Source organism: Gavia stellata, chromosome 10 (assembly GCF_030936135.1).
Source record: "Gavia stellata isolate bGavSte3 chromosome 10, bGavSte3.hap2, whole genome shotgun sequence".
Taxonomy (NCBI): Eukaryota; Metazoa; Chordata; class Aves; order Gaviiformes; family Gaviidae; genus Gavia; species Gavia stellata.
This window is the reverse complement of record NC_082603.1, coordinates 12,486,794-12,728,085: the sequence shown is the minus strand read 5'-3', so window position 1 is coordinate 12,728,085 and position 241,292 is coordinate 12,486,794. Positions and strand designations below refer to the sequence as shown.

The window sequence follows — 241,292 nt, the reverse complement described above, 5'->3', positions numbered from 1 at the left end:
AAGTATTACTTTGATTTTTGTCACAGGAACCAAACCACTCCTGCTGCAAGAGCAGAACACTAGTGCAGGAGGCTACATGGGGAAAAGAAATGTCTTCTCAGGAAGATAAATTATGAACAAAGAGGAGTGGTTTTGCCTGTATACACAGGCATAACACAGGTACATGTGTGGCAGGGGCGAAAGGGGAAACACCCATCCTAGGAAGGGTAGCTGCTTTTTCTTTTCCTAAAAAAATTGCTCTATTGATTCATTTTCAGGAAAAATAACTTGAGCCTCACGGGAAGAAAAAGATTCTTCCTTTTAGGAGGATTTGCTGCACTGTCTGAAGAGGTTTGACACTTACCTCCTGTTCTCCTTTTTGGCATAAAGAAGAACAATCAAGCAATAACATAAAGAAAATAATTTGTGCAGTTTGATTAGCTTCCACACCATATGTTCCCACATACATTCACATCTCCCCAACTCGCTTTCTCCAGCCAAGACTGTGTGCAGCTGGTACTTCTGTAGTCAACACCAAAGCTGTTTAACAGAGCTATTAGCAGGGGGGGTTACATTATGGATCCCAGCACTCTTCTCGGGGGGCCTGCTCCTGTTCCCATTGAAGTTAAGGCATCATCGCACTCATTGTCTTCAGAAAGAGACAGAAAAGGTTGCTAGAAAAATTATTACTACTCTGTTACATACCTGCACTTTCACCTCTTCCAGCCTATGGTTTCCATTTCATTTTCTTGCTGGTACCGTAAGGCACTGCAGCCATTCACTGACCAGCTCTGGGTTTTCATTCTTTGTGAAGTAGATTCCAATGGCAAACAATTATAAAAAGAATCGTAAGAGACCAGAACTGTTGCTTGTTTGTTAATGAAGTTTTAATGACCATAGATTTCAAGAAATGGCAACTACAAAGTTGCCTCTCATTAATGTATCAGTAACTGAATAAACCTCAAAGATGGACATGAGTGTTCCCAGATGAAAACAGTAGTCATGGGTTCAGGCAAACTCCCCCAGGGCAAGGACTGGGCTGGAAAGCCAGGCCCCCAGCTTTCAAGTGGCCACATTACAAGAAATGCTAAATTCCTAAATCAGCTCCTGTTCATTTAAAAAAAAGGGTTCTTTCTTAATATTGACAGAAATGCTGCCATAGCCTTGGAGCTTTGGGGTTTGTTCTAATTGCTCTGGTTGCAAGTGAGAGGTTTACTGTAAGATGCAGAAAGGAAAAATTTACTACCCCTTCATTACTCCTTATTAGAAAGGAAAAGCATAAGATTACGTACATTTGCATTTCTAGAAACCCAGTATCTGTGCAAGTTTTGCAGCCAGTTTGTCTTCACAACTTCTGTGTCTTGTTGCAGAAGCCACACACATGTGGGATTCTTTCATGAAGGATTTATACTGTCTTGATGCAAATTAAAGGTGATCTGAGGTGGAAACATGCTGGTGGAAGCACTGCAGTAACAGCTGGGAAGAAATCATCCTGTATACCCACAGTGCTGTCCATGTGGATTTTTTTGCCACTAGGTTCTCAGTGTGGGCATCTGAGGACCAGTCTTTTCCACGTGGATGATCACTTGGAAAATAATGTTAAAGATGACTGAAGGGCTCTGGTTATCGGCTGAAAGCTGCTACTCTCCAAAAGGGACATTTTAAGTGTTTAGGTGCCAGGTTAGCTAGATTAGCTTAGATAACTAAAAGCATAAATAAGGAACACTGCTTTTAGAAGGCAAGTGATTACAGGAACTGGTCAGTAAGAAATAGGAGATTTGAAAAGAAGGAATGGTCTGTACCTACCCCTGAAGTCTCTGTAAAGAGACAAGATGTGGTACGGCACTATACCAACACAGGAAGACTGGGTGAGTGCCAACAACAGGCTGTCAAAGGACAGCATGGCCTGGGCAGGTACTACTGGGAAGTAGGTAGGTACATAAAAATTGGACACACTGATACAGCAGTCAGAGGGGTCTGGGATATACTTCCCTCAAGCAGCATAGGGAGATGCAGAAAGGAAGATTAGCAAACCCAACCCTCTCACTTTGAAAGGGACAAACTGATAAGCAGAGGATCTCTTCAGAACAAAGGCGGTGGTGGGCATCGTATGGGTCTCCTGAAGCCTTGAAGGGAAGTTACAGGTACAACTTACTCAAATAATTAGATATAAAGATATAATAGATATAGATATAATTAGATCATACTGTTCATTGCTGGTTTGGACTTGAAATGTCACAATGTTTAAACACTCTCCTGTGGTGACTGCTACTCCAGTATAGCACAATATATACACAATATATATATTGTGTAAAACCAGGCAGAAAAAGAAAAGGACCTAAAAAGTAAAGTAAAATAATCCATTGTTTTCCTTCTCCTTGTTGAATGAGGTGAAGAAGGGCAAAGCAGCACAGAATTAAAGGCAAATTACATGGCTAACAATGTCTGTATACTAATCGTTGAAAGTAGAATTAACAAACACAGGCATCTGTATTTAGTGTGTGAAATCCCATTTCCTGAACTTTCCTGAGTTCTGCCACTGACTTCAACGTAGCCTCAATTTTGTCCGATAATGTATCAAGTCAAACTCTGTGAGAAAATGGAGGCCTGCCAGCATGTTAAGATGTGAGCAACACTGCATACCTCTGTCTTAAAATAAATAAATAAAAAAATCTTAGCTATAAGAATTTTTCTCTTCATAGGGAAATAAAATGTATTTGCAGAATGCCAGCACAGTAGCTTATTCCCCTCCCTCATGCACAGCTGATGCAAACTCCCACTCTTCTTGTTATAACAGAGAACACACCCAGGCCTGTTTCAGCTGTATTAGTGGAACCTGACTTTTAAAGCTCCAAAGATGCAGATAGGACATGGGATTCCCAAATGCATTTGAATACTCTAAAATCTGGCCCCCAGGTCCACTGGCAATGAAACAAGACACAGGATGTTTTATCATGTTCCAAAACATTCTTGAGAGGCACCAAGTGAAAGCAAATGTAACATGAGCAGGATAGCAGGGTCTAGCAAAGCAAAGGGTATCTTGCACAAGCTGAAACAGTGCATGAAAATATCATTTGGTCCCTTCCTCCCAATAATCAGAAAGCTTTGTCATCACAAATGGTTAGAGAGACTATATGGCAACCAAATGCTCCCCCTCACACCCCCTTCAACAAACTCATTTCAGTTGCAGTTATAAAACACAAACATAAAAAGACTTCAATGAACCCAGGAGAGAGCAGATGTTAATTATAAATGGTATCAAAGCCAAACTGAAATTTGGTTTGGTTTTGCATGATTAGTTCGGCAGCGCTCCCAAATAGCATAAACTACAGGGTATGCAAACCCTGACCACTTGACAAAGATATATGTAGACTTGCCCATCCTATGTAACCGAATGTCACCTACGCAGTTATTAGCAATTGCCCTTAAGCTAATGCATCATACGTCTTTTTGACAAGAGTAATGGCTGGGTTCTGACAAAGAATAATTGCCATTTCAATTGAAAATGTTAAAATATAACTGAAATCAAACATGAAATTATTAGTGAAAAACGTAGGAGAAATGACAAAAGCGTATAACCTCACTGGAATTATCAGTAGCTTGACTGACCTTAATTTAGTTCCAGTAAGTGTTCAATGCAGTACAAGTCACAAAAGCAAATGGAAACGGTAGTTACAGTGCTTAGACTAGGGTGCCCTCAGTGCCCAAGGAGCTCCAATGCTAACCAGAGAACAGCAGTGCTCCTAGGGAGTTTCCGTTCCCACCAAATCTAGGGCTTAACGGTCTAACTCTTCAGTTTAAAAATCATTTTAAACTGTCAAGCTATACAGTGTACCAAAATGAGGTATAAGGCCATGTCCTCCAGGGTCAGCTGCTGTGCTCCTCCAGCACACCCTTTCTGGGAAGTACTGAAGAGGGCTGAACAGTAAGTACTGCAAGTCTGTCCTTCCAAACCTCAGACTTTTCCAGTATGCCACTGTCTCACTTTCAGCAACTGAAATTAAGCTCTCTAAATATCCCAATCAATTACTTTTTGATTTACTGCCTTCCATGGCATTTTCCTCTTTCATTTATTGGTGCACTTGACTTGTGTTTCCTACAGGGACATAGTGTGCTAGAATTATATGTCATTCTTTTAAAATGTGTCTTTCCTTCCAGTACAAGTTTAGGCTGTACCCTGTAGGGTCCCCCTGAACTAATCTCTTCTCTCTCCAGTCCTAGCAGAGATCTCTGCCTCTCCAGCTAGCAGTTTTTCCACCATAGCAATGATTAGAATATTGATCAAAAGCTTCCCCTGAATCCTGCCTCTACAGGACTGCACTAAGCATAACAAGTTAAGAGACTTAAACATCTTCCAGCATGCATTTATAACATATTAGTGTCTGATTGCCTACATTCAAATGCACTGGTTGTAGTCCTTGTCTCCCTCTGAGGAATAATGGATACAAATTGCGAGTGGACTTTGCCTGCGTATCTGTAGCACTGGGCAATCCGGACTTCGGGATTGTTCTTTTTACGCTGGTCACTAATCATTGCCAAACAAGTCAGAAGATCCTTGTGCCAGCTGAGGGGAATATGGGTGATGGAAATATCATTAGAGCAGCTCTTCACAAACCACTGACTTATGGCATCACCTTACTGATCAACTGTTATTTGTTTTGCAGTAGATGGAAACTTACGTGTTTTCCTAAAAGTGAATTTAAAATATTCCTTTGCATTCTACCCAGCCTTCAAAATACTCTGTCATTCAGGCCCATTGTTTTGTCACTGTTACTTACATAAATCATTTTTCTTGTGCACACACAGCCCTCACCCCACCCCTCACAAATATTAGGCTTTTCTTCAGCAACGGAATTCTCAGGTTCTCTGAATCAATCAATTTCCAGCAATATTATGAAGAGGGAGACCTTAAAAAAGAAAAAGCCTTTGGGGTAGTAATCTCTTCACTACAAGTATTTATTTTTCCCCATGTATAAACATTGCAGAATATATCCTTAAGTCTAAGTATGATGTTACTTGTTCTTAAAGTACCAGAAATTAATAAGGAAACCATGCCTACACTGTATTGATAATTCACAAGGCCAAAGAATGAGACAGGGTGGGGATTTTCTGAAATTTTAATTAAATCTAAGAGAATCAATAAAACCATTTGTTTAGTTCTAGCACCTGTTTTTAGGCAATATCATCTTCGTGCTGTTGCTTGTTTAGTTATATTAGAAATCACACGATCTGCTCAACTGCAAAAAGACTATTGATTTGTATGTAAAACCAGGCAGAAGGACTGGCTGTTTACAAGGCATCCATAGTTCCTGTGAATAGTGTCTGTAAACAGTCACCTGACTCCAGTGTAACATATCAGCATGCCTCAAAGGAAGCAAGCTAAACAAATCAACAGTTCATGTAGCACATAGGAACCACTAAGCCACTTCCTTTGTCAGGGAAGAAACTTCCCAAGTCTGACAAAATAAACAACACAGAAGAACACATGCTTTTCAACAGTTCCTAAGAGGAAGATTAGGGAAGGGGAAATAAGAGGAAAATAAAAGAAATTTTATAAAACATGATCACTTACCATTCAGGAAGCTTTCTGCTGTATTGTCCTTTCTGTATACCTACTAGGAATTCTTAGGTACATGCAGAATTCTAAAAACATGAAAACACTTACTGAACTACTAACCAGTGAGCACTCACTGGTCAAGAGTCTTTTGCCACTGAAAGAATAATAGTCTGCCCTTGACCACTTCTGCCCATACTAGAAGAAGGAAACACAGCCAACGCAAGTGGAATCTCAGTCACAGCCATTACCCTGCAGAGTTTACAACTTTTGCTCTACGGGATTTAAACAGAGCGTCTTAGAATCCTTGTTGACCATTTCCGCAATACCCATAAATTACAAATTCCCAGCAATATTTATTGTGTCTTTAAAAGTGAACATCATCTTGTCTGAGACTACAGAAACTGCAGTATCATATAGAAATCCTGGTTCCATTCAGGCCAGCAAATTGCCTAAGCACCTGTAGATTTCCATTGTCAAGTTCCATACCTCTGTTCACCTGGTTAGTGCGTAACGTTTCTACAGCTCTTCAGTACTGGTAACTTTTAGTTACCAATCCAAACATTTTAGTATATTTGGATTGAGGTGTAAGCTTAATTTGAACCTCCTGACTTTGTTACATGTAGGATAATTATTGACCCTCTTTTATTATTATGAAAGTAGATAAAAGGAGAGCTGCTTTTTTTTTTTTAATTCGTAACACTAACATGGTTAGTAAGAATTAGTTTATCAGTCTCAAGAATTCAAGAACAGAGAGGTAGAGCAGTCTCTTTTCAGCTAACAGGGTTTTGTTGCCCTTTGGGTAAATTGTAACTGAATCCAACAAACGTGGAAGTACTCGGGTTTCTTCTGCCTTTACTGTTGGAGTCAGAAACCCCAAGCAAATAATACTAAACAGAGAAGAGGCAGTCACAGTTAATGCTCCTCAAACTTTTTTCAGCAAATTCTTCATCTTAGAGGGTTTTGTCAAAAATATCAGGCATCCAAATTCCAAAAAGCTGTTCTCAAAGCATTTACTTTAATGGATGATAGAGGTGGGTAAAAGCAGCAGAACTTGATTTTTGGTCTACTTTACTTCTGACACTCTAGGATTACTGTAGCTTTTAGGCTCAGGCTTAGGAATACGTAGCTCCCACTGCAGTAATTGAAGTTGAGGCCTCTGTGCAACTTTGGGGTTATGTCTTTAACCTCAGCTTTCATGCACGTGATACAAGGATGCTGACATGTTCCTCCCTATGCACTGAAGATCAGTTTGCTTGAGATGCAGTTGGAATATATTTTTTTGGACAGTTATTTTATGTGATTGACAGAGAACTACAACTTAGTCTAAGACATGGCCTCAGGCACCATCACTGCTAAAACTGATGCAGCTGAGCAATTCCCAAGAGCACACATCTTGACTGATCCACATGGCTTCAGTTTGCACCAGTCTGCATCCTTCTGACAACGAAAGGTCCACAGTTACAGCTCAACTTACCAGTTCTGGTCAAACTGGAGCTGCTTCTGAGGTTGTTGGCTGTATTCTACATCCCCTATGGTCTGTGCTTCAGACATTTTATTCATCTTAGAAGCTTAAAAGAAAATACAGTATGATTCTAGTGTTATTCTAGAAAGTGTAATAGTGAATTCTGATCTTGAAAGTAACCCGATAGATTTAAAGGATATTTCAGTTCAGAGTTTTCCCCCTCCTTATAACAAGCTATTTTGTTGCACCATCACAATAGATCACTTAAGTAGAAGAACTGTACAAAATATTTCAAAATAACATAAAATCTCTGGGAAGTTCCATTACTCGACAGAATGTCGTTAAAATGAGTGTTCAGTTCCCTCTTATGATAAACTTCCTCCCAGCCTCACTAGAAGCCAAACCCAGAGTGTCCTATAAATCCTTACGTAAGAAATTGCCACGATCAAGTAGGTGATATGGTGATTCTATTTTGGGTTCTTTGTTCTTACCAAAACATTCAATATAGGATGTTAATATTTTTCCAAAGATATAAAGGAAAAATACAGTATCTACAAGAAATGCTCACTTTCAAAAAAACAGAGTAAAAGTTGATTATACTTGATTAAGTGTGTGTTTTGCCACTGAATTTGCTAATACCTGCATTCCATAGGGTTTCTTATATTTTATGTACATGTACCATGCTGTGTTACTGTGCTGGGAAGTGTTCTGAGCTGCTTTAATATATATACTTCAGCAAGTTAAGTTAATGCTCTACTAAGCATTTTTCACACTGACTGTATGAAAAAAAAAAGTTAAATGCTTCTTGCACTGTTAAGTATAATAAGAAACCACTGCCCAAGGCAAGGTACTCCTTGTGAAAATTTAACACAGGCTGGCAAAAGGCCTCTCTGGGTATTGCTTCCTAAAACAGGGATGAGGCGTTGACTGAAGTGTTCTTTTGTTTGTGTTGTTAGAGGAGAGGAAGAAAGGAAACCAAAAAGCATTAGAATCCAGGGAAGCAATATACAGACATAGAAGAAAGCCACAAATGAGATTAAAAGGGTGGGGTTTTTTGAACAAAGTATTCACCAGAAACCTTGATCTCTGAAAAGAAAACTGATTCTTGGTCTGGAAAATGGAAAAATTTTTATACTTGTTGTAAGTATACTGGCTGTGCCAATGAAATACATTATTTTCTTCCCCAGTTTCTTTTCCTAAAAGCAGCAAGATTCTAAATACTGGCTAACCACACAGACCACAAAGAGTATTCTGTATGCATATCTGAATGTGTATTATGTAACGCAATCTTACCATACAGATATAGCTGTAACTTCAGTGTCTAGATAGTACAGTTTTTAGAATTTATTAAAAAATTAATACATCAGTAGAGCAAATCCTGACATTTTGCCAACTCTCTGAAGGCAGGCTGTAGCCACACAAGGTCCCATTAATATCAGCTCCAAAATAAGCATCCACAATGACAAGAGGTTCAACCACCATGTCAAAGCTCAGGCTCATGTGTAGTGAACCATGTAGATGCTCCAAACACCAATCATGTTAACAGGTTCTGGATTTTGACCCAGTTTCATTTTGTGAGTGGAGACAGGTCAAACTCCAGTGACAGAGGGAAGAACAAACAGCACCACATCGCATGCTGGTTGTTCTCCAGGCACATTCTGTTATGTCACGGATTAATCATCATCACTTCATGCAGCCACACATCACACGGTCTATTAATTATTACTTAATGTCACTACACTACTAAATGGTTTGATGAATTCTATTAGTAATTAGAACTGTTCGCACAGTGACATTCAAATAAAACTTTTCTCTTCATGGTGCATTCTTGATGAAGAGCCAGAAAGAGAAAATACCTAGGTTTACTAGTCTTACTGACTAGATGCATTTTATTTAGACTACAGCTGTTTCCTATGCGTCTTGATTTATTTCACTGATAACTACAAAATACTCATGACAATCCAAAAATTGAGACTAAATTCAGCTGCGTATAAGACAAACCACTGCATCTCTTTATACACATTTAGAACAGAGAGAAAGGATGCCATGCCAAAAGCTAACACTGTTATTTGTTATTAATCCAGAAGAAGTCAAACAAGAAAAAGATGCATTCAGACACCAGGCAGAATTCATCTTAGCACTAGTATTCAGTCAACTGACGTTAAAAAAGACTGCAGTCAAGCTGATAGCTTGTTTGCCACTCTCTCTTCTACAGTCAAATTGTAATATTATAGTACTTTTGCAAATCCTGAATGAGAATGAAACTAAGTGGGTTTGTTTTATAAAAATGCTGTTTCTGATGGTTTGAGGGGAGGATGCTTGAAGCAAAGTCATCTCTTTCTCAGATCTTACATTTTCCGTCTGTTTGGAAGTCAGTAGAAGGGCATGGTACCTCAGCTGCCTTCCTTGTTAACCTTCCCTGAAATCAGTGCATATTTAAGAAAAGTTTTAACAACACTGCATATGTTGCAGCAAGAGTATGGTCTATCAAAAATGAACTTATAAACTGTAATAATGCTGTTTAGCTCATGCTTCCCACTGTGAACCAACTTTTAAGACTGTGGTTTTACACCATTTTTACACTACTGTGAGCTAAATATGAGCCAATAGCATCTCCTGAAGAAACTGTTTTAATTCATAAACATTCAAACTCTTTCCATATTTAGCAAGCTGCTAGCTCTATGTTGGATGTTCATCTTATTACCTTTCATATATATTTTCCTCTCTACATTGGTGTAACATTTCGTGGGATTTTGGCAAACACCAGCAGTTGACTGAAGCACCACACAGCTGAAAGGCAATTACAGAAAGGTACTACAGCAGGAGCTCCAAAAGAACATGTGGTATGTATCTTGGGCATCTTTAAGTATATATAAACTATCTCTGACATATGTTTAGCTAACCATATCTTACAAACCTCCAGCGTTAGAGATTCCACATTTTCAACAGACAATTTTGCATCTAGGTAGCTTGATATTCAGAAAACTTTCCCTAAAGACTAAATCTCCTTGCTCCAGTTCAATCTTGTTTTTTCTGGTACTATTTACACTGACTATGGAGAACAGTTCAGTATCTTTTAAGTTACATAAAACCTTTCACTTATTTGGATGCTACTACCACCACCCCCCTTAGCCTATATATAGTTCTATAATTCACTTCAAACAACTCTAGTTTCTTCACGCTTCCTTGTTAGTCTCTTCAGGAATATTTTCAATGAGACTATCTTATACAAAGTTTAGTGCCTAAAGCTGGACAAAGTACTTCAGCTGAAGCCTTACCAGAAATGAACTAAATGATTACTTCACATTTTACAGCTGATGTTCCCATTACTATACACTAAGACAATATTTACCTTCTTCACAGTACAATTCTGTTAACTTATGTTCTGTCCATGATTCACTTTCACTTTTCTCCCTCAGTCCTTTAATACAGTACCGCTGCTCAGCCAGAAGTTGCACAGTCTAAACTGGTGTAGACAATTCTTTCCACCTGTAAATATAACTTCATAGATATTCTTATTTAATTGCATCCTCTTTTCTAAATTACTAATTTATCAGTATCTGCGTGAGTTAAAATCCCATCCTCCAGCCCACGTGCAGCCCATGCTTTCATGACATGACCCGAAAACACTTTAAGTGTATTTTCTAGACAAGAAAGAGTAGTGTTTGTCAAGAATTTGTTTGCTGGGGGAAGGCCACATTTGAAATGGACATCCCTGAGCACGGTATAAAACTTAAGTCCCTATAGACAGACTGAGACCCTCAGAGATTTGCAAGTGAAGAATGTGCAAGCAGGGAATCATTGCTTTTAGAAGCTTGTTTTTTCTAAAGCCATGCAGCTCTTTGGAGTAGTAGGCAAAAGAAATAATGTGATCATAAATATTTTCCGTAGAAATCTTCTGTATACTTACATGAGTGTTTACTAGCATGCCTTAGAAGATATAAAATAAAAAAAGTTTTGTGCATCTGGTCATATTGTATAAATCTGAGGAGTTGTAATCAGACTCTGGTGACAGGAAGACTAAGCTTGCATTCCCATGTTCAGGAGACTGTAGGAAAAAAAAAGTATTTGCCCCAAAGCGTGAATCAAAGTTGCAAAGACTGAAAAGATATATCTAGATTTTGTTTAGATTGCTGGGGCTTGATTTTCCACAACTTACTATCTGGAAAAAGTCACAGTGACACACTGATTTGGAGAGCAATCTGCCTTTTAAACTTCTAATTCCTGTCTTTACCCGATCCAACTGGATATGCTTACATTGCTACACAGTTGTAGAAACAATAAACCTCTCTTTTTAAAATAAAATATGAATAGAAGACCTGCTATTGCATCCTCTACTTAGAATTGTTCTTGGGAATAGAGCAGTTAATATAATAGGTAATGAAAGTCCCAAACTTCCCTCAATAATAAAAATTAATATTACCAACACAAAAATCAGGCATGATTGCTTTTACGATCTGCCTGTATTTTTCTTCTCTCCACATTAATATTCCTGACAATTTATATACTTATGGGATTGGGCATGTTGACTTGCACCACACCTCTGTTGAATTTTATAACCGTCACTGTGATTTGGGGGAAAAAAGGGGAAAAAAAAGATAATTAATTAAAACATGCCTCCCTTTCAGCGTATAGTACATTCAAGTGTTCTTTCAGCCAAAACACTCAAATCAGATGACAATGAAGAATCACACCCAGAACATTACAGAACCCACAGTTCCAGGCAATTTAATCTTTCATCCACCACAAACACAAGGCAGTCCAAGTTTAATGAACATTCAGAGATACATCAAATCAAGAGAATAAAACTGGCCTACAAATGCCTCTGAGGTTAGCATTCCCCTCTCTTACATTAAAACAAAAAGTTTTCTGTATCATCCATACAGCCACTCTGAGTCTATCTTAAGCAGCAGGGAAGCAAAGGAGATAAAGCTCCCAAGCCACCGTGTTCACACTGTATTTAACTAACTGGCCTTTCTGAGATACCAACTTTAAATAGCACTTGACAGGAAGAGGAAGGGACAACAAACTCAGGATTCAAAAAACGAAGTATCTGGGAGAAGAGGTAGGAAAGGTGTTTGTACATCACCTGGTAACTTAGTAGGGTGGTGGCCTCCTGGCACATTCCACATTAGTAATACCTTACAAGCTACAGGGACACTGACTGTAAAACTACCAGAGAAAAAGGTTCCTTCAATTATACATAGTTCCGTTAGCCTTACACGGGTGAGAATTATAATCCTAGGAACAACACTGCATCTCCTTGAGGAAACCTTTCAATTGCTTTGGGAAGAAATACAACTAATTGAAGACTGATTTACAGAGTTATCTGGTAGGACTGTGACCAAGTCCAAGGGTCCTTGATCCCTCTACTGCATTAGCAACGTTTTCCCACACAGAAGCATTAGAGAATTTCTGTTTCCAATCCAATGCTATTAATAGACATTTAATATTTTGGGCAACCATTTAGAAAAGTTATCACACACCAGGTTGCTTCTAACACATATGGTATGGTATTAAGTCTTTACTTCTTGTTCTCTGATCTTCTCTATTTCTGTTCTTCCTAAAGCCACATATTAAGCTATTAATATAAAAAAACCAGAGTTCTTAAAGAAGCAAACCATCCTCATGCCCCTTGGCAAACAGCTACCTTCAAAAGACACGGTTTTTTGTCACTACGAGTTTACTTAAGGTCAGATCGCAACATTTTAAAATGAACTCACATATTTTCTGAAAAGCACATTACCAGGTGAAAAATTGTAACCCAGAAAAAGACACCAATAACTCAAACATTTCAGGAGGCTTATTAGGCAAAATGTAACTTTACCGTCCTGTAAGCAGCAGAGATCCTTATAATGAATAGGCAGAATACACTACAGCAGATCAGGAATTATAAAACTAATTTAGAAACCCAAATCTCATTTGCTATAAAAACAAATGGCTCTTTGTTCTTGAAAAGGAAGTTGCTAAGATAATGCAATGAATCACTCTTCTGCAGTCAATTTCTGATGCTTAATCCTTTCTATACTTCTATTAGCTAATTATACATGCATCATACATTCCAGCATTTTGTGAAAAAGTGAGTATCATTAACATCTCATCTCACAGCTTTATGAAGTTAAAATTACTCATAAATACCCTTCCTCCATATAGCGGACATCTAGGTGAGAGCTAAAATTCCATGGCACATTTCAAGAAAGGTTAGGGAACGTATTAACTTCTTTCTCTTAAATGAATACATTCCAAGACTCAAAGTTGTACGCCAGTGATGACCCTACCTGAATTTGATGAGAACAGATACTACTGTGGCTTGCTAAAGCACTGTGCATTACATATACACATAGCATCTCTGCCTGTCATTTTACCTTTATACCTGCTGTACTGGGTCTAGTTGAGATGGCGTTAACTTTCTTCATACAAGCTCTTACAGTGCTGTGTTTTAGATCTGCGACAAAAACAGTGCTAACACCACACTGATGCTTTCGCTATTGCTGAACAGTGTTGTGCGGCATCAAGGCCTTCTCAGTTTCTTACTCTGTGACCTCCCTGCCCAGGGAACAGAAGTTGGGAGGGGACAAAACCAGGTGGATGACCCAAACTAACCAAAGAGATACTCCATGTCATATAATGCCATGCTCAGCAATAAAATGGACAAGAAGGAGTGCTTCCTCTGTCGCTCAAATGGAATAAGCAGTGCTCTCTGAACAGAAGAACTTGAAGTCCAGATAAAATTGTAATGTAAGGCTCTCCGCAGCCCAGTTTGTAGCAAAGAGACAAGAGTTAATTTACTGTAATGTCAATACAGTTCGTGAAACTGTATGACAGTGCTAGTACATAAATTGTATCTCCCATTGCAGCTCTTTTTCTAAAGCACTGGCAACATTGATTGTGAAATAGAAACAAACATTTTTGCACTAAACATCAAAGTCAACAGAACAAAACCTGGGTCTGAGGCTGGGTATTTTGTATAACCAAGCCCCACCTATTTCTAGACAGCACCTCCCTCTCACCTTTATGAACTGCTAAAACTTTGATAATCAACCTTTTCTTCTCCTTCATAAAGCATCTAGAGTTTGTCTGTGAGGCAGAGGAAAAAGGTATCCTGGTTGGCCTAATTTTCATTGTTCAAGTTACTTTTTTTTTTTCAAGCTGAGATTTTCAAATAAGCTTCCAAGCCTTACAACTGAAAAAATTATTCAGAACACAGTCACAAGTGGTTCTTATGCCCTAATTACAGTGCTTTCTCAATTTCTCACCCTTCAGAGGACACGCATCTCTTCTTGCATATAAGGGGAAGGAGAACGTCTGTGACCGAGTGTGATATTGTTAACAAGAGAATTTAATTGAGAAACATTTTTGCATCTCGTATTAGGTGTGACTCTTACTTATGTGCTATGTTCATGGGTGACAGGAAAATTATGCCTTACATCTGTAGAGATGTGTGAATGCCTCATTAAATTTAATAATTATCTGTTAGAAGGGCAGTTCCACAAGAAAATCTCTGCTACTGAAAAATAGAAAGGACACAATGAAACAACATTGCAATTGTATCATCACTGACCTTGCTGAAATAATTCACCTGTCCAGAAATACTTTTATAAATATATTAATAATGAATGTTCTATTGTAAAAAACGCATGAATGGGTTACACCATGAAAAGGTATCAAGTAGCCCATGAAATGTGACAGACCACATTTTCAGATTTGAGCTCAATTCAACCTGAATTTGTATGTTAATTCACATATGACAGAGGGAGAAAGCAGAAGGTGGAAGAGAAAGGACATTGCTATGGAACATGACACATAAAAGGAAACTTTTTAAGAATAACTTTTCAATCAAAAAGCTACAAGTATCATCTTTGATAGACAAAAATCAGTAGTATATAACTGATTCCACAACGTTCTCTATAGCTAAAAAACAAACAAAAAACCCTACCTCCTTCCTGGATGTGGCAGAAGGCAAATTATCCCGACAATAAAAAGCTCTCACAGAAAGCTATACTATCCCATTTACATTGACAGCTCAGTTTTACAGCTAAACAAGGATTATACAAATCTGGGAAACCAAAACGGAACATTAGCAACATCTTCTCAAAATGAGAAGGTGGTTAGACAAACAAAGTACAACCTTTATACTAGCCAACTATGCATTTTGACACATACTGTTAAACAAAAAATTAACCAGTTTATTATATTTAATATATTTACAAAATAGTACAAATTAAAGTACTGTAACTCCATTATTGCATGACAACAAAAGCTCCATACAGGCAAAAGCAGCACATGAAAGATACACTCCAGAATACTTCGGAAGTCTTTGGTACTCAAAATATAGTTTAAGATGCAGCATTAACTCAATCAATACAAGGCATTAACACAGACAATGACATGTAGATTTATGCCACAAAAGTAAGTTTAGCTATGGCTTTCATTCTTGTCAAAGGCTGATTACTGGACTCAGGAATTGCTTAAAAGCTTTACAGCATCTCTAGCATGGAGAGACTACTCAAAATGATTCTAAAACCAAGTTGTTGAAAATGACTGACTGATGTATTTCTCAACTCGAATTGAATTAAACTGCCTCTTCTCAGTACTATATGACAGCAAAGCACTAAACACTTCACAGGCCTAGAGCCTATTCCTCTACCCCTTGAGCAGGCAAAACTATGAAAGAATCAACTTTGTCTGCTTAAGGAATACAGGATCAGGCTCACAATAGACAATAAAACTGCATGGCAAAACATGATCAAAGACAGTATACCCTAGTCTACACTGCTGTACACATGATTTACAAAATATGTTTTATGCATAATCTACATATTTACAAATGCTCTCAATTGTTCCATCAAGTAATGTACTCAACACAATCACAGTTTACATAGTTTTGAGGTAAATCCTTGAAAAGTTAGAGCATCAGCAGAGTTTCATCTGTAAGGCTGAATCTCACAAGTGGAGGATATTTAATTAGAAGATCCTCTCTTTCACCTGGTCACACAGCAGTGTATGCTAGGTGTAGCAGACAGATAAGATGGTTGCAGAGACAAAGGGGATTATTGTGAATCCTCTGTGCTGTGCTTAGTTCTTCCCGATGGCCAGAAGGAGGCCAGAAAGAAGCAAAGAACACTGGGGACAGCCAAAAAGAATCTGAAATATGTACTATCAGATTCTGCTCTGTGGACGAACAGTAGATATTATGTTGCTTGTAGAGTAGGAAAAATCACAGTGTTAAATTGTGCAGTGTCTATACACACTAATTGCAAGATGCCTATGTGAAAAGAGGACAGGGAAAAGCAAAAGAGAGGATGTGGGACAGGATGAATTAACTTTCTTGATTGGTCTTTACCCTAGAAAGAAAATGTGTTTAAGAGCTTTATTTTCTTAGAAGTTTTCAAGCCAGGTTAGACATTATCTAAATATTTGAAACTGCACATCTAAAGACATCACCCACATTTATTTTAGCTTACAACTACAGCACTTCTGACCCTCCATAAATATATTAGAACACTACCTCACCAAAAGGTGGACACCACTTTACAAAGCCTTGATGTTTCAAGCTAGCTGACCTAGACACATTTTTCCTCGGGGATGTTCGTAACACTGCAACAAGACCACTCACTCACTGAGCTTCCGTTAACATTCCAGGGAACAAGAGAGGAAAGGGCACAAAGAAGTCGGCAAGTTCCCTTTGCTTTACCCTGTAAGAGCACAGAAGGTGACAGAAACTCCTGTCTAACTAGGAAAAGACAGTTGAGAGTTGGAAGCATCAAAGTTCATCTGAATCAATCCAGAGGTTAAGATAAACAGTTTTGTTCTTGAGAAGTGACATCATCTTGCATTAGCATATTCTCCTATAGAATAGGTCTACAATATTTATTTAATGTTAATGCTGAAAATTTTAAAACTCATCTTGTCATGACTATCCTCAGTTGCACTTTTATGGTCAGCTGCTTAAATTAAAAAACCTTACACAAAAAGTCTTGGGATAACAAAGAAAGAATCCCACAATTCCACTTTATGGATGCTTTTTCAAGCAATACCACATCACTACACCTTTTTAAAATGTCGTCTTTAAACAAATTGTTAGAAGATTTAGGCAGGACCTCAAAGTAATCAGTTAACTAATTATATATGCATGAACACAACTCATGTTTACTACGTATTTCCTTCAGAATGTTTTTGTGAGTGTAAAACTGTTTGTAAGGTGATAATAAGTAGTTTGATGTTTCAAGACAAGTCTGTTGACTATATTTTAAGCCCACTGGAATGACTGAACTCTGTTTTCTGCATGCAGTGATAAGGAACAATAAGCCTTCATCTCCTTGTACCATCACAGATGTTAGCTAGAAGAAAAGAGACTTATTAAATATTCAGCCATAGCTAGCATTCATGGTGTAGTACAGGGTGAAATGAAAAGGAGCATAAAGAAATTTGTTTTCCAGAGATCTTCTGGGAAGGTGAGGGTTGGGCTTTGTACTGATCCCCAGTGGTGGCAAACCAGCAGGTTGTTTCTTGCACAGCTCTGGGCAAGGTAATAATCTGTCAGCGCAAACTTCTGTATAAAACCCAACATTAAGACTGGAAGGTTCAGACAGACAAAAATGCTGCTGTTTAAATACTTAACAAGACCAATAACACTTTGAAGATATTAAATTTTCACAATCCCTGAAACTGCTGGTCAGAGGAAAGTTTTTAACTCATTCGTCCTCTTCAACATAAGTTGATGGAAACCAGCCCACCTAAAAAGGGGAAAAGCAGAACAAAATAATACATGAGATGCACTTTTAAATGGCTGAACTAGGCAAAACAAGGATGGGTCTGTTCAGTAAATGTAAGATTACAAAGACAAACTTGACTGACCTGCCACAGTTAGGGTAAGTAACCTAAATAAAAGAATAACTTGCAGATATGACAATTTGGAGACCAAATCCCTCCTCCCCCTTGCCCCTTACCCCCCCCCCCCAAAAAACCCCAAACACTTTTGCCCAAATTCTAAGTCTAAGAATTCAGAAAAAAGTCTAGAAATGCCAAGAGCAGAAGTAGTTTTACAGGCAGGATGCTGTCATGTTTTAAATGAGCAGTTAAATATTTAACAGGCTTCAGTCAGGTCCAGAGAATCCTCTTACAAAGGAAATAGTGACTGATTTGATTGCATAACATGGAGTTAAATTTCATTGCCACCAACAGAAGTTTTAACTAAGACAGAACTGGAAGGCAGAATCCAGTGTTTTACACTTTCTACGTTATAATGCTATCTGCATTCTGAAATTAATGATGTGTCAAATAAGGATCATATAAGACATACAGGGAAGCAATGTCATTAACTTATCTATTCACTTTAGGATTTTCACTTGGACTTCTTTATATGTTAAGTCAATTTAACACTCATGAAAGACCTCAAAATCAAACCTAGAGCATCAATGGAAGGAGTAACTGCATAAATTTTGTTTTAGACTACCTTGCCAAAATATCTCCAGAGGTGAGCTTATAATTTCAAATCCAGGCTGTGAAAGCTATCAGAAAGAATGGTAGCATACAACAGGGCATGTTCGTATGTGGTAGGATGTGGGTAGCTGCATTAGAATGAGATGCTGTTTTCTTCACATGTAAAATGTATATAGGATGACCCCTATTTCTTCTGCTTCCCTATTTCTTCTTGTCTAATGGACCATTTCACTTTAAGATCATAACCAGGCTCATGTACACAAAAAAAAGTTCTCCAAATTACATAAAGCAGTAAATCTGGACATCTACTTCAACCGGACTTAATACTTTCATTTCCAGCTTCCAGCCAATCTACTTTCTTCCACCTCACATTCCTTGACCCTGCATCTCAGCCCTTTAGATTTGCAAACAGCAGCCTCAAATACTTCTGACTAATCTTCATTAAAGAGCAATATACTAAGATTGAAACAATATCGCTTTCATAGGTCAAAACTAGAACTTTACTTCCATGCAAGTCTGAGTGCAGTGTAAAGTGACTTGGTAAAAATCCCTGCTAAAGATGCCACTTCATATGAGCCACATTTTTAGACATCAAAAAAGCAGCCTCCTAATAAAAAAGGTGGCTGATTCCATTGCATTGTAGTCTGGCAGAAAGGTGTGGAAATCATTCCCTGTTAAACTGCTAAACAGACTTTCACAGCACCAGGAACCCGAGCTTTTGACCCCAAATACATGTGTGCAACACAGTTCAAGAAAGTTCAGCTGCAGCTGTACTATTAATCCTGGTTATTTTCCAACCATATAATCTTGCCCAAATATTCAGCCTGATAGGTCACATTAAATAACCAATTAATTTAGATGCTGGGAAAGCTGCCTGGCAAGAGTTCTGCCTGGCTCCTATGAAACACAGATGAGAACATGTTGTATCTTGTGAATTTAAATATACAAAGAAGGTTTATGATGTAGGAACATGCCTTTTTTTTTTTTTTTTTTTTTTTTTTACAAAATTATTGTCATTGAAGGCAGAAGTGAGACAAAGGAAAAAAAAAAAACCACAGCCTTACCCTTCCATTTACTTCACCTCTCCACCAGCCATTCGCACTCATCTTTGTATAAATTTTTACAACATCCCCTTTCAGTAAGGATAGTTCTCTCATGTCTCTTGCACAGAAGTCATACCTGGCTATGGCAATGCCTATCACCTTTGGGCTTAGCACTGAAATGAAACAGATGTTGATATTATTAAGGTTTGTTAATTGAGACTCCTGAAGTAATGTAAACAACAGTACTGTAAAATGTAAAACAATGATTTCACAACAACATACACTGGCATTATTTTTTATGCAAATGTGAAAGCATCTGCACTACACAGATCAAGAAGGTTTAAACATAGGTGAATGGTGTAAAAGTTGAAGGGATTTTACATGATTTTTTTTTAATAGTTCTTTTTATTTTTAGAATAAAGTCAAACTAGATGAATCGTAAATAAATATCCCCCACCCCAAAATTGCTAAATACATTTGCAATTATTGTATTTTTGTGCTTCATAATAAAACTTGCTGCTAGTTACATGCATCAACATATTTTACAGGTCACTAGTTTCTTTCCAAAAGAATTATTAGCATTTACAGTTGATTTAACTTTAAACCTCTAATGAAGCAAAACAAACAGAATGAGGTGCTGTTCTTTCAAAAACAACTCCCAAGTTAAATATTAATGCACTTAAAATTGGAAGCTAACATCAGCATGAGCAAAAAAGTAAAGGGTTTCCACAGGAAGTTTGTATGGATCATTTGTTACAATCTGCATGAACATTGGCTGATGTAAATCTACTCTTTTCAGGAGTTTATTCTGTAAATCACCAATGAATTTGTTCTACAAAACTTTTCATGAAGAAAAAAAATCCTTACAAATTTTTTCCTAAGTTCCAGTGAAATTAATACTTAAAAATTTTAAGCTACATCAATATGTAAGCATTTTGCCAACGTAAAGCCCAGATATTTTAAGCAATAAAAAGTTGTAAAATATTTTTTAAAAGAAAATGTGAAAAAAATCCTCATTTCAAAAACCAATCCCCTTCTCCGAAATAATTTTATAGGAAATTATGTTTTCAACCCTGATGTAGAACATCCAAACTTGCAAAAGAAATCCTCTTCCAATGAGAGGAAAAAGTGGCCACGGCACCTAAGACATAAAGGCCTTTGACTTGAGTAGTTTAGAAAAAAATCTACTAGTTTACTACATTTTGTAGTTGGATTATTTGGTCAAAGCATTCTTTTTTCTTTTTTTTTTCCATTAATGCCATTCTTTTCCTATGTAAGTCATTGTAGATAGGAATTTATGAGCACAAGCAAGCTTCCTACTGAAAAGATTTCAGAAGAATTCATCATACGATCATGACGGATGACTTGATATAATGTACATATAACCATCTTTTTCCACAGAACCCTTTTGAATGTCTTAGAAATTCCCAATTGTCTTTAGAAAATACCATTAAGAATCTAGTTTTAGCAATGCCTTCAACAATGTAATACTAAAAGTTCATAGCTAGTTGCCTTTAATTTAAATCAAGAACACAAAACACGGCAAATGAGCTACAAAATCTTGACCATTTCAGCTCTGCTTGCATTTAAGAATTCTTCTGACCCCACTGGGGACACTTCATAGAAACAGAGGCTTTTGCATAATAGTATCAAATATATGAAAATCACTATATATTCAAATATTTTTAGCTTACAGAGACAATACAATTTATTTTAAAATAACAACAAATACTATGTTTAAAATATTAGATATATCACAAAAATGGAATGCCTAAAAAACTGTTTTGGCAACAGATTATGCCCTCTTTTTTATCATGCCATTAAAGTTTAGTCCAAAATGTCAGACTACTAATGTAGAGTATGCTTATCCGATACTTGATACAGGATGCCATATAAAAGAGCATCAGCATCTCAATTTATTGATTATATTTACAATATAAAGATGTTGTAAAAATCTAGGTGATGTATTAAGTACATTAAAGTTCAAACACACATTTTCCCCTCTAATCAAGTCAGACATAGAGGCTACTTGTTTAGATCCTGACATGAATGTTATGTCCTATACCTTATCAGCATTGCAGTAATCAATTTTACAGGGAAAGAGCACATCATGGGCAGCAATTGTTTTGGAGAAAGAAAAAAAGAAAAAGAGCAGTTATTGATTGTAACGTCAGTAACCATTTATAGGTGTGCAGCAATATCACTGGCAGATTTGGGGAAGCATCACAGGATGGAAGGAGTGATTCTGGGGAGCAGGTATCATTTCAGATTCTAGAAAGGAGATAAAGGGGCAAGGAAGAAGTTTACATGAGGCAAAGATGAACAAATTTAGGAAAACATGGAAGAAAAGAACTAATGAGGGAAGAAATGCATGGAAGAAGGAAAATTAGGATAGAAAAAGAAAGAGGGGCAGATCTGGGCGAAAGGAGGACTTCTAACTCTCTTTCAAATTGTGAAGCCAGAGAGGAAAAGGAGAAAGAAGCAAGAGAAATCAAACCCATATATCTCCAGAAGTCTTAAGGCAGAAAGTAGCAGAATTCAGATTGATTTAGAATCCAACATCCATATTTTCAAATAAAAGTGATGCTCATGATAGGAAATCTATAAAAGGAAGTCAGATGAGTGATGGAATACAGGAAAATGACAGTGCTAATTTTGGAAAAAATATTAACCATATCTCTCTAGTGACATAGTCACAAAACCAACTTGAGTAGAGACTATCAGCCCTGAATTCCCAATCAGAGTTGTCCCAGGATAAATGAAACTTGAGAGAAGACAGTCAGCATGTGGAAAGGACATCTGTAGAGATGGGAGACAGAAGAAACACTGAGTGAAAGAGAGAAAGAGGATAGCTACAGGGAGAAGAAGGAAGGAGAGAGAGAATGGGATTAACAGCAGAGATTGATGGAAAGAAAGTGCCCAACAGGAGAATGTGAATGAGAAATTAAGGGGGGGGGGGGGGGGGGGGGGAGAAAAAGCGAGAAAAAAGAAAAGCAGCTAATGAGAAAGTAGTAATAAATAAACATTGGGTATTTGGAGGGAGATACTCAGAGGATTAACAGGGTGAGAAATCTGAGGGAGTTGAATAAAAGGTACACGTGTGAATGAGAAAAATACACTTTTGGTTAACCTAGTCTTTCCTTCTGCAAACAGGAGGAGAGGAAAAGACAGGGAACTATAGTCAGCCTTGATTCACACTAGACTATGTTGGAAAAGTTTCTCATTGACAGTGAGATAGATGGGCTGCAATTGAATTTTAATATTAGTTTGGGCCACTGATGAAAGAATTGGGGTGCAAACAAAAGAGGCTCCATGTGATCACAGCAGGCTGGTCTAGCTCAGGTTTCTGCCCGTACTTAAATTCTGTGAGGGTCAATGTATTATTATAAAAGCTGTGAGTAGTTGTTTCTCTCTCCTTGTGGTATGGCCTCCTTGTAATTCTGCAGCCATATCCCCTAAGGGTTGCTTTTGTGTATTAGTTTCCATGCTCCTTGAAGCAATGTACATTTACTTGCACTGTTTAACCAAACCTCAGTTCTATTATACAAGCATGGGCAGCACCTCCAGTAGTGCTCAGTAGTCAGCTTAACCCTTCTCCTGTGTTACCAACTTCCATATCAGCAGAACTAAGCCAGCTCTGCAGATTCTTTTGAAAAAAATACTTGTAATATCATGAAATAAGTATTTGTTCATTGAATGTAAGCAAATTCTTTGGCTATTTTAAAACAGATGGTTTTACTAAGAACATACGAAGTAATGTAGCCTATCTATCAGAATATGAAATCCCATTCAAACAGGTATATAAGCTTATTAAGAATTACCAATCAGTATTTTCCTTTAATATTTTGTACTTATATAAAAAAATACTTTACACAGCATATTGTGATATGCAAGACATTGAATCCTTAATTATTGTTACAGTTACTTAAGAATTTTCTGATAAAGCAGTTTTTCATATGAAAAAAGGAATATAATTATAATTTGTTGAAACCATATATGGGAATGTGTGGTAGGCTTAAAGTAATGCTGGGTCTTGATTGCTGTTCTATCACTGTAGGCCACTTCACAATTTTGTTTTCATGGAACAGATACCAGCTTCAGTAAGAGTAGACTTTACAATCAAGTACTGTGCAGCTGAATGAAAGAAGTCATCTTCTATCCTCGCCCAAAAGGATAGAATCTCACAGTATTTACTTACAATAAAGGGTCAAAACTTAACTCCTTTGCATTCTCCGATTCAAAAGAGGTGAGTGCTTCAGACATTCCAGCTGGATGTCATGACCACAGGGTAAACAGTTATACCAGAATGGCTTTCTATTCATCTTTTCTACAGATGTGTCCCTTTCTGTAAGTAAATGTCAACTAGAAGAGTGCCTTAAAGCTTGGATTCTCAATGTTGTGACTACTGCAAGGAAATAAAAGTATCTGCCCCCAAAAAAATCTGTATGTAAGGAGATAGAAATGGAAGAAACAGACTCCAAAACGGTGAACAACTGAGGGGGCAAAACATTCAAGAGCAGTATAGGACATTGAGATTTAAATCCCTGGCATGAATCAGGGGAGGGCTCGGAGACACTCTCAGCACAAGTAAGCACACTAGCCATTCTACTGCCGAGCTGCTACCTACATCCTTTTCCCCTCTAGAAACTATGGAAAGCCTTAAGAATCCATCTCAGAGCACTAAACAATTTGGATGACCTCTGTGGGGCAGGTGTAAAACGTACTGCCTACTTAGATCTCCCAGTCAGATCTTGATTACGACTACATCCGTGTTCGTGCATGCTAGACACCTCCCTTTCCCTAGTGCAAAAGCCAGCCTCAGTCCTGATTTGCACAACCTAGGCAAAGTCTTCAACACCCTGTACACAGAGGTGTGTCAGTGTAACGTGAGTGAACGCTGCGTTCTCAACAGTAGTAGCTCCTTCCATATGCTCCTTGAAGACATTTACCTTCCCATTAGCAAAATTCTTCTTGAATTGTCCAGCGGTGCAGTTCACCTCTGAAGACTAGGCCTTACGAGACCAGAGCAAGTCACAGCCATACCGATGCACTAATTGAGACTACCACTGCTACTACTTTAAGCATTTTTATGCCGTCTCTTAGTTTAAAATTTATGCATTTATTAAAGCCAGGGATGGTTAAATGAGAATAAAGAAAACAATATTTAGGAAACAGATGGGTAAAATTAATTAACAATGCTAATGCAGAATTTAAAGAAAGCATTTTCTAAAAAAGAAAAACATACTGCATTCTAAGATGCTGCTGCAGTATTGTTTGCTGCAGGGATGGGACGAACTTATTTATCTACAACCAGTGACATTTTCAGCTATGTGCATTTGAACAAATACATTAAAATATATATAGCTCATGGATGTCAACTATCTAGCAAATTAACAGTCAATTGATCATTGATTGAATCTGCTGCAACTATTGAGCTTTGCAACACCTATTCAAACTGCTTATTGCAATACACACTTTTGAAAAAGTTTAAGAGTTTGATTTTTGTTACACTCCAAGAGTAACATGTAATAACTCAGTTTTTGGAGTCAGAGAAGAACTGAAGTATTAGATTCGTCCCTTCCCTCACTTGCTGCATACAGAAACAACAGAAGCAAATTTAGAAGAAATATAAAAGCAGTAAAGCAGTACCTGACCAGAAAGGAGTGGAGGAAGGGGGAACAAAGCTGTAGTCTGGAGGAGTTACAAAAGAAAACCCACAGAACAAAGAAGGGGCTTAGAGAAAGAAAGAGAAAAAGAGAAAAGCAAAAGAACATTGAAATATTGGCACAAGATTTAAATAATAGTTTTTTAACTATATAATTCTTTGATAATAAGGAAACTAAGGTTCCCTAGTAAGGATGTCTGGAAGGAAATTGACTATAATAACTAGAAAATTTGGATCTATGATTTAATTTCTAACAACTGCATTTTTCAAAGAGTAAAGTAGAAAGAAGACACCCATTCAGGGTCTCAAGAAGCAAACTGAAACTGCAGACTCTTACAAATATTTTCAGATTTAACAGAATTTTTTTTCTTCTTTAATTTTGTGTGCCCCACTTCTTAACAGTACAAAAGCAGGAACTCACGTATACATAAGAATTACCCTTGAGCCCAGGAAGACTAGTCACACACTCTTAATTAGGAATATAGTCTAAGTACCAGTTGAACTGGGGTCTCATAATATGCATGGGAAAAAAAAAATCTGCATTTTGCCCTGATAATCATTAACATCCATAGGAATTCCACAGCTAAGCTACATCCATCCTCTAAGGCCCAAAAAGTATTGCTCGCCTTTGCAGTTTTCCCTCACTTGAGAGAAAACCCCCAAGCAAGCAAAAAAAAAAGTGTAAGTTTGGCCTAGGCAGAACCAGCACATCATCCTAGTCCCTGTAACAGCTGTAACAGGTGAAAGGTTAGAGATGCACTTGCTCTACTGCCAACAAACCCAGGGTCAACACATTTTTAAATACAAAATTAGATTAAATGAACTAAAATAACTTCAAACAGAAATACAGTTTGTTGGCATGTTCTCACATTTTTTTCCCCTCTTTTGAAGAGGCAATGAAGATATATAGTGTACAGAACCTAATAAAGTCGGGATCTTTGCTCCCAGCTGTGATTTGGAAAGGGAAGTCCATCCTCAACTGGATAAATGAAAATGTAGCTTCTAAATTATGCCTAATAATATCTATAATTACTGACCAAGAGTGTTCCTTAAAAATGTAGCAGGGTTATATTCATCACATACAGCTGCTTCACTGAATTTATTCTTGCGACTACACTTGAAACAAAATAATTTTGCTTCCAAATGTTTATTTGCAGGTATGACAACTAGAACTATTTTATGCAAGGAGTTAAGAAAGAATCCATGGTGGAGGTAATGATAAAGTTTTGTGCATCTTACTTGGATTAGTATAGATACGTTTGTGACAATGAAACTACCAGCATAAATAAACAGGACCGATACTGTATTTTAACCTTCATAAGCTATGGGTTATTTGTTTAAAAACACCCACAACACAAACCAACAGCAGTTCAGGTTAGTATCTCAAAGTAATACAAAAGAAACATACTCCAGGGCCTCTTGCACACACCCTTCTGATCCTTCACAGTGATGATCCTTTCTCCACCTCTAATCCTAAATGGATTATCCAAGAATGCACGAGGTTACCTGAGGAACTCCTTTATACTGGAGCTAGCAACCCCAGGTTACAGCTCTGTGTGGAAATGTGTTACTCAAACCGAAAGGGCAACTTGACTGAAGTAGTGTGCCCATTCTTAGAGACAGGTAACTGCCTTCATTTCTACAGAAGTACAATGATAGTGTGCAAAAGTAGCATGCAGGAATAAAAACAGGTTAGGTGCTATATAGGGGGTGGCTGGTCCCTTCCTATCCATACATTATCTTAACTTTTTAAGAATTTTTCTGTCTGATATAACTGGAGGTTTGGTTTTACATGTGAAATTCTGGACAACTAAACCTACGTGGGCAAGGAAATCCTGCTAGATATCTGCAGATAACTAGGCTATTTTTAAACACTACTGATAAGGGGTTTGATGTTGGCTTTTAAAGAGAAAGGCCAGGTTCTTTTGTTTCCTTAAAGGTTGGGGTGACACTTGTTTTATTTTACTTTATTCACAGATACTTTTACACAGTTAATGCATTAAGTAGTAGAATGATGTGATACTAGTTAATGTACCTACTCCTAGTCTACAGGTGATGAAAAACAGTCACTCAGATAGTATTGGGCTTCATGATTTAGGTTACATTCAAATCTCAATTTCATAAAAACTCAGATTTCTCAATATGATTGTGCTCTGCATCAGCAGACTGGAATAAAGTGCCAAAAACTATTCTGTAGAAGAATGTCAACTTTTCTTCCACTTCTACCTTTATTTCATTAAATGGTCGATCACCCCTCTAATCTAATGTAAGAATTACTATTTTTCTGTGTAGCAAACCAAAATTTGATCATACTATATCTAGAAAAGGCCAAGACTGAAAATTAAGAAGAAAGAATGTATCATTTCCCCCAAAGTCTTCCTAATTAACTTAAATTTCTATATTGAGAAAAGTAAATGTCTGACAGCTTTTACAACCACATTAATTGAAGTGGGAAGCCAAAATGAAGGTTTTTGTTCTAAAAATCTAGTAGATGCTGAAAGGAGAATCAAATTCCCTGAAAATGTATAACATTACAAGGTGATTTATTATGAGTCTCATCAGAAATTACAAGTAAACTGAAATGCCACTTGATTTCTTTCCTTCAATGGGTAAATGAAAACATGACAATTAGAAAAAATGAATATAATCTTTTCTCACATTGTTCTAGAAAGTGAAGTTAATTTGGTATTGCCATTCAATTTCACAGCAGCTCAAAGACTTTGGCAGCAGAAAATGATACAACTTTGTCAAATTCTACAGTAGTTGAGCCCGTATTTTTTAGAAATACTTTTCCCACTTATTCTGTCAATTATATATGCTAAAGACCGGCTGTTTTGAATAAGAAGCTGATGTCTTTTCAAAGGATGGCTTCATTAAAAAATCCAGATACAGTCATGGACAGACTGGATCGATGGGCCGAGGCCAACTGTATGCAGTTCAACAAGGCCAAGCGCCGGGTCCCGCACTTGGGCCACAACAACCCCATGCAACGCGACAGGCTTGGGGAAGAGTGGCTGGAAACCTGCCCTGCAGAAAAGGACCTGGGGGTGCTGGCTGAGAGCCGGCTAAATACGAGCCAGCAGTGTGCCCAGGTGGCCAAGAAGGCCAACGGCATCCTGGCCTGTATCAGAAACAGTGTGGCCAGCAGGAGTAGGGAGGTGATCGTGCCCCTGTACTCGGCACTGGTGAGGCCGCACCTCAAATACTGTGTTCAGTTTTGGGCCCCTCACTACAAGAAGGACATTGAGGTGCTGGAGTGTGTCCAGAGAAGGGCGACGAAGCTGGTGAGGGGTCTGGAACACAAGTCTTATGAGGAGTGGCTGAGGGAACTGGGGTTGTTCAGTCTGGAGAAGAGGAGGCTGAGGGGAGACCTCATCGCTCTCTACAACTACCTGAAAGGGGGTTGCAGAGAGGTGGGTGTTGGTCTCTTCTCCCATGTAACTAGCAACAGGACAAGAGGAAATGGCCTCAAGTTGTGCCAGGGGAGGTTCAGGCTGGATATTAGGAAAAATCTCTTTACTGAGAGAGTGGTGAAGCACTGGAACAGGCCACCCAGGGAGGTGGTGGAGTCACCATCACTGGAGGTGTTCAAAAAACATGTAGACGTGGCATGGTGGGACATAGTTTAGTGGGCACGGTAGTGTTGGGTTGATGGTTGGACTTGATGATCTTACAGGTGTTTTCCAACCTTACTGATTCTGTGATGTGAATAGTATAGTGCAAAATACTGAGTTGAAACCCAAACCTCCTTAAGATCAGCTTCAAACTGCCATTGCATTCACTAGCTTCAGGCCCATGCTTGTTAAAATATGGTGAATGTGACACTGAGTAGTTGCACAACTGAAAAAAAAAGGGAAAGTGCCCCTCTCTCTCTTCATCTGACTTGTCTGGCTTCCTTTCAACAACTGTTTTTCTTGCACTCAGATTAAGTGGGAAGAGGTCAAAAAACCAGCTGTGTGGCGGTTCTCACTGAGGGCTGTGAAGCAAACTCAATGTCCAACCACTGCCCCATGACTTATTTGCTTCCTCTACTAAACAAAACTGCACCCTAAATTTTACCAAGTTCTTTCCAAATTCAGCCCAGCAGGGTTCACACAGCCTAGATACATAGCTATTCTAACATCAACTTGGTAAAAACTAACAGGATACCTTTAAAACTGATTAGCATGACTCGCAGATGGGTCGTTAATCACGGAAATTTTGCTTAAAAAAAAAATCCTAACAAAACCCACCACACTCATAGGGACATGCTAACTCTTTAAAAGAAAACTGTCAAATCCATTAAATGAAAAGTGTCATCAAGAGTCAAACTAGGTAGGCTAGCAGAATTGTGGAAATTTATTAGATTTTATATGAGGAGTCCGAGAACTGAGAGGGGTTTTTGATCAGTTTGGCCTAAGACAAAACCTGCCCACTCTCACCAGCATAGTTTGTAACATTAAATGGCTGATATTTACTGTAGCAGACATGCACTTTCTCATCCCCTTGACTAAAATGAGAGCAACTCACACTCATTTCTCTTGCACTTCTATATACTGCCTAAAAGATCTTGTTAAAGTAGATGGGGTTTTTTGTATGTGGACTGAAGGTAATGAGGATGTACTGTAAGTCTTTTATCCTGTAAAGCATGAAACAACTGAGCTAACGCTCTTGCAGACTAGTAAGTTGGTGGACAGTATAGATTCATTCTAATTGGCCTAAGAAAGTAAAGAAAACAAATTGGTTCTACTCAGAGTCAATAATAACCAAAACCAAATGCTAAGTAAATTAAGCAGGGCATATCCTCACAACAATTAAAGCCTCAATGCTGTGAGGAGGCAAGGGATGAGGAAAGCACAAGAGATGAAAAGAGGAAGAGAGAAGCAAAAGGGAGATCGCAAGCTGAAGGGAGAAGAAAGGATGGGACAGGTAAATTCAGCAAGAATGGAGATGTACTGAGATACAGCATAGCAGGGAGACAACTGACAGAAGTCCTGGGAAGCAATGAAAGAAAACAGAAATGGAAGGAATAAAGAGAAATTGGAAGACAGAGACAGAGTAAATGAAATGCACAGAGACACACTGTTTCTTACAATCATCTATCTGTCCTAAATTATCTTCACTTTAATTAGGAGAGGAAGAAAGTCTCCAAAGTTATAGAAATGTTATGGAATGGTGGCAAGCAAGTAAACAAAAGCTCACAAACACAGCAAATGAAAGTAACACAGCCAGCTTCATCATCACAAAGACTAGACTGGACTCTATGGTCTTTCACAGCAGTCTTCATATTGTTAAAATCCCCATCAATTTTTATTTTCCTCTTATTATCTGTTGCAGTACAAAGATACAGCCATTGTCTGCAGAACTGCAAATCTAATATTTGCTCTTTGACAGAAACATTATATACTTTCCAGAGGCCAGCCACGTGGTAGTTTGTATCATTAACACTGAACTTGTACGTGTCCTAAAAATCATACTGACTTCCACTCTAAGTTGTAATAAGTTAAATAAAGGATACCACATGCATTGCAAATCTTCTCAGTTTATTTCTAAACTTTAAAACTTTTTAATTGCTATTTATATTGTACAGTAGTTCATTAACTTTCAGAAGCTTAGAGGCCTGTAACATTTAAGGTCAAAAGCCAGGCATAAAAATAATTATGATACAGTAAATCTAATGGCTTTTTGAGAAATTTATGTGGTATTACTGAGATGCTGCTTCATATGGCTACACTACAACACTGATTTATTTAAATCCCTTTTTAAGGATTAGAAATTGTCACAGATATCATTAACACTTGTATCTGCATGTATGCAAATGTCTGAAAAAAACAGGCAGGATGCAGTTTAATCTCTCTCCAGCATGCCTAATAGATTTTTGAATATCAGGGAGATTTTAAGTTTGGCAGCAAGACAAATTTACTAGACATGTTTATAAACCTCCTGGCAGATCTGAATCTGCTTAGCTTAAAAAAGTCCTAGCTAAAAGCATTACCATATTAATTGGTTATATGTCAAAAATGGAGAATGAAGATGTTCTAAGTACCCTGTCCTTTTAATATTTATATGACAGAAAATAATATTCAAAAATTTATAATACTCACAGCTGCCACCTGTTCTGTTACTCCTTTGTCCCACTGAGTTTTCAGATTCTTTGTATGGAAATTGAAGAGTAGTATCCAAACTTCGAAAGCCTTCTTTGAGAGAGTGGTGCTTATAGTATTCTATGAGTTCCTTTCAGGAAAGAAAAATACCACGTCACTGGAAATTGAAATCACATCGTTTTCAACATTCTGGTGTTCAGTCAATGACAGTTTTATCATACAAGTAAACTTATTTTATAATACAACATCCCACAGTACATGTTTATTTTTTAAAAATCAACTATCCTAAACATTGACTGCTTTTACACTGTCACTTCACTGGTTTTTGGGTTTTGTTGGTTTTTTTTTAAGTAAAACCTTATTGTCAGAGTCAACACTTATTGCTCCTTTGAGCCAGGCTAAGCATGTATTTGCTTTTCTGAAGTCATGCAGAACGCAAGGTCAGCTGCTTGTTCAGTATATAGCAGTAACTGTCTTTGTTTTCTCAAATTTCTTTTGCAATGATAAGCGATGTTTATCCACAAATGCATTTGTAAGTGCACAGATCCAAAATAAAGCATACAACTTGCATATAAGTCAATAGCAACTTGATGAGCAGATACATGGACCATGTAAAACTTTCATGGCTCTGCCATTAAAATTTTGGGGTTGTGGTTTTTTTGGGGGGCTTTTGGTTTGGTTTTGGTTTTTTTTCAGATAGTGCACACTGACCGAAAAATCCAGCATGTCACATTCTCCTTGGGCCTAATCCAAAAATTTGTCTCTGTGTGTATATATGTGTGCATATATATAAACATACAGATGCACACACAGACATATTTTATATATGCACACAAACTTTATATATACACGCACACATACATATATGAAAATATAAAATATTGGCTCAAATAGTCTATGAACCAAGGAGATAAGTTACTTCAGTTTCTATTCTGAAGAAGGCAACATGCATCAAAATACTGACAGCTCATGTTATTCCTTTGCTATCTTCAACCCTGGCCGTTCTCTCTTACATTTGGATTAGCCCTAATAATGTCAATATTACACAGTTTGTACACAGAGCCTAGAATAAGATTAAAAGTGACCAGACAATTCAAAGCAAATGTATTTCATTTGACTGTGGGATTCCACTCTTCAGAAATGCAAACACAAAGCAATTTATTTACTGTAAAACCTTCACTCCTACCAGTAACTCAGTCATTCCATTCTACTTACTTACATTTAGATTTCCAAAATCAAATTGACCAAGCCAAGCTTAGGTCAAAATAAGGAAATAGTACTGTGTTCAATCATACCCTTCTAGTTAAAAAAATTTTAACAAAATTATTAGCCTACAACAGCCTACATCAGTTGTATATTAATTCCAGCTAAACAAAATGACTCGCAAATTATTTAGTCCAAGATCTAGTGCATGAACCGTAAGTTCTCGATAACACTCTGAAGATTATCATCTGAACTGAACTCTGGAGCACTTCACTCCCCACACTGTGAGCTGTTGCATGTCTCTGAAACTGCTTCTAAGGCAGAGGTCCAAAGCTAAGTAAAATCTATACCTGCTTTTAACAGTTCATAATCACAGACCTGCCAGGCACTCCAAGTAAGCAGAAAGGCCCGGAGAATAAGAACTGTTTGGGCTTTGCTGTCTGATATCATCACAGCATGCAAGCTACAATGTCAGCAATCAAATTTTCTGTCATGTATCATCACTGAGTACCCAGATGTTCAAATTACCAAAGCAACAGAGAAGGTGATTCGTAAGTAAGGAGCATTCAAAGTAGGATTTCCGGATAAATGCAAAAATAATTAGTATGATACTTCTGTTAACTTTTTGCACCACATAAGTCTGTAAGAATTATGCTGTTTGGTAAAGATAGTAAGAATTTCAACTGGACAGATTTTATTTTTTGGCAAAATAAGTAAAATGGTTCCCAAGTGAGAAAAAAATTTACTTTGGGTCACAAAGATTCAGTTGCTTTCAAAAGCTCAGTTTTTAACACCATTCTTCCATGAAAACAGTCGACAAACACTTGGCCTCTAAAACATTCATTGCACAAATCACAGTAGCAAGCTTCCAAACAGGTAAGTAAGGTAAGTAGCCCCTGCCAGCATGGATGGGGCTCCTCGGGCGTCTGTCACACTACCATGATTCACATCAGCAGCAGAGCTGACCTTTCACTGCACCTTGGCCGCTATACACTCAGCATGTTTTAATCACTCTTGTGAAAGTTTTTCAAATGTACTATGAAAACTATGTACAAGAGCTGTTCTACTTTTGTTACCTCCAAAGTAGTACAGAACACTGTGTCACTGCAGATCACTACTTTAGGTTTCCATGGCTGCTGGCTTTGACTGTCTTCTGCTCCCAGTTCTACTCAGACTACTTTTGTTCCTCTCTTCTTCCAGACACTGTTACTTTGTCTTTTGGAACTACCCAGAACAAAGGAGTTGTTCCACAGCATATGCAAACAGTACTTACACTATCACTTGTCTATTTAACTCTCAAGGGCAGACTTCATAATACCCTAAAACTGAGTTAAGAAATGACTTTTTCCTAGTTGAATGTTAGCAAGGCTAAATTGGTAGCAATGAGGTCTTTACACTAGAAGTTTCTTTTGTACTTTCAATTCTTTGACACAATGCATATTCTTTTTGTTTCTTTTTTATTCAAGTTTGTGTTCTGTACTTGCATCTCTGATCATTCAGCTCTATTTTGAAATCTGCATCAGTGCATTAAACTGCATCATTGCCATAAGAAGATATCTGGCAGCATGCGACTCGAGCTCACATGCTTTGTCAAGATCCTCAGAGCGCTCATATGTTCTCATCAGTTTCCAGTGAATCATTGGTAGTGTCTGCAGACAAAGTAGGCACCTCCTTCATGCATTTGAGAAACACCATGATTTCTGTGGCTACCAATGGTAAGATCTCAGGGTCCCCAGCCTTAACTCTAAACACTTCACTGGTTTTTAAGTGTCAAATGAAGACATGAGGGTGCAGAAAGAGCTTGGTGCATTCTTCATCAGGAAATTTATGTTCTTCCCATTGTAACGAGCATTTATTTCAATTAGAGTCAGGCAAAGCATAGATTTCTGATTGATTTTTTACCACTTGTAGGATGCTTTTGCTTTACGGGGTATCAGTGGTTAAATTAAAATCATTTCAAAGGCTTCCTGATTTTAAGCTTCTCTCCCTACTCTTGTTTTGCATTGTCCTTCATTTTTATTTATAGTTTTAGAGTACTTGGATATGCGTGCAGGAAGGCTGCAGCATAAGTTTTAATCTAATTGACTGCACTAAATATAATATATTGAACAAGCTTCCTTTCACAATGCATCAGAAAATGCTTAAGCAGTAAAATTTTACAAATGCACTAAGGTAATTTATTCAGACACCTAGTATTTATGAGTCTTGTTTGAACAAAATGAGCTGTCAAGAAATTCTTTCAAATTAAAGGTCAAAAAAAGGAATTTTTTCCCCAGTACAAGATGACTCTGACATAACACTGAAAACTCACTAGGCCGTTATAGCACCAAACTCTTATTTCTGGGGATTAACTACGCCTATAGTCGGAGTGAAAGTTAATGAGAGCGCCTATTTTTTGTGTGTTATAACTATAGTTTGCTAGTAAGTGGTTTGCTGCCACAGAGTGTAAGTTCGAAGTAGCCACACAGTTGCTTTAATTTAGACTAGTTGATATTGACTCCATGTGACTATTATTCCAAGAAGCATTTCTGAGCTTGTAGCAGTTTAGACAGACCCACTCTCTAGCTGCTCTTCTTTGTCTGGTACACCAGGACCAGGAAGACCAGCCTCTTCCAAGGTTGTCTGGGCTCTCTGACACAGCTGCACCTTATATCCTTCTCCCTCTGAACTTACACATCAACAGGCATCATTATGTTCAGCACTGCATGTGTACATGTGCTAGGAAGGAACCTTCACCTAGCTACTTTTAGGGATCATTACTATATAGAGAAAGATTTCCAAAGACAACAAATTCTCCTTTCAAGATTCAGCCTAATTCCTTAGTGGGCTTATGCATGGGATTCAAATTCCTCCTCTTTTCCACATCACTGCAAGGGATACAGTCCAGTCCTAAATATAAATATGTAGTTTTAAGCACATACTACCATCACTTAGAGAATAAACCATAAATATAAAAAATTTTCCTATTAGCAGGTATGGACACAATTCAAATCTCTCACAGCCTTCTGTAATTTCACAAACTAAAGTAGTTCTCACTAACAGCCACAGCTACATAGAAAATTGCACATTGTTAAAAACCTAATCAATGCTTACCATTAAATTTTTAAATTTTCTATTTTCTGCAATGTGGAAAAAGCCATCTCTTGTTAAAATCTTGATGTGTTTCACCTCGTTATTGTACCTGTGGGCAATGAATAACTTATGAATATAAATGCGTTTTTAATCAGACACAATCAATAATTACCTGAGGGCATGCCCCATAACACCATACGAATAAATTCTTAAGACAAAACGTATATCTGTGCCAAAACAAAGTTGACGTCTAATTAAACAAATATATTTATTAAAGTGCAGCTGAGGAGGTAATCTGTATTCAGAAAAAAAGTCACTACTAACTGCTTATTCTAATTGGGAATTCCCATGTATTTCTTATCTTTATATTCATGTTGATAAACAACACGAAAGCAAACAAGACCCTGACAATAATTTTCATCCAGACAGTTTATGAACCCAGATTTTACTGAAATGTCTGAGATGCAAAGGGCTTCGACAAGTTCTCACTGAAGTCAATGAAACATTCTTATTCACTTCAGAGAAGCAGGTCACATTACACTCCAAACACTTGCTTACTCTTACCCAATATACCAAACCATCATTTTTGTAGGCCTGTTGGCTACACCAGCATTATAAAACCATTGCTCCCTTCCTACTATAAATCCTCGTTATTTTTGTCAGCAACTTCAGTTTTGCTATATTAAGTCTCTTAAAGGCTGTGTATTATTATATAAATTGAAACAGGTTTTAATTTTCCTTCATTATTTCAAGTATTATCTAAACATAAATGAGAACAAGAAAACTTTCTGTAGATCTTATTCCACTTACTTAATACTAATTGCATATTCTCCTGACTCTTTGGTCCTGTGCCGCACCAGGTAAGTGCTATTTACTCTGTTAATAAGTTCACTCTCTGCTTGCAATCTTTCCATTGCTCCTGCAAACCTGTAACAGAGAACAATAAAAATTGCCTATCATTTTTTCAAAGCTACAAAAAAGGGTCTATCAAATATGCAATGCAGAGTCTCAATATTCTGCATATGATGGCGACCTAAAAATACATCAGTTGCAACTGAATACCACTTCCAGATCTTTGAATGAAGAATAAAGTGTGAAAAAACTCTGCACTGGCAGGGGGAAATTCTTCATTAGAAAAGTGCTTGTGCCCATGCTGAACAAAATGCCTGTCAAGGAAAGTACCTGAGCCTGAGCATTAGCTGAATGACTACTGGCTTGAATAGCTCATAAAACCAAATGTTTTTCTGAATCATGTGTTGCAAGTGAAACAATAAAACAGTGGTCCAGAACTTTTGAACCTCCTGAGTTCTAGTGGGATTTATCATAGAGTGGAGAATCAGTACCAGTAGTACACTAGGTCAAAAAAAAAAAACCTATACAAAAATTTGGTATTTATACAGACACACTATTTTATTTGGTTTCATAATTATTCATAACCTTTAAAGGTGAAAGTGTAATGGGTAGACTAAACATCCACAAACAAAAAAAAAAATTCAGCCCAAATATCTTCAAATTTGAAAGAGCTGATGCTAAGAGTTGAAAGCTAAGACAAATAAGTCACCAAATCTGCAGCCTGACTGCATAAGCAGATTTGTGCCCTTGCTCTGCCTTGCTGTTTTGGGTGGGACTTTAAGAGAGGCTGTCAGCAGACATTTATTTGCAAAACTAGATGTTAAACTGTTAATTGAGGAAAGGGACGTAGCTTCCAGGGATATTATGCTTATTCTACCATTTTAGAAAGTAGTCTAAAGACAGTCAACATTACAGACCACTACTATGTAAAATTTCATACTAACACATCACTATCAATTAGAAGGGAACTTTAAATGAAAAATAGTTATTTTATGAAACACACCAGGGAACATGCATTTTGAAGTCTATCACAAAATACATGACTTCTTACAGCAAGTTTCAGACTAAAGTCATTTTTCAGTTAAATATTCCAAATCCTTAGAAGGTAAAAACTGACCCCAATGACATGCTTTCTTCTAACAAAATTATAAATAGAGCACATGTCAGAATTTAATTTAAAATGCCAATTTTAAATATTAAACATTCTATTTGGCTTGTTATGAAAAATTAGTATTTGTTTAGATGTGGTTCTGATTTCACTTTTTGGCAAACTAGAGGAAATCAGAACTCATGTCTAAATGACAAAGCATTAAAACCAGTGAAAGAACACAAGTGATGCTTATTCTGTTCTCTCAGAATCACCATGTCTTTTCTAGAAGCAAGTGAATTCCAGTAAAGAGTTCACACACTACATAAGCTCCAGACCAGCAGTGGTTTTAGTTTTGATAGTCTTCTTTTTTTTTAAATAAAATTTAAAAAAAGAAAATGCAGAATTATTCATGAGAGAAGATGTATTTAACGTTATTCTTTCTCTTTATTCACTTAACATGTAAGACCTGCTTGCACGCTTTATATTATACTCATCTCTTATTACTCTGTTTCAGACCTCTGGGACTAAGGCTGCACGGCTACAGACTTGTAAACAAAATGTCAAAATCATTAAGCACTTTATTACATCAGAAATGCTTTTAGGCAATGCATGGTGTTGCTTTCCCAAACCATTACACAACGCCTTCTTCAGAAGCTTAAAAAAGTTACAACAATATAAATTAAATTGTAATAAACACATGTCTTTCTATGACTGCTTCTTTCAAAGAGATTCTTGTAAGACTAGACAGGGACTCACCACAGTTGTGAAGAGTAGTCTACTGGTTTAGGAACCTAGGACATGAAACAATACAAGAGATTGATGATCAAGATTTTTTTCTGATCAACACAAATTAGCTAGCATTGATCTAATTGTCAATATCCAGATGAAACAAGTTAAAAGAAACAGATGATCTAATTAGTCTGCAAGTCTATTTTCTTTTGAAGGAAGTTATAATAAAGGACAAATATTCCATACCATTCTGAAAGTAGTACAGAATATTTTAACTCTTTGCTGCTGTGACAGATTTTTTTACTTAAAAAACTGTAGGAAGTTTTTCTGACAGTGCCTACATTCAATTTTCTTATATAAAATAGCCCAATGCTACATATTGTTGAAAAGTATCATTAAAATGTGCAACAAATTTAAAGTAACGTATAAAATTCACTTCATGTATGGCCTTAGAAAGACTGTCTACTAGGAAATATAATATATCATCTTCTGAGAGAGTTGAGGATAATCCATAGCTTATCCTGTATTGTATGACATCATTCATACCTTCGTACTTGACTTGGTTAACTCCTGTACTGAATTTTAATAAGCATGGAATTTGATTCTCAAATTCAATTCCAAAAATCAAGCAAACTACAACCAGTTTGCAAAATGGATGTTATATGCATACATAAACATACGCACAGATAATGCTTATACAGGCACAAGATGCACAGTATAGCAGTCCCCATGAAAACTTACATTTTTTTCTAAATAACAAAGCAGACACTAGTGTGGAACACATTAAAGTTCTCTGTGATAAAACCAGGGTCACATGTTCAGCTTGCACAACAGTAAATCTATCCAGGTGTTAAAACAGTCATTAAGTTAGTCTAGTTCTTGAGAGAGAAAAAGGAAACATGCATGACTCCCAAATAGTGTAGATAAAGGGCTCTCAAATGGTAGCAAACTCCTTTGAAGTGTAGGGGCCCTAACACAGCCAGGTACTACCACTGGCAGCAGCAGTGGCACTTCATATCCCTACAGCTACTGATGGTGTTATTTGGGCATCTCTGCTTCTAATGGTGAGGCTTGGAAAAAAGTGAACAGATGATTAATATGCTGGCAAAGAATGCCTACGAGAAATGTTTTAGTGAAGTGACCAAATGATACGTTTCAAGGCCAACTAGGCACTTAGAGAGTCTTCACATGCTGTGAGATATTTCAATAATAGAGAAGAATTGCACCTTTAATGATTTGTATTATCCCCCATAGGACTAATTAAATAACATGCATTCTATCAGCAGCAGGAGAAGAAAGAATGGTTAAAAAAGGACATTCTTAATTTGTCAAGTAGTCCTACTATGTTGGAAAGGATATAAAAATTCAAAGATGGCTTAAGTCCATCCTTCAGAGCAGTTAAACAATAGATGAGTAGTCCTTTTCATTAATATTGAATGGACAGATGTATAGAGATATAGATATATAGAGAGATATATAAAAAACAAGTGTGGTTCATTGTCATGAAATACAGTAAAATCAAGTGTTATTCCAGAAGCTCTTGGCTCATACTGTGCTATGTATCCAATGCCTCTATAGAAATCAGAAAACTGGAAGAAAGCTAGGAAGAACCAGGTATTACTCATATGGTGCAGAAAATATCTGCTGACATATACTACTTATTGCAAAGAGGAAAAAATTGTTTATAGGTACATCTGTGAAAAGTCTGGAATATAGATATTCTGCAGCTCAGCAGTTTTTCATTCAATATTCATTCCTAAAGTATTTTGATGTATGTATTTTATGCTGTTTCTGGGCATTTTTATATCAGCTGGTTGTAAAGACTGTTAGGCTTAATAATAACAGTAAAAGTTACAGCATGTTTAAAACTTGATTGATGTTTCGGTATCTTTAACTGCATCATTTATCATAGTAAGATGTTTGTATTTCATCCTTACAAGTTAACAGTGGTAAAGCATCGATTTATCTTTTTGTTCTGATCATGACACCGCTTGGTAACATTTTATGAGTAATATTTATTCATTCTGTAAAACTGTATTATTCTCAATACTCCTCAAATAGTATATTCCTAAATTTAGCAGAAAGCTTTATCAATCTTCACAACACTCCAGTAGCAGTTTTCCTAACTTTGGATATCCCGCTTCCCCTGCTTTAAGGTGTAGTGGTGGATGCTAAAACATTGCTACAGTTGCTGTCAATGTCACTATACAATGACTGTCTGGGTGGCTCTAAGAACCTAACACCAGTACATAGCAGGTACTATGTCCAGGAAATGGAATGGGAAATACACAACTTTCACAATAAGCAAGGAGTGGAGGGAAGAAAGTTAAGTTCACATAACATTTTCATCTTTATTCCAGATCTGTTCTCTCACCCAGTCTAACATACCTTGTATCTACAAATATTCTGTGCATCAATCAAAATTCTGAAAATACAGGATACTAAAAATGTCTCAAGATATACTATGTATTTATATTCTTTAGGATCATATCTATATTTGTTTTAGAAGCTAAAGCACAATATAAGCCTTAAAGGCATATCAAATTGCAGCCACTAACAGCTGATACCACCTACTTATAAACTGTTTAAGTGGCATATCTTGATTGCTGTCATGAAAGCAATTCTATTAATAAGTCAAACTGTTGTGAATCAAGTTAAAAGAAGTTAAAGCTGTCTTAAAGCAAAGTAAGGAATGTAATTAATCACTAGTTTTATGGGTTTACATCAATTAATCTCAACAAAGGGACATATAGTTATCTGATGCACAGTGTTATAAAGGGCAGAGAATGAAGGAGCAAGCATACAGTGTATCAATGCATCATCATGTCTGTATACAAAACTCTTGAGTACATATTATAAAATAATTTTTCTTATTGTTATCCTGAACTTTTCTAGATTGAGAACATCCTTGTGTGAACTAAAGGCAGGTAAGAACCTACAGAGAGGAGAAAATTAATCAAGCAGTCTGAATTCAAAGTTTAATATAAGTTTTATGCATTTTTAAACTCACTACTTATGATGTAATCCCTCTCTCTAACTCAAAGTGACTGGGGAATAGATTAGATAGAATCACCTTACTGCTGGGGAAGGAAGAAAGTGCACTATCACATAAAATGTGTTTGTTCTATATTCTGGAAACTCTTTAGACAGTTCAATTCATTAATATTCCCAGATGTTACACCTGCTTCTCAAACATGTTTTCTTGACATGTCCTATTTACATCAGATAACCAAAAGTATTAGAATGCTATATTTTAAGCTATATTGAACATACCATGAAAACACAAAGTAACTAGAAACAATTTGATTTTCATAAGGTAAGATTAACAAAGCAATGGTATGAACTAGGCAGTTTTTCTGTAAGATGACAAACAGAATTAAACAATCGTACTTACACACGGGCTAGGCTTTACTGCATCACTTGGGAAGAATCCAAGCTCTCCTGTTGTCAGATTTCTGCCCTAGAAAAACACCCCAACATTTTCCATTTTTGAGACATAATAGGGATTAATAGTAAATAATACATGCACAGGGATTTAGGACAATAAGAGTGTATCAAAAAGTCTTTAAAATAAAATGCTGTTCTGATAAAGCGTTACTCAACAGTTGTGTGGGTTTTTTTTTCTTTATTTATATAATTAATAATTATAGCTGATACAGCTGAGAGCTCTAAGAGATGAGATGGAAGAAGAGGGCTCTGAGCCTAGGTTGCAATGCCCAGTTCTGTCAATGTCTGCTCGTGTTTGATATCTCCATTAAGTACCTCCTTTCAAGTTACTTCCTCCGCACTTGGCATCACTCTAGTGAGAGCCGCCACACTGCGACATTACAGATCCCCAAAATGACTACACCACCATGCAGCGGCAGTTGCAGCACCTGAGAAACCACGCTAACTCCCACGGAAACTTACGGCTAATGATCCATCAGCCAATTCAGATATAAAGTTCTATACTTAAGGGTTTCTATAAGTGATGCAGATCATTGGAAATCGTGTGGGCACAAGAATACTAACAGAATTAAAGATTAACTCTCTATGACATATTCACAAAATGCTGTAGGTGCACCCACACAACTGTGAGACCAGCTGCAGAAAGGCATCCAGCATGGCCTAAACTGAGCCTTTTATGCAACACAACTGCTGTCCAATGTTGCCACCAATTTACTCTGGGCTTCTAAGGACCAAGAGTGACCTGATCATCACAGAGCTATGTCTCAGCAGCTCACAGTTCACCACCCAGCTCTCCTGAAGAATGTCTCCTCAGCCAGACAGAACAGCAAAATAAAAACACCTTTCTAGTCCTAGTAAACATTCAGCTGTGACCACGCTGACCACATTTTTCAGAGCAGAACAGAGCACATAGTGAAAATTTCTAAACGCAGATACATAAAATGAAGGCATCAAAATGTGTATTTTGGCAAACAAATGCTTTCATTTAATAGATTTTTAAAAGCACATAAATGCTTTTAAAATTTAATTTACTGACTGTAAACTTAATATAGTATCAGCGTTTGGCAATGAGAGTAAGAATACGTATTTTACAAGCATTGTAATCTCAAAAACTACATTTATTTTTTATTTTTGATGGCATACCTGCAACATAAAAAAACTAAAAAGGGAAAAAATGCTTCAGAAACAGACATGGAATTTCTTTGGGGTTTTAGTTCATTTTGTTTCTGTAACACTAAGTCTGTAATTGTACCCTAATACCACCACACGAAACAGAATTAAGCAATTTCAAACAGGGTGGAGCTAAATGTAAAAACAAGAATTAACGAGGGTGTATGAAAAAACAAAAACATTCTTCGATTGTGATACTCTAAAACACAATGAGTGCATCATTGTCCTAGGGAGATCATTATGCATTTTATCACACACAGATAGTGACCCCAGTAACCGCCATCTTTACCAAATATACAGAGAAGTGCAGAGGAGGCAGAGGAGAGAGAAAAGCAGTCAAGCAGTATTTAAGCTACAATATGCTGAATAGTGATAATATTAAGAAAAGAATTATGTGCAAACAAGTGACAGTCTTACAGATCTGAACCAGTGTTCAGCAAAGCTTCCTTGCCCTCTTTCCCACTCTCTGCTTGAGTACAGGTTACCCTTTGCATCCATATATTCTACTTACTCCCGAAATAATAATCCCTCTGAAGTACAGAATTAACTTACACGCAGAGCTCTGACACAGTCTCCCATCTAAGTGATACTTATTTACAATAGTAATCTTATCTGAATAGCAAGTGATATCACAGTCAATAAGACCAGCCACTGAATAAAATATATTAATGAGAAAAAGCATTTGAAGGAGCACAATATGTGCCCACACACCATTGCTATTCGTGAGAAACATTTATATAAAGTGAAAGAACCTGAACAAGATGACACATCATGCAACGTATGTCCACAACAACTAGAAAGCAGCCAAGGATCAAAATTTGATGAGCTCAGGAACAGACCCCTGTGTTACCTTCTGAAAGTGCAAAAATGGTGTTTCGTAATGTTTACAGTGCTTCCTCCCACAAGTCAGAAATACAGTCTGGATACTTACAGGATTCTCTCTTACTGTTTTTCCAGAAATGTATTTGCACACTCTGAAATCTAGAATAAAAGCTAGCTTTGATTTGCTGGCATTTAAATGCTTCAGTGTGCACTGAATTATACCAAACTGAGCTGTTCTATGACCTCAAGTACAAATAAAAAAATAAAGCCACATTACAGCCACTGAAGAAACTGTAGCATGTACAGAAAAAACAGACCATGGGACAATATGATGTAGAGCCAGCATTACATTACCTGGCTTAAATCCTGCTAGCAGTACACAATGGTATGACCCACAGCTTAAAAACACAGCAAAGCAGCAAAGATCATGAAATTGGCTGTGGTCCGTACTTGTTAAATCATTATCACAATGCAGACATTATAATGTATACACATTCAGAATAAGGAAACTGAACTGCAATGCAGAGGCTGTACTGTAACATATGTGCACTTTAAGTATTCTGTAGTTAACAAGTCAATGGCACTTGCAGCAAAAAAGTAATCATATGGAGGACACTGAACATTCACTGAAATGAAGTGGTGAGAAACTACGTCATCAGTGGACAGACTTATATGAGAGGTACAGCATTAAGAAATACTCTCTGACCAAGCAACAATCCTACAATTTCCTTAGATGTCACCACTTGTTGGAAGATGCTGTTCTGCGCAGCTGTGGGACACAGATGTGTCGCTTCGTTGGGCTAGGGGAGGCTACAAGTGAAGTATGTGTTCTACGGACAGTACACCAAGACCAAAGTGAAAGCAGCAGTAGAGAAGTCATATGGTCAGACTCTCTCATCACAGAAAATATCCCCAAGCACTGTGACCAGTACAAAACTTTGCCTTTGCATTTTGAGCAGTACCATCAATGTAACAAGCACCAACACAACCCAAGAAAGGCTTTGTCTTCTGAAAACAAGCTTCACATGACATAACTGCAGATGGCTTTGTTAGTTAAATAAAAGCAAATCCTTAAACAGAACAGGATTTGATTTATTACACATTGCTGAAGGAAACAGCTCACTTTAAAATGCTCTGTCAATAATGAGCTCATACAAATAATTTCATAATGTCCTTAGGAGACAAGGTTATTTTCACAGAATCACTAAGGTTGGAAAAGACCTGTAAGATCATCAAGTCCAACCATCAACTAACGCCACCATGCCCACTAAACCATGTCCCACAATGCCATGTCCACACGTTCCTTGAACACCTCCAGTGATGGTGACTCCACCACCTCCCTGGGCAGCTTATTCCAGTGTCTCACCACTCTCTCAGTAAAGAAGTTTTTCCTAATATCCAGCCTGAACCTCCCCTGGCACAACTTGAGGCCATTTCCTCTTGTCCTGTCGCTAGTTACATGGGAGAAGAGACCAACACCCACCTCTCTGCAACCCCCTTTCAGGTAATTGTAGAGAGCGATGAGGTCTCCCCTCAGCCTCCTCTTCTCCAGACTGAACAACCCCAGCTCCCTCAGCCGCTCCCCATTAGACTTGTGCTCCAGACCCCTCACCAGCTTCGTCGCCCTTCTCTGGACACACTCCAGCACCTCAGTGTCCTTCTTGTAGTGAGGGGCCCAAAACTGAACACAGTATTCGAGGTGCGGCCTCACCAGCACATGTTGTTTACTTTAGAAATCCTAGCTAAATTCATCAAGGCTTGGTGTCATTCATACACAAAACTATGACCTGTTGTTAGATGATGACTTTAAATTTAAGATCTATCCATCAACTCATTAACAACAGCAAAACTATTATGCCACCATACTTCACTTCTACTAACCATTTCTTTCTACTTTATGTTTCCTGCTTGCTAATTGCTTATTGTTTGATGAGTAAGCATTTCACTTGGAACACCACCCTGTAACGGCCTCTATTCATTATAAAAGCAGAAGCAAAGGACTGGACAGAACCAGTTTTAAAATGTATATTATGTACATACTATTACATTGTATTTCTAAATTATTTTATATTAGATATTAAAATATATATTACATGCATGTGTGCGTATGTGTGCACACATATTCATATACGTAAGGGCCACTGAAGCCCTTCGGTCCATTTCTTTCAATGACTGTCTCAGCAAGACTAGAGGCTGATTCACAACTCTTGTACTCGTTTTAATGAGGGAGAGTTTCTGAAGACATTTGACACGTTTGTTCTAAATTTCCAGACTGCTGCCGGCTACTTAGCCATGCAATGCCCATTAACTTCATTGGACATCCACAGAACTAGAACTCCAGGATAGCTGAAGTTTATAAATCGTCATGTCCTTCACCCATTTTCATTTTGTTTACTGCAAAGCGTGGTGAAGACAGAAGGAGACAGATGAAAAATTGCAAACCAAATTACAAACCAAAAGGAAAAAAAAAGGCACTTTCAAAAGGCACTTTCACAGTACTGCGTCCCCAATGTTTCAATTTTATATCAGAAGTATATTTACAATATACTTAATGCCTTTGGCTGTTTACAGCAGGACCACTAACTACTGAAGCATTAGAAAGTACATCTGTAATAGCTATTACTTGATATGGGTTTAATCTGCATCAAAGAAAAGCTGGTTTTGAAAAAGGAGAGAATCAGTCCAGGAAATATCCGTATTCTTTTGGCATACTTGAGAAACATGATTGCCTGAGGATGGTGGGTAATTGCAATGCAAACCTGTAGAACTAGAATTATATCTTATGGTAGGCACTGCGGCACCCCTGAAAGCCTACCCTCAGGTTAAGCAGGTACCAATTTACTTAAACCAAACTCAGAACAGGAAAGAAATATTCACATCTATAATAAAAATCTGACTACTTCAAAGCTGCACTACTACAACTGAAACAACTAGTAGTGCTCTGGTTAAGGGGCCTGAAATTTCCATTTAAAACACTAAGTTCTCTCCTCTCTCCCCCCCACCCCCACCAGCCCCTCTTCCTTTTCTTACTTCATTCTGCAAGTGAGGTTAGCCGAGCACCAGCTAGGCAAGCAGCATGGCTTTTCTAGTCTTGCACCTTGACTGAGCAAAGAAACAGTAGTCATACACAAGGGGATGCATGAGTATCAGCATAAGACCATCCTTCTCTTCATATGCAGCCAGGTTTACTGAGGAGAGTAAAGTAACTTGTGACAGTATCAACCCCCCTATATTATACATTCTCTTTGAAGAAAGCTTAGGTTTTGGGTGATACCAGTGAAGAGGCAGAAAGCAAATTCATGGAATTCAGAAATGCTTATCCCAGCCATCTTATTGTCTCTGTGATGGCTCAGTTTGCCTCTCAGAAAAGTATTTGCTGTTTCATAAAGAAAAAAAACCCATATTCCTGTTTTCCAGACTGCATAACAGGTAGATTCATGTGTATGTGATCTTGAATTACTACAGAACTTGCCACAATAATTGCTGTATGATCATTCAAATATTCACTTAGCAGAATTTTAACGTCTATCAAAAATTTGATGGCATTTAAGCTATAGCTTAAGCATTGCTCAGTAACTTCTGGTGTTTATTTGATGTAAAGAATGAAAAAATTGTACTTAAACCACACATACTTATCTATTACAAGCACTTGAATTTCTAAACTGAGTGACAGTCGACTTAAAAATCCATTCTAATATTAGTCTTGCAGGTCAGCTGTACGTTACTCTAAAACGCCACTTGAAGAAAACTTACAGATTTTAATACAAATTGTGTTTCGCAGGGTTTTTTTCTTAATACGCATTTTAAAAAGCAGATGTCATTACAAGACATGAAAATCCGTATTAAGCAGTCTGTGACAAGATAGCTGTGAGAAAAAAAAATTCCTGAATGATGCTAATGGAGATGACAATTTCCATTAAGATTCAAATCTATTACTATGGCTTCTGGGGAAAAAGCCTCATGCACTTTCCAGTTTCTGCTAGTTAAACACAGTGAGATTCTAGCTAAATTCTTTAGCATGATAGGTACAAATAACAGCTAAGACAAATTCCAGCAGATTGAGTTGACAGTTGTATATGAACATGGCAATAGAATCAGTTCCACAAGGTGCCAATAATTCTGATTTGTACTAAGTGTATTAGTCAGATGATTACCTTCTAGTCAGTCCCAAATCAAGAGTGTGCTTAAATGCTTCTCTGGATCAGAACTCAAGACCTTGCAGAACCAAGCCCTACATATAAAACTACATAGGCCAAAATCTGCCAGCCAACATTTGAAAAAAATGATTTATAGTGATGTGAAATATCTATGGTCTGCTAAATAACAGGTTGGAGGGGAGGGGTGTTGGGGGTTGGTGTGTTTGGGGGGGGAGGTGGGGGTGGTACAGTGATTTACATATTTTTAAATAGATAAAGCAATTCTATTGTTTATGACTTCCCCCAGTTAAATGTTGTTCAGGATGATGCAGTGGCATAGGAACAGAGTTCACTGATTCAGTCCTGGAGAGTTTGGAGAAGATTCGATCCTAACTGAAGCCAGCAAAAAACCCCATGTGACTTAACTCATGTAACAAAACAAGCAGTTTTTATAATTATATTCATTAACTTATTATAGCCTCAAGTAAAAAGAAAATTACGAGGACAAACACAGGAATGACAGTTCAAGACAACAACAGATGCTTCCCAGCTGTTGTTCTATTAATATCCTGAAAGTTCTTCTCTTTAGCTGTATTTCCATTTATCCTATATCAGTAGTACATAGGATTCTGGTATGAACAATTAAGAAAACAATCAAGAAAAATTACACATGGTTTAACGCTTTTATCTTTAAAGTGAATGCAAGACAGCATTTTGAATCTGTTTATAGTTCTCAGAAAGAAATTTCAGTAACAGTAGTAGTGATGTGAATCACGGGATACTGAATTTTGCCATCAATAGAATACACTTTTCCCATGTACATAAAAAACTGTCCTTAACTGACTTGAGAGGTCATCAAGTAGTTTAGGTGTGTCTCTGTTTTGCAGAGGTACTTCTCTCCCCTATAAATCTAGTATTTGTAACTGGGTTTTGCCAATATAGCTTTTAGTTCTGCTATGTTAAGAGAAGCAGTGACTGAAAATTCACAGGACTTTGCTGTTTATGTGCCACATGCTCTCTGTAACTCCTATAATTTCACTAGAAGAATTGCTACCAATGCCATGTTCTTGCACATTTTTTTCACGAGGACTTTTACTCTAAGGCTGCAAGAATGAAGCTTTACACAATATAGGAACCACTAGCACTTTAAAAGTAAAAATAGTTGCATTAGACATTTATTTTGGGCAAAACACAAAGATATTCTTTTGTTGTTCAAAAAGGAAAAAAATTAAAAGAGCAATATATCAATAAGAATTTAATATCTGGAACTAATGGAATATAGCCATAGCTAAATGATACAATACCTGCCAAAATAAGCTATGTGCGTCTCCTCTAATTAGTTCAATAGTGTCCCCAATCTGGATATGCAATGGTGGACCATCTTGTGTCACTGGCTGTGGTATTCCATTGTAGTTTCGAATGACTTGCATTTTTGGTAAACCTGAACAAATAAAAAAAAGAAACAAACAAAACATAAGTCAGCATATAATTTTAGTTAATGCTAATTAATGAAATCTGAAGACCACAAAAGCAATCAGTCAAAGAGACACTATGTCTTTAATAGGTACCTGACTAAGGCACTAAGGCAATGACTTAGTACTATACCATGTACAACCTAACAGAAAAGAACTCTTCTGAAAAAATACATTTGTCCTCCCTTCTTCTTGGAGCAAAGTTGATTTCATGTCTATGAAGGCTCTCTCCTCTACATGTGCACCCCGGGCTCTGCATAAGGTTCAAATATTAAGGCTATCTTTGTAATTCAAGACAAAAATTGTGATGAACTAGTATTAAAGACACCAACATGGATAATCTCATCAGCTTTAGATCAGTATTACCAAAAAGCCTACTGCTGATGTGAACATGTCCAAAAGAGCAAGGATGACAATCCTTCTAAGCTTCTCATAAGACACTTTTTTTTTTAATTTTAGATTTTCAGGTTTTGACAGTATTTTTGGATAAATGTAGCAAAGCCTAGATCAATTTCAGCTTTCATTTTCAAGACAAGAACTCTAGCTGCACACTAGTCCTTCCATATCAATACTGACTGCATCTAGACAGCTGATCTGTGATTTTTTTTTTTTTTTTAAAGGGAACAATCCACTTCTTGAGACACCAAATATTTTCCCCAAAGATTCGTGTCTCTGCCCATACAAAGAACGAAATCACTGTTTATAACTACAATTCAAGAACTGTCCACAAGCATGTATCAAATGGGGGGCAGGGGAAAGGATTTCATCCAGAAAAGGAAACTGGGCACTGTAACTCCATGTTATTTTTAAAAAAACACATAAGGCATTATGGACAGCTAGTGTATTGCTCTAAAAGAGTGTGCTGTGATATTATAAAAATACTTGAAATTAAGTGAAGTACTACCCACTCCGTAACAGAATCACAGAGTCATTAAGGTTGGAAAAGACCTGTAAGATCATCAAGTCCAACCATCAACTAACACCACCATGCCCATTAAACCATGTCCCACAATGCCACATCCACGCATTCCTTGAACACCTCCAGTGATGGTGACTCCACCAGCTCCCCCGGTGCAACTTGAGGCCATTTCCTCTTGTCCTGTCACTAGTTACATGGGAGAAGAGACAAACACCCACCTCTCTGCAACCCCCTTTCAGGTAATTGTAGAGAGCAATGAGGTCTCCCCTCAGCCTCCTCTTCTCCAGCCTGAACAACCCCAGTTCCCTCAATCTCTCCCCATCAGACTTGTGCTCCAGACCCCTCACCAGCTTCGTCACCCTTCTCTGGACACACTCCAGCACCTCAATGTCCTTCTTGTAGTGAGGGGCCCAAAACTGAACACAGTACTCGAGGTGCGGCCTCACCAGTGCCGAGTACAGGGGCACGATCACCTCCCTGCTCCTGCTGGCCACACTGTTTCTGATACAGGCCAGGATGCCGTTGGCCTTCTTGGCCACCTGGGCACACTGCTGGCTTATATTCAGCCAGCTGTCAATCAACACCCCCAGGTCCTTTCCTGCAGGGGAGCTTTCCAGCCACTCTTCCCCAAGCCTGTAGCGCTGCATGGGGTTGTTGTGACCAAAGTGCAGGACCCGGCACTTGGCCTTGTTGAACCGCATACAATTGGCCTCGGCCCATTGATCCAGCCTGTCCAGATCCCTCTGCAGAGCCTTCCTACCCTCAAGCAGATCAACACTGCCGCCCAACTTGGATGTCGTCTGCAAACTTTCTGAGGGAGCACTCCATCCCCTCATCCAGATCATCGATAAATATATTAAACAAGACCGGTCCCAAAACTGAGCCCTGGGGGACTCCGCTTGTGACTGGCCGCGAACCGTATTTGACTCCATTCACCACGACTCTCTGGGCTCGGCCGTCCAGCCAGTTTTTTACCCAACAAAGAGTGCACCTGTCTAAGCCACGATTCGGCAGCTTCTCCAGGAGAATACTGTGGGAGACAGTGTCAAAGGCTTTACTAAAGTCCAGGCAGACAACATCGACAGATTTTCCCTCATTCGCTAGGCAGGTCACCTGGTCGTAGAAGGAGATCAAGTTGGTCAAGCAGGACCTGCCTTTCCTGAACCCGTGCTGGCTGGGCCTGATCCCTTGGTTGTCCTGCACATGCCCTGTGAGCGCCCTCAGGATGAACCTCTCCGTAATCTTCCCCAGCACCGAGGTCAGGCTGACAGGCCTGTAGTTCCCCGGATCCTCCTTCCGGCCCTTTGTGTAGAAGGGAGTCACGTTGGCAAGCCTCCGGTTGTCTGGGACCTCCCCTGTTAACCAGGACTGTTGGTAAATGATGGAGAGAGACTTGGCAAGCTCCTCCACCAGCTCCCTCAGCACCCTTGGGTGGATGCCATCAGGCCCCATGGACTTGTGGGTGTCCAGGTGGCAGAGCAGGTCATTAACTGCTTCCTCCTGGATCACGGGGACTTTATTTTGCTCTCCATCCTTGTCTTCCAGCTCAGGGAGTTGAATACCCTGAGGATACCCGGTCTGGCTATTGAAGACTGAGGCAAAGAAGGCATTAAAGTACCTCAGCCTTTTCCTCATCTTTGGTGGGGATGTTCCCTGCCACATCCAGTAAAGGATGGAGATTCTCCTTGGCTCTCTTTTTGTTGTTAATGTATTTGTAAAAACATTTTTTGTTATCCCTTACAACCGTGGCCAGATTGAGCTCTAGCTGGGCTTTTGCCTTTCTAATTCCCTCTCTGCATGACCTAGCGAGGTCCTTGTACTCTTCTTCAGTTGCCTGCCCCTTCTTCCAAAGGTAATAAGCTCTCCTTTTTTCCCTGAGTTCCAGCAAGTACTCCCCGTTCAGCCAGGCCCGTTGTCTTCCCCGCTGGCTCTTCTTACAGCACATGGGGACTGCCTGCTCCTGCCCCTTCAAGATTTCCTTCTTGAAGAAGGTCCAGCCTTCCTGCACCCCTTTGCCCTTCAGGACTGTCTCCCAAGGGACACTCTCAACCAGTGTCCTGAACAGGCCCAAGTCTGCCCTCCGGGAGTCCATCGTAGTGGTATTGCTGACCCCCCTCCTTACCTGGCCAAGAATTGAGAACTCTATCCTTTCATGGTTGCTAAGCCCAAGACAGCCTCCGACCATCACTTCTCCCACAAGTCCTTCTCTGTTTGTGAACAGCAGGTCAAGCAGGGCACCTTCCCTTGTAGGCTCCCTTACCAGCTGTGTCAGGAAGTTATCTTCCACACACTCCAGGAACCTCCGGGACTGCTTCTTCTCAGCTGTGTTACACTTCCAGTAGACATCCGGCAAGTTAAAGTCCCCCACAAGAGCAAGGGCTTGCGACTGTACGACTTCTGCCAGTCACTTGTAGAACGCTTCGTTGGCTTCTACATCCTGGTTGGGTGGTCTATAACAGACACCCGGCAGGATATCTGCCTTGTTAGCCTTCCCCCTCATCCTTACCCATAAGCATTCAAGCTTGTTGTCACAATCATTGAGCTCTATACAATCAAAACACTCCCTAACATACAGAGCCACCCCACCGCCTCTCCTTCCTTGCCTATCCCTCCTGAAGAGCTTATAGCCATCCATCGCAGCACTCCAGTCATGCAAGTCGTCCCACCATGTTTCTGTGATGGTGACTACGTCATAGCTGTCCTGCTGCACAACGGCTTCCAGCTCCTCCTGTTTGCTGCCCATGCTGCGTGCATTGAAGTAGACGCACTTGAGCTGGGCTATCGATTTCGCCCCCAACATCTGCACGCCGGCCCTAGGCTCATCTCTAGGCAGCCTGGTTTCATGCCCTTCCCCCTTCAAATCTAGTTTAAAGCCCTCTCGATGAGGCTTGCCAGCTCATGAGCGAGAATCCTTTTCCCCCCTTACAAATACAGTTCAGACTTAAAAGCTTTCAGAAAAGCATTTTTTTCCACTCTTTATACTACCAAGAAAAGCATCATTTTAATAGAACAGATCTATTTTTAATTACTGTCCCTCTATCTTTAAAAAAAAGTCATGTAATAATTTCCCTGTTTTTAACTGCACATGGGGTGTTAAAAATTGCTACAATTAAGTGATATATCCATTTATAACCTTAACCAGAAAGTTTTTGGTTAAGTAAGATTTTTTTAAGAACTTATATTAATAAATACAAGTAAGAGTGAACGCATGCAAAGTCAAGGTAGCTGGGCTGCCATATTTAACCAGTTTCTTGCTGGACAGTCATGAGTAACTTAATTCTAACAACAAAGCGTCAGCAGGCTTACAAAAGCAGTATTTCTGCTGCAAGATCATACTGTAATTTAGGTGGCAAGAAATACAAATATTCATGATCTCCTCTAAATTGTATGAAACATGAAAGAGATTACCTTCAATAATTACTACTCTCTGTATTTAAGAATAAATACTAATCCAAATTGCTGATGAAATGTTAGGCAAAGTAATAACAGCTCTTACATTACTCAACTCAAATGACACCATAACTTTTATTATTTCTTCAAGTTACCTGGCATACTTAAAATGAGCTCCTAATTATTAGTAAGCCATTATTCCACTTAGGTAAATCCTAGACTTTGTGTTATTTCTCAGCTGAAGGCCGTCATGCTTTCAAATACCGACTCAACATCAACAAATGTTGCATCTATTGTATGGCAAATAGAAGCAATGCTGCATACGAGTATCTACTCAAAGCTGACAACTTTGTCCGAATGCAGGGAAACTCCCTCATCGCAATATAAATGATAGCTCTGCATATGTGATAAACAAACTGTAAGCATGCACTCATCTTAGAGACATACTTAGAAGTCGAAACAAATGCACAAAAAACTATTTACGTTATGAAACCTTCTATCAGGTGACTTAGTTTAATCACATTTTTAGTGTGCAGATACAATATACTTAAAACACCACCTTTCCAGTGATCTCGTCAGAAGATAATCAATACTCTCATGCACTTTTCAGTGCAAATCCTGGGGTTTTTTTAAAGATACTATACTTCTGAAATTATTAATCATAAACATGTGTAAAATGACTTCTTATTTCTATTTCACTGGTAATTATGATTAGCGGCATCTCTGAAAACCAGGCCAAGAGAACGTGGGGAAAAAATCGTGCTTTGTCAACAAGCAGAATTATTCAAAAGACAACACAGAATTAATCATGTTAAAACATATCATGCCTAGAGTACTTGTGTATAATTCAATATGCTTAATTCTGTAAAATCCTACAGCAATTTTGATTATAAAATTCCCTTGGCAGATACAACGTTGGAAGATTTGATCTAACACCTCTTGACATCACTAGAAATAATCCTATTCATTTAAATAGGCTTTTGGGTTAGGGTCTTAGTCTTAACAAACTTCATTATCTTGCTTCAGATCCCTTCTTAAAACTTCTTTGCCATAATGCCTACAGAAACTGACAACTACAGCACTGATGTGCTACAGCTGCTCTCCACTATGGTGACCAACAAATCTTACTCTTCTACTGTAATTTTACTACCTACTTTTATCCAATTGTTGTCTTTGGTCTACTTAGGAGTTCTTTGTGCTTGGCGTTGTCTTTGCTCTGAATACACACTGCCTAGCACAATGTATACACACTATCACTAGACCAAACCAGCATCTGGAATTACTGTATTACTTTCATTCACCCATTTAGTAATGATACTGTGTGCTAGCTTCAAGGCCACTGATCAAAGATGCATGTATAAACAAGGGAAATTATTTTCTGGTTTTAATTATTTAAGCACACATTAGATATGACTCACATTCTGAAAAGTACTTTGTACCTCGAAGTACAGCAACTGAAGGTAGATTCACTCTCTAATAACAGGAGTGTCTGAATCACAGAGAATACATTCATTTAAATATCAGGAATACCAGACACGCATAGACAGCCTGTACTGATCACAGATATAAAAGCAGTGAACGTGCAACTAACGTGTTTCACTCGTCGTATGAAAATATTACCTAAAGGACCTGTCCCTGCTACATAATTTTAAACATTTTTTAAAAATCAGTTTTTCCAGGAACAAAAGAGTAAATGAAATCTTTGAAGCAATCAGAAACAAGCACATACTATTCTGGAATAGCTATTTTTCCATGGATACATGTTCTTCTCACAGAGCCTCCCTTATATAACCATTAAGCATGAATAAAGAGTCAAAGAGCTGCGAACAGAATACTCAACTTCCTTTCACCATATAATTACAGATTTGATAATAGTAGCTCAGAAACAGTTTAGCAGATTAACACTGAGATGGTATACATTTAATTGGACAGAATCTGGTCAGCCCTTCACCTCCCAACCTACACAAAGTACACTGGGGTGCGATGGATCAAGTCCCATTCATGGTGGAATGGGAAGGAAACAGCTCATACAATCTTTCAGCTGTTTAGCAAACTTACCCTAGAACTAATTTGTTTGTTCCTATTGTTCATTTTAGAACTTTATTCTCTGAGCATTTAGAATCATCTACTTTCCAGTGTAAATTAGTTCCTGGCCAACTTCTATCCACCTAGAGGCAGCAGTCTGAACAGTTCTTCTCCTTGTCTGCATTTATTTTCATAATGTAGTTATAGAAAGCAATCACACGCCTTTTAACCTTCATTTTGCTAGGCTAAATGAGCCAAGTTCTTTTAGCCCGCTCATAGCAGATCAATTCCTCTGAGGCAGTATACCAACTGCTTTACTGAAGTTCAGACGGACAAGATCCAGAATATTTTCCTTGTCTATCTTGAAATTTCATTCTTAATTGGCACATGGATTCATCACAAATGTACTCACTAAGAATCTGAGTACTTGCTATAATATAATAATGCAGACAAGAAAAAGCAGTATGTTACAGAAACCTGACATGTTTTCAGTGTAATTATGGATTATTTGTGATAGAAGCAGTATAGAAACATTATGCCTTAACGACTAAAATGTGAAATTTGATAAGCATTAGAGACACTGCCATTGTGATGTACATAGCTGCAGTACTGAGAGTATCTGACAACTGCAGAAAACTTCTGGAAACATATTTGGCATAAAAAAGTTATTCATGAATATGTTTAAAAGCAGAGAAAATTCTAACACAAAGGACAAGGTCAGGATTTCAGCCATGCATTATTATAATTAATGGCAAAAATCCCATTGGCTTCCATGAGGCCAGATTTCCACGCGACTGAAAGCTTTTGTCAAGAAACTTCCTAATTTAAAGATGCAAAACCAGCCTGGCAGCTTCCAACCTTGAAATTAAAAAGCAAACTGACCCAGTTATTCCACCAATAGCTGAAATTTACTTCACTTGAAAACCAGGAAAAGCCCCAGATTCCTAGAAGTCTTCACAGCCAAGCTCTGGGTCACAGACCTAACACAAATTGATGATCTAAATCGTAGCTCATCAGAAACGCAGAAGCCATGCTAGAGTCAGGGTTTACAAAGTGCCAGTCTGGCTACATTATAGAAAAATAAAACCTTTCATAAACGATACCATGTATTTGAGTATTTAATCTCATGAGTCAAGGAAGAAGGTTACATTTTAGAATTAACATAGTACATAGTAAGTTAGAATACCCATTATATATGAATTGATGAGAACATATAAACTACTTGTACTCCTGACAGCAGCTCTGCATTTATGAATGGCACTGAATGACCCTTACAGTTTTATGCAGAAATTCAAAAATGTTATTTTTTGCTAACAACATGCATAATGCATGCCCTATGATAACCTCTATCTGTCAAAATTTATTCCAGCATCTGTTATTTCCAAACAACACAGAATGTGGTTTCCGCTTTTGGCAGGAATCATTTTAACATACAGAATAATGGCACAGAATATAGGAGAACAGGGTTCAAAGGTGAATTTGTGGATATACTATATACTATTACATGAAGACGTAAAACCGCTTTGTCTGCATTAAACATCCATTCCTAGTTAATATGAGTCTTGAAGGAAGACTTTCTTTTTTTCTCTAGGGAAGATACAGCCTTGTCACCAAATATTTATAACTTGATCCAAAAAACACTAATGTAACGGAAGAAAGCCTCCTGACTTCATGAGGCTTTGAATCTGAAACGGAATTTTAGACTATCTGACAAGACCACATCTTAATGTTTCCAGAATCTCAACACAATGACATCTGCCTTTTCTATAGGAAATGACATGACGTCTTACTAATTCTGCCCTTTCTTTCACCAAAAGAGCATTTTGGGTATTTGTTTGGACATTCTGAACATGCTTTAAACCTTTCTGGTTTATATTTTTGTAGCTACAAAAATAGGGAATGCAGCTCCGCTGAGGAACACACTAACATTTAGCGATTGATAAGCCTTCCATAGCAAAGACCAGAAGAAAGACTACATCTCAAATCTCAGAGTAGGTGCACCTCCAGCCATCTTCACCCTCCAATCAGGAAATGAGGGCAAAGTAACCCACGGCAGTATCTCATTGTCTCATCGGATTAGATGTCTGAACAGTGACCCACAGTGTCATGAATCATTTTTAACAGCACAAACTAAAGACACACAGGCAAAGGAGAAAATTGAAGAGATCCAAAATTAGTATTTACACCATGGTAAATAAAGTTAGATTGTGAAGGTTTCAGATCCAGAAGCATAACTACAGATAATAAAGTAACAAGGAGTTATGATCAAAAAAGAAAGAGGAAAACAGATGGGTTGATAAGGACAGCAGTGCAAAGAGCAGGTGGACAGTTACACCCAAAATCTGAGCATCCATGACAAAAAACATTAGCTTTGCCACCTTTTTTGGCAACATCTTGGTCCAATACTAATATTATTAAAAGCTACTACTTAAAGGGAAGCTCTCTTCTGAGCATGGACTATATGAAAATGAAGTCCTTTGGCATTCTCTGTATGTTCTTCAAATCAGCTCTGCTAGCTTCAGTGTTTAAAATCCCTATTCCTAATTATTTTGTTGCAGAATTAACAGTAAACTGGATTCTCCTCTCTTGCATTTATCAAGTGAGCTGCTTCTTAATTCCTAATCAGTGTCATCTATCTCCACAACCAGTGGAATTCAATAGCTTTGTACAGTTACCGCAAAAGGCAAAACTTGCCTAGAAGGACTTCTCAGCTGGTGAGGAGACATGAGAAAAGCAACACTACATAATCACTTTCAAAAAAGCACTTACATTCAGTTTCTGGGGCTGTCTATTAATGATATGAAATAAAATAGATTGGGGTTTTTTTTTTACTTTTAGGCCGAGTACTTACGAAACAAATTACCGAACTCTCATACATGGAACATACCAGCACAGTCTTTTAAGTGCACGCTTCAGAGTGGCAATGATTTAAATAATTACTATTGGACAAAATTAGCACATGAGGAACACAGACATACCTCAAAGAAGATATTTTAAATTGAGCTTTTAATTCTCCCAGTCTTAAGTCATTATTTTTGTATGTCATCATAATTAAAAGTTCTAATTTTAGATATTGCTTATAAGCCTTACATTCAGGCAAGATGACTGAAATGCCAACAGTGCCTAACAATCAGCTTGGACTATTTCACTTGCTTCTCTTTAGCTATTTTGTATTTGAGTACTGTTCAATAAAGTCACAACATTTTTCATATGACTAATCACAATCCCCGGGTTTGCTGCTTGACTCAATTTTTAAGTCAAAAAATTTCAGGAGGATGATCATTAAAACATTTAACAGTTACCGTAAGTCTTACTCAACTAGCTGCTTAAGCTTCTGCCTATATAGGTGTATAAGTAGAGGAGGTATATAAGTAGGCTTTCTTCCATAAACAGAGAACTTACAAGCACGGGGGGCAGGGGGGCAAAAGTCTTCACTATCTCATAATTCAGATGAGAAATTTTTAATGCACTCCAAACCACATCTGATGAACATTCACATATTCACATTTCTCTTCCACTTCCACAGAAACAGAAGATTTAAAGACTGTCATCCTACAGGACAAATAAAAGTACTGAAGAAATTAATTATTTTTTTTTTTCCAACCCTACCCCTGCTTTCTGTGACTGTCCTTCGTCAAATGTTCCTACCGTTGTACCTCCTTAAAACCTTCTTGAAGCAGCATTCAGGGTTCCCTCCAGTCGTTTACTACCTGTCAGATCTTCTATAATTATTCAAAGACTCAATTTTTCCACCATTTCTCTTTAATGCTGCGTATGTAAGCTGTATTCCTGGCAGAGACCTCTGCAAAAATGGTCAACTATCAACTAAAATGAAGATACGTGGGAGGAAAAATCTGTCTGCCAACAGTCTGATCAACAACTTGTTATCAGAAACAGAAAAACACCACAACTCAGGAAGTCCTTTTGCATCTTCAAGTTTTGTAGACCTGATCATTAGCAAAAAGCCCCCTGATAAGCAGCTGTGTCCCCACTTTCCAGCTAAGATCCACACAAAACTTGGAACTACCTTGCAGCTCATAGCAGGAGCTCATTACAAGCAAAATAAACAAGTCTAGCTATGTTATTCAATTTACATGGTTGCATTTTTGAAATTGTGTGACTTCTGAATTATTTCTACACAGATTTTTTTTTTTTTACATTACAATATTTTGTTTTGCTTCAAGAATGATGCACAGACATCTTCCCCTGCTCTGAACATCAGTATTTGTCTTAGCTCAAATGTTTTTTCAGCAAAGAAATTTGAGGATAACTCTCTATGCTTAGTGACAATATGAGCAGCATTAGTAAAATTAGCAGCACGGGAACATGGACACGCACTGAGGTGGACAGTCCCCTCTCAGTAGCAGCTTTAAGTTTTCAGGTCTTTCAAGTCAAGGCCAAACTTAATGCCCAGCTTAGTGCACCTATAAATACAGCTAGCATTTATTTTAATCAGAAATAAGCAATTTAGCTAAGAAAATTCAGAATCCAAACAGAAGTTTCAGAATTGAATTTTTTATTTAGAAAATAACTCCAACAGAAGGCATCTTCTTACTTAACTCCTAAGCAGGGACATTTGGCACACCATGACATTCATTTTAAGGAATCTGGAAGCTTGCCTCTGTGCAAGAAAAAAAAGGCACTGCAGAAATGCTTCTGAACAGCCATGTTGTTAAAACTAAGAAAAAGCCGTAAGGGCTGCCTTTTGGGAAAGGAATGAACCGGTAATTATTTAGATTACTGATGACCATTTGTCTCTCATGCCCTTAAGGGTGGTTCTGCTCACAACTCTCACAGATTCACTCCTCAGGTTTAAATTTCTGTTTTGTTTCTCAAAACAGAACAGAAAGAAAAGAAACTGTGAAGATTTTGGTAAGTCAGGGGACAAATGTTACAACAGAGCAAAAGCAATGTGAAAATTAAGTACACTGCAGAAAGAATCTACTGACATACAAATGCCAACCTGCATGTTTTCAGAAGCTGTCCTAGGTGTCATTCAAACACTCAGTCTTCTCCTAAAATACATACATTTGGTTTTGTACACCCATATGTAAGTGCAGTAAAAAAGGATCCCATTTTCAGAAAGCCAAGTATCAAGTACTAGAAAGATCAGGTACCACTAGCTCCAGCTGCACTTGTCAATTTTTTAAAAAAAATATTTTTTTAAGCTTGACACAGAAACTTTAGCACATTAATTTAGAAAACCTGGACATGCCGTAGATGGGTAACTGTGGATTGCAAATGCAAGAAAGGATGTTTAAAATAACAGAAATTTCATGTGCAGTTCCAACACCATGTCTTATTATTATATATACTCAAAACCAGGTACTTGGCATTTAAAACTTTGATGTCTGCAGTTTGTCCTCTCTCAAAAAAGAGGGCTCTTTATAATGTTCATAGCCACATACATATTGTGATAAATTAGAGCAAAAACTGTTTTTCTTTCGCTGACAGACCTTGGTTTCCTTTTCACAGCATGTCTTCCTCCAAACCAGTGTTAAGGACAAGCTCTCATGTTTTGTACGATTTTAACTTCAAATGCTTATTCAGGCAACTAGTCCTTACTTGCAGTTACATAGGTAGCTATTGTGAGAGTAAGGGATTTTGAAATTGTCTAGATTGAGAAGAATCTCAGCACTTTGAACAAACATTAGAAATGGCTGAGTGCTAGATGTCTGATTACGTGAACAAACAATAAAGAATAATCAGGTTTCAGAAATACAGTTTTCATTTGTTTTGACAAAGTAATGAAATCTCATCATTTCAATGTAGTCTAGTAGGTGAATTGGGGACACAAATTTTAAAAATAATGCTGCCTCCAAATTAAAAAGCTTCATTATTTTCTTTAAAATTGAGCAAACTAGAGTTTTGGCATATGAATTAAAAAGTGTAGTACACAAGGTGCTGCTTTTTATAAAAGCACAAGGTATGAAAATTAACCAGCGTTAATTATCACATCTTTTAATGTGGTACCATAGACAGGCATGGCATTCTAAAATGTGTATTTGTTCAAACAAGTACCTGCCCTGAGGAGCTAACAACTCACATTGGGCAGATACTATAGGTGAGCTATGAAGGTGTGTCCAGACAGTAGTAGATTATGTGCAGCAAAAGGCTCTGAAAAAACAGGGACAAGTCTTGGAAGATAAAAATTCATTATTCTACAGAACTAATTACTTTGAGCTATATTTTTAATACTATGTTCTGCCTGCCCAGGGATGATTCTGCACCAAGCAGTAGGAGCAAAAATGCTTGAGAACATGAGCCCCATTTTGGGAACTGAATTTAATACTGTGAAATGTCATTAATCTTGTATGGGACCTTGGCATTTTTCTGTTGTTGAGCATTCACAGACTGAATAATTTTGAAAAGAACTTGGTCGATTAAGTATAAACACAAATTTTGTCCTTTCTAAAAAATAAATATACTGCAGTAAGAATATGATAGTCAAATCTCACCTGCAGTGTGCCTGAAAGCATGGCATGACAGGAGGCAGCCCTACCTTTCAACAAGTCTATTCAGCACAAATGGAATTAGTCATCCTGCTGACTGCACTGTACACTTCAGTGTACAGTCACGCTACACCAAAATAATAATCACGGACAGCAAAATGGTAACTGTGCACAATATAACCCACGAAAACGCACACCTTTGCCACCTAGAATCTTCCACAGGTCTCAAGCAAAATTTCAAAACATTCATTGCTGAAAATGTGCAGAGATTTTATTTATCAAGCATTGCAAAAATAAAAATTAAATTATCTTTCCATACAAGTTCTTTTGTGCTCAGCATTGACTAATAGCACCTGCTTCAAAAGACCTCACTCTCCATTTTCTGCTACTTACAAGAAATAATTTCTCTGGCAAGAGAAGAACTTTAAATTATTACATAACGTGAAGGGGAAGTGGCTGATGACTGGCAAAGCTGGCAGGTTCCAGTAAATGACAGGATAATCTTAACTGCACGCATCCTCTTCATAATGCTATATAATCCTTCAGCTTTTTAAGATCACTCTTTTGGTCTTAGTCTTCGAGCAATTTTTCTTTTCTATGGCCTCTACCCTGATTATGGCAGATACTTCTTTTACTTCTTAACTGACAGTTCTTAACCGACATGCAAAAAAACTTCAGGCCAATACAGACCTTCTTTGCATGGAAGCATCTGTCAATGAATGTTGCCAAGAATTATGGCATTATATTAAGCAATGAAAAGGCACTGTTGCTTTGGCTGAAACAAACCTGCTTTCAAAAGGCATGTCTACTGATTTCTGGTTTGTATAGGTTACAGTGAACAACTTATTTTCTTTGGGAAAAGAGAACAAAACTTGTTTTCATTACAAAATATTTGTGTTATAAAAGTAAAAAACGATGAGTACATATTTCACTGCTACCGCAATGTAGTTAAAATTGTTTATCCCTAAATAATATACACTTGTGATTTTGGTTTTATGCTGCATAATTTGCACATTTGAAGCATTGGTAAGCTATGAAAATAACTTCTAAGAAATCCAAAAAACATAGTATTTTGTGATACCTCCAGCTTTTCCATGAATTTGTAGTACCCCTAGCCTCATTCAGTTGACATAATTATACACAGACATTCAGACCACGTTTTAAGTATCCACTGAGTATAAAAATGTATATATCTTGCTTATTATATGATCTCACTGTCTTCGTTTAGAAGTTACCCTTTCTTTTCTAGCAGGATTAGCACATCAAAATTACGTACTACTCTGATGCACTAAATTTCTGCAAATGTCCTCCCTTTTTATCAAAAGAGAAATATTTTCAATTTTTAGTAAAATTTTAAAGATTGTTTAAAAAAAAGCTTAATTTTCTATGTCTACATATAAATAAGTCCTTAACTTGAAGATGGATCACATGATGAATATATAATAAGCAGTAAAAGGGTGTTGTTTTAAAGATAAAAATGACAACATACAATAAAGTCATCCAAGATCACTTAATCTTTGTTTCAAAAATCAAGAGGTTATTGGTAAATTATTGTAGGCAATAAAGATGGGAATCAAGTCCAGTCTCCTATCAAGATGTCAGTCCTGCCATAATAATCAGGCTCCACCTTAAAACCTTTTTGTTTATTTCCCTCTCCCCAAGAAAACCCTCATATATTCATCTTCCCAATAGCAAAGGTTCTCTTTCTATTTTGTTTCCAGTCTGAACGTGGATTATATACTCCAGCAAACAGCAGGTAATTTTTTAGGCCATAAACCATACCTGAAACCAATAAAGGATATGGGTTGATGTTCCGTCTAACCCAGGATGATTGTATTCTGTTGCACCCCCACTAACTGTGCAGCCTCAGGACTGAGCTGGTTCAGCAACCCAATCAGAAAGAAAAATCACTTATTCCCCCATCATCACCACCACCTCCCATGACCAGTTTTGCATTGTCTCATTGAAATGACTTAGCCCTGTGACAGGATGATCATTAGATTCAAAATAAAGGGCAGTGAGGGAACACCGGCGTGGGAAAAAGCACCACACCTTGTGGCAGCAGCCTGTAGTTACATCAAAGAATCCCCAGGGATCAAACTGACACCAGCAGAACACCTGGAGTCGGTTCTTTCTCCCAAAAATACTGCCCTGACAAAGAATACCTCTTATGCACTTAAATCCCAGCATCAGCTCTTTGAGCTTAGTTGATCATTCGATGTTTCCCAGATGCCTAAGCCGTGTGCAGAGCAATGTACAATTACAGGATTTAAATCAACACCAATCATAAACAGACAAATAACAAAACCAGCACACGACGCACAAGAGCAGTCAGAGATTTAAGTCTCCATCATTAAGCCTCACACTCTTTTCCTTTTGAGCCCTTCTCCTTATTTATCCTCTTTTCTCTCCATCATCAAGCCAAAAAGGGGGAGGAGGAAAACTACAGGGCAACCTGTAGGGTCTTACAGAAAAATAAAATAAAAAAAAAATATCAATTGTAGAAGATACAGTGGCATTAAGTGAATTCCACAATGATCACCGCTAGTTGCAAGAAAACTACTGCTGCCAGGGGTGAGATGTTCTGGAAGGAAAGCTGTGATCCATACATGCAGCTTCTGTTGTTCTATCACACTTCATGCGATTTGTTGCTGTCAAACCCAATTAAGGAAAAAATCCAAGAACAGTAAACATGCTGCTTTATCATCTGAACTAAAAGACATAGTGCCTCATGCTCTCTCCTCTCCCCACATCTCCTATGCCAAACGAGCTGGTTAAAGAATAACCTCTCTAGGGTTAGTGGAACAGAGGCACATTTTCAAGGTATCAGATAATGAAGTTACTATTTAATTCCCTGTTACACACCAAAGCTTAAGAATTGCAAGCTATGAAAAAGGCAAGACTGAACATTTATTTGCAGGTCAGCAAGAGCAGCAATGAGTGCTGAACTCAAGTGCTTTCTCTGAGTCCCTTATAAAGGTACCTTACCTTTTTTCCTGGATAAACCACATCAAAGGGTTAAAACAACTGAGTTGAATGAATTGATTCTACTGAAAAATATATCAGAAGAATTTTTATACTGTCACTACTTGGAAAGACTAAGTACTAAATAAATTCAAATATGAAAATGCTGAGTTGTTTAATTATGATCTACAACCTATTTCTTAAAACAGCCACAGTACCACAGAAATAGGAGGTTAAGTGTGAAAGCAATGCTTTAAAGCAACTCAATCGTAATCAGTAGATGTCCCAACACAGATATCTGACATTTGTATGAGGCAGATTGGTAAAGCCTACTATAAAAGCAGAATTTGCAAATATATGGATAAATACAAGGTAAAGACTAAAAATACTTTTTAAAGGAAAATCACGGACATTATTTAGAGTTCTTTGAAGTAGACAGTGAACATGAGGATCAAGATTATATATTAATATGGATTAGCAAGATAATTTTAACAGGACTCTTCCAGTTTTCACGATACAAGAGGCAAAGTTCCCCCAGATAAATAAGCAGCAAAAGGACACGGAGTAAAAGGCTAAAACAGTAAATTTTTTTTCAAATAGAAGGTGGTTTCAAAAAGGGTCACCCAAAGGAATCCGTGCTTGGACTTACATTGTTCAAAAAATTCATAAGCAGTATTGAAATGGGAGTAAAAGTGGATTAAGTCTTGTAGAAGGTGCAAAATTATTTCTTTAAAAAGAACACTACTTGCAAAGAATTGAAGGAAGATTTAATGAACTGAAGTACCTGTACGATAGGATTACAAAGCACAGAATAACTTTGGCTGGAAGAACCTTTGGAGGTCTTTTGGTCATAGCTTCACCTGAGATGTAACTTAACAAAGTAACATATGGGTTGAATATTCATACAGAATTATGGACATACAGACACTAGATCTTGGAGTAAATGCTAAGTATTCTTTAAAATTAGTTCTTTACTATCATAATCTAATTCTGCTGTGTAACTATGCTAAGGAATTTCTCGGAGCAGACCACAGAACTAGAAAGACCGACCCCTCTTGAACCTAGAAGTATGCAGACAAGCAAACAGGTTGGTCAGATGTACAGAAAAGCTTCTGTATCAAAAGAATTAAGGAGATAATGGCTCTTCAGGCTAGAAGAGAGATGAGTGGAGGGGATATGACAGAGACAACTCATGAGCAGCACAGAAACAGTGACAAGAGAAAAAGTATTCATTATTTCTTCATTTGTTATTCATTTTCTTGATTCAAAAAATAGAAGGCATCAAAGTAATGAGCAGCAGGTTTAAAACAAACAAAAAGAAGTACTTTATTCACACAATTATGAAAGTAACAGTTAAAGGATGTTGTGAAAGCCAAGAACTTAGATTGGCTCAAAGAGTGGTAATGAAAATACATAGAAGTAAAATTAAGAGCTAAGAAACAAAAACACAAGGTACTGGGGGAAGTACCTCTTACCCCATATTCTTTCCTTAAGCATCCATTTAATTGGCTACTGTTGAGGATGGGATCCTGGGCTAGACTGGCCTGCAGTCTAACTCAGCCTCATTGTTCTCTTCTCTGGGAAGCTCAAAGAGTTGAGCAGATTAAAAACTCTCCTGAAAAGCAGCATCAGTTTCTCAGGCTCTTGCCTCTGGCCCCTTCTACCAAGCTGTAAAACCTTCCTCAGGCAGAAGGCAGAGGCAGTTCTGGGAGCTTCTCTTCTGTGAATTTTCAGCAGTCTTTTTTCTCCCATGGGATGGCTGCTTTCAGTTTTACAATGTTTCCCAAATTCTTTGTGTGAGAATTACTTTGAAGTAGTGATCAAATACTGATTTATTTAAATGAGTGAGCCACAAAAAAAGAAACCATATGCTTTAGAGTACTGTTAAAATTCAGTAACTTTTGACTATTTTTAATCATTCATTGCCTTACTACCTTTGTTTTGCCTTCTGAGAATGACAGTACCCTGAAGATTAAAATCAGGTATGAAAATAGATGGGTAAATACAATACTCCTCTTGACAATGAATAAGAAATTTGTAAGTCCCAATAAACTTTAGCAAAATACTATGCAATTCACTTCTACTTGCCACAGTAACTAAAGGCAACTTTGGTCCATATGATTTCTGCACACGCCTTTTTTTTTTTCCTTTTTTTTTAATAGCGCTGTACTATTTTGTGTGTGTGTAAAACACGAAACAGGATATTTTTTATTTTCTTGATCATACTTGTATGCCCATTTTGCCCACTTTTACCTTAATCTTTTCCTTTTTCTGCCTGCCATCTCCCTTGTAGTTATCTGTAAACAGTGACATTTTGCTTAAAACAGTCCATGTTGAGAGTGTTTTTATGCAGAAAAAGAGAAAGATACTGTAGGACTTTTAACCCACCTCACCTTAAAAATTACGCTAATACATGCTGAGCATGTATTAAACACCATTATTTCTCTAAGAGAAAAATAAAATGTTAGTTGCCCAAGATACAGAGACAGTCCCAGAAATACATCCAATAAAACAAAAGAGCCTAAATTACTCAATTACAAACTAATCTTGCAATCCAACCAGACAAGGATGAAAGAGTTTGACAAAATAAATATATTTCACCCTTTGGCATCTGGGTCTTCTGATGTTTAATTAAAAGAAAAGGCTAAAGGCTATGTTCTTCTCTGAATGTTAACTCGCTGCTGAGATGCCAAAGGGACAAGTACCTTTCAAAATACCTCTCCCCAACAGGAATGTAAAAATAATTTTAATTTAAAATATAACAACCCAAATAAAAATCATTAAACTGCATTTGAAATGCTTCATTGGAAGACAGAACTCTGCTTTGCCTTCCAGAAATGCATTAGTGGAAAATTTCTTGATGCAGAACATTAGACATGTTCTTTCTTGTATCACAACAAAGATGATTTCATTATTTTGGGAAGCAACAATAGCTCAGCACACTACATTAGCGCTGTAGTAAAAAAGGCGAAGATCCTGAATGTGTTTTTAATAAAGGTGAGATAAATTAATCTGATCTCACAAATTAGGCCACACAATTCAGTGTATCTCTGAATTCACTGTTGCTGAGGTCCACCTGGAGGAAGCTATCCCATTAACTGCTCCTAAGAACATGGTGACCACAAAGAAATTCACTGACTCTGGTCTCAAACCCAAACACCGTCCAGCCACATGATGTAAAACAAAACATGTCTATCCATACTAATAGCTGGTCAGGTTACAGCTGCAATCCAAGTTCTTGAAGGACTCCAGAACATTCAGAATGATACAGCACATCAGCAAGCAGTATTGCCTCTATCCTGCTAAGGAGTCTTCCTTTTGCAGCAAGCACACTCCTAGCTGCCCTGTTAAACCAGTTCACACAGATACCTAGAGACATGCATTGTATACTTTATATGCACCCTGAATGAAGAGTTTAGATGCTGTATAGGGAAGTAAAAAGCATCCAAACCCAATAAACTCCCACCAAAAGTTAGGCATATGTGTTTTGTGTGTGTAATCAAAGCTCAGTTTTGGTTCTTAACAGAAGCTTAATACATTACCGTGTAGAGAAGTCTTCAGCTACTTAGCAAATCTAATGCCCCACAAATATTACAAAATTATCTCTAGGGAAAACACGTGAAACTATATATACTTGGTTATGATTGTTAATTATTAGACACACTTCACTTCCAAGAGAAATAGACATTTGAGTTCCTTCAAGTCTCTATAATAGTAACTTCTTTTATTTTTTTAAGCTATATATATATAAGGTGCATTTTTTAAGCCATGGGCTGCATTTTTATCTATAATAGGAAATTGCAAAAACTAAATCAAAAGGACATAAACAAGCAGGTGATTCTGGTTAGTCTGCATACAGGAAGTCTCCAAGTCTCCTGGTCAGTTACAGGATGCAATGGATGTTTTACTACTATGAAACTATCCCATACCAGTAAACAGTAGGAAAGACCTCAAACTTGTCAAACAACAAACTCTTCACTAAAGGAAGTTTTGGGAAACATTTCTCTTCCCTCCAGTATTCCTTCAGGCATTCCCCAATTTTATTTACAGTCAGCTGCTCCTTCATGTACATGTTCGTTTTGACCAGCCGTTAAAACCCATGGTTATTTTCAATGTAAACAGTATCTAAAGCTGAAAAGAATGTCTTACATATATCCTAGTTATTTCAATCCACACTGTCATGTCAGCTGCCCCAGAAGCTTTTCCACAGATATTTAACAGAGAAAGAAATAAGCCTGTGGGACTCTGAGCAAGGTCCTGAGAGAAGATGCAGAAACAAATGGCCTGTAATGGTTTGCTCTACTCAGTCTGAAAAGAAAGACAAGAACTATTAAAAGGGGATTGCTATTCACTCCTACATTTTACTAACAGGAAAAATAATTAAGTAGCACTACCAAATGTCTCAGAAAAACACCTATCAATGTATTGCTTGATTCTACACACAGAAACTCCTTTACTAAAGGAAAAAATGATACCTTGATCTAATCCATCTTGATGAAGAGAGTCATAATGAGATACTATTAGTGACATCAGTCAGCTCCTCACTTCTCGTGAGAAAACTAAATACTGGGGGATTGTTTAATACTGGCTTTTTATTTTTGGTAGACCTTTTTCTGTGGCTTAAAACCAAGATAAATTCTTGTTCTCAACAATGATATTGACGGCCAGTTAGTAATAGGCCACCAGAGATCCAGCCAGAATCACAGATAGCTGCCCCCATTGCTGAAATGGAGAAATAAATTCCTGAATACCAGTTTTTCAGCACTGGGCTTCATACTGCAGAAGGTTATCTTTTCTTATCCATGAAACTGGGTATTCTCTATACTGGGCTGAACAAGACAGACAACAGTCAATCAGGACTGCCAAGGGCTTGCCTGGATAGTTCATTAGACAAGAAAATGAAAGATATGCTTCGAATTCTCGGTTAAAGAGAGTAGTTTTATCTGTAACAACTACATGCTTGGCAAAGAACTATCTGCAGGTTAGGATATCCCAGCATTTGAATTTGGGCCGGATTTTGCTTTTGGCTGGGCATATGGCTGGCATGGCACTGAAACAGAAATCAGAGTGAGACCTGCATATCACAGAGCACACTATGTCAGAATTTGGTGAAATATCTCACAGTCTAATATACCTCATTCTTAAATAAAAAGGAATTTCAACTGCCAATATTACACTATGCCCTCATTTTTACTATGAAGACGAGACACAGTCATTACCATAATACACAAAGATGTGAATATTGTTTCACTGCTTAGTAATCAAACACATATAACTATGACACAAGCTAGTTAAAGGATTCCACAATCCAATTTCAATAAAATCTGAAGCACACAGTAGCTTTTTTCTCCACTATGTCTAATTAAATAAACATATCTCCAATGCTGTACTTCTCCCTGCACAGATTTTTTTTTTTTTTTTAACGTATATAACTTCAGGCCATAAACCCAGTTATTCTCTTCAGATCCTTTTCTTTATAATCTGTGTAAAATCAGTATTACAGCATTGCTTCACACAGCAAGTACGGCCCAGACACCAACCAGAAATACAAATACCTATTTTTAAAATTACTGTTTTAACTTTGAACTCCCAGGCTGAAAAATATCTTTGCCCAAGCTTTTGCATTACATATATTACTTGTTAATATTGCATCCCCCCCAAAAAAACCCAGTCAATATTTTACTTTCTTTGAAGAGAGAAGACTTGTTAGTTCTGTCGCTCAGTTCAGAATGAAGGTTTTCTAAGCTTTAATCCATGCTTATAAAGAAATCAGCTATTTAAGAAGTCAGAACATGCTCAGTGACATTCTTTAAGAGATCAGATTTTGCATTTATTCTGCAATGAATCTTGAATATAAGGCTTCTAGTGTTCTATTTTTACCAAGTTTATCCTTCTGATATGAAATATACTTTCACACTTTTAGAGATTAAAGTTCCAATGTTTATATTAGCAGAAGTGTTTAGGGTAAAATTAGTTTTAAAAACACCAAGCTGTGAATCTATCACATTTAGACTCTTTATACCATTAAAAAAATAAAAAGATACCAAACATACAATGTATTATTCCAACAGCTGAGAAAGAGAAGGAAAACTAATTTTTACTCTTATTAAAATACATACAAAATTTTTCCTATCAAAAACATTGGACAGATTGCATCATCCTTCTCAAGGAAACATACAAAGCCTTAATTTGTGCTTACAAATACACATATGAATGGTCCATTTGTCATTTAAGTCAATAGTGCAAATCACATGCTTAAAATTAAATACATGCATAAAAGTTTTCATGACATTCCTTACACAAGTTAAAAAATGTTACCTAATTATCACTCCATATGCCCATGCTAGCCAAAACCTGACACCAATCTAATCACTTCTCAAATACATTTAAGCAGAATCATGTTGTTCTATACTAAAATGCAAACTATTGACGAAATTTTTCCTGGCTATTATAGGTGCAGATGCATTTACAGGTTCATTCTCTCAATGGCTTTTATTATCTACTGATGAATCCAAAAAAAGGTTATCTAAAATCTGTCTCCCCCAAAACTTAGTAGATGGACCAATTCAGGAGGCTGTCTGCAACTGGACCACAGGCTGAAGTCATAGTGCACAGCATAAAGAAAAGACAAAGTCATATTTTCTTTTGCTTTCCGATTTCTTCTTCACTTGTACAGTTTCTGCACACATTTCTTTTCGTACAGTTTCTGCACACATTTCTTTCCTCATGACTGTTTCATTCCCCAGGAATTTCTCTGCCTCATCATCCATTAATCACTTTTCCTTCTGCCCTTGCTCCTTATTCAGCACAAAGCAAATCTCAAGGAGGAAAACTGTCACTGTCAAAACTTTTAACCAAACTTCAAAGAAAAAAAAATGAAACAGCCATGAACTTATTCCTTTTAGGGTACTGCAGCTTAGACAGGTTCCTCCATCAATGAGCTTTATCAGCAGAAAACAAGAGATATTTTAAACCAGTATCCTCACATTTGTTTTGTTTAGACCATCCTTCTGCTCGCAATACTTCTCATCAAATTTAAATGATTTGTCATTCAGGGCTAAGCTGTGTCAGTAGAAGTTGAATTTGGCTCTAACAAGCATAAAAAGAGAAGCACAACGTATCAACTTGACTATGCTATGCCTCCCACGTTCATTATTCTTTACTAAAATAGCCAAAGACAGACAACAGAAAGAGACAAAACAGAACGTGATGTTGAAAAGTTTGTGCTAAAATACTTGCAGCCCAAAATAATTGTATTTACTGCTGATATCAAACTCCATCAATATTTAGACACTGCAGGTGGCCGTTATTGATTCACAGAAAATACCTGCTTTCTTAAACTAGTACCTATGGTTCAGCACCATAACATGCAACACAGGTAGCAGCAGCGTATTAAACCTCCTAAAGACAAACCAGTCTGGGCAGAAAACTTTTTTAAAAAAAAAAAAAAAAAAAAAAAAAAAAAGACAGCACATCAAGATTTAAATGTTATCTCTGACTTTGACTACCTCTCTCAGCAAAAAGAGCACCATGGTGCTCGGATTTATGGAGATTTATATGCCAGTGTGCTTGAAAAGCTCTTTGCATCAATGCAGTAATGTATGCTTGAAGTAACTGATCTCTTACAAGCGCTGCTCTCTGGATAGCATCTTTTGTCTCTCAAGGCAATGTGCAATCTGATGAGCAATATTACTCAGAATATGCAAAAGAGATGCCAAGAGTTTACCAAAAACATTTATGCCTTTAAAAGTTATCTCCACCAAGTTACAGCAGGACTCAGAATGCATATGCTGACAAAATGCAAATGAAAAAGCTCACTTCATTTGAAAACTGACAAAGTCTACGTACAGAGCACTTTAGTATGTAGTATCTTTTTTATTATTGCTTATTTATTTATTTTAAAAAATTGGTAATGTCAGAAGCAATTCTGTAAGAGAGTCTTCTGCAACAGTATGTCTAATAAAGGAACTTAAACATAATGCAGATGTTCTGAATTTCTACTGGCTTTCAAAAATATAATGCAGACCAAGAACTTTACTCAATAAGACTACCACAACAACTCTAAGAACTGTTCTGTGCAGGTTAATGGATGGGGTGGGGCAGAAGAACCGTATTTAGGCATTGGTTTCATACAGCTTTTAAACATCTATTTAATTCAGTGACTCTGGTGATTTGAATGGTACTTAGTCTTCAATAAAGACTAATTTTAAAATATCCTTGTATATAAAGATCACGTAAATACTTCTATCGGACTTCAACAGCAAGTAAAATCACTAGTATACTCAAAAGGTTCACAAAGGTAAGTTACTTAACCTTTTAGGAGCCTACATGAGAATGCTGTGTTTAAAGATCTGGACCTATAAGGACTACTCTGCAGGCACACATTAACACTTCACTGCAACATACACCACTGAATGGTAAGAACTGAAGCACTCCCACTTGGAAGAAGTAGTCTTATCCTCTTCTGCACTATTTAATTTATATTCTTCATGTTTCCCCCTCTGACTGTAGTAATTTTCAGAGTTACAGGGTGCCTATTTTTTTCTTTTTTCTTTAATGACTTCAGTCAACAACACACAGAACAATTTAGGAGTATCATGAAGCCTTTTTTTTTTTCCTAGAGGGAACGAAGTGACAATACGTGTTCCAAAACACGTCAAAGTTACATGAGTAAGAAAGGTGTGGTCTGCTTCAGCTAGTTACAACATTTAGACTTTCAGAGCCAAGGCAGCTGCAATGCTAGTGGCACAACCAGCATTCCTAGTTTTGGAAAGTGCTTAGCTCTGCCAGGCTATTATGTGGTGTATAGAGTTGCCATCCTGTTTAATATTTGACTCTAATTATTCTCAGGTGTCCACATCTAGAAATATTTAATAATCCACAGCTTAGTTTTAGTCTAAATAATATCTGCATAACAAATCTCCAGTAATTAAACTATACAAGAAACATAAAGGACAGAAATGTAATTACTGTAAAAAGTAACACTAAAAATATCACACAGTTACACTGAAAACCATTGAGTATTTTATAGAGACACATAACGGGTATCCAGAGGATATGTTCACCCACTTGAGTACACAGTCTATAAGCAAGCATTTAATTTTCTTAAGGGCTGCTGCTGCCATGATTCCACAGAAGTATCTACTATAAACTAACAGGAAGAATAAAATCACTTTGAAATTCTACATAAAACTGCAATTGGTTTATGCCTTTTAGAAGAGCAACTCATATTCAATACAGCTAAGCACTGAGCACCACTACAGTTAAGAGAGTTGAGAATACCCACAACTTTGCAGATCAGAACCTAAGCTTTATAAGTAACTGTCTGCTTTTCAGCACTTAGTTATTTCTTTTAAAACTGTGGAGTACAGTAGGGTGGGTCATGTTAACCAAAAGCCCAGAGGCATTTTGTTGTTCACATAGAACTGAAGCACTGCTTAAAAAAAAGGAAAAAAAAAAATCGGCTGACCTTATCTTTGAAATCACCAACCGAGCAATCGCTTTAGACCTTCACGACTTTCAAGTTCTCAACATTGTGTGCATCAACGATAGCATTCATAATGCAACTTGATAAAGCGAGTTACAGCTTTCTCGCTCCTTTTATTTAATGTTTAACTATTAAAAAGTCATGACACAAACCTGGGTCCACGTGTCTAGAGTTTCTTCTAATTCCATTTGTTCGTTTCTGCATAGCAAAAATACAAATCAAGGATATGAATAAACATGTTTTCATGTAGGCACATTGCACTCCTTTCATTCCCACAACCTGCTAGGCAAAGCTGGTTTTCTTAAGTTATTTCCCCCAACCACCACCACCATAATTATCTTTATCTTGTAGAAAGATCATACTTCGAAAAATTTTCTTAGTAATGTACAGTTTTTTCATATATCCCATTTTTTCTGACACTAGGCTCAAAATATTCTTAATGCGTAGAAGGTTTGTTCATACATCAACATCTTTTGATACCAAAACCAAATTTATTTTTTAAATCATTTATGAATAGTTTGGCATTATCTGCCCCAGAAAATGTCCACAAACACAAAAGTATTGAAGCTGCTTGCGTTGCTTTAATAAGGTAGAAACTTTCACTATTCCTACTTTGTACTTCAGGTAGCTAGAATTTCTTACGGAATTCTTCATTTTCTTATTTTCTGGGCAAGTACTTCAATATATTTAGTAACTCGCCTCCCTATTTCTTTTAAATTTGGATGAACCAAAGCTGTGTGAAATCAGAAACTCTCTGACAAGACTGAGACTTTACAAAAAAAAATTTTAATGTATTTTATACTCCGAGACACTTAATATGGATCCCTGAAAATTTCAGTGTGAAACAATGCGTATCTGTGAACTACTGATCTGCTTTTGCAAACTTGTTTTAACTGGTAGCTTGCATGAAGGTTCATGCATGTATTTTTTAATCAAACCAAGCAGAGAAAAGCATGTTGCATAACAAAGGGAACAATTAGGTTGCCCCGATTTACTTGCAGTTGATACAAGCTGATGCAGGACACACACTGAGGCAAGCCAGAAAGCAGTAACCTGAGGCACAACCAAATTACCAAGCCCTGTAGCAAGCTGGCAAAATAACAAGCTTGATTTAAAAACAAGCTTTCAAACTCTTGTGTCTTTGGACATACTCTCTCTGTACCCCACAACTCTAATTAAAGAGAGGATGCAAGTTTTGTTTCAGCTGCAGTGGAAAGAAGAAAAATTTAAAGCTGCTGCTACAATGAAGGTAATACTACTGAATAAGAACAAAAGGCTCAATTTTATGCTAGTTTTTGGATTTTTTTTTTAAATGGAGGTTGTATTGCTGATAAAGATTCACGCAGAGTGGTGAGTAACCACAGATTTGCACAAGAGAGGGAGAGGGGCAGGAGGGAGGAAAAGCAGGCACAAAGGAACGTACAGAAATGTTTAACTGAAATGAAAAAAAAGACAATAATTCTGTGACAATGTAAGTCATATACACCAAAGAACCAGATGGAAAACAATTTTCAGGAGATAATTCTTGAGCTGTATGAAAACATGCTCGATACCCTTAAATATGTTGCAGTACCAGTAGATTTTATTACATTACTGGTATGAAATTTAAACCCATGTTTTCCGAAATGACAGATCCTCATCTATGCTCAAGTTTCCTTCTGCACAGAGAGAAGTAAAAGCAGGCACTTAAACAAGAGTCTTGGTAAAAATGAAAGCAATCCTGACATTTTGGATCAACTCAATAGTCAATAGCAAATCAATTGCTCCAGAAAGGAAGCCATTTTTTCCTCACAAAAAGATTTACCAATCAAGCTAGGGGGTGAGAAGCCGAAGAGTGGGAGAGGTTAGATTTAACCACTATACATATTTTCTTCATCCAGCCACAGTACGTTCACCACAGTTAGCTTTACTGAGTCTGGCAACCTCGCCCCCAAGGCCCAGTAGGCGATCTGTTTATGGCTCCCCGCCACTGCCTGTCAGCCGCAGTACTGGGAGAGTGTTAGGCAAACGGACTACGCTGTAGCTTCCATATTTTAGAGCGCCCTTACTTCACGGGTGTTTCTAGGCAGAGACATGAAAAGCCAGGCAGCACGTGGCAGGAGGCACAGCTGAGGGAGCGGCGAGGAGAGCGGGCGGGCAGCAGCATCGCGGGCACAAGCACGGTCTGTGGTAACGCAGCCTGCGCAGGCCCCTCCTCACCCAGAGCTCCTGCCGGGCCACCTCGCCCTTCCCAGGCCAGGCCCCCAGGAACCCAGTGCCCGCTGCTGCCGCCTGCGGCCCACAGCCAAAGAGCTCCCCAGAGCGTGCCGGGCTCCCCTCACCCAGCCCCTGCCGACCTCCTGGGGGGGCACAGGACACTGAAACAGCTCAAACATCAGAGAGCACAGACGTGGTCAGCCCTGCGCTCCACTCCCCCCTGCACCAGTCACATCAGCAATAACATCCTTCCGATGCCACTACCCATTGTAGGGATAGCGCCAAACACGTACACGCTCCCGGAGAGAAATAACATACATGCTCATACGTTGTTCATAACCAGCATGTCCTTTAAGCAGTTAAAGTACCACAAAATTCTGATCTAAAAAAGATGCTAGAAACTAGTATACTCTATGTTTAAAGCGCTGCCTCTCTCTTGTCAGAACGGGCAGACAAAACCCAACGGCCAGGCCCCTCTGTATTCCGTGGAAAGGCACCAGCAGCTGCCGAGAAAATAACTCAGGGTAGCTCACAGCCTTCTTGGGCTGACGGCAAGCTGCACTGTGCGCACCACAGCAGTTACTCTTTACAGGGCCCATTTTATCATTCTCCCTAGCTTATATAAACTCCATATACACTGGACAGTTCTGCAACTAAAGTCTTTTTACATGAAGAGGCAAACACTGCCCTGCTGATCCTTCATCACCCAGCAGTCTGGCATGGCAGGTATTGGTACACTAGCAAGTTACTCCAGAAGGACTCGCTAGCATTAAAAAAACAAAACAAAAAAACCCCCTTACTTTTAACTCTACTGCCAGATTTGGTCTAGGAACAGTAAGGATCTAGACATCAGTTGTGAAGCAATGTATGTTTTTTACCTGTAACTTAAAAAACACATCTCCACCCATTCCAGTGCTCTTGGCATTAAGCCGTATCAACTAAAAATTGACTCACACTTTGAACACAATAAATTTATATTTAATTATGAATACCTTGTTTCTTAGACAAATTCTATTTTCCACCACTCTAAAGAAGTCTGTTGTTAAACACAAAGAAAAACACACCTGCTCCAACATCACACACACAAAGTAAATAAGGAGCTCTTACAGTCACCAACAAAACAAACATCACTGCAAAGGAAAATGAATCCTTACCTCATGTTTCAAGTTCCCGTGTTCTGAAACATAAGTAAAAATTGGCATTATTGGCGATTGTAAATTGTACACGTTTTATACAGCAATCTCAGTCTGTGCTGCGTTGCATTACGACAAACCCTGCTGCCTTCGTTCGCTACCTGATACCTGCAGCCACCCCGGCAGCCCGCGGCTGCGCCAGGTCCTGCTGAGCAAACCCTGCTGCGCTCTCCTCCCGTGCTCATTGGTCCCGCCGCGCAGCGCCGAGCCCGCTTGGAAAGGCTCTGTGCCGAGAGTTATACTGCACTTCCCAGCAGTGGCACAGCAGTCTGGTCCACTAAACTTTAAACTTTTAGAACATTTTAAAAATAATTCATAAATATTCACTCGTTGGAACACAAAAGCTACAGGTCTTCATTGCAAGTCGATTTTACACCTTATCTTGTCTCTGTCTTTTCACAGCATGCCAACATATATCAAGATAAGATGTATACCTTTAGCTTCAAAATTTTCTGTATTTCATGTCTAAGTTCAATTCAGCATTGTATTAGTATACCACAGACCCCAAAGACACTGCTGTTTTATTTGCCTCTTCTGCTATGAATTTTCTTGTACCACTTAAAAACGAGGAAAAAAAAAAAAAATGAAGTCCTGTGGGTGATCAGAAGGACTGCATCAAGACAATAACACTTTTGCATGCATATACCACCACACATCACAAAAGACACAAAAAGGGGGGGTTTTTTTTACATTTTTCTTTGAATGTCTAATCTGGTAACAGGTATTTGGGTGTATTCTAGATTTTGGTTCGGTGCCTTATCAAAGCACATAGAGATGAATTTATCTGTGCGCACTCTCTAGAACTGCACACACTGTCAAGGCAAAGCACAAACTGCACGTGCCCGGTCTGTACTTCCTCACATTTGAAAACTTTTACTGTAGTGTCTTGTAAACAGTAAGCCATATTCACCGTAAATCAACTAAAAAGTTTTCACTGCAAGCAGATGTTGTTCCGCTAAAAAAAATTACATTAAATAGTAAAGTGTGGGAAAAAAAGTCTTTGGCCTTCCAGCATTTTATGCAAAGATGATAAGGCATGCTGAGACCAAGCATGCCAGCTGAGGACTCTGGGATGGGCCGGGGAGGCACAGCCTGTTTACCACTGGCAGAGCTCTCTTCTCACGTACGCTTTCAGTCACCGCTTCCTCTCTCATATAGCACGCCAGAGGCGCATCATCTTGACGTCCACAGAAAACACTTTTATGATTATAACCTTTCCAAAAGTATTAATTTGCATTTGTATAGTGAGCAAAGAGAAGAAAAATAAGCCCGCCCCAAAAGGAGGAGATGCAGTTAGACTACTGAGGTTTTCTATGGAGCCTGAGGGAATTAGTTGCCCAAGTGCTGTTGAAATTCAATATAATTTTGGAATTTCCTTTTGCAATTTGATATGCCTTTCACAATTTTTGCCAAAATCTGAATAAAATCACCTTTTTTGAATGTTCCATCTCAATATTATAAATTACTTCAAATGAAGGGAAGTCATTTAGGTAAGTACTTGCAGGGAGGGCCAAAACTTCAAATCCAGACTTAGGGCTTTTTGGTTTTTTGTTGGTTTTTTTTTTTTTTCAAATGGCCTATATTTAGTTCTGCACATCTCTTATCAAAAAAATCAAACAGAAATGTCATTCTATCCCCAAATGGGAATGAATAAATCTGATTTTTAGTGGTTGCTGTTGAATATTAATTTTACCTCTAGGAAATATCCCAAACGCAACTACAGGAATGAGTTCCATTTGGTGATTGCAGCATCCCAACACTTTTCATAATAAATAATTAAGAAACTCATTGATTAACTTTAAATAATTGGATTCAAGAAATCCCTACACAGGACGGTAATAAATACTCCTGATAACTCTCATAAAATAAATGTCATTACATTGCCAACACTGACGGACTGAAATGCCATTTGTGACTTCACTATTAACACTTCAGGAATAGAAAAATATCCAGTATCTGGATATTAAAAAAATAAGACTTATGCTTGTCTTGTTATTTCATTACGGTTTAAATATTCCTATATATCAGAATATTCTGTATTGAATTATATTAATTGCTTCCTCATGAGAGATCTTTTTTTCCAAATGTCACACAAGTACAAGAGCAAAAAACCCTAATTTCTTTCTATTTTTAGAAAAAAATAAATGTCTGAGGATATCCACCAGCAGATGTTTTACACATGGTGATTTTAATTCAAGCTCCTGCTCGTCACCAATGTGCCAATGAAATTATCAAGTTCTCAGTTACTGCCATAGTTCAGCACAATTTTTAGGGTTTTTGTTTATTCACTGAGGCCATGATACCATTGGGTCACATTTTGATAATTATATTTTACTACAAAAGCAACAGGAGCAGCAGCTGGCCTCTGTAAGTGAGGGAGCACAGATCGGAAAATGGGAATAAGCTGCTCCTCAGGGATGCACAAGAGCAGCTGGATTTACATGCTAACTGAATGGAGAGTAAATAAGGATGTGTAGTAAAGTACTCACCTTCCTATTTTAAAAGAAAATTCAAAATATTTAAAATGCAGCAACTATAAAGTAAGCCACTTTGAAGGATCTATGGGACTACCTGCTCCTTTCCAGTCATTGCATAATCAGAAGAAAAGCAAATTGTGACCTAGAAGTACCATAGCATAGGACTCTGCACAAAATATCAAGCCCCCTAAGTGACACTTGTTCAGGTTGAGCAAGGATGGTTAGTTAAACAATCCAGCTCAACCTTTGTTGCAGTTAAATAAGAAGTGGAATTACTCCAATGAACATTCTGGGATTTGAGCATTTACTTGTCAATGCTGTTGACATGGTAGGTTTGGAGGAGAGCCAGCAATTTTGCAACTATCGATCAGGCCACCAAAAAGGTAAACAGTGAAAGCTGCTGGGGTTTTTTTAGATGTTAAAAACATATGCTTTTTATGAATAATCGCTAATGTGCTGTAGCAAGCAATTATTACATAAACAGCATGGACTATATTATCAGGCATACACATAACCATATAAAAGCAACACTAAACTTAACCCATTCATATGGTAACATTTTCTTTCAAGTTCATCACATAGATGAAGAAACTTCTTTTCCACCTAAGGAAATGTAGTACTTTTTCAAATGGAATTATCTGAAGGAGAAAGGAATCATGCATAAGTTAACTAAAAGTTACTATAAAAATGCCCAGTTAATGTTTTTCCAATCCGTCTATGCCCTGATAAGAGATGCTTCTAACATTCCCTGGGAACAGTGATATAAAGAAGATAATTTTGTGGGTTTGGCATCATATTTAAAATATTCACCTTTTCAGATTCCAGAACCATTATTGGAGGTTCATCTAATTGAAATATTCAATAATCTGTTGAACTAGCAAACATTCGCCTGAGAAGACTTAATTCAATATAATTGGACAGACTTGGAAAAATTCCAGTCTGGCAATAGAAACGGATTGCTAATTCTGCTGTTTCCGACTAGGAAACAGACTGGAGTTCTGCAGTATGTTCTGGGCAGAGTGATACTGTTTTATCAATTCTGAGGACCTCTGCAGAAATTGCAAGGGCCACAGAACAACCTGTGCAATGAAAATGGGAATAATGAGGGAGACAGCTTCCCAGTTCATTGACTGAAGGTGTGTCTTACTCATGCTCAGTTACCAAAGGTCACACTCTTAACCATTCCCAAATATAAACCCTTCCAATTAGTGGGAGAGCATCACCAGATACGTAAAATTGTCCTGTGCCTTGAAACAAGGCATAGGAGTGCAGTTGAGAAGCCAGAAGAGGTAGAAAGGGAAGAACAGATCTCCACATCATCCACCTGAGAAAAAAACAACACGTATGTCCTTATAAATGGCCCTGCCAGAGAAATATGTGCATCCATTTTGTAATCCTTGTGTTTCAGGATTTCGTAAGGCCTTGTGTTTAAGGCTGCACAGTCAGACTTGAAGGAGTTCATCAGAACATTAGCAAAAAAGAGGGGTCATGGAGGATTCAAGTCACAGAAAAATTAAGTGATAGGGCATAAAAGTAAAATACATGAAAATGCAGAGGACTACTTGAGCATGTACCGGGCAGCATTTCAGGGGAAAAAAGTTAAGTCAGTAATGACAGAAATGAGCACAGAAGACTTCAGCCAGCACTGCCGACTTATAGCAACAAGGCCAGGAACAATAACAAAAAACCACAAGGGCTAAATGCAGACATTTTGTTCTATTTATTAATTCAGCTGATTAACTCTGCATCTTTTATCACTGCACCTTCTACAGTCTGTTGAACTGGCCTTCTTTGAAGCAAAACATCTGAAGAGCTGGCATATGTTTTTGTATAAGGCACAGCATGACAACACAGCAATTTATCTTCAGCTTTTGTCAATGTTTCTCTCGTAAGTGTATCATCTAAATCTGACACTTATTAAATTTGTCATTCTAAAAGTTTCGTCTGTCTTTGGATGTCTTGAATTTTCACAAACTGTGACTTGGAATGAAATACATAAAGATTTAATCCACTCAGGGAAGTTCTACGCATCACTTCAGAAAGGCTAGCAAAAACATCTCCTCAGTGGTCTAAAGAAAACAAAACCTTAAACTGTACAAAACCAGAAAATGCTGAGGAAAATTCAAATGCCTTTAAGAAACCTAATAGTATATTCTCATGGCATTGTTTCGAATTTCGATCACCTGTTTTCAAATAGGCCTCTAGAAATAGAAGAGGTCTACAGAATGGGAATTAAAATTACTTGAGGCATAGAAAAAGTTCCACTTATGAAGATAGAATAAAAGAAATTTAAGACTATTCAGCTCAGAGAGTATACTAATAAGTGGTCATGAGAAGTTCTAAAATAATTTATCATACAGAAGCAGTCAGTCAAGACTTCCATTGACTCCTCTCACAAAAACCTACAAGGTCACATGTTACATTAAAAAGGTAAAAAGGTCAAACATAACCAGGATAAGATACGCAGCCTACAAAAAAACCCAACAAAAACCAAAAGGCAAACAAAAACTTTACAGAACTCACTGTTCCAAAACTTCTGAAACGCAATTAGATATTTCTATCAACAAAAATAGGGAAGCTATGCAAAAGCATTAGCAAGATGTAAAAACTCTTAGAATACCAAAAAGATTAAAAAAAAAATTTAACAGGATTAAGAAAGCAGCATGAGTCCTGGGCATTGTCTACCACACACAGGATTTGCACTTTCCTGTGAAGCGTCTGGAATCAACCATTGGCAGAGTAACAGAATACCAGATTAAACAGACCACACATATATCATGGGAGATATATATATTCCACGGCTGCGGTCGTAGCTAATACCACATGACTAGGGAATAATAATGTCCAGTTTCCTAAAAGGATGATTGTGTTTCCTATCTATTTTACCCTGTGAAAAAGGCTGTAATAGTCCCCGAGAAACAAAAGAAATACATAGCAATACAATGAATGTTCCAGGCATTTTGCTACTATTGAACATTCCAGCTATGCTCCACAATTTCTTATCTAATAGCACTCTCAGGCCACCTTTGCTAATTTCCCACAGGAGCAGCAAATGACACCACTAGAAAAATTAAATTTATCCTACATTAATTTCTCTAAAGATTTCAAAAGGAAAAGCTTCAAAATTAAAACTATATTAGAACTTTGTGCATGTAGAGCACACTTCTTCCACAAAATACAGTGAAAATGTTGAATTTTACATTATATCTTTGTGTCTGCATTCCTTTAATAACATTTCATAACTTAGCTCTGGAAAAGTGAAAACATAGTTCCGGATAAATCATTCACAGTCAAATTGCACAAACCAGTATTTAAGAGAGTGAATTGTCCCCTCTCTTTCTGGACCATATAGGGAAGCAGGAACTGGTAAAGCACCTCCTTAAACCTTTCCTTACTCTGTGCACATTATGAATGGGCAGCACTGCTCAATCAACACTTCTTTCTTTAAAAGGCAAATAAAGAGTAAAAATGGAAAACAGTAGAGAAAAAACCTCAAGATTTCCCTTCCTCATCAAAGTCTCTCATCAGGTAGAGAGAGGACACATTTTCAGCAAAGTGGGCAAAACCATTCAGAGAAGTCAGTACCTGCCATCCTGATAATTTGATGAAAGAATGAAGCAGGCAAATAGCACAGTGAGCCAAAAGCCAACAAGTCAGCAAATAACACAAACAGGGATGAAGACAGAAACAAGCTTACACACTTTTGAAAGGAACAAAAAGCTAGAACCAAAATCTTGAAGCAGCAGCTTTGTGAAGAACAGTGGATGAAGTCATGATGTAATTCAAGCAGCAGGAGAGAGATTATCTCTGCAAGAGCATTTTGCAAAGACTGTAGACAGTAATGTCAAAAAGAAAATAACCCAGTGGGGGTTGCAGTAGCTTATATGAGACATGAGAAACTTTACAAACTATTATGAAATAATTCTGGAAAGGAATGTACAGCTTTAGAGAAGTGAGAAGAACAATTAATTAGAAACTTCCCCAACATATACAACTGCACTTTCCAGAAATCATCACGGTTCCAATGGCTTTTCTCGTTCAAACACATTCAAACAGGAATTCAAACGTATTAGTGGGTAGAGAAATTTGGGGGTGGAGGAGAAGGTGTTTGTCAGTTGTGCCCCCCATCAGCACCAAATCATCTCTAGAAAGAAGAAAGAATAGTTATGAACCTGGACAGAGGGAAGAGTCAAAAATGGCATATGGTTATGTGACTACCTGGCTGGAATGTAACAAACTCACTGTCACCAACTGAATAGGTACAGGGAAGGGAGTCAAATGATGAGGGCTAACATTTGGCATTAGTAGTGGGAGATCTAGAAGATGTCAGAGAATTACAGATACAATACCGAGCAGAAAGGCAAGAGGTCAAGGACTCATCTGAGGGAGACCAAATGGTAGCTAAAGTCAAAAGAGCCCCTAAGGTCCCGAAGGGCAGACAAAGAACAGGGGAACTGCAAAGTGACAATGGCCAGGGAAGAAACTCAGAGTACAGCAGTCGATTAAAAGAGGAGGAAAAAAAATGGTCCTCAGATGTGGGAAGTAGAGAGCTATCAATCACCTTTTTGTGAATATTATGAGTGGACAGAAACCATGGAAACCAAAGAGATGAAAGAGGAAGCTGAGGCAACACAAACAAACAGCTTTAGGAGCTGAGAGGAAAATACGAAAATTGACATAGACATAAAGGAAGAACCACAAGGATGATAGATGATATGCCATACAGTAGGTGTTACATACGAGCAGTCTACGATTAAAACGAGAGCGATTCCTTGGTGTATACGACATTGACAAGAAATTGGGTTTGACCTATAACAGTTGTCTCCTGCTTTTGAACATTTCAATATAGTAGCAATAAAAATCCCTATGAATTCTAAATGTAATTCTAATTGTGCTTATAAATGGTAGTTTCACAAGTATGTATGTTACAATAAACACAAATTAGAGGTAAATTAAACCTTAATTATATCTAGCAAGTTTTATGTCCTAATTAAAAATGGTATTCTAACAATAAAAATGACTTACCACCTGAATTAGCTCTGCCACAATTGTCTAATCTTCCTAAACATTCTTTGTGTGCTCCAGCTCCACACTTAGAACATAAATAGCCTTGATAAAATGTTCCCCTGTAAAACAAAATTAGGTAGTGATACATTAGAGGTGATAAATTCCACACATAAAGGAAATAAGAGACATGGCAGAAGGTATTAGAAGTCATTTGCTGTTCTGCATAACGGCAGTCCTTAAAGGCTCGAGAAAAAAGTGACAACTGACAAGCAGCTCATCTGTTTTTCGTCACTACTAGCCATTTAAAAATCACAACCAGACAGTTCTTCTGGACTACTAGTAGAGTAACAATCTCCATTTCAATTTAGCCCAAAGCAACTTTGGCACAGTATGCTTGAAGTTGTACCATTATGTATCTGTCCTACTATAGATCTACACCTCGTTTCATCTCAATGGCAATTTGCCTAGACACCATGAAGAGTAAGATCCATTTCAAGAGTGTTGTAAATGTGAATATATATTTAAGCATTAAGGAGTTTATAGGCTATATGCAAATATTCTTGACTTTAAATTTGTTCATTTAAAAAGAAAGATAGATATCCAGGCACACTTTAGGTAATATTCAGAGCTGCTAAATAAGGAGTCACTTTCCTTACTCTAATGATTTCCAGTTCCCCTTAGTCAATTGGATTCTGTACTTCAGTCTGAGGAAACTGATTTGTTTTCAGATTTGTGCATGGCTTTTCTCTTAGGTACGATTCACTGAATGGCTAACAGGGAAACAGTTTTTTACAAGTATCTCTGAGCAGTTATATTGAGTTCCATCTACTGATGTATCTGCTTACTCTTCACACTAGACTTGTCCATCTCCAAGATTATCCTGACCAGTTTAGAGTGATTATGCGTCCTAGTCTAACGTGACACCTTCAGCTTCAAAGGAAAATCAGGTGTCTCAGATGGAACACAGGACTGAACAAGTTAAACCTGAATGAAATGTACAGCAAGTACTATTTACTACAGCAATTTCTAGACTGTTAGTGATTAAATATATTTTTAATTAAATTCAGAAGATCAGTATTTTTAAGTGTCAGAATACACAAACTTAAAGATAAATAAGTAGAAAGTATAAAAATATTTTAATGCAGTCTTCCATTGTTACTTCTTCTTCCTTTTTGCTACACTGGAATGCAAGGTTCTCTAGATAAAAGTATAGGACCTAACATTATCCTTCACTGCAGATGCTTCTAAGACTAGGATTTTATCCTCACTTAAAGATTAGGCACTAAGGTTCAGATTTTTTTTTAAAGTATTTACATGTTAGCTTATGTTTGAAGCTTAAAATGACAATTTTTAAAAGTGATTTAGACACTTTATGAGGCTAAGTCCAGCAGGCTTTCAACACAACTTAGATATCCAGGGACATGTCTATATACCACAAGGTAGCACTTAGGGATACCCAAGCTATCTTGGAGCAAATTGGCATGCCTATGCAGAACAATGCAGCATCATACAAGCTGTGTCCTGAGAGCAAGACAGCCGTTTCTCAGCAACAGCAGTTAGTGCAGTAACAGAGACATAGTGACTCAACTATACTGCCTCAAATTCAGAAATTAGTCTTGCCATTTCTAAGTTCAGGATGTCTGCACCACTCTTCATAGTTACTTAGACCTTATTGCATTGCAGGGGCGGGGGGGGGGGGGGAGGGGGCGCAATCATCAGAAAACAAAAAAAATCTCAAAAAATTCAGGTTAGTCTAACTGTCCAGGAAAAAGGTTGCTAAAGGAAAAAATACATGACAGGGAGGAACATACCTGAGGTTATTTTATTCTGTGCCTGTGCTTAACAAAAGCACTACCCATACTTCAAATGCCCTTTCTAAAATGCTGTGGCTACATTTTTCAGAACATCAACAATATGCAACATGAACACCTGAACTGGCCAAAGTTTACGAAGCTTTTGCATGTCCAACTTACACTATGAAATTGAGGTTCAATACGTACCTCTATACCATTGGACATTCCATATCTACAAAAAAGCAAACAAGGTAGCTCCTAAAAGATAGCTCTAATAACGAATGAGAAACTACAGATGTGCAAGCATGTGTGTGTTTCAGAGGAAAGAGGCAGAAAACATGGGATTTCTTAGCTTAAGTTAGCCTTACAAATCCTTGTTCATGAAAGCATTAGTTGTCTGCTAGCATTTCTTACCTAGCTTTGCCACATCTATCTTCAATTTGTCTACATATCTCTGGTTCAGAAATGCCTGTTAATGCCTCATAGTTATTTTCTGTCTCACAAAGCAATCTCCCCATATGAAACATTTATGAGCATCATCATCATCCGATTTTCTGAAAAAATATTCCATCTGTTCTTGTGATTGGTGGTCTACAGCAATGGGACCCGTGGAACAGCCATGGAAATCAAAACTGTACAAAACGGTTGTCATTTACATAAGAACTCCTGTATTAAATAAAGCAATTCTCATAAAAGAATCATAATAAAGTGTGAAGAGGAGCATCTTGATGTTTTGAGCTTTTAACAGCACTCCTGCTAATATTTGGAAATGTTATTATAAAAACTTGCTAATAGAACAAGAAATACTATGTATGACTTCATGGCTTGTCTGTCTTGGACAGGTAACCAGCTAGCCATGTATTTCCACATACTCCTTTGACTCAGATATTTCACCTGGTGGAAAAAAAACCAACAAACTTAAAAATCTTACCTCAGAAGCATCTGACAGACTTTGCAAGATGTCACACGACTGAAGGTATGCATTTTGAACTCATGAAAGCTTGTATCCGCATAGTCTGGCCGTATGTTTGACCTAAAAAAAAATTAAAAATCTGCTTTAAAGCGATAAAATCTAGAACATAATGCACAATTCACAGCAGGAAATCCAAATCCACGAACAACTAGTTTTATTCACCCTTTAATGTTTTTCGCTGATGTGAATCAGAAATATAGACTTTACCACATACCTTGAAACGAAATCTGAATTATGGTATTATGCAGACCTGGTCCTTAAAATACACCCTGTAACTAACTCAGGTGTCACAATAGCTAGAATACTATATATCAAAACAAACATCATCTGTTTTTTATTCCTGTTCAAGTAACTAGGATCATTTTATGGACCTAAAGAATGCTCACTTTTTCATTTTCAAGTATTTTGTTATGTGGATGTACAAGGAAGAGCAGTTCACACTGAGAACCACCACATTCAAAAACATGAGCACAAATTTGGGACAGTTAGGTCACAATTATGCAGTGATACACTGGGTAACATGAGTAATTTCAAAAGCAATTAGAAAATATTTACTGGGGTTTGGCTAGCCTTTCTTAAATGAGTTGCCCAATGCCTACAGCTGTTGCTACACACACTTAATTTAACAAATAAAAACAGAAGATCACTATTCACACTGCCAAGATACCAACACACTATTGGCAGACTTATTTCCAAAGATCAAATTTATGTACAACACACTGGTCCATTCCTGTACCTGTGTTTTGTTTATCTTCCCTACCGATCCCTTTTTAAAAGCAGGAGTATAATTAAAAAATGACCCACTCATCATTTTCTCTCACTGGTGACTGTTTGCAGGTTTATTTAAATTTTATTAAGCAATCCATTCAGTTTTTTCTGTCATCTTCCCCATTTTCAAGACTGGGGGGGGAGAATAGGAGTTTTCAATTGATTTATTTTTTTTTTTTAATTCAAGAACATCCCCAAACTAGCCTAACACTGTCAAAACCAGTAACACTGAAATGCTAGGTGCGTAATTTAACGTTAAGCTAGACTGTATCAGACAAGAAAAATATGTATCTATTCATTGTAAGGATTAATGTATTTTTAAATATTATTTATAGTGGAATGCTTAGGATTCCATAAATTTCTGGCATTTTTCTAGCAAAAACATAGGAATGCATAATGCATACGAATTAAAATAGGAAAAAAAATCCTGAGAGTAAGAATGCAAGAACCTACAACACTCAAAGGCAAGACCAGAAGCTTTTCCAACACACAAAATTACAAATTCATGCATTGAAGTTGGAGATGCTTATTAGATAAGTTTCATTTTTATGTATTATAAATAACTTCTAGACTAAAACATAGAACAGACACAAATTGCAATGAAACATAAATATAGGTAACCATGCAATCATCAATCTCTCCAGGACTGAACAAAAAGGCTTATGAAAAAAACATTCAAAGAAGCTGTTTAAGTACCTAGTGTCAGAAAGGTCAGTCTTCTAATCCGCCTGCTGAAAATGAACGTGCTGAAAATGAACCTGTACTCAAAAAGCAAATAGGATTTTGCTTTTATGCTTGAGAATAACCTTACACTCAGTAGTGTTTTAACTAGCTCACTACTGGCTCTCTTTCTGCTACGATATGCAAGATGTCAGTACCACAACTCCTGCTAACTAAAACAGGCATGGATACTACCCATTTGCAGCAGGAAGGTATAGGTATCAGGATAAAATTAATCTCAAAAAAGTGAAGAACTTTTTAAACCAGGAGAACAATGTATTATTCTGGGGCTGTTAACTCTGCAAAGTAAGGCCTGTATTTCACAACATGTTTGCCAAAGGGCTGCTAAAATCTCTTAGCCTACACAGTTAACTATGGACAATCCTGAAAACTCCCTAGAACAAGTTACAGTACTTAAAAAAAGCTGCTTTTTGTTGACTATTTGGTTCAGACCAGGATAGCTTGCAAAACTATGTTTAAAGTATCAGCCGAACGTGCAGAGACTCATCAGATTTAAAAGCATATCAAATCAATCCTAACCACCTGATCATTTTTCAAAAACAAACCAAAGAAAAAATTCCATTCATTTAATTAGAACAGGATCAATCTTCAAAAATAATAAGCATAGTGGATTAAAAAAAAATTACAACCTCATACAGACAGTTGTTTAACTCAAGCATATGACTATACAACTTCCTTTCGTATGTAAAAATTCTCTTCCATTCTTCTCTGGGGCTATCTTCCACAAAGATTGAAATACATGAACTACTGAAAATATACCTCCTATTAACAGAACAAAGATGATACACTGTGTTCATTCTTCTTTATATCAAAAGTAATATTTGAGTTTCTTTATATTTTATAGAGCCATTTAGTTTCATTTTACAGTCCTTAAGAGAAAAAGTTATTCTTGAGAGGATAAAAAGCATAGTGCTAAAATGGCAAAGAACAAAGCTGTTGCCTACAAAAGAGCTGTCACAAGGCCCTCCACCTTCTTTCATCATAAGTTGTTTTATTGCACCTATGGGCTGAACGATCAGATTATAATGTCCTAAACAAGACAGAAGATTTATCCAGATAAACAGACTTACAACTTCAGCTCTCTACTGTATGCTAAAATTTGGATAAATTGGTCCGACTTGCGTAAGTAGAGGAATACAAAACTGAAAACATGTAATACAATACGAACTTAGGAATATAATGCAAACTTCGGTTTATCTTGCCCACTATTACCTACAGGAAGACCTAGTTTGGTTCCAAGTACTACCAAGTTCTTAAGGATCATAAAAATGTAGTATAAAGAGTGAATCCCTCAGTTTCTTTAAACCCCACCAGGTTTTAGTTTAGTGATTGTAAGATTCTAATGATTACTTCAATAAATTCTCTAAAAACCTGTTCTTTCTTCACCACTTACACAACTTTCATACTCCCTATCAATTCACTACCATCTAACTTCACATATTTCCTTGTTGACTAAAGCCAAGCTAGCACAAAGATATTCTAAAATAGCTTTTTTTAAAAGACATAAGCCTGAGTAGCTCTTGTAGGGGCACACCGCAAATATTCATAAACCAAAAGGTCCTTTAAAATTTTGCTAGCTCTTCCTTCCACCACTCAAAAGATAGCATTTTTCTCCCTTTTTCCCCCCCCAAAGCTACATCACCCAGAAGGAAAAGCCTAAAAATCCCTAACAACAACAGTTTAGTGAATCAAAGGAGACACCACTGAAGTACATCACCCATAGATTAAATGAACCTGGAAGGGACTACAGCCTCAGCTTATTACAGAGGATCCTGTGCAGAAAGAGCAGGAATCGAGAGAAGAAACAGAACGTGCTGCTCAGTCTTTCCTTCTTGCGCAGACTTAGAAGATACTTCCAAGCAGCTGTCTCAAGATGAACAATGTCATTGCATTCACTGGGAAGAGCAAAATACAAGTTTTCTTTTGTCTCTTCCTTTCTATTTCTAATCATTCATCCTAATTGTCTCAGATTTGAGGTCAAACAGGAATGGGAAAATGTAACATGTTTTATTTCAGTTTACACATCAGCAAAATACATTCTCAAATTTGAGAGTTCGTCACATTTCAAAAAGATCAGGATTTTACCCATTATCTCATTATTCTCTTCATAAAGAAACAGTCTGTTGAAAATATTAATATTTAGATGCATTGTTATCAGTTGATTCATGTTAGACAAGAAGGCATTTCATCACTGCTCAAAAAAAACCATCCACCTTTATGCAAAAGCCGTTTCCAGTCATCGATACTCTGATACGGGCAGTAAAAAAGAACAGTGCAAAATAAGAAATAATATCCTTACTCTGAAGACAGAGTACTGGAAATATATAGAATATAGAAAGATAATTAATGATACAACAAAACCCAGAAAAAAACTACAGCAAAAATAAAAAGATATTGTGTATTATCTTCTGTAAATGTAGAGGTGGAATAAGGAGAGCTTTGTAGAAAAATATATATTGCAGTACCAGCTGCAACAGGAAAGCTCTTGCACATGCTGGTACCTGATCAGTCATGCTGCATTATGGCAAATCCAGTTCTGTAGTCACATTACACATCACATCAGACGAGTCTGAGATAATCTGAAATGATGCACTGTAGCAGTATATATCGAGTAGCAAGTCTTTTAATGTAAAGTCTGAAACCTAACGAATCTAGGGGTTTGATATTCTAGTTTTCAATATATTGTTTTTCAGCAAATCAAAAGTAATGCAAAAATAACCCAACTCGATACCACACGAAAGTTTCCAAATCGAGATTAAGCACAACTCATCTGTGACTGTCCAAGCCCGAATACCACAAGGACCATAGGAAATTTTTCCCACAAAACCTTTCACACTGAATAGCATATACCATTTTTTGAGTTTTTAAATACAGTAAATAAAGCTGATAACTTCAACAGAAAAACAGCAGTTACAGCATAGCATACAACTTTTCATAGTCATGTGCAACCATTTAGAAGCTATTTTAGTTACAGCATTCAAGCCTTACACTGATACCCTGAGAACACAGACCAGAGCTGTCACAACACAGTAAAGAGAACATTTCATCCTTCTCAAATCTTCTTTTCCCTTCTACTTCCCAACCTGTGGGCATGTTCCAAGACATAGAAAAAAACCCTGAATATTAGGTCAGTATTAATTTTAGAGCTTAATACTAAAAATATTTTCTTCAGAAGAAGAAGGATTTCTTGCCAGGGAGAAAAAGAGAAAAGGGGGAAAAAAAAGGAACCCACACATGATAGTTATAAAAATTCAAACACATTGAGGCAATTTCTGTGGCTAGCATTAGGAAAATCTAAATTAGGACTTAAACTGGGTTCCTTCCCCATCACACTGGGACAGTCACCAGTCAAGCCTTTTCACAGGCTCCTCAGCCCTCCTTCCACAACAACGTCTATTACGGGGTGCCCCAGGCTCACCGCAAATGAAATGTTTTCTCCATTTCTGCTGGCGAACAGTCTTGAGGAGTGGCCAGAGCAGGAATTCACCCATATACCAGGAATACTTAATCCGAGGTAAATAATGACAGAGAACATGTTCCTCATTTTATGGTAAAACTCTCTTATTTTTACAAGCAATGTGGAGTCAAAAGTAGTCTCCCTGCCTCTCTCCTACTTTTTCTCCAGGCTGTTTTAACTCCTACACTCTAGCAGAGACAAAATGTCAGGATACAGAAACAGAGTGAATCTGTAATTAGGAAAATTTTTCCAATTCTCTCCTCAATTCAGCAACAGTTTTTGTAAGGGACAACCACAAGTGCTCTCTCCTGCATAGTGCTGGATCCCCATCACCAGATTTACTCCAGTCACTACAGCAACGTCCTTGGGCTGCCCCTGAGCCTTCTGTGTAAAGCTTTCTCTTTCCAAGTTACTTGCAGAATATTAGTCCCACTGGGACCAATTCACTGCTACACCACCAGCCCAGAGACCTGCAGATGCTTGTCTTGCTCGTCTCCTTCGTCATTTGGACACGCAATTCTTGCCTCTGCATCACTCATTGGAGCCACCATTCAAGGAGCAGAATGACCATCATCTTGAGTCAATCTGGCATCTCTGAACAGTTCTTTTGTCTGTAAAGTTTGCAGAGTTCAGTGTGGAAAAGAGTTATCCAGGTATCTTATTCGATTGCCCTTGATATGATCAGACTTGGGAGCACTCCATTTTTGCTGACCTTGTGCATATGAAATATCCCCCTTTTAAAAATACTTCTCCACATTTGCAGTGCCACTTCTTTCTATTGACTCTTGGTTGTCAGAAGAGTAAATTGATCATAGGCCAACTCTGCCTTCAGCCACCTATATAATGCAACACCTTCATGAATGGTGTCAGAAAGTGTCACGTTATCAACAGTCCCCCACAAGCTTTTGCAGTCAGAATTCATTCTAGTAATAACCTTCGCCTAGATTAATGGCACAGCTGACCACAGCGTAATGCTATAGATAGCCCGAAATTATCCTGTCAGACAAGACATCTAGGCGCCTATGCCTATAGAATAAGGAATAAATTCTGTCTACTATTCTACCTCAAAATACCAAAACAATTGTGCATATGAATAAAATCAAACAGTTTAAGCTACAATTTTCTAACACTTTCCTATAGTGGTTGGGATAACAGTTCAAAAGCTTGAAGTAATTCTTAACCCTCAAGACACAAACATGTCACAAAACACTAATACTTAGTCAAAATAAAGCAATGAACCTTGGCAATCTCAACATATCCAACAGCGTAAATTCTATACCTCATTTTACAACACTGAACTTTGATACTCTTGGGTCTAAAGTGTTTCCAAGATGCATATTGCAATGAGAAGTGTGCATGATCAATACCAAGAAGCTTAGACGGGCTTTGTTACTGTCATTTCCTTACTTAATCATCATCGTATTCTGATGAGAAAACATTAAGATCAGAATGTGTCTGAATAGCAATACCATACAACAGGCATTTGGCTACCTTAGAGCAACAATTTAGGTTTTTTTATCAGCATTCTTACATTCATGTTTGTTTCCAACAAGAAAAACTATACAGAGTACCTTTCACAACAGGTTGGACTAAACAAATGAACTGTAATTTCTTCAGTAGGCTAGGCACAAATGTGCTTTCTTTTACTGCCAGTTTGAACTTCCTCTACACAGTTAAGGCTTACAAAATAAAATGCACCAGGAAAACTACTAAACTTTCAGCCCCAAAACTCTATCTTATCTCTCTACTAAATATGTAATTACTACAGATAGTGTGTCCCAAGAGAATAAATAAAAGGCTAAGAGAGAGTTTACTATAGCTCCTTCCTCTTATTTTCCCTTGTGGAGAATATGCACATTAAAATCCCAGTTTTCAGTTCCAGAAAGGTCATATTTCTAAACATATGAACAAGGAAAAAAAAAAAAACTTTATTTCACAAATTTTAACATGCTGAGTAAATCTTCCCTTGGATGTTTTGCCCTTCAGATGTTTCAGTATTAACCTTACAGACTTGAAGAACTATTGTCTCAAGTTTGTTTTGCATGGAAGTATTACTGAAAGCCTACTGGCTGCCAACAAATCTAACAAAAATATAATAAAGGGATAAAATAAAGTAATATGCTGATTAGATTAATTAAATTCTTATAACAAGGAAATTAACAAATGGCAAATAGCACTGCCTTTACTGAAAAAGCGCACACAAAAGACAAGAGGAAGTATTATAAAATGGCAAGGGTAGAAACAACTAGATTCCACCGTCTTTGGCTCCTGGGTATGGGTGTCAATCGCATAGCACAGCACTAGCAACAAAAAGGTACCCAACAGCAGAGAGCACTGGAAGTCTACCATCTTGTGACTTCATATTCTGCAAGTAGTTAAAGGAAGGAGACTTCGGAACACAGCACAAAGAAAAATTCTCCTCTTTCTTTTATTCTAAATCTATTTACTATTCCCTTTAATGCTACCAGTTAGCAACTGTAGTTTAAACAACCTGCCTGCCAGGTTCACAGCTGTCCTCCTCTACTGACCAGTTCTTCTGTCTTTCTTGCTGTATTTTGAGGGCTGTTTCTTTTAATTGCTTCCTTGGCAGCTTTTCAATACTAGCCCGATTTCAGCAATTAAGACTTGTACGGATTCCTCCTCCCTGGGTCTACACCACTGAGAAGGTGTTGCTTATACCCATTACGAACATTTCAATTAATGTTGAAAAATTGCTTCTCTGGAGTACTTAATTAACAACTCAACTTCTCCTTCCCAAACTTCAAGTATTTTTAAACTAAATTTATTTTGTCTTAAACCAGAAGGAAAATAGTATTACAGGGGGAAGAAAAAACAAACTGAAAAACGTTTGATATTCCGCAGATATATGCACATCATTTTTCCATCACGAAAAGCACATACATGCTTAATAGCAGGAATCACAGCACATATAGGAAAATAAAGAACAAATACATCATACAAAGAGAAATGCAAAAGTAACCCTTTGCAAATGGATCAAGAAAGCTCCTTTCAAAAGTGAATTAGCTGCAAAACAAGACAGGGTATCAAGAGGAGCAGGTGCTGACCTAGACACTCTTGAGTGGATCACTTCTGTTTAATACAGAGAAAGCAAAGGCATTGTAAACACTGACTGAATCAAACCATTCTTCTCAGGGGACAGATGATAAACCTCACAGGTATCATTTAAGCCCAGAGATGTTCCTCCACATTGGCATAAGTCAGTGGGACTGTCAGCTTGGATAGAAGAACCACCTTTTCTTCCCCCAGCAGCAATCCCACAAGTATGTTTTTCTGAGTGACCTGGAACAGCAGCAAGTGCCCAGATACGGATGCTCTTGGGTTGGGAACAGGCTGTCCAGCAGAGTCATAGGTTCTGCATAACAGTACAGTGAGACAGCTGCCCTATCTTTGGGATTGACCGTTTTCCCCCAAAAGGGAAAAACATGCTAGGAAGTTCTAATGATACTTCTTATTTTAAGTTTTGACTCATTTTTGCGGAAATCCTATTTAGGTCAGGTTTTGAAGCTCTTTTTCCCATATCAGCCTCTTCAAGAAATGCAATCATGTCACAAGAAATTACACAGGGTTCGACTGTAGGTAAATGTTTGCAAAATATCCCATAATTTTAAAAGTGCATCATATTTGAAACTGAGTAGCCATTTCACTTGATTAAAACTTGGCTTTAGAGAATAGTTAATGTATGTATGCCCACCTGTGAGCCCAGAGGCATAACAAATAAGCAGATGCATGAAGTATCAGGAAAGGAGTCTGCAGTGAATTGCAACTGTTTTAAGTACTAAAAGAAGAAATACTACAGGGAGCTCAGATAAAACTCAATACCTTGAATTCCCCTCAACTCTCAACCCCGAGTTAGACCTTTGCATTTTAGAGCAGTTATTATTCTGCAGTCTATGTTATGCTCATAATAATTTAAAATGCTCCACACAGAACTGTTCAGAATTATGGACACCTGGAGCACGAACTGTTGAAGAACATTTTAAAGTGTATGTGACATGAAATCTGATGTATTCATGCAGTATAGCCTATAAAGAAAATGGCACAGGTAATACCTGAGGATACTAAAAATTTTCATTCCATTTTTACTTATTGCACTAATATTTGACATCACTGCAGAAAATGCATCAATAAACCTAGATCTGCCATAAATATTTCTAAGTTACTAATTGCTAACAGAAATTATTTATGAAGACATCCTAAGTTAAAATTCCTGTTCTGCGCCAAAGTGACCTCCTTTCAAAATTTTAAGCACCTTAGAAGTTAGCCATGACAACTGGTACTAAGCATCTCAGAAAATTTTGGAAAATTTAACTAGGCAATAAAATATAGCTAACATTTGTCACATATTCAAATATTTTAAGCAATAACATGTACACAGCAGAAGTTAAGAAATAAAAAACCATACACGTTACTGTCAAACAAGACAAAAACCTTTCAGCCACACCTCGCATGAAGAATTTCATGCAAAGTTGGTCTTGAGATGTTCAACCTCACTCCGTGCTCTGATATGCAGTAGACTTCCCTTACAATCTTGATCCCTGCAAACAACAGAACTATTTGCACTCTGCTTTCTTTCCACGTTAAACATTTCAGCTCTGTGCAACTATCACCATTTCAACTGATCACTTCATACAACATGCTGTCATCTAACAAAGGCATTTGTGTAATAAAATAACAAAATAAGAATGCAGAAACAAAAATACAAATAAATAACACTTTTTCAATCTTTACAAGGGTTTTATTATTTACTGTAAAAAGGTGAAGAGAGACAATGGCATTCTTAAAGGGTATTCTCACTAGAGGTGGGCAATGCCATTTCACAAAGGATGATGTTCAGCTTCTTTTCTACCTTCTCTTCTCAGGAGCAATGCTGATTACTTACAGCTAATTCATTTTCTCTGTTCCAGCTAGGCTGTTATATTTCAGAATCATCTTTGAAGATGCTCTTTACTAAATTAATCAATCAATCAATTCTCCATATGCTAATACTCAAACATTCTGGTTTGTCACATCAAAGTCTCCATCAAGAAGACAAGTTATATAATTAAATTAACCACATCACAAGTAAATTGTGCTTTTGATCAAGAACGCACAACTTCTAAGACTTTGCTAGGAAATTTGCTTATTTGATCATATGATGAGTGGCTTTTTTGAGATCAAGGAAATTATCTTGTTAACTTTTTGGAAATGTACTGCATTGTTTCAAACAAGATAATGGCTTTCCTTCTTCCTTATCAGCCTACTACCCTGAAAAGCATGGGAGATGGACTGCTTTGAGCTATCTGTTCCTGTATAACATTTTTAAACACCACCTGATAGGAACAAAGCTCTGTCACACATCAGTATTTGTAAATTAAAAGCATCAATACTTTATATACTTTAACATTCACTGGCTCAGTCTTATTTGTGAAAGTTCCAAGTCTTACAAATCCAAATTTACAAAGTTGCTTGTCTTGATAAGCTTTAAATACTTTGTCATATATTTACACTTAACTGAAGACAAATGTCTATGTTTTGGAGGCAAAAATGTAAACATGGAGGATGTATACAGCCATAAACTTGAAAATTACTAGACAAACACCTAAATCTGCTAAGAAAAAGGGTAGCATTGGTTTTCAGAGAGAAATTAGGACATCTTTTCATATAGCCAAAGCATCAGGACAAACATGTAATGCAGAATTCCATGTTTAAAGACTGAAAAAAACTAACACCTTGCACAAAAACCAATATGTAGATGGTAGTACTTTATTTTTATCACACAGTGTCACTACACATTTGTTTCACACTGATACTGAATTTTAAGAAACACTTATCAATTTTCATAGTAATATATCTCACACATTGTAAGGTAAGTTGTAAAAACATAAGTACTGGGAAATCTTTTGATTCTTGTGAATGAGAAGATATAATATCAAAGTATATTTATCATCTCCAAGTGTTTACACACTGTTTTCATGAATTCTGTTTTGCTTTCACATTCTACACTGTCCTTACGCTGTGCTCTTAATCATATACAGAATATTCACACAGTTCTTGCTGTGTCTGGAATAATCTAAAGAAATTGCGTAACTATGTTGTGAACAGTTGCTTTAACCCTGAAAAACATTTGATCAAAAACATCTGGAGTCATAGCAAGGAACAGGCAACCGTACTTCTTTGGCAGACATGAACTTGGCATTCATTTTTGCAGTACTGAAATATTTATACTGATGGAGAAACCCAGGCAGACATGTTTGGTTATTGCTTTGGTAATCTGTGTGAGGTTGGTATAAGCGAAAACACCTTTTTGCAGGCTATTTGAAAAATGCAGCAGATATCTAAGGCTTTTAAAGTGCTCTAATAAGAAAGCTTTAATTTAATATGTCAGTGTTCAGTATGTTAGAGCTCAAATATTCCCTCAGAAGTCGTCTTAATGCATATGCATTATTAATGCACTATCTGAGGGAACAGATCTATTTGAGCTGAATCTGACCAATATCATTAATCACAGAGTGCAAACCAAATTTGGAAATAGGTATGGTAATAGGTAAGAGAACACTTTTCACCTCCCTTGTTTCTTGTACTAGTTTTCTGTAAAATCTAGAAAAACAACAAGCTCTATCTACAATTTATGTAGCTTGCCTAATCTAAAATGTTGCGCATACACCTATCAGGTTTGAGAATCAATGAATCTTGGGATTCTTTCCTTACAATGAGATGATGTGTTCCGAGTCCCTTGAGTTACAGGGTTTTAATTTATGTGTAACTGAAATGGTAATTTTTCGAAAACATATTAGACTGTACCTGAGCTGCTGCACAAACTCTGTCGTGACCTAAAACTTAAATACAGTGTAATTAAAACTTTTTTTGAGGGCTGTACAGCTTTCATGTCTGAAATATCTTTTATTTGGATATTAAAAAAAAAAATCAGATTCATTAACTCCATGCAATTAATGCATATTCTAATCACTATAATGATCATGTGTTTCCCACTGATTTTTCAGGCATTACTAATTAGACATGACATTAATGGTGCAATTTCAGTAACAACCTCAAAGCAGAAACTACAGTCATAGTACTTCTGAAGGTGAAATTTTAACTAAGTACATTAAAAAAGGCCTGTTCCACTGCCTGCAAGATGTTTTCATGCGCTTCTCAGTTTGTGAAAGAGAGACGTTGAGTAAAGCCTAATTGAAAGGTATATTACAACACAGTTGCATGAGACTTCGCAATACTGGTTCTGTGCATCTTGAAATCCCGCAGTACTAAAATCAAGGTGACAAGGCTCTGAGCAACCTAAGCCCTGCAGGAGACTGAGGTAGACAATCTCCACACACCTCTTCCAACCTAAATTCTGTGTAATATGTTCCTGTCTAGGAATATATACTGAAGCCAAGTTTGCTGATGGCCGTTTTTAGAGTGGAGTACAACACACAATTGAGAAACCAGAGAAAGACTTAATTAAATTAGCAAACTGGACACCATGATGACAAAATAAATTCAGCAGAAACCAGCATAAGATATTACATGCCGTATTACACTAACGGATTCAGATATTAAGTCAGTGGGAAAATATAATAAGCGGCCTTTCATGGAGATCTCTGCCATTGTGAGGAAGACAACACACGCCTGCTCCGTGCTGTACTGTGATCAAGAAACAAACTACACACAAAGAAATATTTAGTGGATGGAAGCAAATGTTTAGTGTCAACATGAGACAGCTGTAATAATAATCAACATATTTTCTTTCAGTATTTATTCTATCATCTCATGATGAAATAAAAGAGAATTAAACTCATCACAGCAATGATGAGAAAAGCAGTTGCCACATAATAAGAAATTAAACGTGATAATTAGTCAGCTAGGTAGTTCCAAAGTAATATAACTGAGGTACATACACGCAAACAATAGAGGAGGACAACTTCAACCTTTCAAGGGGTTTTTTCTTTTAATAAAGAATGGTTAGCATAAATTGATTGACACATATATTAGTCAACTATTTTTAAAAATAAGCATTTTTAAAATAAGAAAAGCATCTGTAGGAGAGTTCTCTAGGGGGAAAAAAAACCACAAATCAATGCTCCTACCTTTTAGCATAAACTGAATAACATAAAAGTATCAAATATTTTATGTAATTTGTAGGTATATTATGAGGCATTATATATTTGTTCTGATTCTTCTGGGTTTTTTTATATGGGAGAAAAGAGATTAGACAGGATATGCTACTAGAAAATCTAACAAAATTGTCTCACACTCGCAATCAGTTTTTGAGGCTTTTAATGGCTTGGTTACAACAAATAAACCATGCACTTTATCACACTGCTGACAAACTTTCACTTAATACATGATGCCTCTAATTTGGCTGAGTAATTTGGTGCAGTAATTTGGCTGTACACTTCTATTAATATTATCTTGGATATGGAATGACTTTGCATTTAAACCAATGCTATTTGACATGCTAGGTTAAATTTAAACATTCCATGTCTAGTACAATAAAGACTTTGCAGTACTGTCTTTTAAAAGGTGCTTATTTACCCATACAGCTGTAGGCTTATCCATTACTACGAACAGAGATCCAAGAACAAAATAGCAACTGCTCAAATTAACCACTATTGCTGTTTAGCAGCACGTATCTCCTGAGACAATAAGCGGTTACTCTCCCCCTGTGCATGCAAAACTTCCATTCACATCAGTGAGGGAACAGGCACACCAAGACAGAACTCAGCCACTAGTGATACAATGGCTCCTGTTAAAACATCCTCCACTGGCCTCTGCCTGCTGGCTTTACGAAAACCTCTCTAATTCATCAGATTTATGAGTTCAACCGAAGTTTCAGCTTCAGGAGCTTGACTGCAATGTTAACTGTGCTGCCCCAGTGTCCTACCTCATTTTACTGTCATCTAGAAAATCCAGTGCTCCCAAATAATCAGCAGTTTTGAAGGTTGTACACAATGAAGTTTTTTTCATTAACGAGGGGGGGGGGCAGGGGCAGAAGGGAAGGAGACAGCCTCAACTGTGGAGATTACTGTGAATAGGTCAATTGCATGAAATTCAGTGCAGCCATGCCACAGTATCATTTTGGTATTATGTATTTTCTAAATAAAGCAATAGTCTCAGGAAAACAGCAAATAAATATGTACTGTGGCAACAGAACTGCCATATGAATAAAAAGAATTTACTCAGTTTCTTATGACCAGTAACCCATCGTTCCCAACCTCGCTCACAATAAAACAACTCGCCATATACCACAGTAGTAACAGAGCTGGCCAAGAGGCAGAATATTTTCACACGTTTGTGAAACTAGTTTCCTAACAGAAACTCACTACTCAAAAGTAACACTCTGGAAATTGCACTGGGATTTCATCCTTCCTTCCTTTAAGGATATTCCATATCAAGCATGCCTAATGTATTCCTGCCCTCCAAACCTAAACCAAGTCCAGCCAGCAAAGCAGTGTTCTCCTCTATTTCATACTTCACCAATAACATAAGATTCCCATATCTGGAGACAAATTCTCAACTCAGTGACACTAGCATCTCAATAGTAGCTGCCTTTTCAGAAATACAACTGTTGTTCATACACTGGTATAAACATCTAAGCTCCTAAAAAATAAAAACAAAAATTACAGCCTAGTTATGCAAATAAAACTGTTCTAGTGGCATCGAGGCTCATTCTTAATTTAAAAATAGTAAGACAGACCCTAATTTTTTCTCTTGTTATGTTCTTATATTAACACTTGCCCACACCTGACTTCATACAGAATGCTATCCCGAAGGCAACATCACTGCATTGAAATTTCTGCCTGGAACCTAGTAAACAACATTTTTGATAATCAAAAAATAATGTAATTCACCCCTTCAACTGTGCTGGTTTTGCAGTCTCAGTAAAATTTTTAAATAATGAGAAGTATTTTGCCCACAGAAGCAGCAATTATAATTGAGTATGATGAATAATAGCATAATTTCAATCATGGCTACTTTTCAGAGTAAAATCACACTAGAACAGAGAACCTACGCAGTAGGCAATGAGACCCCTGAAAACAACAAATCAAACCAACCAACCAATTGTTCAAAACAGTTGGCTTAGTTTATTCCCAAATACAAACTCTTGTGCCTCAGCATGCATTAGAATATAATTATCGCCGCATACACCAAGCTATGTTTTGGGAGAGCTGCTGAGGGAAACAGGCTCTGAAGTCAAATCCATGTAACGGAGTTGGGGGAAAGGTATAAAAACTTGAGAAAGCATAAAAGTTTCCCATTGTTTTCAATCTTAATGGTTATAAATATAAGGGAGTAAAAGCACTGCCCAATGCAAATAATGCCACTATATCATGCTGCACCTCAGCCCTGAGCTGCAGCAACCCTGCTGCTCCAGTTCCTGTGCCTCTGCGTTACAGCCTGTTATCACAGGGGACGAGGTTAAACTAGAGGTAGGGGTTTATGAGAAGGACAAACAACCATGCAAGACAAGGCTGACACCACCACTCTCAACAACCAACTCCATCTGCCCAAGAGGAAAGAGTAGCACATTAACTTGTCAACCCTTCAGGTCCTGTTTGTTCTGCTAACACAGGGCAACCAGCAGCAGTAAACCACAGCTCACAAAGGCACACTCACGAACAGCTCATGAGCATCAGCTGGTGCCTAACACTGTGTCAGGATATGCAGCTGCACTGACTCAGTACACACACGGCAGGGGGTGGGGGGTGCAGAGAAGTTCTGCACAGAACCATGAAAATGTCTGGGAAGAGCTGAGGGTATGGTCTTGGGAAAAAAACATAGCTCTCTTACTGACCTCCTTAGCAGGCTTTTGTTTTGGTTGGTTGGTTCTTTTGTGCACTGGGCCAGGACGCCTGAAGAGTGATCAATAGTTGCAATGCTAAAGCTGATAAATCTGAGTTCCTCGTGCTTTTCATACATGTTTTATCTATGTTTAAGTAAATATCAATAATGACATTATAGGAAATGCAGCAGTGAGAGCACAGGGACAGAAAGAGGCAAAGTACTCAGCTTTCTGCACACATACAAATATAGACCTCTTCCCATCCCCCCCCACGCTACCCAGAAATTTTTGCCAAAACACATGCCATTTTTCTTTTCAATAAAAATCAGCAAGATGGGAACCCTAGTAAGCAGGCCTTATAATATCTGTCCAGTCCAGGCCCTCCTCCCTTATGTCTTCATTTAAATCATTAGCACTCATCATACTAAGGTTTAAAAAAAATACATACAGTTTATGAGCAAGTTTCACTCATATCAGCTCATAATAGCCTTTTTTCCAAATCCACATAACTTTACAATCACATACAAAACAATTCTTATTAATGCTCTCTCTCTATTTTCACTGGGAGTATCTCACTCCCCCTCACACTTTTTTTTTTTACCATAAAGCAAGCGTCACCCTGTCATCCAATTCCCTTGTTCACATGTTTTAAATTCAATCAGAATACCTAAGGTGTCAATAATCATGTTTGTCTTTCTGAAATGGAGGTAAAGCTTATGCTGCATAATAATAATGTAATCCGCAGTGCTGCATCTGAACAACTTACTTTTCAAGAAGTCTAAAGCAACCTCCTCTCTTAGTTGAAAACACATAAAGGAAATCAGTCTTTTGAAACTAAATTTAATAAGCCAAGCAACTTGATCCAAATACTAAACAAAAAATTAGTTAAAAGCCACTAGGAAAGATGCCAGAATCCCCTTTAAAATCATCAGAATCACCTTCCAAAAAATATAATTTCAATTAATCAAAATAAAATGGAGGGGGGGAAATGTCACTATTATGTTAGATATTTATTGCTAAAATAATTAACATTTCCCCATGGTTGCTTAAGACAGTATTACTAAAACAGTCTTGGCAGTAAAGCTGGAAAGTAATACATAGCCTAGAGTGCCCTCTTTCTTTTCCAAGAGGCATTTCAGGGAAATACTGCATTCATGAAGATGTCAGTCAGTTGTTTCTCAGAAAGTCAAACAGAATAGATAACTTGGCTGTATTAAAAAAAATCTAAACATGAAAGCAGTTCAGCATAATTTAAGTGATATCCTTACACTGGTGATGAACATGATTCTACCTTAATAAAAATATACTTACAGAGCCATCTGAAATTGTTCAAGCCATTTTTTCTTCAAGTCTTTAGTTTTGCAATAAACTTCTAAACCATTTTGACCTTGGATATGAATGAGGTAGAAGCCGTAAGACCACTACATAAAAAGATTGGTAATATGAAGGTCATCAGTTATGAAGAAAGGAAACAGAAAATAAAGAAGCATTTGTATGTTCCTTAATTCCCTGATTTTGGGAATAGCGAGACCACATTATTGCATTCACTTAGGAATGACTTACTCAAACATTTTAATTACATCAAAATAAACAAAGTGGAAATCCCTAAATATTCACTTCAGCTTACATTTAAAACATAAACCTTTGTAAATAAATTGTATATACATTCTGAACTCCTGCAGATGTTTTCAGGCTGGATCAATGGGCCGAGGCCAATTGTATGCGGTTCAACAAGGCCAAGTGCCGGGTCCTGCACTTTGGTCACAACAACCCCATGCAACGCGACAGGCCTGGGGACGAGTGGCTGGAAAGCTTCCCTGCAGAAAAGGACCTGGGGGTGCTGGCTGACAGCCGGCTAAATACGAGCCAGCAGTGTGCCCAGGTGGCCAAGAAGGCCAACGGCATCCTGGCCTGTATCAGAAATGGTGTGGCCAGCAGGAGTAGGGAGGTGATCGTGCCCCTGTACTCGGCACTGGTGAGGCCGCACCTCGAATCCTGTGTTCAGTTTTGGGCCCCTCACTACAAGAAGGACATTGAGGTGCTGGAGTGTGTCCAGAGAAGGGCAACAAAGCTGGTGAGGGGTCTGGAGCACAAGTCTTACGAGGAGCGGCTGAGGGAGCTGGGGTTGTTCAGCCTGGAGAAGAGGAGGCTGAGGAGAGACCTCATCGCTCTCTACAATTACCTGAAAGGGGGTTGCAGAGAGGTGGGTGTTGGTCTCTTCTCCCATGTAACTAGCATAGGACAAGAGGAAATGGCCTCAAGTTGCACCAGGGGAGGTTCAGGCTGGATATTAGGAAAAATTTCTTTCCTGAGAGAGTGGTGAAGCATTGGAACAGGCCACCCAGGGAGGTGGTGGAGTCACCCTCACTGGAGGTGTTCAAGGGACGTGTGAACATGGCATTGTGGGACATGGTTTAGTGGGCACGGTGGTGTTGGGTTGATGGTTGGACTTGATCATCTTACAGGTCTTTTCCAACCTTAGTGATTCTGTGATTCTGTGCAATTGCTGCTAAAAATATACATCATATATGAATTAGCTACAAATATTTACCTTCTTATTTTCTTTATCAGTAGTGGGGTTATTTGTAATTTTGTATTTCTGAAGATCTATTATTTCCTTCATTTCATAATTATCACCTCTCCGTTTGCAAACAATTACAGCTAGATCAAACAAGAAGATATGCCTATGAAAATACAATATAAAGATGGTTAAAAGCACTCTAGAAAGCCAACACCCAAAGTCTTACTTTACACAGCTTTGCCTGTTGCACTTAAAATTTTGAAGGTGGACAACTAAACTACTGAATAAAAAAAAAAAAAAAACACCACTGAAAGTACTTTTGCTAGAGACTTACTACTTGCAAGGGACTTAGGTGATCTGAGATGATAACGTTAATATCTAACTTCCCACGAATCACTTTCCAAATCCATGTGGTAAACAGTGGATAGGCTCTATGAATGCACAGTGAAATGGAAAGTACTCTCAAGAATCACTGAGCTGACCTCAAATCTCAAAAGAGAGTTACTTTACAGGCTTTTTAATAGCAAACATCAGAAGTCGTGCCATCACCTGTCTTGCCTCGCACGTTTGTCTAACGTTGTTATCCTTATTTCCCCATCACCTTGAGGTCTTCCATACTGTAAGAGGGAATGATTCTGAAACAGAAGTAATATGTGTGATTCAATATAGCAAAAGTGTCAAGATGACAACACATTCAAATGTTAGACCACTCACTCATTTTACCCAAAAAAGGGCTTTTCAGGCCTGAAAACAACATCTTTTCCTCACTATCATCTAAACTAAATACAATAAAGAATCGGTCCATTCCATATTTGTCTTCAAATGGGAAATTTTTTCCCATTACAAAAACACCCGAGTCACTGTACTAATACAAACCTTTAACTATCCAAATAAATTTAACTGCAGACAGACCCCTAAAATATCAGCAATTTCTGTATTTAAGTATTTATGTCATTCTAGATCAAGCAAAGCATATTTAAATATCACCAAGAGTATTATAATCTCTTATGAAATGGGGAAAAAATACATCTATCAATATATTCGATCAAAAGTGATTTAAAAACTGTATAAATTTTAAAATATCACATACCAAATTCTCTATTGATAGTTGAAACTGTCTAATTTCACGGAGTGTTTCATTATCTCTCTTCACTTCATTTACGTATTGAGCCAAGTCCTAGAGCATCAACAGAAAAAGAGAAAAAACGTTTCCATAAAAGACCACTTTAATACATTATTTTGGCAAATTTATTTCTAATTTTATCTTTGACTTATCTGCATATTTAGTCCTTTTTAAGAAAAAAGTTATCTTTACTGTTCAAGAATTACCAATATATATGCCTAAATAAAGCAGGAGAAAAGCCTCTGCCTATCTTCAATCATATTTACAGCTTTCATCATATCTATTGAAACACAAATTTAGTAGCAAGAAAGAAGGAAACACGTAATTAATTGTTAAAAAGGGCTGATTTTTTCTGAATTTCGTTAATGTCTAATTTTCAAGATTAAAGATGGAAATACAATTTATGCAGGACACTTATGGTCCAAAAAAGCAGTCAACAACATCCAGTATCTGAGAATAAGAGAAAATAAATAGAGCATATAGTAGAAAATGTAAGGCAGGTCAAAAGCAGCATGTAAGCTGTGAACGTATCATAAGCGTGGGTGCTTATTAGGAGATAGCAAACTACTCCCCCAGCAGCAGGATCTTGCTCTTGCTGTTGCACAGCAAAGAGAAGCAAATTTTAGAAGGGGCTTTTAATGGCATATACTACCTGAATTCACAGGTTGAGATCATTATTGTCCCCTTTACCAGAACATGTATCGTACACATTTCACTAAAGCCTTTAAAATGCTCTGAACATGCTTGAGTAACAGTGACAATTTGCTGGGGCTTCTCTGTTTATGGCTAGAGATAAGGAGTGAACAGGAGTGGTAACTGGTAAGGTCAGGGATGCTGAGAACAGCAGTTGGACAAGGCATTCTGATTTTCACAACTTGCTTTTACAGTATCACTTCAATATGGTCACAAATTTGGAAGGTGGGAGAAAGATACATCTTCCTAAGACGTTTTAATCACAATCTAAGAATAGTTGCAATCATTATGCTAGCTTCCCAAATGAATCTGTGCAGGATACTTTCACATCAGTCTTAAAAAGAGTTAGTGTAGAAATTAAATAACCTCTTTTCTTGTTACTAAAAGAAATCTGACATCATAATCCTCCCTAGAATTTTCTTTCTTGGAGGGCAGTACCACTTTGCTGGCAGTTTTTCCAAAGACATTTTATTTTCTAGCAGACACATCAGGGTTTTTAGAAGCCACATACTGATGCTGCACAGTTACTTCTACTAAGCTGGCAGGGACTACTGTAAGAGGATACAGTAAATTGGGAGGGAAACAATGCTGCAACCTTAAGGAGAGATGCTCATACCTGGGGTTTTTTTTGGGGGGTGGGAAGGGTAGTTTTTTTTTTTTAATTGGTTAGTTATGTCCTGCCAGCCAGCACATAACTGCCACAGCCACTCTGGGAAGAGATTTCTTAATTGGTCTTTTATTTTCAGTCCAACAGCCACCAAAAACACTGAAGCAAGCCAGCAAATGGGAAAGAAAAAGGAGGGCAGGGGGAATAAAAAACAGAGTTATTTTTCTGGCCGATTAGCAGCAGCCAGGATGCATGGCTTGCCACTAGATGGAAGCAACACTGTGCCATCACATTTCAGCCACCTCTCTGTGAGAGATTATCATGGCGCTCTCTGCATTCACTGCACAAAACCAGATGACAAAAAAGGGGAGCCAAAAATCTCATTTGTGAGCTGGTCTGCATTCCAGGCTCCCACAGCAGACTGTCATGTAATATGTGACAGCTGTGTGACCCAAAACTAACTTAGTCTGACTTCAGCATCTTCTGTGGACCATACAGATTACAACAGAAGGAGATATGACCTATGCCATGTAGGCTTCTTTCCCCCTTTCCCCACAAAGGACAAAAAATGTCACAATCCCAGCACATGAATGTCACAGTTCATGCTGTAAAGTCAAGTGAAGCAGAACTGTGCTTCATTTCTGAAGTTGTGCAGAGGAACACACAATATATTACCTTACACGTAAGGCAGTACAGCTATTCTATAAAGCATTTGTTTGTACCACTTGCAGGTGAATGTATGGTGACAGATACTCTACCTCCAGAAAGACACTACTGCTTTCAAAGGTAAAGCCACAGGGATCATATTAAGATGACAGAAAAGTCGTCTTGTAAAGATAACTGTCTTCATCTCACTGGGAAACTACTGACCTTGATTAGAATTGACTTACAGTGGCAGAAATATTCCTGAAGTTTGGAAGCGAGAACAACATTATTGAAACACCTGTTTTTCATCTCATTATATGACAGCAAACTGATGTATAAGTAAAATGAAATAAGGAAGATTCCATTTCATAAACCCTGCACTTCAGAAAACTACTGAACCCACTTCCCAGACTTGAGCAAAGCCTTCAACTATATACTTGCCCTGACATACTTGTAAAGCTCATAGTGACCTGTGAAAACATGTTTGACCTGCTGTGAAGAACATAATCTCCTCCAGGAAATACAGTTCTGAGCTACCATTTTAACTGCCAACGAAGGCATAAATACTTCATTGCCATGAATACTTACCTTCATTGCATCAAGTGCCAGTTTTAGATTTGCCTTCTCCATGTGATCAGTAGTGTGCTTTACCAGCTCCTGTGGACAGAGCAGTTAAAGATTTTCACCCACTGTCTGTCAGTTTATAAACAGAAGTTGTCATTGCTCATCCCCAAACCCACCACCCCCAAAAAAAGAAAAAACCCAGACCAGAAAACACAACCCAAGAATTCACATTTTCATCCCCATAGTGAGCACCCTATAACTGAGTGGGGACTACTGCAAACAGATAATTGGCAAGTGTTTAACAACGACTGCTATACAGCATAAACACTGGCTTCAGCTGATAATGAACCAACATTAGAAGCTAATTTGGTCTGTCTACCACTTAAAACTTGCCAATCAGATCATTACTGTATGTTCAATGCTGAAAGCACAGGTAAACACTTGACTTCATTTGCACATTACTATATGGTATATCACCTCATTCCAAAGCATGCACTTGCCTCAGAGAGGGATGTATGATGGCAATAAAATCTCAGCTAAACTGTGCAACTGCTTAAAAGAAGTCACTGTCTCATTATGCCTAAGATAAGGCTGACTCAAAAGACATATTTAAATCAAATGTAAATGTTTAAAGAATTTTTTTAGCCACTTCACATATGGAAAATAAAGAGGCTTTTTTGGTTTTTATGAAGTGAAAAAGTAACCTCTTGAGAAAGCAGGTTATTTCTTCTTTATAATTTGAGAAGAGAATTATACATTTCAGCTAACATAATAACTTGCTAAAATCCTAGGAAATAAGTATTTATACTTCACATTACAATTCTAACAATTTACTGGATTTTTTCCTTTCAATGTCTATAAAATATTTCTTTCTTGTACGTTGTATACTATAGCGTCAGGCATTAGAGCATAGCGACATATTGTAGATCATCTTTTCATAATATACGGATTGATTATAAAATTATGACTCAGATCTCATTAGTTTTTTTTTTTCAAAAAAAGCAGTTGTACCACTCATTTTGGTTTTTCCAGTTTTCCAGTGATCAAAATATTGATGACTCATTTATAGAAATATTTCAAAAATTTTAATATTACAGAATGCATATTGCTCTGCAGAGTGAAAATTATGCTTCACATACAAGTAGTAGATCTTTTGAAAATGACATTTCACAAGCATCAGCAGGGCTGACAGTCTAATACAGTAATATATTTCTTTGCAGCTGAACTAATGAGTCTCCTGGCACAGCTATCAAATTAAATTTATAAAGACTCTCCACCCTTATTACAGGACTAACTGCAAAAGCTAACGCTTTGTGGGTTATAACAAGAAGCATTTCAAAATAAATATGGCTTGATTGTAATTTATGACAGCTAAGTAGCATCTTAAAAGTATGCTGTAAGTACGTCCAGCTTCCTCTTTTAGGGGGTAATGGTTCACATTTCAAAGTACCATGATTATAGTTTGGTACTACTAACCATTTTAAACATACCAAGAATGAGAAGTGAAGATACTGAGGAAACAAATGTGGTTTATTCTTTTTTTCCCCAGATATGCTTCAGCTCTGAGGAATGATCTCTGTAAGAAAACCCGCACTTTACTGACTTTTATTTTATAACAAATCAGCCTCAAATCTATGGAAAAGTCAATCACCTCCCTTTGACAAAGACCTTTAGCTCTCATTCTTACAATCCACTGATAATAAACAATCACAATTTTGCTCTCAGCCCCCTTAAATTTCAAAAATAAAGTACCTGGAGCAGTAGGTGATATTTTAGCACTCTCTGCATTGGAACCACTAAAAGATCCCGCAACGTAAATTTCCCATTATTGGCCCTCTTGGAACATTCCTAGTTCAAAGCAGAAGAAACAGTAAGACAAGAGAGTTAGAAAATAAAAATATTCAAGTGATATATATGAAAATTCAGTGATATATGGGCCAAGAAACTATATTAAGCTTGAGATGAAGCATATCAACAAAACAAAAGGAAACAGCTGATATGGCAATAATAGCTAAGCAAAAGACTTGTTCTTAGGTATTTCAACAGCATAAGAAAGAGAGAATAAACATCAAAGACAACAGAAATTAGGCATTCCATTGAATTAAAAAAAAAGACATTGCCTATAAGCACAGCGAAGGCAGCAAATATTACACCTATCTTAAAAAAAAGCAAATGATAATCTTGGAAACTACAGGCTAATCAGTCTCACTTCAGCCCCTGCAAAAATTACGGAGCAAGTTCTCTTGGAACCAATTTCTGGGCATATGAAGAAGGTGACTGGGAATATCCAGCATGGATTTACCACAGGTAAATTAATGCTTGACCTACTTGACTGCTTTCCATGATGAAATGGCTAGATCTGTGAATGGGTGGGGAGAGTCTACCTTGAATTTTCCAAGGCTTTCAGCATCATCTCCCACAGCATCCTGATATCCAGGCTGGGATGTTATGCTCCAGATGAAAGAACTACCAAGTGTACGAAAAACTGGCTAGATCATGAGGCTCAAGAAGAGCAGTGACTAATGTTTCCTACACTATCTGATGGACAATTCCAAGTAGAGCTCCTCAGGGGTCTGTCCAGGGACCCCTCCCATTTAGTATCTTTAGCAATGATCCGTAGGAAAAGACAGAGGGACACCCACAGCAAGTCTGAAGACAACACGAGATTGGAGGTGCAGCTGACACTCTTCAGGGCACGTCCACCTGGAACCTCACATGAAGGCAGTAAGGATGAAGGCAAAGTCCTTTACCTGATATGCACTAACCAGGGACACACTAACCCTGAGGGCTGACCAGCTAGGGGGCAGCTCTGCTGGAAAGGTCCCAGGCATTGTGGCAGACAGTAAGCCCTGTGAGGTTGTGGGACCAGGGCTTGTTCAGCCTAGAGGTCCCTCCCAACCTGAGTGATTCTGCAATTCTCTGTTCTCAGCTGAGATGTCACAATAAACAGAAGGATATCGCTGATGATCACTTCCCAAAAAAAACCCTAACCCTACTGATGTCAGTGGCAAAAATCCATTCACTTCACTGCCAGGATGTGTACCACAACAACTCACATACTCATTTGATCAGGGGGTCCAAAAATATGAAAAGGAAGAGAAACACATTCACGTATCAGTCCAGCCAGTTTTTCATCACAAAGTTTTTGACTTGGATGAAAGCAGGGCATATTCATAGAAACATGTGTGGTTTTTATATATATATATGTATATATACACGTTAAAAAATACTGATACCTCTAACTTCAATTTAACATCTTCTTTTGTCTTAGAGATGTTGTCTAAGCATGATATCGCTATCTCCACTTGACTGCAGTACTGTCCATAAATTACCAATCTAAATCAAAGCAAGAGATAAAGAATAAAAGCAACATTTGCTTATTTAAGAACAATCCTTGATCATTTTTCACAAACACATTGTTAACAATCCTCCTTTCAAAAGGAGCAGTGCCTAAATAAGCAAGGATAGGATTTAGCCACAGACTTCAATGGGCAGCATGAATACAAGGAAGAATATTCAGGAGAATACAACTTTGATCTACCTTCAAAATGCTGCAAAATCATTGCAATTTCCTTTAATATTCAACATGTATATGTTCTGATAAATACAGGACTCATTAAAAAGCAGCATAACTGCTGTCTAACAGAACCAACAGTCTGTAATATTTACAACACTGTAGATTTCCAAGTTGTAATGAATAAATTCTGCAACCCAGGCTTAACAGGATTAATTACAGCTATCCTGTAAAGAACTTCTAGGTTACCCAAACTGGTCCATCTCCAACAGTTTCTACCAGGTTATATCCTGTGAGCTCTCAGATCAAAATAACAGTGTATGAAAACTCAAGAAATTTTCAACAGTTGTCAAGGGCAGCAATGCTTCTTGCAGGAGCCTGGTTTTATGACAGGAGTTTCTTGCCCCTGTTTGAAATGCTTATTTCTGCTAGTCCCATTGCAAAGAGTGCTGTTTCCCTTCACCTTTTCATATGTTTTTGCGGTGATTCCTTCTGTATGCCTCAAATCCCTTTTTTGGGGGTTGCCATGAGCTTTCCATTGGGGTCTCCTAAATTTCTTTTTCTCTTGCCTGATTTTTTTTTTTTAATTCTTTTTTCACAATTAAAGCAATGATACTGATTTAACACTTACCACTTCTGATGACTTTTAGTTACTACATAGTTAAGACACTAAGTCTACCTCCATCTGTTTCCTTTTTGTATAATATAAACTTGAGGTTTCTTCTCAGTGTCCTTTGCTCCCCTTTTAGCACACATTTCAGAACTACTTTTGAAAGATAAGCATTTTCCAAAACAATTTCTTGTGCCCTTATTCCCTCCTACAGCAGCAGAAAGTCTAACAGCCTGGGAAATAACTATGTCCTGCTCCAACATAAAAGCTGAGATGGAGGATCTCTGAAGGCAAGACTGTTTATGGGCAGCCTGGGACAGCCTCCTCCCTCAGAAAACAACTCTCCTCTCTAACATTTTCCTGATGCTGCTGTCCAATTTCTCACAAGCCTGTTATTACTGCAACAATCCTCCTTCACCATCACCTTCAAGCAAATCCAATTAGCTCCCACAGGTCTTTCCCACTCCGGTCCAGAAGGAACTAATTTTTAACCACAACCCAAGGGTTACTTGAAGGTAGGTCAGCACTATAGCCCACAGTACAAGTGTTTTTCAGCTAAGTACCACAGGCATATAAGTTCATTTATACAGTCCAACAGCTGTTCAGTGCTGGCAGAAAAAAAAATCTGAAAAGGTTGGTAAAAAAAATTGGCAATTAGCCTACAGGGCATGGCATGCTGCCACAGCTGTCCTGTTACCAGCTTGGCTGTTTTTCACAGCTTGAAGGTAGAGCATGTTTGCTTTACTGTCACACCTTTGACTGCAGAGTAGAGTAAGACCCTAATCTCTTCTCTCTTCTCTTTTACACCTGCTTTCTCTTCTTTTAAGTTATGACCTTTTCTGTTTTCTTTAACCTGGAATACCCTTAATATATATCCTTGCCTTATTTTGCCCCTTCTTCCCCTTTTATAACATTTTATCTGTTAAAAAATACAGGTACATGCTACAAAATACCTGGGATTACTTGCATGAAAAAAATGCTGTGCAAAAAAAGCTATTTAATTTTTGTTCAAAATATAGATGTTACCTGTTTATGTAACAATATTACCAAAACTAGGGGTAAGAAAAGGGAGGGCTCATACAGCAATAGGTTCCATCTTGACTTCCAGGCTCAAAACACCAAATACTAGCTTAATAAATATACCGACATCGAATTCAATCCTGTTTCAGAAATATTCAAACAAAAATATGGTAAAATACTTTAGTGAATTGAGCATAGATAATCACAATTAGTAAGAGTGCACAAATCTTACCTTTCCTTGTAGTTAATAAAAATTTGATACAGGTTCTGATCATTTTTGTTAACAATGGAATCATTGATGTCCTGTGTTAGATTCCTGTGAATTTTCACCAAATCCTTAAAAACAGTAATGAGGGGGGGAAAGGTTTTTAAAAACAGAACAACTTAAAGCTTTGACTATAAAAATACATTATTTCATGTTAGATCCATTAATTTCAAAAAATTGTAAAACAGATCATTTGAGAATAGAACCTCATTTCAAGGTTTGCCACATCTTCCATATAGTGCGACAAACTAAACTCCAAGAACTACCTATTAGAGACTAATTTATTCTAGCTTGGAACGTGCACTCTTAATTCATCTTCATTTTATAATGATAATTCTAAAATTAAGCAAGTCAACTAAATGCTTTAGTGACAAGATAAAGTAATGATTCATGTCCCTGAGCTGTGAAAAATTAGTTTTGTACATTACATTGGTCAATTAGTGATGTTCTAGTGCTAAGTTAACTGCAATCATAATGACTTTCCCAATACAGCAGGCAACTAATGGCTGAAAGGCAAGAATATTGTGGAAAGATTTGCTCCCTGAGTACAGTAGCAACTCACCTTACTTGTTCACTGTTATACAAAAGTCTGTAAGCAACTACAGAAGATTACATCAGCCTTAATACTATATGAATACTGTCAGAGAATTCACAAAAAATTAAGTCAAAACAGGTTAAAAGGTTTTGAAATCAGGATAACTGACTGTAAGCGGTGTACAGACAACTGCAATGAAAAATAAAAGACTGTTTAAAAAAAGCCATTGAAGACAATTTAATGCAGTAAACGATGCACTACAAAAATAATATGCAATATTGAGTTGTGAACTAAGTGAAAACATTTCACTTCACGCTGATGAAAACTAGGAATACACATAAGGTCAATCATCACATCACAGATAAGAAAGCAAAAACTTAAAACAGATCAAATGCGGTTGTTAGCAACTGTATGGCCATATCCTCAGAATCTTAAGTTGCAGCAGACAAAGACATTATTAACAGGAATGCTTCCCGATTAATATATTGCAGGAGCACACTTTTCTCAGGAGCACACAGGGACTCAACTAAGCAAGACCCCAGAAAAACAGCTTAATGCTAAGAGGACAAAATGTCTTTTTGAGCTTCTATCTCCAATTCAAAGTCAAATTTTAAATTAAACTGATGTTAACATCATTAGACGTTAATGAAAGTTCCAACACTGCAGTATCTGTTACACATACTTCCATCTCTCTTTCCCTCTGTATGGCCATATATACGTCTCAATTTAAATGCATGCAAAGGTGTACATAAAAATGTACCCATATGTGTGCACACGTATATACAGACAGATGTACATACAAATGCATATATATGGACATATATATGGACATATATGTACACAGATACACTCACAAATGTAGAGCCATACATACATCTTATAGGACAGAACTTTTGAAACCTGAGCACTAATGAAAGGCACTGTCTCTAGACTGGCGAGTAGTTTGGGGTGGTGGGTTTGTGTTGTGTTTTGGGTTTTTTCTTAAAAATAAAATAAGTTTTTACATCAGCAGATTATTTTGCCCAGCAAGCATCTTCCAGAGTCTATATAAGGAATATAGCATCACCCTAAAGCACCAATCCTTCACCACAACCCTTTATACACAGGCAAATCCATCCTGTTCTGAGAACACCATACTTGCTCTCCACGTAACAGTTTGGTGTAGAGCTCTGTGTAACAGCTATTTTTAGTTTAAAACAAGCTTCCACTGCCCTCCAGCCTTCCTGCTGAGGAACTGCCGCAGAGACAAGGTCTGAGCAGACAAAGCATTTGCACATATTTTTGGCTTAGACAAGCCCTATATTTCTTTTAATGTTTTTGGATGCCTATGAAATGTTACTGGAGTCAGAAATAAGCACCATCTTCTAACAGCGGAATACTGAACGCTGATAATGAAAAGCAAAGTAAAACAACCTAAATATAACAGTTTACTATGCGTCTTCCTAGTTTCAAATAAACAGGTTTTGTTCTTTTTACTCCTCTTATCTGATCCCCTTACCTTTCTTTTACAAGCAGTGAGTAGGCTGACCTCTCAGTTTGTACTTACAGCCCTTTTTATACCCCTGTGTAGTGCTTCACATTGGCTGGCTTTAGGTCTTTCAATGCACATAAATCAACGTGCCTGGGCACACGGAGCCTTAAGAAAGAGGTCTGCAGTAACTTACGTAGGGCACATCAGGGCCTTATTTGCAATGAATAAGAAACATTAATGTAGGACAGAATATAAATTTGTTTTCAAAAGCAAAGGTATCTCTGTGGGCAGCTGACATACTTCAAGAAGGCAAGTAGGTTACTGATATCTGTGGCAGTATTTTGGACTAATATTCAAAGGGAAGGAAATTACAGCAATTGAGATTCAGGGTAAAAACTTTAACAGTGGGACAAATATGGCAAGATGTCAGGTATCATCATCAATGTAATTGTCGTAATTTAGCTTCTGTCAGGATGGTGCTGGAACAGCAACTCAAACATTCTTACAGACCAGGTTCCCACAGAGTAAAAAAATCCCCAACACCTCCTCCTACAGCCCTGAAAGCCTGCAGGACATGCCAGAGATGGCCAAAACAGAGATGATCTTTTACAGGCAACAAAGGTTTGATGTGACCCATGGGCCACACTCTGGGGACCCTTTCCTTACAGCCTGCCTCATAAAAGAACATTCCTTTCATTTGTCTGTGTTGAGAGAGGCTTCAGACCATGTCTGATATCTTCCTTTAAAGTCAGATAAAGTAAAGACATCTGCTGAATACTTACATCAACTAAAAATATATGTAAGTTGTCATACTATTATAATTAGGCCAAAAATAAATGGAACAAAGTAATAATCACAGAAACCTTTAAGATTTCAGTCAAATAAAAAGGTGTCCTAGATACTTCACAGAGGATTTCCTTACCCTTTCCAGCACCAGATTCTGAATCCAAAACTGTGAGTTATCTTAACTTTAAAATGTCTTCAATGATGACAGAGCCAGGGTAGATACAAAGATTTGCCGAGTAGCTGTAGAAATCCTAATGAACGCACCACTCATCGTATAGTGGTAGGCAACCTAATAGGCAAAACTTTGTACCATCACTAAAATGCCAGCATATATTAGAAGATAACCCATCTTCTATAAATTATTAGCTTCTATGGGTCAAGGATACTCCAGTTTATAACCACTCACTATCTGACACGATAATACTATTTCTCTTATCCTATTCCCTCAAGCAGAAAAAAAATAAGATAGTGTGCATATCCTTTTTTATCAACTACTCCAATATCCACGTAAATGCATTGTGCACCATATTTCAAATAATAATTTTGTGCAATAACATACAACACAAATATATAATAAACAGCTATGAACCTTGTATCTGTTCATTAAATATGCAATTACTTACAGGAATGTTGATGAAAACAGTATCAAACTCTGATGCTGACAGAAACCTTTTCAATGGCACCATGAAAAACTGCAAGGAAAAAAAATGTATATATACACGTTGACTATGTCATTATATTTTCTAGACTGTTATAAAAATACATAAGTAACAATTCTAGAAGTAGTATCTTACTTTCTCTATCGATTCCAGAGTTTCAGTGTATTTCTCTTCAGTTTGCTTTATTTCAGCAAGACAACAGCTTCTTATATCATTTTCAGTATATTTCTGCAATTACAATGGAGTCAAGTTTAAGTCATTAACGGGCACCTAATGGATAACAAATGTATTTATTTGTTTAGAATTAAGCAATTAGGATAACTGCTTCCTGAAATTTTCTGGGTACTGCAGCCTGCAAAGATGATAGCAATAACCAAGAATATTTTAATGTTCAATTAGCTGATGACTTTAAGAGTTGTACTAAAATTCAGCATCAAAGGAATATTATGAAAAGTTAATGTTTAGACATAAAATGCTGAACACTCTGCATGTACTTTGGAAGCTGAAATACAAGGTCACATTTAATTTACATCCAGACAGAGAAATCTTATTTTAAACACTGAGCAGTTAATAATTCCATTAAACTTAATGGGACTAAATCATGTAAGTAACTTTGCATTGCCATAAATATTGCATTCAGTCTAATCCCTGCACTTATTTACAGTTTTTCCCTTTTAGTTCTCAAGGGGAGCTTTCTCTTCAGGCACAATATGAGTATGTCCTTGAACCAGGAAGTCCAGTGACCTCTAAGTTCAACTCTTGCATACAAATGCATGTGTCTTCAATGAGATCCTCAGATTTTTCCATGTAAACCACCAGAGTCATAGGTAACTGAAGTAATTATCAGCACAGGATTCTATAAAAATACTTTACAAGCACTCTTACTGAAGAACAGACTTACAGCGTTACAGCTTCAATAACTTGCAAATCTGATTTCAAATGAAAGAGTAAATACCTGGTAGAAGGTATGGAAGCATTCGTGTCAAGCAAGACTTAAAACATCTGGAGACATATAGGTCAGCTTGGAGACCTGACACAGTAACTGGATAGGCTTTTACAATTAAAAGCAATAATTGATCCAAAATGTTTTCTCCAAAAACAACAAAAGAAGTGGCTTAATAAGCAACAGTACTGTCACATCCTTTCTGAAGCCTGTTGATCAGTTTGTAACATCCTTCCAAGGCATCCTTCAGCATATACCCTGACTGTACCTTACCTTTTTTCACCCGGCGCAGAGAATCCACGTACTGCACATAATAGACCTGATGACTAGATGTTGCTCAAATACAGGGGGAGTCAGGACTAGAAATTTAGCACTACGGTTCTTTCCATTCAGAAAAAGACTTTTAGCTTTTGAACTTTTGTCCTCCAGGAATAGCAAAAATTCTAGACTGAAGTTTTAACAATTAGCTCCTAGTATGTTCAAGAGCTAGACTCCTTCCACCCCCTCCCTCTGCTATCAAGCTACTTGACACACCTTCTAAGCATACCACAGCAAATAGCAAGCCGCACTTAAACTGTCCATGAGCCACATACAGTTCCTATGATATTGCTTGGCCACCTATGAAGAGTGGGAAATATATTCCTGCCACCTAAACTAGATGCCAAGTTGCAAATCATACAGGCACATAAAGCTTCGTCACCGTTCGCACTTCTGTTTGCTGTTTTGACGTATCTCCTTTAACCTTCTCTCTGTCTCCATATGACTCTACAAGCAGCTCCTGCAACTGGAACATGGCTTTTCACTCTTATCTACCAGGTGTTGCGTTATCTCAGAAATTACTCTTTAAAGCCCAATTGGTGCAGTTATTAATTTTCCCACAACACACATTAAAGTGCCATCCTTATCAGCTGCAGACAGAAGCAACCATTTCACAAAAATACAGTCTGTCAGTATCAGTAGAAACGTACTTTGTGATCTGATGGTCGGCCTCATCTCAAAATCTATCATTTATTCCCAAATTCTTTGGCAGGGGGAAGCAGGCACTGCCATAGTTAACCATAGTGAATTAATCTCAATAATGTATTAGAATTTGACATTATTCAGGCTTTAACTAAAAGCCTTTTTTTAACTAAAAGCCTTTTTTTAACTAAAAGCCTTTTTTTAACTAAAATTTTTCACCTTCACCTTTGTGAGCTCAATACTGTTCAAATTGCTTGCAGTATTTGCACCAATATAGAAGTTGTTGTACCCCATAGGAGTTTATATCCATTTGCAAAATGTGGGGGGTTGCTGTTCACCAGCTTTCATATGAGCAATGCAAGCAAAATCCTGGGATTCTGCTTAAAAGAATTCACTTCAGTTTTGTGCTCACCTAACCCAAACAGATCATTCCCACAGGAACTTCTGGCAGAAATGAACATGTTAATTTTTGATCTGTACCACAAACTTCTAGAATGTAAGTGCAATAAACAAAAGGAGAGAGGAAATAAGAAATAATGTGCAAATACCAGTACAAGTGAGAAAAATTGCCTTTGAAGGTCAGCTACTGCTAGAGAAAATGTAGGTGAACAGTTTACTTCACAAGATACTTATGATAAATCAAGGATGAGGGAGATGCAAAGCAATTTTTTTAGCTGTTATTGGACACTCTGAAAAGTATTGGGTTCTTCTAAAAGTCTACTTGAAGACTGTCCTGTGCTAGTGTTTTTTTATATGCAAGGAATTCTCATGTAGGATTCAAATGAAAGAACTGCACAAAATAGTCATGTTAGCATGCAGTGTATTTATAAACCTGAGAGGAAATTATCACAAACCAGAAATAATTACCACATTCCAGAAAGCTGTCACAGCAAAACAATTGTAATGTCTCCACTCACTGCATGTTGCAGAAAAAATATTTTGCTGTACCATGTTTTCAATTTTCATTTACTTTCTATAACAAACAAATACAAGTCTGTTCAAGCCGAAGTATCTAGGCTAAAATTAGAATGTGAAAGTTCGATTGCTATATTAATGATTTGCTAGAAACACGGATATACGAGAGTGACATTTACAACAGGAAAGAAAGAATCAGAGAAAGTTTACACAGTACCAACTGCCAGAGATTACCAACTGTTACGGTTGAAGAAAAAAAAAAAAGCCACCCACACTCATTATGTGAAACCCAGAACTTAACGCATTTTGAGTTTCAGTATAAAATAAAAACTCAAAACAAGATCGCCGTAAAGATTTCCTATGATTCAAACACTTTTCTGAAACATCCTGCCTGCAAGTGAACGTGACTTCATTAGATATAAAAGTGTTTCTTCAACCGAATTTTTTATTTGGTTTTCATTGCATGACCTAAAATTTAAGAGGTAAACAAAATTAAGCAAAATGTGAAAAACTAACATAACTTTCTGCTTATCTCATCCTTAATTTATATGCATTACCTGTAGAATTTTGTATTAACAGAAAAACAGGCTTGAAAACAATATTGTCACACTCAAAACAACAGAGATTAAAACAAGGCAATAATCTTCCCAAAGACAAGATAGTGGTGACTTTAGGGAATCACCTACTGTGATTTGTGTTCTCTGCTTTTACAGTAATTGTACTGAAAAGATACACAAGGTGTGAAAAGAAAAAAATGAAATCTTTAGACTTCTTCATGTAACTATATTACTAAAAAACAATTTGGAAAAGTAGAAGCAAGTTTCCAACTTAAGATAACAGGAAGCATAATATAGCCTCCTGTCAATACAGACGAGGAAAACGACTGTCCTAAAAAAACATATCCTGTCATGGCCACAGACTAACGTTTTCCAGATCAGAAAGCACATCTCTGAGGAAAGGCAGGCAGGTACATTAGGGTTTCTCCCATTTAGCAAGTAAATTTTATTGCCTAAGTGTAGATTTTTTCCAAGACAGTTTTGAAAACTGACCATGGTACTTTTATATGATAAAGTAAATAAGCTACTTATCCCATTCTCAGCAAGACCAACCTAATGATCAACAAAAACCTACGTGGTTGAATAAGCAGGAATTTCATTGGTATGAAAACAGTTATCAGTTATCCTTGTTAGATTAGTTGTCCAAATTATGGCTGAAACAACAGCGTTTCACAAAAAAAGCCTGCGACGTCTTACATAGGAGATATGCACTGCACATGACAACAACTGAGATGCAACTGAGTGAAGTTTCAGTGAAACTAGCTATAAAGAGATAATTTCACAAATATTAACTTTCAAAAATATAACTGCTATTGTTCAAAAATAGCTAGGAATTGGAAAACATACAGGTTGCTGTGCTGCTTCATCTTTCATTAGGTCTTCATAAACCTCCCCACCTTCATCTTCTCCATAGACGCAATCGTACAACTCCTCATCTTCATCAACACCAGTTTCACTGAAAGGAAAAAGGAAAAGACAATTAAAAAAAAGCTGTGCAGCATAGGCGAATTGCCATCAACTCTGCAAGGGACCACTCCTCATAAGAAAAGATTTCTACAGTAAGCAAACAGATTAATAGAACTATCTAATGACAAGAACTCATTAAGGGAAATTAAGTCCATTAATTTTCTTTCCTCAACGCATTTAAAATTTGATTGTATGAAATCAACACAACACCGAAGAATGCATGAATTTAGAACCACACAGGAACTAAACCAGGAACCAAAAGCAACTTGTCATGAGGTACTGTCCAGCTGTTCTCTTCTCTTCGTCCCTTTTTCCACCACATCTAGTGAAGAGGAGCTGCCTCTCCTTACTGCCTGGCATCCCACTGCACTGGGATGTGAGTCACTGGTACGGGTACCCTTCCTGCTGAAAGAAAAGTTTATCTGGGGTAAAATACACTGAAGACTGCAGAGCCAGCAGCTGAGAGTCTGTACCTCCACACCATAAGCCAGTATCTTGATCACCTCATGGCAACCTTCAGCTACCCAAAAATGAAAAAGCAACCTTTCAAACTGAAAATCAGACAGTCCACCAAAACAGAGAATGCACAAGAAGTGTCCTCCTATTACCGAGACTACAGAAATACCTCAACATAAAGTCAATGCTCAACTCTACCATCAGGCGATTCAGCTTCATTAGAGTCAGTCCTGCTGGAGTTTTGCCTACTTTGCACTAGGACCATATCAAGCCCGTATCTCTTTCAGTCGTATTTCTTAGGATATGTCTACAAAAGAACTCTAAAAGATATTGAAAGTAGTCCAGCCATAACAATACAGAGACTTGATCAGATATCCTGATAACTTTGAGATTTTTGTTGTTGGAAGACAACACTGAAATCCTACAGAGTAAAAAACAAATTGAGGATCAGTCCACTAGAACTGGGAAGGATGACCATTTCTGTAAGTGGATGGTCAATACTCAAGAACAGGACATCAAAAGCTCTACTGGCAGAGACTAAAGATTTCAAAGTAATCAAAATGAATGAGCATTGCTACCAACACAGCCGCCACACAGACTACTTGGAAATGCCAGACAAAAATCACTATGTCTATAGTCAGGACTATATACAGAAACCAAGTGATTTTTTTATTTCTCATTAAATATGTATCATCTTTTTTGTTGTTGTTTTAATCAAGGACATCAGAAGGATAAAGTAAGCAGGCGTTAGATGTTTCAATAGGTGGAATGATTAAAAAAAAAATATTTGGGGGATTCAACAGCAGACAGAAATTGCTCACATCCCTTCCTTTTCCAACAGATACCATGCCCCAGGAGAGCTAGAAAGCTCAGGTGCTCCAGGTTAGTCTAACATTTCAGCAGCCTGCACCAGTGATGATGCTGTGCTAGCATTTCACATTAAACACTAGCAGCTGCGTCAGATGCAGCACACATACACTCCATTTTACCATCTATGCTCCAGGGAACAAAAGCTGTCAAAAAGGCAGAGCAAGGATAGAAACATTTAACTACGACAGCTCTTTCTGACAGAAAGCCTTAAATTCATTCTAAATTCCCTAGACACCATTTAAACTCAAGGACAATTAGATTAATTTTAGTCAAATACACTTACTAATTAAGATAAACTAAAAAATGTGGGCCATTTGCATCATTCACTGGCATTTTTGTTTCTTATGAAGAGAGCACTTCTTGAATTGCTTCCTCCACAACTGAGACAGCATGTAACTGTGAAATTTCAGTGAATAATATTTGTAATTTGATGCAAAAGAAGAGCTATGAATCTCAATTTCTTTGGTATGATTTGTTAACTTTTTTTTTTAATTAAAGACTGTCTCCCAGTACTGAATTTAGACACCTATTTAAGAACGGATAGAAATACTATTTTCAAACAGTGCTAATGCCACCACATCTAACAGATGAGGACATCACCTCTAGCCCACCTGGGTCTCAGAGGAGACTGCAACTCCTACCTTCTGCACATTCAGCTACACAGAGTGAAAAGCAGCTATCTGTGAGACAGCCAGTCAGCTGCAGGAGACAAGGCAGAGCTTTGCAGGGAAGGTGATAATTCAAGCAATGCCAACCATGGTGGAATTTCCCTTCTTTATAGGCAGTAAAGAAACAAATCCACCGTGTGAATGGCAGCTACTTCACCACATCACAGCGAGTGACATACAATGTGGCCAGAGCCAAGATACAGCCAGATAGGCACTAGCAAGGTGAGCTATGGTGAACTTTGAGCATTGGGACAGTAAGCTCTTGTGCAACATGATTCCTAACGGATCATGAAAGATCCTAGCCATAGGATACAAGAGTAGTTCTTCCTGACAATTTTTGTGTATTTCTCTCAGTCTGCAAAATAAAGCTGCAGTCTACCATTCAATACTATACAGTATGTTCATATCTACCTTACTTGTACTTCAAAGCCAATGTGAAAATTGGCAATAATTAATATTCCTGCAAACACTTACTCAGAGAGGTAAATGCACTCGTATGAAGAATTTCATTGACTTCAGGGAAACGACCCACTTGAATTATGATCCAAACACGCATTTTCTTTGCAAGTTCAAGACAATTTCCTTGATTCCCTTACAACTGATACTGTAATTCTATTAAAGCATTCTCATAGTACAGACGGATAATTAAAAAAATGCATTCTTGATCTACTTTGCTACCAGCACCCTCTATGAAACATGCTTCCTTACATATACAAATGTATTACAATCATTCAGATAAGCCTTCATAATTAATTCTTCCTGGTCAGCATAATGGCTAACAAAATCTTTTTAAATTAAATAAATATCCCATTCTTATTAAAAGTATGTGTTCTATAACATCATATAAGTAATAGCATGCAACTGAAAGCCAAAATCTTTTAATTTAACTAAAGATTTACAACATACTCTATTAAATCAGGAAGACCTTTGTAGACATCTTCATCATCAACGCTTTCTTCTGTAGGGAAGGGCCTATAGAAAGAAAAATAGCATGAATTATAGACAGCAGTAGTCCAGTCACATAGTGGGTTTTTGTTTGGTTTCTAAAATTTTCACACTGATTACTGTATGTTAATGTGTTTGTACATTCCCTTCTTTCTCTGATGAACAGTATACATGTATTTAGACTTCTATATATGAATTAATACTTAACAGAATAAAAAACCCTACTGGATGTGGTTGTTATAAATCACCACTAATACACATCATAATCAGTTTTTCAACTAAGAATATTAATTACTCTTTTTAGCACAGGACATGGATTACAGGACTGGCTAAGGAATTTTGTCTGCGTCAAAAACATCATCCATTCATATATAAGACTGCTGAATCAAAAGGATGGAGAACACCAAAGCATGAAGTCTTTCACAGCCCACGATTACAGTTCACAAAGTTAGGTCTGGTCGTGGTTTTTTGGTTTCTTTTTGAAAATGAGACTCTCACAAACTTGGCAGTTTTGCTGATTTTCAGAAGGGAGAAAGAAGAGACAACCCATTTGTCTTTACATAGATCAGCAATGCATCAGCCTGCCTTACAATCCGTGTGTCACAATTACCACACGAGTTCTGTGATACTATTTGCTCATTTGTTCACCTCTTGTTTCAGTACGAGAAGTAAATGTAGTTCAGGCACTTCATTAAGTGTACCAGAGGTAGAAGACAGCCTTCGGAGCTCCTCGGAAGTCCAAAGCCTTGGTCAGCTGTCCACTGGACAATTTGGTTTACAACCAGAGAGAAGTTTTTACTGGGGAACACTGACTATACTGCCTCTAACAACTCTTCAAAGGAGCATCATGCAAGAGGCATTATTCCCACTATTCACTAGGGCAACAACATACCTTATTCCTGTGCCTATTGCAATAGGAGTGCGAGAAAGTTTTGAAAGTGTTTCTATCACCTGGAGAAGGAGGAAACAGAAACTATGATCAGTTGTAGAACAGAAGCAATAAAATATTTTGTTCTCTATTGTTTAACTATCAGCAACACCATTTCCCATCGAATGATATAAACAGACACAGAATCTGGCTATGCCAAACACTGACTGCACTGAACCTCCACGGATTTCCCATGAGCTGGTCTTCAGTGCTTTTGTACTGGGGGATGTGATGGGAGCACAAAGAGAGGAAAAGGGACATCTCTTATTTACAAGTTTTAGCACAAGTAAAAACCAATTTAAATGGATTTTAAAAAAGGTCATATATGTCACAAATTAGACATTCAATTTGCAGTTGGACCTGGATGCAACTGTAATCAAATTGTATCTTACAGACTGCACTGAATTATTTTTTTTTAATTGTAGCTCCAGAAAGAAAATCCAAAAGTATTAATTCGCGCTTTTCCAAGCACTGGCCAGAAGAGGGAGCCAAATGCCAAGTGAGCAGAAAGCCACCTTTTCAGGACTGGCTTGCAAAGGAAAGGTCAGCTCTTACTAGCCAAACAGTTACAGAAGCTGCACATTTGAGCCCGTAAACTTTGTTTATTTTTAGAAGATGGCAGCAGTCTGGAAGATCTCATTCTAAGAAAATACCTCCTTTCAGCACTCAAGGTTATACAATAAGAGAGGGAGAACATTAGGGAGGGCAGAATACATGTACATATGGTCACATACAGGGACTTATTTTGGTGTCAACTGTAATAATACAAGACCAACTTGTTCTCTGCCTAACACGTCCTCTCTGTCATAAATATTTTCTCTTATTTTGAGCACTATCAGATTGGCAAGTCTTAGTTGCTAGAGAGAGAAAAAGAGCCAAAATGACACCCTGTCAGAATTTTCGTACTTCCAATGACAAGGTCTCCCTGAACTTCCCAGAAGTTTCAGGTTGGGTCTTTACAACTTAAAGTCCATATTAAGCTGAAGTGAAATTTCCAAGAAGGTTTTTATCGGTAGTATCAAAATTCAGAACAGCAATTCTACATTCCATGGGCATGTGGGAATAATCTCTACAAGTTAAAATTGTTTGGTTTTGAAGTTCCAATTACAAGACTAACCTGACCATAAAACACAGAGTTAAAAGTACGTCTCCCAAAGGAAGGACAACGACATGTTTACACAGGAGAATGACAAAGTAAAAACCACAGAGAATAATCACTAACTACAGAGCTTAAACTGAAGTTACAAAGCCTCCAAAGTGAATCAGGTCCCATATGCAGATGAGCAAAATTCAGAATGAACTAAGTTATACTACTCCTGTGAAAGGAATATTTTGAGTTCATTTAAGCTGCTGTGAAAATTAATGTCACCGAAAATCTGGTTTTGCCTTACAGAAAAGTCAAAGAATAATAAAAACAAATAAATATGCTAGGAACATAATCAAAGGTGCAGGCACATTAACTCCCCTATGAACAGAAGAACTGCAATGCAGCCTCTACAGTAAGTTTTGGAAATTGTGAATAAAATTTGATTGAATAAACCATAAAGCTAATTAAAAAACTATTTCACATTAGTCAAAAGGTCAAAAAGGAAGAAAGACTCCCTTAAAAAGTCTTGCTGTTGCAGGGGAGTTCTGGTTTCTGTACCAGACAAGAACCTGCCTCTGCACACCTGCAAGAATCCCAGTGCAGGACTGCAAGGACTGCTAAGCCGCATGAGAAAAGACATTGTGGGAAGTTAACCGCAAATTCAATAGCTCACAAAATTATCTGTCCTAACAGATGGGTGAACATTGATTGGCAAAAGCACAGGAAAAGAGGTTTAACGATTATCGAAACGGGGGGGGCAAGTCTGGTGAACTAAATATCCCTTTCCTGTTTCAACACGTTATTTCCCAGCACACAGAAAATCTTTGCAAACTACTCCACCCACGCAAACCCTTTTCCTTAGAGGGATTCTCCCTTACGTAGCATAATCAACCCCAGCAGAAGTATGGCTTACTCTTTACAGCTAACTATGGTTGCTTCAAGTTAACATGAAAAATATCTGTACCAAAAAAAAAATTATGAATTTTCGGAAAATAACTAGCAAATGTTATTCCCAAAATGTACCACCAAATTACATTTCACTGCTATCAAACAAACAAACACACATAAACAAAAGCAAGGCTTACAAATTAAGAGGACTAGAAAAACTTTTTCAGGAACTGATGTGAAACCTTTATTTAAGGGAGCGGGGGAAAAAAAGGGGAAAAAAAATAAAAAACCCACATACACTGAGGAAGCCAGGAAAGCGTTTATGAGAACATGCACACAGAGAAAAGGAGAGGGAAAGGAACTACATGGCTAGAGAAAACATAAGACTACTAGTAGTTTTCACTGCTTGTAGAACAGAGAAGGTCTGGTACTGCGGGAAGAGCAAACTAGCATGCTAGGAAGCCAAAAGGCAGATTTCTGTCAAAAACTGAACACTGGATAATCCGCTAAGAAGAAAATGGTAATCATGAGAACAGCTGTCATTATCTCAGAGACACCCTGTGTTCTCCAGAAGTACATGATAAAGCGTGGCCACGCTGGCTTCACAAAAGGGGAAAGGTAATGGGCAGACATTACTATTTTTTTATTTCAGAACAAAACAATTAAGAACTGAAGACCATTAACCATCCCAGTGTGTATTTAAGATTAAAATACATAACTGAAAACAGACATAACTTCCACAAAATAAAAGGTAATACTCGTCCACTGACTGCTCCTATTAAAGCACAACTTAAAACAGCATTCTGTCAAGAAACAGAACTGTTTCTACTGAGCAGCCTTGTTCTTGCTGCTGTGGTTTCCTTAAACAATTCTGAGAAAATGTCAGGAATACTTACACAAGTAATCGTACGTGAAACTACCACTTCTGGTCAACACACTATTTCAACATCACATACGTGTAAATGTATTTGCTCGAACACGAATTGGGGCAAATTACGATTCTCCTTTCACCTGAAGTTTCAGTTCTTTGGTTCTGAGCCACTGCAGGAACTCTTAGGAGTTCCCGAATTTCTAGGTCCATGGGGAATGTTGCAGTTATGTATAGGCTGAGTTGTCAGAAAAACAATCAGGAGTTTCAATAGATATTCATAAAAGCAATCAAACTAAACCCAGCAAAACGTCTGATTTTCAACAAACTGACAAAGGAAGACTCAGGAGGTTTTCAGAACAGTTCTAGTTTGAAGCCCTATACAGTTGACGTGAGGGAAGCTATAATGTAGTGCAATTCTGAACTCCAAAATTACAGTGTACCATACACATGAAAGTCCATAACATGCAATTTAGTGCTTTTCATGTGCTTTTTTTGCATTGCTCTCTTCCTTTCAGCTGACCTTTAATCCATTTTACCCATTTAACCCAAAATGATTGCCCAGTTCTCTTCCCCAGCAAGGACAGCGACAGATGCTCCTGTACCTCTGAATGAGGCTACACTGGATCTCAGCTGAAGTGTAAAAGTACCCCTCCTTGCTTGTACAAAGTCCAGAACGGGGCTTCTATGGCTGGCACTGCTCTGCAACAAACAACTGTACAAAGGGTTGCAGGGCCTTTGCACACACGTTATCATCAAGAACAGGCAGTGAAAACTAGATACGGAGTAAAGATTTGTATTTATGTTCTGGCTAGCTAGGACACGTGAAAAAAAGAAACATTTCTATTCCAAAACATCCTGCAATGACTATATCCCTTCACACTGCAAAGCACAGTAACTCTATGACTGTCCTGCAGCCAACCTGAAATTGGGAGATGTTAGCAAGAGACTTTCAGGCATAAAAGGAAGCCCCACCTGCACCCACCTCAATAGAGCTCCTTTGCACTGACTAATGCCGTCAGACAAAGGTTAAGCAACTCTTTAGAAGTCACATCAAAGTCGCACTCGTTTCAAGAAGATGTGAACATCCAAGTTTATTTTTCAGTATACAGCCAGTTTATGCAAAATACGACATGAAAGTCAAATCTACAGCCCTGCAAGAGGAAGCGCACCTCAGCCTGTGTCCTGACAAGTGGCTCTGCTCCTCGTTCATGTTTCAGGCACAGCTGGCAAGAGCAACGGTCTCACACTACACATTAACTTTTTACTTCATGAATTACTCAAACAGCAGATTTTTTTTGGCTTGGTATTTATTATTGTTTCACTTAACTTACTGTTGTAGGTCAGACTCTCCAGTTTATGTAAGCACTTTCATATCCCTTGCTGAAACATTATATTGTAGTTTCCTGCAGTCATACTCTGCAGTAGATCACGTCAGATATTCCTATGCATTCTTACAGCAGCAGTACACTAGAGGGACTATTTTACTTCTTTCCAGAGCAGCGGTCTGTCTGAGTTTAAAATGTACTTTATTAAGTATTTTGGCAGGGGTCACTTTTTAATCTTGTTTCTTAAAAAAGAACGTAACAAATCATGCAGTTCAAGAACAGACAAAGTACATTTTAAAAGTAAATCATTTGGCAACTCACTGTCTCTCCAAACAGGCAACATTTTCTTGGTATTGACGGCTGCTGTCGGGACTAGGCCCATATTTATATTTCTGATATTTACCTAAATTGAAAACCTGAAGTGACCAACAAATGTTGATGCAACAGCTTCATAGTTTATGCCCATAAAACCTAGAAAGAGTCACTTGTGGGTTCGATCTTCAAAGCAGTTGTTCCCATGTATGCAGTTAAATCAGGACATGTTTTTCTAAGACACAGTAAAAGTCACCAAGAATTCACAATCATATTACATATCAAGTCGTTTTTTCAAAATCTGGGCATCTAGCTTAGTTTTTGGAGTGTTGCATTTTGTTGAAAACTTAGCTTTACTCCCTCCCTTAAAGCGAATTTATTTAGCAGATACACAGAAACAGATTAGCATAACAAAGCAGTTATTTGCCAATAAAAATATTTCCAATACCAACCTACTTTTTGACATGCTACTTTTAGATACACATAAGTATTGAAAGGTAGGGAGTCTTGAAATATGTACGTGCACATATTAATTATCTGGATATATACGTGCACTGCCCAGAGCTCTGGGCAGATTATGAAAAACAAAAAGCTAAAGTAAGTAGAAATCCAATGCTCCTAGAGAAAACAGAGACACATACACTCCACATCACTAGGGTAAGTCTCTCATGAGGCCAACTCCAAGCATCTTGTATTCAGGATACTTCAAAGCCAGAACTGCTACTCATGCTCACATGCTGAGTGAGTTTTCATTAAACTGCTTTCACTCATACATCAGATTGGAGAGAGGGGGAAAAAGAGAAAAGAGAAAAAGATAAATCATCATTTTGTATCTCTGTCACTCAGAAATAAGATGAAACTGCTATACATAAATATATTCTCAAATGACTTACATTAAGAAAGAAGGTTTATCAGCTACTCTGCAGTTTACCAGGCCCCGGACAACCCTGGATCAATACTTCATTGGCACAGAAAAAGCGGGGAGGAGGAACATATCTTAGTATTTTACCATAATCCAGCATTAACTTTTGAACCAGAAGACCTCTAGGAACTGTTACATTTACATTTGCATTTAACTTGGCTGACAGATGTGGAAAAGGACATGTAGCCAGACAACTCCAGGGTGATTACACAGCTGCTGATCTAATGAGCATATTATTCCAAGTAAAGGGTGTTCGTAAATGAAATTGAACATTTTCTCTCCATCTGCCTTGTTCCGGTATCGTAAGCGTCAGTACTCTGTGTTGGTTCAGGTTAGTTTTAATCAAACCACAAGCCTCTAGGGACAGAGAAAGGATAAGGGCTTTTCAAAAAAGGCAAAATAAATGAAAACTTGGGGGGGGGGGGGGGAGATGGCCCAAAAGCAAACCCTTCATTTCACATAATGGCACCTCTAAGAGGCCTTTAAAAACAAACAGTAAATTTCAAATACCAGCTATGCAAATATGCCTCTACTAAATACTGCTATGGCATACACTGAAGTGTCAAAGTCATACAGACAGAAACATGTGAAAGATGATTTACAGCCTTGGCACCCACACCAACATTTCCTTAGGATCACAACAGTCTGCAGGCCTCCAGCAGGTAGAAATGTAATAGCCTGGTTTTGATTACACAAAGCTTCACATATAGCTTAATACTGATTTTCATCTCATTCAAATAATGAAATCCAAGCTTTAGGTGTAGAGCACTGATAGCTGCAATCCAAAAGAAAGTCATAAATTTACTTTCCACCGGGGTAATCACCAGTTGCGGGATGCTGCCTGTTTCCTCACTGGCATCACCTTCAGCTACCTCAATTTTGGCATCTCTCGTTGTCCATGTCCATTCTTCCATTTCCACTGAACTACATCCTGAGGAAATACACCTGAGGACTACTCCATCCTCCTTCCCATCGAGGCTTAGTGCTGGTATAGTAGCAGCAAGGAAAACAGCCCAAATGTCCCAGGGAACCATAGCAGAGAAATTCACAACCCCGAGCCAAGGTTTTTGTGACTGACAGGAGCCTGCAAGCAACTCTGAAAAACAGTTTGAAACCAGGTGCCAAATGCTTTTATGCAGGGGGAGCAAGGGTAACTCGACTGCTGTGAAAGCTGGTTTTGGCAGTCATTCGCGTTTCCTCTGAACACGGAACCCCAGCTCCCAGCTGCAAGAGGAGACCTCAGAGGTGCTGCCGTGCTGCTGGGGGGAAGCCTGGCTGGCTCCGGGCATGCAAACCTCCACTCTTTCCCTCCTGGGCAGGGGTTACCATACACGCATTGCCCTAGGGAAGTCTCATCTTGTATCCATCTTCTCCAGTGTCTCCACAGTGTCTTCACTGTGGAAAAAGTGGCCGGAAAGTCTTCCTCCCGACAAAAAAAAAAATAGCCAAGACAAAAAACCTCCTGGGTGTTGCCTCTTTCTCTTTGTAGATAAGCGAACTACAGAGATGCAAACTGCTGAGACTTCAGAAGCCCTGGGGAATCAACAACTATAAAAGATGCAACATTTTCTCCTCTCCAAAGCCTGGTAAGGAGAGGTGAGGTGGGGAGGAGGGCAGTTTGGCACCGGGAAGGCAAGCAGAGCCAGAGAGATAAAAGAACGTAATTTCAAAAACCCACTCTGAAAGACAGAAGACGACAGATGACCTGATGTCCAGAAGGACAGGTTAAGGCTGGGCATATTTTCTCCTTTTAGTAAAAATAAAACATCTGACATTGTTAGAAATACTCAAAACTGAAGAGTTCTGTTGTTGTTTTCTTTTCACATCTCTAAATTATACCAAGCAACAGTTGATGTCATATGTTTACATTACAGACATAAAGTATCTACAGTGTTTTTCTCTAGGACAGGAGTTAAAATAAAAGCATAAATGTAGCTTCCAGCAATACGAAGGGCAGGTTGGACTCCTCGCTAACCAAACCCCTCCTCCACTCCTTTCACACACTGAACATTTTTAACATTTTAACCCTTTTATAAGGAGTGATACCTCTGATCACACAAATTCCTGAACCCGAATAGCAGGACTGGCAGATGTAGCTACATGGGACTGCACACAACTCCTAAATATTTACTTACCAAAAAAAAAAGAGAGAGAGAGAGAGAAAAGCAAAACTGAATGCTCTCCACGAATTTGTAAAACTCAATGCCACATTATTAGGACTACAATGAGCAAGTCTAATAATCAGTATCAAATTATGGACACAAATGTATACATATTAAACAAAAGTTGTGCTTAAAATCCCATTTTTTTTTTCAAACTTCAGGTCAGTGACTAAGCTACAGTTGCTAGTCCAAAAGCATGAAAGCTTCCCTAGACAGTTCTGTTCTTATAAGGAACTGAGAAAGTCCAAATTGCACAAGCAGCACAGTCCTGTTAATCCCTTGGTTCATTTCGCCCAGAAGGCTGAGAGACTCACCAAAGCAAGCAGGGGGGCAGGGGGAAGTTCTAGCAGCCGCTTCCTGTCTGCAGCTGGTGGGTTTGGTTCTATGAATACCTTCCAGCCTTCACTATACCTTCAGGGGGTTTAGGTTTGGGGGTTTTTTTTGGTTTTTGGCAGGTTTTCTGGGTTTGTTTGTTTGTTTTTTTAAGGTATTGCTTAAAGAATGACAACCTTACTTCAAGCAGTGCTGTGATACGAACAGAGCACTTGAACACTGCAGCTAATAGCATGAGTTCAGACTGCCTTCAAGGATACTACCCTTGTAAAAGACTGAGAATGAAATAGGATTTTGTTCCTTCTGGCACATTTATTACATTTCAGGTTTTGCATGGAGGGAAAAGGAATATAAGGATATGCCTAGGAATACTGCAAAACCTAGCTGCTATTAAATCATTCCAGCTCCCTTCATAGTAAACTTTATAAGGATAACCTATACAGACAAACAGCATCACTCAGCTTTGCTCAAGTGCTCACTTTCAATGCTTTGTAAACACTCTTATTGATCATACCACACTTTTTTTTAACCATATTTCATACAGCTTATAACATTAAACAATCAAGGACAAAACCACGTTTTTCCTGCATTTTAAACAGCACATTTTAATATAATCTTAATTTTTTCCCAAGTGTAAGCATCCATTTTAAAATCCTTAATGACCTAACAGTGAGATTATCAAAGGTGTTCAGACTTTGGCCGGCATATTTTTTTTTTTAATAGGAATGGACATAAATCAATGCTGTGTGGTTTTCAAAGTTACTTTTTTTTTGCCACTGTCCTTTAACAGACTTCAAAAAACTATTTTTACATGTTTGAAAAGAACAAGTAAATTCGCTAAACTGCAACCACCAGTTTGTACACTATGTATAGATTTTGGGTGTTCTTGACCTTGGATGTCTAAAATTAGCATACAAATGTTTTAAAAGGAAATGAGTGTTTTCATATTCATTATTGATTGCGCCTCAAATACTGTTGTAGGTATACGTCCTAGAGTTTAAGTGACATGTGATTTCTTCACTCCCACTGTATTATTTCACTTTAATATTTAAACCGATTCCTTGTCAATTATTGTATTAGCAAGAAACAGATTTGGAGGAGACTGCGCAATGGAGCTTTTCTTCCTCTCTTCTGCTAAAAGCAGAGGAAGATCTTTCTCTTCCTGTCTTGAGTGAACCAGTCACTGCTACACTTCTCCCTTTTCTGAATTTACTTTAACCATTGACTCTAAATTCAACTAGAGCATAGCTTTGCTAAATGGTACCAACTCACACTTGAACCATGAACTGAATTTACTCCAGTACACAATCACTGAAGATAACGATATTTATTAGGGGTAAACACACCCTGTATGTCCCCTCATTCTCTGTGAGGACAAAATTTCTCCTGCTACAGCAGGCAGTGCAAAGGGAAGTGAGCTGTTCTCTTTGATGCAATTACCCTCCAACTCACTCACAGTGGCTTACAAAACCCCAAGGCTATCTTCAAGCCTCACATTCTAAAGATATCTCTTCTGTACCTGAAGAGACAAGGGATTGCAACACTACAAAAAGATACACAGTACACAGGATGGCATCACTCACTTTTACTCTCACTGTCTTTCACTCTTATTTTAAAAATCATCACCTTTGATACAGGATTAGGAAAAAAATTATACTTGGAAGACATCCTGCAATGGAAATGGCAAAACTATCAACTTCTATTAAGAAACCTGGTAAGAGCAGTGGTTTGGTTTTCTCCCTAATAGTCTGTTCATTTAGATAAAAAGATATAACTACGCTTACTGTAGTGAAAGAAAATACAAAGTGAGATTTATGTTCTCATTATGTTTGTACCTAATTCTCCTTGAGCTGGATCCTTACACTGAAAATTACAAAATGAATGAGAGAAACTAACTTGCTAATTTTATTTGCTACTGCTTCATTATTCTCTTGCTTTGTTCCCTTGAACATGCAGCAGCTTGCAGGTTGTACTGTCTATGTATGTATCTTTCCCCTCAGAAGGAATACTGCACTTCCAAAATGCTACTGCACAACCAAGAGAAAGTGAGATCCCTCTCTATTTTCTTTTTTTTTTCCCCAAATGTTTGTCATGTATTTGTACTTAATGGTAATAACCTACAAAATACAACTGCTGTGCTAGTCAGTGTATGACTGACATCATATTCTCCTTTGCACTGACGCTGATGCTGTCGTTATGTTGCCTATAAAAAAAATTAAGCCAGCCAGACCTCAGAGAGCTTACCATCTAAAAGATCAGGAAGAAGACAGAAAAGACAGACAAAAAAGACACTTAAGAGCAGTTCATTTAAAATTACTTCTTTTTTGAATTTTCATTTCTATTTAAAACACACATTTATTTAGGTCAATTTTTTTCCCAAGCCAGCCACCTATTAACATTGTATTCAAATACTTCTGTGTTTTACAAGCAAAATAAATACAAAAGAATGTGAACACAAGAATAATTGCAGAAGATCAAAAACTCTTCACCTCTGTACCAGGCATAACATTGCATTAGGTGTTATGCCCACATTAGTAAAAAACAAAGAGTCGAACCAGATCTCTTAACAACTCTATGTCCCTGGTCCGTACCGTCCCAAGTCCTTCTCCCCTACCAAATATAAAAGAGGTACTTCTCAGGCACTCTACGACATGATGCCACCTCTAGTTAAGGAAAATAATATTTGCTTTAACTCTCCCTGTCATGGGGGGGGGGGGGGGGGGGGGGGCGCGGAGCAGACAGACACACACAAGACATATGTTATTCATGGATGCTCGAATACAGCTGTGGGGTTTCAGGTACTCTGTTTCTCTTACAGGAAGAAAAAGCTTTAAGTATTGTTTTGAAGAATGCTTTATTTTTCTGTTTTATCAATATCTTAAGATGCACAGCGGCCAACATGTCTGATACTAATTTAAGAATTGCAGCACCAGACCTAAACTGCAGAGCGGAATCAAATGTCTTTACAATCTATCTAACAATGTTTAGTGGCTCATATGAGGCGTCCTTCAGACAGGGATTTGGTTCTTCAGTTTTCACTTGTCTGGAGATTTAAAAAAAAGATTTTGAGTTCTTCAAGTACATGATAGGGATCATACTATATATTTTAGATGTAGATACTGTGATAAATAAGAGCAAACCACAGATACCTATCACTAGCCATTTCGTTATCTTTAATATTAAGATGTCTCTTGGGATTTCACCAGCACTACTGACTTCAGAAATTTCTGTCCTCTGCCTTGTGCTCTTCGTGCAGTTGTTTCTGCCCTACACTTCAGTTTACTACTGTCTTAGCTGTGCTAACCCAACTGTTAGCATGGTTGTGTCATACATTACATCAGAGAACTGATACGCAGAGAGAGGGGAAAGGACTGATTTCTTAAAATGTTATTCTAAAGGGCATATGAGCTCCTCTGCTTATTTCCCAGCTCCGCCACACCAACAGGTATGTTGGCATGACAAAGGTAGCAGAGCAAAGGAGAAGCAGTAACTTCTGACATTACTATTACCTCTTAGAGTACCTAGGACTATACGTCACTTTTACTCTATAGGGTTTACAGGCATTTCCAAATATTTTGTGTGGAATTGTGCTTAAAAGCATTTGTGAAAGGGCATGGGACTGAACACATCCCAGATTGGTAATAGGTTATAAAACTTGATCTAAGGCCAACTTCAGTCCTAATTATTCATAACAAAAACACCAGTAGCACATAAGAGTTCAATGAAACTCTTCACATGAATTGAGTTAGGCATTTCTGCCCAATACAATGTGTCCAAACCAAACACAATATCCAGAGTGTGATTTAGTCCTACTACAGTCAATCTCAGCAGAGGCCTAACAGTGAATGAACGCAGGATCAACTGCAGGCAAGCAGATGCACCTAGGTAACACACCATGAGTAATGCTGAAAACTATTCTCTGTCCTAGACAAGAATAAGCTACCGAAGAGGCCATGCTTTATGAATATCAGGCTCCCACAGCTTTTGCAGTCAATGCACAAATTCATTTTGGGGAGATAAAACTGGGAAAAAAACATATTGCAATCAACTGACCTTGTATAAGCACTCTGGTTTTATCTAACATACAATATGAAAAGACAAACCTTATGTGATACCAATATTGTCCTAGTAGTTTGTCGTAGGTATTATGGTCTCATTGAAAGGCAATGTTTGTGGGAAAGAGAATTAAATTTTCATGGGTCAACTGCCTGGGGGGGGGAAGAATTTCAAATATCTAAACCTTTCTTCAGGTCAGCAACAGAATTCACGAACTTCACTATAAGCACAGGTTGGAAAGCAAATGTTTTGAAGTTATAGCCCATATTCAGCAGCAACCTAACTTCAGTTACGCCTCCACCTTCTCCATTTTTTAATATCAAACTTCAAATCTAAAGCAGAGATCATTTAAAATGTATGCAAGTTGATGAATGCTAAACAAAGTGACTGAAACAGTCTCAATGCCAAAATTTCAAAGAAGCTGTTAAGCCTTAGTGCTTGTAGTTTTATCCCACACTAACTGTAATGTTTCTTAAAATTGTGACCCTCAATATAGTTCCCTTTTTACTTGGCAAGCACTAGTTTTACTGCTCACAGATATTTCCAGCTGCACAGAAATTCCCTTGCTGCACTCATACCAAAAACAGTACCTTCAGGGATGAGACTGCATCAAAAACAGTGAAATACAGCAACGCTTAACTGAGGAAGATTTGTGAAATGTAATCTTCAGACAGCAGTGAAGTTGGAAGGTTTGGACAGAGAGAAGTTTTAGGAAAGACGAGAGATATCAACAGGAGAAAGATGTGAGAAAGGAAGTTGAAGGAGGGAGGGTGAGGCGATGTATGAAGAGGAGAAATCTCATTCTAGGAAAGTAATGTCAGCTTCTGAAGAGTTTTGAGATGACAAAAATGTCATCTCAAAAACTAGGAAGCAAGATAACAAAACTGAAACCAAACCTGAAAAGCAAATTAAATATAAAATGAGAACAAAGAAAGTCACAGTTCCCTCAACGGTAATTTTTTTCCAAAAAAGATGCTGCATGTTTTCCACAAAAAGGAACAGAAATATCAATGTATGAATCTTCTTTGTTAGCTATTTTAACACTGTTAGTTTGTTGTTGTAGCTGAGGTGCCTACAGCATGCACAGCACACACAATGTAGATTTTGTGAGGTATGTGGGTCAGCTCAGTACAAGGCACAGACATCAGCATCTGTTCTAAAGTTAGATTTAACTTCTGAAAAGTTTTAATTACTGCTGTTCAAGAATAACACAACCATTAAAACCACTCTTATACAATACTTTTTGATATCACTTGTACTGTAGACTATGGAGAAAAGCTTTTAAGACCTGCATTACAACAAACAATAACTATTTATGTAATATTAAGATGAAGGTCTGTTTCTCAGTCAAAATTTAGTGTTACATATGTAACACCAGGCTACTACAGTACAAGGTGAATTTTTCAGTGGATTTTTGATTACTGATTTACTTACGTTTCCACTGTCTGTGACACTCAGAACATGCACCACATGGCCTCCATCTTCAGAAGCCTGCTACAACTTACTAACATCCAACAGAGCAGACAAGGAAAAAGGGCTTCTGTCCAGATTCACTGCCTTGCTAGTTCAAGGCTCCTCTGGTTTCGAGAAGCTTCACAGCAAGGGGATTTCTCCCTTAAGGATGTAGTCTGCCAAGTGAACTAATATGGATCAATTTAAAGCCACGATAAGGTCTGAGGCACTCTTGTGAGACAGATTGCTTTCTACCAGCCAAGCAGCTTTGATATAATGGTACCAAGTCACAACACTTTTTTGAGAATGCTGACCTTATTTTTAACATTTTACCTAACGTTACGAAACAAATTTATAGCTGAATTCCACTGCACACCCAGAGCTCTACGCTTGGCAAACATGCAAGGAAACACAAGTTACTTTGATACCATACCTACGTGAATGACCAACTTCACTGTGTCTGAGCAAATTGTTTTCAACATGCACACAAATAGCTGAACAAGATCTAATATTAGTAATTTTGAGTACCTTCACCTACTAGCTACTACTTATTAATGAGTATATTTTTCATTACATTAGGGGACTGAAAAAGTTTTTAAAATTATCTCATGACTTAGCATAGAAAGCAGCTCAACTTCCATGTGAGTTTACGTTATGTTGTATTTGGTAAAAGCCGTATGTTCTCTCAAATGCTCGTGAAAAAAGCTGCCTCTAAACCAGCACCTGGATTCATCTTCATTTCCCATTTCTGGGAAACCACTTGGAAAATACCTTAACATTTTGGATTTTCTTTCTCAACAGAGTAATGCTATAAAGCATCTTTCATGCCTCCCAAAAAATATATCTAAGGAGAAAAATGCTTATGCTCACTAACTCTTACTCACTCTCCTAAATAAGGCACATCTTTTCTCTTAGCCATAACCAGGAACATCCAGACTACATTCCCAGTTGGCTTACTTCCACCTACTCCATCTACTTCAACAGTAGGAGCTGAAGACCTGTCTTTTAGCATCACACTATGTTATTAGGCACAGATGCCCAAATTAAAAAAACAAACCAATGCATCAGCATCCGAATTAGCTGCTACACAAACGAGCAAATATTATCTTAAGCACTCTATTTGTCCCCCCTGAACGAGGCAGAGATTTGAAACCATACTAGCCCTGAACAGTAACATACATAAACTTGATGACACCCTCCCATACACCTCCTGCCTCCCAGCGCTGCCCAAACACCTGCAATTAAACAAAACAGCAGTAAGAGGAGCAGAGAAAATGGCAGCCCTTGCTGGCAGAAGCTGCCACAGCAGAACTCACTCACATCAGCAGCATGAGCAAAAAAAGCCAGGGTCTTCTTTCCATCATAACTCAAGGGTCTGAACAGCTAAGCTGTGGCCTCCTCCACACAAAGGGAGAATCTAAGTAACTCGAGTCACCACAATGGCCTTGCAGACTGACTTCACGTGGGAAGTTGGTACATCATTAACAACGGCTCAGATTCTTTTCCCTCCCTTTATATGCCTTTTTTCCTTTATATGCCTCAGACAACTCAGGCTGCCAGCACTACATGGAGTCTCTGCCTCTGCAAACACACACATGAACAGAAATGCAGCATAAAAGCACGAACATACCGCAGAGCATGCTACACTTTCCTGCCTTGCACTGCGCTCTCTGTTCAGCCTAGAGGTGTGTGTTGGCAGAAGACTCTCTTGATATCTCTATGTAGCATTTTCTCTGGAAAGATCTTGATCAGCCTGTGGAGTTCATAATCCAGGCTTCTAAAAAGTGCCATCACTGAGGTACTTTTTATTGCCTTATTTTCTGTGACACAAGCCTTGTTTTGTGTATTTAAACACCAGCAGTAGTTTTCACAGTCACATTTGTGAGTACTGATTTGATTAGAAATAGAAAGCTAAACCCTCCTCTCAGATTCAATATTCTCTAATTCAGTTTTAAATGAGGAATCAGTTACTGCATCTTGGAATTTAGTAAACTTTCTCCTGAGAAACTCAGGAGAAGTAAATATGGTATAAGTCCAAATTTCTGACCTCTTGAGACATCACAGCAGTTCATATATGCGTGCATTGATCAGTATTTGTTACAGGCACCAGTACATGAACGGTATCTCCTAAAGACCCCTCTACTGCATACCAAACTGACTATTTTTTAATGTCAACATTTGTAAAAATAAGGAGCGGGAAACATGGTTATAAGAAAAAATCTACAGGTCAGAGTTAAAACATCCTTTTGAGTCATTCCAAATAAATGAAAACATATTTTATGGCTTGCAAATTTTAAAATTTTAAAATTATTTTATTGAACAATTTGTTTGTGTCAAAATAGTAAGTTCCTTCTTTGCAGCTTCATTCCTGGAGTTTTGGGGGTTTTTTTCAGTTTAGACAGAGGAAATAAAACTTTATCAGAACATCAGTGCTAAGAATTCTTTTTCTTTTCCAGAGGTTTGCTTGTGCCAGACAACACCAAAGACTGGTCTCACTGTGCTATGCAACATATAAAAATATGCTTTGAATCAGATGCAAGAGGAAGCAAACAAAACCATACTTGAAAATTTCTTCTTTACATGACCAAAATGAGAGAAGACACCCTGATATTCAAGTTCTAACAAGTATATAAGAGGAAAAGCAGCTGAATTGCAGGATTTCCAACAGAGCTATAGTTCTTCTCTTGCAAGTAGTGAGTACATATCTGGTAGGCAGAAAAATTTGAAGATGTATTTAAATAAGCACAGGAGTAACAGGACCCGTCTCCTGGCAAAAACCAAGAGACAAAACAAAACTGCAGAAATGCAAAAGGCCCAAGAAACACTCTAAGGAGGGCGACGTACGCCAGACTGCAAAGCAAAGTGATGAGAGGCAAAGGATGAAGGCAGCGATGAAGAGCAATCAGTAACTAACTAGGGAAAACCAGTTTAAACATTATGTGATGAGAGCATAATTAAGTAGAAATGGTAATACAGATTATGTTCTTTAGGTATAAGGCTAGAGCAAGGGAGAACACAGGCCAGGACCAAAAGCTAAGCATGGAGGAAGGAAACCGGCAGCTTTGCGGTTCAGAGCCTGCAGTGAGTGGTCAGAGCAGTCTGCTGTCTCTACTCTCCCACTTCACCACCTTCCTGTATCTCACCCCTCATCTCTCTTCCTTTTCGCTTTAATATGGACCAATAAAATATCATCTATGTAACTTCAAAGCCAACCAATTTTAAGAAATCCCAGCAAAGCTATAAACAGGAAAGCATGAAAACATGATATCCTGTATGTGTCCCATACTTCTAAACTTGTACCATGGGGGAAGACATGCGCTGCTACTTGGTACAATTACTGCTTTGTTAACATGCAGTTTGTAAGTAGCACCTTTTCTTAGTGTTTAGGAGACTATTCAAGGCATAGGTGAACTACTCACTTCCACAAGGGAAACAGACATAAGGAACTATCTAAAAGCTCTACTATTTGAATAGAAATGTTCTCATGCAGTCCCATTTAACTCCGCATCCAGCATCGGCATGCTTAGGGCTGCTGAACCGATGGTTAATCTAATTCATAATACATACAAAGGCTAGATTAAAAATCAGTCTCGTTGTGGCTCGTACAGATTCCATATTTATGCCACCCACTTGTGGGTGGCGAATCTCCATCAAGAAAACAAAATGTAAATGTGAATTACTCTGTAAAAGTTCAAAATCAAAGTGCATGCTATGCTTCAGTTCCTAGTATTTGAGCTCTTTCACTAAGTTTTGGATGATATTATCTAATGCTTGCTAGATAGACGAAAATCACTTTGTCTTTCCTATGTTCTGAAAAAAAATGAATTCACATTCCATTTTTTTTTTAATAAGGAAAATGTCTGTAGAAAGTGAAACAATATTGGGGTTTTTATTTATTTAAAATAAGATGCCTTGTCTAGAATCCACTTTTTCAATCACAAACCACACACTAAAGTGTGTTAACAATATTAATATAAATGAAAAGTATTTATCCTGATTTAAAGCAACCTTGTACTAAATTGGCCAGGAAAAACCTGTTTGTTTTCTAATTAAGGTACAATCATCCTTTAAACAAACATTTTCTGCCACAAAATATGCAACGTAGAAAAACTATCTTACATCCAGTCAACATGCAGCCTCCAAGTTAACATATACAAAAATGTAGACCTCACCACTTAGAAAATGGGACAACATTTCTAATCAGGTGGTTTAAGAACTTTCATTAACTTCACTGAGCTAATACTTCAAGACTCATAACGAAGCTTGTTTCCAACTCCCAGATCGTTTCCCACAGATCACACAGACTGTCTGTGTCCATCCACTACGTAGGGTACTCAGGTTGTTTAACCTTTCTTTTTAGCTAGCTGAAAAACTAAGGGAGGTCCTCCCCCTCCCCAAATCAAAACACATTAAAACTCAGTCTCAAAATAAACCCAGAACTATGTCACTCAACCATATTTAGTATACCAGAATAAGCTGTAAGAGAGGCTGCCATATACACAAGTGTTTAAATATCAGAAGATGTGTCTATATTGTACTTTTCACATAAACTGGTGGCGATCAAGAGATACGATAAAATCCTAAGAAATTGCAACAGCCAAGTAAATATCTTAAATGCAAAATAAAGTGATCTCAAGAGAAACATGCACAGCTATCCCTGGCTGGCCATTTGTTTCAAACAGCTATGAAGTTTCCTATCATCACCTATCCAAGTGAAGAAAGCGTTTAAAAGGAAAACTTCCAAGTAAAAAAAAAAAAAAAATTTAAGAAATTTGGTCTCACTCCTTGTTCCACTGCTTTTGAAGGCAAGAATACATTGTATGGTATCATTACACCACATGCAAACTACACCCTCTTATCAGGACTTTGGTAGTGACAATGTTCAGACAACAAGTAGAGCCAACTGTTTGGACAGCGGCTGCCACAAGCTTGGCATTGTTTCCTTTCCTAATGCCATGTTTTTCTTTGCAAATCTCCAAGGGTCATGTTCTGTGAGGCCCTGGGTGATGCCACCTCCTAGTCATCTCCCCAAGACCAGAAGCAACTCCCCAGGTGTATCAGTCAGAGGGCATACAGCTACTGCTATGCCTTACACCACTCAGGAAGATTATTCTCTTCTCACCTAGCACTGGGGGAGGAAAAAGCTACATAATGTACTAGTGAGTCACTGTGAAATCAACAACATCTCTGCTTGACACTTTAAACCACACTGTGAGTTTTGGACAACAGCTTACTCCAGTGAAGGCTGAATGGGAAATTGTGGAAAACTCCCTACCCCACCAGTGGCCTACATTCAATTTTTTGCTCTACTCCCCTGCCAAGGGCACAGGCAGTAAATCCTCAAGTCATTTACATATTTTGGTAAAAACTGGATTATGTAGTGCACTGAATTACTCAGCTAGTGTCAATTAGCCACTGCAGGAAACATATTATGTGCTTGCACAATGTCACTGATGTATTTTTCCTCAAATCAGTTCTACTTTAGAAACACTTTAAACCTTTCAGCATCTTAAAGTTGATTTTGGGGGAATGAAATATATTTATGAGAACTAGCCCTCAAATGGTTTTCTTAAGTAATCCTGCCAAGGGTCCCTTACACGTTCACAGAACAAAATGGCTTTCAGTTAAAAATATATTCAGACCAATACGCAACTATATTTAATTTGGGAATTTCATTAAGGTTAAAATTTGCACATAAAATATGCTCGGAATTGCACCTTAAAAAAAAAAATCAAATAATATACTTTCGTCAGCTTCCTCAGCATCACACTGCATTGTGCGGTGTACCTATGTTGCTACTTCATATCAAAGGCTCTTTACAGGCAGGTCTTGAGACCTATGCTGGTATATTACAGTTTTAAACTGTAATCAGGTGACATCTAAGAACTGATTTACTTGTAGAGGTTAGCATTAGCTGAAGTGTGTCATTTAATTTCATTTTTCTTAATAATTTTATCTGATAATATTTTAATTTCTTCTGTAATACTACTTTCTATTTAGCAACTGTCATTACTTACAACTGTTTCTGAACAGGTTCCCAATCAGCTAATACATTCACGATAAAGTTTGACACTGAACTATTTAATTATTGAATGGTTATTTTGGAAATGAAATCCTCAGTTTTCAACGACCAATGTTTCAACTTCGAAATCTCATGAAGCAAGCCATGAAAATGCAAACAATTTAACAGAACTTCTGCAGATAAATCTCATGTCATGCTTCACAGTTAAAAAAGAGTTTAAAAACATTTAAGATCCAAAACCTAAGATCCAGCATTTCTGCTGTAACATGTTTTCAGCAAAAGAAAAAGCCATCTCCCTAAATACACTTAGTGTTTCCATAGAAGGATGCATTTATTTTCCCAGCAAGATAGTCTTCATGATCTCAATCACCTACAAACAATACAAGCTCTTCAGATTTATAAGTTGGAATATACTCTTCTGACATTTTTCCATTACCAAACTATTTCAAGTATCCATCCTTTTCAAAGGCATGCAGTAGCTGTGCATCTGACATTTATTCATAACACAATTACTGTGTCAGAATGAAAAAAAGCAGAACACAATTATTCATTAGCAAACACCTCTCCAGCCCCACCACCAACATGTTAAGCAAAAGCTCTCTAACGCATTTTGTAAACATTTCTCATTAACTCATACCTATTTCCTTTTTATGAAACACACAAACGTTGTTTCCTGCTGCAAACCATTCACTGCAGGTTTCACTTTCTATTGAAATTGGACAGAAAAAGCAGTGAATGAAATTACAACCAATCTAACTACTAGAGCATTCTTCAGGCTAAACAAGCACTGAATTTTTAATACTTTACAAAGAAACAAGCAGTAACTACTGTCTTTGAAAATACGTTATTATTTGGGACTTTTGACTTGAGTACACTCCTGCTTTATATAGAACTACCAACCGTAAACAGCTGGCATGTGGTCTCCCCCTCGCCTGCACAAAGAGGGGGACTCTACAGACTGAGCAGAAAAATCATGGTCTGGCTTTCCACCAGCATACTAGTATCTCCCAGGTTTGGCCCCATGATGTCATTAGCAGCTGGTCTTGGAGAATGCTTACACTTGCTTGACTAACTCTTCACAGGAAATCCCAACACTGCGTAAGAGATGGTTTAAGCCATCACACCTCCCTAGCCTGCAATTTGTGCTTCTCGGGTGGAGTTCAAGAGTGGCCCAAATCTCTCTGTTGGAGGTTTAGCACAGATACCTTTCAAGAATGTTTTAAACTCATGATATATATATCTAGAGGCTAGAAGACATCTTTCAGTAAAAGAAAAGTTTAGCTATTTCAAACCATTCCAAGGAAAAGATAGGAGGAAAAACCCAAACACAGTAATTACACTTTCTCTAACTGTTTTATATTGGAATGGAGCAAAGAAAGTCACAAACATTATTTTAAAACTATGCATAGATAACGTATCAAGTTAATTGAATTGCTGTTGTCAGCATTAACGCATACAACAAAATGATATTTGGCAAGCAACATAGGGACTGATAGCTATTTCAGGTTGCTCGCTTCTTAATATCCTTTTTGTTTGTTTGCTTGTTTCTGCCTCTTTGCCTCCTAATCTTTGATTTTTATCAAGATGCAGTCAGCTAAGATTTTAAGTAAGCTGCAGGAAACAATAAGAAAAGCAGATCATAGCGCAAAAATATGTCCTAGGTAATTCGTAGTGTTGCTTGTGTCAGTATTTTACTCAGACAAAAGGTCAGGCACAGAGGAACATCACTGGACATTAGGAAGAACACAGTTTACCAGTATCATAGTAATTAAGCTAACTTTGTTGTAATCAAAACTCTTCAAGGATGCACCAGTAAGAAACTGAATGCTTTCTTATGTAGATCCTCCACAAAATCATTTCCCATTTGAAACGGGGTACCCAGTTTAGTATTACTTTTGAATAAGCATCCTTCTGTATCTTGAACATAAACTCATACAGCTTATTCTGAGACACATGATTATTTTAAATTAAAGATCATCTCAGATTCTCTTCTGTAGCCTTTATTAAAATCTCAGGTAGACAAGTAGAACTGAAATATGTCAAATGGGTTGATTCAGATAGATCCAATACTAGAAAATGCATAGCAGAAGAAAAAGAGGTAGAGACAAGTAAAACCAGGAAGGACCATAAAGGCCCAACAAACATAAGAAGTGATAAGCCACATATTAAAGAGATGAATGAATACTTTTACAGTAAACATGGCATAAACAAACAAATAATGAAGATACATTTCTTAAATCCAAAGGAATGTGGTGGTATATGCATTTTTCAACAAGAATAGCAGACTACTTTTCGCTTGCTGATCAACACTAAAGCACCTTGTACAGCCTGCTGTCCCCTATTACCTAAAAATTTGGAGATATGGTACTATTTCAATATAGCAGACAAGCACACAGGCTGTCCTTGACCAGCTTATACTTAAATACAACAACCAAAGCTGCTCTGTCACTTCGTCTCTTACCATGATTTAACAGTAATGGTGGATTACTTCTTCAGATACAAGAGTAGCCAAGTGTTCAAAACAACCCACCCAACCCTATAAAAAGACTATACTAGAGTCCACATGGCTTAATGAAACATTAGATTTGAATATTACTGTTAGAAGCAGACAGAAAGTGTAGTCCAAACCACTCATTAAGTTCTCTCCCTAGAAATATTAATATAAATTTTAAACAAAGAGGAGACAAAGCAAAGCCTGAAAATTAATTACTTGCACTGGCACAAGTCTTTTCTCATGACCTAAAATAAAAAAGGATGTGCAGTCAACCATGTCAGAACATACCATTACGGAAAATTAGTACATACATGAAGAACACAGTTTTAGATCTGAAATGAGAGCACCTTAAAAATAACTACTCTCTTAAAACAAGCCCTGAACTCTGCTGCAAAGTCCAGCCTGAGACTGCCATGAGGTAAAATTAATTAAAATAGGAAAACATCCAGGTAGTTTGAGTAGCAGTAAATGTTAAAACACTAATTGTTGCCACAGATGTTAATGTAACTTTGCTATAAGCCTTAAAGCTCCTAGCTCTGTGGATCGGATCAAGTCTTCCCTACCTAAGCTGTGGGAAATTAGTTAGGAAACCAGAATAAACGACTACACTGGGTTTACCCAATTCCTGGCTAGGGAAATAAAAGGCTGATGCGCAATGGATGGTCTTCACTAGAGCTGAGGCCATGCAGTGACACCAAGTTCTCTTTCTTCCCTTCATCACTTCCAAAACACAAATGGAATGAACAGGAACAAAACAGAAAAGAAGGGGGGGGGGGGGGGGGGGGAGAAACAAACAAACCAGGAAATCTCCTTCATTACGCAGTGGTGGGTTTTTTTACTCAGAATCTAATACCTATAAGCAGACATGAGGAATATCAACAGAAAGCAATGTCCCCCCAGCTTAAGAGGCAGCAGATCATTAAGCGAGTAAAAATTGTAAATCTTTTAGCTCTACAACTGCACGCTACGTCAATCTCTGACTTGAATATGTAATTCGCAGCACTGATAATAAAAATAGAAGTGCATTGGCCCAAAAATCAAGAACCAAGCCTTTGTAAGTTCAGTGGAAGAACCAATCTTGCATGTTAATGAGATGTGAAATTCAAACATAATTTGCAACTTTAGGCTTTTTAGGCTGATGTCAGGCCCATTTCATGTGGTAACTGGAAATATCAGAATGACCAACAAGCCCAGGTAACTGTGATAGCCCTATGCTATTTGTTTCTAGAGACATTATAATTTTATGTCTCTGTCATTTGAATCTCAAAATCCCAGAGCAGAAAGAAGAACAACCAGAGAACCCAGGCGGCAAGCAGGAGACTTAAGGTCAAAGTGGGAGAGGAATTCTCTTAGAAATTAACTATACTGCAACCGTAAGAGAACATGGAACAGCTTATACAAATTATACTTCAACTTCTCCTCTTCCCCCCCTCTTCCATTTATCTGCTCTACTAACAGAAAACTGTCATGCTTTTCCTCTTTGGAAGCCTCCAGGCTTTGCAAAAGAGGGAGAACAAACAAAGAAAAAAACCCACATTTCCTATCTTTCTCAGGGGGTGAACATTTTCACTATTACATAAAAAAAGATATGTACAAAACTCTGCAAAGTTCACATGGACCTCATCTGCAAGTCACTCATATATTGCCTTCTGGTTTTATTTATAGTTTATATTTGTGTTACTTTGACCAATATTTATAAATTCAGGAAGTTTTGGGTTTAGTTGTCAGTTTCACCATTAATTTTTGGTTACTGAAATGTTTGTATTGCAAGTACTGCAGGGAATTAATTCCTTGTTTAAAAATAAGGTTTAAAAACGTTTCTATAAATAAATGTGTGAGAAGACGTAAATCTTAAACCTTGTTAAACCTATTCAAGCTCCAACTGTCCTCTTCCTCCAAAACTTCTTCCACCTCACAGAGAAATGCATGCTACCAGAATTCAATGCTATGAGTTCAGTGTCTCTAGCATACATGAATCAAATACACCTAACATTTGGACAAGATCATCTTAACAACAGAGAAACATGCTCAAAAACTCAGTTTTATTCTCTCTCATTAGCAGTTTCTCATTAACCTTGACTTTCCAAACCTGGTCACATTTGCTGAAAAACTAAACAGAAGCCTACATTATATAAAGACTCAAAGTCTTCTGATACTTCCAAAACATCCCAAGCACTCCTCAGATGAGAATTTTTCATTAATGATCAAATACTTGTGGTATGTTCAACACTTTGGATGTGGTCAAAAATGAAGATTATCATCAGCTGGAAGCAAACATTATAATTTGAAAAAGTTGTGACAAACCTTTAAGAAATTCATGAAGATTCATTTGGAAAGACCAGTGAGGTGATAGTCCATGTAGAAGCCATAAGCTCATGGTAATGGTTTTACATTTATTGAAGTTATATGCCTAGCAATTTGTACAGACTCTTTGGTGACAATTGCTGCAACAAATTATTACAGATATGTACTACAAATTTATCTACTGTTTGTAATGGTTTCCACTGTCAAACCACAGCAATCTATTTCTATAAATTTTCAAGGACTTTTCAAAAAGGTGGTTGATGAGCTATACCGTTATTCATCCCACTCATTCATCCACCTCATCACTTTGCCCAAAACTATGATTTATGTTCTTTGGGGCTGGAAGTCATTTTTTCTAATGATATAAGACAGTCTTTTAGGGAGGCTACTGAATGCTTGACCTTCATGTAACTCTATACGAATAGAAATGACATCTAACAAATAAGGTCTCCCATACATGCCAAGCATTTCAGCAGTTTTGCAACAGGCTAGTATTTTCTTGCTCATTTTGTCCAAAGCATTTCCATGGAGAAGGAAGCTGAAACCTGTCTGTATCTTCTATTTCTTCATTCTCCCACATTCACATGTACACCTTGAAGGAGTTCAAGTGTCATTCATCCCAAACCAGTCCATCTCACTGAAACATTTGAAAACGTTAAAATGCTACTCCTAAAAGCAATTGTACAGCTAGTTTCTTGAACAAACCACTAAGCTTTTTTTTTTTTAATTCTACCACTAAAAGAGCTCAGAGAATGAAGAGACAGAGCTCTGTTGTTAATGACTGTCTTGTTTTTACCAGTTCATTTCTCTTTCTCCATTTTAATATCTTTACAAAAATATGCCATAATGTCTTGGCATGTTCCCCAATGTTATGCAGTTTTAATATGACTCTGTTAGCGAAAGTGCTTATATTTTGCTCTATTACCTCACTCATTAAATTCACCAAATAAAACATGAAACAACTGAGGTTAATCTCAAATGCTTCAGTTTTATTGAAGACTTCCTAAATATTTTTCCTCCTCTCTCTTCCTGGAAAGGTATATAACTTTTTATAATAACTGTTGCTCTTCGTTGTGTTGATTTTGATGTGTGTGCGTATCTCATGCACATCTGCCTGATCTTCCTGGAATCTGTAAACCTGAGGGAATACTAATACACCAGGATCCTCAACTTCAGCATGACTTTCTGCTGCATCATAGCCCAGATTTCCTTTGTGCTAAAAGAGTGACTAAAATGATCGCAGACTACATGACCTTAGTATGTGCACTCAGTATTTTCACAGCAGTTGCTTGCTTTCACATAAACTAGCCTTTTAAGTGTCATTAGCGAGTTAGCTACGCTAGAAATTACGTTATATGCTTTTAAACAATTAGGTACTTGTTTGATTGGTAGCAGTTGATATTTGATCCCTTTGTTTGCTGTTTTTTAAAAATCATGATTGAATACGGTATGTTATTTCTAGACATCTATTGCAGGACCCCTACTGGGAGGGTCTATTGCTATGTTCAAATTCGATCAGTTATATAGTAATAAACACTCTGTACTCAGTTACATTGCTTAGAATATTTAAAAGTAGAGTACACAAAGTTCTTTTTCTGACAATATCTGGACACCATTTTACCCCACAGGACCTCAAACACAGCTCTCTGAGGCCAGGGAGCGTCTATTGACATCAATGGGCACTGGAACTAATCCTCAGATTCCCATTTCTGCAACACATTAGTTGCAAACTTCCTTCAGAGAATAGGGATAGCAACAATTTGTTGCAGCATACCAAACAGCAAAGACTGCTGTCGAGCAGTGTGCAGGGCTCTCAGAGCTGAAAGAACAAGTATCAACACTATTTGTTGATTCTGGCACACAGGTAGAAAGGAAGAACCTGACAACCCTGCGCTAGTGAAAAATGACTCTCACGCATGGAATTCGTAATGAAAACACTGTCTGGCACCCCATGTGCGTAGGAGGGCATTTCATGCTCCGTCAGGAACTTAATTGTTGCTGCATTAAATGTACTGATAGAAAGGTGAATGAGTGGGAATGGGTGAATACTGTAGAACTCAAGGAAAAACAACTTTTACATAGTTTTAGAAAGCATGATTTAAGAACCTTCCTATTTCTGTGTAATGTAGCCCCTCTTTTTTCAAGCACAGTCAGTCTAAAAATTAGAAAATCTGTGCTATTATACTTGAAACAGCTGATATCAATGTTCATACAGAATGTACACATTAAAAGCATACTCATGGGGTTACCTGCTTCCCTGTTTCTTTACCTGTTCTCTAGCTACATGTTGCTACTTCAGCTTCACCTCTGGTTTCCATCCACACCACATAGACTCTTCTTTTTCCCTAATCACTGAGAGATCAAAGAGTCTTTGCAAAGTGGAGCACAAAGTTCAAGTCATATTTTCATACATTATGTCAAAGCATCCGAAAACAGCTCATTTACCCCTAGCTATTAAATGCAAGTTTCACCATTACATCAAATATTTTGTAACTGGTATTTCACAAGGCTGCTAAAAGTCTTATGACATATAGGCAGTGTCTAGCTGCTACTTCTACCATGCACAGGATTTTGCTGCCATTTTCTTTAAAAACTTGAAAAACACCAGAATATTTTCAAAAAATGCCAGTTTCCATCACCAGGTCTCTCATCTGATTTTTCCCTTCAATCCTATTTTCTTGAAGGCACATTGTTCATTTACAGTTGACACACTTCTCCTGTTCCTTCCACTAGTATGCTTAAGAAGTCATTGAAATCTGTCATATTAAGCAGAATATTCCATCATATGACAACAAATTCAATAATCATTTCTTTATAAATTCAATTGAAGCATTTAAAAGTACCAGATATATAAGGCTTATGGAGTCACCTCAGCTACAGTTTACATCTCCCCACTACTAAGTACTTGCCAACTTCTGACATCTTAAGACAGCTTCCAGTACATTCAAATGTGTTAGAGGCTGTAGGTATTGCACACACTCATTCCATCACCTGTTTGGTCAACAGTCTGGAAAACAGACTGTTTCTAAACCATATTATCCTTTTTGTTTGCGCTTGTAATCATTTTGAGATCATTCATATTTTGTACATATTTAGGGAGAGCAGCTCAAAGAATTCTTTTAGAAATGGCAGAATGACTTGGTTGCAGTAGCAGGAAAAATCTGCGGCAGTCTTTTTTGCCTTTTGCAACTTCAGTTCAAGAAGGCTGGAGGTTTAGGACTATATTGGGATTGTTATTCATAGGGAAAAAAATGAAGGGGGAAGTTGAGAAGCAAAGAACAACTTGAAAAAGATAAGCTTTCTTGTTCTCACCGCTGCTACTAGCAATCAGAATTTCCAAAGTAATAGGTACATCATCAGATATGCAATTGTAATCCCATGCCACTTTACAGATATTCTCAGCTAGCTGTACAAACGTGACACTTAAAACTATAGAAAGAACTCAGCATAAGGCTAGCTATACATTTTAATACAGTTATAATTTTCCCCTTCACTTTCTTAATGGCCTCAGGTTCACCATCTGCTTTAGGAAGCTCACTACATACTCATTTGCAGAGGCTAGTAAAACATACAGATCAGCCTATCTAAATACAGCATATTCCAACCTCCACTTGCGTGTGGCAAGCTTCCACACAAGCACACAACGGAAACAGATGAACAGCAGAACTATTTTGCACCTAAAAGCATACCCAACACAGCTACTGCAAGGATTGCACAGGCTTGTTCAATTTAGCATCCCCATCTCTGCAGAAGCAGCTGTTACCATGCACATAGTTAGCCTCATTAAAGAATCACCCACACCACTGTCTTTGAAATTTGTCACTGATCTTTACCTGGTAGCTTTCCAAGAAAGGTGACAAAGGCCACTGAAGAGGCCAAAACTAGAGAAACTACAGCTTGTAAGCACTATCACCATCGTTAAAACTGAAATACCAATACCAGGAATAATTAGTCTACTTGTGCTACACTGTGGCAACAAACACAGTAAAAAATCCATGTCTCTGCATCCAATCTTACTTTGGGAAGAGAAATAAAATACTAAATATTATGGATTGAAGACAGTATTTATTTTTAACCAATTATTCTACTTACATAAAATTGTATTCTAAAATAAATTCTGTTAAAATGACAGTTAAAGAGTGCCAGAAACATATTTGTTGGGTTAAATTCAGCCTTAATTCAGAACTTGTTTACTGAGTATTCAATGATGCAGCAATAATAATTTGCACTGCAAAATACTTCTTCAAAACCAGACTGTATTAAAAAAAACAGGCTGGTTATGTTTATGTGGCATGAAATGTGAAACTCTCAGCAATTAATTAGAACATACAATAATAAAAAAATACCTGTGCATTTGTCATAGGTATCAAAAATTTTAAGAAAGCATTAAGATACTTGACTTATTCAATACCTTAAATAAGATATTACTGGCACACCAAAAAAATCAAAACCAACAATTTTAATTCCTCTGCTACTTGCACAATCAAAACAAAAAGAAATCTGATTTTTAATAAGCAATACACTAAATTTGTAAAAAAGACCATATTTTAACAAAAGCTTTGTCTTAAATATGATTTATAGGGACAGATGATGTTCAGCATAACTAAAGAACAAGTGGAATTACCAGGTTTATCTAATTTTATATTCTAAGGACTTAAAAACAGACAAAAGATTCAGAAAAATAATTAGATATTTTGGTTAATAGTAATCACTGAACTATTTCAAACACTCAGCCATATTGCAGCCCTGATTCATGCTTGCACTCTTACATCATCTTTACCTCTATGTCTACTTATAAAAAAAAGCAGTGCATAAAAATTAGTTAGTAAAAGTATGATCTCTTAAAAAAAGGAATAATGCTTGAAATATACTAAATTTGAATGAATAACTATTTTTGGTGCTACTTCAGGTAATTTTTAGACCCTTTCCTGTGAAATTAGGGTAATGATACCCTATGACTCAAAAGCAGAAACCGAAGTTGAACTGAGCATACGCTGGCAATGACAGATCAAACAGATATGTAGGAGGTTGTGAACAATAGATTGGAAAAAGCTTTTACTAATCATAGGCTTACAGAATATACTTCAGGCCGTGTAAATTAGAATAGTCACATTAACCCACCATAGCTTCACCTCAGCTTTACAGCAGGTTAGAAAAACCAACAGATTTAAAAACTAATTGTCAAAAAAAAAATTTACAAGGGCAGATACATGGGTGAATTTCGAGCACTTGAGACTAAAGAAACATGCTCTGTACCATGTGGTCTTATAATGTATAGGCCCAGGGTTTCTGATTCCACACGATTTATGTTAAAAGTGATTTCACCAAAGAGCACTCACCCACAGTTTACCATCTTCACACAAAATTCATTTGCCTTTAATTCAGCATCTTTCAATCTGTTTTTTTAATTTATCTATGTTTTCACACCTTCAGAACTTTCCTACCAGGGATTTTTCTCTGCCCTTTATTAGCCCCTCCAATGTAAATCTAATTCTTCTGCTTTCTTAATTCTTCCTCACTTTTTTTTTTACTAATGAATGCTCATCCATTAGTCACAACCTCTACACCACATCTATCATGAAAGTCTTCCATACTCAAGAAGCAGAACACAGGTGTCACTCAGGACATAATTAAAAGGATCCTTACCTTTCCAAAATCTCTCACATCAAACAAATCGAATGCTTCAAAAAGTTCACTTTTCTTCATCCCAAATATTTCACAACATGCCGAAAGAAAAGTCCTTATATTCTTCAAGCAAAGAAACTAGGGGAAAGAAAACAAAAATACTAAGCATCAAGTGTGTCAATTAGCAACCTGTGTGCTCACTTTGGTCACAAATACATTACAGAATTCACCAATACAATCATTTGTAAGTCAGCACTTCCACTATGCTGTGATCTTCCACTGGTTCTAATTCAGCCATAAAAGTTCCCTTGAGACTCAAAAGTGTTAACCAAATTCTGAGTAGATACTTTGTGAACAGAAACTATTTTCTCTTTTTACATAAACAAAGAGAAATTACAATATGCTACTAGATACAAATTAGTTTAAATACAGACTTTTCAGTTCTCTACAGACAGCACAGAACACAACAAAGTCACCTTAATAAAATGACATTAAAATGAGAAAGTTATTCTTCATGTATACATCAAGTATCTTCAGCTGTTAAGATAAAAGTCTAGTTTGAATATTTAATGAACACACATGTACTGTTTTAACATGCTAAAGACATTACGAATACATATTCTCCATCTGGAACACAAGAACGGATGAAATATGCAATTGAGAAGTCATTTACAGTTTATCTAGTGGAGATTTAAGATCCTCAAACCACCTTGATTTCTGTACTGAACCAAAGGCTATTTCCCTTGAAGTTATCCACATGCATCAATGATCTTCTGAGTCTGGAAAAGAATAAAGCTTCTGCCACTATGCTCTCCTTACAAGGCTTTTAATGCATTTTCCAGTGCTATTTTTTGTAAGACTTTATCAGTACAAAAGACTGTAACTATCAATAGCATTGCAGTAACTAAAGAGGGATAGCTAAAAAGTGCAATATCCGGTCTTGATAATGGTTAGCACTAGAAGGTACTAGTACCTTATGAGGACATTAGCTCCATAAAGATGCTGTTGTAGAGTCTTACAATCCACTATGCAGTACAGTTCAAAAGCAAATATGATATTTATAAGCAACAGTCCTTCAAATGACCCAGCACCATGCTTTGAATATGCATTTAAGAAGTACAGCAACTCAATATTAAAACTGAGTTCCTAGAGTTCTCCATGTTATAGTGGATTCATAAAAATGAGGATCATTGACATTAGGATCGATTACAGAATTGCTATGTGTTCCAACTTAACGTTGTTCATAAAAAGCAGTATTTTTGCTATCAATACAGACTGAGTGTCACAGCCATACCTTTCCTAAGTCCCAAGTGCAAAGTAATAAACACACAAACTACATCACTGCTTTACCTTCAGCATGAGACAACAAAATAACAATTCAACAGGGAGGCCTACTTCATGACTTACATAGAACTAACCAGCCAGACACAGAAAAAGCAAAGCACCTGATAGATCAGATTTACAGCAAGGTTACAGATATGAAAGCACCAATTCAACAAGAGAAGCTTCAAGAGTAGACAATTCTAGTAGATGGTTGTGGACATCAAGACAACAGCCAACAAACTGATCGCAAAGCATCAAAAAAGCCATCCTTGCATGAGCCGAAGCTCCCAGGAAGGTATCTGTGACTGACAACTGCCACATCAAAGGTAAGGGGCCACAGATGTATCAGGTGGAGCTGTAGCTTCCACCCTTCCCTCCACTCCAAACAGACCCATCTGCACGTGCTCCCAGCTCACATGGGGCAGCTGGTGCTGGGCTACATACTTGGCTGCTCGAGGACAACATTGCATTGATGCCCGACTGCTTTTATGCCTAGTAAAATTTGAAAAATGAGTCTAGCTTGCTTAGTCAATATCATAAGCATCTCTGGTTTTGCAAATATTACTATTTTCAAGTCAAAGTTACAAGGTTAGAAGGCTAAGAGATGTAAAATGTTATGTGCTTCTTCCACCATGATGCTGCCAGAAAGAACCAGAAGATGAGCTGGTGTGGGAGTCCACAGCTTTAAAACAAGATGGCAAATACAAAGTGATTATTGTTTCCTGATATATTTTTTCCCCAGGTTTTTTATTATTTTTCTTAAAAGCCATCAAGGGCCACTAGGTTTGTCTAATGTAGAATACTGATTCAACTTGAATACTGATTTACTTTCTTACACTGAAATTCTCACAACCACTGACAATTTTTTTCCTCACTGGAATACTCAGCTGCCTTTTTAAAAACTAAGTTTTGAGTTTAGATGAGTGACATCTGCCAGTGCAAAGAAAACTTACAGCTGCATTAAGTTGTTCAACCTCTAAAGAGAGCAAGAAGTTAAGGGAGAGACAGGACCTGTCATGGGCCTAAAATCTGGCCTAGATTTGCTCGAGAGCATTTTAGTGAGTTGCATTTATCCTCTTAATACAGCTAAAAGAACCATTTAACGTATGAGCAGTTATGCACGAGCAAAATGCCCTTCCCATTCTGTGAAATTTCTCCAATTATTCTTAACAGAGGTCTCCTACAATAAAAGCTAAAGATGGCAGCATTCTTTCCAACTAGATTTATCGGTTACTTCAAATTTGGAGGGAATTTTGTGACATCAGCCTTTTGTGTTTAAATCATCATTACTATGAATTGTATGCAAATAGATGAGAGAGCATATTACAAGAAATTAAGTTTCCCTTAGCCCACATGTTTTAAAGGAAGTGTTAAAGTACCTGCACTGTAAGTAACAAATTAAATTATTTGGAATATTGTAACAGAGAGACCAAAGAAGAATCTAATTCCCCACACACACACCCTTTTTTTTTTTTTAAATACTCAGTAATTCATTAAGTGGTAAAGTGCACTTAACATGCATCATATGTTAAAGAGATTGACATAATTAAAATCTAATACTCAATAACCATATGACAGCACAGCAGTTATATTACATTTCCTGTAGGCTCTAGAAACCACAGCCTAAGCATTTGTCAAATCTGCCTGCACTTGAGATGGGACCACGTCATCAATGAGTGTGCACCAAACGGTGCCTTTAGCAGAATAGGCCTCCTGACAAAAAAGTCTAACACCCCTGCTAGTTCAAAGACTGCTTAGTGAGTTTAGTTGGGCATCTAATGATTCAGTATCCATCAACTTTCTCTTGTAAAATGAAAATGAAAGGCTTATTAGTAAACTATTAAGCTAACCACAGTAACTACCAGGATAAAACTGTGAGACTACTAAAACCAAAAATGTGTTCATATTTATATGCACTCATTTTGCAATAAAAGATAGGAAAAAAAAAATCTTTAAAAAGAACTCGTTATATGCTACTCATGTTTTGGAAAAGTTATTTGATTATATTAGCTGAAAACTTTCAGAAATATTTCCACAACTTTATATTGCAATCCTCTAAAGAATCAATTTTCCTCAATGAAAACAAAGATTTTTATCGCTGCGGTTATTGTATGAAGAAGTACAAATTAGTAAAAGAAACCTCCAAATTAAAAAAGGGCATACACCTAAAATCTAGGAAGTTCTATAAAAGACAACCCTCCTTGTTGGCAATAAGGAAAAGGCACCATCAGTCTGCAGTCTTTTATTAGTAAGTACAGTCCTCAGGATATTTGGAAACCTACTACATTATTGTGTTTCTTTTTCAAAGAAAAACATTATACATTGGCACACCACAAGGGAGATCATTAAAGGCATAAAGAGTAGTTGGGTACCCAGTTCTCTTAGAGAAGCAAGGAGAGCCAGACATCTCTCATTTGGTCTAATCTCCGAAAGTCTCCTCCACAGGAAATGTTGTCTTTCAGTACAAGAACTGGTTTCTCTTCATTAAAAGATAACATAACTTAAAAACATTCTCTTGAAGGAGTTAATGCTGCCTTTTTTCTTTTTCTTTTCTTTTTTTTAAATTTTTTTTAATTACATGGCTATATTAGGAGACAGCAGTCCAGAATTCTTAGACATATCAGTGAAAATATTGCAGTAGGTTGGTATAAGCCATGAGTCCAAAAAAGGGTTTACACTAGTAAAAAATACAGCTTGTATCTGGCTCATCTCCTGGCATACCATGAGAGGAGAGCATACGCAGCACCCAGAAACAGACTGACAAAAATCACAACCCGCTGGGGTTCAGGACCCTGAGAACAATTTTCAATATTAACATCTGTAGATTATGAAGACATTTCTAAAGCACCCTAATGTTTCACAGCATAAGCAGCTACACTACTACAAACGAATAATGTTGTCATTGTCAGGGCTGGTGAAACGGTACAACTCTTAGGATAAACCACTGTGCTTTTATGGAACAGATCAGAGTTTTAGTGGCCTCTGGTCCATTCTGCACTGAATTTAATTTTGTAAGAGGCATTAACACAACATTTATTGGCACGAAAAGCAAGTTTGCAAAATAAGAAAAGTCTACCACATAAAAAAGCTGGTATGGTTTATATAACTGAGACTGTATTTGTCTGAACAAATGGAAGAGAGTGGTCAAACCAAATTATACTAAGTTCCACAGAAAAAGCATGCTGTTTTCTAACATAACACTTGTCAGTTCACACAAAAAAAAAAAAATTATTTGAGGCTTTTTCAACACAGTACATGGTTGTGTGTGCTGACAGAAATGTATAGAAATATTTTACAAAGGGTACTGCATAGAAATTACTAATTAGACACAAAAAGCACAGGCAGGACTATAGCTGCCCACAGGGAAGAAGGATTTATCTAACCAGGCCTCTAATGAAGGAAAAGATGAAATGCAAAAGAAAAAAAATCAATTTCATATATCCTCTATTCATATAATCTTAAGAGGCATTTCTCAGAAGATATATTTTAGCACTGAAGTACTTCAATGGAATAAAGGTCTGTTTGGTACAGACCATAATATTCAGTATTGAGATGTATCTTTTGTACTAAAAGCACTCCTAAGGGTGTTCAGAGACCAACACAAAGAGCTCTGAAGATCAAATTCTGCCGTGAGACATTTCTATGAAATTCCAACATAGCAACACCAGTCAGGCAAGTGAAAACTGAAAGGCCAAGAAATGACAAGTATTTAGGAAAGACAGAGTTCTAATCCACTTTCAACTTACTTTTTTTTTTTTTTTAAATACCAATAGTGGAAAACCCAGCTATTTGTATTTATTTCAACTTCCACCTCCTGTTTATTATGGTGATTCAGTCACAAGCAAGGAAGAAAGCTTGGGTAGCTGGCAGTTTCCTTATATTTGCATCTGGATCAACAGACATTCATACTGCATTTAGGACAAACTAGAGAACACACTGAAGCCTGAGCATCGGAAACAGTCCAAATAGATGCTAGGCTGTAAAGGGGTATTAAAAACAAAATGGATCACTGTCACTCTATGTCAGGGAAGGTGGTGTTTTTCCAGCATGATACATTTTTGCTGACAGTGTATACCTATCCCTTTGTCACCACACTTCCCAGGCTTTTTTGCATGTTGCGTTCAGGGCCCTGTGTAGACTACAGGAGGTTCCCAATAACTGCACGAGAACTGAGGCCAGTCGCTTCTAGCCACCATCACGTGGAAGCTAATGACGAACAAGTAAAAACATCGAAAAAGAAGGACTCTGCTTAGACAATTGTCCACTAAATCCACCTTGCCTCCTGTGGGAGAAATAAGGCATGTCAATCACAGAAAGTCCAGAAACCTTCCCCTCCTATTCCTCCTCTAAATGGCACCACTTTATAAACTACACAGCTGCAGCTATTTGCTATTGCCTAGTCTTTAAACAGCCCTATAGGCATAAACAAAAAATGGTGGGGTTTTATGTAACAAGTATTTTATGACAAAAATAGTTGAGGAAAGGCCAGACATTCAAAACGAGTATATGAAAGGGAAGTAATCAGATGAGAAAATTTGGTGTCAATTCGCGCATCTCAGAAGGCACAATAAACTTTCTTTTTTTAATTTATGAAATACTGATGTTACATGCAAGGAGGCACATACAGTCTTGTGAAGATAGGAAATTTTTCTATCAGTCATTTATGGTCTTAGAAAAGCAGAATTACACAAGATTAGAAGGCAGAAGAATAGAAGAGGAACAGATCATTGCCATAACACTTACATGCCCTTCCTATACCTCAGCTCTTACTGCAAAACACAGGCTCCTGACCTTTCCTGTCCATTTCTGGGATGCTGATGAGAACAAATTAGCTGGGAATATCTCATTTTGATTTCCACTCTGCTCCTGAAAATATAAGCGAAAAGGAAAGTAATGCAGTTATGCCTGTTGAGCAAGAGAGGAAATGTGAAAATTGCCATAATGGATTTAACTGGAAGAACTGCTTTTCTACATTCTGTCACCAAGATTGGTATGTCCAAGTTCTTTCAGTGGAAGAAAGCACTGAAACAAAAGAACTTACTCCTCAAAGTTTCCTTCAAATAAGTTGGTTAATGCCAACTGAGGGCTGCAGATTTTTCTCTTCTCACTTTCTTCAATATTTGTTGCAACAACTGTGTTGATAGGAGTAAGAAATTCCATACGAACACTCTTTGAATCCTGTTAAGTCCAAATTTAAGAGAGAGATCCAGGGACTCCCTGCTGTGACCAAACAGCACCTTCATCTCTTCTAGCCACGAAGTGAAGATACTGTGACCATAGCAAAGCTATGCAGCAGTAAGACCAAAATTGTACCTTGAATCTATATACGTAAAAAAGCAATACTAACTAGAGATACAGAACCAAGAGTTTCATCAGCTCTTGCATAATGGTTGCGCACAGGAAGTGTCTAGCTTCCTTAAAATTCTTTCCGCCACAACCAATAAAGGAAGAAAATTAGGTACTTAGAGATACAGCTGCTCATATATCAAGGGCTCCTTTCCGTAAGCCAAGCTGGACTGTTCCCCAACACATGCCATCTTTGACAGACCAACCCCAAAAGCAGGGTTACCAAAATAGGAGCACGTTATACCGCTATTAGATGATACAATTTTTTTTTAGTATCTGTATGTTCGTTAACACCAGATTACTAGGTACTCAAACAAAGCAGGGGCCCACTGTGGTACTGACAGAATTGTACATTCAGGGTTAACAATTCAACACAGAAATCATTCCTGGCTCCTTCACAGATTTCAGCAGCCAAAGCAGATTAGATTAGTTCTGCTCTGCCAACAGGAGTAATTATCACTATATGCAGTAAAAAATAGCTGTAAGGATTCTAAGTGAATGAAGTACAGACCCACTGATGAAGTCTTAATTCAACATCTATTAATGTCTTTTCTTAAGCCAGCAAGATGGAAAATAGTAATATCAGAGTCAAGAATGGAAGTTTTAACGTTTCTGTTGTTCTTATGCATCCCACTTTTCTTGTAAAGGTCTTTTAATCCAGAGTCTTGCTGAGGGTAGGCAATGCAAAAGGGCCATAAGGAATTTAAAGACCAATTCAATGCAAGAGGATGAGTGCTCCTATTTTCAGTAAGCAAATGAAAGCTACAAGGCTGTCTCCAGAGATATTTTTTTTTTTGTTTCAAATGTCACAACACCACAAGTAAGCAATATTCTTTTTCTCACTCTTAGATAAAACATACTAACTTGCAAATTACGTTTTAAAAAGAAATTAACGCACACAGGAAAAACACATCACTCACAGCAAAGGAATTCAGTTTTAGGTTCTGCATTTGGGCCTTTGTTCTGCAAACAATCTCCAACATTTGAATAATTAATATTTTTAAAGCTCTAAGCAGGAGCAAACAAGCCAAATATTAAATACCTCCTAACCTTTGCTCTCCAAAAGGTTACAAAGCAGATACACTAATAAAGATGGAGGAGACAACACACTGAGTTCTGGAAGAGGCAGGCTCATTATCAGTATCTCAGCAGCTTACATACAGCCTACACCTTAGCTCTTTGGCTAGTTACTTAATAACTATTTTGGGGTAACAAAACATGCAAGACTGGTACCATTACATAACTGTGAAGAATTTTGCTAAGAAATGCGCTATGCAAAGAACAACAGCTAGGGAGATCTGTAGTGTTATTAGCTTACTAGATGTGGGCATTCTTTGAAGGCCTACACAATACATAGGATGCTGCATGAACTATAAAACATATTAAATTCCATTGAACCACTGCTAACACAGTATGAATATTAATAGCATGTTCTTTATTTCCTCAGTTAATGTAGTAATTAAATATTCATAGAAAAGCTCTTCTTAAAATTCCTAACTGACTACTATTCAATTGTGTCCATTGAACTTTTGCTTGAGTATGAAATTTTGTTTATGCACATTTGCTCTTCTCTGTGCTTCAAAGAAAGAGAGTAGAAACTGAAACTTGAAAAAAAGCTGAGGAAGCACAAAGGGTGCTCAGCTTTTATTACTACTGATATGGGGTGAACAGAGGGCAGGGGAAAAACAAAAGCTCAGGACTTGTCATGCATTCCTGACTCTCTCCTTGGCTATGCTGGGACTATAGCATTGGTTAAACAAGTGAGGGCAAAGCAGCATTTAAATTCTTTGTGTCCCTTAAGTCAAGTACTCCTACAAGCCATGAAACTGGCAACTTCTAGTCAATGGTCACTGAAACACATTCAGCAAACAGCTTCCATGTCCCACCATCAGAACAGGAGTCACTAGGCTGCCTGAAGCAGCAAGAAACATTTACCTATTGCAAGATGAAAAATAAAAGAGAGCTTCAGGGAAAGCACACAGTCACTAAACAGATGGTAATTTTTAGACCATAGAGCCCCAACTACAGGAATTCCCCAACTGTAATTGGCAAGAGGTATGGGTGTGAGCTCAGGACAGCATCCTGCTGCAAAGGGCAATTTTTTTGAGGAGCCCTTTGCTCCCCACTAGCAAGACTTAACAAGTCTCTTCTGCAGTATCTTGTCAAAAAGAACAGCAATTGGAACAAAATATTAAGTATGCAAAGCACACCGAGATTAGCTAGGGGGTTCCTGTGCTTAGTTACCTTTTCAAATGACTAGCCCTATCTGTCTTACATCCCAAAATTGCATCCCTAAAATGTCTTTCACTAAGGATCTCAGTGTCTTACAAACAAATGCAAAAAGAAGGAAGACAAAGAACACGGAAAACAGTCCTGAGGACAACAAGAATAGGAGGAAGACAGCAGCAAGGAAATGAAAAGAGGACCACTGCAAAAGGGACAGGAAAGGGACAGACACACAGTGGAAAAAAAAGTTTAAAAAAAAATCAAAATAGACCAGAGAGAAAGATCAGTGGGAAGGACCACTGAAGTAAAAAGGGACTGGACTCACTAATGATTAAACTGTGGGAAAATATGAAATAAAAGCCAAACACAAGAAAATGTGTTAGAATTTTGGTGTTAAAATGCTTCAGGCAAAACTATTTATGGAACTGCCATTTAAAATAAGACAGTGGTCACTGTGCTGTAAATTGCATTTACAATTGTGACATGGAAAACGCTTCTGTAAGAGGCAGAATTGTAAAGGACATTGATTTTCTGCTAGGATGTGTTGTCATTGATCCTAACATAGGGTTGCTAATCACTCACATTTCAACCTAGTTGATGAAACATTAAGAGTTGCATTAAACTGTTTTACAGACATAGAAACCTCAAAACCTACACCTACCTAATGTATTTAAACTTATTGGGCAGGTGGGTTAACAAAGGGGAAGGAAAAAACCTAAAACCTACAGCCTGATACATTTAAACAGCAAAACAAATGGAGTATCTCAAACAACTTAGCATTCGATGTTTTCATGATCAGAGAAGAAAAAAATTACATGCACACTCAAACCACCAAAAAGCTTACAGCTACAGTATGAAATACCAATCTTCACACCGGTGCTAAAGAGAACACCCAACACATTTGTTTCATACTGTTAGCTTGTCACGCTAAGATGCTGTTGCCATTGTATCTTAGTATCTTTTATTCATGACTGCATTTCATTTTTACAAGTCTCTAATGTTAGTGTAATAACATGAGAAGACATCTTACTTCGCCTATACCTGTGCAAGGGAAATTAATTTTGGGATGCAAGGAGCCCCATGAAGGTGTGGCAAAAGACTTCATATAGTCTAAAGGTCCCTGCACAGAATTCACCTGAAGGATCCACGCTTGGCTTCAGTTCCATTACAGAAACACAATCCCGTTTGCTATTTCTACCCTACCCCTAAAAATGAGCCTCATTGAATTCATCATCTGAACTGGATCTCCTTTGTGAATAAATTGCGGCCCTAGTGCCCTGAACACAGGCCCTAGAAGGCGAAACCTGGATCTCAACAATGCAATTCCTTCAAAAAGACTTACAATGTGGATTTTTTAAGATCATTTTTTAAATTAGCATGTACTGGCTTGTTCTCTTCTAAGCACTTTAAAAGGTCTCATAAGTTGTCAACACTGAATCCTGCATGGAAATTCAACACACCAGCAAAAAAAAAAAAAATCTTCGCAGGGTTAGTCAGTGTATTAAAGGTGAACCTAACCCAAATAACCCCTATGCTTTCTATTTCTTATTTGAAGATCACATAGATCACGTACTAGGTCTATGATTTCCAACAGGAAGGAACGACATTCTTATTACAATTCATTAGTGTTACATGATTCATTAAATATTTTAAATGTTTTCTTGAATTGCATATGAGTAGTCTTTTCCAAGCTCTTATGATCATGGAATAAATTCCTACCAAGACCTTAAGGATGTAGTACAGCTCTCTACAAATTGCCAAATACGAACAGATGTCCTCTAGTTACCTATTTTTAAAAATCCACTGTTCTTTTTCACTGGTGCGTCACTTCAGGTTTGCAGTTTGTTAGACCATGCTCTGTGGCAAGGACAGGGGTTTCTGATACATTCAAAGAACAATTCTCAAGGATTGCAAGGCAAGTGAATAGAACAGCTAAGTCCAGAAGCCCAAATCCAAACTACAAACCAGTCAGAATAGCCATGAACAAAAAACAAACTCCAACAGTAAATTTGCAGGATTGGAAGTGAAAACTCAGTGGTCACAAAGTGTACTGTCTCCATTTTCACACCTTGTGATATTCTCTGGAGCTTCAACATATTGACCCAGCACCAAATGTGATCTTTCACACGCTGAGCGCCGTACAGTTCTCATCTCAAAGGCTGAGGAAGGAAGTCCAACTTAACATACATGAAGCTCCATCTTACTTATCAGGCTGAGAAAGTTAGATGCTTCTGCAAATCTTTATTACCACATATATTGCATTTGAGCATTTCCCAGTAACAATTATTAATCTATTAAAAGCAAATTTAGAGTTTGCTTTACTGGTCCAAGATTCTCACGCAATTGCAAGTCGAGCAATGGGTACCAGATATATCATCTTTTTCTGTTCAGTGGTGAAATAAAATGACAAAGGCCAGGGTGCTGCCCAAAGCTCACCTTAGTTCACTGAGCGAGCATCAGGTGTTCCACCTGCGTTTCTGTCCTCAGCGAGGATGCTGAAGATTGTCATGTCTCCAGAGCCAGACCTGAACCAAGGCTCAAACCAAGTGCTGAGCTCTTCCAACAGTCAAATAATCAAACCATGGCAGAAAGCAAAACAGCTCAATGCTTTTAACTGTTTAACAACGGGGTTTTGTCCCACTCTGTAAGAGGGGCCTTCTGCCCCATTGCCTTGTATTAAAGAAAATTAAGAAGAGGATGGCCCTAAAATCTGTATTGCTCTCCATCATGACAGTGAGGAAAACACCATACAAGTTTATAATACAAATATTTTAACTGCCATTCCATTGTTAATGGAAAAATCATTTGTTATCCGAAGGGTTTTTTAATATATGTATTGAGGTGATTTCACCTCTGAAATGTCTTAAACCATAAGCTTTCAGCACACATGTAAAGATGAAAGCAAAAGAAATTCTAAGTATTATTAAAAATAGGGAATAATGATTGCACTACATTATAAATAAAGTATTACTGTATAAGTAATCTAATTACATTATTTACATAGTAATAAAAACATATTTATAATCCAATTGTAAACCTGCAGCAAAACCACTCCTCTTCCCAACACATGAAAAAGCTGGGCAGGGGCCAGGAACTTTTCCAGTCATCAGGCCGCTGAGGCGGTGGGAGGCAGGAGACAGTACAGCACGCTGACCACCACCGCCTGCATCGCTCTGCTGACCTCCCAGCAGCTTCCCAGAGGCGCTGCTGGGCTAAGGAGGGCCCGGGGGACAGCCGCTGGGGATAGCCCCGGACAGGGGAGGGAGGGAGGGAGGAAGGCCTCCACCATGGCTGCTCACCTCCGCCTGCCGCTGGAGGCCTTCGGAGACATGCCACCCTTCCCACAGCCACCCACCCTGCCAGACCCCTCTGACTACTCCCTGGCGAGCCCCTCGGGACCCATGCAACACAGACGGGCTGAGCACCAGCCAGAATAAAAAGAGAAAAGATTGTACTGGATGCAAAATGCTCCAGTGCCCCAGCAGGCCTCATACTTCAGAGGTTTATGAAACAACTTCTAAGCAGCTGATAAAATTGGCCCGGATGAGACAGGCAATCCCAAACATCCACGAACCATAATCTTCCAAAATACCTGGCTCAGTGAGGGGAACTACAGGGCCGTTCATTCCCCCTTGTCACGAGAGGCCTCAGCCCAGACTCTCAGGCAAGTTCAGGAGACCTTGCTGCCAGGGCCACCTACACCTCAGGAGACTTTGTTGATCACACCAGGAGAACAGGAAGCCTAAGGCGATACAATTCCACAAACGTTTCATGTTCCCAGGTAACACAGACCAGGTAAAGCGGTATTAAAAGCAGACAGCTACTATACTAGAATTCATTTTGTCAACGAGATTTAAATACACAACTCCACACAGACCGTATTTTTAAGCAGCATATGCCTCGCCTCAAAGAACATGTTCTCAAACAGATGGTGTCACCCCCGGGACCTGCAGGAGTATAGAAACGTAGCTATTTCAAGTCAAATACATATATTTATTTCAACCTACAGTGAGGAAAAATGTTTAATACCATTTATTCCATAAATAATTACAATGTTGTAAAACTCTGATGCTTTATCTTATACAGTACAGCAAGTGTTTCAAAGGAAAGATATATTTGGATGATTTCTAAGACCGATTTTTATTTGGTCCAATCATTTGTAGTACTGCATTACCTCAAATGAGAGTTAAAAACACTTCCAGTGTTAATGAAACAGCTGGTTGGAAATACTTAAAAGCTACTACATAGACCACACAAAATTTGACATTTAAATTTAAAATAAAAAAAAAAAAATCTAGCAGAACACACTTCCTAAGTCAGTTTAGTGAAGAAGTACCCCCTCTTGCTTGCTTTGAATATGCTACCTACCACTTCCATTGCATACCCCTCTGTTTCCGCACTGGAAAGGACAGCCAATAATCTCTTTCCTCAGGCCTCTCATTCTCAGAATCACAGAATCACTAAGGTTGGAAAAGACCTGTAAGATCATCAAGTCCAACCATCAACTAACACCACCATGCCCATTAAACCATGTCCCACAATGCCATGTCCACACGTTCCTTGAACACCTTCAGGGATGGTGACTCCACCACTTCCCTGGGGAGCTTATTCCAGTGTCTCCCCCTATGTTGCCTCTTTTCAAAGCTGAAAAATCCTTCTTTTTCTATTGAGCTTACTGTTCCTTACTGTTTCATGCCTTTGAAAACCTCTACTACCCTTCTCTGCACCTTTGTCATTTTATTACATACTTTTTAAAACAGGAGACCACAACAACTACATAATACAGGAGCACTATGTCTTATGCAGTAGGCTGCAATGGCATAATGAGCCACAATGCACAATAGCATAATGAATGTTTTGGGCACAAAACAAGCCTCTACAAATGCACTTTGCAAAAACCCTTGGGTGCTGCATCCTCCACAGATGTCTATGGGAACGGATTACCGTTCTGAAGAATCTGATCTAGATGATGATGAGATATTGAAGTAGATTAAACAGTGGTTTAATTCATGACTGCAATTCCTGTGATAAACAGGACACAAAAACATTACTAGTTTTCAACTTGTAAAAATGCTCTGAGGGAAAAGTCAGTTAAAATACAACTCGAAAAATGTAGACTAATGTCTTTGTACCCACAACTGTTTTCCACAGAGTCACTCTGAAATCCAGCCAGTGGTAGGCAAACTGCACTCCATTTCTTCAGTGACACCTAACCTTCCTAATTAAGGAAGTAAAAGTGAAATATTGATATAATGCAAGAATCAGTAAGTTTTAGAACAAATACTACCATCAGCAACATTAATTTACAACATCAACTTAAAATCGGGTGACTCCTTATGAAGCTGCAGCAGGTTTCCTTCCTTAAGAAGGCTGACAAACCATGAAAGGTAAACCTGACATAAAATGTTTCAGCAGACATCATCATAGGTCCTTGCTGTCTAAAGGCTGCATTCACTCACCCCAGCTGTCTGCCAAAGTGAAACGCATCATTGAGGGCAGCCTAAATTTGTGTGGGATGTGTGTCAAAATCACATAAACACCTACTTCCACTAGTATGAATTAATAGCTGTGATCATCTCAGCAGAGGCAAATGAGTGAATGCTCATGGAAATTCAACTGTCACCTCTATATGTGGCCCACTTGATGTCACAGCTGAATCACACTGATGCCTTGCCTCACAGTAACCTTTGAAGTACACCGATGAATGGTCCAAAACTTTATTTCAAAGGATGTCAATTTGGCATCTCAAAGTAAAACATGACTGTGCTCTCATGAGAAAGAAAGATATTTATGAAGATAAGAAAAAATATTTAAAATTAAAATCCTAGAGCACAAGTCTGTATTTATCAGATAGCCTAAAACAATCAAATGGCAAATAAACCGAGTACTATGAAAGCTCTGCAGCAGAGTATAATTTAGAATTATCTGGCCTCTCAGCCTGCTGAGCAATTTGCTACAGTACAATCAGGGCTTTAAATGGCGTATGTGGGCGCCAGTGAGAAGTCTGCATTACTGAACCACTACGTGCTGAGTCTTAAGATACTAATATCATATTTTTCTCCAATTCAATTAAGAAAATTATTCTTAAGTTACCATCATATAGATGGCTGTTTCAAACAGCTTATTATAACCAACATGAAGGTAGGTTCAGTAAAGGACCCAGCATAATTGTTAAAAGACCTGGTCCTCAGTCTTCAGCAGGTAAAGTCCAGGGAGATGATACAAGACCACACATGAAAGCTGCCTCTTCAACAGAGTGCAGCATGGAGCCCAAGATGCAAAGCAAGCCTAACACCTCCATGCAGCCTCCAGTGTACTGTCTCAGATCCCGTAATAATCAATCCTTCAGCACTGCAAAAGGCAACCGGCATACTGGCAAAAAGCTTTGTGGTTATTGTATATTAGCAGTTCCTGCAATATAGATTACAAAATTACAAGGTGTTGATGAAGCCTAGGAGAGGGGCAGAATAAGATGTCACACACGACAGCACTCCACTTAAATAACCACCTGGAGGACTCTACCACCAATGCCTTGTCACGCACAACTATCTTGCCACCAGGTATTTTCACTATCTTGCTACGCAATCACCTTGGGAAAAGAACTACAGAATATTCTACCAAAATAATAATTCTTATTATAAAAGTACAATGTGCTTTGAGTTCTTCTGCATTATTCCAAGCGTCCGCAGATGAAGAACTGTGTTAAGGATCATTTTGAAGTAATTTAAGTCTTTAAACTACTGACTTCCAGCTGAACGACCTCAGAACAACACTGCACCTATATTGGTGAGTTCATGAAAAGCAAATTTCCTTCCTGAACCATTGTTAAAAACACCTATAAAAGGTATTCCCCATCCCTGAAAGAAGGGCTGCATAAATGGTCACCATTAGTTTCATGCTCATATTTTCATGTCTCAAATTTACAAATAATACACACATCAGTGCCAGAAATGTTCTACCACAGAGGAGACCTGACCACCACTAACATAGAAAGTCCTCACATAGTGTTCTGCTGGTCTTCTGAACTTAGTGAAGAGGGCTGGATCCTGCCTATTCTATTCATAAAATTAATCCTATTGAAATCATAAGGTGCTCATACACATAGAACAAATTAATTAAATATTTACTATTTTAGCAACAGCATATGCTAGCAGGACACAGAATTTAACTTGGTTTTATAAATACATCCCTATCATCTTAAATTTAGTATCATCAACAAAATTAAGTTAAAAAAGGTACACCAAAATTGTAGCAAGATACTGGCTATTTGCACAAATCTACATAAAAATCAACAGTCACTTTTGTCACAGCTAAAAAAATTTCTGCATGAGCAGTAACCTATTACTGGCTTTGGCACTGATGCATACATAAAGGAAAACATAGCAACATAGTGTAGGGACAGTGAAAGCATTTGCCTGCCTGCAAGCTGCAGGCAAATATTTTTTTAAACCTATTATACAAAAGAACACATACAAAAGCAATACAAACAGCTGCTATAACATACTTTCAGACCTCCAAACAGGCATCAGCTTACTAAATTACCTAACAGAACATCACTTCAACACAAACGATTCCTTAGATGTTTTCTTTTAAATAACATATTGAATGCAAACATTGGAGCTAAGCTGTAAGAGTGTCTAGAAAGCCTAGATTTTGTCTAGGAAGCCTAGTTTTACATCTGATTTTGTTTAGTATTATTTTGTCCTACAGACTATTCAGCTAAATACAATGAAATCTAAATAAAATACAGAATGATCCTGGACCATTACTGTCTTCTAAAAGGCATAATAGCTTGGTGAAACAACAAAGCAGGTGGAGATTAGAAAGAATAACAAAATCAGTATCTATGCAATTTGTAACTGGGAATTTATAACAACAACAGATCTTCCTCTGCCTCTCTATGGTGATGGTTCTCAGCACAGGAGAAATAATAAGAGTGATTTTCAGACAAGTGGACATGATAATACAGCAAGGCTGATTCTTGCCTTTAAGTCAGATAAGCAGAATAGCAGCACAGAGTTCCTGTAGCAAAAGACAAACTTGTCCAATTTGATCAAAGAAGATAATATAGTGTGAACAACTAGTCAGAAAAATTATTCATTCAGCAACATCCTTTTGAATGGATCCGAATAAGTGAGATTACATGAAACAAGGGCAGGAGAGTAAATAGGCAAAGCAATTAGAATAGACCCTTGCAACTAGTTTTGCAGCCATATTATTCAGGAAATATTTGTATTAAGAACCTGTTTGCTTTCTTCAGAAAGCATTTCTCCATTTGTGACAATAATATGCTACTTCTCAATCTATGTCCTTTTAAAAAAAGACTAGAAGTCAGTATACAGTAGGGGTCTGAAGTATACAGCCTAATTATTTAACTGTTGCACTGCTCATTAATTTCTAAATGAAACCATGAGAGCAGGTACATGGGTATTTTCTATACCAAGAACTGGAAACTCACAAGTTTGTGACTCACTGTTCCCCGGCTGAGAATGGCTGTGCCACACACAACTGACTGAACTGACTGATCCTCTGAACGTGACTCACAGGTCTACCAAAACCTGTGTCGAGATCCACTACCAGCCAGAGGCCACCCTATCAGAAGGTGAGCATCTCTGAACGTATTCTTGGCAAACTCTCCACAGCCACTCTGCTCAACCCTTCCCACCTGCTTCAAAAGTCTTCTCAGGACAGAAAGGGGCAGCAGTCTAACTTGTGTCTCCACAAGTTATCTAAACATCTGCTAAAGCCTTTTAAATGTATACACTGCCAGCAATAAGCAATGAAAACTAAAGTTCGTAGAAGTCTGTTCTTTGTAATTCACAGAGAAAATTACTCTAAGGACAGCAGGAGGACTAATCAGCTGTCCACCTTCTATATTATTTTTTACTATGTCCACCCTATGCACTAATGACAGCAACACCACAGTTAAGAGATGCAACTTCTCTACACAGAATTTTTTTTTAAGTAAAGAACAAGAAAAAAATCAATTGGATATCAGGGCTAATATTTATCAGTCTGTGTAAGCAACACATGATAAATGTAACAATAGATGAATTTACTTCATTTTTGTAAATTACTAGATCTACCCAGCAGGAAATCGTTTCAACCTCAACAGATTTTAAACTTTTAAAACCTTTAAGATATGTTCAAAGCACATTTTTGGGGGAGATCTATTAGCATGATTGCTACTGAAAAGTAGACTGAAAATAATAGATTTTAGGTCAATCTGTCATGTCATCAGAAAGCTAGAGTGGGAAATAAGTCTTAGATCCTCTGGTTCAATTTTAACACCAGTATGCCTTGCCACTGGAGGGTATTTCTGATTTTTTTTTTTTTTTTTTTTTGACAAGAGCAGAGAACTAGTAAAAAATAAGTTGTTCTACTTACACTTCTGTCAAAGCAAGTCAAGTTACTGCCCAGTCTGTCTGCTAAATGTGGTAATTTCTTGACTGCCATAGAGGACATTGAAGAACATGCATAGGAAATCCAAGGACCTCCTAACACAACAACATGGAAATCACTTCTTTTTGTAGCCACTACTGTTTTGAAATCTTTACGTTTGATGATTAAAAAAAAAAATCATACTCATTTCAAAGCCAGCTGGGAAAAAAAAAGAAAACATCTGCCATTCATTTATTTGTTCCTTCTAATTCTTGGAAGACTTCTACCTCCAGAGAAGGTTTTAATCATCCTAAGGCAACCAACAATGTGTTATCATTAATACCAAGGGAGTAGATATAACCGAAATAATTTTTCTAATGTTGACAGAAAAACCCACAAAGTATTTGGTCATCATGCATCCTTCAAGTGAATCTGTAGCCACTCAAGATCTCTAGCTTACTTTTCCCTTGGGACATCAACAAACTTTCAATCAATAACATTTCCCAAAAAAAAACCCCTCAGGCACAGACTAGGGTACAGCATTACTTCCCAAAATGCAGAAATATCTTCACAATGTCATAGCCCACACTTAACGTTTGTTTACAAGAAAAGGGAATCGTACTGAAAATGAGAAAACTCCACAGAAGCAAGTATCAGGAATTCAGTGAAACAGGTCAAAGATGTAGGTGATACAGGAGGGGCGGCATCCCCTTAAGAGAAGGAAAACAGCACAGTCACTCCTGTCCTGCACTGACAGAGACTTATAAGACTAATAAGCACATCAATAGTGAATACAGAGACATGATAATGGTAGGAAAAGAATATGACTAAATTAAAGAGCACAACAATTTTTATAGGAATTTCCCTAGTTAAAAATCACTCTCACAACTACAAAACGTGAATAAAGTTGAAGGAAGCATAAAAGAGTGGGCCGGACTTTACAGTGGAAAACGTTAATGATGGAAAGCATCGACGCAACTAGAAAACTAAGCAGAAGCCACCTCCTTCCCAGCAGCATGTTTCACTCCTGAAGGGGTATGTGAGGAAAATGATTCTGAAGTTATGAAGGACCCAATACTGTAGCGTAAAAAAAAAAACCACCAAACACACTGACCTGGTGGATTAAGTTCTCATCAGTATCTCATCATGAAACAAATAGTTTCAAGCTGCTCTAGTACCTCAAATGATATGAAACCATAAAACCAGCCAGCATAGTAGGATGAATGTCACAATAATTATTCTTCAAATACATGTTCTCCATTAAACCAGGAACTGCATTACAAAATTTTCATTTAGACCCACGAGAACCTTTAAAAAAATAACTCAAATGGTAATATTGAACTGCTTCACCCTCACAAGGGGAGAAATGATGTGAAGAGATCAAGACAAGACGTGCTTGTTTACACGACAGTTACTGACAGTTTATGCCTTGACCCTACTGAGCTTTCAATTACAGCACGTCCACAGACTTTGGTGGAGTAACCAGCTGGGCGTTGCCTCCTTCTCTGCCTGCTATGCCTATGAGTTATACCAGGCCCATAAAGACCGTGTCCATCCACAGAAAGCAAGCAAGCAGAACTCCAGAAACCTGAGAAAACAAATTGTAGTCTGAATAAAATAAAGAAGAGTTTCTAAGTAATCTCTGATAAAGTTATTCTTCAGTTTCCATCTAACCTGATTTATAGTTGCCAGTAGCTATCAAGGTAATCCCTTAGGGACACCATGATGTTGCAATGCGTTTGTCTCACAATACAGATACTTAGCTGTAGTGGTTGTTTCACCTTGAGTATAAATAGTTCTCACCTCCATCCCAGGAAGCAGAAATAAAATTATCATGCCTGTCAGACCCTAAAGAGTGAGTGGAGCTCACTGGAAAAAGAGAGAAAGAAACCGCGGAGACTGATGCCCAACACAAGGGAGCCACGGGATGAGCATGCTGGCTAGCAGGGCTGGCTATTTCTGCCTTGCAAACAACATAGATAATCCATCTGAAAAGTGGTTAAAAATAACTATCATTCTCATCCCCACGTGCCCCCTCAGGACAGAACCCCAGAAAAAGATTGCTCAAGCACTGCCGCGGCAACACAAACCTCCAGAGGTGGGTGGGAAGGACAGGAATCAAGTGATGTTGCCTTTGAAAAGAACAAGTTTCCAGCATCAGTGACTGATTCACCCTGCAGAGTCGCAGCACTAGCTTTCATCCTCATCGCTCCCCACTGGAGTGGTCTGCCCCATCACCTGTAGCAAGCAGCAAAACAATTTCGGGGACACGCTCACATGTGTTGGAAACCTCTGACAGCAACAGGAAGGAGGCAAAAATTTTTAAAATAATGGGTAAAAGCAAAGCAATCACCATTTACAAAAAGTAGTCGCTGAAAAGCACCTTAAAACAGTCCAACATAAAATTGCTGTTGAAGCGCTGTCTGATCCCTTGAAACCCCTGTGTTCACTGGTCCTAAAAACGTAATTTCCACGGAAGCCCTCCTGCCCAGCACTCTCACCTACGTGGGAAGCAGCTTCCGGAGGAGACGCAGTCTTATCCATGTAGGAAACAGATTTCAGAGGATCTGCAGAGGGATGAGGCCAACAGGAACAGTGAAGACAACAGGGCAGGGAAAACAACTGGAAGGAAGAAAGAGCATCAGGAAAGAAGTGAAAGAGGAAACAGATGCACTGGAGGTAGAAGAAAATACCAGGGGGAGGGGGAGGGCAAACGGGGAAGGTGAAAGTAATATAGTCCAGACTGAGAGGAGGGAGAACGAGTACAGAACAAGCTGCAGAACTGAGATGAGTCAAAATGAGGGAAAAGTAGAGACAAAAAGGGAAGAATGAAAAAAAAAAAAAAAAATAAAAAGCCCAGACCTGTCAGAGCAATACCTCTTGCTAATCACAGAGCAGCCTGGGTTTTTGGGCACAAATAGGTAAGATCAAGCTACCTGAGTCAAGGTAGAAAAATGTGAGAAACAGGGGAAAATTGAAAAGAGTTTGTCATTAGCAGAGCTCACAGGAAAATTAAATATCCTACAGAAAACCTAACATTTCAAAATCTGCTGCTCTTTCAAATCAAGATGAAAGGCATTTTAGGTCCAGTAAACATGACTTTACTGAAACACTGGATTTTGAGGTCAAACTCTAATGATATTCAGCACAAAACACGACAAGCTAAATACTACTGCATTTCTTTTCCAAATAATTTAAAGAACATCTCTCAAGAATGGCACTCCTGCAAAACCTTTTGAGGACTAATCTTCCTGTAGAACTACTCCACCACAAATTTTACAAACATCAGATAAAATCACTGTTCCTCACTGGAATGAAGAAGATACATCACTCAGGATTCATATTTCCAAACAGAAACAGTTTTGCAAAATATATTTGTGGTCCTGCATGTTGAGCCACAAATTTTGACAACTGTTTTTAAGACTTAGAGAGCCATTCCCCATGCCTGCCCTCCGACAGCATGGAAATGGCAATGAGTTCAGAGCCAGAAAGACCAAGTCCTTAATTAATGTGACAACCACCATCAGTAGACCTATGCAGAGAAACCCTACCAAAACACCAGTTCTGCCCCAAAGGAGAACATCTCAGCCTTTGTTCACTGCTAATCAGAGGCCACATGAATTCATGGCCACTGTTATACTACTGACAGAAGACGGATCTACTCCTCAGGCCTATTCCTAACAAGGTGTGCTAAGAGATAATGTTACAAAATACACTCTCTCTTGTTTCGGGAGGTTTAAAATTATCAGTTGTTTTCTTATGTTTCTGCCATCGGCCATGGCAAACAACTTACAATTTCTTCAAAAGAAAGAAAACAAAACCCTCCAGAAATACTATGTCATTGTAACTGGGAATCCCACACACAACTGCAAGAGATTTTTTTTTATTTCATAATAAGTATTTTGAACACTAAAGAATAATTCACATTACACTTATTACTGCTAGAGCTTTGTGCTCGTGAAATAACGTGATGCGCCATGGGGCTTACAACCTACAAAAACCTAAATTCTCGGAAAAGAGAATGCAGATAGTTTAAATTAAGCAGATTTCCCAGGGGTCCATGAATCCGAGCAGTTATAGCTGGGAAGACACACAAATTTGGAATACGCTCCAATCTGCTGCTCAAGGAGCTTCTCATGAAGAACAGCTCCCCTGTTCCTGGCATGGCTCAACCGTTCCTCCATCTGCACCCTCTCCCATCACCATGTCTGTATTTGCATGCAAATCACAAGGGTCCCAGTCAGCAAAAGCTTTCATCTCAGCTAATCAATCTACCAGCGTCTTCCACAGGAAGGGAATTCTATAGGTCTCTGATAGAACTATAGAGGCATGCCAATAGGATTACTAGAGCCATTTCCATAACACTTCATAAAACCTGCAACAGCGCAGAGACAGTAGCTACAAGCATTTTCTAAGGCACAGTCCTTCTAACCAACAAAATCACTCAAAGGAATCACAACAAATATGGAGTTAAACCTCAGCTTTTACAAAGATTGCCATCTGTTCAGAATATTTTACACTGCCCTCAGCACAATCCACAGAGAAGATGCATCACCATATTCAGTGCTGCCAGCCACAACTGCAAACTGAATGAACACAAACCCTGAATAACTTTCTCATGACTACTTGTAGTGATTCACCTCAAGGCACAGCGGTGGGTGAATTCACACTGCCCTCTGTGATGGATAAAAAGAATATCAGGACATAACAAGAACAGGCAGAACTCAAAACAAAATGGCTCAAGTGAACCCCATTTAGGACTCCCATAAAACCTCAGTACATTTACACACCTGTTAAAGACCACTTAAGGTTTTAACATACTCTCCATTTTTAAAAATGCCCTAGAAATTCCCTAGAACCAAACAGCCCTGAGAGGACACACACACTTCCCAAATGAGCCCTCAGGGTAAGGCCCAAAAACTGTTACTTCATACCAAGCATCCCAAAACCTAAGCATGATCCATAAAAAATAAGAGAAAAGGATGGTGGGAAATCAAAGCTCAGCAGGAACTTTCAACAATATTTAAAAATAAGCAATTGCCAATTCAGAGAAGTATGCAATACAACCTGAAATCCTGCATCACTTCGTGCACACACATGGAGGGCAAACCACTAACAGAAAGTGAAACTTAAATGTTTCCTCACGCAAGTTGGTGCAATTTAGCAAAACCGGTACTGCTCTGAAATGCAAAAACTTGAGCTGCAAAGTAGCATGAAGAGGTTTTCAAAATATCTGCCTAAATACCAGGTAGGTTTTTAAAGCTTGGCAGAAATCCCTTTTCAACCAACCAGACATCAACGGACCATAAGCCCAAAGGCAGCAGCCTGCAAGGGCACTCCAGAGAGTCTCAGTCTTTCTATTTCAAGAGTAAAAGGAGCCACAGGCAATAGCAACAGTTTGAACATTCTCTCTGGTGTTTGCTACTTTCTACCTATTCTCCCGGCAAAAGAAATTTGAAGATTGATCTAAATCCTACAAAGATAAGTAGGATTAATGAGTGTTTACCCTGGGTTACAGTTCACGTGGTAGGACTACATCATCACCATAACTCCATCCAGGGACACCTAAAATTTGACAGGTACATTACTGCAGTGATGGTGTGGTCCTCCATCTACCTTTAACCATTCCTGCACTGGAATCAGACATATTTACTCAGAGATCCTGAGGAATTCAGAAGGAAAAATAACATGGCCATCATGGCCTTGTATCAGCTGATATAAGGCATCACTGCTACATGGAGTAGTAGTTGGTGGGAATTTGAAGTCAATCACTGGAGCGTGTAACTTAAATCTTGACCCCCAACATGCAAGCAAAACACAAGGAATTGCACAGGCTGAGGATGCTGTCATTATTACAGTATTAATTTAGAGTGTGGGCAGACAAAAAAATTAAATGTTTTTAGCATCAGCTTTCCTACACAACACTGAAGTGAGGCTGCTTTGACAGTCAAAACTTTCAAGGGTCAAGCTCTAATCATTCTGCTTTAGTTGACTGTAAGGCTTCTTTCCATGTTGAAGCAATGTGAATGTAGGAACAAGCAATGGTACAAAAGTATCCTAAGTATAGATTATACAGTACATACCTTTATATAACTCAGAAACAAATAGGTAAATTTGATGTTATCAAGGATTAAAGGGCATATCTAAGGATTTTGAAAATACAAATCAGCTTGTCCTGCTAAGCTTTACCAGTTAAAAAAATGCTTTAAAAATGCTTTATTTTTTTTTCCAGAAAACATTTAATTATAGCAACAATATCAAATACACATTTTGCCTGCTTCTGCAAGGCAATCATACCATATTCTTTCTATCACTTAAAATAACTTTCAAATTATTTTTAGAGGGATAAAATTAGTGAAAAATAGGTAACGACAGATTAACTGAATCCCTACTAACAAATTATAAAATAAAATTCTGATTGAAAGGCAATTTACAGGACCAAAATATTTTGGATTGTAATATAAGACAGCTGAACTTAATTTTCCTAATTATATTAGTTCATACCTGTAGGTCTGCAAGTGTTTTAAATAGTACATGAGTGGCTTTTATACAAATTGCTATGCTACTACTATATGACACAATTTGTGACTAAGGTTTCATGTTCTGAGTATACAAAGAATCAAATAACCTATTAATAGTCCTTCAGTGTTCTGTTAGCAAGACATGAACTATTGTCATTTAATACAGGATGAAAGAAAGGGTCATTGACTGATTATTTTTCTAAAAGACATGTTCTCACTCAACAATGTGTTGAACTGGAGCCAATAGCATTCACTGAGCTTTGAGGGAACATCTTTCTTCTAAATATAAGAATTCAAACCTTACTATAAAGATGTCAGTTCAGATTGCATTTTACATACCACAAGTTTTAGCAAACAGCTGGCATTTCACAATGCCTGAAGTCTTAAACCTGGCTTGTCAAAGCAAAATAAGAGGAAAGAAAATATAGCTCCAGATGATACCAAGTAAACTGGAAAGTGCAGGAAAAAAATTAATGGCCGATTTGACAAAGTACACATCAACTCCTACTTCTCTATGAAACAGAATTTTTAAAATACTGAAATAACACAATGTCAGGTAGTACAAAAACATTGCCATGGAGCATTATGGAATAATATGGAAGCACGGCAACGCTGTTTTGGAGCAATAAAAAGGAGAATAAAAATCAAAGGGTTTTGATGGCGTTTTTTATTTGGTTTTTAAAGAACTACAGTATAATTTTAGTATCGGGGGAACAAGCTCAAAAATCGACGCCTCTATATAAAGTAAAACTGAAAGAAGATAAAACTGTCAGTGACCTAATAAAACAATGCATCTTCCTCTGTACTCAGAGACACCCATGCAATGCAGGGCAAAAGCCAGGACTTCCCCAACTGCAACAGACAGTGACGCACTCAGATCTGGACACAAGCACCCCTCTCCCCCGCACACGGCAGGCATACAGAGGGGAGCACGCTCCAGCAGGTTTCCTTTGCAGCCACAGGCCCTTGTCCTATTCCCATTTGGGTCAGCTGCTGGTCAGGGAGCCAACATCACTTCAGCAGAAAATGGTCTCCTTCCCTGCCTGCCTCTATTTCACCAATATCAAACTCTGTTCTGAAAGTCGTTCCTGCCCATGCCTCTCACCAGCCTGCTAGCTGCTGCTCCCAGTTAGCCCTCCTCACCAATGCCCACACCAGTCAAGCCCAGGCTTAGCTATGCCAGGGCCTGGAGCTGCCAGGTCCTCACTGGTATGGCCACGACGGATGCACCACCATGCTCCTTTCAGCATCTTCCCCCTCAATCCTTGCCCACCAGCAGCTGCCTTACCTTGCAGCCCTTTCCCTCCTTACCCTCTGTATTTTCCTCTTTACACCTACATTTTAATCTTTACACCTACAATTTCATCAACTCTTTGACCGTCAAAGGTTGCGGGCGGGGGGGGGGGGGGGAGGGTGTGGTGTGCAGGCAAGAAATCCAAGATCTCTCTCTCACCAGCGCACAAATTGTACCAGTGCGTTGTACTAACCCATTCTGATGTGCAGGGCTGCAGCCTGGCAAATAACCTCCTGGCCCTTACAGTCCTATGGCAGTACGTTATAACTAAGACTGGCATGCCATCATTAAATGATAATGCCACTATCATTAAATAATAACACAGCATATCCAAGACTGGTTTTATGTGTTTATTTTGAGATAAACCTTAAATGATTTCTCCTGTCCCCTCTCAAAATCCTTAAGTGTCTTGCTTGCTGACACTCCATTCAATCCAGCTTCCCAACTTTTCCTGACCATTCTCTGTAGTTCATATTTGTTTCTTTCGATCGTTTCCTCCTACTTCTTACATATTCTTCTTCTATATCCTTCTCTCCCCTTGAGCCCTTTTGATTTATTAGTTTCTTCTCATAAGCAGTCCTTCAACTTGCTGCTATCACAGGTCTCCCACCTTTGTCAGACAAGGCTCAGAAAATAACTTGGCTTCTCTCCACACACAGCAGCATGCCGTACACAGACGCTAATTTAAATTATCCACTGCCGGCACACACTATAGCCTCTGTGAGAAACCAGTACCAATATTTTTCCTGTTAATGCATTAGGCAGCTTCCAGCACACGAAAATTTTGTGCAGGAGGGGACATTTGAGACACAATTCTTGGCAAGAGGCATATGCTGCATTTAGCAACTGTATGATAAATATAGCATGTAAAATAAGCTTTACAATACAGTTCAACTACAGTTTTCCCTTCCCCCCAACCAAAAAGAATCAATGGGAATAAAAAAAAAATCATTACATCAGTTTTCAAATATTATTTTCTCCATCTTCTTAAGGTAAGCAGAATTACCTAGAAAAACTGGGTCACTACTTTTTTATCAGTTGCTTTTCTTAGCATAAAGCATAGAGGTCATATTAAGGTTTTGCTTTGAACAAATATTTGTTCAAAACATTTTACCAAGCCCAACATGTATAAGATATGTATACATAACATACGTATGGATAAATATATCTTTTATGGCTAAGACATCTTATGGATATATCTTATGGCCAATGCAGCTTTCATTTAGATGAATCATAGAAATAAAGTTAAATGCAGTAAAGATGTCCTTCTGTAGCAGTAAATCTAGTAAATTCTGTAGTACATCTACTACTTAGATCAAAGTACCAGCAAGTAACCAAACAGATTGAAAAAAAACCTGAAAAGTTCAAAAAATATTTTTTAAGCAATTACATTGAATATACACAGTTTTAAATAATTCAGAAAGATGGGACATTTTTTTTGAACACATCTCTTCTTTCTACACACTTATAAAAATTGAACCAGTGCCCAAACTCTTGTTCAAGCCCAAAAAGTTTTGCAGTTTCAAAAAAAAACTGTATTAATCTAAATGTATCTTTGTGGTACTTCCTTAACTCAATAACCTAACACCTAATGTAACAAGCAAACACAGAATAAGAGTTATTTTGCACACCAGTTCTCTCAAAGATCTCACTGCCTAAGGAAAACAGATTACTGATATCCCATGACTCCTGGGAAGGGCCACAAGCACCACTCTGAATCACTTATTTTCTCATTTAGCTCATCTGGTCCCTCCTAAGATCCCAGACCTAAATCACATCCTCATGCACAGAGGTCAGCACATCCACTCACATCTCATTCTTTCTCTTTTAGATAACATGCAGAATCAAGAGACAATTCCCATTTCCTCCTTTGCAGAGCCACATGGCACAGTAAGTTTGATACCCTGGCATTTGGCATCCTCTCCTAGGCTAAAATTTGCAAGGAAAGAAAAAAAAAAAAAACTCAAGCGGCATGGTTGCGGGGAGGCACGCATGGGGGAAAGCACGGGGGAGTGCACCCAGCTGCGGGAAGCTTGCAGAGGTGGGATACACGCTCACTAAGTTAGGGGCAGGAGATCATGGTTATCATTTGTGGGGGATGGGGAAGCTCCAAGCCAAGGGCAGGATCAGAGGAAACTGAGAGGTATGTCTCTCGGCACACCCACATCCTGAGGCTACCTGATACCACTGTAACCAAGAAAAATAAACTCCTGCTCAAAAGCTCAGTTGCCATACCGCAATATAACGTGGATGACAAAGATAATCAACTTCCTTTGGACTACATGGTCACACCAAAAAAAACTAACTTCCCAGAATTAGAAAACATTTGAACTTTTAATACAAAGTGAGGGATATTTTGTTTATTTTCATTAGAATAATAGGAAATAGTTATTTTTAATATTTAATCTATGTCAACATCCCCTTTAGTAAACTCTCATGCCCATATTGCATTAAGTGCAGTTTTCCTGTTTAGCAATCTCTCACAAGTTAACTAAATGCCCTGCAAAAACCATTTCAAAACTAGTTTGCAAAGTATTAAAGATAAAAGATAAGCATTAAACAGATGACATCTGCAAATCCATCATAATCCGTTGGTTTAGGTTTTATATTTCTGGTGATAAATTATTTAAGTTCTTGTATGATTATGATTAAACATTAGGATTAGTACTCTCTGTTATGGATCACTTCTGTTTTTATTATATTCATCACTCTACATTAGCCAAGAGGCAGCATCTGAGGAAAGCGAACGGCTCCCATGGAAGACAGATGCAGAGCTGCAGTGCTCCATCCTCCATCTCACTGTCACCAGGCACTGATGCTACACTTCAGGGGAAACCCTGAAACGCACCAGCATGCCAGTTGCATCTCTGCAATTCATTTAGCATGTTCCAGCTCCATACCCAGCAGCTGCAAGGTTTAGCGCTTCTTCACACGGTGCCTGCAATAAGACCACTTTCACAATACCCGCTCTCAAGTCTGAATCAAGCAGGCTCCCCTACAGTTAAAGGCCAAAAGACGTTATTTGATCCATCTTCCAAATTTCCTTTCCTGATGGCACATGCACTGGTTGAAAATAACAACCAATGTTGCTAGCTCATGGGAGTTCAAACAGTGAAGTGTTTTTGAGCCTTGACACAAGAGTGTTTAATAGAATCAACACTCTCCTGTTCTGTTTAGTCACAGTGACAAAAACCTGGACATGACCGTCCCTGAACCCAAGAGTTTCCAACCTCATACAAAGCCTATGTGCAATTCTTCACAGGGCACCTAGCACTGAGACACACCAGCTTCTCAGACAGGAGCATTCAGCTGGCAACCTGGAGGTGGAAGATTCATTGGGAAAGCGACAACACTGCTCGTCCTTTATATATGCAAGGTTTGTACTTTCACATCTGAGGCTTACTTTCTGGAAAGCGTAACTGACTGAATCAGCTTCTGTTCTTCAAAGGACAACTTACACTAACTGAATATAAATATTTTCATAAACATACAGAAGCACAGATGAAAACAGCCAGCATTCAAATAACTTCTAAACCCAATGTTTTGCAATCTAAAACCACTGAGACATTTCTCTTACACAGACATTGTTATCTCCAAAAATGTAGGGGGGCTGAATCCACGGATTTCAAATGCATAAAACAGCGCACCCACAAGAACAGCTGTGACCTAAGGTGCGTAGCTGGTGGTGGGACAAAGGCATGCAGTTCTCTGTGCTAGCCAGCCCATAAAAGAGAACATACCCGCTGCCATTTGGTCAAGCACACGTTTGTCTTGCAATGCTGAGCATCGCCAGTCACAGTTTCTATTCCTGCCCAGAGAGCCGGCAGCAGCCGGGTACTTACAGAGCAAAGCAACAGTGTTCCTGTTTGACTGAACGAGGCTTCACCAAAAAGCGGCATCTGAAGCAGCAGCATCAGTCGCAATCCCTCTACACTTTTGATGTAGCTTTTAAGGGGTTACCAAGGTCTACTGAGCAAAGCTCATGAGCATCACTGACGTTTGATCTGCCACATTCATTCTGAAAAAATAAATATGTAATGAAATGGAAGAGACTTGACTCTCCGATGTCAGATGCCTAACATCTACTCCCAGATCTGCCTGAGGCACCATCTCTCACTTTCCTGTTCTTTGACACTGCTGCATTTATAACTAGCCCCCAAGACACAAAAACCTGGTTCGTAGAGAAAGGCCTGACAAATGTCAACAGCAGTAAGAGAGGAGGCTGAAATCATGCAGTCTGCCTTCCATGAGGCCCGTTCGTGAAGCCTTCATCCACCCTTCTCATTCTCTGTTTTTATTGCTCAAAAACCGTGTGTTAAGAATACCCTGAGCCATTCTAAGATTTTGCAGCAGAAAACATCAGATCAGGGAGTATGGGAGCGGCAGCTCAATTCTAGATGACAGATAAGGGCCACGTGAGGTTCAAAAGGTTCAACTAAGCGGTATAGACACAGCAGCATGTTCAGGCGGACTGCACAGTCAGCAGCCAAGACGATTTCCATCCTAATGCCAACTATGGTCTGGCACCCCATGCCTCCGATATCTATAAATCACTACCCCACAAGGAACAGGAGAATCAGCTAGCGTTTCTACTAGACCCTGAGATCCTATGATGCAGTGAAAGTACTAGTTTACTGACAAGTATTATTCTGACAAAACTCACAATTTAGGGCTCAACTCTGCAGAGTCCAAGTAGATCTCACCAAATTAATAATCTTCAGGCCTCTGAGACTTCAGCACAGGTTATTGCTAAGTGCTCTTTACAGTCTTAGCAACAAACTACAAGCCACTTGCAGAATTTCAACCTACTACATTTTTAATAACAATTTCTGAAATTTTCACCGAGTGATCCTTTCCAGCAGAAAGTATCTCCTCCAAAGAGGCTTTTCATTAAATGCCACAGAACCTCACTAAGAGGGCCAAATTTTGATCTCGCAGAAAACAAAGGTAACATTCCCAGTATACTTCATGCTGTGTAGAGTTATCCATCATAGGTTTTTGATCCAGCGACAGTTCCCCCTATTTCAAGGGTGAAATCAGTGTAGGGCAGAAATACACCACTGGAGAGAGTGGTCTGCAGCACCGTGGAGTGCAGGTTCCTCAGGCATACAGCACACACACAGACAAGGAGGCAACTGTGGTAGCTGTGAAACAATTCCAGTAGCTACATTATACACATATAAAGCTCAAGTTCAAAACATACATTATAAATAACCCAAGATCTACAATGGTAATCCATAGTTCAAACGCACTTAGAGAAACAACTATTAATCTTGATTCCCAAACCTGCCCTAAGAAAGAAGGGAGCAGAACATTTTGATACTTATTTTTAGTAGACAGGAGACCACCATGCTTTCAATTAATCAAAAATAAAATTAAGTAATATTGGTCCAGACAAGCAACACTAATCTCTAATTGAAGTTGATTCAATGAGTTAGCTATCCAGAAAATACTGTGTAATAGCATGAGGACACCTTTCCAGTTCATTAAAAAAAGGAGAAACTGTTTCCACACTTTTTATCCATTATAAGCAGGGCAAGAAACCATTTCCAATAGTTCATATGCAAAGTATTTATAGTTCTGCAAGCTAAACTGAAAAAGGGTCAGTTCGGAAGCAATCAGTCTAACTATAATGAAAATATAAACCAGGGCTCCGGTACAGTTTAGCAAGTCCTGAAACTCTCATGGAGTTTGAATGGTGCAGGGAGAGAACTTATCTGGATTTCTTCCATTTGGAGGAGCCCACCCTCTGCACCTCTCCATCACTCAGATAAAGTATTGCCTCTGCATACACAATTCAAGCAGGCACTTGAGCTCTCAAGTACGCGGGGATAGCCTTTATACCAGTCACATCTAGTACAAGGGTCTGGGAGTTTTTGTTCTGACTAGCTGAAATATACCTGATACTTTTTTCCCTTTTTGCACTGTAGGCTTACAGAAAATGTCCCCTTGGTAGTAAAACATAGCTGCTAAAAAAAGGAATTAAAAAGAAAGAAAATAACTGGTTTTGTGAGTAACATGGACAAAGAATGTTCCTCCCAAAGTATAATTCACTACCACTGCTTTTTGCCAGTGCCCTAAACATGGGTGGCAATTTTTGTTCCTCTAAATCTAAAACAGAATCATAACACTGAAATGTTACAATGTACCAGCTTCTCAATGTTTTCAAACACATAAAAGGCTCAGAAGTTTAGTTTCCTTTCAGACACCATCTGTTTGGCTGCCACCATCTCTGCAGAGGCATAGGTGTACACGAAGCTGTGACAGGAAGTCATATATATATATAAAGCCTCTTCTCATTGAATTATTAATATAATCTTATCTCGATATCTGAAACCAGCTTTATGAGGCACAGTAACAAAACATCAGTCCCAACTAAAAAATGCATTTAAAAGGGGATGAATTTGGAATTACATTTCACCATAATTTAACCAAAATATCAATTTAAAAGGCTAAATATAAAAGGGTCTGAAGAAAAAAAGACACTAAAACACAGGCGACCAGCTATCAAGAACACAATTTCTCATTACTAATCACTCTTTAACAGTCAACTTCACAGGTCGCAAAAGCAGATGCGAAGGCCAGCTGGCCAGTGTTGCCATCGCTTCTCTCGCCCACTTCCCTACAGGCCCCCCCGTCCCCCTCCAGCCCCCCGCCCATGCCCTCGCCGGTCCAGGCAGGCTCCGCTCCCTCGGCCGCGCCATCCCGCCCTCCCACCTCCAGCAGCGGCGTCGCTGATCCTTCCCTCCATCCTCGCCTCCCAAGCTCCCGGTCCCTTCGTTCTGCCTCCCCCCCAGAGCAAGAGGTCCATTTGTATTGTAAACTTCTCATGTTCAATATTAACGCACGCAGAAATGTTAAATTGGTGGCTCCGGGACTACTGCAGGGAACTTCGCCTCAGCACAGCCGCCCCGATGCGACGGGCCCATGTGGCTCCCGGCGGGGGGCTCGGGCAGGCTCCCGCCCAAAGCGCCTGCCGCTGCAGGCAACGAGCCCCCAGGGAGGCTTTGGCAGCCGCCAGCCAGGAGCTTCGGTCGCGCCCTCTCCCACCGCCCGGGACGAGCCGAGCCCGCGGGCCGGGCGGCCGCGCAGCGCGGCGAAGGAGCCCGGCGAGGGCTGCCCCGGGTCAGACCCGCCGCGGCTCAAGCTCACGCTCACCGCCCTGCAGGAGCGGGCCCGCCCTCCACAGCGGCGGCGAGGACCCGCGCCGGGCGCGGAGGCTGCGGGCTGGAGAGAGGCAGCAGCCGCGGGCGCATCCAACTTCCCGTATCCCGCGGTTCCCCCTCCGCGCCCCCGGGGCCGCTCCGCGCCGCCAGAAGCCGCAGACAAAGCACGCGGAGACCCCGCGCGGGGCGCGGGGCAGACACACGCGCGTGGGCAGAGAGGGGCGCGGGTGGCGCACCTGGGACATCTGCGGGCGCAGGTTGATCTCCTTGAGGTTGATAGAGTGGCTGCGCAGGTTGTTGAGGAGCTGGCAGAGCAGGACGCCGTCGCGCAGCGTCTGCGCCAGGTCGAAGACCTGGGCCGTGTCCCAGGTCACCCGGTGGTTGGGCGGCAGCACCTTGCAATTGATCAGCCACTGCCCGCACTGCTTCCAGGGCTCCATCCCTGCCACCGTGCCGCGATGCTGCGGCCGCGGCGGCCCCTGCTGCGTCCTCCTGCCGCCGCCGCGGCCGGCCCGGCCCGCCCCGCCCCGCGCCGCCCCCGTGTCCGCGCCCGCCCCGCCCCGGGAGGCGGGACCCGCCCGCCCCCCGCCGCGGCCGCCCTCGGCGCCTGCCGTCAAGGCGGCCGCGGCGGGTACCGGTCCCCCCGCCTCCTCGGGCAGCCGGAGGCGGCCTCGCCTGAGGAGCGAGCGCGGGGTGCAGCCCCGCCGCCCTCCGGCCCTCCTCGGGCGGCTCTGGAAGGCCGGTCCGTGAAGGTGCTCTTCTCGTTTGCTCTCGCAGCGCACCTGAGGTGGCATAAACAGAGCACCTGTGGCGGCATAAACAGAGCACCTGTGGCGTACAAGACGCAGCTGTAAGAGGCGGCTGTGTGAAATGGCATAACGTTGCCTTCTGGTTTATTGTCCGTCTTTTGTCCATTCACTAAGAAAACAGCTAAATGCTCAGAAGAGGTCAAAGCACCAAGCTGTCAGGCATTATGAAAGATGCCTCTCTCAACTCTTTCTAGAAATCGTAGAGAATCTATCATGGCATAGCATTGTTTTCCCTCCATTCTCCCCCAAAACATTTGGCACGAGCTGACTTTAATTTTAGTTGCACTTGAATTAAGTTTGGGAGAAAAACCAAAACGTAATAGCTTCCAACAAGTATTCAGGCAACTTCAAAAAAAAATTCAAGTGATTTCAAGTTACTAAGAGTGACAGACTCCAAAACTAGAAAATACAAACACCAGAATTCACAATATCCTCTACATCTGCATCTCAAAAGCTATTATTTCCTTTGGGTTTCCGAAGCAGTGCTGGAACCTTACTTTCTCAAGAAGAAAAAAAGTCACTTAAAAGGATACAAAAACTGTCTTTCTCCTCTATTAAAGTGTTCATTAGGAAAAAAAAAAAAAACCAGAAAACACTTTTAAAGTACTATTAACAGGTAATTTATGGGGGGGAAAAACCCACAGTCAAGGGTGAGAATGACTTCTAACAGCAAAAAACTAACATGACTGTTCAAGATGGCCCACAACTGTCCCTGGTTTTCACATCTCCGCTGTTAAAAGCCTGACACTTACTGCTTTCTGAGCTCAGAATGATCCCACAAATGCTTTTAACAATTTCTGAAAGAATTAATACAGAAGTTCTGGGAATTTATTTCAGAAACTGAAGCCTAGCAAGTGATCTGCATGTTTCAGTAAGCCTAAAATGCCGCTTCCCTTTTTTATTTTTTTAAACAGGTAATATGTCTGCTATTCCAGGCATTTTCCTGAGCAGACAGTGGTATTAATTTTGGATCATGAGCACAGGGCTGCGCAACATGCCACAGAACAGCTCACCGTTTCACATTGCAACCAGCCAAAAAGAAAGAAGGAGAAAAGTGGCCCTCAAAAAATAAGAAGGATCCAGCTCCACCATATGTAACACCTGTGCCGTTGTCCCCCAGCAGATGATAGGGTGAGATAGGTGTGACTTACTGCCTAATTAGAGGCACAAATGTTGCTCAAGGACATCTGGGAACAGCATTTGGTTCCAATCCTGAAGATGCACGAAGTCGCAAGCAGCCAGCTAGCTTTTCAGAACTCTGCTTCTGGTCGCTGGGCTCGCAAATTAGAGAGGCTTCCAGCTTTGGCGGAGCACAGGGGGAGCTCACGAAGGCGCTTTGTACAGGTTCGGCCTGTTGGAGCAGGAACACATTTTGACAGAATATAAACTCTAATTAGCAGCAAGTGATTTTGCATGAATAGAAAGATTCAAAGGATTGGTGGTGGTGCAGCTGAGCTTAAACTCTTCAACATAACTCTTCATGGGAGAGCATGATTTCAGGCTGAGTTGCCTCAGCAATGCTTCCATCCTTGCTCTCAGCAGGTCCCCCTTGCTCCATGCCTCCCGCCAGGCAGCCGCAGTCCATGCAGCTCCTGTTTCTCAGGGGACTTGTGAATTCTCTATTTAACCACCTCAGCCCAAACACTCAGTCACTGGTAACGGGTGCCTCTGCCTACTCAGGGCAACACTTCGATTGTTGTATGCCTGAGCAACTGGAGGAGAGGGAAGTTTGCAATGTAAACATGCTATCCAAGTATCAGACTGCCTACAACCAGCCAGAATTAGAGAGAATTTAATTCCTAATTTAAATCAAAAGGGACTGAAATTAACAGCCTGCACTGTGATCACTGGGATATCATCATCCATCAAAATGAACATCAGAGCAGTTTGATCAAGAATACAATAAAACACTATCTCGTAGTAACATATTTTTTATCTGTGACAAGTTAAACGTGAAGTGATAAGTGAATAATTCTGTCGCACCCACAAGCTATCCACTGTCAGACAGACAACCATCATAACACTGAAGCAAATGCAGAAGGCAGGAAAAAAACAGATAAAAGAAACAGAAAAACATCTGCACTATGTTATCCACATCCCCGCTTCAGCTGCCTCCAGCCAGCATCAGTGGTACAGCACCCTGAAAGCAACATAAACTGTTGGGATGCCTTTACAGAGATACAGAAAAACAAGTACTGTTCTGATTCATAAACAGCAAAAAAAGCACTTCAGGCTGGTTGCTCAAATGGATCTAATCTTTTTACATGGTTTAACAGGAGCAATCCAACACTCCTTAATCCAAACTTTACATCCAAAAATATGTATGCTTTAAAGTTGGTGATTGGAATTCTAAATATCTGAAAAACCTACACTGCAGTTTCAAATTGTTTATACGTCATAGGCTGTTATACTGCAATATAAGAACTAAATTTCATTAAAAATACAGGGGTTTGTTCCTCTACTGTATCTCATGTAATCAACTGAGTGACACTCCTCCGAATGGAGAAGAATCCATATATCCACATAAATTCCAGAAAATTAACTCTTCACTGAGAGTTACATGGTTGAGAGGAGGGAAGGGGCAAATGGATTCATAACCAAAATTCATGGGCAGCACAGCCATGCTAGAGCAGAAGGCTCACTGCTACTGAGATTCAGGAATATCTGCACATTCACTTCCCTCCTCTCTTGCAGTACTCTTTACAACCTCCTTCAGCTTCCTACATTGTCCACATTTATTGGAAGGGGTTCAATTTCTCCCTTAATCCTAAATTTGTGTTCAAGAGCTACTTTTACATTGACTTATTTTTTGCTATTAATAGATTTTTAAAAAAAACGCAAACAAAAAACCCTATAGCTCAAATTACAAGTACTTCAAATGAACCAGCTGCTGAAGACATACTGGAAGTTCGAGCTATTTCCATCCTGCTGTTCTCCTCATACTCCAAAAATTGCTTATAGATCTGTCTGGTTGGACGATCCTCTGGATTGAAAGCAGGGCCGGTTTGAAAGTCATCTCAGTCCATCTCCTCCAGTTTCACTAGCACAGACTGACATTCATGAACCTGGCAGCTAGATCTCAGTTTAGATTACTCAAAAGGTTCAATTTATGTCGTATACTTTTTTCTTAACCCATCATTAAGCCATTCACTGAAGCAGTTTTATCTTCAGATTTTTATAAAGAAACCAGTAAAGTTTCAGGCATACATTCCCACTTTCAAAATACTGCAAAGCAGCAACATAAAATACAAAAAAAAAAGAAATCTCTGTTAAAAGAGCAGCAAGTCTGAAGGAGAATTGTTCACCAAAAGGCACCCAAAAATAGCTTTTGCATAGTTTTTCTCTCTTTCCAGGAGACAACTGTCTCCTTACTGGAGACATCATGATAAATTTGTTTTCTTTACTGTTACCCTGTGCCACATCCTATGAAGGTGGCAACTTTCCAACTCTTTTCTTGTCACTTTGTTTCAAAAAAGAAACTCAATTTGTTTTATAAGGGGACATCTGCAAACTTTCTGAAATAATTATTTCCCACTGTCACCACACTTGCTGTGTTTAAATTACTTACATTGCTCAGGTTGGGGAAAATAAACAAATAAAATTTAAAAAATAATAAACCCACAAACGTATACACATTCCCTCTTTTGCAATTATTCTTGCAGATATAATAGTGCCCATGAGCCCTAGGCACAGACCCCCTTTGTGCAAGGTGCCAAACAAGAATAACAAAATGGTAGATCTCGTCCCAAAGAGCATCACTCCTCACTTCCTTTTCCTACTTATTCCCTTATTCACCAATGGGTTCATCAGTTCTGGTGCTTAAAGTTTTCCTGCCTTCTGACGATTGCACTTGAGTGCATTTTTGAATGCCACAGGGAGAAAGCAGTGCAAGCCCAAGTGAAGAACTGCCCTCGTTCATGGGTACTAAAGGCCCATGTCTTGGCTGAGCCAGCCCTGAGCTCATGCTCAGCGTGTCTCAATTAGACCCACTTAATTATACCAGTAAGAAAATTCAGTTACACATGGTCTGCAAGTGAGCAGGAACATGCAGTCTTGTGTCTCAGCCATTTGTATTTTCCTCCCATTTGGAAATGCATTGGGCTACTGTGGCTCCCGGCCAGAAGCCTCCCTCGAGCCGCTTTCTTTTCTGTTGGATGGGAATAAGAGGGAGGTGGCCGGAGTCCAGCATTTCTTAAGTAGCCTGCTTATCTTGCAGTAAAAGTAAATGAGGGTAAGTAAGATCACTGACCAGAATTATTCAGTAATTTCTGTCTGCCACTGAAAATGAGTATCAACATGGATCAAGATCTCCCAGATGCATCTAGCTGTATCCTCTAGCTATAGCTCCAGTTTCAGGATTACTTTGGGAACTTTGTGGCACAAAGTGAAAAAGCAGTGCTACTCTTAATCAATTGCTTATTAATTATTTGTTAGTGTTATTGTGAAACGTCTTACACTACAAATCAGATAGACTTTTAAAAAATAAACTTTCTAAAATAACAGTCCTATCTGAATTTCAGCAAAGCATTATATTTTACTTCAAAAAGCTATTTCAAGTTTGCATGGAAGAAGTAATAGACAAGTGGCCTGAAATCTAAATGAAGCACTGAAAACAAAAGAAAAATGATAAAAACTAAAATAATAAGCTGGGAGGATGTATGGAACTGAGTGGAGCAGGACTTTGTATTGAATTTACTTTTTCATAGAGACCTGAAAGATGCAGACAGACAACATGATATATAAATGTATAGATAATTATAAACTGAGAAGAATTCTAAATGCTAACACACCAAAAGAACAGCAAGATACTGTTTTTAGTATAAAATTGCCTGAATACATAAAATGCATTGGAATGTTTGAGAAGCCTGTTCAGTGATGCTGCAAGGGAAGATCCATCTAGACCCGTCAATGTCAAAATAAGACATGAAAGCAGTCAAACAGACTGCCTAGCTCTAACTACCTACCAAATAATCATTGTAAGAGTTGAAGGCATTGGCTCACCTCCCCTGACAGAAATCTCCTTTTCATTGAAGTCGACAAAAACTTGTCCCATTTTACTGGGTCCAGAATCCTATGCTGAATTCCTAAAATAGGGTATTTACTTTACAGAAGCCCAAGTTTCAGCTTTCTAGAAACCATTCATACGAAAGGAGTAAGCTGATGATGTGCCACCTGTTTGTGCTGAACAAAAAGGGAAGCAAGACTCAGCCAGCCTCTTGCCTCCTGCCAGTGAGCAGCCATGGCATTTATGAGAAGGAAACATTTAAGGTCAGAAAAAAGAAAGGAAATTGTCATGTACTGCTGTATGTATTTTAACCAAAATATCAAAAAGGCTGGTTTCTTAAGAATCCAAGCAACTTGAAACAATAAATAAAATCATAACCTTCCTCGTGCCTTAGTAGGTCCTGTTCAATTTTCTTTGACTTCTTTGACACTTCTAAGCAATATACCTGTTTCTTACCCCCTTCCCTCAGTTCATCTCCATTTCTCATCTTTCATAGGTTGTTCTCAACAGTCTGATGACGATTTTTAATGCAAAACCAGATCAGATGACAAGGGTACAGGATAGCAAAAACTCCCCTCTTCACTCAAGACAGAAGTAAAGGAGATGCTGACAAAAATAATTTTTGTGGTCCTAGCTGACAAGAAAGTGATATTTTTATGAAAATTCAAGGTGTTCAAGTGCATGTAAGTGAGGTATGAAAAGCTAGAAATTGGCACAAGTAAAACCTAAGGCAAGGAAAAGCTGTTTTTATGTTTTCATAGTCTATTCAGGACCCAGAACTGAGAATCCAGAAAGATCTTCCTGCATTGTTGGAAGAACGGATCAATCACTGAGTGTGTGACACTTGCAGGAAATGCTGTGCGCTGGATGAGGTCTGAATATATGGAAATCCAGGAAAAAAATATTCACATTAAAAGAAAAACTCTCCACTCTACCTAAAGTTTGGAAAAACTGAAAACTGCCATGCATGAAATATCTCCTCAAACAGTGAAAGAGTATCTGGAGTAATGTTTATAACTCTATTACTAACATAATATTTATTTCAAAATTAATAGTATTAGGGAATTGAATTTTTCATATCCTAAAGACAAACTTTACTATCAGTCTCTAGTCTCATGCTGTGTTAACTGTTATAATAAATAGGGCAGTCACATATAATCTCTGAGACACTGTTCCAGTTTTCCAATTACAATGTTAGATCTGTATTTAGATACTAATCTAAGCTAGGTAAATAAAAGTTTCCTTTTATGCTTAGAAGTCAAAAATATTAATGATTTTTAACAGCAAAACATTCAAATTTATTTTAGAGAACTCAGCAGGCAAAATATTTCTAAATACTTCAGCAGACAGTGCAGCTTCATCTCTAATGTTACCCAGACTTGTCTCTCCTCAAGAATAAAGAACATAAATATTTCAGAACATTCTGCTACCTACTTTTTTCTAAACCTTTCATAGGTGAGTGTTCTTGGGTATTGCTTGTCTAATGAGGCTGGGCCAACGCTAGACTGCGGATCAGCAGAGGCTGAAGAGTTAGGGGGCTCTTTATTCAGTCCATTGGGATTGAATTTGCAGCGGCAGGGACAACAACACTAGATTAGGTCCTGAAAGTAGTAGGGGCCATGAACCTTCATTTTCAGTTCAGAAAAATAAGCCATCACAAGTGCAGGACATGAATTTTCAGAAGTGTCCTCTGAATGTTGTGCACTTCTATTTCTGCAGGCTCGGTTTTAGACTTAGTGTGAGATCCCACTCCGCCAGGTGCCAAGAATATTTCCTTCATTCTGAACGAAACCAGATCTCATCCCAAACCTTTAATTTTAATGCCTAGGATCCCCACTTCTGTTGAAGTCAGTGGCATCTGTGGCTGCCAGTAACCTGGGTTATAAAGCTGTGTATCCAAATTAGAGACCCTGTGAAAATAATGACTAGTAGTGTCTTAAGTCATGCCACAGATCATTGACAGGCAAGACAATGACAGATAGAAAATAACTTCTATCTCGAGACATCAAGTCCCATCCGCTATGCTGGTATCAAAACTTCCCCAATCCTGGTTGAGAAATACTACTCTTGAGATAAAACTATCCAAGTCAAACGATGATTTACAAACTAAATGATTTAGATTCAGATATACCATATAGATTAATGTCAGAAACGAAACACGCTGCTCTCACTGTATTAGAAATAGTGGTAGGTATCTGCCAATTTAAGGCATTTGAGACTTACTCATCCCGTGAAAGCAGGAAGTGCCACACATGAGCGGTATGACCTTCGTTAGCTGTCCCTCTGTGTGCAGCAGTGGAAAGCTGACTTCCTAGTATCTGAATAAAGACAAAGAGCCACACAAAGAAGTTTCTCAGTGGTTCATTTAAAGGTATGTTACACCTTAAAAGACAATAAAACGGCTAAGATAACATTTATGGAGAAGACAGAAGTTGCTTTAGTAGCATGTGCATTTACAGCTTACGTTTATGTTCAGCTGAGGTCAGAGTGGTTCATGTGGTAATCTCAAGTTGTAAAACTATTTCACCCTCCCACCTTTTTTCTTACAACACTGTACTAGGACTAAAACAGGAGTGAAAGTCCAATACTGGCTGCATGAAGTCCAACAGCTACCTCCGGCTTATCTGTAAACTTGTATTGTGCTCTGTGGGCCATCATCTTACCTACAGGAGAGTGAGGGATTGCCAGAGAACAGCTCACTGAAGAAATCAAAACTGGCTTCTGGCATACAACAGTAAAGACATGATACTCTCCGATAGGATGTAGGTTATGTTGAAGGCGCAGGGATAACATAAACAGAACTTGCCTTAAAGAGCTTGCCAAGATAATATGAACTTCAGTCCAGTAAGGTTACTGTAAGCCAAAGATATGACCACCCGAAGACAGGAGCATAACAGATCTGTCCACGAAAGAGCTGATTTAGTAGACAAAACTGAGGAAAAATGCACTAAGTATCAATTAGCCTTCCTCCCATTTTTGTTCTTCCATGTTTCCTGCAGTCAGACCTTCTTATATCACTGCAGCTTGTATATAAGGTTCCACCAGAGAAAACAAAGCTGGACTTAAAACATGGTACCTGTGTACCATACTACAGCACTTCCCTTATCCTGTGTAGAAGACCACTTTACAAAACAGCCTGAAAATGCAAATACCCTAGGCACAATTTTAATGGCAATAAATGCTTATATGATACCAAAAGGTTTCATATACAAATTAGATAAACTGATGCAAAGTATTTTTTTAAAGGAGTAAAAGCATGCCGGTAAGTAGAAGAAAGACACGAATATGACCAGCACAAATTGGCCCCCAGCAAACCCAGCCTGTCAGCGTGAGCTGCAGCAGAATCTGACACTGCAATCACAAACAAGGTATTTTGCCTCATTCCAATGGAGAGTTGTTCCTACTAATTCCATTTTCAAATAGTTGCGGTTATATTGCCTCCTTCATTGGATTTACAAGCAGGACATACAAATGAACACAGGCTGAATTCCAGGATTTGATTTGTTGGCTTTCAGTTCCCTTTTTCCCAGAGAGGTACAGAAGGGCAGACAAAGTGTGGGCAGGGGCCAGGCAAAGGTCTGGCAGCAAAAAGGCTGTGCTGGGATCCAGGACTTGAAGCAGGAACCAAGTCTGGACAGGCAGGAGTACCAAGCACCAGGCTGACCACCAAGAAGCCCCAGGGGCATGCAGCACACATCCCGAGGTGATGAAGGTAAACCATCAGCCAGCCCCAAAAGCCAGTCTTTAGTCTCCCGGGAGACTAATGTTGGCCAGGTGGCCCAGCCAGAGCTTAACTGCTCAGGAAGCCCTAACAGCCAGTTATGCTAAACCAAACCTCCTCAAACAGGATTCACGTGGGCTTATGGAGGTGCCTGTTGGGTGTCCAAGTGAATACAAGTTAGGTTAAACCTGTTTGAAGGCTATTCTCGGAGTGTTATAGGCTGCATAAAACATTATAATACTGTAAACAAAAGCAAGGCATGTGTGTATATAGAGAGGGAGACTTCAATGACCTCACACAAAGTTACTAGTTGCCCTAATCAAGGTGATTGCCAAGTCCTTACAAATTTGTCTGCCCTGCTAGTTTGTCAACATCATCTTCATATGGAAATAAAGGTTTTTTCGTTTTTTCTTCAAATACTTTTTGTGTTATAAATGCAATTATACAAGGATTTGCACTGATCCAGTACTATTCAGAATGTTGGATACTACGCCCATAATCGATGCCTTTAACTTTACCAACTGTGGCATTCCCTGCAGCAGGAGACAGCAGAAATAAGGACAGCAATCACTCAGGAGCTGTTGTTTGCAGGTGGTGCATATGCAAAGAGTCTGCCATGAATCTGAAAAGACAGAAGCATGTTTCAGCCACCCGGTGTGTTTTAGCACAGCTGATAAGGTGCTATTCAGCTGCTGCTAAGCTGGCTAAACACTGCCTTGTGTGACAATTTCTGAGATCCCAACCTGTAGCTCAGAAACCCTGTCAGGTGTGTAAGGGTGACAGAGATATCTTACAAATTCAGTAATCTGAGAGGAAAGAACAGGAAATAAATGGACGTGTACAATGATGTGCTTACAGTGTAATTTTCCTCTGCAATTAAAAATTAAATAAATATTTTCAATAGTATGACCAATCTACCAGCACTTTTTCCAAAATCACAGTGTGGAAAACATTGAGTTATATGATCTACGTGAACAAGCTCCCTTTCTGGATAAGAACAACGTTGGAAATGTTTGGCATGGCCTTTCACCCCTTCTTTAAAATGTGTCCTTGGCCACTCCTGGGTCGAAGCTCTGCGGCACATCTCACAGCCACCTGCCTGTGTGCCCACAGCCAGCTGGAGCTGCAGCCACACAGGGCCACGGCTCCTTGCCGCCCGCTCTCTGCCAGCTCCGGGTCACCAGCCAGCCAGCACATGCTTTTAGGGAGAGAGTTTAGCAGATGTCAGCCTCCAGTTGTGCAGAGTTATATTCTGGAGACGGTCTCATCCTTGTCTTAGCTGCATGCTGCAGGATGGTATTCGGGGTGATGAAGGATTAGCCAACTACAGAGCCATATTGGCCTTTTGGATGTCACATGTCTCAACAGGGAACACACAAAAAATGCGGGACTGGAGAGGTTGCTAGTCCTCTGCTGCAACAGTCACCATACAAGAGGCCCATATTTCTGTTTAATTAACAATTAACTACACTTTTTTTTATTGTTTCTTGGCATATAAGAGGTGTCTGTTTAAATTTCTGTTGGAATTTCAGTGCCCATGAAAGCAAGTGTCTGAATTTTCTTCCAATTTCCGGATAAGCAGCTCAAGGAGTTTGGCATAAATCTTAGTTCCCCCTCAACAACCTCAGCCAGCACGTTTGGTTTTTGTAGGGGGTTGGTTTGGGCTTTTTTTCCTAGGAGGGGGGTGGAAAGCCTGGGGGGGGAACACCCAGAAAAACTCATTGAAGTGACACCTTCAAAGCCAGGCGGTTATGTGGCTGGATGCTCAGCCATGTAACTGCATTATGTTCAGGGCCCACTGCTAACAATCCCTCTGTATGCGTTAAGGGCACTTCTAGATACTGAGATAAATTCGTCCCTGGTGAAAAGTGCTAATTTCAATAGAGTTACTATGTCCTTTTAAAATGAGCCTATTGGGATTAGTTACAGGAATGCAGTTAAGCTCAGATATAACAGTTAGCAAGGTCAAGGCCACTGCCGGATCACAATTACAACAGAGAAAAACAAATGTACTAACCAGCTGCCAATCAAATATATGAAAATGAATAGTAATTATAAGTATTAGCTACTTGTAACAGCATGCTCATACTTGGACCTCAGACACCCTAAACAATCTGCAAGCTCAGCATAATGATTGCTCTAAAAGTGGAAAAAAACCCCACGTGTTGATAATAGCTGTTATGAGACAGCAAGGTTTTAAGCAGATGGTAAAAAGTGTCAGTCTGAGGCAAAATATAGATCCCTGCTGTTGAATAATTAATGAAAAACTCCTTCCCCATTATAGCCATTGCAACTGTGTGACTGTTTGAATAGTCTCCATTTAATAAGGCCTCGTGTATATGAGCTCCAGTCACCTCTTACAATCAGATTTTTTCCCAGGGCTGATTTCTGTTGTGCTCTCTCCCTCTCCTGATCCCTTTCCACAGGACAAATTCTGTTGTGCCTAATCAAGCAGAGCTTCCAGTGAAAGCAATCAAGGCAGTTTGATTTAGCAGCACAGCCGTTATTAGAGAAATCCTGACCCCACTGAAGTTGGTTGGAGCCTTGACATTGACTTCAGCCATGCAGACATGACATATGCTGAGTTCTCCCTTTTAATTGGATCGTATTCTTCTGCTGGTTTACACCAAGGCAAATGCGAGTTTTCTCAGAAAGAATTTTATTTTCAGGTATTGGAATAGATTAATTGGAAACGTTCATATACACCTGAACTAAAAAAGTAAATCATGCAACCAGCTCTAATTTCAGGGCTATTATTCTAAAATTTAGATTTTCTTATCATGCCAACTGCCATGAACTACTGCCATTATGTTCTTGCATGCATTTCATAACAGAAGGAGGATATGGGAGCCTAAGAAGCCAGAAAAAAAGAAGAAAGTGAGATCAAAAAGGACTTTCCGAAAAATGTGAAGGAAAAGGAGGTGGTCAGAAACAGGCACAAGAGGTTACGCCGTAACTTATCACGAGCTGAAAGACACTGATATGGACAAAGTGATAGGGCAGGTCATGACAGGACATTTGAAACCAGCAGGTCAATGCCTGGCTGCAGTACAGGCGGCAAGCAGAACACAAGCAGATTACCAGAGCGCAACTGGAAAGGATCGCTGCATTACCTCTGAGGGGAGAACTGCTACTTCATACTTCCTCTTAACGAATGCATTTAGCTATGGTATTTGTCAGAAAATATTGAATTTTGTCCAACCCCAGTACTCATAGAAACTCAGAATAGTTGTCAAATTCTCCGTGTACTTGGAGATTTAAGACCCAAAAGTCGCCTCTGTCTCCACAGGCAGGGAAAGCGAACGCACAGAGCCGCACTCTGCAGCAGAGCAGGGAACTGCCAGCTTGGCAGAGCCTCTCTAATACCTTTAGCCTGTGCCTCTTGGTCTCCATCACTGCCAAGGCTTGCATCCCTATCAGCTACAGCCCTTGGGATCTTGGGGAATCTAGCTGTTTTCTGGGAAAAGATAATATTGATGATGGGTGAGGACTGCTCACATTTCTTTACCACAGCTGAGGTCACAACTAAGGGGTTTTTAATGCCAGGTTATTGTTTTTTTAGAACAGGGTACTATTACTTTTCATCACCAGTGAGGGATGGCTGTGGTAGCCAGAGGGAATGCATCATTCACAGTGTCGGATCAATGCAAAAACGGAAAAGAAGGCGACAGTGATTATCATTCACTTCTTGTGACTTTGCTGTGAACTTAGCAGTGTAGCCCAGGATATTACATTAAGCTCATGCTCTTGCTACATTAGAGGTTTGTAACCAGAGAAAGAGAAGTTAAATTCACTCGTGTTAGTGGGCAGATGGAAACCAGACCTCTCTCTCTTCTCCCTGCTGCCTCTCAGCTCTGGGGTGAGAACCCAAAGTCCTGGGGCACCACAGCCACAGGAGAGCAGCCACTTCTCTGGAGCTCACCAGCAGAACTGCACAGATCACTGGTTTATGCAATAAACACCGGTGGGTGAGGTGAAGCTTCCATGTTCCCTCTTACATTCACCTTAGCTTCTGCAACTAATACAAAAATGATTTCACACCAGTGGGCACTTCATTCAGTCCATGCATGCGAACGCCTTTCACCACAGCAGAAATGTAACATGGAAATATAAGCACTAAACTCACTAAATTTTTAGTATGGCTATCAGAGCAGTGTAACAGTTGTTCTGGTTGGCTGCTGCAAGCCAGATCCTGTCTGAAATTATATCTTAAATCATCTCTTGGAGATTGCATGCTAGCAGATTTCTTTGCATAATATTCACAGCTTGCCTTCAAACGTGTGCTGCATAAATAGCTCAGGGAAAGGAAACAAACTCAAAGTCACACTTGTAAATTATTTGATCACGCTCTTCAGCGTTTGCCAAATTCCCTCATCTTTCTACAGAAGAAAAGAGGTTTCCGGATGCCCTACAATCACAGCTGACAAATCACAGCTGAAATCCCAAAGCTGATAATCTGCATCCCCTTGCAAGGCACAGCCAGGCGAACAAAAGACATCTGATACAGGTGACTCTGAACAATGCCGGCGCAAAACACAGCAGCTGTATCAGTCTCAGGGAAACACCAGGGTATTTCTTACAGATTGACTGCCCTCAACTTTCTAAGAAGGAAAAGCATCTGATGTAATGTTCCCGCAAGTTTACAGAAGTAAGACACATTATTTAAAGACAGTGTTTCTAAGTGTAAGGTTTTCCTTGGCAGGATGTCTGCTGTACCTTGCCTGGAGGCTCCCACACCATTCCCGGGATGGGCATGGCCAGCCAGGCCCTGCATCCCAGGGATAAACAAACTTGCTGGATACCAGGTCAATACCAGATCAAGACAAGTGTTGCTCAGGTCCATGCTACAGAGGCAGAAATTACACCAGGAACTAACCTGGTCCCTATGTACTGCACTTTGGGTGTGAGTCTGCAATAATCCTGGCTTTCATCAGGTGAGCTCGCAGCAAGGCTTCTTCAGCTTTACGGGCTTGTCACAGGAAAGAGTTTCGCTTATGAAACAAAGTTCATGTTGAAAATAAAGAAAAGATTATTTGAATCCCTGCAGCGATCACATTTTATGTCTAAGAACACTGTTAGTATGAGGTGCTATGTAACTCACATTAGTGAACTGTGTGCTGTCTTGAAGTCAGTCAGTGTTCAATGATCAATGGTTTCAGTTCGGCAGTATTGACCTTGAGTCCTAAACACAATGGATGACAACCACCAGGTATTTATTTAAAAATGAAAGAGCACAGACCAACCCAGGACTCCTCAAAAATCAAAAGGCACAGAAACCTCTGGAAATGGCTGTGGGGGAGGGAGTCTTTAAAGTGCCATGCAAGTAAAATGCCATTTGGATAGTCAAAAACTAAATAATTATTCTAACAAAAAGTAAATAAATGAAAATTGAAAATATTTAATTGCAAGGCCAGGCAATGAGCTCAGAGACAAGGGTTTGTCCATTATCTGTTGGGGCACAGGCAGTTTTTACTGGTGCGGGACAGCATCCTTCCTCAGCTGATTTTGCAGGGGAGCCAGGGATGCTTTTGTCCTTTTGCACACGAGCCGACTGCATCTTTGACACATGATCTGCCCAAAGCATGAGTGACGACCTGTTTCCAACCCTTGCTCATTGTGTGTATTCGGTACGTTCCTGGCATTGTTTAGCCCTGCCAAGTATAACGTTGGATATGAAACAGGGATCACTTTCCCTTTTCTTGGTGCTATGTTCAGCTCTAAAAGCCCATTGATTCAGTAGGAACAAAAGTAACAAACTCAGGCAGTAACCTGCAACCAAATGTTGCAAACAACAACAACAAACTTCACATGAAATTTTCAGTTACAGTGCTAGGGATTGCTCAAGGAGACTACAGCTAAAAGCTGCCCTTTCTCCTTGTTGACCACACGGAGTTTTAAAGTGCTGTTCAAAAAGACAAGTAGTGGTTTTTTGTCCACTCTTATTTGCCAAAGTTAGTTAATGTTTCAAAGCAAGAGCTACAAATTCTCAAGATAATGTAATTCCTCCCCCTTCTGACCCTAAAACCTCATCCCTCTGGGTACCACTGGCTACCAAAGCAGAATGGGTGTACGCAGCCTCCGCACGAGCACAGACAGCTACATGAAATGCACATTGGCGGAGAATCGGCTTCTTTGATAAAGGAGTGCTCGAAACATTACTATAAAAGGTTCTTGTTTTGAATTTAGGGAGATAATTATTTTTACTGTTATTGTGAGCATTTTTGAATATTTAAATGAATGTATTGATGAAGCTAGAGGAAGTGCTTCTTGGGAGATACCAGCTCTTACTTTGTTAGTTATCATCAGAAACTGTAAGAATAAGGGGTGGCAGGTATGACTACAAAGGAAATTAGTGTTACATTTGTATATTTTCTACAGAGAAATAACCTAGGAGCCTGCAGTAAACAGAGGAGGGAGGCACAATGCTCCTTTGTAAGATATTGTGATGATTTTTCTAGCTAAAATTCTTCCCAGACCCAGTATATTATGGTAAATGAGTGTATAAATGTGCAATTTACCATTTCATACTGCGCTGTTTTCCTTTCACTGACTCACACCTGACCATGTTTACAAACAGACATTACACTTTGAATCTCTTGTGGTGGATGTAGAGGATGAAGAGGTGACAACTTGGGAACGTGTTTATTAAGCAATGTGAAACATCTGCCTCTGTCTTTCAACACAAGCTTTACCTATTCACAGGAGACACAAATTTATATTTACTTCACAGTTACACCCACCGAGCTATTACAACTATTAATGCAATTATAATATAAACTGTAGTGCAGTGATGGAGCAGTTTCCTTAACCACGAAGGTATTTGGTGACTGTAAAACTCCGTATGTCTGATGTCTCCAGAGTCTGTTTGCATGCCTCGCCACCTCTGCCAGCAGATCCCTGGATAGCAATTTTCATTCTACCTCAAAGAAGTTCTACTGTTATTAAAAAATTTTTAGTCCTTCTATGTCTGGAAATTCTGGTTATTTATAAAGTGCTATAAAGGATGCGATGCTTCTCACAAGTTGTTATTTTCCCTGTACTAACATGCTGGCAAACACAGAGAGTGTATGTGAGTGCTTAACTTCAAGGGCAGCAGCAATCCTGCTCCGCACAGTGACTTTAGCAAAGCTCTCTTAAATATTAGTATTAGACTTTGAGCTCTCCTTTTACTCATCTGCTCAGTTACTGCACATAGATGTTTACCCTTTTTATGGCTCAACTGGCTTACAGAGATCTGCTTTTATCACTGACAAGAATGGAAGCTTAATGTTATTAATATCAGTTCAATACAAGATAGTGCATGGAAGGAAGGAGTATTAGCTACCCGAATCATTTCCATTGATCATCACTTTGCTTTCCACAGCAATGATATAATGTCATGATGCTACAACATACCAACAACTCTGCTTTCAATACCTTGTTTGATTCCCAACGCTCAGTTCCACTACGGATGCCAGTACAGAAATTCCCTCAGTCCTGGTATTAGATATAATAGAAGTGTCCACCATAGAAATGCCACTCACACATCTTTCACACACAGAAAAAGCCACTGCTGAGCGTAAGGCTGGTGCAGCTCCTGCCCTTGCCCAGAGCGTGAGGCTGGCACATAGTGCTGGTCCAGGCAGCGCACCGTAGGACAAGGTGACAACACAGCTCTGCTCCTGAACAGTTTTGCATGGCTATGCCATTTCTCATGCAGACAGCACCGATCTCCCAGCAGTGTTGATAGCAAGCAAGGGCAGCACTGCGCCTCTGCATAAGCTCCTGTTACCTTACAGGCGTTCAAATTGCTGCCCTGCTCCTCGTGCAATTCTAACAAGTGGTTATACAGCAATACCTGCCTGTGGTCTAGCTGTACTCCTCACTTCGGAAAACAAAAATAAACACAAAACCACCAAATTTTTTCCTACATTAACTCTAACAAATAGAGAGCTAGGGTTAAAGGGTCTCTAGAGTTTGACAGTAGATAAACAAAAGCAACCAAACAAAAGGTAGCATGTGTAAAGCTAATAAAAAAGACAAGCTAAAAGCACATATACTAATGATTTCTTACAGTAGAGAAACTCTTTCTTTTTATTCATGAAATAACATGAATTTAAATTACTGGGGGAAGCTATCATCTTCTAATAGATCGCATATTTAGGACTTAAAACAGATTGAAAGTGAAATTGATGCTAAAATAGTTGGGGAATGTAAATCCTTGTTTAATTGATGCTGCGTGAGCTGCCAGGAATAATTAATAAGGCTAAATTTAACTGCTCTGGCAGTATTTCCCTTTCAGATGCAGATCGTTTTGGCCAAAACCCAGGCAATCTAAGGCAGGTCCATCTTTCCAGTGCTGCCAGAGAGGACCAGAGCTGGGGGAGAGGTGAGCTGGGTTTCTTTCTTTGGAAGAGCTGCAACCATTTTGTGTAAAAGGGCGCTGAAAAGTAACTCCTCTGCTGTAAGGTGCTGTTTCAGGCTGAAAACTCTTTTCAGCCTGGCTGCAAACCGGTGAAACCAGACGAAACCAAACAGGCAGGTTTACCATTCTCTGTTGTGCTTTGGTGTGCGAGCTCTCATTGAACTTGCGTGTTCAGCTCAGGAAGGAAAGCAAACCCAGACACCGTGCAGGCAAGCGATAGAGCGTAAGCAGCGCTACCTCGCTTCGGGTGCAAGGGAACTTGGTTTTGTGAGATGCAAAGAGGCGAGTGACCTTTTTAGCCCAGTCCAAAGGTCTGTCTCGCTCTATTTCCTGTCTCTTACAGCCACGTGGGGGAAAGAGCAGAAGAAACAAGTATAAACTTGTTATACCCTAATTTCATTTTAACATCCTCCTCCCAATGCTTTTCCTGTGAGAAGTTCAGGTGTCCAGAATATCTATTAAGAAATGGGAAACAAATTGCTGAAAAGGCACTGGGATCTAGGCAGTCTAACCCAACGCCTTCTGCTGGTAAAAACAGCTGCCCCTACCAAAATCTGCCCAAGACACTGCCTTCAGCTCTTGAGGTGCGATTAGCGCATTCCTAAATTTGAAGGCAAATCAGACTTCCAGCCGGACATGAGCATGGCAATCCAGATGGCTCAGCAGCAGCTTCAGCACGGCAGCATGTCAGAAAAACTTCAGCTCCAGCAGCGACTCAGAGGAGAAAACGGACCTGCCAGTCATGGCAGCAGGATCTAACCTGGGTGTTAGGTCATCGACTCATTTTGCATTCTACAACAGGAAAAGATGACTCCAAAGCTCATCCCTGTTAGCTGGCAACCACCAGCCCTGTCCCATGCACAACCTCAGTTTCTTCTTTCCCTACCGTGTAATTAAAAAGAAACAAAAAGAGCACAAGAATGACCCATAAAAGCCAATGGAGTGGCAGTTGACTAATCGCATTCACATTAATTACCACAGTGTTTGTCTGCAGGTGAAAGAGCCAGGTGGTTTTATTATTGTTGTTTTACCACCAGAAATAGTGCAAAGCTCATATTGGGATGAAGCATGCAACTGTTGTTCAATGTACAATGAAGAAAAGAAGTATTCGTAGCAAAGACTGTCTTGCACGAGGTAAGAAAATTTGTATTTTAATCCACAGCGGGAGAAGAAAAGGCTGTAGCCATAAAAGTAGTTGTCCAAGCATCTAGGAAGTAACTGTAACACAGCAAGAGTTTTACATTATTTTAGCACTCCATTTAAGAAATGTTTTAAAATCCAGAACAAACCATCCCTAGTCAAAGAGAAAATTTTTTTTTGTGGTTAAGACGAAACTGGAAATTCAAGACACATGTTAATTCCTAGTCTGCATGACATGGGAGTAATTTGATTCTCTGTGTCCCAGTTCCTCACCTATAAAACAAAGCTGAAAATATTACCTTTTTTTTTTTTTAAAGGCACTGCCTTTTAGAGTATCAGCTCCCAGAGCAGGTATTACAACTTACTTTGTATTAGGTACAGCATTCAGAATAAAGATGCTATAATCTCAGATGGGCAAGCCTATACTAAAAACTTAAAATTTATATGATTTTAATTTTAACCTAATTCCATGTCTTGTTGTATCTTACTTGGGATGTACTGACTTAAAGGAAAGACAATAATAGCATCATACCTATGTTTTACACACTGTAATAACACTGGGAAGAAAACTTACCAAAAATACTGTGAAAGAGAACAAGAGCTGAAATATGATTGTAAACCTTGCACTGACACCAGCAACAGCTTCAGCTCACCCGTACAAGCTGTAATTTGCAGAGCTGAGCCTTTTAAGTAGACCCATCAGCGACTGCCGCTGCCATTGTACCTCCTCACTCAGCATCCTGCTGTCGTGTCCTTGCCCGCTTCTCACTCCTCACAGCTCCACCACCTTTCATACCCAACGTGCTGTAACATCACCAAAGGAGCCAAAAGGCGGAGGGTTAAGTGGGGAGGAATGAAGCGGGGGTCTGGGAGGGAAGGGGAGCAGCCCTGCACATCCCCCAGCAGAAGCGTTGCTTTGCTGCCTGCCTCCCCTCAGGAGTGCGGGCTCTCACGGAGGCTTACTCTGCTCCACTCCACACTGTCCTTCCGGTGTGGACATACCGCCCAAGAGGAGGATGTCTAACCCCTTTGAACTGCTGCTCTAAAACCTATAGTCTATTCTTCCATGCCTGGGAACTCAGCCGTCGGCTTGAAAATCCGGGGTTTCCACACACTCGCGCGTTGCTTTGCATGTTTCAAGCCAAGATCCCGCCAAACCAGCACGATCTCTCCAGGCCCTACCACTCGTCTGGCAGCAGCCACCCGCAGCTCCACCGGCAGCTCCGTACGCTCGCCCGAGCGCTGAGCGTCACTCCCTGCCCTGGCACAGGCCCCGGCCCTCGCCCGCTGAGCCAGCAGGGAGCCGCTGCCTGCAAACTGCCCCTGCCCTGCACAAACCAGCCGGGCCAGATCCCCTCCCGGCCGGTTCCCTTCCCGGGGCCAGTTCCCTCCGGGGCCGGTTCCCTTCCTGGGGCCGGTTCCCCTCCCAGCCTGGTTGCCCTCCCGGGTCCAGTTCCCCTCCCCAGCCTTGTTTCCCTCTTGGGCCGTTTCCGCCCTGGGGCATGCTCTGCTGCACCCCACTCTCTCTTCAGGCACACTTTTATTCTTCAGGCAAATGTAGGCAAAACCTGTGCCACCACAGCCCCATTACCTCTTCCCATCACTCCAGGCTGGCTTTCGGTCACTGCTCAGAGGGAACACCTGGCTCCTCTCCAGCAGGTTTTGCTGGCTAACCTTGGCTTTAATAGGGTTGCCTATGGCATCCTACGCCACTTAAAGGCCAGGGTCTTTGCTTCCCTCCAAAACGGTCACCAGTCACTCCTTATGGGCTGAGTTTGAGTGCGCTGCTTGAAGCACATGCAATAGTTCCCGTTCCCACCCAGATTAAGAGAAAGGCTGCAAGTGTTTCCACATTGATTGCAATAGCTGACTACCTGAACTAGCCTGGCATCTCGAGCTGTTAAATTCCTCGTCAGTGACTTCTAGGGACAGTCCTGCTTCTACCTTCAAATTAATTTGTCCATTCAGAGCCCTAAACTGGATCTCAAACCCAGATTTTGCATGTATGCAAAATAGGCTAGTCAGTTAATTTATAAGAGGAACCGTAGAGGCCTGGACAGCTGGCAGCACACACTAAATAATAATTCAGATAAACACTGTCTGCCTATGATGATAAAGGACAATTGCACATTACAGGCAAACACATCCCAAATACATTGCAGTGCAATCTGTCTCCCTACAGCCCCATGAGTCATGCTGAGTTGGAAAAATACTTTATAAATGCCAGTAATGGCAGGCAATCATTTTAATTAGATATGGCCTAATTAAAAAAGAATGGAGGCTTTTATAGTTCATGCCTCCCCAGTGTGCACTAGGGATCCCCCCTGTTTGGCAAACAGGAAAAATGTTTGTATTATTTAATAAGCATAATGTTATCAGCAGAGCTTTAATGCAGGATTTAATGCATACGCTCTGGCTCACCAGACTGTTGACTGGTCAGTGTGCAGCCTAGATGGAGGAAGGTCACAAGCATTTCACATCTCTAAATGACATATCAAAATGTCTCAAAATGATAAAGTACACACAAGGAATTGGCTAAACCTCCTGGGTGTTTATTGAGCTGTATGTGGGTGTTGGGCAGATTCATTCAGATACAGTAAAAATTGGCCTAAAGCTGCAAAGCAACACCTCAGGCTGATCAAGGAGAGAGAAGAAGTGATGCCAGTGCCCTGCTGCCAGCCCTGTGCCTTCCCCCAGCCCACCCACCCGCTCCCTTCCCCTGGTCCCCCAAAGGGGACCGGGCATTCCCGGATGCTGAGCTCTGGCAAGCACCACCATACGGGCCCGCATCCCTCACCCCTCTGCTGCTGAGCCAGGAACAGCCATGGAAAGCAGAAATCCAGCACTCCCATGACCCGGCCCACCGGCGGTGTGGGTCCCTCTCTCATTTTCACATGCCGTTGTGTAATGCTTCCACTCTGCTGCGGGAGGAAGCAAAAATACCACAAGAAAAAGCACTTCCTGCAGTATTCCTGAGCTAGTCAAACCCAGGAAATAATGGAAATTACAGTAATGCACAGGCTATCAAGTTTCTTGAGCTTATTTTGCATTTCTGTTATTTCCTGTGCTTTTCACAGGAATATTTAAAGTCATAAAGAAGTTAAGCCTGCATATATGATCACGATAGCATTAAAATAGTAAAAGCTTCTCTTCCCCCTCCGCATATTTTAAATAACAGAGAGCAATAACCTTTAGTGAGCGACAGCCGTGCATCATGCTCGATGCACCACCCGAGCCAGACTGCTCAGCCTACAATCCCCTGGATCCCAGTGATGCTACGGACTAATCGAAGACCATTACTCCTGCTCAGGGGGTCCCAGTGAGCATGTCTCACAAAACAGCCTGGCGAGCTGAAGATCTGCAGTGTCTCCCTGAGAGCCTCTTTCTTTGGTACAACCAAAGGACCTCCATGGGTTCAAATCACCCTCCACATTACCTACTTGCATGTGAAGGTGCCAGGCTGGCAGCTCCCTGGGGCCAGGATGGGCGGCCGGGGTCGGATGCAGGCAGGGCTGCCACTGGGCTGGGGTTGGCTGGGGCTGCCCAACTCTGGAGTTGATATTTCTGCTGAGAGTGAGTGCTGCTTTCAGCAGTCCTGTATTGATTTGCCTCACCCAAGGTCACCTTAGAAGATGATTTACATTAAGAAAATCAATTTTTTAAAAAGTCATTGCTGGGAGCAATGCTGGATTTCTAAATTCAGAGCACAACCGGGCACGCGTCTGAGTTCAAAGAGTTACCCAATTCTTATTAAAGGCAGCAGGCAATCTTCTGCCCGCTCCATAGCTTTACACTGGAAACACGCACAATAAAATTTCTATCACTATCTCACTATCATAACTCCAAAAGACTTAAAAGCAAAAGACTGCTTTCTTATCATTTTGGCTTTTTCCAACCCCGCCTGAAGTTGCTAGCAGTGACTCCTTTGCCTTGAAAAGGAAAAAGGGGTTTTGAAATTGAGTTCTTTCCAAGTATGTCGCCCCAATTTCATCATTTCCTTCCTTAGTGAAACACACACATTCACCTACTTTTTAATAACAGAGAATCAGATGATACTTAGTCATCCATTGCTCAAGGCTCTGCACGGATGTCACGCAATGTGCACGGTAACTCATCAGTGTAATGTCGGGAATATTGCCCTGCCATCAAAGTTCATTCATGTTTTTTTCCTAATGGATAGCTAGATGCTGTACACACATAAATGCTCCACATCACTCCCTACAGAGGTTCCAAAAACCTTTTACCATGCTCTTTTCCACTCTGAGGGTCACCCTTTGTGATCTCTGTGACGGCCCCCTCGAGTGCCAGAGGCCCAGAGGCAAATCCTTGTGCCACCCATAGCAGTGAGCTGGCTGCTGCCCCGGCTCGCTCCTGCCCACAGGCAGGGTGCAAACACCAACCAAAACACAAGTGTTGCAGGAAGAGGCAAAACTGGAAGAGAGCTCAGCAGGCAGAGGCCCCGGCTCGCTCCAGCCTGCCTGCGGCTGCATTTGACAACCAGGGCAAGTTTCCAAGGAGGATGTAGATGGTGGGATGATTGTTAAGGCATCTTGACGTGGGATCTTCTTCTCCTTGTAGAGTGGAGCAATGTGGAGAATGGCTGAAGGACCTGGGAAGAACAGTGAGAGTTGAGCCATGAGCAGAACAGCAGAGGCAGGAGCTGATGTCTCTGTAAACCTGATGTTCAGTGTTCTCCTAAAGCTCCTGAAGAAACTGATTTATACACAGAGATTTTTCTCAAACTCTGTTTTGGAAATCTGTCCTCTCAGCCAGAGCCTGTCAGCCAGAGCCGTACTTATACCAGCTTGCTGCATGCTTGCCTCCCCTCGGAACCAGACCAGGTGCTTTGCCACTGCCTGGGTCATCGACTGGCCAGGCTGCTCTGCCTCACGGGTGGCTGCAGGACACGCTGTGCTGGGGACCTACAGCCTCCACCTGTATTTTCGCTACAGGAGTACCCAAGCAGCACGGCATTTGTGCAAACGCAGCCTGGTTCTGACAGCAAAGGGTCTGCACATCCTGTCTATGCATCCCCACTTGAGCTGGGTAAGGCTAAGCTTGCCATGTTATGTGACTAGCATCTCCACCCAAGACTTCATCTGCCATCAGTCTGTCTCCTTAGATGGCCATGAATCACCAGCCCCTTGCCTCCTTTACTCTCTCACCTCACCCCACCTTTCCAGGGAGTCACGTAACTCCTGGCCATGTCCAGGGTTCTCCTTCTGCTCCAGTTTGCCAGACTGCCCCTCCATTTGTGGGCAGAGGACACTGTGCTCATCTCCTGTTACAATGGGGATAGCAGTTGCAAGAGCAGTAACTTGCCAGTCAGCCTGCACAGCTCCTCTACCCCATCACAGGTACCTTCAAAGTCTGAACTATCATCCTAAAAAGTACTGTATTTTTAAAATAATTTAAAATTTATTTACACCTCAAAAAGTTGCTTAAATAATACATTAGTCTGCGATAGATGGTAATTTTTTTGAAGTCTTCACTAATGTACATATTTATGCACATAAAAATGTAATTATATGCTTTTTATAGTCGCTTATCCTCTTTTCAGTCCACTATGACTATCTGTCAGGATGCTGTGAACACTCTGAAGTGCTGACTGCATGCGGTGCCTGCTAGCTGCATCCACACACTTACAAAATGCACACATCAAGAGCTGCACATTTCCTGGTGTCAGCACCATTTGCTCAACACATGACAGACAAATGGATGGATTTGGGCTTTCCTGCTGATCATTTTTTCCGGAGAATGGAGGTGTCGTTCCTGAATCTATTAAGTGAAATACGGATAAAGTTTTAAGATTATCAATAAAACCCAAAGGTGTTATTGCAAACCTACAGTGCGTTACCTTTGGAATTACACAAGGATAATAAACGGATCTCCTAGTCTACAGTAAATGGGAAGTGTCACTGAGATGCTGCTACCAACACAGCTGGGCCTAGAGCAAACATTTATTAAAGCTCCTTAATCTGGGCTACTTAGCCATCCTTGACTAGGCTGAGTATTACTGTACTTTGCATTAAAACCAGTGAGATGAGCTGCGTACACACCAGCTAAAGGAAAGATGGCAGATTATAAATCCCAACACTTGTGAGAATAATCAGACAAATATGTAGAATCATAGAATCACAGAATCATTTAGGTTGGAAAAGACCTTTAAGCTCATCGAGTCCAACCATAAACCTAACACTGCCAAGTCCACCACTAAACCATGTCCCTAAGCGCCACATCTACATGTCTTTTAAACATCTCCAGGGATGGTGACTCAAACACTTCCCTGGGCAGTCTGTTCCAATGTCTGACAACACTTTCAGTGAAGAAATTTTTCTTAATATCCAGTCTAAACCTCCCCTGGCACAACTTGAGGCCATTTCCTCTTGTCCTATCACTTGTCACTTGGGAGAAGAGACCAACACCCACCTCTCTGCAACCTCCTCTCAGGTAGTTGTGGAGAGGGATAAGGTCTCCCCTCAGCTTCCTCTTCTCCAGGCTAAACAACCCCAGTTCCCTCAGCCGATCCTATAAGACTTGTGCTCCAGACCCTTCACCAACTTCGCTGCCCTTCACTGGACACACTCCAGCACCTGTCTCTCCCTACTCTCATTTGGTATCACAGTAAGTTTGGCGACTACTTGACAGGGTTATTCAGTGTTTTAAGACCTTCCTCATCACAGAAGTCTCCTTTGGCTCAGAGGGACCTTCAGCTTTGAATTTTTTATTAACTATTAACCAGTCCTGACTGGCCAAAGATGTGGTATAGTACTCTTCTGGAGCCATTAGCGTCCAGGTATTTTCATCCTATATTTGCAGCCATCTCTGAGCAGACTAATACAGCAGTACCATCAGGCTCTCTGTCTCCATGACTGGGTTACATGAATTCAATTGCACACTCCAGACAATTTTTTCTTGAGCTTTTGCTTTACATCCCCATCCTGTGCATTTTCTGTCCTTATCTGTAGGACAATGCTCTGTACTAACTTCGTGTTTTGCTTTTTCCTTCACACATTTAATTGCTTCATTTTAAAAATGTATGCAGACATCAGGCTCAATCTGCCTCTAACTGAAAATGGGAATATTGAAGCTTATGAATTATCCCATTTTAAAATGGGTAAAATGAGAGGAGAATTAGGTAATTACGTGGGGGGACAGTGGGGAGGAGTGAGATACATGTATGTATTAAAATAAAAATGCAGGATAGTGTTTCCTACCCTGTTTTAAGTTTGATGAAGTTATCCTTTCTTTTCTTGTTATACATCAATATTCTACAGAAGTCTATCATATTTTAGGTTCGACTGGATGTTTTTATTCACCCTGCTGCTAAGAGAAGGGAAGTGGATCCTGATACCAAATTCAAAACTGAATTTATGAGTGTTGCTATTCAAAAGTAAGGACCAAGCAGGGGTAGAAGGATATAATGTTATGGAAACATGAGAACAACTCAGATAAAACTGTATGCAAATCTAGGAAAGGAAAACAGCACCTCTATACAAACATCGAAAGAAGGTCTTCAGCCCCTTCTGCCTCTTGTAATGGTGTTGTAAATCTTTTCCATCAGAATTATTTTTTCCTTCCATGATTTGAAATGCTGGAGATGTGTGAACACAACGGAAGGGAGGAATTTAACTAACGTTTAGTAGAATCAGGGGGGACAAAGAGTGAGTTTTCCCAGTCCTGTAGGTTTCACAGACCTATTTGTGTTGCTAAGATTTTTGCTTTGTAAATCATCCAAAACTAAAATTCTACCAGGAAGCACCCTGCTATCACTGGGAAAATAGATTGCTATATGGCAGAGGTACAGACTCGCCAAATCCTCCTTGAACAGCCAGCTCATAGATGCTGAACCACCTACGTCTTGTGGCATGTGGCTGCCAGACATGGCCCAATTACCCAGCGGGTACAGTTATGTCAAAATGATCGTAATTCTGTTAAAAGTTAGGGAGGAAAAAGCAATTGAGTCAATAAATATTTAAGACACGCTACCAAAAGAGGTCTGTGGCTTTCATAGCAGGGCCCGAGACAACCTCCAAAAAAAGAAATCAGCCAGTTTCTCCATGATAAAAGTCTGTTCGCCTGAAGTAAATGGACAAGGAATCATACTGATATAAAAATATATAAATGGAAAATAGGTCAGTTTTATCACAGCTATTTTATGCAGCTACTAAATAAAGATTTCTAGTGAGGCAAACTCAATTCCTGTATGGTACATTATATATTCCTACTCATTCATTTACTTTCTAAGATGAAAGACCTGAGTGAATGCACTGGATTTGATATAATATTAATTAATGCATAACACTCCAGTGATGATTTTAGCAATGGTCTAACCACATGATATTCATAAGTGCTAAATGATTATGCCTAAGCACGCAAGTAATAGCGTTCTTCCTAGAGAAGCCCAAGAAAGCATGGCATCAAAGATTTAAATGTATGAACCCACAGGACAAATGAAGAGTAAGAGGGAAAAGAATATATATATATATATTTTTTAAAAACTGAGAAACTTCAAAACTGTATTGTTGTCTACCACTTAGTATGTAAAGGCTGGGAGAGCTGCGGACAGTGAATGCTTTATCCACGGTGAACACGGTTTCCCTTCCTTCTTAACAGCTGGTTGGGAGGAACTAAACTTAGCAGGCCTGAGGTGTAGGAAACCAGATAGCACGGTGTATGGCTGGATAGGAAATACAGGGCTCAATGTGTTTGAGGTTAAGATTAAGCCCTGACTTCCTTTGGGTCTATTTTAAACGGTGGCAAATGATGGCATGCTTTCTTACAACAAAATGACAGATGATCAAAGGTCGAATATGATCTGCATGTCAAGCATTTGTAGAGGGACCTTTCTTTGAGGGACTGGGCAGGAAGCATTTTAACATGGTGTCTCATACTTCCCCTCATCTGTGTTTGTTCAAAACATACCAGTAACCGGGGAAAGCTGGATGACTGGCTGCGGACAATCGGCCCAATAGTGCGTGCCTGCGGAAGGAGAGCAGTTGGTTTTGGACAGAGCAAAAGAAAGATTACCATGGCCCCAGCCATTGCTCATGTGAGGAAAACAGTAAGGCAGCGCCCGCCATCCTCAGACTTTCAGGTGCTACAGCTGGGAAAAAAAGACAAAACATGTCGAGGGCATCTTTACACATTCCCCTTTCTGGAGGTAGTCGGGGATCAAAGCAGAGAAAGTGAAAAAACATTTTGGAAATGCTGCACTTTCCAATTGCGTTTTTAAATACAGTTTTGCAACACCTATGGCAGATAGGATGCAAGAGTCACTGTGTCATGCTGACTACAGATTGCACACCTGTTAAATTTGCTGTTCTTATGTATTACCCATGATTGGTGCTGAGGCAGCCAAAGGAGGACTTTACCTTCACCTGAGATTGAAAAACACACAAGAAAAAGACAGTCTTTGTCCTATAATGCAAGGGGGTACCTGAACACCACAGCCGTGCCATAAGGCTTACTTCCCACCCACCCTCCTTCTCATACCTAGAAATCTGCAGGACAAAAGCCTGTGTTTGAAAACTCCTTTTAATCAAATTTTTCGTCTTGCCTCAGGCACTGCTGCAACAGTCCACAGCTTGTCAGCTCCAGCGTGGACCTGGAGCCCCCAGGCAGCTCTGTAGCTGCCCCTGCCAAATACTTGTCCTACTTCGCTAAGGCAAAGGAACAGCTTGCTAAGAAAGATAAGGGGGATCACTTTGCTCCTCTGAAAATCCACAAAAAACAATTTATTAGTTATAGCAAGAGTTTTAGTAAGCTGAAAATAAAGCGATCTGTTCAGCCCACAATTTCTGAGGATCCTGCTGACAGCACCTACTCTCATGAAAAATGATGTAATTTATAAGCGCAGCTGTGTGGACTCTTAAAAAGCAGCATAAAGCCTGCTTCCATTGGGATTTGACATGGCTTAACAGAGCAGAGAGAATTTTTAAGTATAGAGTATTAAATATCTATTTGAATCAGAAAAGCATTTTCTGATGTTAGGTGGGTGGGAAATCAGGAGAGCATTTTGTAAAAAGCCATTGTGTTTTCTCTACACCCTGTCCTTCTGCCTCTGGCAGCACAGACCATTTCACTTGCTGCCAGGATGCCAGCGGGACTCGTGGGAATGGTGATCTGAAGTGCAACTTTAAAATGCACACTACGGTCTAAACAGCGAGAGGTGAATATCCTCTTAAATGCCTCTGGGTTGTATGGAGGAATACAGGCACCATTTCCATGTGACCTTGGTAGGCTTTGTTAACTTTCCGAGTTTTTCTATGATCGATATCGGACTATAGTCAGCTCCAAGTGTGAGTGAATCCCCATGGAGAAGATGGTGGGCACGTCATGCTACAGACATGCTGCATGTCCCAGTCCTCCTGTGGACAGCAGGAGGGAACCATATAGCCCTTCTCCCGCTCACCCGGCTCTTGGCAGGTATCTCCAAGCTCCTACAGCACAAGCAGGGGAAGGAGCCTAAAGCTCGCTTGTCAGCCACCATATAGAAACAATTTGACACAAGCAATAGATGGTATTTTACTGCTCTGAGTAAAAAAGCACATCAGCAAGGTAACCATTAGGGGAAAAAGATGGGAATAATCCCACCTAGACGCATGCGATAAATGAACTTAGAACTGGACTAAGAGCCAAGATGCACAAACCATAGTTTTTGGACTAGTGGCTGAACTACCAAAAAGTTGGGATCAATGCAAAGATCCAAAGCATTCTCATTCGATGCAAAGTATTCTTACTATCAGAAGAACAGGAGAAAAAATATCCAAAATGCCATTTTGAGTTAAAGCAAATAGGATGTTCAACAAGTTTTAAGTTTTGGTTTTCATAAAAACCACATTAGGTGTTGGTTTTTTTACAAGTAAATAGTCACTTTCAAAACAAAAACATGATTCTGGGGGGTTGAATTTTCAGTGTTTTTGAAATTGAATGTTCTGTTTAGAATCATAGAATCGTTTAGGTTGGAAAAGACCTTTAAGCTCATCGAGTCCAACCATAAACCTAACACTGCCAAGTCCACCACTAAACCATGTCCCTAAGCGCCACATCTACATGTCTTTTAAACATCTCCAGGGATGGTGACTCAAACACTTCCCTGGGCAGTCTGTTCCAATGTCTGACAACACTTTCAGTGAAGAAATTTTTCTTAATATCCAGTCTGTATCTCCCCTGGCACAACTTGAGGCCATTTCCTCTAGTCCTATCACTTGTCACTTGGGAGAAGAGACCAACACCCACCTCTCTGCAACCTCCTCTCAGGTAGTTGTGGAGAGGGATAAGGTCTCCCCTCAGCTTCCTCTTCTCCAGGCTAAACAACCCCAGCTCCCTCAGCCACTCCTCATAAGATTTGTGCTCCAGACCCCTCACCAGCTTCATCGCCCTTCTCTGGACACGCTCCAGCACCTCAATGTCCTTCTTGTAGTGAGGGGCCCAAAACTGAAAACAGGATTCCAGGTGCAGCCTCACCAGTGCCAAGTACAGCAGGAAAGTGTTCAGAAAGTGTTTAGAAAACACTAAAACGTTTTCCAGGTACCCTAACTCCATCTTGTGTCTCTGGCTGAAAGCTTTTGCTAAATTCAAGATAAAATCACTTGTGCTCCCAGTCTCTGTAACCTATTTTCTGGCAGATCACCCAGCTCTAATGGGCTATTAACAAGTACCAAATAGGGGCAATATCTCAACAAAATGTAGAGCTCAGTTCTGGCCCATTCCTCTCACAGACGTCAAAACGACAAGCAGGAGCAATTTGGATAAAGGCAGGCTGTGGTGACCAGGATAAGCTGACACAGGAGGACATGAGAATCCTCTACCTGGCACCTCCTTGTCCCGCAGCTTGGGGTCTTCCTACATCATCACAGCTTTTAACATTTCAGCTTGTACACTACAGACCAGTACAAACAGCGAGGCCACGGGGAATAAAAGACACAGATATCGCTGCCTTCAGGTTTAAAAGCTCAGCAGAATTAAGGTATACATTCTCTCAGCTGTGAAAGAGCCCCCAAGTTATGTCTGAGAGTTGATAGAAGGAAGAGATCAAATGCTGTCACAGTGAAAGGTATGAAGGTCGACATTTCCTCGTTCGTTGTACTCATGTTAGCTTGACTGCCAGCAAAGGGGATCGCACTCCAGCTTTATCCCCAGCAGAGTGTCCCTGGGTGGCAGAGAGCTGCCATCGCTGAGCCTTCACCACCTCCAAAGCGCACAGTGTAGGGAACACAGAGGAGGACGTCTCAGGGTAGGAAGGGCTATGACTGAGCCAGGAGAGCTCTTTGCAGCTGCTGGAGTGGATCCCGCAGCACGTCCTCACGCTCCACCTGACACTGTGTGGCCAAAGCTATTGCCAAGGCATTTCATCCTTACTGTGACCTCCTTTCTGGTAAAAGGATGGAAATGGTTCTTCCAGCAGATGAGGCTGACAAGGCGGAAGCTGAGCTTTGAGCTACATAGCCATTAAAAATGGCATACTTTACGTTCACTAACATAAATATTTTTTAGTATTTAGACCACATTTTTGTTTGTAGGCTTTGTCAATGTAAAACCTTACCCAGAGCCTCCTGGAGTCATTTAAGATGTGATCTCCTTGCAGAATACAGAAGCTTTGAGGAAAGTGTAGGGCCTTGGTTAAAGGAAAAATCATTTACACCGCTTAAAATAATTTACAGCATTTTAAAATATTCACTATGTTTAAGCATATCAGACAGAATTCCCACAGTTTTACAAACAATCCTTGAAGACTGAGTGTGAGTGACAGAATTGTCTCCACAGCAAGACTTACCATTTTCAGGTGTTCCAGCTTTGATTCAGCATCAAGTGAAATAGCAGTATAAATAATTAATATTGTTCTGTAAAAGCAATGGCCAGGTATTACATATATTTTAATCAGGGCTGGTGAGAAGGCTCAAGATTTTTCTTCTGAACAGTCCCATTCCAAATATAGGCCTGGCATGGATTTACTGGGGGAAGTACAAGGGAATTGTAGCCTCCCTCCTGGTATTGCCCACGTTTTGTGCCGTAGAACAGGGGAAGGTCTGCACCACTGGGCAGCAGCCATCCTTCAGTATGATAGTTATGACCACAGATGTGACATTAACTTTATAACTGAAAAAGTACTAAAGTAAATCGGAAAGGCTACACAGGATAGTTGTGAAGGCTTTAATTCACACTGAGCCAGTGTGGCTGGAAGGATAAGCACAAGCACTAAAGCACAGGACTTCTCTTGCCAGCTCTGCCTCTAAGTCCATGCAAATCACTTAAGCTTCCTATCTGGTTCCCCCTTTGCTAAAAGGGGAACATTAATATTTATTTACCTTCCAACTCACAGGCATCTTGTGAGGATTAATTAGTTAATAGCTGTTAAGTGCTTTGAAGAGACAAGTGACTATGCAAGATACTAAGTATTATTAACTAACATTAGGCTAATGATGCAGATAGGAGTGGCAATTTTCATTAGCTGTATCAAAGCAGAGCCCAGGATTCAGCCCCGACATGCATGCTAGCTAGTGAAAAATTAACATGGTTTGAGAAAGATTAAAAGAATAAAGTAAATTCATTTCCACTGGTCCACTGGAACACAAGAAAAAACAAACAGCTGTGCCATTCCTGACCTAGCAAAACCACAGCTCTATTAATAACTCAAGACCACATTCTGAAAGCTGTTGCTTTGCACCTTGATTAGTCATTTCCACCAATGTGCAAAGTGTTACGGTTTTGAGTTGATGGCAATTTCCACTCCTACATCTTGCTCTGCACCTGTAAGAATGACGGCATGCAGTTTAAGGCAAGCAAGAATCAAGCACAGCATGCATGCATTACGTACTACAATTTTGCACTGCACTCGCTTGGCGTTAATTTCTATGAAACTTCTGTGAGAAATCCAGACAGCTACGGTACATCTTTATGAGAAGGCTGGTTTTGCATTTCAGGTAGCTCTCCTGATGCAAAGGAAGGCACGACACAGGCGGCCAGCCTGAGCTTTGTGAGGGCCAGCTCGACGGGAACAGCACGCACCTCTGCCTTACGCTACTATTATAATTCTAGCAAAGATAGATGGTAAAGATGCAGCCTGGGAAGTTGAGACAGCACCTAAAATAACTTCGGAAGATGCTTCCTCAGAGCAGCTGTCCACACAGCACTGCTGAGGAAGCCACCCAGGTGCAGCCCCGAAGAGCCATCAGCAGCTTACACCTGTGGACCTAAATCACTTGTTGCTTATACAAAAAGACCAGGAACTCTCCAATTTCAATTGCCATCAAGTCTTTTGTTGGTACTTGCAAACAATTTGCAATTCATGTATATAACAATATGCATTTCTATCTTAGTATCTGTATGATTCTCAGTACTGTAGCTCCAGGTGCACAAGGCAACATTTTCTCAACTCTGTTTTTCACTTCTCTGCCTGAGCTGGCAAACTTAGTTTGGGTTCTTTCTTTTTTGAATTACTTCAATGGTGGCAGAGCTGGGGAAACACACAATGATATTTGGAGGGAAAGAACATAACGCTCTATAGGCCTCTATTTTCGTAACTCTTCATACAACTGTTCTGCTCCTGACCAAAACTTTCTATTTCTATCATCTCACAACATCATTGTGCAAAATAAGGATTAAAATAAGGCTTATGGGACAGAGAAACACAGAAGTGGAAAAAGCTGAAGAGAGAGGATTCCAGTTACCTCCAAAAATTTGCAAAACTCTTTTTTTCTTTCGAGTGATATATAAATACCTTAAGCCCTGATGCTGTGAATGTCTGTTGGCAGACATAGAACTTACTGTGAGGCAAAGATGACCTAAGATACCCCACAGATTCCTTTAGACTGAAGATGCAGGCTCTCAGGCAGATGGATGATTAAGGAAGCAACGCAGCCAGCCTCTGCTGTACTTGTTTGACCCAGTTGCGAGGAAGGAGGCAATTCCTCTATTCTCATTTCCAGATTACAAAGCTTAGAGGCACAACACAATTCTGAGAGGTATAGGTTTGTCACCAGCACAAGAAGTCGTATTTTTCCTCTGCATTACAATGTGCTAAGCCCTTTGGGAAGCCCTACCCTGTGCTCAGTCTCCCAGGTACCCTCCTCCTGGGGAGGGTGGGAGAACTCCTTTGTGAAGCCATCTCCTCAACAAGGCTTTTGTCCGAAGAGAGGCAGCTGCTGGTTGGGAGAAGAGTTCCTATTGAGCCCAGTGAAAGCTCCTCAAGTCTGATGTTCAGTTACAAGGCCTTGTACACTGTTGCAGCAGGGTGGCAAAATGTAATTAACAATTAGGTACATGAAGTTATTGTTGTAAAATTTAAATACAGTACATATCTTCAACAACTGCATCCTGACGCAGGAAACGTGAGAGGTTTAATTTCACACTTCAACGTAAGGCTCAGAGTAGTGGCTACTGTTAAGGATGCTTGACATTTTAACAGTCTTCTGATTATCAAGCTCTGTTTTCAGATACTTGTAACATGACTAAACGTTAATGATTTGAAGTTAAGTTTTATGCAACTCGGCACTGACTTTAGACTGATCTATTTATCTCGACAACACGTGGGGTTTTTTTCCTTCTTAAGTACAATGAACAAAATCTATTTTTCATGTTAGCAGTATATCCATTGTGATATATCTCTTCCTGCATCTTATTTAATAAGCTGCAACATTAGCTCAAGATTTCTGTTCAACTGCAAATACCAATGCACATTATAAATATATCCACAATCCACTTATACCACTGGAAAGGTTAAAAACATTTAAGCAAGGACAAAGGCCAACTACTTACTCAAAATATCTTGCCCTCTAGACATATTGTTGCTTAATCATTTTTTACATGGGTTTTACTTTTGCTGCTGAAATTACTGGCTATCGTTTCACACATAGTATTGGACTAGTAATACTATAAATCTGAAATGCTAATGTGCTTTCCACTGCCTGTGATTCCTACCAATCGAATACATTGTCCACAGTTACTTTTATCTCAAGCCAAGACTAGCGAGGGCAAAACACAGTCTTTTACTGACTTCAGAGCATAGTCCATAAAATTTCGTGCTTTTTCAGTCTCCAAAGCCAATCACAGGCTGATGGCACCACCCTGGATTTTGTTTTGCGATATTATGAGCCCAGCTTCCATACACAAGGAGCAGCACGGGGGCTGGGAACCTTTTCCGAGGCAAGGATGCACATTACTTGCCGGCTGCCTGACAGCAGGGGTAATTGCTTTTTATTTTTTAAACATAAGGCGAAGAGCAGGCTTAGCCAGTGCAGAAGCTTCTGCAGAGCCTCCAGGGCAGAAGACGAAAAACATTTCATGCTCTTTGCCAAGAGGTTTTAGATGCAAAGTGGGGCATCAGCAAACCTGAACCAAGCAAGGAAAGCCATCACAAGCCAGCCACGCAAACGAGGAAAACAACCCTTCAGTAACAGATTTTTTTAAACAACCCATAGAAAAGAAAGCAAATGCACATGGTTACAAATAGTATCACTTCTTATCATACGTGAACCAGAGATGCTGTTGTTTAATGGATGAAAAAACATAGGCTCTTGTGAGTGCAATAGCCAGTGCTTCAAAAGCTGCTAAACTACCAACACATCTTCTAGATTTTGCGGGAAAGGCACACGCTCAGCTTCATCTGTAGTTCACACACAGCACAAGCGAGCAAATCCAGCACACTTTGAATTATTTTGAGCAGATCTGGCATAACTTTTTGCAGTTCGAAAGAAGCTGCCGCAGCATCCAAAGAAGGTCTGTAAACATTCACTCCACAGCATACTGGGCACAGAGAGGCTGTGGACACAGTACGAAGTCAACTGAAGCATCTCATAACTCTTGCTGACACTGTAACAGCTCCCAAGGCCAAAAGACAAACACCACAATTCCTACTCGTGTTGCTCATCGTCTAAAGAAAGATAGTCTCACTCTGAGGGCAAAGGCATTTTTCAATTTTCTTGCATAATTATTTTACATGTAAAAGTTAGCATTAAACAACTGACTAGAACTGATCAGAAAACACCATCTGTTCTCAGGAGAAAAATAGAGTTGTAGCATCCACCATGGCTACAATCCAAAGTAATGTCAAAGTGCTGTTGTATCCAGGGCAGCAGAAAAGGATCCAGCAGAATTCAAGACACCGGACAAAGAACTTCCACCGCAGACTGCCGAGTCTCCTGCCTACCAATTCCTACACAGAAAGTTTGTTGTTTGGTGCGTAAGCCCCACGCAAGCCCTTGTCTCCGTAACTCTGCAGAACGGAGAGGGCAGCAAGGAATGAGGGTGCTGATACACCTAGTGAATTAAAGGCAGGAAATTGTAGTGCTACTGTTGTTGTCCCATAAACAGTGGCCTACCTTGAACCTAATTACTGCGCTGCATTAAGTGTATGTGATACTGTGAAGAATGCAGGATTAAAAACTGCTACAGAGACAGTATTGAAAGTTTAGTCAGGAAATCCTCATCCAAGTTCATTTTCTCTCAGACTCCTTGAGACATTGTGCTTAGACTACATCCAGCTTTTTTAACATTTTCTGGGTTTTGCTAACTCTCTACTGGCACAGAATACAGTCTTGGGTTCGTTAGAAATCAATTTAATCATGTAGCAGCACTTGGAAAATGAGATAGAAGCAGATCTGCAATGCTACAGTGATCGCTGTTTATAGCGAGGTCACTAGATAAATACAAACATTGTTATAACAGCTGTATTCAATTTTGCAGGTACAGCGGTCATTAATAAGCAAGATTGAATCATATTAATAATCCTTGAAAACAAATTAACTGGTTCATTTTTTTAATACTGAGTCCATGTATTTCTCATTTGTTCTGGTTGGCAGCACTGCAACCTATTAGTTAAGAGTGGCTTGTTTGCTTTGTTAGAGTTATTGTCCAGATGTCCAAATATATATATATCATTATATAAATCATAAGTTTAAAATAAAAGTGTTTCTTAATGGCATAGAATAAATTAATAGAATACAGGGTTTCTTTTAAGCTAGATTTCAAATAAAATATTATGTAAATGAGAAAGACATTAAAATGTTGACAATCCGCATCAGCATGCTGCGTTTATTACAGAACAGCCCACTGGAAATTAACTGGGTACTAATCTTTTAATACTGCAGCTGATCCTTGGTCAACCTGTTACAAGAGTAAATTGCCATTCCCAGCTGAGCCGTACTGTAAGAGGATAAATGTCGGAGTGGCCCTTAGGAACAACCTATTTCAAGAATATCTGCTCAATCTTTTACAGCTAATCAGAGCAACGTTAACAGAAGAAAAGCTGCCAGAAGGGAATGTATGTGACTATGAATCCAATTCGATGCTGCAGTAAGGCACAGATATTTTTATGTAGTAAGACACTGAAAACTCAGTATTAAAAGGCTGAAGAATTGAAAGAATTAAGAAGTTAATTTAGCCCAAGAATTCATTTCAATAATAGTCAGGGATCTAACCCTCAAAAAATCTTGGCCTAAGTGCTTAGGAGAGTCTCTTTTCTCTCACTGCAATAAAGCCACAGCAGAGCTCGGGGGGAGTTATGTGCCTAAGTGCTCGGGCTCTTTTGGGGAAGACTTCTTGGACTCCCACATCAGAAGTTGCAGTGCCAACCAGAGCATGACGTACATTTGGGAACCCAAATGTCTCTGGCTCTTACCAGCTGCTACATAAGCCAAAGTTCCACTGAAACGAGTTGTGCTCAGCACTTTTTCATACTCAACAGCTTTTTGTTCCACAAATGAATTTTCTCCTTCAGTTTCTCCAACTTCTATTTTCATTTGCACTTACTCTACCTTTTGCTTCCTTCCCAATTTCAAGATGACTACTCTCAAGTCACAGCTGAGCAAGAACCCTCTCTGCACTCACAGAAAGTCTTGTCTACAAAAAGACTGTCAGCATTTGTAAGCTTTTTAAGGGAGAAATAGTTATTTATGGTTTGCACAACACCTAAAGCTATGGGACCTCCAGCCTACCTAAGGCCTTTGGTCAGTATTGCAATATTAACATTACATAGTGATTTTATATTTAATTTTTTTTAACTTCTGTTGCACCTGCAAGAAAAGCATGTTTGTGACAGATGACTAAACGCCACTTCTTTTTATCATTCCCATCTTATTCCAAGATGACAATATAGAATAATTGCAGACTCACACTGTTTATTTAATATACTATAAAATGGTCAATAACTTCCTTCACCTCCCAAAACATTTCTGTGGATAAAAAATGACTTCTAGAGAAAATTATTTTACTATTGTCTTTCCATTACTTACAGAAGTATGGACTAGGCAATTTTTAATATTGATAAAACCTAGCATACGGCTGTGACCAGGCTCTGCAGAAGCCACCTGATGCTTCTACAATCTAGCCCCCAGTTCTAGAGAGATTATCGGAGGAAGGAAAAGCTGTTTCTCCACAATCACCAGCACCCAAGGCAGCGCCCATTCCCATGTTGTGGGACACGAGGGGCTGTGTTCTCTGCCTTTTCCCTCCCTGTCCCAAATAGTTTAGCTGCACCCAGGCTAGTGGACAGCTGACTCTCTCAAACTACTGCTGTTAAGTGTTAATTGCTATTTCTCCAGGCTTGCTTACATGGTGTCACTACTTACACTGTCGGTTGCTGCTGGAATTACTGTCCGTGCAGACTGAAGGGAGACTGAGGGGAGACAAGATGGGTTGACAGACAACTACCGAAAATTGGGAAGTGGTGTTAACCATGGAAAAAACGAGTGTATTTGAGAATTGCTAATAAAACAGATAACTGAACGTAGTGATACTTTCCATGACTTATGTCAGACCTAGATTTAAAAGCTGGCACTAAAGACCATTTCTTCTTACCAGTCTTAAAAGCTCTTTCTTTGCACATGCACTCTGCTCAAGAGTGCCTGGTATGACACGGACCAAAGGGCTTTGCACCTCAGGATTGACAGGCACTACATGGATTTTTTTGCTTTTTTTCTCACCAGCCCCTTCAATAATTATTCTCTCTCCAAAAATGGTAGATTCATCTTTCACCTTCTTCCTTCCTCCTGCATAAGGAATATTTGGCCAACCCTCGAAAAAGGAGTCCAGTTTGCGAGCAGCCAAAATTACAAAATAATTACAGCAAGAACCTTGCAGTCAGCCCTCCATGTAAAAAGTAGAGTATTTGTGTCCTTCTGCTGATAACATCAGAATCACTGGAACAGCCTCTCCAAAACCACAGAAAGTACTTCCCTTGCGTGCCAATGCTTCTCTATATGCAGGAGGAAGGATGGTCTTGTGGCTCGCACAGACTTGGTTGTCAGCATGCGTGGCTTCTATTCCTGGTGGTCACCGACTTCTCTTGTGACTTTGGGAGAGTTACCTAACTTCTCCATCCATCAAAACATCTGTATGCTGTACAACATAGCAACATACTGTTGCCTTTTTGCCTTACGTTTTCCCCTTTAATGTGAATACCGTTGGAAAACATAATGGCTTGGGATAGATGGGAAGCAGTGTAAGAGTTCAAAATCTTACTATTTTCATGGCATTATTATTTAGTGGCATTTTAATTCTCCTCACCAAGCAAAATTTTCATCAGATGTGTAGTGCCTTTATCTCTGAATGTCATCTACAGTGTCAAGACACAGAGAGATAACAATTTAAACATAACTATTTTACATTGCCTGAGGGAGGGATGTGGCAAACACAACCAAAAGGAAGCACATCTCCTCTTCACTAAGAAAGATAGCAACACCATTCATACATGTTTCTTGTAAATCCCTCTCCAGGTGCTGTGGTTTAACAACTAAGCACCACACAGCTGCTTGCTCACTCCCCCCCCCGCTGGGATGGGGGAGAGAATCAGAACAGTAAAAGTAAAAGCGAGTAAAAAGTGAGTACACTCATGGGTTGAGATAAACACAGTTTAATAGGTGAAGTAAAAGCCACGCACGCGAGCAAAGCAAAACAGGGAATTCATTCAACTACTTCCCATCAGCAGGCAGGTGTTCAGCCATCTCCAGGAAAGCAGGGCTCCATCATGCGTAACGGTTACTTGGGAAGACAAACGCCATAACTCTGAACATCCAACTTACCGGACGTCTGCTGCAAGTATAACACAGCCGAGAGGAAACGGTCCCGGAGGTGCCTGGAGTGTGTGGAAGATAACTTCCTGACACAGCTGGTAAGGGAGCCTACAAGGGGAGGTGCCCTGCTTGACCTGCTGTTCACAAACAGAGAAGGACTTGTGAGAGAAGTGATGGTCGGAGGCTGTCTTGGGCTTAGCAACCATGAAAGGATAGAGTTCTCAATTCTTGGCCAGGTAAGGAGGGGGGTCAGCAAAACCACTACGATGGACTCCTGGAGGGCAGACTTGGGCCTGTTCAGGACACTGGTTGAGAGTGTCCCTTGGGAGACAGTCCTGAAGGGCAAAGGGGTGCAGGAAGGCTGGATGTTCTTCAAGAAGGAAATCTTAAAGGCGCAGGAGCAGGCAGTCCCCATGTGCCGTAAGAAGAGCCAGCGGGGAAGACAACGGGCCTGGCTGAATGGGGAGCACTTGCTGGAACTCAGGGAAAAAAGGAGAGCTTATTACCTTTGGAAGAAGGGGCAGGCAACTGAAGAAGAGTACAAGGACCTCGCTAGGTCATGCAGAGAGGGAATGAGAAAGGCAAAATCCCAGCTAGAGCTCAATCTGGTCACGGTCATAAGGGATAACAAAAAATGCTTCTATAAATATATTAACAACAAAAAGAGAGCCAAGGAGAATCTCCATCCTTTACTGGATGCTGGGGGGGGTATGGGGCAGACACAGGACAGGGACAACAACATTGCCACCAAGGATGAGGAAAAGGCCGAGGTACTTTAATGCCTTCTTTGCCTCAGTTTTTAATAGCCAGACCGGGTATCCTCAGGTTATTCAACTCCCTGAGCTGGAAAACAGGGATGGAGAGCAAAATAAACTCCCCGTGATCCAGGAGGAAGCAGTTAACAACCTGCTCTGCCACCTGGACACCCACAAGTCTATGGGGCCTGATGGCATCCACCCAAGGGTGCTGAGGGAGCTGGCGGAGGAGCTTGCCAAGCCACTCTCCATCATTTACCAACAGTCCTGGTTAACAGGGGAGGTCCCAAATGACTGGAGGCTTGCCAACGTGACGCCCATCTACACGAAGGGCCGGAAGGAGGATCCGGGGAACTACAGGCCTGTCAGCCTGACCTCAGTGCTGGGGAAGATTACGGAGAGGTTCATCTTGAGGGCTCTCACAGGGCATGTGCAGGACAACCAAGGGATCAGGCCCAGCCAGCACGGGTTCAGGAAAGGCAGGTCCTGCTTGACCAACCTGATCTCCTTCTACGACCAGGTGACCTGCCTAGTGGATGAGGGAAAATCTGTCGATGTTGTCTGCCTGGACTTTAGTAAAGCCTTTGACACTGTCTCCCACAGTATTCTCCTGGAGAAGCTGCCGAATCGTGGCTTAGACAGTTACACTCTTCGCTGGGTAAAAAACTGGCTGGACGGCCGAGCCCAGAGAGTCGTGGTGAATGGAGTCAAATCCAGTTGGCGGCCGGTCACAAGCGGAGTCCCCCAGGGCTCAGTTTTGGGACCAGTCTTGTTTAATATATTTATCGATGATCTGGATGAGGGGATGGAGTGCTCCCTCAGCAAGTTTGCAGACGACACCAAGTTGGGCGGGAGTGTTGATCTGCTCGAGGGTAGGAAGGCTCTGCAGAGGGATCTGGACAGGCTGGATCGTTGGGCCCAGGCCAACTGTATGAGGTTCAACAAGGCCAAGTGCCGGGTCCTGCACTTGGGGCACAACAACCCCATGCAACGCTACAGGCTTGGGGACGAATGGCTGGAAAGCTGCCCAGTGGAAAACGACCTGGTGCTGGCTGAATATGAGCCAGCAGTGTGCCCAGGTGGCCAAGAAGGCCAACGGCATCCTGGCCTGTATCAGAAATAGTGTGGCCAGCAGGAGTGGGGAGGTGATCGTGCCCCTGTACTTGGCCCTGGTGAGGCCGCACCTCGAATCCTGTGTTCAGTTTTGGGCCCCTCACTACAAGAAGGACATTGAGGTGCTGGAGCGTGTCCAGAGAAGGGCGATGAAGCTGGTGAGGGGTCTGGAGCACAAATCTTATGAGGAGCGGCTGAGGGAACCGGGGTTGTTCAGCCTGGAGAAGAGGAAGCTGAGGAGAGACCTGATCACTCTCCACAATTACCTGAAAGGGGGTTGCAGAGAGGTGGGTGTTGGTCTCTTCTTCCAAGTGGCTAGCGACAGGACAAGAAGAAACGGCCTCAAGTTGTGCCAGGGGAGGTTCAGGCTGGATATTAGGAAAAACTTCTTTACTGAGAGAGTGGTGAAGCATTGGAACAGGCTGCCCAGGCAGGTGGTGGAGTCACCATCCCTGGAGGTGTTCGAGGAACGTGTGGACATGACACTGCAGGACATGGTTTAATGGGCATGGTGGTGTTAGTTGATGGTTGGACTTGATGATCTTACAGGTCTTTTCCAACCTTAATGATTCTGTAATGCCCCCCTTCCTTCTTCTCTCCCCAGCTTTATATGCTGAGCATGATGTCATATGGTACTGAATATCCCTTGGTCAGTTGGAGTCGGTGTCCCCTCCCAACTTCTTGTGCACCCCCAGCCTACTCGTGGGTGGGGCGGTGTGAGAAGCAGAAACTGCCTTGACTCTGTGTAAGCACTGCTCAGCAACAATGAAACCATCAGTGTGTTATCAACATTATTCTCATCCTAAATCCAAAACACAGTACTATACCAGCTACTAGGAATAGAATTAACTCCACCCCAGGCAAAATCAGCATATCAGGCAACTGCTATCAGATAAATAGTCCACATCAAACAATTACTGAAAGTTTTCAACATCTAGATCATGTAGTTCTAATAGACATATCTCAAGATACCACCAGCACTGGGCAGTGTAATAGGTGTCTGGCTAAGCGACACAAGTTACATGGCCCAAATGAAGCAGCAGCTGTGTGATACACATAGCTTTACTCCTAATCCCCAGTGATAACACTGACTTTGACAGAAAGCCAACCAATGTGCAGGACCTTTGTGATGGTGCTCACCTGGAAAGCTGGCTAGAAAGATGATGCACAAAGAGGTGGCACACCGGCCATATTTTAAAATATTTTCTGCAGGCTAGAAACAATTGTTTTTGGAAAAGTTTGAATTCCACAGATTGACAGATGCATCAGGGAGGCTTCAACTGAAAGTCTTCAAACCCTGTATCTTTGATATAAAGCTGAAGGCAGCTGCTATGTGAACCAGAGGTAGATAAATTTCTTCAATTGTGACATTAAAGAAAAAAAATTACTTTAAGTAAATAACCAGGCAACCTTGAATTAACCTGTAATTAAATTCAGAGCTCCTGTTCACATCCTAACTCGTAGCGCAAACTTCAGGTGGCTCACCTGAACCTAGACATGGAAATAAACTAAGTCTGAGACACAGAGGTTTCTTAAAAAAAATGTTAGAGACACAACTCCTTTTCCTTACATCATGCCTTTTTCTCTTCAACTCCGGTGCCGCACAGCTTAAGGGCTGCTATAACAATGCAAGAAGTGATGTCATTCCAGTGAACTGCAGAAGGTTTGGGGTTTTTTTTCATCAAAAGTACTGTATTGATCACCATTACCTATGCCTTGCCATCCAGTTTCAAAAATAGTTCATATTAAATTAAGTTATTGAGGAGCTAGGCTGTAAGGAAAGGAGTTTTCAGCCCATGGACTCGCCCCCAGAGACAGCACACTGCAGGCACTGGGGAAAAGGAGTTTTAGTTGGCTTAGGTTAAGTTGCTTCATAAGGCCAGTGGCTACTGCAGGACAAATAAGGTGCTGAACACATTCTGCTTTAGTGCTTGAAGTAATTTCCAAAGGTCCCCAGTAAGTTTTAAAACACAGTAACTCAAAATTGCCTTTTTCACTAGAGGGGGAAAACATCTGACATGTTCTTAGGAAATAAGCTATCAGAAATTAACAGGAGATAAGCAGTCTAAAGACAAATATTGCAATGTCTGTACGTACACAGATACAAAAGCAAGGCTGCTTCAGTCTCTCAGCTTTGATAGCTGCTGACAAATGTTCATTTTCTATCTCTTAAAATGAGTGCTTTTTAAAGGAGATTGCCTATAGAACCATACAGAAAATATGCATAAGATCTTATTCAGAAAGCTCCACATTTCTACATCTCTTCTTTATGCCTCCATTGTAGGTTTTAAGTTTTTCCACCAGGAGTTTAAGACTTTAAACTTTATTACTTATATTTAGGTCCTGATACACAACTGCAAACTGAGGTTCAACAACATGAGCTACAAGCTCAATCTTGAACACTGTAAATTCCCTCGCTTTGTCAGTTTAAGACAATTTAATGAAAAATTTACTACTGATTTAAACTCTTGAAACCTCTTTGAAGCTGAACTATGCTTACGTCTTAATTCTATAACCAGATGGTGATGCATCAAAACATGCAATCCTTAAAAATGTAAAAAACCCCAAACCACTCTCTGGCAGATCAATAGCTTTTAAAAGTATAACTGACAAAAAGAAAAACCCCCTTACGAACTGTTTCTCTTATTTTATACTGGATTGATCACTGTATACGTACAATACGCACCAGCCCCTGCTGTTAAGCACCAAATACAAGCAGAACACTTCAATCCTTTATGAGCAACTTGGGAGACCGGGCAGCTGCCTAATGTAGCAGCCTGCAACAGGGGATAAACTGCTTCAAGAACACAGGTTAATAACCTTTATTCATGTGCCAGCTACTCATGCTGTAAGTCTTCCTGAACCCTGTAAGCAGGTTCTTGAACTTCAGCCTAGAGAAAACAGTGTAACGGTGAGGAAGCAGCTCACGCTTGCTCCAGCCCTAGTCTCCTGCTGAGGCGCTGGGACAGCACTCCTGTGGACAGTTTGGAGTGCGGAGGAATGTTTTTCAACATCCTCTCCCTAAGGAATCACTTGAATGGATTTCGTACAAGCAGTTGAAATCCATCAAGACACTAAGAATTTCAAAACTGAAGCCCAATTACTTAGAGAGGACAATATGCTGAGAAGTAACTTTCTCCCTTCTAGAAAGCAACTTCCAGGCAGAACCACTGGGGTAGAGCCCATGAGTACCACTGGAAGGCTTTTGTTAAGTTTTGGTCATTTTTTAAGTAAGGCTCATAATCAGCAGTTGCATTATAAATCTCTTGAGTGTTTATATTTCAAGTATTAATAAGATATACTTGAAAGTTAAACAAAAAGCCTGTAATTACAAGTTTCAAATAGTTCCACAGAGCAACAATTTCTGGGGATAGAGATGCCTAGAGCATTGGCTTCTTACCACACAACTTTCATGGCAAACTCCAGCCCTAGTATCTTTACATGGAGCAAACCACATGAAAGTCAGCTTCTAGCATTTGGGAAACTTCCAGAACTTTTGGGATTTTAGATGCTATTTGACTTATTTCTTATAGCACAATGGGAAATTAAGGGAGATGAACATACAGAATTACTAAAATAATAATTTACATAGTTGGGTTTTTTTTACTATTAACACTTAAATAGCAACAATGAAATATCAAATTATTCACTGAAACTTTCTCGTGAGAAGATACCATTTTCAGCTATGAACACAAGATTTCAGCCTGGAACGCTTATTTGAGCCTTTACATTTGCCTACGTGCTTCATTTAGGCTCCAGCCTGTGTAGCTCAGGCATCGCGGGTGCTTCAACTCCAGCAAAAAACTGAAACAGAATGAAGACTCCGGTGATGAAGTACGCTATCCTGCTGACTGCTAAAGGACAATCAAAAATCTCGTGTCTTTGCCTATGGTTATTTCAGTCCTAAGTGACCTACAGCAGTAAAGAACTGTCTGTGATGCATGTTGCAATGGATTTGATTTATTCTATTTTTAAACAGTGTCTCGAGCAATAGGAATCCCTTGGGGAGATTTCTGCACCGTCAGGAAAATGTTTCTGACCTTCAGCCTCAGATTTCATTCGCTCACTTCGATCCCATCTTCCCCTCACTCCCCTTCCCCACCTCCACCTCTTGCCCACGTCCCACCTTGGGGGTACGACCCTTTGCCCGCTCAGAGCCGAATGGCCATAGACTGACGCGGCGGCCGTTGCGAATCCCGACGTTGCGCGACTCAGATTTTCTCCCCATCATTTACAATTAGCATCCTCCTGAACTTTTATTTTTTAATCCTCTCCTCGAGGCCCTTTCGATTTCCCTGCTTCCCGCTGCCAGCGGCAATCTCGCTCTGCGGGCAGGCCCGGGGCACAGCCCCCCCGGGCCCGGCAGGAGCTCCCCGCCCAGCACAGCTCCGCCCGGTGCCGCCTGCGCGCCCGACCGAGGCAGGGGTGACGGGGGCGCCCTCTGCTGGGCCGCGCGGTGCCTGCCGGCCCTCTGCGCGCCTGCCCCGCCCAGCCCCGGGCAGAACAGACACCCTCCAAAAATCCAAGCAGAAAAAGCCCAGGAGCGGCTGATGGCGGCACTGCCCCCCCGCCCGGGCACTGGGGGGGCTCCTGCATGGAAAGCCCTACCTAAACACGGAATATTTTTATCTGCAATTCACAGAGTGCAACGAGCCTCTCCATCCCCGCATATCCTCCGAGGCCAGTGAGTACTTACAGGGGGAGAAGACCAAAGTATTTTAAGTAACGAGGCTCTGGAGTTTTGTGCTCCTCTTTTCCTTTAAAAGCAAAATTTACTACTGCAGCTCAGTGGGTTCTCTGTGTTCGAGAGAGACATACATACTCTTAACTTGCAGTGTCAGAGGTTGCTATAGAATGGTGAGAAACACTGCTGCCAACTAAAAATCCACCAGGAGAAATGGCTAAAACCAATAATCAAGGAGGAAGTCAAATTTCTTTTCAGATGTGAAAGACTATCTTTACGATTAATATGAATGTATCCCTGCAGGCAACTTTGGCAGTCAGCTTTTTTTAGAATGTGATTGCTTTCCTACTTCCATCAGGTTTCTTTTCACATTGTAGTATTACCTTAAGCACTGAACTAACATACAATCTCTGCAGATAAAATTTGTGTTTCTTTAACAAGTGCTGTTGTAGGCCGAGGTCTTCATTTTTAATCAGAATATTATTTGCGTCATAGCACAACCCCAGGCTAGACACTGAACAGTCACAGCATGATGGCAGTCCCAGAAAGCTTAACACCTACCAAGCAAGAAAGTAGAAAGCCCATAGATGCTGAGAAAGGACATATGGGAGACCAGTAGCAGAACAGAGATGAAAAATCTCCATCTGCCAGACTCTCCTACCTACGGGATCACACTGTTTCCTATCAAAATGTCATACTGTGGAAGTGATGAGTGCCATTAGATTACAGCCCAGCAAATGCCTCACAGCAAGGTATGGACATGAAGTACGAGTCCCCAGGAACAAGTGAGAATACTGAATAAATCTTCCCCTTTATCCCTTTTTTCTCTAGGATAGAGAAATCACAGAAGACTGGAGAAGCAAACTAAAACCAGATATTCCTTAAGGGACTAGTGAGCAGTATTTGATGTCTAAGCCAAAACAACTTCAAGGGGATGGCAGTGTCGTGACCGATTCAGAAGTGCTCCTACTCCAGCTCCAATTCCCTGTGGTGAAATGCAACACCACACTAGCATCTTTTTCTCTGCTGCGCAGAAACCCATCTTCTGCCAAACTGGCTGACTGGTAAAAGCAAAATTAAACATTTATATGTCAGATGGATCAAATGTGCGCACTGTCACTTACTGATTAGTACAGACACTTTAATGAGGATGGGTTACAGTCAGAGGACCCATTATTGCTGCCCTCCCAGAGGCAGGCGGCTTTGTGTGAGCAAGTCAAGGAGGTTTGGGGAACCCAGGAGTTTTCCACCTGCATAGCACAACCTTTTCTTAATCCATAAAGAGTAACATCATCTTGTTCATAACAGAAGTAGGTAACTGTGGTGCTGGATGAGTCAGAATTTTATATCCTTCCTCATCACCATCAAAATTTGCAATTATATCTCATTCTTTCTTCGCTAGTGAAATCTTTGCAAAATCTGTCCAGCTAGTGAGAAATAAGAAGCTACAAACTTGGGAAAGGAATTCTAAAACGTAACTCTTCCCTATACACCGCAGGCAACCTTTGGGCTGACAGTAGAAACCTTTACATCCAAGATCCATCCAAAATGCGAATTTCTAGCTTTAGTATTTATGGGACAAATGTGATACTTTTCATATGCATCTATTTTCAGAACGATGGCTTCAGAGATACTGCCGGGATTAAGACAGCAATCTGTACCACCAAGATTACTAAGAAATCCTGTTTGCAAACCAAGTCCTATTAAACCATCCCTGCATTAACCTGACCTCTGAACTTCTCCTTTAGTCAGTTATTGCCAGGCCCACATTATTTAAAAGGTCTGCTTAGCATTTTGACACTGGAAGAAGTGTGACAGAGGAGACACACACCGCAGTAACCTGATGAAGCTGTATGGCCTGCAATTATCAGAGGTCATGGAAGATGAGCTAAGAGTGCTGACTTTAAAACCCATGAAGCTATATCCTACGTTAACCTAGAAGGTGTCCAGCTGGAGCCATGCAAACATACACAAATCCACAGTAAAAGAAGTATCACTGAATGGAACAGCTGGAAGAGGCAGAGGCTGTTGGATCTACACAGCAAGCCAGTTAAGGAATTTGTTTAAGCAGGGAAAGCAAAAGCATCCCATTATCAGCCTACATCACACATGGTATTGAAGCATGGGGAAGGCTGCAGTAACATGCCATCACAGAGACCCTTTGCTAGCAGTAACAGCAATTCAATAGTTCCCATAGCAAAGTGTTATTTAAGCCCTGCTCAAGCATATCTCTACTCTCCCAAAATAACTGAAGGAAGATACTGGAAAGGACAAAGAAATAATCCAAGGATTGAACATGGAAGTCAAGGTGCTAAGCACAAATGTATACTAAATTTGAGGTGTTCAGAGAAAGCTGGGTCTGGGCAAACTGGCCAGCTGCCATTGATGGTATGTGCAAAATACTTTTTCCATGGAGTACCACAAACATACAGGAGCAACCTCTTGAACTTCCAGGTCTCCCCAGGGACCTGACAGGGCTCACTCTGATCTGGAATTTGGCTTCCAGGGCACAGCCTGTTCCATGACTATCACTAACTTCTCCAATATCCTCCAATATACTGATGAAGGTGTATTTGGTTCCACAGCAGGAAAGACACAAACCTAATTCCTACAACAAAATAGATTTAGAGTATTAGACTGGGTTGGGACTGGAGGATAAGGAGCCTGGATGGGTGTCAAACACACAGTTAGGTTGTAGGGTAAACAGAAGGGCACTGGTTAAGGAGTCGAAAGGTGGAAATGAATAGGGTAGTGCTAGAGCTAGCTGGACTATGTCCAGACTGGCTTAGTCTGGAAGAGCACAGCAACTGTGTCCACAAAACAAATCAGTGGCTGCACCATGATGTAGTGGGAGAATCTTAACGTTTAGCAAGCAACCATCAGGAACCTTCTACCTGCGCTCAGTCAGATGGTGTTTTAATGTTGTGAAATACAAACATGGCGCTCTCAGTGCAGACCTTGATACCAGCATAATTAAGAAATATTGAAATACAGAATAGCATTTCTACTCCTCAAAAAGAATCAGGTAAGTTTCATACAAACTATTTTTTAGTAATATGCCAGTAAGAATAGTTAAAGAATCCTTATCCTTTAGGCTAGCATATCTTACTGAGAAACTAAAGGACACTGACACACAAAAATCATTTTATGAAAGCAAAAAGAAAATAACATTATAGAGACTCTATCTTCTATTTCAAATGGTTTTCATTAAAAGTAAAAATAGCCATGTCAATTGATAGGCGGTATAGATTCTTTCAATAGATGATGATTACCCAAAGCAGAGATGACGATTCTTGCTTTTTGTAATTCACACCCGAGTGCTTTGTCCCCTCACATTGTGTTAGGTCATGCTGCCACAATCACCACTAAAAATATGGCTCAGATGGGTTTATCCTGCACTGTTATAAACTGGTTTTCCTTTGCTGTAAAGATATCTTTAAGGAATGAACTCAAATGTTCAGTCTAGAAAAGCTATTCCCCCTTACAAATCAGTATTACTACATAACAGTAGATGGCACTGCTCGAATTCAAGCTGAATCGGCACATTTCCTCCAAACACAGCCAAGACAGAGGGGCTGTTAAGGCTGGCCAGGGAGAGACAGGTTCCTGCATGACACAAGCTAGTAACAATTAAAAAAACATATGGCATTTGCTTTAGAGGGAGAGAGAGCTTCCATATCAGTGCTTTAGCAAGAGCTAAACTACAGGTCAAACATGTTAGCTAAAGGCTTAGTTTAAGATGGCAGGAGTACCCATTCAAAAATTCATCTACCATACTCCCACCTTTCAACTTGATTTTTTTTTTGCCTATACCTATGTCAACAGGATGGATACTAGATATTCTGCTTTACATGAGCCTAGAGGGAACAAAAATGTTTTGGATTTTAGTCTGAGTACTACTGACACATTATTTAAGAGAACCTATTGGCTACTTCTCCTTGATATTGTACTTCCAGCTTGCAGAGCAAAGGTCTGCAGGGCCAGCAGTTTCACTGCTTCAAGACTGTTCAATTAAAAAGCAGTTCTGGAAGCGGCTCCAGCTACTGCACAAAGGAGATGCACAAACTTGATGAACAGAAGAAAAGGTTTTATACGTGTGAGAGAGTGGTGAAACACTGGAATAGGCTGCCCAGGGAGGTGGTAGAGTCACCCTCCCTGGAGGTATTCAAGGAGCGTGTGGATGTGGCATTGTGGGATGTAGCTTGATGGACATGGTGCTGTGTGGTGTTGGGTGGGTTGTGGCTTGTTATTGTTGTTGTGTGGCGTGGGTTTTGTGGTTGTGGTTTTTTTTTTTTTTTTTTTTTTCCCCCCCCCCCCTCCCAGGTTGGACTCGATGATCTTACAGGTCTTTTCCAACCGTACTGATTCTGTGATTCTGTGTATATAGATATATATCTGAATAGGTATGTATGTGTATACACACTATGGGTTTTTTTATACACTTACATAGTACCTACTAGACTCCTTTGTTAA

General features: G+C 39.2%; 1 protein-coding gene across 2 annotated transcripts; it reads right to left on the bottom strand.

Annotated features, from left to right (window-relative positions):
- Positions 1–17,692: 17,692 nt before the first annotated feature.
- Positions 17,693–190,617, bottom strand: VAV3 (vav guanine nucleotide exchange factor 3). Of its 2 annotated transcripts, none has more exons than XM_059821822.1 (27): positions 190,414–190,617; positions 156,942–157,058; positions 127,032–127,090; positions 126,101–126,166; positions 123,081–123,189; positions 118,995–119,087; positions 118,824–118,892; positions 115,376–115,479; positions 113,236–113,335; positions 111,752–111,847; positions 110,024–110,092; positions 107,458–107,544; positions 106,917–107,002; positions 106,398–106,530; positions 105,158–105,267; positions 88,059–88,160; positions 85,349–85,453; positions 82,570–82,591; positions 74,614–74,659; positions 49,057–49,193; positions 41,572–41,637; positions 38,205–38,239; positions 36,317–36,433; positions 35,528–35,615; positions 31,232–31,361; positions 19,505–19,656; positions 17,693–17,734 (listed from the first exon to the last, which is right to left on the bottom strand). In XM_059821822.1, the coding sequence occupies exons 1-27, from the start codon at positions 190,615–190,617 to the stop codon at positions 17,693–17,695; spliced, it is 2,544 nt and encodes an 847-aa protein (XP_059677805.1). The 2 variants fall into 2 exon arrangements, with proteins under 2 accessions (XP_059677805.1, XP_059677804.1); XM_059821821.1 differs by lacking the exon at positions 82,570–82,591 and adding an exon at positions 77,812–77,834 and having other exon boundaries at positions 85,353–85,453.
- Positions 190,618–241,292: the final 50,675 nt, after the last annotated feature.

Bases quoted from the DNA above. Each gene is read 5' to 3' on its own strand.
- VAV3 (XM_059821822.1), bottom strand. From the start codon at position 190,617: ATGGAGCCCTGGAAGCAGTGCGGGCAGTGGCTGATCAATTGCAAGGTG. The intron at 127,091-156,941 runs GTAAGGATCCTT...CTCCTTCTCCAG, and splicing joins ATGTGAGAGATTTTGGAAAG to GTGATAGAAACACTTTCAAA. The intron at 85,454-88,058 runs GTAAGATTTTTA...TTTGTTTTACAG, and splicing joins GTCTGTCAGATGCTTCTGAG to GGGAACATTTTATCAAGGCT.